Source organism: Chiroxiphia lanceolata, chromosome 2 (assembly GCF_009829145.1).
Source record: "Chiroxiphia lanceolata isolate bChiLan1 chromosome 2, bChiLan1.pri, whole genome shotgun sequence".
In the NCBI taxonomy this organism is placed as follows: domain Eukaryota; kingdom Metazoa; phylum Chordata; class Aves; order Passeriformes; family Pipridae; genus Chiroxiphia; species Chiroxiphia lanceolata.
The window spans coordinates 20366097-20654454 of record NC_045638.1 but is presented as its reverse complement, the minus strand read 5'-3'; the positions used below and the strand labels follow the sequence as shown (position 1 = coordinate 20654454).

At 39.6% G+C, this 288358-nt stretch overlaps 4 protein-coding genes and 1 long non-coding RNA gene across 11 annotated transcripts in view; all 5 read left to right on the top strand.

Moving 5' to 3' along the window:
- SHROOM2 (shroom family member 2) overlaps positions 1-88494 on the top strand; it is a 122813-nt gene extending 34319 nt beyond the window's left edge. The window contains 11 exon segments of the mRNA XM_032679295.1: positions 13827-13978; positions 42385-42432; positions 42434-42467; positions 42469-42518; positions 47847-50475; positions 52412-52515; positions 69684-70433; positions 74111-74662; positions 75568-75748; positions 80307-80579; positions 85655-88494. Of these exon segments, the coding sequence (XP_032535186.1) occupies positions 13827-13978; positions 42385-42432; positions 42434-42467; positions 42469-42518; positions 47847-50475; positions 52412-52515; positions 69684-70433; positions 74111-74662; positions 75568-75748; positions 80307-80579; positions 85655-85921 (5040 nt within the window). The 3' untranslated portion in view covers positions 85922-88494.
- On the top strand, positions 62540-68095 carry LOC116782541. The gene is made up of 3 exons (XR_004355252.1): positions 62540-62828; positions 67778-67838; positions 68081-68095. It is a non-coding gene; the product is annotated as an uncharacterized LOC116782541 (long non-coding RNA).
- Positions 88495-98687: 10193 nt separating the features above from the next.
- CLDN34 (claudin 34) lies at positions 98688-108029 on the top strand. Of its 3 annotated transcripts, XM_032679641.1 has the most exons (5): positions 98688-99418; positions 99890-100031; positions 100135-100284; positions 105547-105682; positions 107013-108029. In XM_032679641.1, coding segments are annotated over exons 4-5 (651 nt in total). In that variant the 5' UTR covers positions 98688-99418; positions 99890-100031; positions 100135-100284; positions 105547-105681; the 3' UTR covers positions 107663-108029. The 3 variants fall into 3 exon arrangements, with proteins under 3 accessions (XP_032535532.1, XP_032535533.1, XP_032535534.1); XM_032679642.1 differs by lacking the exon at positions 98688-99418 and having other exon boundaries at positions 99847-100031; XM_032679643.1 differs by lacking the exons at positions 98688-99418; positions 99890-100031; positions 100135-100284 and having other exon boundaries at positions 105415-105682.
- A 31577-nt stretch (positions 108030-139606) lies between these two features.
- On the top strand, positions 139607-236269 carry WWC3 (WWC family member 3). Of its 4 annotated transcripts, none has more exons than XM_032679851.1 (23): positions 139607-139734; positions 175414-175523; positions 180162-180365; positions 183423-183499; positions 185392-185471; positions 191659-191788; positions 196860-197009; positions 198537-198610; positions 207698-207940; positions 211095-211184; positions 212336-212910; positions 218935-219055; positions 219812-219886; positions 220937-221023; positions 222441-222633; positions 226336-226503; positions 227195-227346; positions 228026-228185; positions 229351-229515; positions 230833-230925; positions 231845-232072; positions 232816-232943; positions 233746-236269. In XM_032679851.1, exons 2-23 carry the CDS (start codon positions 175508-175510, stop codon positions 233810-233812), a joined length of 3276 nt encoding a protein of 1091 aa, XP_032535742.1. In that variant the 5' UTR covers positions 139607-139734; positions 175414-175507; the 3' UTR covers positions 233813-236269. The 4 variants fall into 4 exon arrangements, with proteins under 4 accessions (XP_032535742.1, XP_032535741.1, XP_032535740.1 ...); XM_032679850.1 differs by having other exon boundaries at positions 231842-232072; XM_032679849.1 differs by lacking the exon at positions 139607-139734 and having other exon boundaries at positions 175416-175523; positions 218935-218983; positions 231842-232072.
- A 3352-nt stretch (positions 236270-239621) lies between these two features.
- On the top strand, positions 239622-279916 carry CLCN4 (chloride voltage-gated channel 4). 2 transcript variants are annotated; one of them, XM_032679887.1, is made up of 13 exons: positions 239633-239723; positions 245536-245766; positions 251758-251909; positions 252235-252334; positions 257017-257204; positions 262477-262599; positions 264129-264335; positions 264428-264508; positions 265032-265577; positions 266916-267102; positions 270045-270443; positions 274051-274267; positions 275789-279916. In XM_032679887.1, exons 2-13 carry the CDS (start codon positions 245748-245750, stop codon positions 275877-275879), a joined length of 2310 nt encoding a protein of 769 aa, XP_032535778.1. In that variant the 5' UTR covers positions 239633-239723; positions 245536-245747; the 3' UTR covers positions 275880-279916. The 2 variants fall into 2 exon arrangements, with proteins under 2 accessions (XP_032535779.1, XP_032535778.1); XM_032679888.1 differs by lacking the exon at positions 245536-245766 and having other exon boundaries at positions 239622-239723.
- The last annotated feature ends 8442 nt before the right edge of the window (positions 279917-288358 follow it).

Here is a 288358-nt window from a genome sequence, read left to right as displayed (position 1 = left end):
GTAGCAAAGCAAATTCACAAACCACAAGCTTAGGGTAAACTGCTATTTCTTCCCTCCTCACCCCTTTCTTTTTTTTCTTCTTTTTTCCAAGTTGAGAGATTGCTAATTATTCTCTTCTTAAAATGAGACCAAACTAGGCAGCAGTTTGGTCTCATTTGCTCATTTTGCTCATTTTTGTGTTCTATCCAAATGTTGGAGTGCATGTCCAGAAAACAAGAGATGTTTCTTGCTCTGCTTGGGGGTGGTTTGACCTCCTGTCTGTGGCTGGAATACTGCTCGTTAGAGCAGGTTGTATGCTGGGACATGCAGTGCTCCTTAACCACTGTGTGGAAGCAATCCCAGACTGGTAGGGCTGGGGTGGGAGTACAAAGGGAATGTGACTTTTTTGACACGCACACATGCACAGACTGGGTTTTTTCCTTTCTCTTTTGCAGACGATGATTAGGATGCTTCTTGGAGAAGAGGTGAATGGGCAGTCTTAGGTACAGATTTCAACTTCCTAGCATTTATGTTTATAATGAAGAGCGTAAAGTGTGCTAAGATTTGTGGAAGCAGAGAGAGAAACCCGCAATTACTCTGCTCTATGAATATGCTGCATCTGTCAGATGTTTGGCTCCAAAATATATTTTCCAAAGCCCCTTCCTGATAAATTGAGATTAAAATGTTGTTCTGTGCCATTACCATTTAAAGGATGGAAGATACTCCCATCACCAGGTGCAGCCCAGTCCTCAGCCTTAAAGTTCTGTGTACTGAGACACAGAACCACTCAGCAAGGTAGCACTCTCCCCAGTTATTTTCTTCCACATCTCAAAGTACACCCACTTATTCTTTGAGCAAGTATGATTGAGGAATCCCAGGAAGGATTTATTGGTGGGCAAAAATGCATTAATGCTGCCAAACTCTGAGGCTGTTTTGAGAAACCACCTATTAATTCTATACTAAAAGAAGGCAGCAAACTTCTTTGGAAAGATTGCACAACCTGAAATAAGCTTGAGCTATTGATTTTTAGCTTCAGCAGGGAAACAGTAGAAGACTAACTGGATGATGGATTTACCTGAAAATGCAAGACATTCCCTAAGTTTCTGCAAGAGGCATGGTTCTGCCCTCCAGTCGGCTGTGTACCAGTGAAGTGTAAGCCTGCATGGTTGGTGATCCAGGCAGGTATGAGGCAAAGATGCAGGCATCTTCAGGAACCAAAGTACTGTTAGAATTACATGTCTTCAGATGTAGTTTTTATTTAAAAAAAAAACTTTTCATCCTAATGATTTAGTTTATGATGTAACTAATGTGATGCTGATCATAGTCTGAGATACGTAACAGAATCTTCACCAGATACTACAGTTTCCTAAGTCATAAAATGTTGAATTATCCTATTGAAGGATGGTCAGCCTCTGTCCCCAAAACAAATGATGCAGAAACATGTTGCCTATTTAATTTGGAAAGCGGAAGGCTTTCCGGTTGCTGCTTTAGTCAAACCTTCAACTTTCTTATACTATGATAAATAAAATCTTAATAAAAGGTTTTCCTACAATTTAGAGTATAAAGATTACTGAATTTGGAGTAATTTGAATACAGTGTGAATAAAATTTTTTAGTGTGGAACTGTTTTTGCATGCTATGTAATATAGTATGTGATTTAAATATTTGAGTATCATTCAGAAGAGTAGATTCTTTCTCTGCTGTTTTTAGTGATGTTTTTCTTGAACTCAGCATGTAGCTAAGTAGTATAATACTTTGTGAGCTAATGATATTTGCAGGATGAGTTTAATATTTGCTTTGAAATTTCAACCTCTAAGTCAGTGCGTACAAAAATAATCCTCCTTTGTGATTCAGTCTCAGCCTATGTGCAGAGCTCTTGTCTAGGAAACCTTTTATTTTTCACCATATGAAGAATCAGGGCTCTGCTCAGAATATGCTTTTGGAGGAAAGGCAGGTTGTGGTGACAGGCTTGAGAAGGAAAGGCAAGTTTTGAATGTAAGTACTGCTGACACTGGGCAGGCTCTCCAAAAGGCCATGTTGCTTTTCTCTGAAGATGGTCATAAGACTACGCCTGTGGGAAATTGCCAGGACTATCAAACAGTGGGTTAAAATACTGCTTTGCTCCCAGCTCTTGCATGCTTCAGTGTTATGCTTGAAAGATGTATCTTCTCTCAAAGGAAAACAGCTGTTTCATGGCATTCATAAATAATACAGACAGTATCTTGTGGGTTCCACAAAATATTCAGTTTCCTGAACTGTGTTATAGACTAATTTCAGGACGTCAGTCTTTAATGGTCTGTCAGTTACCAAGATGTGCAAGTTCAGAATCTCCTGTGCAATGTGGTATTTGGAACAACCTCCTGCCAACACTGACATCCTAAACTGGTGTGCTCAGACATGAATTTTTCATTAGTGTGGTTGCATGCTGCTGGAATACATGCTCCTGAGAAGCATCTGTGTGTGCCGGCATAGGCAGCAGTGGGAGACAATAAACCGTGTGTATGATGACATGCACGTGTGCACATACAGTGGTGCCACCACCACTGTCAGAAAATAGAAGTGTAATTATGAATTTTCTCCTCTGCTGCAAGAATTATTGTACAAACGTTCTTACCCAAGATTCCACTCATACTTGAGCGAGTGCTACACAGTGAAGTTATGAATTGTGCTGCATGAACAGGATGTGTCTTTTAATAAAGTCATCTGCACAGATGACAGATACTTTTGCCAAACAGAAATACAGATGTTTGTCAAACTGAGTAGTTTTGTCATAATTAAATGCACCTTTTTAATCAGGAAATGCAGATAATTGTGTGTGTAATGTTTTGATACGTCTTTAAAACTATCTTTTTTAAGTCATTGGAGTAATCTGCCAGCTCCTAGAGCTAATTAGGTCAGCAACAAGTGTAATACAATAAAGCTTTGGAAAAAGAGCTGCAAATGAAAGCCAATTTGGGAAGTGTCCTTTTAGAGTAGTAAGCATACTCTCTTGTGACACAACACAATTTACTGCTAAATCCATGCAGCTTTTTGAAGCTTCTACTTGTGTGAATTTACATTATTTTAATCCATGGTGATTTTAGTGCATTATTATTTGCTAACTCACAGCACAATCCTATAATTTCTTAAGAAAAAAAAAACTTTTGTCATTGACCCAGTATAATTATCTTATTAGTTCATTATCTCTCATTAATTCTAGGACAACTTATACCTCTAAAATAGAGAAAAAGTGGCAAGATACTCACAGAGGCACTGAAAATCCTTGCATATCTAATTCCTGAGGTAAATTTTTCACGAGGAAGGAATTTCTTCTAATGTTCTGTGATATCAAGTGATTGAGTTGTAAGGAATGGTATATAGAATAAGCTACACAAAATGAAGAACCTGAAATTATGAACAGCTAGGTCTGTTTAGAAAAAAAGAAAAATGTCTCTTTTTAAGAAAGTTTTGGGGTTGTGGGGGTTTTTGCAATGTTTGAGTTTTTGTTGGGTTGTTTTTTTTCCCTTGTGTTGGTTTTCTGGTTTGTTTTTGTGGGGTTTTATGTTAGATCTGAAATATATGTCAATTGAGTACTGATGGTTAGGGAAAAAATGGCAGGGATACCATAATGTGATTGATGCCTGGAGTGTAAATTGCTGTACATTAATCACACTCCACAGAACTGAATTTTACTTTTTTCAAGTTCCTGACTCATAACAGACTTAAGATGTTGGTGCTCAACTCGAGCTTCATGAATGTTTCATGTCCTGCTCAGCTGAGTATGTGCCCTAGGAAGGCAGATGGGTACTATTTCATCTTGTCAATACAAACACTGGTAGTTTCTTTACTGACATGCTTTTTTATTACTGGAGCATCATGAGAGATTTATGTTAATTGTATTAGTAGTCTGCCTCTGATGTCTGACTGTACCAGGCAGCTTAGGGTACTGCAAGCTGACAAAGTGGACCAGATTGGGTAGAAACTGCCATGGAGTCCTTTGCAACTTGCTTTTTGAACTTTGTTTGGTAATTTTAGAAGCAATTGCATTGTAGTTCCTACCTTAGAAAAAATATATTCAATGCTGTATTTAGTGTTTGCTTCTTCATCTTTTCACGTTTGAGTTCTGGGTGAAAGTGGAGCGGGGGAAACCTTCTTCCTTTACTGAGAGAGTAATAAACAAGAACAGAAGAGAAACTAAGGGCAAGGTTACCCAGACCTTTTTTGTTTCTATAATAATGTGCCTTTTTGTTTTCTTGAGGGTCATCCCACTTGTTTCCGAGTTTTTATTGCTTTAAGAATGAAGAATTGAAATTGCATACAGAGTGCACAGCAGAAACATGGGTTTCATGGAGTGGGAACAGATATTTGTCTACTCAGTTTGAAGTACTACATAATTATAGTAAATGTGGTTGTATAGATTATATAAAGCCGAATTAAGACAGCTTTAGGTTTTGTTGCCTATTTTACCACTGGGGTGGGGGAGGAAGGAATAAATGTGTCTTCTTGTTTGAATTTAGCTTTAAATAATTGAATTGTTGAGGGGAATAGTTGCAAAGGAAGGCTTCAGTCTGTAATTTGGGTGCTGTGTGAACCTTAATATCAATTCTGAACAGAGAGCAAAAGTTAATGTAAAGAACAAACTCTGTTGTTAAGGTTTAAAACCCTCAAATTTTAGGAGGAGCCTGACCCTTCTTTTGAAGGCTTTTATTTATTTTCTTTGCAGAGGAGTGGGTGAGAGAATCAACAAATAAGACATGTTTTAAAATTCAGCACCTTGGTGAAACTTTTTTTCTTTAAAGTTGAATAATACTGCAAGGGGTGGGAAATCTTGCTGAAAAAAGTTACTATCATTTATGAGAGCAGGTCATTCTCTTCTCATTAATGTTTGTCTGCTACATATTTGTTTAGATGTGTAATGTTACATTCTCTTCAATCCACTGTGTAGCAGTGGGTTCCTAAGTACTTCTGCAGTAACTATTAAAAATTACTTTTATTTTTGTTATAAAATCAAGTTTCAGGAGTTAGTAAGAATGTTCTTACAAGAATTGTTGGGGAATATTATACTTTCTCACTGTCTGAAAAATGAACATTTGTGCTATGACAAAAATGGAAGGCTCCAAACAGCAGGCGTGACTATAACTAAATAATGGTATGACTTAGTCAAGATAAGCATTCTTGAAAAATGGGCTGTTCAAGAGGAAATATTTAAAATGAAAACATAACACTCTTTGTAAAATTCCTGTGGCTTTTTGCAGACCCATCACGGTGCTTTTTGAAACTAATAGGCAGTGAAGCAGTTTTTTCTGTTGCTGGATCTTAATCAGTGCTACCTGTGTCTAAGAGTATTGCTTTTTTTTTTTTTTTTGAAACCTCAGCAATTTGTAGATGTAGGCACGGGTTCAACTTGAATTTTACGTAGGTCACATTTAGACTGAATATATGATAGACTGAATGAAATAGGTGAAATCTATTTTCAGTAAGTGTTCTGTTTCCACCTACTAGGTCTTTCAATGTCTTTCTTTGCAGCGTGTCGAAGTTCTTCACAAACAAACTGTAAGTTGATGAAACCAGTCTTTTCCTTTGTAATTAATTAATGTGCGACCCTACCCACGTGACCATTCAGGTTTTTTTCTTTGATTTGTCAGAAACTCCTACCCTTTCCCTAATTATGCAGTGGTTTTACAGCCTGTTGTATTGCATTCAGTATGTTATTGTCAAGGGCACATTGGCAAGCTGTGACATTATTTTCCTGAGAGGGACAGGAAGGCAGAAAGATAAACCAGCATTGTTGAAAGGGTATGATAGTTGCAAAGCAAAAACCTTGAACCTTACGATCGTAAAGATTACTTTGTCGGGTTGTATTTTTCCTCTTGAGAGTCTGTTCATGTTATCAGTTGGAATAGATAAAATACAAGTTGTTTCTAGGCATAACCTCTATTTAACCATTCTTATCATTGTTCGTAATAGCTGAAAGTACAAAAATGTAGACCTATAAAAATACTTAATGGTAACTGCACAGATTGCATACTCAAACAGCCTATATATATAATCATCCATAAGTAAACTTGGACAAGTAAATATGTATAATCTAACCCTTTCAAACTTCTCTGGTAGGAGGCTTGTTAGAATAAGTAAACTGCATATAGAGAAAAAATTCTCTTTTGGCCTTCTGACCATTTCTTTTCATAGCACTATTATGTGCAGCACTATTATGTGCTCCATTCTTATACAGATTATTTTGTCATTTTGAAAAAAAAAAAAAGATAGGAAGATATGTTTATGAACAGTGTAAGATATCTGTGACTTGAAATGGGTTCCTCTGGGTTGGATGCCTTTAGTTTCTGTAAAATGCAAACCCAAACTCATGGCTAAAAGTAAACAGGAGTTATTTCTTGGTAATTTTTGAATAAGTAGTATACAGCTTGTCTGAATTCTAAACAGCAGTAGGGAGGTGTCTAAATGTTGATCAAATGCTAGGAAAAAAAGCTATGCTTTGCAAGTGTTATGTTGGTGTGAGGGGGGAGTAGGACTGGAGTTCTTCAGGTTCAGGATCAGCACCACCAGCAGGCTTCTGCCACTGCCCCTGCTTCCAGTATCTCTGTCTTTTCCACCCTTGTCTTAGCCTTATTCTTACTCCTAGTAAGCTGGGTCTGTTTGGCTTTGCTCTGGCCTTGCCAGCTTAGGGTTGTCAGGACTGTAAGAGCTCGGCAGCTTCCCTGGTGAACTTGTGCTTTCCTGCAGGGGCTCTTGTATAGAAAGATCTCCAAAGATTGTACATGTTTAGTTGCTTTGTGGAGATGTAATGTATGTAGGCGTGCTGCTGTGGGTTATGTGCAAATATTATTTAGAAGCTGTAAAATGTGTCTAGCAAACCTTAGGTACTAATGGCAAAAAAACCAGCCAAGTTCTTGACACTCAGCAGCCACATCTTTTTTTATTTTTTGATACATTATTTTACATACTCTGTTATTTTACATACTCTGTGCTTTCAAAGCATCAAGGGTTTTTTGGTTTTTGGAGGGTTTTTAAAGGATTTTTAGAATTTATTTATTTCTAGTAGAAGTGTTCAGCAGTGATGAAAAGTTTCCAACTTCTGTTGCTGAAACAATGGAATCACTTTGAAAAAAACCTTTAAAAATAAACATCTGTTGTTCAGTTTTTAAAACCTACAAATCTACATGAGGTCTCTCTTCCTGATACTTTTCATCTGGAAATTGTTATCATTAGTTTCTTGGGGAAAAGCTTCATTAAATTTTTAACTTTCAAATACTTTAATTGGTCTTCAATGTGCAGAGCTCATAACAACCCTGTGATTTAAAGAATCAGATATAATAACAGTATCCTCTTTAGAAATAGTAACTGATGATTTATAATTGGAAAGATTTTCTCACAGGCTTATAGTAGGTATTGTTTTGAATGTAGGTTGAAATAAAGTATTCATCAGTTTGTGTGAATTTTTAAAAAGGGAAATGGTGGATGTTTTACCATAACTTCTTAAACACTTCTGGTTTGAGGACCTCTGAAGTTGTGTTTCAGCCTGGAGTCAATTTTTACAGCTGTAATAAATCCCTCTCAAAAATTGCCTGTTCCAAGGGAAGTGACAGCACACCCTTAATCAAAACAGTGGTGTGGACACCATTACAAAAATTGAATAAATACTTAAAGAACTGTACCAAAGGTTATCTTTTCAAAATATGAAGCTTTCTTTAAAACAAAGAAACAATAAAGAAAGAAGAAGATTTCTGGACAAATATGCAAATGTTTAAATGCAACAAATAAAGAGCCATTAGAAAAGGCTGTGATAGCCTGTGTCCTGTTACTGAACTCTACCCTTTAAAAAATTTTTCTCTTTTGATTTTTAAGAATCACTCATTGACAGAAGGCAGGGCTCCCGCCAGCTCGAGATCTGTGCAACACAATGGTGGACACTTCAAAAGAGAAGCCAGACCAGGGAGATTTCTCTGCCTGTTCAGTGGTTCTGTGACAGTGACCATGAGCCACTGCCCTTGGGTAGTGAAGAAAGCAACTACCATTAGGGAAATACATGGCTCTGGACTAAACATTGCTAAAATTTGATGCTGTTTACTGTAATGTTTAAGGATAATTTTGAGAATAACAAGTATGGACAATGGCTGGTGGGGTGTGAAATTGTGATACAAATGCAAAAGGGAAGTTCTGACTTCCATGCTAACTTAGAGTGTCACCAAATGCAGCAGACACCTATCTGCATGATCAAAGTGCAGCAACTGCCAAGTTAATAGTATTGGATAGTATTGCACAGGCCCAGATTTTGCAAGTTGGTAGCACATCATTAAGCTTTCTTTGCTTTATATGGTGTTCCTTAAAGCTCATGTTGGGTGGTTAATTCTGGTTATCTAACCTGCAGTCTATGGAGAGATGTGATTTGGGTTTACAGGTACCCTCCAGTAATGTGAGGGGTTTTGTGGAATTCCTTGCTTCGTTGCAGACATCCTGCATTGGTTTGGGCCTTGTTCCCACATATGCTTCTGAGCCCATCTATAAAAGGGGGCTGGAGTTTGTTCCCTGCCAGGTGTCCTTCCAACAATCTCTTTCAATGTCCAAGTATTAAATCAGAGTGGGAGAGAAAAGTTGTGTCGGAACATAAAATCAAGTGCATTAGCCTTGCCCAGCTTCTAGTGTATGCATGCCTGTGAGTGATGCCTTACATACACACATCCATTGTCTTTGGACCAGTTTGGTCCTGTGGGAGTTTGTACCCCTGTTTTTTTCTGCCTCAGTTTGAGCCATGAGTCTTGCTGGTGAATGCAGCCCTCGCCACTAAAGACTGCATTTGCAGAAAGTATAGCTGGAGTTAAGTCAGTTCTGTTACTTTTCTATTGATTCCTCAAAGTTACACAAATGCTAGGGTTGAACTACAGAGGTTTTTCTGCTTTATTTAACTCTGTGCAAATCAAAATAATTAACATTTCCTACATTTTATTTGTTCTGAACATCTCATACAAAGATTGTTAGGTTTTTGGAAAAAAGTCTGTATTAGATGCTCATAAGACAAACAACCACAGAATAATTTCTTGGCTGTACAAGAAGTGAATTATGATAAAATAGTTTATCACAGCTGATAGCAGAGTGCTGATAAATGGCACTGTTTTTTCCTGTGTTTGTCTCTGGGTTTGGGTTTCCATCCCGTCTCCCACCCTGTCGAAAGAGAGCATGGACAAGAAACTGTCCTCTTTGTAAACAAAACTAGATCACTCGTGTGACACGGCATTTCCCCAACCTGTCTCCTGCTTGTTTATACAGGTGTCTATAGAGGAATGTGGGTATTTTAAGTAAAGCGTCAGACCTGATAAACACATAAGTGAAGGGGTCATGTTCTAGAATTGGTGCTCCCCATCAACACCACAGCAACGCAAAGCTGCAGATATAGGCCATTATTTTCCCCTTTTTGTTTATTACCAACAGTGGGAATACAGACTTGTGTCCTTTGAATGTGTTTGTGTATTTAGCTGTTAGGGTTTTTCTCCATGGCTCAGCTCTTCTCCCATTTCAAGGTTCTCTCCTTTTTACAGGAAGAATTTCACATACCAGATTTATATGTGTGTTGTTTTTTCCATTTTTTTTTTAAATCCTATTGCCTACATCTTGAATCAGTGTTTCTTCCTGTTTTGTGGATATATTTTATAAGCAAAAATAAATTTGGGAAGATGTGACAATTAATGTAGATACAGTTGTGATGGCAAAGTCTGCAGTCACAATTCTCCCTGAAGCACAGATCCCAAAGTTTGCTTTTGTCCTTGGCTATAGAGAGGTCATCAGGGACAGCAGGGTGAGAGTTGGAGACTCTAAGCAGATGCTTTTTGTCAACAAACATCCTTTTCATCTCCTTTTGAAAACACTTTTTTTGGTAGCATACCAACATCACTGCTAAGGATAGGAAGTCATCATGTTTACTCTTGTTAATTTAGCATAGTAAGAGTGGTATGATTTTTTAGTATGTAACAAAAACATGGTTTGAGGGCATTTCTAGAACTCTTACTCATCCAAGATAGGCAATGTAACATGTCTTGTGAAGGCTTATGTCTGTGATTTATAAGAAAATAAGGTGTTGAGTTTTTTTTTTCTTCTATGTGTCTTTTTTTTCCTACTATTGCTGTAAAAATCTTGAGATGTGTGTGCTACAGGCTTTCAGTTCCTGCAAGTACTCCAGACTGAGCAGAAGTGTTGTTGAGGATTACGTCCTGTCCTGTCTGCCAGCTGACAGTGACTGAGGTGGATCTCTTTGTGTTGACCGTTCTTGAAAGATTTCATTTTAAAACCTCCCTTTGCATTTTCAAGGCTTTATTTTCAGCTATTGACCTAGTTTTTCTGGACAACTGAAATTCAAAAAGAAATGGATGCTAGATAGATAAGAAATACAGGCTTCAGTCTTAAAAGTTGGGCTTAAATCCTGAACACAGCATAGCATAGCTGACTGAAGATGGTAAGTAAAATACGTTCAAGGTTGAGGTGTGAAAAATAGTGACATTGTTAAGTATATTCACTAGTTCTAAAATATTTATGTTTTTTGGTTGGTATTTACACTTTTACTTAAGGACTGATGAGATAGAAAGCTACTAAATGGGTAAATAAATAAAGACAAATATTAAAACTAGTGAACAGAAGGAGAGAAAACCTGGAGAATTGCACTGTCCAAGTTTGCACAAAGAGTTAGTATGGCAATATTTTTTTAAGAGGTCTTTTCCTCATGGTTTTTTCTGGCTCTGTTTCTTTGTATGTGTGCAAAGCCTAATGCTTTTAGTTGTTATGACTAAAGGAAGGACTCCTAGTATAACAGGAGGAATTGTATTTTTCCTGCCTAACTTTCCCATTTCCACTTTAAAGTGCATTGTCAAGTGGAATCATATTTGGGGATCTAAATATGAAAGGTTCATGTTTAAATTATTCAGTTTGGGAAGACTTCTACTGTGTAGTTTTTATTCTCCCTAGCTGCAGGTGATCTGAAGACAAGGCTTTAAAGCCACTTCTAGTTTTCATGAGGATGGCTTCAGCTTTGTGTTTGGGTTTTGATTTTTTAAAATACTTTTTTGAGAGTTTTTTGATCAATGTTGTTTTGGACAGCCGGAGTCTCTTTGGAAAGCTTGCACTTTGTGGAATGTGTAGTTTCCCTGCTGAAATTAAAACTCAGAGGGGGTAACTGAATACTCCCTGCCCTCAGTGCATTGCCAGCCTGAAGAAAAAACAAACATACTCACTGAGAACAATGAACATTCCTTGAAACTCTAGGAGACAGATTTTTGGCCCCCCCCCTTTTTTTTTATACAGACAAGAAAAAGACCCTGTTGTGGTGTTTTGGGCCCAGGTGGCAGGGCCCAGGAGCTTCTCACCCTTGTCATTATGTTTGGGTACCTTGCTTGGGGCATAAAGGCTGCAACCGGTTGACATTTGTATTTGGAGTTTAAAGTGTGTCCTCCTACAAGATCCTTTCCCTCTCTGCCCCCCCGCCTCTCCCATGACCTTCTCCCTACAATTTAACTGATTTAACTCTGACTTTCATTAATGTTTTTTGCACTGCTTTGCTAACCTACTGGGCTTCAGACATGTGAGTCCCAGGCTGTTCTCTGGTTTTGCTCTACTTGACTCCAGGGTCCCCTCATATGGCAGACACTCTGTACTTGACATGTCTGAACTGAAATCTTTCCTTACATATAAGCAATTTCCACTGCTACTCCCTTGTTTTTAACTTTACTGAAGATTTGCAGAGATAACTTGGTATTCTGGTAAATTCTTGGTGTTCAGAGGATACGTGAAGAGGTCAGAGGACAGGTCATCACTTGAAAACTAGATGTATGGGGATGTAGAAACTTGCTCTGTCTTTAATTATCTGTGGGTTTTTTAAGATAAGTTCTGAAAGTAAAGTTGCTTGATTAGTATTAATAATGAGTGTTTTAGAATGGGATATAAGACTAAGCATTTTTCATGGCATTTTTTTTGGCTTAGATTTACAGGCCCAAAGATTTTTAAGAACATCTATCATATCTATTACATGAAGAGAGCTTTTATGTGCCTGCACTGAGATTGAGTGCTGTATGAGATCATCCTAAAGTACTTTCATCAAGAGATATTGCTTTTTTTATTAGCTTATTTAAATTATATTTTTGTGGCTGGACTGTTCCTAAAACCTGTACTGTGAGCTTCAGAATTCATGAAGTTAGGCTTCCTGTGGGTTTATCTCATTGTTGATTGACTTTGGTGCCTCAGAAGATGGCAGTTCTTTATGAAGCTTTCTGCAGTTGGGGTGATTACCAGCAATTACCCTTTGTAGGTTTACTGACATTTAATAATGGGGGGACTTGGAGATACTGTAGTCAATGCAAAATATAATGGAGACACAAATGAAAGTCTTTGCTTTGAAGACAAAGTGTCAAATGTACAAGAAGATGTACATATGGATTATGAGCAAGTGAGGGAGGAATAAAATTAAATGCATAGATCATCAGGCCAAGCAACTCAGAAGCCAGAGGCTGCATTGACAGCAGAGGAGATGGGAAGAAACTAAGAAAGCCAGGGGACTGAGTTGCAAAGTGTTCAACACTTACAGTCCACCACTAAACCATGTCCGTAAGTGCCACTTCTTTTAAAGGGATGGTCCCCCAACACCCAATGAAGGATAGAGATTCTCCTTAGCCCTCCTTTGGTTGCTAATGTATTTATGGAAATATTTCTTTATTGCCTTTTGCAGCAGTAGCCAGATTAATTTCTTAGTTGGACTTCGGGCCTTCTCATTTGCTCCCTGCAAAACCTCACAACATTCTTGTAATCCTGGTTTGAAATCTGCTCAAACTGTTGGTACTTGTTAATCTGTCTGTTCAAGCTTTTGAGATTTGTTTTAAATTTTGAAAATGGGTAACTTCTTGCAATGTGGGGGTTTTTAACTTCATTGAGGTGAGAATTGCAAAAGCCTAAATCTTTAATTTATCTTGTATGTGTTTTTCCCATGTTATGAACAGTTGTGTAAAAATTCAATGCATGCAAGAGATGCCTGTGGCAGCAAAATAATCTTCCAGTGAATTTCCCTTACTATCACTGTTTTTCAGCAGTGTGACATCGTGTCTTTCTTTCTTGGATCTCAGACCATCATCTCTTCTTTTGTTAAATAGCTTTATGGATTTTAAATTCTCAGATGTTTTCCTAAATGTTTATGTTCCTGATGAAAATACCTTTGTTTTCCTGACCAGCTTGTTAAGCAGTATTTTGAGGTTTCATTGCATTGCCAGATTTTTGGAGTTGGCTATGTGGTAAATGTTATTGACTATGTGGTTAATATTATTGACTGTCTTCTCTAGAGAACCGGATTTTAAAATGCCTGCCCAAAGCTCTATTTGCAAGTATGATTACATGTTCAATATTGAACAGAGGTCAAGATCACAGATGCTTTTCACAGGATGGGTGAGGTTGGAAGGGACCACAGTGGGTCATCTGGTCCAACGTCTCTGGTCAAGCAGGGTCATCCCAGAGCACGTTGCAGAGGATTGTGTCCAGACAGTTCTTGAATGTCTCCAATGAACGGATACTCCACAACCTCTCTGGGCAATCTGTTCAGTGCTCAGTTGCACACACACAGCAAAGTTCTTTGTTGTATTCCCAAATTTTTCTCAAGCTTTCTAGTTTTATCAGAAGGTTTTCAATCTTTTATTTCTTTCCTATCCTAATTGTCTCTGTATCATTGCTATTTCTTTGCAGTGTTTTTTAATGTACCTTCTTAATTACACTAAGCACTTAAAAACTGTATTAATTTTTGTTGAAACCAGTATTGAGAACTCATAATCTTAAAGGTGGCACTGTGCAACCTCAATAATTCTACCATTTGATACATGCTTTTTTTTCCAGATAGAAGATGGGAGCAAGGCTGCAGCTGTGGACAAGTTACTAGCTGGGGATGAAATTGTTGGCATCAATGATGTGGGCCTCTCTGGCTTCCGACAAGAAGCAATCTGTCTGGTGAAAGGTTCACACAAGACGCTGAAGCTTGTAGTAAAAAGGTAAGCTTGTGTCCTTCAGCGGGAAAACCAAATGTGCTTCAGGCTATAAGCTACTCGGCAACTACATTTGCCAAGATTTGGCAAGTTAATGGCTTTCATCCAGTGTTATTAATGTACCTACTGTGTGGTGTTACCTCCTCCTTAAACACAGACCCTTTATGGAAGAAGAGGCAGCCTACTGATCAGAGCAAAAACCGAGACAACGTGTTCTGTGAATACTGTTGTGATATGATGAGTCAGGACACTGTTCCTTTCTGTCCTCCTGAAGTGCAGTGCCCAGAGCAGGCTGTCAGCCTCGCTCCCCTGCCTTTGGTGTGCAGACATGGACAATGCTCTTCAGTGCATGTGCTGTGCAGGCCCGTTGCGCTGTGAGGAGCGGGTTACACGGGGAGCTTTTAGAAAAGCGTTTTCCCACTCTGTGAGAATATTTGAGATCTCAAGCAGTTCTTGAGTGGTTTGCGTAAAGAGTACTTTCAGTTAGTTCTTAGTGAAGGGGAAAAAGTGAAACAGTTTATCAAAACAGAACACATTTTTGGTATGGAAATTTTTTGTTTTGTAATTTTGACTTGTGACTTTTAAGTTCACGCTATTTTTACTAACTTGAGTTAAAAATAATTTTCATAAAAATATTTTTGACAGAAATGAGCTGATATTAAAGTAAGTTAAGTCTTGTAATTCCTGAAAAGAATTCAAACCAGGAAATCTGAAGAACAAGATATTTCTCAATAATTTCCTACTCTGATGAATCAGAGTAATTTTCTAATTAATTACTTTTATCAAATTATACCAGCCAGTCTTTTGTGTAAGGATTTGGGGGGTCTGTTAGAATGAAAAAAAAATTTGACACAGCACAGAAAATGCTGAGAGTTTGGATTTGGTAGGTATGATGATCCAGTCCATGAAGATAATGACTGTTTGAGGCTGTCTTAAATTCCATTTCTTTTGAAATAGAATGATAGGTAAGAGAGGTACAAAAGCGTGCTTTTCACCTTTGTTTTAGAAGGTGTTTTTGATAGAAGGAATTATGGGAACCTGAATCTCTTTCACAGCTGATAGTTTATATCCTCAACAATAGCTAATTCCGGAAGCTCTCACCAAATTTTCATAGCACTGAAGTTAAAAAATGCAAAATAAAATATATTCACAACTACCATAAATCATTCAGCAGTTCCAACTTGCGCTAGCTATTCCAGTAAAAGCACTTTTGTTAGCAGAGGTTACATCAGCTGTTTCTGTCACAGAAAGGGAGAAATTCAGGGTTTAGAAGTTTTATAGACATTGAAGAATCTGCCAAGACAGCAAGTCTTAATTACTAGGAAAAGCTTCAGACCAATAGAAAGATTCCCTCTCTCTTGGTGCTTTTTCAGTTTTATGATAGTAATCTGCTGAGAATCTGTGAATTCTGATCTATCTTTGCAAATGGCAGAAAGTTTGATGCAGAAATACCCTCATACAAGACTATGTCATTCTCATTCACTTGTACTTCACTTCATGTATATGATTTTGGAGAACTTTTATACAGATAATCAAGCACTGATTTGTTCCTGGGGATTTGTAACCATTCTCTGCAGGCAGCAGAGCCCCATTGCTATGCGTGCCTGGGTGCAGTTTGGTGCAAAACTGATGGGTTTTCATCAGTCCTTTATTACCCCTCCCCTTTTTCCTTCCCTAGCACATGTGCAATGGGCAAAAGCAACCTAGCTGTTGTAGCCAAGAGTCTGAAACAGTGCTGTTGTTAGGGAAAACATTTTTGTCTTAAATTCATGAAGACTTCCATAGCTCCCAAAAGAGGCAAGAGCCTTTTAGGTCATTGACAAGCCTGCATAATATTAGATAAAATTTCATAAAACTTACTGAATGAAATTAGCTAGGGCTTTTGTCTGTGGTTTTTCAACTTTGCTCTTTCTCTTGGAAAGTTGCCTTAGGACATCAGTCCTTTGACGGTCAGAAACCTTTTAACATCCAGTCTCATTTTGTTCTCGGCCAGCTTGTTCTCATGCACTGCTGTTGCCGTGCTGAAATAGCGTTTCTTTTCCTGTTGGAAGTTCAAATGCTGCAAGTTTTTATAAAAGCCTTGTTGCATGCTTTCTTTCAAAAGTTATGGTTTGAACAACAGTATTAGTTTTGTTTTGTTTGCCCTAAATGTTAGGCTGAATTTTTATGAGTGCTTTAAACAGTCCTGTCTTTAAGCAAACCAGTTGTTTAGTCTTTGTGTGAGCACTCCTGCAGGTCTGAATTGAATTGGATCAGGGAACTGATCTGACTACAAAATTACTTGAGTAAGTAGGTTTTCAGCTAGATAGGACCACCACTTTTCAGAGGCAGTCTGCCCTTAAATCAATTGCAGCATCTTGAAATAGCTGCCTTGGCATTTTTAGACTATTTCAATCTTCTTCAGATCCACCCTTCCTGTTCCCTGGGGAGACTGGGGATAGTCCCAGAATTCCCTTTCATTGAGTTACATGTAAGATGAAGTATTGATCTGCAAGTCATCTCTTTGTCTTCTTGCCCTGCGTCCTTTGTTTAGCACTGTGATGCTTCTCTGTAGCATTGATTTAACATTCCCTGTGGGTGTCAGTGTGATAATCTGAGGCACAAAATAGGCAGAAGGTTTGAAGTTCAACCCAATTCTGAAGGCTATGGTAATCTTTGTTTTAATCATGTTTGTTCTTGCTATCTGTGAGAGTTAGCTTGGGTAGCCAAGATCTAGATTCTATGTTTTTCCCTAGAGTTGCTTGTAATATCTATTTCTAGACTGATCCAGAAGTGAAAAGCAAACTTTTTAAATGCTATCATGATATGAAAAAAATTACTTGTTAACAAAATTCTTTTGGAAAATAGAGAATTTCCTTGCAATTAATGCCAATATAATTAATCCAGAAAAATCACGTTTTACTCATTACTGCTGAAAAGCATGTCCATGTGACATTTCTCCATGCACGTCACTCCTCAGTGCAGTAGTGCCACAGCCTGATCATGTATTGATCTAATTATTTCTGTACCTGGAAGGCAGTAGGGCATGCTATTGTCACTTTAGAGGTCTAATGTACCTACAGTAAAGACCAGGGGAAAAAGTTTTAGTGAGAGTAATGTGTTTCATTCACAACAATTAACTTGTGTATGTGACAGAAGTTTCTCAAGGGGCTTGTGTTGTTCTGCAGTGGTAGCTGGCTTCCACAAAATTATTTTTACCTGCTCTTTTTAAAGAATCCGATGCTTAACTTGCATAGGGAAAATAACACTGGTTTCTAAATAAAAGCGCCTGCAGTACCAAATACTCAGCATGAATGTGTTGGCTATCAGCATACGGACTTGGTCATATTTTCTGGAAACATTGCACAGTTGTGGTCTACACCAAATCAGGACTGTGCAAGTGGTTCAACAACAAACATGATGTTTGAGTAACTTATGTATATTGAACAAGTGCAGTGTACTTTTAGTTTTGGATTAAAAGGAGACTCAGGAGGCTTCATGTTGTTTTCTCAAATGCGTATGTGGAAACAACACATCTTAATTGCATGCTAATTCTTCTGTGTAGTACTGAGTAATTACTTGAGTAGATTCCTTTCCTACACAAATGGAAAGGAAACTGTGCTTAGGGCATTCCTTACAGGACTTGCATGTGATTTCTTTTGTTTGGAAAACATATGTGCATATCTGTATGTATGTAAAATTGCTCTGAGTGTTGATACCGAATGTTGATGTTGAGGTGGTTGCCATATTCTGTGTAATTTAATTATTTTGCATGTACTTCTAACTTAAATTCCCTTCTACTTATTAAATACCATCCTCATTCCTTTGCACATGCTAGACATAAGTGTATACCACAAATCCATAAGAATAATTTTTCACTATGCATTCATGAGACATATTAAACTGTTAAAAATTGGCACATAGGTGATGCTTTTGTGTGTGGTTTATTAATGTTACAGGGAGACTGGGATTATATGACCTTCAGGAGCCCACTAAGTTCTGTGGGTTGTCCTGTTGGCTGCTTGAGTTGATTGTTAGCAACAGTGGAAACAGGTGAGCAAGGGAGGGAGTAGCCATGGACTTCTTTTCCTTAGAGTCTGCTAGTGATGGGAAGCTGGACTTTCAGTTTAGCTTGAGCGACTCTACAGGTACTGCCAATGCCTGAGAACCAGCCTTGGAGTTCTGGAGTTTGGTCACATTGTCCGTACTGTTGGCACATGAGGAAGCTTGTTCTCTTTTTTCTTTTCTATGGTAACATAAAGGCACAAAAACCAAATGCTAAAGTGCAAGCTCTTTTTGCAATGCTGATGAAGTCCCTTTTTAGAGGAGAGGAAAAGAGAGCAAGAGCAAACACATTTGCCATCGGAAGTGTAGTCTGAATACGGACATTACTGTGCAAAATCCTAACAAGGCAGGTGACTATCATGATACACAAACTATGAACACCTAGACATGGCAAATTAGGTTATCTTTATTTGCATGGCACTCCATGAAGACATCAACTGTTTAATTGAAGCACAGCAGAAGGAATTTTTAATGAATGTCCCGGGAGCTCCGAGGTTGTACAGTACTGTCTCAGACACCTGAGACCTGAGCAGAAATACGGGAATAAAAATCTTGACAGTCATTTACAACATTCAGATAGGAGATCACTGAAATTTTGTTACGTTCTAGCAGAAACATGCTGAACACCACCAGTGACCTTTCTGTAAGGGGTTTTATGTAACTTAGCGAGGAGATCTAGTCTTATGTATTTATGACCTGTGGAGCAGCTAGCTCTGTACTTTGTGCCTGCCTGTGGCTGCGGGAATACTCTGTGAAACTTGACAATATCAATTTGTGAGATTGCTTGGGAAGTTGAGGAAATTTTTTTTTCTGTACAACTACAAGATACAGATGGAGGAGTGTGAATTCTGTCTCTTACCTGTGTTTGGCCTTGTTACTTCTAAGAAATTTCGTGCTTCTAGTATCAAAATGATACATGAAACAAGTATACATGTAGTTTTGAAGATTTTAAACAAGTATTATTTTTGTCCATGGTTATGGTTAAGTATTACTCAATAAACCAAATGCACATGTGGAAAACCACTGTTGAGTAGGAGTAAAATCTATTTTGTCATTCAATTTGATTTCCTTGCTTCTGGAACCAGGGTTTGTTATGGCAAAACAAATAGTAGTAGTTTCTGTCTTGTTGCTCAGTAGCCATAATTTTCATTTTTTGGAGATTGACCTTGGCTTTAACTGACCAAGAACAGATTTTTATTTTTTTTTAATGCCTATATTTTCAGCCAGATTTTGGAAATATGTGGGAAACTGCAGCAGGGCTTTCCAGAGCTGTATCTGCATACATGTACCATTGCTGTAAGAAGTGGGCAGGTGTGACAGCCCCTCGCTACCCACATGTCTTGGAACTGACATGGATGTGGAATGGCATGTGCCATTGCAGATCTTTGGGAGTGGGTATTTGTAACAAATACACTCAGCTTTCAAGTACAAGCCATGAACATTTCTGTGTGACTGCTGTTGGTGGAAGGGCTGGGCTATTTTAAATTCCCTTGAAAAGTGGGGTAGTCCATTGCTGTGGGCCCACTCTTTTGCTCTAAGCAGGATGGCCAGTTTTAAGCGTGTGCCAGGAAGGATGTCCTACCAGCCCCTGCTCCCAGCCAGATCTGGTGTTGGAGACACGAGCAGGTCGTGTGTCAGGATATGTGACTGGGCATGACCAGGGGAGGGCATCTTTTGTTTTCCTTTGGTGCTGCCAGTGAGTTGCCATGGCTCACAGTGGGGTGGTAGGAACCATGTAAGCACAAACATGACATGTCGTGCAAACTACATGGCACCTACAGGCCCAGCTCAGGAGAACCTTGGGGTGGTGGTCTTGTGTTTTTAGGAGTGCCTAGCAATCCCAGCAGGATCTTTCTGTGAAGGAGTGTTTAATGGAGCATCTGCCAAATAAGCCACTATGTACCTATATGCTCAGTGGGTATCCATAGAAAAGGCCAGCCAGTGTGGAGGTTCACTTGTGCTCGGGATGCCCCTCACCTTCTGCATGGGAAAATCCAGGGCTGGCCGGGCCTCTACTGTGCTCCTCAGCTGTGTGATCCTCTCTACTGATGGAAGGAATGGACATGACAAAAGGGGGATCCCACACTTTTATCTTATATTTACAGCAAATTATACCTTAGAAAAGCCCTGATGGGGACCATTTTTCCTGGTTGCCTTACTGTTGCCACAGTCACTTAATCCAACGTGTTACCAGTGTGAATCCACATTCCCTTTGCTGTAATCCTAGCATACCACCCAGGTGTTTGGATGTTTCCTATGCCAGCTGTTTTTTGGTAGGATATACATCTAAAAGGCACTTCTATTTCTTAATTTTCTACCCATCTCGCCTGTTTCTTAGTTGCATTAACATGATTTGATTCATGCTATTAGTGCCATACTAATGGACGCTTGAGGTGAACATAAGCTTTATTTCCTCCAGTTGGTGGTGTATTTTCCCTGGTTTCAAGGAGCAAACTGTTGTTGCATAGTTTTGGATGTTTGTCTTATACAACTGTCAGGACTCTCTCAAATACGTATGTTGTGACTAACATGTTGTCATCTTGTGGCAATTTTTGTAATTTATTTTTTTACAAATCTAAAAAATCTACCCTGTAAAACTTGAATAACAGAAAGCCAAAATACAGCAGATGTCACAATATTTTACCAAGTCAACTCTGTTAGGGCAATGTTTGGGCTACTAGAAAGGGCATAGATGTTTCCTTGTAAGTAAAAGGAATCCTCTATAATTTGAATATGCTTATTCAGAAGGCTACTTGTGGCAGTGCTGTTCAATTTTGTAAAGTAATTACCAAAATTGGGCAATGTTGCTTTTTTGTGGAATGGAATATCCATCAGATGGTAACAACCTGTGAGTCATGACCGGGTTTTAGATTGGTTTTTTCCTTCAATCCTGCATGCACTTGTCAAAATGGTTAATTTTAGAGCATTAGTAGTCTCATCCAACTTAGTAAGAGCACTCACATGACTGAAGATAAAAAAGTATACAAGTGCTTGCAGGATTTAACCATAGCTTTTTACCAGGTGGTACATTGGATTTGTTCTTAAGACTGCTTTCCACTTGTGAATTTCATTGTAGATGTTGGAAAATGTAATTTGTAGTGCCTTGGGTGAGAGGGGGAAACAAGTAAACCTTCTAAAATTTGGGGGTCTGCAGACTTATTTCGCATAGTACTTTCACATGCATTTTTTAATGTGTTTGATAATACTGTAGATATCTGTGGATTCCTAACTGAAACAGAATTGTAAACCCATCCATCAGCTACCAAATTAATAATCGTTTTATGTCAGAAATCTTCTTTGCGTTTGGAAGGAATGCTTCTGTATATGTTGTATATGTTTTTAAGTAATTGTTTGAGATTGCTTTTAAGCACTTAACAGTGTTGGTTTTTTAAACACTAGTCAAGAAGTTTGACATGCACATTTCAGGAGAGAAGTAATAATAGTCCTGTTTCAATGTGTTACAGTTTTCTCCTTGTGTTACTTTTATTTTACCTTGCGTATTTCACCTCCTGAAGATTAAATGATGAGATTGAGAAATTGGCGCTTCTTAGATGTTTCAGTATCAAGTACCTATCATATTGAGTGTTGAGATTTTATGCTCAGCTTGCTGAAGTAACTGCATGTAACTCCTTCCAATTTGAAAAGATTATAAAAGTTTTTTTTAAAATTTCTGAATCCAACCCTTAACTCCAGAAATATGACCACTTCAAAGAAGGGCAGGAATGCAAGTGTGTTGCAGCTGTAGTTACTGAATAACTGAAGAAATTTGCATCTTATCTGTTACACAAGAAACCCATGGTATTTTATGGTCATTGCTACTGAATCTGCATAATACTGGATCACCTGGCAAAACAAAGTCTGGCACAGAGACACAGCTACCACACTGCTGAGTTATACAGCCCTTATGCTTTTAGTCCAGCTTCATGCTGAGCACAGAGGAAGGACAAAATGACAAAAGCCGAAGTTTGGGGAAATTTCTGCTGGGTTGCAATTGAAACCGGAGTCAGTTCTTTGATCTGCCTCACAGAGCAGCCTTGCCAGCAGGTGGGCAGCTGAACCAGGGGTGGCATCTGATGGGGAAGAAAGCACTCTGGGGGGTGGCAATGTCTTCAAAATCTGGCCCGGCATAGGACATGTCAGAACAAAATAGCTTTCTCAAATAAAACTTCAGTTGTCTCAGCTCATGGCATAGTTTTTTGTGGAGGCTCAGTAATTTGCATCCTGTGGCTATGGTGTTTTAACCAGGAATGAGATGAACTAAGGCTGGGCTGTCTCCTGAAATGCCCTGGGACTGGAGGAGTTCTCTTTCCCCACTCCTGTTTTTGGGTCATCTTGGACATGGTTAGGTAAATCACAGCTGAAATCAGTGTGGGAAAACACCACGCCTGTGTAGAAAGACTGGTATTTGGAATGTGGTTTCTGAGGAAGCTCAGCTCCTCTGGGGGTGCTATTGAACGGTAAGCTCGTTGCTCATTACGGTAAGTGGCTGGGAGGCAAAACATACCCATTGTTTCTGGCCACAGGCAACAGAAGGGTTTCCATGGCCTTGTGCCCCGAGGACATGGCAGGTTCCTTCTTGCTGAAGGCAGTGTGTTGGGCTAGCATAGGCAGCTCCGCGCTGCTCTGCTTGCTAATTCCATCCCTGGCAAAGGAGGTGCTGGGGAGCATGTCTGAAGGCTGCCCTGCTTCCTGTTCCTCACTCCTGGTCCTTTGCCTCAGTTATGGTAAGACAACCTAAAATCCCCCGTGTATTTTGACTCTGGCTGCTGCTGTGAGCATTAGCACTATCAGAGGCTGTATTCTTCTTCAGTGTTACTGGTGAATAAAGCCTTTTTTCTTTTTTGTATTTACTCTAAAGGTTAATTTCTTTAGCACTTTACATGGCGTGATAATTTCAAAGATATTTGAAAGTAAACCCTGCTAGAACCACAATTTATAGCTGTTTTTCAATGTGTGAAGCGTTTTAGATGTTTCCTAATGATAAGTAGTACTCATTAAAAAAAGGGGGTTATTATCCTTTAGAGGAATTCTGATAAATCGTGGCAAAAACTGAGGTAAGAGGATGACATCAGGAGTTTAATGTTATCTAGGCATCGAAAGGTATCAGAATGTGCACAAAATAAGGATGAGGGAAAAGTATTTATGTAGCTTATATAATATACCATAAATCCCAAGAGCAGCACTTTTATCTCAGACATCCAGATGTGCCTATCTAGTTCCCCAAGGCAGAGCAAGGAAAAACAGTTCCAGAATATGAAAGCTTTATCGTGGTAGTCTATTGTGAATTTAGCAGACAGGAAGATTGATGTTATACCTCATACAACTTAATACCTCTTTGTTGACAGTGCATATCTTATTTATAAATGAAATTGCTGTTCCCTCCTGCTCAAGCCTGTACAGTTGGGCTGAGGTACAAGGAAAACCAGAGCAAACTGTGATGGTGAAATCCTGATTTGTTCAAGTCAATGACTGAACTCTTTAAGGGCACTAAGGCTTGATAATTTATTTACATTTATTTGTTTTCACAGACAGAACCAGAGCATTTTGCAGATCTCTTTAGTTTCTTTTTATGTGAAATGCAACTTACTAGGGCATAGTATAGGAAAGGAGCTACTGTGCTGTGCTGTGACAAGTTAATACTCCTTCCAGCATGACTTCTTTTAAAAGAGGTGCTGTTGACTGTAATGTGACATTGCTGTTTGCTCCATTTTTCAGACACAGGTGTGGCTGGCAAATGGGAGGTCAGGCCAGCTGGTTACCCAATGCATGGGAGGAGAAAGCAAAAAGCAATACTATAGGCTTTATAGGTCTTACCATGGTTGACAGCAAGGCAAAAGGTGATTGTGTAGACCTTTGTGTGAATTTTGGCACATAAGAATACTCATTTAACGTAGGATATGCTGCTTTCCTAAAATTTTAGGGATTTGTACAGATACCTGTATCACAGAATTCTGTCAGTAACTTGTTCGTCAAAATACTGGTTCAATTTGCCATTCTAAGAATATCTGAATATTAATAGGTTGCTTTTATTACTTCCTTTCTATCTTTTAGAGCCTCTCTGTCCCCCTAGAAGTACATGAGTTAAGCATATGTTTGTATTTTTATTTTATTGTTTTCAAGTTCTAGGTCATTTCTTTTTTAGGAATACTTTTCGGAAATCATTTCCTTTTATAAGATACTAGAAGCTGAAAATGCAAAAACAGGAACTCCTTCTGTTTTGCATGGAAAATGCTGCAGTTCCATTTGCTGCTTCCAGAAAAATAGGCTGACTTGGTTGTTACAATTGGTTGGCACTTTTCTTGACAAGATAAGTAGGAAGGGAGTACAAGGTATTGAGATACTTGGTGCATGGAGATCATAAACAGCAAAGCCACAAACACAGTTTTGTTCTTTTAGCTCATTGCCTTGAGTTTTAGTCAGTTATAAACATTCAGAAAAAAATATGGTGATATCAGAAAACTTGTTAACTTCAAGTGTCTCAGTTGGAGTGAATCATTTTAAAGGTGCATAAAATCCAAAAACTGCTGAGTAATCTCCCCTTGAAAACAAAGAGAAAGAGCAATAAATGTATCTCAAATTCCACCTTCAAAAATTGAGACACCCATAATATCTCCTGACTTGTGAAGATCACAGCTGTAGCAATTAAATGTCAGGACTCCTTTTAAATGTGCAAATAAGACCACCTGACCACAACATGGTTTTTTTATTATTCTATATAGTTTCAAGTCTGAATTTTCCCTGTGACTGTATCCTTTGCTGGTAGCGCTCTCTTGTGGCTGTTATTGTCATTAAACTACTTAAGGGATTTCAAAATTATGTGTATCATTTCAAGATTTCTACCTTAGGACACACAGAGTCTCTCTTGCATAGGCATTCCTAAATGTGGTAATACATATTTTAATAATGCAGAAAGGTCAGTCTAGGCAAAAACATGCCAAGTGTGCTTTCCAGAAGATCTCAAAGGGGCAGGTGTATTGAGAGTTCAGGTTTCTAACTGCTTTTCTTGGTGTATTTTTGTCTAAAAGCCATATGCCTGTTGACAGACAGGTGGGAGGCTCAGAGGGGAATGAAGTCTGCTTTGGCAGCAGAGTCAGGTGGAGGAGGGAGAGAGAGGGATGGGCATCTTCATTAACAGACTTGATCACAGATGCTGCTCCTCCTGTGGTGCCACTGTCAGTGATGAGCAAGTTACTTCCCACAACTTTGGTTATTAAAATTAATGAAAAAAAAAGGATCTGGGAAACCTTTCTGTGTGAAACTGACAGGTGTGTTCCTGCTGAAAGCTTGAAAGCTTTTCACCCTGAATTGATGTTTTCTCATTTTAGAGATGGGAGAGGTGAAAGGGTTAATTCTTGACCTATTCTGTTTTTTAATTACAAAGATCTTAGCTGATGTTTTATTTTTCAGTAAGGAGGTAAAGCCTAGAAGCTTTGATTATGATGTGCAGAGGTTTCCTTTGAACTAGGGACATAGGAGTTTCCTCTTTTAAGAGCAGAGCAGTTATTAATGAGCAGTGGTTTGGTACTACATAGGCTTAATACCAATGGGATTATGTATCCAGTGCCATAGCTTTATAAGCATGTCTGCATTAATACCAAGTGACTTTGGATGTAGGCTCCTTTTCCTTCTATACTGTAATCCAACAGCAACTAGAGTAATGATTCCAGGTTATTTACTTAGTTGTACTGTCTTGGATAGAGGTACATTTACACCTGAGATAAGGCCTTGAGTGAAAGGGGTTTTCACCCTCAAGACACTTGACTGAAAATCTGTCTTCTTCTGTAGGCTGAAATCTTGTGTATGGCATTTGTCTGATCACCCACCTTCACTCATATATGTAACATAGGCACTGTAATAATCCTAGTTCTTTCAGGGATATTTTTGAAATTGCAACTGGTCTTTTAGAAAAGCTTTCATAGCAATTATATAACTGTTTATAGCCATTTTCTAGCAAATGTAGTGCTGTGCCCAGCAGTTCCTGTTGAAGGTAAGATGAGCTTGCTTTGTCTGTTTGCTGTTCTGGCTGCAGTCCAGCAGGACAGTTCATCAGTATATGACTGCAGATTAACAAAGAAAAAAAGCTTTTTGAAGGCTAATTAAAAATCCTATCAGTCAACTATATTTTGAAGTTCAGGTCTTCCTTTTCTTTAAAATTAAGGAGATACTTAGTTTTCCTCCTCTTTTACCACTGTATCAATGTAATTCTAGTAGTTTTTTAGACCGTAGATTCAATAGTATTCACTGTATGCAATTTATTATTCTGTTTTGTAGAGTGAAGATGGACTTGCTGCTGGAATTCAGGGGAAAAAGTTATTTTTTCCCCATTTGAATTTTACTTCTCTGTTTTGCCAATAAGTCACCAAGTGTAGAATAATATTTGTCAGTTTGAATCCTCATTCACACAGCAATAACTCCGTGCCTTTTAGATGCTTTCAGAAACAATATTAGAATAGTGAGCCATCAGATCAAAGTCTGCCTTTCTCTGGACTGAGTGTCCACTTTATCAGTCGTGCATATATGTTAATGTTAATAAGCAAGGAATCATGCTAGCTTACCTTTATTCTAGACTACTTCCAAAAACCCCTCATTACATTAGCTTTGACATCTGTAAGTAATCAATACTCTCGCCTTTATATGAAGTGTGCTTGTTTTTTAGTAGAATGTTGTGGTCTGGCTAATAAATATTTAGCCAGACACCAACAAGTTCACACAGTTGAGCTATTGGATTTTTTTGTAATTTTGTAATTCTGTCCTATGCTGTTTTAACTAGGTTCCTTATTAAAATCCAAATATGCCTGTATGAAATAAGACCACTACTTGCCCTTTTGCCAACCTCCTCCTCCTTCCCAAAGTTTGAATATTTCTGTAAATCCATGGCACTTCCAGATTTTCCTTTACTATAAGCATATCCTTCTTTGACCTGTGAAAAGCTGTTCATTTTACGCATGCAGGATGTGGGTCAGTCACTTGGTGAGGATGCTGCAGTGCAGTCAGTGTGATATGTTATAGAAGAGAACCAATAAAAATGTATAGTCATTGTGTGTTTAGTGTGATGGGTCAGTGAACCTAAGGATCTTGGCACATAGGCCAGTACATAAGAAGGTTTATCTGTATCCTGCTGGGCCATCCTGCTGGGCCATCCTTAAGGGTTACAGCATAACTAATCTTTTTTCGTTTTCTCCCAGAGAAACTCTGTACAGCCTGTTACTTTATCCTTTACATCCTCAGGTATGATGGTGGTCAGCAACCATGGCAAGCTTACATGTGTAAATCTGGCCAGTGTGACTATGGAATAAAGCTTATTTTTTCAGGAGAGTTTTAAAATAAATTGTCCTTTGAAAGAATTCCCCAGAATTTGTTAACATCAGTCTTCCTGAAGGTTGTACTTGCCCCTTTTTCTATAGGTGATGATTTCCAATGCCTCCCTGAGAACTGAGCTTGCTTATTTCTAGGGATATTGCAAGCTGCCTCTCTTTTAGGGGAAGTGCTGCTCCCTGAGAAGACTAGCTGGTTAGTTTTCTTATATAGGAAAAACATCTCCAATACTATTGATGGCCCATCAGCTCTTAAAAGGCCTGGATTGTTCTGGAGATTTTCTTTTAGCTTTGTCATCTCATATGTGACATTAACTTCTTCACCATGTGTTGCCCCAGGCCCATCTATTCACCTACATATTTGGATAGAAGATTGGAAAAGGAAAGGATAGAACAGATTGAAAAAAAAACAACACACACACAAACCAAACAAAACCAAACAACCAAAACCAAAAACCAAATAAAACAAAAAATGAGAAAAAAAGACACCAAAAAATCAGCTTCAGTGGCACAATTTCAATGCATTTCCCATGTGCCATGTCAAACACCACTTCAAATGAAAAATAAAAATCCCTCTCCCTCCTCCTCCTTCAGGGACTGTCCTCTGGTTTCAGTTTTTGGGCTTTGCTCAGCTTTTCCTCACCGAGCACCGCAGGCAGTGTTCACTGGAGCGGATCGGCGGAGTCGCTGGTATGACTAATCTAAACTGCTATGGCCTCTTAGTGGGCAGCGGTAACAAGGCTCCTTTGTGAGTCTAATTATATCCCCTAAGCTGGCGACTGCAGATTAGCACAGGAGGACAGTCGGTCGCAGAGAGCTGTCGAATCCCATGTTCTGTTCTGCCGGCATCACCTGCTTTTGCCGGGAGCAGAGCCCAGGACAGAGCCACCCACACCCCATGTGTGCTGGAGCCCTATCGCCTCTCTCTTGGACCTGTCCCACTCGGTGACGTGGGACTTGCCCGCCAGCTGGGAGCCATGCCAGGTCCCTGAGGAAGGGGTCCGGGGAGGAGGCACTGCCCAGCACGGTGCCTGGGTAGGTACCTTGCGCTGTGCCAGAGTGGGGAGGCTCCTACCAGGCTGACCGGGACGTAGGACGCTGGCACCTCCTGAGCTCTGGCAGCAGCTCACCCCTTCGTTCCATTGTCAGAATAAGCAAGTGTTCATGGTGCCTTTCTCTTGGCTTTTTTGTCTTTTTTAACTTCTTGGAGTAGGGGGATAAATAAAAAGCTATGCATTTTTGTCCTCAAATGCATCTGATTAAATTTTATTATAAGATTGTTGAAGTGGAGACAGCAGGTGTGGATGAGGGGAGGCAACTGAAAAGTTGCTTTTTTTATTGTTTGCTTTCAAATTTGCCTCCCATTTCTCATGCAGACCTGGCTTTTGTATTGCTGAGCAAAACCCCTCATCTCCCAGCCAGGCTGTGCGCTGGGGTGGTTTGCTACTTTCTAAAAGGTCTGCAACTAGTCTTCTCAGGCCGGTCTCTTCATCCCAAAGTGTATCCTCAGGACAGATGGAGTAGCAGAGTCACTGTTAGTGAAACAGTGTCAAGGCCTAAGAGTTTTTAAGTCTTGGTGTGAAAAGAAAAATTCAGTGGAAAAAGTTTCCCAGGCTGTGAGTTGTTTGCTGACATGCGCAGAGCTTACTCAAGGGTGAAAGGGGATTTTTACGGAATAGTGACAGAGGAAATGAGTATGCTGATAAATGTGTGAGACCAAGATTGTTTGTTCCTCCCAGTAAATCTAAAGAAGGGATCGTGGGATTTCTCCTTGGGAAGGAGAGGAATATGAAGTATTGAGCAAAACTTGGGGGGGGGGGGGGAAATAATAATCTTTTAATTACACTTGTCCTATGCAGTTTGGGGAAGGGGGAGAGGGTGTTAAATGATAAATTTGGCAGAGTAGGATTTTTTTCCTCATTGCCAGGCAGTTGCTGCTTCCTGCTTTTCAAGAACATATGTTGTGAAGGTGGGGTGCTTGAGCAGCATGGGCTGAGGATGTGTTTCTGTCTCAGTCTTCTTAGTGGTGACCAGACAGGCCAGCCAACTCCATTAGAGAAATCCTTAATCTAGTAAGGTTAATGGAGCTTCTCACACTGGAGGGCTGCTCAGATAGAATCTGCCCATTGTGTTTGTTGGGAAGGATCCAAGATCAACTTCTGCAGGTTACTATTAGTTTATAATAAAGTGTAATAATACATAGCAGAGCACTGGTACATAAAACTCATCACACATTTCTGCTGACTTCACTGAACTTTGAGTAAAGATATAAAATATTACACTTCCGTTAATTACTTGGTGTTCATAAGAGGTATTCAGTATGTCTCTTTCAGTGACTTTGTTTTTTAATATATGAAGATAACTTTTCTATTCTTTGAGGCTGTTTAAACTTCCCTGTTGAGAGCTCTGTACCACCCTAAAGGGAGTGTTGCAACCCAGTTTTGTTTTCCATCTGAAGACAATTAAATGTAGTACATATAAGGCAAACAGCCTGTTAGAGCCATATTCACTGCTCCAAGTTTAATAATAGTGATGGAGGCACAACTTGCATGTGAATGTTGTAGTAGTATTGGGCTTATGCAGGAAGAATGCATGAATTAATTCAGCTATTAAACTACTTCATCATTTCAGAGGGATGCTGATAGTTCCTGCAGCTTTTTACCACACAAGCCTTAGCAGCAGGAATAACTATTTATGAATATTAGCTAAAGCTTTTTTTCCTGTATTTTCTCATTCTTTGTACCTGATCTGGGCTTGGAAAATCATTTAGGTAGGTTTCTGATTTGATTTCTTTGTATCCAAGCACATGTTTCAACCCGTTGTTTGTTTTTTTTTTTTAATTTTGTTTTTGCCAGACTGCCTCTCTTGTAAAACTTATTCTTGGAGATAATTGAGGTGACTAAAGATTGAGATCTGAAGGGATGGTGTGAGCTAGGCTGGAAAAGGAATGGTCTATTGAAGATTTTTGTTGTTGTTGCTGTGAAGTAATTCTGTTGTCAATCTTGTTTTGAAAATAGCTTTTATTTTGCTGTGAAATGACTGAACCCAGCTTTCAAGTCTAGTGATGCTAAATTGGGTGCATATCTTGGCACATTCAGTTTCTGTAAAATAAGCCTACAAAACTGTGAGAACATTATTCCTAAACAAAATCAGCACTGCTCCAGGAATACCAGAAATCAGAGTTGTCTGGGCATCTTTAAACTTTCAGCTCTAAGTGGTTTTAAGTGTTTTAAAACCACTGCCATATATCTGCTCATAATAAGGGTTTGTACTTGTTCCCAGGGAATCCAAATTAAGGGAAACAGCACCATTGGATTTAATGGTTTAAGTTGGGTTGGGTTTTTTTGATCATCATAAATTTATTGAAGATATGAGTGTGTTTGCATGGTGGCAGGTCTGGAGTGAGTTCTTCACATGGACCAGGAGCTCAGACTGGCAGCCGTGTGAGTTGCTGCCTCAGGGCCTGAGCCTCCCGAGTGGCACAGGGGACAGCCACTTGTCTGTATCCACCACTGGTTTCTCTGAGGCAGAGGATAAAGTGGCTGTCAGTGCGAATCTTTTGCAGAGGTATCTCTGACTTGATATCCTTGTGTTCATTGCATTTCCTTTTTGTGAACTCTCAGTCATAGTTTGTGTCTGCAGTTCTGGAAGGGTCTCACATTTTTGAGAGGAGTGGAGAAATTAAACCCCCCATTTTCAGGATTCTGACATACCCCTCTGTTTATGTGTGTGTGATGGAGGAAGGGAGGTTTGGGCAGGGGTGGAGATGGGGACAAATCTCTGTGTCCTGTAGGTACAGTACTGTGTGCAGAGAGTAAAGGGACACGGCACGGCTTGTCCCTTTGCAGTGAGAACAGTGTCATTGTTTCTGGATCCCAGATACCTTTAAAACAGACAATGCAGGGGAAGAAAGGTTGTTTTTACCCAGTCGTGCTTCTGTGACATTGGCTGGATCTTAGTCTTGCTTAATCACTGTGTAGCACTGTCTTGTGGCAAGGAGGATTGAAGTTGTGGTCCAGCTCTGTTTCTCACAGAAGATGAAGCGGGACATAGAAGCAGCCTCAAGAGAGAAGCCAGCTTCTTTCTTTTGTCTCACTGCAGCCCCCATCTCCCTTCTAGGAATGGAGAGCAGTGTTCTTGCTTTTCTCAGGGTCAGGGTCCTACCCACAGGCTGGTAGGAGCTCTCAGTGACAGCATTATACCTGCCCATGCAGATTGCCTCTACTTCACTTAAGAGTCACCAAAATGTTGGAGAGATTGGGCCTGAATTAATACAGGCATAGGAGGAGAGGAGCTCATGCTGTAAGTTATTTCAGGAAAATATCTGCCCTTTGCCAATGGAGAAATTGTAGATGGATACATAATTGTTTCAAATTGTAGTACTGCTTGTTGTAATGCTGTTATGGCTGCAGTCATCAGTTGGAGATTTAAGAAGGGGATATAACTTGGAAACTGAACAATGAACTTCACCTGAGACTTGAGCTGCCTCTGGGCGGTAAGGAGGGAGAGGTTACCACAGTGATGTGCCAAACTCTAGACCACCTTTACGCCTTGGGCTTCCAACACGTTAAGGCAGCTGAGATTTCCTGCCCAGATTATGAGCTCTGTAATGTGCCAAACTCTAATGTCTGTTTTAAGCTGAAAATAGCTGTTATGACAATAAAAATCCTTTTTAAAAACAGTGCCATACATCACAGAGTGATTTACAGTTGCATAGCTATCTCCAATCTGGTGGAAGCACTATAAATTTTTACCTGCACTTGTATATACAATCCAGAAGGGGCTCCTTGGAAGAGGAAGTTGTTTGTTTTTTTTTTTTTTTTTTTTTTTTTATGGAGTAGTTTTTCCTTTCAAATCTGTTGTCCTTCAGAGACCAAGATGCCTCAAGAGAAAGTTTCTAAATAAAAAGCTTATTCAGTTCTTTATTAATGTGGAAAATATTGTAATTTTTTTACAGTATTGCAGTCATCTTTTGTCTTGGTTATAGCTAAGCTGGAATACAAGGGTCCTGGATGCTATGTGACGTGACCAGTATTTGGAAGATGACTTGAGAATTCCAAATGTTGAGAGAATAGGCTGAAAAGCAGTATTTGAGTACTTAACAAGTGCAAGCTCTTAAATAGATGAGCAATAGTGGGCCTGTTGAGTTGGTTCTGCTTCTTACTCTGGTATTTTTTTCTGACTAAAAAGGACCATATTTTCCATAATGGAAATCTGCAGTATTCATCTAAATATTTATTTTATTATTTTTCTGCATTGCATCTGATTTAGCCATTCCTTTTTGTGCACCATTTTACCACATAATGTATCACCAAGGTTGTACTATCCTTTGTGTTTCTATGCCACCACTACAAGCATGGTCTCAACAGAGGTTTAGAAAACGCCTTTGGGTTAGAAAAGTCTGAATTGGGTCACAAGTTTGTCATTCTGTATGAATTCCCTTACCGGTCCTGTTGATATTTTCAGTATTCCTTCTCTTAGGTCTTATGAACCCAAGTAATTTCTGCTGCTGTATTGGGGGAGAGTTGTGATATGACACTTGAAAAGGTTTCAGAAAGTGGGAAAGTCAGGATTCAGCTATTCCTCTGACACAGAACTACTTGGAGGGCTGAGTTAGAATTCTGATGCATAAATTCAAGAAACAGGAAACTGAGTTGTCCCTGGTAGGGCACTGTTGGTCTTGTAACGTTGGGACATCCATAAGTTCTTTTTAGTGTGGTGGTGATCTCAATATTGCAGCTTCAGAGTGGACAAGGGGGGATAATAATCATTCCCTGAAAAAAAAACCCAGAAGCTGTGTCCAGTTTGCACCAGTTTTGATTGGGAATAAGATGTTTTATTTTAGGGTTTGGTTGTATGCATAGTGGTTTACACACGGTTCTGTGTTTCAGAACTGGATAAGTAATTCCCATCTTAAGGAAAGACAGGGTTTAATTGTTATGCATGGAAATTTATGGTTTATGTATTGGTGAAACTCAGATGCTGAGAGCAAGATTTTTACAGAGCTCAAGATACTGCGTTTATGGTCTACAGGCTGGAGAAAGCTCGGTTGTTAGTGTAGGATGCATCATAGAATAAATTGGTGTTGGGGTGGGTGGAGCAGATAGAGCTGAGAGAATTGGAGATTTCTTGATTTGAGACCTGAGTATTTTATTTGGTGACTTGTCTATATACTTCTGAAATATCCGTGGACGTATGGAACAAGAGGGTAAATCTTTGTCTTCCTCTGTTTTCTTCATTCATGTTGAAGATCAGTTAACACATTCACACTTAGTGTGGGGGTTATATTTTTTTTAGGCATGATTATTCTTAGCTCGTAGATAATGTGGGCAGTTTGCATGTAGATTGTTAGGGTTTTAGAAGTTGATCTAAACCTTAAATAATCCTTACCAGCCATTGATAGAGCTCTTGAATTTAGTATAATTACCAGCCCACAACATATTCAGTTGTTTTCTAGAGGTTTTATCTTGATTATTAAGTGACTAGCAGCACTATCTTCTGTCACTGCAGCTTTCCTTCAACACTGCAGCTGATCCTCAAAAAAACTTGTCTTACTGCCAGCATAAGACACAGGTGGGAAAGACAGTATAGGAAGGAACCAACCCACAAATGGAAGGTGAGCTTGCCATGTTCTTGGAGAGGGAAGGTGGGAATAGCCAAGCTCAAACAAATATGGAAAGGGGCCAAAGGGAGGAAAAGATGCAAAGATGGGGGGCAGTGATGGTGCTCCAGTGGGAATCATGCTGGTGACTGTGCAGGGAGGTGGTTGAGCTGAGCGAAAAACGCCAGTGGAGAATGTGAGACTTGTTGCAAGAAGCTTCTGTAATTGCTAAGGATTCCTTAATTAAGATACAATACTCTTCAGGTATATTCAATACATATACTTATATTTTCAATACATTTGAACCTGAAAGGATAATAGTTTACTATTTGATAATTTAGGGGGATTCACAAAGTTGATAAGGAACCCAATTTTCTTTTTTTTTTTTCTGCTCCTCAAAATGATTTCAGATCAGTGTCATCAAAATCAAAAACTTTGAAGAGTTGAGCATGCTGGAGTGGTCATAGATTTGTCTTAGGACAACAAGGCCGGTAATAACTTTTGTTTCCTTTGCCTGCAAAGTTTATTCTTTAATTTCTGTATGTGGGTTTTGTGTTCCTTGAGACTAGCTGACTGTTCTCTCTCTCAGCTTTTCAAGTTCTGCAGTTTGTGTGTCTGTGCATGTTATATGCACAATATTGAATGTCTCTGTTTTTTGCCTGTGGCTGATCCAGCTGTCTCTGGACAAGGGGATGTATGCAGTGGAGCTCAGCTGTCTGAGGTCAGAGAAGAGTTTATTCATATACCAGGCTAATTAGTTTCATACATTTGGTCATCCCATGTGCACATACAATGAAGTATGTCACAGGGGGATTTCCCAAAAGAACATTCACTAAAAGTGCAAGGAGATGTGGTTCCGACAAAGAGATGGACTGCATGCTGATGCTACTGGAGAGAAGTGGAGTCTTCCAACAAAAACTCTGGTAATAACTCAATTATTGCCAGTAGTAATTTGAATAGTATATGTCAGCCCTTCTGTACTTGTTTTGGAAAACAGTGCACAGTTGGCAAAACTAACGGTAATGTTGGCTGTGATTTTTGCTGTTAAATGCTTCACCTTTAAATTCACTTTTCCAGGCTTTTAGCTGGCATACTAGTTTTTTTTTTAAATACTCATATAAGCACATTTGATCAGTTACAATGTGAAAGCATTTCCATTTATCTTCAGCAGATACCAGATATAAAAACCATTGAACAATTTTCTTCTGAAAGAAGTTTCATTCAGGCGTTTTTTGTAGTTCATAGAGTGATCCTGAAAGAAGAAGGAGATGGTGTCTGTTGTTTTTGTAAAGCTCACCATAGAGCTGCAAAAGTAAAAGGTATTGCCTTAAAGTACTTGTTATGAATAATTACCAGTAGTTTTTTGGGTTTATTGCTCACCATGTACAGGCATTTTACACATCTTAAGTTTCATTTGTAAAATCTAAAGTGAGGATGTGAATATCTCTACACAGTTACCTTAAAATTTCAAGTCCTGATGTTTCTGCCTCACCCAGGAAGGCCCTGAGTTCTGGCTTTTGAGAGGGGTTTGGCTGTCACTGGATGTACTGTTCTTCTTGAAAGGATGTTTAAGGCTCTCCTGGATAGACAGTCTGAATGCTGGCACAGAGTGTACTTTAGAAAAAGCATTTAAATTGCTGCTGTCTAACCACAGGACGTAGGAAGTTGGGGCATCTAAGGCTGAATCTGAGCGAAAGGCAGTAGGACAACCTTACAGAAAGGGAACCAAGTGGCTCAGGCTGTGATGCTCTAAAAAGCAGCAGGGAGGTGAACTGTTGACTATGGGTCAGGTTTTAGCAGTGCTTTGGTAGACTAAAAAAACAGTAGGTGGAGTGCAAAACCTGGACAGAGAAATTGTGGGAGTATTTTGGATTTAGAAAAGCCTAAAAAGTCAGTTTACATGTATGTATATCTATGCATATCTATAGAGGGATATATTTGTGTGTGTGTGTGTGTGCATGCATGTGTGTATATATATATATATAAAAAACTTCTTTGAATCATCTCTATTGGATATGAGTGACAGACAGTGAAGGTTTACTTCAGAATATATAGTGGGAGTTTTTTTAATTTGGGTGAATCCTTTAATATACAATTGTTGCATGAAAATTTTCAGGGGGGCTTTCTGTGTTTTTGTTCCTTCTCATATTCTTTTACACATATATACCACCCTCCTTCCTTTATTTTTAAATAAACAAAGAAGAAATAAAGTAGGAGATTAACTGTGTTCAGAAAAAGTATTCAACCTCAAGTTTTGTGTGGTTTGTCCTCTCTTGGTTTGCTGTTACATCCAGAGATATAGACATACCTCTATGTCAGGAGGCAGGGCAACATTGAAAATGGCAAGGGGAAAGGAGCAGGGAATTGTATTGCCCTTAACCTAAAGCTTTTTTATGGAATTGATAACAACTCTTTAGCCTAAATTAGGATAATTCTTGTATTACTGAGAATGACACAAGAAACTGTTCACATTTCTTATGTAGTTTTGCTCCTGGACCTTAGTCTTTTGCCAGATTTCAGATGCTTCGTTCTTGTATTACCCTGACAGGTAGATCTGCCAGTGGTGGCTACCATACCATGGAGTAATTTGAATTCTATGAATGTAGTTGTCTGAGAGAGAGAACACCTAATGTCTTTGTCTGTGTAGGGTGATGACTCCTTTAGTACTCTATAGATGACTCTGTAGAAAGGAATGTTGTTTGTCTATTTAAAGGGAGGATAAGAAGCAAGAGGGAAGACATTTCGACCAAATGACAATTTTTTCTTCTTTCTAGAGAAATCATGAGCTCCCAAGTTAGGCAGTTGGGTGAGATTTTCACAATCTGCAGTAAAAAATACATAGAACCATTTTTGGAAGGAAAAACAGTGACATTGTCAATTTCTTATTATTTGAGGCCCCTGTAGGTAACTGCAGCTTCATGGTGGTTTTCAGTCTCCTATTTTTTTTTCCTGTCAACGATTCAGAAGACTAAAAAAATCCAAATAATGTTTTTAATAAATTGAATAAGTCATTTAGTAGTTTATTCATAGTGGCCTTGTGATATGCAGTTAATTGCATTATATGTTGGTCTTCTAGTGTATTTTGTTCCATCGAGCACAAGATTGGTGAACTGCAAAATAAAAAAAAAAACCACCAAAAAACCCACAAAAAAAAACCCAAAACAAAACAAAACAAATATGTGGATTGGAAGGACCTTTTTTCCCCACAGCACATACAGATTTATTGAAAAAAATTGTTAATGAAGTGTTGGTATGTCTGGCCTAGTGTTACTGTAAAGGAGGGGAGGTGAGAAAGCTGAGAACTATGAAGCTGTTTGGGATTTATAAGCAGACAAACAAGGGCACCTGTGCTGTCACTACAAATTCTTGGCATTTTCTCTATGTGGACTAAAAAACTGTATGAGTGGCTTGCTGAGTTCATCCCAAGGACTGAAACCCTCCTTGCTGACTTGCTTGGCTGGCATGGGGCCGCACTGTTTGTAATTGGTCATATGTTTCTTAGGACAAACAAATGGTTTGGTTTATTTGGCTGTGAAACAATCTAAGGGCACCTTGTGAGCTGTACCTCTCAGTATGTGCAGTGCCTGAGAGGGTTTCTTATTTGAGAATGCCAACTGAATTGTGCATTTGACCTTTAAGCTTGTGCAGGTTTCCATTTTATCTCAGGGCTGCAGCCCTTTACTGCATTTCCTTAGCTTGCATCCTTGGCATGTATTGTAGCCAGTTACAAGGGGATTGGGACAAATTTCTAGTTATGGACAAGGTTTGAAATGACTGTCAGTAGTTTGGACATCCTGCTGCAACTGTGAAAAAGTGAACTTGGGCTACTTTAAAAACAAAATGCTGGAGAGAGGCTTTGCTGCACTGCTGAAAAGTCTTGAGTTGCATTGTGGTGAATGAAGGGAGAATAGTTTTATTTTGGTAGCTGCTGTTCAGTGTCAATGCATTGACTGGTTCCCAAATTCTGGTGTTTGCCGAGTATTCTTTGAAACACGTGGACTATACTGTGAAACAGCGGTCTGCAGCTTTCTGTAGAACTTAGTGACTGAAAACTGAATTTATTTTTTTAAAAGAATCTTTAATATAAATAATTGCTACAAGAGTTTTAACTCAGATAATTAGGGCTGACAGCGTGTAACAGGAAGAGTAGAAAAGATGTTTCTGCAGACTCAGCTCAATTGTAGACTCAGCTCATTTCTGACTGAAGCCACTGACTGATTTTTTTAAATTAAAAAATTGGGATTTCTTGCCTAAACCTAGGTTTTATTATGGTGAGACCACACCTTGAGTACTGCATTCAGCTCTGGCATCTCTAGTACAGGAAGACATTGACCTGTTGGAGCAAGTCCAGAGAAGGGCCACCAAGTTGATTAGACAGATGGAGCACCTCTCCTATGAGGAAAGGCTAAGAAAATTGGTGGTTCCAGAGTCACAGGGCAGTGTGCCGCTCTGAGGGCCTGAGGAACGCTTAATTAGCACGAGGAATAATCATAGCAGTGACAACAGTAAGTGGCAGTTCGGGAGCAGGGGCAGACCCCGAGCGGCGGTGAGGGCCGGGCCCGGGGCCGCCCCTCGCACGGCGCTGCCGGCAGGGGGAGCGGGGGGGCTGTGGGGCCGCTCCCGCCGCCTGCCCGGGCAGCGCCGCGCCGGATTTGGGATGGGGCACCCCCGAAGGGCAGCGCCGGAAGAGCATTGGGATGCGACACCCGCGGAGGGCAGCGCGTGAAGAGTGAGGGGCTTTGGGCGAAGGCGAAACGGATTTCCTTCTCCCCGCCCTCCCAGGACGAGCTCAGCCATTTTGAAGAATTGTATAGATTTAATGTGAAAAGTGATCATAGGGATCGGTAAATTTGGGGCAGCATAAGGACAAGAAATAACAGAAGATAGCCTTTAAAAAGGAATGACAAGCCAGTTTTTTGATTCAGAACTGCGACACATGGCAGCCCCTGTCGTGTGCGGCTGCCCCTGCTTGCAGTGAAAGGTGCAGCCTCAGGCTTGTGTGTGAGCCAGCAGCCAGCCCTTTGCTGATTCAGCAGGGGACTGGAACGAAACGTTAACAGACAAATTACATATTAGGAAGAAATTCTTTACCGTAAGGGTGGTGAGGCACTGCAACAGGTTGCGCGGTTGTGGATGCCTCATCCCTGGGAGTGTTCAAAGCCAGGGTGGATGGGGTTTTGAGAAACCTGTCTAATGGAAAGTGCCCCTGCCTGTGGGGGTCCCTTCCAACCCAAACCATTGTATGTTTCTATGAAATAAATTCTAGCAATTGCTTTCCACCTGGATGCAGGTCCCTGGAAATGCCTGTCACCTTTTTGCTTTGATTATTCCCAATGCAAAAGAGGTTGACAGGGTTACAACAGAGGAGCTGTTTGGTAGATAAGAATGAAAAAATTCTGTTGTGAAGGTGGTGCTGGGGATAAATAAGCTTATATTGCTGTATCTGCTAGCCTATTATCTTTTTTCTTTGTAATGTATATCTTCAATACGTATCAACATTTTCCTTCCAGCAGCTTCTGTAAAAGCACTAGAGAAAGACACTTCAGTGAATGCTTTTTAATAATGCTTCCATTAATGCAGAGTTTTCTGGGTTGTAGGTTCAGATATCTCATTCTGTCACTCAGAATTAATACAGAGGTATTACATTAGAATATAAATGCTCAGCTTCCAGCTTCTTTAGTTGCCTGCAAAATATTCCTGTTTTGAATATTTTAATCTTTTCTTTCTAGTCCTTCTACCCATTTTGCTAAGTTTTAGAATCAATATTTGTGCTGCACTTCACTTTTAAGAAAAAATTGTTTCTTGCAGTGCAGGACATAGTAATTGTAGTTAAATGTTGAGAATCTATCAGAAAGCATTTTTAAGTATGCCAGTAAATTGATTTTTAGTCATGTGAACTTCACAACAAAGGCCGGTGTCTACATGATTCCACCTTCTCGGTATCCCACCAGTATTTTTAGGCTGTTCAGACTATTATGTCAAAAAACCCCCAAACCTCTCAAAAATCTGTGTGTGCACAAATACAAAACATTAAACAGAACTTGTAAATTTATGTCCACTTGACTTGTCTTATGTCACAACTCAGTCCAGTCTGTTCCTCCCCTTGCTTGGCTGTTCAGGAAAATGAAAGTGGTGGTGGATATTGTGGCACAGAAAATGCCATCTGAAAATGATATTCATGTAGCAAGGAACTATCTTATGAAGATCTTGAGAAGTTCCATGAGGTACAGTACAGAGTTTACATGTGCATCCCTTCTGTTTCTTCCCAGTGATTGGGTTCCTCCTACCATTTGCCAAGCCCAAACTGTTGCAGAAGCCCTCTTCCCAACCCTGTTTTCCTTATGCTCCAAATGCTGCTTATATTGTGCTAGTTTTCTAGTCTTGTGTTTCCTTGGTAGTGCGTCATAAAGAGTAATTGTCTCATAATAGATAAACCTTTTTAGCTGAATTGATGCCTAAGATGTCTGTTGAATTTGCTCAATGGGTATTTGTAGTTTGCTGAGTTGGTGTCAGCACCTTAGAAATTAGCGGGGGGGGGGGGGGGGGGGGGGGGGGGGGGGGGGGGGGGGGGGGGGGGGGGGGGGGGGGGGGGGGGGGGGGGGGTGGGGGGGGGGAAACATTCAATGTTCGTGCACGCTGAACAGTGGAATTATTTTTTTCCATACCTACACACAGGCTTGTAGCACACAGACCTTCTGGAGCCCATCATCGCATGGCTGAACATATCTTTTGCATTTGTTAGCACTAAGAGTATTGGGGCTCTCTCTCCTCTCTGAATAATATGTCCTACCAAGAACCAACAACATAGTGATGCTCTGCTTCACTGTTTTCTCTTTTGTCATGCTGTGAAGAGCAGGCTTTTGTTTATGGAAACAATTACTTCTTTTTTCAGTGACAGTGAAATTACAGTTTCCCTGTAGAATTATTATTCTCCTTTTGTAATCCTGCATGCAAAGCTGGAAAGGCAATTCATCATTAATTTCTTCAGATCTTCATGATGTACTGTGAAAAGCCATGTACTCAAATTTGACCTGTTTTGAAGATATTGGGTTTACAAGGAACTTTAGTTTTGGTCTCTAAATCCAGTGGCTGTCTGATAACCCAATTTATAAAAGGGAGGATTAAAAAAAATAGAACTACCTTTAAAGTTCAAATTGAAAATAGGTAACACTTTCTCATGTAGCAAATACTTCTGTAACTCAGACAAATGACTTAACCTTGAAGTAATAAATTTTGTGAATACATAAGTGCATTAAAAAATCTCAAGAACTAAGTCCTGTAAGCCTTTATTTCAGACTCTGACTTGGAAGGATGGGATTTGTCAAACCTTATACCTCATCTAAATTTTAAATTACACTTCCTCAGGATGAGCCAAGGAGAAGCAGGATGAATTACCTTCAAAGAAGTTCCTGCTTCATTCCCAGTGACTGAGAGGTCTAGACAAATGGCCTGTACTTGGCATCTGCTCACTAAAACAGAAGTAGCTGGATTCCACCCAGAGGCCTATTTAACCCTGGGGTAAAAGAATGCACTTATTTCATGAGTGCTGAGAGGTGTTACAAAGAGCAAGTCCTTGGAAGGAGTGCAAGCTGTTACTAACTTCCTGAGTAGAAGGAAGGGGTAGAGGATATGGAGCATGGAGCAGTTTTGCAGAACAGTTTTTAAGGTGCAAAGCTCTAAACTTACTGTTGTACCTCTTAGAAGGGATCTCTCAGAAGTGACCATGTTTGCTTGGAGATGATATCCAAGTAAATGTTTGTGGAACTTACATGATTTGCTGAACTGTTTTTGAGATGTATTCTTTAAAAAACAAATCCAAAACCCCAACCAAACAAAACCCCCCTGCATATCTGGGTGCGAAACATTTCAAGAGCTGAAGCAGAACTTGGCTGGAGTTAAAATGATTTTATATCACTATTACTAACTTGTATGAAACAATGCAGATGGCTTTAATCCTTCCTGTCATTAACTCTTTCTTCTTCCATCTTTTCCCATATACACCTACCTACGTAAAAACCTACCAAAGCCCTACTGTTGTCAAGTTGTAAACAAGTCCTAAGTTTCAGTATTAGCTTTAACTATTAAAGCTCTGGATAGTGTCAAGTACTTTAAAATTATTTATCTGTCTCTGTGAAAAACACCCCACCACCACCCGTAATAAAAAAAAATTAAAGCAAACAAACCAAAAAAGGAATAAAAAAAAGCTCACCAAAGAAATTACCCACACAGACCTTGGAGAGTATGGCATTTCAGTGCATCTCAAGCATTTTAAATAAATGGCGAGTCTTTTCAAACTCGCATGCATGCAGAAAGTTTTTGCTGTCGTTTAAAGTCATTATGCTTCGGTCCTATCTGTGAAATCTTTTACTATCGACCTGGTAGATTTTTTGCTGCATATCACCTTATTGAACTGTTTGCATTAGACTAGTTCACTCTACCTCTCTTGTTTTCAGGAGAAATGACCTAGCCTGCAGGCCACACTCCTGCACGCAACCAAATTTCGGAAAGTCAGCCTGAGACAGCCACGTCACACCTTTCCCTCGTCTAATGCCTGCGCCGCCTGGCACTCCCCGCTATCATGCAAGGAGTCTCTGCCTAAAGTAACGCACATTAAGCTCTAACAATGAGACAATAGTAATATTGGTCATGTCGTTGAGTGGGGTTTTTTTTAAAACAACAAATGCAAATTGTTGTATTGTACTCTTTAGTATTGCCTGTCTTTAGTGCTAAAGGGGAGTTTGGGAAGTTTGATGTATGGATGATGGATTTCAGAATCAGTATGTGATACGTGCATGTGATTGAAAGTAAGAAATTATCTTTAAGGGCAGTCAAACGTTCTGTTTCTTGTTCTGCATTTCCTTTCAGGTGCCTACTGGTAAAATCCTAAGGCAAAGAAGCTATCAAAATTAACATTCATAAAGTGAAAGAGGAAAGGGAGAAGAAAGTGAAAAATACTGTTTCAGACAATTAAAAGGGCTTTTTCTAAAGGGACAGTGTGGAATCTTTTATTGTTGGACTTTAAGATGTTATGGTTTTATAAGTTAAACTGTCTTTCTGTAATCTGATCTTCCCTACACCTGTGATCTTGCTTGTGTAGACAGGTAATAAGACCAATGATTTTCAGTCCCTGTTTAAAGCACCTTAGTATTTGTTAGGTCTCATTCAACACTAAGGGAGAAAGGCTAGCACCCATGCAGTTTGAGCTGTGAAAATGTAAACCTTTAGGTCATGGCTGTTTGTTCCTGGTTACAGGTTCTTGTTTATTTTCTGGTCATAGATGACATTCTTTAGCATTTCACAAGGATTTTTTTGGTTGTTGGTTGTTTGTGTGTGTGTGTGGGGGTGTTCTGGGTTTTTTTATTTGGTTGGTTTTTTACTGGGGTTTTTTTTGTTACTTTTTTCTTCTCGGTTCCCATTGGGACATAGTTACATCGAGCATTAAAGAAAATGAGTCTGGTTTACAATCCCAGTTTGGGAAGTAGACTTCTGTTTTCTGTGTTGACTGCTGTACATTCTCCATCATTACTTCTTGATGTTAATTTATTGTGGTGGTCAAAATAAAAGAACATTATTTACATTTTTACGGTTGTTTTTACATTGTTTTATTTGGAAGCTTCTTACTATTTTTAAAATCACTTACTGTCTGCCCCTGAAAAAAGTATCAACGTTAACATTAGGCAGAAATGTTTTTAAATGTTTTTTGTAATACTTTATTAGCAGAAGTTTTAGCAATCCTTGATTATAGTTGCTGCTGGCTTACACTGATTTAAAGTTTGTATTTAAATATCATGTAGATGGGTTGATTTAGATTTATAGATTTGAAGACAGTGGAAGTCCTTGTACATAGGAGCAAAATTCAGAAACTTCTAAAAACTTCCATTGTGTTCCTCATTGCAATGCTATAGCTGTAACTACTATTAATGAGTCTTCTAACTGAGCTGTAAATCAGTATATTCTTCCTGCTTTTCCTGGTGGTTGTCCTTGTGAAAGTAAAATACTACAAAACACGTGTCTCAAGGTGTGATTTGATAGGAGCTGGGTGTGCCCCAATACTTGGAAAAGAAAAGAAATATTGGTTCAAGGCCAGTTTGAAATAAGGTTTGGTCAGGAAATTGCATGTGTAAAGAAAGAGAGGGGTGGTAGGAATAGAGCAATCCTCTCCCCTCACATATCAGAAATAGCAGCAATTGCTGGTAGATACAAATATTAATAAAAAGGGCAAATTCTTTGTCATTTTTCCTCAGATGCTGACCAAAGATTTAGTGGCTTTAGCACAGTATAATAGCAGGGTTCCCAGGTCACTGCTATCCTGAACCCCTTGGCTGCCTGTGCTGCCCACTTGAAAGGTGATGTATTTGGGAGATTTGTCAGCCCTGGTGTCTGTTGTCCAAGAGTTTAAGTGGCAGAGCTGGTTTCAGACTGCGGCTGCTTGAGGGGGGCCCAGAATTCCTAGAGTGGCAGTCCAAGGAATTGGGTATTTTGAGGATCAGACTTGCAGAGGCGGGGTGGTTTGGGCTTGCTGATCTGCAGAAAGAGGTGAGCAGCATCAGGGATTCCCCACTTTCAAAGTACAATTCACAAAACAGAGAAGCACAGAGCTGATTCAGAGGCACAGCAATCAGTAGCTGAAAGCATCAGTATGCAAGGAGATAATGGAAATAGCCTGAGGAGGGAATATTTCTAGCCCAAGCATCCCATCCCTGGGCTGTTTCTGGAATTTGATGTCCTTCCTTGAGCTAAGCATCTGAGACTGGTATTCACAGCCTAAAATCTCCTCTGAATGTACCTGCCTGCATTTTCTCTGTGAGTGTGAAAATTCACTAAATCACTTGTAAAACATGGAGAGTTCATTCAGGGGGAGAGATGCTTTCGCACTCTTCCAAGCAGGATATACCTGGATTTTCTGTGTTGGTGGAGTGGGGCACAGCTGGCCAAAACAGCCCCCTGAAGTTTGTCCTCACTTTCTAGGTAGGTGCAAGATTTAAGTAGGCAATTTGATTTGGTTTGGGGGTTTTTTTGTTGTTGATTGATTGGTTTTGGTGATTTGGATTTTTTTGGCAGCCTGGTGAATTTGAACCTTGGAGAAGGTGCGTGAAGTTAGAGGAAGACAGGCAAAACAGAGGAACCTGTATATAGGAGAGAGGATAGTTCTGGAGCCCAACCCTCCACATCCAGCATTATATGTGGGGGGTTTTTATCATGTGACTTTAATTCAAAAACTGTAAGCTATCTTGGGAGCACTAGGCTAGGTCTAGGTGCCTCTCATGCAGGGCTAGAGAGATAAAACTTGTAACGTTTTTGGTGTCTTCATTTCCCTCTGTGAGTCTTTTGTCTTCTTCACAGAGGTCATACCTTAATGACAGGGACACAGACTAAACTAAGACTAAACAGGCCCATCCTAAACTAAGGCCAAGTGCATTTTCCTGGAAGGTGTGTCTATGAACTCTCTTTAAGTTGAAAGTTTAAACCCTGCATTTTCTTCCAGTAGGATATACTATAATAGAGGACCCTACAGGCTTTGGTTTTTTCAGTGCCCTTGGCTGTGCAGTTGCAGCCAACAACCTATTTTACTTCGTTCTTGCCTTACTGGTGTGGCTGTGAGGCAAGTATGCTTTGAGAAGGTTTTGGGGCAGTTGGGATCAGGTACATCTGATTTGTAATCCCATGCAGTTGAATGTGGTCTGATTTACTGAGATGTTGTTATTGCTGTGTAAGGACCCAGAAGCAGAAACTCATGCCCCAGGTTGGGAGGGGTGCTTATTGACCAAAGTGGCCAAGGATGGTGTTTGTAGATTATTTCTGGATTTCACTTGGCAAACTTCGACCAGCAGTGTGAATCCACAATGCTCTTGTGAATCCACTCTAAAAAAGCTGTTGAGAGAAGGGTATCCTGGAATGCCAGGCTCAGGCAGAGAATTGGCTTTTTGACTTCCATGTCAGGGTTCATAGGAGGATTGCCCTGCATGAGGCCATGCTTTGCAGTAACATGCCATCAGAAATCTGCCTGTCCTTCCTTTAAAGTATTTGTTGCATCTGCTGGATTTCCATTAGGCATTTTCTAGCAGGGCTTTGACCTATTATGCTGATGATCTCTGCTGCACATGTGATACCAGCAGATTTACATGAGACCTGTAATTTGTAAATCGAGTCTTTCCTGCACAAGTGTTATCTTTATTTTAATCAATGCCAAGTATCTGGTTGTATTTTATGATCCTAAGGGTCTTTTTCAACCTTAACAGTTCTGTAATTTCCTTAGTACTGAAGAGGGTAGGAAAATATCAACAATTCTTAGTAATATCTGGCTTGCATTATTCATTGGCAAAGGAAATCCTAGTAATGACCAAGATACTTTTTGCATGAAACACTGTATCAACCTAAGATGACATTTAAGACCTTTTTAGGGATTCAGCTAGATGTTTTAAATGCTGAAAATAAATTAATGAAAAAACAAAAAACCCCACAAGAGGAGGCCAATGCTAGTGTATTTTGATAATAAAATGCTTTTAAAATATAAGCATAAAGTATATCTTCTCTTATTTCATATACATTGGGTTTGACCACATTATATTAAAAAAAAATTTAAAAGGCTGTAGTAATAGAGGGGGAAAGCAATTCTGCTGTTAGTACTGAATTCCAAAGAACTGTCGAGTTGACCTTTGCAATATTTTTGACAGAAGAAAATATCTATATAACTCTTTGTATTTTTTATGTGGACTAATCTATTGTCATTGCTAGCTTTCACAGACCTCTTTACTGCACAGAATTTGATAGATGCTTCATGTAATTATAGCTGTAGGGAAGTAGAATAATTCTGGGAATTTCGACCAAGGGGCTTTGCATGCAAGGGCGAGAATTTGAATTTGGTACATAAAAGCAGGAGGAACTGCCACTGAAGTTCAAACAGGGAGATGTGATGAGAATAATTGGGAAGACGGTTGTCTCAGCATCAGTGTGTTGGGTTGATGGGATATGGATGCTGTGAGAGAGAAAAGAAATGAAAGAAAATGGAAAACTCGTTGGGTAGAAAAGTATGAGAAGCAGCAAGATTTTAGAATAGTGTCCTTGGTAAAAGACTCAGAGAAAGTACAGTGTCAAAGATGATGTTTCTATAGATGAAAGAGTGTCAGGGAGAAACCGGTGGTAGTAAGGGTTCTTGAAGGAAGGTCAGAAGTATAAGGTTGGCCATGCAGAGCTTATGTTGCTCTACTATCTTCGCCAGAAGTTTTCCTGTCAGTGTTGTGGAACTGGGTAGAATTGAATGACATTGTTGTGAGGGCGTCCACCTGAGACTGGTTTGAAACCACACTGATAAGGTGCATGTGCAGGCTCACAACTGGAGTGGTGGTGGTTGAGACAAATGTATTTAGTGAACCTCCGCTCAAAAGTTAGAATATCAAATGAACAGGCAAATTTGGATTTAACTTTATGGGAATAACTTTGTAACAAGGGAATAACTTTATGGGCTGAAGACATTTAGAGTGACATTTACAGAGATGAAGATGGAAGTATGTTAATAGCTGGAAGAATTGGGGTGCCTGGAAAATAAGCTGGTGTTTGTCCTGGGAAAGAGGGAGCTAATGGAGCTCAAACTATACTTTTCTAAAAGCAAAGTCAGCAAAATCAACATGTTGCAGAGGGAGAGGGAAACCTTCAAGAAGATAAATGCATATTACTTACTAGTGAACTTACATAGAGAAGTTAAGTTAGTTACTAAGGTTTCAACTTTGAATCAGTGACAGAGTATAAAGTTGAAACCCTGACTTTTTGTTCAAACTTTCAGTTTTATTAGATTGTTTGTCCTTAACTCCTGTGCAGATGGATCTTAACCAATGGTGTTAAAATAGGTGGCTATATTTAAGTTGTGACATTTTTTGACTGGTTTATTTATTTTGATGCTTTTTTTCATTTCCTACAGTAGTTGTTCTTCTCATGACCTGTCAAACTCGTGGGATCAGTCAAGTCTATATCGCACTTCTGACCAATTCAGCTCTTTGGGAAGTATGGACAGCTGGGACCACACTCCACAAGTAACCCAGTATGGAAGACTTTCTTCTGCAAGGTCTAATAGTAGCATTGATCATCTAGGGAGTCAGAGTAAGCGGGATTCAGCCTATGGGTCTTTCTCCACGAGTTCTAGCACCCCTGATCACACTCTGTCCAATGCAGACACTTCTTCGACAGAGAACATGCTATACAAAGTGGGCCATTGGGAGACTGCTAAGCATGGAAGCAAGTCTGGCCAGTTTTTGAATGACAGCAGTGGAACAGAGGATAAACCTGGGTATTTGCCAGCTCCCATTCAATATGAGAACAACAAAAGTCCTAGAATAGAGGAACACCCAGATAGCAAGCTCACTAGCTCTGGAAGATCCAGTTTTGGACCTGTCTGGTATGTTCCTGATAAGAAGAAGTCTTCATCTCCTCCCCCCCCACCCCCACCTCTTCGTAGTGACAGCTTTGCTGCTATCAAAGGCCATGAGAAAGCCCATGGCCCTGTGTACTCAGAGGGTGCCAGCACGCAGCACTTTACAGCCCTGAACCAATCTCAGCCCAGGAACGACTGGAGTTTGGAAACTGTGGAGCAGCAGCGGCGGCTCTCCAGAGCATGTGACAGGAGGATCAGCAGCTCAAATTATAAATCTGATCTCAGTTCAGAACATGCTTTTTCTTCAACTGGTGAAAGGTACAGTAGTAATGCAGGACCTGTGAACAGACTGCAGTCATCCTTGTCCAGCACCGACGTTCGGTTTGCACAACCTGCTTACAGTTACCACCACCAGCACCAGTACAGCGATGAAAGCACTTTTTATCACAGTGCAAGAATCTTAGCTGCACCTAAAGATCAGCAACATTATCTGTCCTACAGTGGCATTCAAGAGTTATCTACAGATCATTTTCATGGCTACAGTCCAAACCAAGCCAACCTGCTCAACACTGCCTCTTTGAACAGTGCTGCTGAACAGAAGGTGGACAACACTGGACAGAGTCGATATTATTGTGTGACAGCAAAACATCCTGCTCAGGGAAGCTCAAAGCCACTACAACTCAAGGATGACAGCTGGAAACCTGCGGTGGGAACTGATGTATCGCTTGGACCTCATGAAAATCCTGCAGTTATCACAATGGCCCAAACCCCAAAATACTATCTACCTCAACAGTCTATTGAATCTTCACTGAAAAGGTATGAGAACAGTAGTCATTACCCAATGGACAGAGAGCGGGATGTAACAGAAGAAGCTAAAAAACCCAATCATACTGAAAAGTCTGGACAAAAGAAAAACTGTGAGAGCAGCTTTGAGGAAAGTGAAACTAGGCATGGTCAGCAGGAGTATGTAAAGAGTTGTGTCCTTACCACTGAAAACAGATCTGCTCAGAAAGATTTTAGGTGGGGTAAAGATGAGAGTAGCAAGATTTCTCCTCAGAAGACCCCAATGTTGCACTCTTTAGCTCAGGAAGGGAAAAAGCAGTCTGACAGCAACCCAGAAGTGGTAACAGAACGACAGGCCCCATTTGACACTCACTTGTCTAAACAGGCACGAAGGAGTGATCGTTTTGCAACAACCCTGAGAAATGAGATCCAAATGAGAAGAGCAAAGCTGCAGAAAAGTAGAAGTACTGCTACATTAGTAGGGTCATCTGAAGCAGAGGAGTGCAATGAGACCTGGAAACCAGATTCAGCAGGGAATGTCACCACCTCCCCAGACACAAACTTTACCAGCACCTACAAAGATCACCTCAAGGAAGCTCAGGCCAGGGTTCTGAGGGCGACATCCTTCAAACGTCGGGACTTGGAGCCCAACCCTGCTGAATATCTCCCCCGGTCACCTGAGCGGAAAAGCAGTAGTCACAACTCTTCGTTATTGGCTTTGGTTTCTGAAGATGTGTCTGGATTCTTCGAGGCTACACAAGCTAAACCGAACCCTTCAGGGAGTGGCACTCATCATGTTTCTCGCATTGGAGCCAGGAAGAGGTTCACAACAGAGCAAAAACTGAAGTCTTACTCTGAACCAGAGAAGATGAATGAGGTGGGGATGTCAGAGGATGAGTACCATGCTCATTGTCATCCAGATATACCAGAAGAAGCCCTGGGCTCATTTGCAGACAGGTGGAAATTTTTTGAAGAAACAAGTAAACCTGCATTTAGAAAATCATCACAGAAACTAGTTGCCCATGGTCTAGCAGAGGGACAGCCTGAGAGGAAAACTCGTGGTGGACAAGAGGGAGAGGAGTTGTGGTATGAGAGAAGGGGTCGGGTGGCCTCTGCTGGACTTGAAACTGCTCATGCTTCAAAGGATAGTATTCACCACAGCAGCAGCAATAAAGCTGCTGATAGGATTGTAAAATCTGCACAGCCACAGCGCCTGGGAACCTTTGCAGAGTATGAGGCATCATGGAAGGAGCAGCGGAAGCCAATAGAACCAAGGAACTCAGGAAGGTACCATTCGGCTGATAACATCCTTGATGCAGGCCATGAACAACATGGGAAATCCCAATACACCCATGAGAGGTCTAGATCATCCCCTTCCACTGATTTCTACAAACAGGTACAAGTGTCTTTTGCATTATCCTTTAAATTGCCTAAGGCAGTGGGGGACAGGAGAGGAGTAGAGGGGGGAAGAGAATTTTTATGAAAATTTCCAGTTTAGGAATACAATGTAGTATGGGGTTTGCCTTTGGTCAGTAAAGGAATAAATTTTATGGGTAGCTCTCCTAAGTAAAATGAGGAATATCAAATATTTTACTGCACAAGAGCAATTGGATCAAGTAATTTCTTGTATATTGTAGCCAGAAGGAAGAAAACAATGTGGTTGATTCAATAATATCCTTTTTTTTACAGTAGAGATGTAGGAGGATCAAAGCAATCTTCACCCATAGTTTTTTTTTCATTGGTGTAACTGACTTCCCTATTTTAAGGTTTTCAGTTCTCTGAAACTATGAAGAAAAATGTTGCAAAGGGAAATAATATCTACTTTTGTCCAATTTTGTTAATGGTCTAATAGTTTCCATGGATTTATTCTTCTAAATTTGCTTGCTGCAAAAGCTACATAGGATAAAATGTCTGTCTAATAAAGTTTAGAGATTATAAATATACCTGTTAATTGTAAAGCTACACTACAGCAACAAATGAAACTGCTTAGTGTTTTGTTTTATGTCAGTTTGCTTGATTTAAGATGTATACATTTATTCCTTAGAGAGTTGTCAAATGTCTGTTCAACTTGCAAGTAAATATTAAGTTAATTTTTAACTGAGCAGGCCAGGGAATGGTTGGCAGGTGGCACTGCAAGTAAACAGAGAAACCAAGTTTCTTTAGTTCTCTGTTAAAAGATGTTGTTCAAGCTGCTACAAGATTGTCTGATACCTCTAAGGAGTCAGAGTGTGTTCAACTTGTGTTGAACTTTGCCTTATGCAAGAAAAGACTAGAAGCAATGCAGTTGTGTATATTATTTTTTCCTCATTTTTTCCCCTGTTGCTAAAAACATTGCATGCATACACACATCACCTGTGTGTGTGTGCGTGTAGACATGGAGTAGAACGAGAATACCTCAAGAAGAAACAAAAATGTTGATCTCTAAAAGTTGTGAACTGTCCTTCTGTAAGTTTTTTATGTCTTTAAGTTTTGCAAAAGTTATTTTTGAACTCTATGTGCAGACTTAATTATGCAGATAATTTATTAGGGTAGAGATTCCAACCACTGAAAATATTCACCTGGAAGTTATTTTGAAAATTAAATTCACTAAATTATTAAATAATTGCCTACCCAGCAGAAAAATCATATCATCTATTCCTTGTATGCATTTCTGGTTTATTAGTCAGTGCCTTTAAGTTCAGTATAGGCCTCCTGGGGCAAAAAGCAGACACCTGTTTAGGCACCTGGAAAATATGGTGGTAAGTGCATTGAAGGTACTTATAACAGACAAGTAAATAAAGATGTTGTTTTGCATATATGATTCAGATTATTCCATTGCTAATGCGCAGTTAAATTTCCTGTAGGTTCAGTGTTTGTAATGCAAAGCTATGCTTTGGGTGGGGTTGTTTGAAGATAGTGAGATAATAACATTCTGGAACAGCAATGTTGTGTGTTTTACTGAGAAACTAAAGTACACGCACGGGGATCCAAAAGCTAGTGCGTACTTGCATCTTCTAAAATGTGAGCGGCTCTTCTGTAACTTCTTTCCCTCTTTTTTTTTATTTTTTTGTCTTTACCAAATGGAAGTTGCAAACATTTATATAAATGTTCAGCTCTTCTGTAGATCAGCAGAGCAGTAACCTGAGCACAGCCAGGTTGGGAGTGCTGTGCAAGAGGTCACAGAGCATACTGAACTGCTTAAAACCAAACAAGCTTCAAACATGCTGTGCTGTTGACTTCATGTATATTCAAACAGAGCAAACCCACAAATAAGAGGTTCCATAATCATAGATTTTTCAAGAGTCTGAAACACGATGACTTGGTCTCTTACTTGTACTATAAACCACTTCTAGGAAGTTTCAGTTGAACTAAGGAGGCAAGCAGAGGATTTAAAGGAAGATGGGGAGTGTATTTTCTCTAAAGTCAACAAACTGGATGAAAGGAACTGCACTGTAAGGTGAGTATTTCTTAATTTCTGTCTTTAAAAGATGTATTTTTGACAGCTCTGATCTGATCTTTTCCTGGCCCAAACTGGAAGTTTTGCTGTGATGATTTCAGAGTTTCTGCAATGCCTTTTCCCCTTGTTTCACTCCTTCTCTTCACATACTTCAATGTGCATGATAGAATTAATACTGGGACCAAATTTCTGGGGACTGTAGTGTGAACCTGAAGAAACTGTCGAGTGCTGAGCATATTACACTTTGTTCAGAGGTAGATGATTCTTACTTGTGTGCACGAAAGAATAGTTACAGGTTTTGTGGGGAATGACTTGAGGTTTCCTAAAAAATTTTCCTGTATTATCCTTGGCAAAGACAGCATGGTACTGTAACACAGTAGTGCTGTAAGCTGGACTTTTCTTGTGCCTTTACAAAATACAGTACATGAATAGAAGCCACAAAAATTTGTTTTCCCGTTTGATCGGCTCCAATTTTCTCTGTTACTTTATCTTTAATTAAAACTGTACAGTGTTTTCAGACCCTTTTCAAATGTAGGAGCTGCATGTACAATGTAGTTAAAATCCTTTGACTACCATGTAGGGGGTTGCCCCCTCCTGGCCCTTTGTGGTGTAAGCAGTGATTTCAGCAATCGCTGATGCTGCGGCTGCTGAAGTGGCGTGTGGCAGCTGAGCTGAGGTTGTCACACACTGCTGTCACCAGCTCTGACAGCTCCGAGTTTTGTAACAGAAAGAACACAAGTATAGGAAAAAGAACTTCTGTGGGCTTTCCTTGGTTCTGGAAGTGACATTAATCTCTCAAGGGGAGAGGAAATTATGAACTGTAGTAAACACAAACTGTAATCGTGACTGTAAAATCTTGTAAAAAAATTAGTATTTATTTGTGGGTTTTTACGATTGAATTTTGCATTGCTTGTGGCTCAGATGAAGAGACCATCTGCTAGTTTTTCTAATTTTTTTGTAGCCCTTTGTACTTACCATAGTGATTTCAAAATGAATAGCCCAGGAGGGTGTGAACGTGTGCGCAGGCGTGTGGAGGGTGATGGGCTGGAGGGAGGGGGAGGTGGCAGCACAACGAGCCGGGAGCAGACAAGCTGCTGTAGGCAGGCAGCGTCTCTTGACAAGTAAAATGATTTCCCTCCACCGGTGCTGAAGCCGAGTCACAAAAGCATGCGAATAATACTCCTACGCCAGCATTTTAACAGTGTTTGTGCAGCACAATTTTTGCTTTATGATCACAGAATCCATGAAAATCACATGACTGGGCACCAGGTGCAACAACATTTTTTTTTTTTAAATTATATTTTGACATACAGTTTCAGATGTAGTATTTGGCCATTTTACTGCAGTAGAGCAGGTTTTGTAAAATGGTCTCTCTCACAGTCTTTCCCTTAACACTGATATGCAGAAGGGTGATATGCCTTCTGTCTTCAAAAAGCCAACAAAATAGAATCCCTCATTTGGGCATTTAATTCCCATGTTGTGAACTACCACCATCTGATGATAAATGGCTGCCCTATAGGAAAGAATATACATTTCCATGTGTTCCTTTTTTAACAAGGCATTCTTGTGCTCAAAAGGAGCCAGACTCAGGATGACGTGAATTGATTTTATGATTTTTGAGCTGCCCTAAAGGCATTTGGTTTTCTATTTTTAGAAGCTAGCAATCTGCAAATGGCTAGAAAATCTATCTAATTCATGGTATGTTCTAGAACTTGAATAGTAACCAAACCTAAGGTCTTCTCTGTAGTCATATTTAATATTTTCCTTTAAAGTCTGGGTTTGGAATAAATTGCTGGCAGCTGTTATTTTGTGCTACTGAGGCCTGTGTGCTATGGTTGCCTTTGTACTACCAAAACCAGTGTGACCAGGCTGGACATGGGAGCGGCCCTTCAGCATTTGTGGGGGTTAGATGTAGAGGGGTTGAGTTGATGAAGATTATTTGTGAACCTCCCTCATCTTTGAGCTCTCTTTTTCCTCTCTGAGGTTACTGAGTGCTTTCCAATGGATTCAGGTTGTTTCATCTCTCTTTTTAGAACAGCTACAACATGTTCTTCTAAACTATACTATTTAATAGTTTAGGGTATTATTTTTATGGGAAGAGGAAGTACTGGTCCATAGCAGCCATTATCATCTCCCATGCAAAAGCCAAAACACTCTTGTTATGAACTTGCAGGGGTACCACGAGTCATCTAACATGAGTATTTTTATACTGAGGTTTGATGTGATTCTCTGTATGTTCTTAACTTTAGGATGGCTTAAAAGCATTATACTATTCTACTGATCTGTAAAACAAAAATTAGTGCTTTTTCACTTTTAATGATGCTACTCTTTCTGTTTCAGATTAGTTAGAAAAGCTTACCTTTTTACAGATGTAAAGTCTGTGCTTCTTTAAACACTCTCTTTCTGCATTTGTAAAATGACTTTTACTGGTTATAGAAGTCTTCACAATTTCTTAACTGACACAGACATTCAAAAGGAAAAGACGAAAATGCGTGCTCTGACCAGTAGCCTCTGGCTTCCAGCAGTATGACATGCACATGTAAAAGTCATTCTGCATCAAAAGAATCGTGCTTTATGATCTAATTCTTAAGATTGCCATCTGTGACTAGAGATGTTTACAGTAGTTGCTTTTGTTTAGCTTCTAAGAATATTTGACTTCTACCTCTATTAATTTGTCCCTGTGATGTCTGTTAAAGTTACATAATTTCAAAAAGTGAAAAAGGATATATGAGATCACAGGTCACAGAAAGTATTTCAGCATTTAATAGGTGTCAAATCCAAGATCGTGTACATGTCAAATGTAGGACCATGGCATGACTCAACTGTAATTAAACACTGCAAAATGTTTCTTTCAGTTCTTTCATACCTTAGTAGTTACTCCTGTTTGAGTTGAGTTCTTGAAGGCAGAGGAACAGCCTTTACCATACAAAACCAAAGTAAAATATATTCTTAATGCTTAAGTTGACCTAGATGCCCAAGTGTAATATTTTAGGAAAATCTTTGACAAACCAGAAACAGGAGCCTATGGAGGGATTCCCAAGTTCTTTATTAGGCTTTTCATAAGGAAACTGAGTTTTCAAGACCTGGGAATATCTAGGCTTCATGCTTACCAGGTGATGCAGCAGCAAATTATTGTGAAAGGAAGAAAGAGGACCTTCGGCAACACAGGAGCATGAATGATCTTATGTCTTCTGAATCGAGTCAAATGGAAAAGAATTTACAAATGGCTAATAGTCCATTTACGTTGTGTTTATATATATCATGCATATATGGATGTATGTACACCCACATAAAATATACATGCATGTTTTGATAGTTATTTCTCTTAGTTTTTTCTCGTTTGTTACCATTATAGGTGTCAGGGCTACATATCTATGAGGACTAACTAGCAGTGGGGAAAAACTGCCCAACAATCCACAATACACACTTGGACAAATTAGTTTCTCATGTTTACAGTGATAGATGGTGTAAAATAGACATTTGAAAATAAATTAGAGATTGGAAATATTCTTAGGAACTACACAGTTTTTCATAACTCCAGTAGCTTTAAATTCTGTATTTCGGTTGGTTGTTTTTGTTTTTTCCACTGTGGTGTCAAATTAATATAGTACCAATGTACAGTGTTAGTATCAGCTTAACTGGGAATTTAGCTACTGAAATGCAAGACTTGAAGGGTTGGGGGGTTTTATATGTAGCAAAAAGGCCATTTTCTTAAATAGTTAATCAGAACTCTGCTTGCAGGCATTCTGTTACACAGCTATTCTAAACTTGTCTTCTTTATTTAGAATTACAGAATCCTAGAATGGTTCAGGTTGGAAGGGACCTTAGAGATCATCTAGTTCCAACCCTCCTGCCATGGGCAGGGGACCTTCCACTAGTCCAGGGTACTCAGAGCCCTGTCCAGCCTGGTCTTTGACACCTGCAGGGATGGGGAGTCCATAGCCTCTCTGGATAACCTGTTCCAGTGTCTCACCACTCTCACAGTACAGAATTTCTTCCTGATTTCTAATCTAAACCTGCCCTCCTTCAGTTTAAGGCCATACCCCCTTGTCCTATCTCTACATAACATTGTGAAAAGTCCCTCTCCAGTGTTCTTGTAGCCCCCTTTACGTAGCAGAAGGCTGCTGTAAGGTTCTCCTGAGCCTTCTCTTTTCCGGCTGAACAGTCCCAGCTCTCTGAGCCTGTCCTCAATGGAAAGGTGTTCCAGCCCTCTGATCAACTTAGTGGCCCTCCTCTGGACTCATTCCAACGGGTCCATGTCTTTCTTCCATTGAGGACCCTAGAGCTGGATGCAGAAATCAAGATAGATTTTCACAGAAGCAGAGTAGATGGGAAGAATCCCCTCCCTTACTCTGCTGGCCACGCTGCTGGTGATGCAGCCCAGGGCACGTTTGGCTTCCTGGGCTGGGAGTGCACATTGCAGAGTCGTTATTGAGCTTTTCATCCAGAAACATCCCCAAGGCTTTCTCTCCAGGGCTAGTCTTGATCCATTCTCAGCTTGTACCTGTGCTTGGGATTGCCCTGACTCAGGTGCATGACCTGGCACTTGGCCTTGTTGAACTTCATGAGGTTACTTTACTCATTTATGTCATTTACTTTATATACATTGTTACAGTCGAATTGAGAAGTTCTTCTGGAATGAACATTGCTAGGCAAGTATGTCTCAGTCATTGCAGGACTTACAAAGACATTGCCAGAACTATGTAAGGAAAATGTTTTTCCCCTCTTCCCTTTTCCTCGTGAGGAAGAAAATAATATGATCTTGTGCAACTGCTTCTTTAGAAATCAGTGAAAAAATTACTTTAGCAAACATTTCATGCGTTTGTTAACAACCTTCAATATTTTATGTTGCGAAAAAAGTCTAAATTCTCTACACTTCACCTACAACTGATGTAATTTTTCACATTAATTCTTCTAGAGCAAATAAATATCAACTTGTTAAGTATGGAATGACCTAACAAGTACTATTTTGTAGAAAATAAAGTATAAAAATGCATAATTTTTTTAGCTAATATGCAGTGTACTGTCAATTTCTATGTTCATTTTATTCAAGAGCTTTTAAAGTGAAGTGTTGTCTTTTTTAAATCAGTTTTAGTAAAATAAGGACTATTTAAATGTTTAAGTGCTCTTGTTTGAGGAAAGTTAGTTTTGATTTAAAGGGAGAAGAAAACACTTTTTGTGTAGCCAGAACATACCAGTTTGATTGAAGTGATGCTTCAGATATCTGAATTGCTAACAGTAATGAATTTGCATGTGAAAATGTCTTCTTGCATAAAGTTGGTAATAAAAAAAATTTAAAAATTGCAGTTTTCCCTTTCCAGTAAGTTGTGTGCAGCTATTTGTTGTCATCTGAAGGAATTGCAGAAGAGCCAATGTCCATGTTCACAGGCTCTTAGCTATTAATAAAGACTTCAAGTATGTGAGCTCCTGAAACCCTTTTTGTTTACATTAGAATCATAGAGTGGCTTGAGTTGGAAGGGACCTTAAAGACTAATGTAGTTCCAACTCCCCTGCCATGGACAAGAATATCTTCCACTAGACCTTCCACTTCCAAAGGCCTATCCAACCTGATCTTGACACTTCTGGGGATGGGGCATCGACAACTTCTCTGGGCAACCTGTACCCATACCTCACCACCCTCACAGTAAAAAATTTCTTCCTAAAATCCTATTCTAAATCTCTCCTTCTCAGTTTAAAACCATTACCCCTTGTCCTATGACTACACACTCTTGTAAAAAGTCCCTCTCCACGTTTGTTGTAGGCCCCTTAGGTACTGGAAGGCTGCAATAAGGTCTCCATGAGCCTTCTCTTCTCCAGGCTGAACAATCCCACTCTCTCATCCTGTCTTCAGAGGAGAGGTGTTCCTGGCCTCCTCTGACGTGGTTCCAGCAGTCCATGTCCTTAACATTTCTTATGAGATAAGGATTATTAAGGCATCTTTTCAGATAATTTTTTTTCCAGTTATGTCATTGTATGTGTCATCTGGCACATGATGCAATACAGTCTGGGCTGTTACAAAGTTTCTATTCTGAAAATGGGAAAATACTACTGTGGCTCTTCCTATGGATACAGAGAAGAGAGTCCAACAGCATCTATTCATATATGAGAAGTACCCTGTCAGCTTTCATCTTCCTTAGATTTCTGTGAGTACTTGTAAATAGTACAAGTTTCTTGCCATGAACTACTGTCTTTCGTAAGTACTAGCTCTATGTGACTGACTAATAACAGTAGTTAAATAAATATCATGCTTTGAGACAGTGTAACATGTGAATCACTGGTACATGATGGAAGTTGATGGATGTTGATGCTTAAGACGCAGACCAAAGTCTGCCTAGGCAGGGTTTTCTTTCCTGACTGAACCAGTAGGAGACTGCTTGGGGAACATAAAACCATAAAACCAGGGCAAAGGAGGAGCCAATACTGCTGGGTATCTTGTCCAGCCTCTGTTAGTCTGTCCATCTTTCAGCTTTGTTTTATTTTTAGGGGTGTTGGTTGGTTTTGGTTTTTTTTTACTGCTGTGAAGTAGAGAGATTATATGTTCACAGAACAGTTTGTTAAATTCAGCTTTTCATTCCTGCATAGCAGTCATTTCAGTTATACAGCATTGTATCTGTGGGTGAAGTACAGGAAAAGCTGTCTGTGGGTTACTTTGCATTTATTAAATCTGAATTTCATCTACTGTTTTATGGCCCATTTGTTCAATGATAGAAACTCGTTAGTTTTGTGTCTTTATTACTCAGAATAATTTTCTCATAGCGCAACCTCTTTCCAGCTTGTTTTTCACCCTTTTGTAATCGTCTGGATCGAACCAGTTCTGTGAATGATGTGATGAGGCAAATGAGGACTTATCTCATGACAGTGAAATTTTAAAAATCTCTGATGAGGAAAAAATTTTAATTTCATCTAAAATCTGAAGTCTCTGTCATCCAGATCACTCTTATCTATATGTGTAGTGACTCTAAGATTATTAATGCATCCAACTTTTCTGCACTAACCCAAATTATTCTTCGTCATTTTTATGCACTAGTTAGTGCAGCTGCTGAATCTCTTTATAAAAATTCTACTTCTTTCCTTAATTTAGGTGTTAAGCTTATGGTTCTGAAGTTCTGAAGATTCATAATGAATATTTTTATTCTTCCTTTCTTTCATTCTGTCTCTTCAGCACCCTCACACCTTCCCTCCCCAAACATTGCAGGTGTCACTTTACTCAAGCAGTTGCCCAAGTATCAGTTGTGCGTCACAGCTACTATTTCAGCAATTTCATATGGAAGTTTCGGGTAATTATCATATAGTCCAGGTAAATCATGACTACCCACTTTCAGTGGTGTGCAGCATGTGAGAATGATTCCTGCATAGGCCATTCTTTGCTCATGGAGGTGTGAAGGGGAGTCCATGTCTGTTTTTTGCTGTGGCCTTATTTGCTTTGTATTCTTACAACTGTACTTTTGTCCCTATAGTCTGTTTGAAACAGATACCTGTGTTTGAAACAGTGGTTTTTTTCTTTTTCTTTTTTTTTTGTTCTAACACCCTTAGGAATTTGTACGTCAGCTTTTTCTTTTTTTTTTCTTAAGCTTTTTTTTTATCTTATTTGTTTATATATCTGGTTTGCTAGATTAGTTTGATTAGTTGTGGATTTTCCTCATTTGGGTAGGACTTTAGTTCATTGGTGGATGTCCTTTTAATTGCTATTTAATTCAACCTTTGGAGGGAACAGCAAGTGGGAAAGAAAAGAGTGGTCGGGTGTTTTGGTAAGTGTTACACATTTTCCCTGAGTTTCATATATTGTATCTTCAGTTGCATGTTATCTCTTAGCATTATACCATCTGGCTTCTTCTTTTAAAAATATTCATCTCATGTATGTAATGCCCTTTTCAAAATGAAATACCACAGTGTGGATGCTTGATCTTTCAAGAACGATTTATCTAAATACATATAGCCACTGGCACAGGGTATTCTCCAAGTAGCAAAGTTTTGGACCAGATTCTTCTCATGCCTCAGGGTCAAGGCAGAAGGTCACATGATATATTGTCCCACTTGAAGTCTTTTTTCTTCTCTTGTTGTCCGTTTTAAAAACTTCAGACTGCTTGAGCTGAGAGATGTGTGGTTCTTCGAAGCATCACAAATGCATTATTCAGGATTTGGGGTTGGTTTGCGGCTACAATGAGAGTGTTAAAACTTGCAGGCTCCTGCCATTGCCTCCCCATTCCTCAGTCTCCTGGCAGCACTCATCCCAGGGGCTGTCAGGTGTTCATCCTGCAGGTTGGTGTAATGCTCCACTCTGGCTTACCAGCAGCTGCTGGATCTCATTAAATGGGTGCTGGACTGCCTCCAAAGCCTGTGCTTGGTTTACAGTAGCTACAGTAATGCAACCCTGTTTCTCCTCCATTCAATTTGCTCATTCTCTGCACCCTTGAAAGTGTGGATTCTCCCTCTACCTTTGTTAGCTGAATTTTGAATACCCATTTCTAAACTTGAAGGTGGCCACCCCACCTCATAGATCCCCTTTTTTCTACTTCCAGCTTCCTATTACGGAGTAAAGTTACTTTTGCTTAATTGCTCCTGGCACATCTGTTCTCCACTGTGCATGCAGTGACAGCTGGGGGTATATGAGGCCATCATGGGCTGATAAAAGGAAGTGTTGGAGAGTAGTTTCTTCTTATAGAAGTTTATTCCCCCTGCCCCTAAATGTGTTTCCAAGAACGAGAAGCTGGAAGAAGTCCTAAACATGATTCTGAAGCTACTGAAATTGGGACTGAGTGAAAGGAACAGCACACAAAAAAGTTTGTGGAGAGAGAAACAAGAGTAGTTCATTTTTGTGTTCTGGTTTGATTTTACTGCTTTCCCTGTAAAGATGATTAGAATGAAAACCATCTAAAGACGTACTTTTTTGTTGCATTGCTTGAAAGTCAGCTATATTCTTATGACCCTGTTAATGATACATTTGAGTAGGGAGATAAGGCATAATGTAAGGTATAGTCTCCTGTAGTTGGTCATACAAGCATCATGTGCTGATGTATTGTAGATTTTATTTCCCTTATTTGATGAAAGGCATCATTGGAAATAGGTGACTGATTTGTCTCCTCAGTGGAGCAGTCTGTAGTGTTTCTGACATATGGAGTGGCTTTATGGTGTTCTGGTACTAAAGCTAGCCTGTGAAATGTTCACTTTCTGCTATAAGCCCTTAGGCAGCATGGTTTGATTTGCTGTCACGCAGGAGGCTGTTTATGGCAGTAAATTTGAGCGAAGTTTTGTGCTAAAAAGTAACATGACAGCTATAACTTCCATTTCTCTTCATAGGCCAACCAGACTTGCTACAGTCTGTTAACCAGTTGTGTTGTATTGTGTAAACGGGTGTGTTTTCTTTAAGTCATTCTCTCTCTCTCTTGAAATCAAATAGGCAGCTTTGGGAGGCAGAAAAATTTTAAAGGAGGTTATTAACTGCTCTGTTATTTTGCATGCAGTTTAAATAACATTTTCCTCTTAAAGTAGTCATCTTTAAAATGATCTTTTAATACATATTAAAGCCTCATCCACAGCTTCTCTATTAAGTCTTTAGTGTGTTCTTGCAGAAAAAATAGAGGATCTTGAGCTTTGCTCTGAAGGCCACGATGCTTTTGGTTTCTAAAGATGGAGCGTGGGGGTGGCAATTTGCTCATGGAGCATGAAAGCATTTAGTTCTTTCCCTGCAGAATCTCCTGCAAGAGAGAATGCCTGTACACACAACACATGCAAAAAAATTGAAGCTGGAGGGCTGTTGATGAAGACTCTTCTCTAAAATTAAAGGCTTGGTTATTTGAACATTGTTCAGAAAAGAGCCTAGTAACACACTGAGCTTTTAAAATCATTGTAAATATTTAAAACTTGCAGAGCGGTAGCTGCGGAAATGCAGATTTTCACAAATGAGAAGAAAAACCCTTAAAAATAAAGGACTTTTAAATTTTATGGTTGGTTTTTTTTTTTTTTTAATAACCAAATCCAGGGGTGGGGGTGGTGGAAAGGAAAAGCTTTGAAGTCTCTGAGATCTTTTCCCTGAGGTCAGAAGTTTCTGGTGATGTAACATACAATACAGACTAAGCCTTCACTTATCAAGGTTAAAGTTGACGGAGCTTGTATGAACTTGTCAATCATAGGAAGCAGGCAAAAACAAGCCAGCTGTTGTGAGGCATGGCTTTGAAAATCCTCTGTGTTACAGTAAATGAGACGCAGAGGTTGAGACAGATTCAGTTCTGCGAGGCTTTCAAACTGGCTGGCACGTTTGCAAGGATGCAAAGCTCAGATATCCAGTGAATATGGGTAAAAAGCTGTAAATCCTGGTAAGATTGTCTTGTCTTTAGTGTTAAAGCGTGAGAGAAGTGTGTGCCTTATTTACCTTTTTTGGTCAGCTCTGAACAGAAATTAGCAGTATTAATTCATACAGTATTTCTTTTGTTCTTCAGGTCTTTGAGCACAGGCTGCATCTTCTGTCCCTATCAGCAGAAGCTATGGTAGCAAATTAGAAACGATGCAATGCGTGGTACAAGATTTTATTTTGCCTAGTGTAATCGACTGCTCTGTTTGCTGATGGGTTGGGAGAATAGGGGGAAAAAACGTGAGTTAAAACCAGCTAAGATGCTCTGTGTGCATACGCTCGCACACACGCGCTGTTTTTAGCAGCTTTTGTTTTCACAGTTGGCATCATGCACACTGGAATTAGAAGGCAGTGCCTTTCGAAAATACTTGTTTTCTGGACTGAGGGCTGCAGTGCCGTTGTTGTGGCTCAGGGTGCCAGGCTCGGGGTTCCTCTCGGCTAGGGGTGGTGCGAGAGCTTTTCATCTTGTTATTTTCCTGGCAAGCCTGTTACTGTGAGTGCAGGCTTGCACGAAGACCTTTTCCACAGCAGCAGGAGCTATTAGCTGGGAGTGTAAGAGAATTGGATGTGACTGTTGGAAGCAAGCGGTGAGTGTGGCTCTTGAGTGAAAAGATGGCTATTGAAATGTGTGCATATGCATGCTAATTAATTTAAATAACTGGTTTAGGATTTTTTTTCCTTTAGAGATGAGCTGTGTTCATTTTGTGCCTGCCTGAGAAACCCAGGTGACCTAGCTGTTATTCACAGTGTTTTATTTTATAGCTTTTCTTCTGTTACCTAATTTTTGTTCAGCTGCAAGCAGCTGTTTTCAGTAGCAATAGCAACAAGAAATAGCCACAGCATATGAGGAAAAAAAATAGATGAAAAGAATCAAAGGAATGACGGCTGGAATGTAGGGGGTTTTTTAGTAAATTGATAAAACAATCATTCTTCTTTGACCTTTTTTTAATGCGACTGTGATTTCCTTGTTAGCAGTGTTGGAAAGTATTGTCTTTTGTCTCTGCAATGGTTGCCATTTGTGTAATATGATGGCTCTCGTTATACTGTTGGGATATTATGATGATTGAATTCAATGTGTAAGTACAGAACACATTAACTGGTTGACTTAAGTGAGTAGAAGTCATTTTAATTCCATGCAGGTAATCCCCTGTGTGCTAGGACAGGCATGCAATAGATAATTTTTATGGCTGTATTCCTACTTGCTTTATCTTTTATCATTTATTTTTGATGTGTAACAGAATGGAGGAGGGGCTTTGTGTTCTGAACTAAGGAAAGGAAAACATCCCTCCCTCTACCCTTTCCCACAAGATTCTTCCCTTCTGCATAAAGGCCCCTGTGCTGCTCTAAGAAATTTAATTTTAATTGGATTTGATTTTTATTGTGAGTCCATGCCTTTTGCTGTTATCCATGACTGACTGACCTACATCTATCCATCAACATAACTTTGTTTAGGTACTGCTGAATTAGAGTGGGTCTGTTGAATTTATTTCTGATTTTCATGGGGAGAGGGGTAACATTTTTAGAGAGAGAGAATGAGAGATGAAAACATTGCCATGTGTATGTTGCCATGCAGGCAGGAGAGGAGAGAAATTCTGGTGGGATTGATGGACTGGCAAGCAGCGTCTGTTATCATATTTCGGTCTGTGATAAAGCCAGGTGATAATGCAGGGGTTGTTAAGCTAGAGTGACACTTTGCTTTATCACATTGGGTGCAACAACTAAGCTGTATTTAGTGTAACTGACTAAACAGAGAGCTGCCATTGAGGCAGATAATGTTAACAGGCATTCACAGACAGAACTGAAAACCAAGACTCGCATCATGATAAACGTGTTGTGGTGTAACAGTGATGTGCCATGGGATGTACTTTGTGAAATATCTTGCTGGTTTTGTACCTTCAGTTGTCTTCTGAAGTATATCAGGCCTTTTTTCTTTCTTTCTTTCTTGAGAGAAAGCATTCTCTCATCATTCAGCATTCATTATTGTTTTCATCTTAGCACATGCTTTGGGTTTAGGACCGTTTGCTTCAGTAGTGCATCTCGGATGGTAGTTGCCATCATCTGTCTCTTCAGACCAAGGCAGTGAACAACTCTACTTCTTGTAGTGGCTTATGTGCTGTGCATGACTGTTAGGGTACAGCCATCATGGTCATTAAATTACCTGGTTTATAGAGGGTCCTTTATTCTTTGCATTTGTCTTTGAAGATTTCTAACTAGTTTCACAGCCCAAGTTATCATTTAGAATCTTTGGAATATGCTTCATGTGTCACTACCTGATGAGTAGTGTGTGCTGTACTGGCTCAGTAGTGATAGTAGATAGAGTGTTCATCAGAAAAATGAACCACTGGTAACATAATTACCCCAGTATTGGGTTTCTACATTGTGTGCTGTCAGTGTCTCCTTGGCATTGCAATATTGAAGCCAATTTAAGGGCTTCAAAACCTTTGGGGTCCTGGAGCCTCTAAAGAAAAAGACATGTGGGACTCAGATGAGGATTGAGATGCCTAATAAAAGTGAGATGTCTACATGCAAGTGAAGTGCTGACTCAAGTTATTATCCGTAGAGAACTTGAGTGTGATTCTAAGTTGGCTGAACAGTTGGCTAAACACAGGTGTCTAGTGAGACCTGAGATAGCCCAGCATATCCCACTTGGCTTCCAGCTGCCACCTCTTAGGGGAACTGATGCCTTTGAATCTTTAAAGTTTCTGAAATTGTAGGAAAACCTATGTTGTTGTTTCAAGCAGACCTATACTGTTTAGAAGGAACTACCCATTTTTGCGGACCATTGCAGAAGTGCTTTTGGATCCCACTGTGCCAAGTGCCAGGCAAATACACAATGAAAACGTAGTTTCAACACATAAAGTTTATAGCTGAAAAAGTAACATATTGGCAAGGATTGTGCCCATGAACAGGATTTTGTCATATGCAAAGACAGTATTTCACAATTGCTTTAAGCCATATAATTATCTGTTTCAAGCCAGGTCAGGTCCTTGATCCAGTTTTATATGGGGCTGTACAGTTGTACTGCTAGTACAATGGGGAGAGTGGGAAGACAAAACTCAAAATGGCCTAACAAGGAGACAACCTCTTCTGGCAAAATACCTGCATGAGGTCACTCTAAAGAGACTGCAAAACTTTGGCCTTGATTTTGAGGGCGTTTTTGTTATTGTATGGTGAGGACTTTTATGGAGGAGTCATACTCAGGTATGAAGATGAAGGCCTTTTTCCAATGTAGCTTGTAGTTCTTGAGAAGGAATTTAAGTTAAATGAGAAACAACCACTCCATTTGCTCTCTTTTGCCAGTGAGTTAGTGCAGGACACATTGTTGCTTACATAACTGTACTTATGTTTTATGGTGAAACTTTTGCACAGGGGTCAGGTCTTTAACAAATGATACATTTTTCAAATGTTGGCTAATGCATTTTTGCAAAGCTTATCTAGTCTACTATTTTGAAGTTGGAGTGTCTTGTGGCACTGTTTGGGTTGGCCTGAAGCATTGTCAAGAAATTGTAAATCAGACAGATAAGAATCAGACACATATAGTTGATTGAAGTCACTTTCATTTATTGAGGTATGACATTCAATCAAATAATTCTACCTCTGTCTAGATTTAGTCAAATCCTGAGTATGGGGCAAATGAAGGAAGTGGTTTGGGGTTGTTTTTTATGGCAACCAAAAATGTTATTCTTCTGATAGGCATCTATACATAATGATTCATTTTTGTAATTGCTCATTGACTCCACTGGCAGGCTCCTATTAACGTGTGTGTGTATAGGTACATATATATAGTTTAACTTTCATGTAAAAGCTTACATTACTGTTACCTGTCTCTGGTTTGTTAGAATAACCTGTTGTATTATTGCTTGGGAGCCTGGGAGTGTACAGACTGGGGATGAGACTTTGGAGGGGTTTTTTCCCAGCTTAGTGTTCTTTTGGCCTTTACATTGCGATCTTGAGCATGTATGCCCCAGGCTAATGGAGCCAGAAGGAAACAGAGAGATGTACTTGTCCATTTAGATAGGAGATACTTGGTGCCAGTCTGGAGATGCACATTCCCACCCCCATGGCAGGAAGTGGTGGTGGTGTACTGGGTGACTGAGGCCATTGTGTGAAACGTGTGAGCTACAGAGCAGAGCTCTTCCCATGCTTACCTGGCCCATGAGTGCAGAGCCTCTTGTCTCTCCACACAGACCCCCTCTGGGAATGCTGAGCCCTCTTCTAAATGAGAGATTCTCAAAAATGTGGAGGACTGGTTTGTGTAATGAAGCAATGCCTTCTTCTCAGTTAAAAGCATACATTGGTTTTCTGCCCTCCACCATTTAGATATGGAGGCTCCTATAGCTAAATACCTAAAGCAGATGCAGTAAAAAAGGTTCATGTTAGACTCCAGTACTAGACTCACCCTTCGTGAATACCACTTTGTATCAACAAAGACTCTTAATTACAGTTCCTTTGCAGTCCAGGCTGAGCGGTGTAAGTTGTCTGACAGTCAAAGCTGTAATGTCGTGGCGTGCCAAGGGTGGAGAATGTGGTGTGAGCTTTCCCAGTTCTGTTGCTTCACAAAGGCTCTTGCATTTGGGAAATTGTGGCATTGTATTATGGGGATGGGGGAGGTTTGGGTTTGAAGATGACTAAGAGTTTAATGGTTTTGATGTTGACTGGTTTGTTATCTAGAATGAAAATAGTAATTAAGTCAATTGTCATATTTTCAGATTACTTAAAACTGTTCTGTCTCTCTCACTTTGTGATGCTTGGTAATAAATGATAAATTCCTTTCAGTGGTATGTTATCCTTGCATAATCCTATGAGCCTCATTTCCAAACCAGCTGTATTCTGGGCACATTACATGATGCACCAACAGATGTAAAGCAGCTTAGTGGACTTCTTGGTATTGATAATAATGTAACACCTTTACAGGTTCTTGCCACTGTGTTCTCCTGGGGCTTGAAGCTTGCTTTCTTTTCCTCCTTTCTGGACAGTAAGCTTGAATCTCTCCAAAATAATGTGATAAGCATGTTTTGCATGAGGACCCACTCACAGTGTTGAATGTAGCTACCACTTTTCCTCAGACCCGTTATCTGTGGCACTGCAAAACTTTTGATTAATTTTGTGGAAGCTATATGAAGACACCTGTGTAATCTCTGAATTGAATCTCCATGTTTGCAAATGTGGCATCTCTGAATTTCTCTCTGCTGTAATTCTTTATTTCCTTTTGCTCAGTTTTGGAAGGTGACAGGACTACTGAAGCATTCATTGCTTCTGAGCCAGGGTAATATTATATATATATTTATGTATATATATATATGTATGTACCAATATATTGGTTACATGTTTTGGATATGCAGATGTGTCAGATCAGTGGTGTACTCTGTCCTGTTTGCTTCCACCAGCACTCCCACTCCCAATGTGCATGCAAAATTCATAATATACTTTGCAAATTGGCTGAAGTAATGCATGTGATTGATGTCTTTGAGACATTTCGTGCCATGCCCTTGATTCTTCTGTGCACATGAGTGCATCTGTTACCCTGCCTTATGTTATGGCTTATGGATGTGAAGATGAATAGGGAGGCCTGAAGAATTTTTGCATGGGTTAACTAGAAGAAAATTGTACTCTTCATGGGTTATGTTGACAATGAAAAATGCTGATTCTAACACAATATTTCATCTGTAATCTTCATCTGGTAAATATTTCCATTAAAATTAGTGGAGCTATTTACAGGCCTGGTTCTGTTTACATTGAACTCACTAGGGGAAACCAGCTGACTCTTTAAATGCCACACAACCAAATCTGAATAGTGTTGTCTTTATGGCCGTTTATATAATTTTTTACTGCACAAAACTGTCCTTCCTCTAGTGTTAAAATAGGATTCAATAAATACTGATTTGTAAAACAGAATTGACTCTGAATTTGTCAGATGACTTGAAATTGTCTGAACCAACTTCTGTTTCTTTCCCAATTTGTCTTTATCTGGTGAGCACAAATGTACTACCTGTTTTGTGGCAAAGTACAAGCCTGGAGCTGCAAAAGCCTGTTTCCTGACTAGAGAAGTAGAGAGTGTAAAATTAGAATAAACCCAAAAGTATTTTTAAGATAAGGCCTTTTTGGCTATTGTTTGTCATTTGTGCTGACAGGGTAAAAGAGGTTCAAGTTTAAAATAAGGAAAATACTATCTTTTCTAAATTTCCTTTTCTGCCTTAGTTTCAGGAAATACTCATTTTCCATTTTCCAGTTTTTTAGCTTTAGCAAACATTTTGTTTGCACTTGTTTCATTTTTTAGCAGTTATACAAAAATTCAACCTCCAGATTCATAATTAAAGTTCATGATATTCAATTCACATTAAAAATTACACTGGAGTAATTAATTTTGCACTTAGGTAAGAAGTTTGTTTTCCACACTTTGTTACTGACTCCGGAGCAAAAAAAGAATTAAATTTTAGTATTAGGATTTCTCTTCTGGAGACAGCTTTATTTTGTGCCAACATTTGGACATTTGACTGTGCCACAGGAGGTGTGCTGTGCATTTGACTAAGCCATGCACACTGCAGCGCCTCAGGTTACCTGAAGGTTGTGTCGCGTCCTGTGGTGCTCCATACCCTAATTTAGCCTGACATTATGTTTAGACTCATCACATTAGATTAGGTACACTGTGTGTTCCCATACATGAGAGGATGTTTTTGTGCTGTACAATTACCACAGATTGGAGGAATTGGTGTTAAATGTTGGATGTGATCTTGGTGTTCAAACTTCCTGAGTTGGAGTGGTGGCCTTGCTCTGAAGGAAGTAAATCATCAGCATACTAACAATGTGTTCTTTTCTCTAGGCAAGCTGACACTGGGGCCCTAAGGGAAAACTCACAAGAGAAGAGGGATCAACTGGACCAGAATTTAGGCCACACGTGGAAGGCATCTGTCAGACCTTTGCATGTGCAAGAACCTGCAGTTCTGCCTCATGAGAGTCGGGGCAGGTCTGGGACATTGCCCAGTGATTACCGATACTCTCAGGAAAACGTGAGCGAGAAGAGCAAAGATCATAGCCTGCCTCATCTCACCTGCTCTGAGCCACAGACCTTGAACGAGAACCACTCCTATCTGTCCCGGGGCAAAGGAGAGGAAAACCATAGGATAGAGCCGTTGCTGCTGAACAAGAAGCGTGGACCTGCTCCTCAGAGGCCACCACCACCTAAAATAGATAAATACAGGCGACCAGATAATTCCGCACCATCGCTTGGCACCTCTTCTGAATCTCTGCTGGCAGCAGCCAGCCAGCCCTTTCTGTCCTCATCCCCCAGCTCTGCTGAAGTCTTTGCCAGTCAATCCTCTCTCTCTCAGAGTCCTGCAGCTTTCAATGGAAAACTGAAAAGTGCTAACCCACAGCAGCTCCAGCAAGTGTCATCCACAGAGAATGTTTGTCAGCACTTAGAAGAAAAAACTAACCTTAGGTCTGAGTCTTCCAAGTATCGGTATCTTCAAAATCCTGGTATGGAGTCATCAAGGTCCCCTTCTCCCCAGTTTGCACCACAGAAGCTCACTGATAAACCTCCTGTGTCTGTACAGGATGACAACCCAGCCAGGTACTAGATGTAACTCCTTTATTGTTTTATTAACACTTTTTGGCCAGTTAGACCTCATTAATGGTTGTCTGTTCGTTTTCTTTACACATCCTTCAAGTTCATTGTGTGAGCCATTGCAGCATGTCCTAAAGAGACCAAAGACTTGTGTGAAATTGCATTTGATGCCATTTATGTCCTTCAACTGGTTCATGGTTTCTTTGGTTGACTGCTGCTGCTCATTTGTTACAGCTGATAGTAGAAAATGCAAGGGGGGGATTCTAAAGGATTTTCCACTGTAAGTCCAGGCAAAATCAGAAGATTACCTGTTATCATTTCCCCTACCCGAGTCTGTATATAAATATGAATCCATGTAGGGACAAAGCAGATGTGGGAAGGGAAGCTGGATCCTTTGGGTGAACATCTGTTTTGAAAACACACACAGTAACATACACTGCCAAATCATGACTGTTTTTATGTTACTTTTACAATGAAATGTGGTGCTCTGGATAGTCTGCGAAGGGGTCCGCAGCATTTTGTGTTGACATGGACTGAAGACTCAGCGCAAGATAAACTCAGAATTAGACAAACCAACTGAAATTAATTGGTTGCTGTGTCTGTCATATGCTCCTAACATCATGAAAGGTTATTCTCCCGCAAGATAACAAACTCTTCCAGGAAGCTAAGGAATCTTGGTTTTAAATTTTTCAGCACTATAATTCATGGTTAAAGAATGAAAACAAAGCCTCTGAGCTGAATTCATGCAGAGGTTGCTTCTCTGAAAAAAAGTAGTTGGTGTAGCTTTTCTCTAATCTATTGTAAATGGTTGAACAGACTCAATCATACTGTTTTCCAACGTGCCTTATGACATAGAAGACATGAATCACTTTTTTTTTTCCTAAGCAGGCCTTGATGTTTTTCCTTTTATGATTGGAGGAAAAAATGAGGTTTCATCCTGTTGCATTTTTAACATGAAGTAATAATATAATTTATAATGAAAAGTGCAACATGTCATGTGAACCCTAGCATCCATGTGCTAAGGTAGCTGACAGTAATAACTTCCTTAAGGTATTGCTTTGACTTCCTTAATGTATTGCTTTATGAATAGCTACTAAGGATGCACAGAAAGCTAATTGTATTTATCCTTCCTTTTTGCTAAGCTTTAATGTTGAAATGAGCACCGAAGTAAACCTAATTGTATGCCCATATCTGAATGATAATATACTTACCCTGCAAATCTTCTGATAACATTTAAAATTCTTAAGCCCAGACAGCTCTTGTCTCCATACAGTGTATTGTCCTCAGTTCATAATTACATTACTCACTAAAACAGGTTTGGCCAAAAAGGGCAGGCATGGGAGCCAAACCTGTGAACTTTCTATGAGGTATTTATTTCATATGTTTAAAATATGTTAAGTAGATTTACCTTAATATGCAGTTAATCTGATTGGGCTTATTATTTCTGTTGTCTCCTTGCATATGAGCTTTTGGACATGCTAGTTTGCATGCTGTGGACAGCTAATGTTTGATGACATCAGCATGGAGCTGAGTACTCTTCTTTAAGAAAGGTGTCTTGTTTATCAGTGGGCCTAAGTGGGTGAGTGTACAGGGTTTCCTGCAGCATTTTAGGTAGAACAGTGTGGTGCAGGGAAATAGTGGCAGTGTGCAGAACCCAGCTATTGCCAAAGACAACTGTTTAGCAATAACAAAGATGAAAAGAGTGCATCAGGATGTGTGTTTCAATAGATTTCCAGTAAACCTATGCTCAGGTCAAGGAGTGACTGTGTTTGTGGTTGGGTTGAAGCTTTAGAATGTCCACAAGTGGAGTTGCTGCAAGTCAGAATTTCGTGCTGCCTTTTCACAAATGGAAAACCTTCAGAAATCAGGAGGATAGTGGTTGCAGAAACAGACTTTTTGAAGCACCTGGTGTTGAACTGTCTTTGCTCTTACTGAAATCAGTAAGAGCAAACTGAAATCAGTTGATTTGATGATGACTTAAGTATCTGGAAAATCTTTGACTAGGCTGAGAGGAATGCACTCAGAGTCTCAGAACAGATGCCGGACATTTTAGGTGAAGAATTGCAGTCAGCTCACTTCTCTTCCAGTTACCCCACACACATTTATGCACTCATCTTGTATTTCCCCCAAGTTCCAAAGTGTGTTCCTCTTCACAGTCTGGTGGAGTTGAAAAGGTGTGGGCTTCATTTAAAAACAAGAAAAAGAAAGGGCTGGGGTGGTGTCAGGCCACTGCCCAACTCTGCTGCAGTCAGGAGAGCCCATGTCTGCAGCCAGGGAGCTGGGACCTGATCAGTGGTCACGGGGTGAGCTCTTTTAAAATGACAGTCACCTTGAATGAAAACAACCCTAACTGAAATGGAAATGAAGAGGTTCAGCATGAGCTGAAAAACCTGCCCCAATTTGTATTAGTATGCCCAAGCATGTCTGCCAAAGCGCTTGTGAAAAGTAAATACCTACTGGGAGGCTGCATGTTGATTCAGAGGCAAATATACCTTTAAAATACAAGATAAACTCTGAAAAGTATGAAGTCTAACAGATTCTGCTGTTATCAACAATCAAAAAATATAAACTTACTTTTAAGGAAAGTGACACACCCACACTTAGAGGAAAAGAGCTGTAGTATGTCTTGGTCACTTATCTGAAAGGCAGCAAACTACTCAACCAGATGAAACCAGATATTTTAGCTAGTAGGCAATGTTCCTTTACTTGCTGTAAAGCTTCCAAACCCACATTATGACATAATTTTAAACTTTCTGCAAACTCAGACACCACCAACCTAGACTTCAGTTTCGTATATAGTTTACGTACAGTACAGATGTTTCTGTAATGTTATTTAACATGTTACTGTCCAATTTAAAATTTGAGTTATCCTCCTCTTTAAATAGTTTTCCTTAGTGAATGGCTAAGATGGCCCTTTGTGCTATGCTCTACAGAATTTTTGCTATAAGCTTCCCTTAAAGGACTATCCAGAATTGTGTGTTATCCTCTTCAGTGGCTGGTTTTTCTTCTTTAAGTGGAAAACCAGGACACTGTGGTGGGATCTATTTATTCAACTTCTATATCATGTATAATGTTATAAATACAGATTTTTTTTTAATCACATAATTAAGTTTTGAATGATTTCCAGGTTTTTCCATGTGTGATTATTTGTTATCTTGTAGCTCAGCAAAGGCCTAGCCTGCGGGATCCTTCCATCTGGTCTGTTGTCTCTTCCCTTGGAAGCACCGAGAATTGATATGAGGGCACAAACTCCCAGGAAGCTAAGCTTCCTGTCAGCCAAAGCTGAGGCTCTGAGTCAGTGAGGTTGAGCTCAAGGTGTGTTTTCCTCTATACATGTGGCAACAAAGGGGTAAAGGCAGCAGCACAGTCTGAAGTCTGGGCCTGGATGCTGAGATTGGACCCTCATGTTCATGGAAACTAACATAAGTCCCAAGCAGTCTTGCACAATACTCGTGATACAGGACTTAAGTCTTAGGACTGCTTACAAATGAGCTAATAATACTATTTAAATGTGTGGACAGAAAACATGTAGATTTAGAGTTAGACGCAGTGCAAGGCATATTCCATTACCTTGGTCTCTTAGCTATCTTTTTTTTGTATTTGGATTTCCCCTCTGATTTGGAAATACAAATTGAGATGTAAGGTTCTTCCATTTCTAAAGATGAATTTTGTTTATATTCCAGAATTGAAAGGGTTATAGACAACAATACTACGGTGAAAATGGTTCCCATCAAAATAGTTCATTCTGAGAGCAGCGCAGAGAAGGAGAGTCGGCAGAGTCTTGTCAGTACTATGGAGCCTCCTGCTTTACCCAGTGGTTTGGAAAAGGATCAGATTAAAACACTCAGCACTTCTGAGCAGTCCTATTCACGATTCTGTGCTTACACCAGGCAAGGTGTAGAACCAGAGCTGGAAGCCAGAACCAAACCAGCTGACCCTCAACCAGCTGAAGAACCTGGGAGCAACTTGAAGGACAGCAATGCTGCCACACAAGCAACCAGCTATGTAAAGGCCAAAGAAAAGAGCTTTGAAGACTGGAAGTCAGAAGAACTTGCCAGAGAGATTGTGGGAAGAGATAAATCTCTAGCAGACATATTAGATCCTAATGTGAAAATCAAAACAACAATGGATCTGATGGTTGGTATATTCCCTAAAGATGAACATCTCCTAGAAGAAGCTCAGCAACGCAGGAAGCTCCTGCCAAAAGTTCCTTCTCCAAAAATTTCAGAAGAGAAGTGAGTATTACTTTATGTAAGCCAGTGTGTCCTTGTAAGCTGCTATCCAAAGTGTACCAGTATTCTTGTGGGGCTGGAGGTGAGGGTCTTCCTACTGTTGAGGTTTGAGTCTTTTATAAGACTTTTTTGTCAGAATATTAGTTAAGCATTATCTACTAACAATACCATTAATGACAGAAACAGAACAGTGTTGTACAATATGAAAAATTTCCCAAGACCTGGTTGAAAACCGTTTTTTGACAACTTAAGGAATAATTAACTTTTCCCGTTTCATAGTGATTAGATATTGTGCCAAGGTCATCCGGTCTAGTATCTAGATAGAGAATATTCAAGCCTTTTTTATGTGATGGAAATTTACAAAGACAGGTTGAAGTGGGCATGAGGCATTTCCTGGAATTGAATGAGATCAAAGTAAGAAAATAATTAAATTCTGTTCATGTTGATGTTCTGTGGTTTTCATTTTCTTGATACAAGTTTTCTGATAAGTTATAGCCTTCTAGAGAAGTCAGTGTGTGATTCCGTAATCAAAAAGTTAAATACTTAACATTGTAGTGTCCCACATTTGGCTGTCTGAAAGGATACTCTCTGTGACACTGGAGGTCTTCACAGGACTTTGTGAAATATAACTTTACATTTTGTTTCCAGATGAGATATCTTCGATCCATTTCACCTCTTGTAGTGGTGAAAGGTCTTCTGTACAACTTCAGTTTTAGCTTTTACTGGTCACAGACTGAGTTGATACAAATTTTCTTTACAGACAGCATTTATTTATCCTGTTTGCATAGGTAATGGCTTTCTGTTGAGCCCCCTGCTTCCTCGGTGAAATGATTGCTCTAAAAGATTGTCCTTTCTTTTCATTGATTAGTGTGTCAAGGCAGTTAATGAAAGTTTTGACTTTTTCCCAGGAAAGAGGAGCAGAGCGCACCGTCTGCCATCTCCCTGACAACCAATTCTACTTACTACAGCACATCTGCACCAAAGGCAGAGCTACTGATTAAAATGAAGGACATGCAGGAGCAGCAGCAACAGCAGCAGAGTGAGGATGATTCTGAAGATGAGCTGGATCATGACTTGTCAGAGAAGAAGGTAAAAAACATTTCTAAAAGTGTAATGAGAGGCTCTGAGTTTTGTGCATTTCATTAGCTGTGAATTTGTTAGGTTAAACACCCCTCAATAAAAGGCCTTTTAGATGTACAGGATGACTTAGAAAAATCAGAGGTGAATTAAATGTCCAGCTTTGAATTCAGGAACTGGAGATTAGGTGCTTCTTGCAATTGCATGCAGGTTTTGGAAAGTCTCAAGGGGAGATGTTTTGGGGAGGTTATTTTCAAATATCGTTTTCCGTTTGAGGTAGTTCTGCATTTCTTACACTTACTAGGTACAAAGAAACACCAGTATGTATCCCACTGTAGCTGATGGTGGTTTTAATTGTTCTATACTTTTGAAATTTAAGTCAAGATTGGGTTTGTCTCGAGAGAAGGAACATACACACACACCCCTTCTTTTTTCTCCTCCCCCCCCCCCATTTATTTCCATAAGCAGCAAACCACTTGGCCCTCCATTTCTCCTACTTCCCAAATTAATAACCATTGTGGGAGATAGCTAATCAGCTTGGTGGATTCAGTGGAACTTACTTGTCACAAAGGAGGCAGCCTTCTCCACTCTTGTTCTTCCCCATCCTTTGGTGTTTTATTTCTGAAAGGTCATCATAATCCCCATGATATTAAAATGATGATCTGACATTTCTGTGGTTTGAGGAAGTGGTGTCCTATGTTAAAATCATTGCACTCATCTCAGTAGCGATTTTGCACAAAATATTTTAGTCATACATCCCAGTACGGATAAGCTGGAGGAAATGGTCTGTTTGATCAAGTAAAGTAGTGTAGTTTAACTCTGTTTACCTAAACCGGTAATGCAGTGGTGTGCAGACTTTTTCTGCTGAAGTCAACTCTCTGCTGAATAATCAGCTGCCAGGGTGTACTTGATAATCCAGTCCCAAAGACACATCTTTTAATTATTACGAATATACTTAGTTGCTAAGAATGAGAGATTTTGTAGAAGATTCACATCTCTGTTTCAGTGCAGGAGTGGCTACCACCATATTCAAGGGAGCTGTTGTGTTTTCTGTTAGCTCTCTGTTTTATTTTAACCTCCCTCTGCCGCCTCTGCATCGCACAGTTCAATACACCATGTACTGCCAGGGGCATGGTATGTCTGCAGCAGCAGACCTTCCCTTACCCTCCTGCCCCACAGCCACTGAATCCAACAGCTGTACTGTTTAGACAAATTAAGGATTTCCCTTAATTTTAAGTATAATTTGGTTTTATCTGGTGCCACACATGATGGTCACATTCATCATTTTTGCTAGAATTAGTTTCATTCTCATTAACTGTAGGAGAGAGGGAAAACTGAACCTTTCTTGTTTGCCCAACAAACTAAATACTAAAACTTTTATAAGCAAAAGTACGATTTACTGGTGTTGGTTTCTTAACAGGAGAATCATGTTCACCCTTTTCATACTCCTCCGTCCATCCCCCCAGCTTCAGTTACACAACACTAATCATAAGAGAGAAAATTTTTCTTTAAGAGCTTTTAGCAGAACTCTCCCATCTTCTCTAAGTACACATGTTGTTGTAGCCACACACACTGCTGCTTACTTCTCTCCCTGCTCCTCCACATGCAGTAGGATGGAGCACTCAGTTCAGTGGGCTTTCATCATGGATCTTGTCAGAAAACATATAAAATTCAGAGTAAGTGGGTCAAGGCATTTTTATAAAACAGAATATATGGCTTGGCCCAGCTTCATGTATTTGGCAACAATTTAACAAGGGATTGTTAAGGACTTGAACACTTTTATGACTTTAGTTATTTTAGAGGGGGCGTACACCCAGAACCTGTTATTTGATTCCTAGAAACTGGGCGGTTCTGTTATGAGATATCTTAATTGCAGTCCAGTGTGGAATGATTGCAGTATTTGTCATTTTCTGCTTTGCAAACCAGAAATGTGTGGTACTTCTTTTTTTACTTTTGAAATAAGTATAGGAATTTCATATAGAGTTGTTAATTCTTTTAGTTTTATTTTTGGGTCGATCCCTGTATTCCTAGCTAGCAGGAATGGAATGTATGTGTCTCATGTACTGAGTTTAATATAGTTTTACCACAATTATAAAATACTGATCAGATGTTGAAGATGCTGCAAGAGTGGTTTTTATAGCAAGGAAAATCCATGTGTGGCTGAGTAGGAAGTTTCCCCTTTGTCTTTAGGAAAGTTTTGACAGTCTGAAGAGTATAAATATAATTGAAGAGTACCAAGTTTTTCCTGGTTTTAGGCCTGAATTCCTTAGGAATGAAGTGGTGAGTTGAGAGCAGAGGATAATTTACATAAAGCATGCCAAGCAGTGAACCACCTGAGCAACACTCTACTGAGCTACTTTCTGTGTTGCTAGTCAGATCAGCAAGAATTACTGGGGAAAAAATAGGTTTTGTTATTTTCTCGTGTACTGGTACAGAAGTCACAGCTATAAATTATTCATCTGCCAGTTTCAAGATGCAGATTGCAGCTCTTCTGACTCAATAGATGTTAAACACAATACAGGTTTTCTGCTGGGTAGCGAAAGCAGAATGAGCACACAGTTGCTGCATGCAGGGACTGTTTCATCTGGGTAGGAAGCAATCAGTGATCATAAGCCAATTCTTAATAGATATGGCACTTAGTATTTATGGCCTTCTCACCTGCAAAATCAGTCCCTTAGAGGCTGGCTTCAGCTGCTTGGGGACATCTAAACAGGATGTTACTGGGAAAATGGCTTCTTTCTGTTTTTTGAAAGACAGAAGCTGAGAGAGCTGATCTGGACTGTCAAACCAGATCAGTAAACATGGAGCACACATACGACCTTTTTTCATTAGAGAAAGTTGCAGCACAGCTGCAGAAGTGAAAAACTTGAGATAATAACATAGGGTACAATGGTATCCTGTTGTGTTTCAAATGGTGAAACAGCAGCATAGTGCATGTCATCGGAGGGAAATGAGAGCATAGCACTGTGACCTACATAATCCAAATCAAACTGCATTTGCATTGAGGGAAGGGGGAGAAAAAATCAAATCCTGCAGATTAATCAGTCAGTAAAGCAGGCATCTGTAGAACTGCTTACTACCTTAATCTTTTGGGCACCCGGACTAACAGATAGCCCAAATCCCGATTGACCTGGACTGAGTACATTAAATCAAAAAGGAGAAAACCAATGTGGATAATCCATGGGTGAATTTCTACTTTCAAAAAGGATGCTGAATTTTCAGGGTGTAGTTGCTTTCTGTTAAGATGGCAGACTGTTTTGGTTTGGTTTTTTTGTTCCCAAAATAAATTGGCAATGACTGTTCAGTGGCAGCTGCTATCAGTATGTTTCTCAGTAATCACGAAGGCTTGTAATCAGATTTGCATATAGAAAGCAGAGTTCCTAAAGAATACCATGAGTAATTTAAAAAGAAAAAGAAAGGGCAATGGGTACTGTGAAATAATGACCATTTTAAAGGATGTAATTTCCATTCAGAAATTGCACTGAGGTGTATTTTTAGAGAATGCTTTGGGAATTTTTCTTACCTGAAATTAGCTGAATACCAAATAGGCATCTACATTTAAATGAATGAGGCATTTTTAGGATATGATTCATCTCATGTTAGGGTAGACAACTAACTGAACTGACTTCCACCCCTTGTGCACAAGTGAGAGCTAGTGGGTGACTAAGGAACAGGACCTCTTGCCCAAATGCAGGGAAGTAACTGGGCAGCACAGGCTGACCACAGGTTCACTTGAGGGAGAAGATTTGCATTCTTTGTCTGATTCTGCCTGTGATGCACCTGACATGTTTTTTCTAAGGCAGTGCATGTGCTTCTCAGGCAGTGGGGGATTATAGTACAGAAGCCCCCCAAACTGCAAGTGAGGTGGTATATCCACTTGGCATGGGACAGTGGCAGCCAGAGACTCTTGTTTGGTCCTTTGGAAGAGCAGCTTTGCACAGGGCTGCTCTGTACGATACAATGGCTTTTGTTCCCTGTTCTGTGCCATAGGGATTATGATCTCCCCACAGAAATGTTGTACAGCACTGTTATCGCTAAGATTTTCTCAGAGAGGAAGGGTTGCTATTGGAGGAACACTAATATTATGCAAAAAGGAAGAAAAAGCTAGACAGTGCCCTAGTTTTAACTGTATCATGTGGAAAATACAGGATTGTTTTTCTGGTGCTGTGTATGTTCCTAAGTGCAGTTCTTCAGCAAGGTGTTATGGACCTGATATTTAGAGAGAAAAGGATGTGCTGTACTTTATGCTGTTCCATAGCAGGCTTTGAAGCTGTTCAAAGAAGAAGCAGGAATGCTTGTTGATGAGGTGGAATTCCTTCAGCTTTTGCCACCAAGGTAATTTGCTTTAATACAGGTCTCAAGCTAAGCATTGTAGAGCCATGTCCTGAACCTTTGAATCCAGATGTATAGACCTTAGACATATCCTTAGATATGTATTTATTTGTAACACACTCATTGTCAAAGCCTCATGGGAATTTAAAATGTATTGAAGTGCTAGCTGACATGACTTTCAGAAGGAGGGAAAAATGCAGTAGTGCTAATAAGTTCTTATCTGCTTTATTTTCCACAGCAAGAACTTATTGACAGCATTAGTAGGAAGCTGCAGGTGCTGAGAGAAGCACGGGAGACGCTTCTGGAAGACATCCAAGCAAATAATATACTGGGGGAGGAGGTAGAGGCCATTGTGAAAGAGGTTTGCAAACCAAATGAGTTTGACAAATTCAAGATGTTTATCGGCGACCTTGACAAAGTGGTCAACCTCCTGCTGTCCCTGTCCGGTCGTCTGGCCCGGGTGGAAAATGCCCTTAATAACCTGGATGACAACACTGCTCCGGAAGAACGGGTGAGAAAGGCCAACAATAATATCACTGCATTTACTGAAGCTGGAGTGGGGGCTTTTGTTTGGTTTTGTTTATCTACACTGCAGAGCTCAAGAGGAGGGATAAATCTCATCAGGCCATTTGTTTTAGATTTCTTAAAACTTTTCTCTTTGCCTTGGTTTTCTTGGAATACTAAAACTACAAGCGGCTTGCTAAGAAAAAGTGGGTTAGGGGTGCACCATACTGGAAAACAGACTTCTTGGCAGAAGTTTAAAGAAAGAGGGGGCCTACTGATAAGAGCTTAGAAAGGAGGCAAACAAAAATATTCTAACAATTCAAGATGGGAAAAGGAGTGTTGCAGAAAGCTTACAGACTTCTTTATACTCAATGATCGTGATACAAATCTATAAAGTAGTTACAAAGAAAATGTTTTTCAGCTACTACAGCTTCCTCCACGATGCTGCCTAGCAAGGAACAAGAGCAAGGGACAAGTCTTTAAAAAAAAGGGGGGGGGGTGGCTGCAGAGGGGAGGCATTGCAAAAAGAGTTTTTTACTAGAAAACATGTTTTACACAAGCAGAGTGGCCTGGTAGTGATATGAAGGAATCCCAGAGATGTAAAAATTTCAGGAGAAGGAACATTCAAGGTGCTCTTACCTCCTGGATCTCACCTCTGCTTGCAGCAATTTATCTTCAAATCCCATCAGGCCTTAGCTGAGAAGGAGATAGCTGGCAATGCAGATACCCACCAAAGGAGAGATGTAGATATGTGTGAAACTTAGGCTAAAATAAATAGAGAGGGTGGAGGGTGTTTGTGTGTCAAGTGATTTTAACTTCTACGGTTTAATGAATGTGAAGTAGGATTTTTGGCTTGTAGCTGTGGACTGAAATGCCAACAGTCCATCTAAGTGTTGTAACAGAATTTTTTCCATGGGCTGTGGCTTCACAATGTGTTTGTTGAGCCTGCTCCACTGTTTCACCCATAAGAACCAGTAAGGGCTGGGACTAATCTGAAGCTGTGCTTTTGCTGTTTGGCCCTAACATACTTGTTTAGTGACGGTTCAGCCCCCTCTCTGACTGAGGCAAAGGGAAGGTATTTGACAGCTTATTAGAGGGCAGATCAAAGTTTCTGGCACTTAAAGAAATTTAATCCCTCATTAGATGTTTTTTTTAAATGTGGTTGCAGTTGCCTAATGGGGAAAGAGCTACCAGATGATATGTGCATATAGGAAACACACTTTGAGAGCTGTGATAAAAATAGCTTACTGACTAGGTCTGGAAAAGGAAGATGGTGAGGAGGTGGTGTAGTAAGGACAGTCAGAAATCATTTGCGTGCTCTGCTGTCAAATTTATGCTGGCAGAAGTCCAAATCCCTAACGTATTTTAATCCCCATTCATCTTCTCATCCACTGACAGCAAAGGCTTGCCATAGTAGCATCAGAAACCCATCAGAAATCATCAGGAGAGGTCCATCCAGAGATTGATGGAGACTAGCCCTGGAAAGAAGGACTTGGGGGTGTTTGTGGATGACTCAGCAATGTGCACTCGCAGCTCAGAGAGCCAAATATGCCCTGGGCTGCATCACTAGCAGGGTGAGGGAAGGGATTCTGCTCTTGTGAGACCCCACCTGGAGTGCTGCTTCCAGCTCTGGGGCCCACAACACAAGAAAGACATGGACCATGTCCGTGGAACATGTCCAGAGGAGGCCACTAAGTTGATCAGAGGGCTGGAGCAGCCTTCCAGTACCTAAGGGAAGCTTACAAGAGGGCTGGAGAGGGACTTTTTACAAGGTCATGTAGTGATAGGACAAGGGGGGATGGCCTTAAGTTGAAGGAGGGCAGGTTTAGATTAGATATTAGGAAGAAATTCTTTACTGAGGGTGGTGAGGCACTGGAACAGGTTGCCCAGAGAGGTTGTAGACTCCCTATCCCTGGAAATGTTCAAGACCAAGGTTGGATGAGACTTTGAGCAACCTGGTTTAGTGAAAGGTATTCCTGCCTATGGCAGGGAGGTTGGAACTAGATGATCTTTAAGGTCACTTCCAACCCATACCATTCTATGGTTCTATGAAATATATCTAGAAGTGTTGGTCAGAGATGCTTCTCAGATGGATCAAGTCCTGGGGTATTTTGACTATAAATCCACTGCGTGTAGAGTTACATGTGCATTTCTTTGAATTTAGACTGGTGCTTGTGGCTTTTTTGGTTGTCCTTTAGTATCTTGTAGATCAAATGATAATATTTGGTGAACCACTAATGTTCAGAATGAACGAATGAACCACCATACAAACAAAACAGGGGATTTTACTTCCATCCCTGGGGATCATAGCACTGATTTTTTTTTTTTTTTTAAGGCTAATGTTGTCTAATAAACATTGCTCTGATAGCTTTCCACTTTCTAGAAATCAGCAGCAGCTTAGCAGATTTTCTGAACAGAACCAGTCAAATAATCACTGGTGAATTAATTTTTGACCACTAGATGCTCTGTCATAGGTCTTTTTTTGCCACAGGAAACAGTGTCACGTACTTCAAGTTTAGCTTCTGGAAGGGACTTAATCTGAAAGAGCTACCAGCCCTTCCCTTCCACACAGTGAGGCCAGTGTCCTCTCATTACTTGTCCTGTGTGTTGAGAACACTGAAGCACTGAACCAGCAGTGAATCCACAGAGGTGATCGGGTGCCTAGATCCCCAAGACTTGCAAGACCAGGGACAAGTACCAAGGACAGTAGTTTAGGAACTGGATGCTGGGAAGTCAGATACATGGAGGGAGTTCACCTTTGTATGGCTGTGGTTCAAAACAGCAAACGGCTCTTGAAAAAGATTCTCAATAGAAAGAGTGAAGGATTGTTCTATCAGAGGAACTTCAAATAGCCTGTGTTGGCTGGGGCTTCAAAGCAGTGGTAACTGCAAAAAAACTCTTCTACACTCTGCTTGGCTTTAGTTGGTTGAAGATGGTCAGATAAAACCATCTGACATCATTTACTCTGTTAGCCTGGGTGAGCCATTTACCCATTGCTCAGAGAACCTCCTCAAGAATGGTGACTTGAGCCTGTTACAGTGTGTTTCACTTTACCCTTCAAAGCAGGTTTTCTGGTGTCAGTCGTCTTTGACAGAGGTAAAAACAAATTCGAGAGGTATCTCATCTGCTTTCTTCCTTTCTGCATCCCACTTTTTCCTTAGGTTTTTCCTAAACCTCCACAAGGGCAGAGTTATGAAGATGTTATGAAAAGTTCATAACATAAGTAGTGTTTGCTTTTCTTAAACTTATCAGGTTATTCGTGTTCATCTGAAAGTCATATCATAGGCTTGGTAGAAGAAATCATGCAACTTAAATCTCAGGAACTGTTATGAAGGACTAAACATCTGACTGTTCTTGTGTACGTTAACAATGATAACAAGTGACTTGAAAAACAGAACTGTTTCATCACAGGGTTATGTAGGTAACTCTACAGCTGAGGTACCAGCTGGTTAATATATGCCCTCTTGTGTTCATCAAACTCTGTCTAGTTCTGTCGCTGCTGCTCAGTGTACACACAGGCAAGGCTGCCTTGGAGAGCAGTGTAGCCACACTCCCTGGGCCTGTCTGCTAGTTGCACTGGTGAATTTAGGAGAACTGTAGTTCCATGTCTTTCCAGCAGATAGTTCTGATTGCAACTTGCAGTGGGATTTTTTTCCCCTGGCATAAGCTCAAAGGGAGATTAAACTTTGTTTTTTCTAATAGTGTGTGATTTCTGTGACTTGTCTTCCTTAGCTGTCTTGAATCCTGAGTTAATCTAAGTCATGTATTTTACATATATTGAGAGCACAAATCTGAAAACATTTCGCTCTTGAGCTTTGGACTGTCTATAGAAAAAGAGACAGCACAGGATATGTGTGCAGCTCTGGCAGGTGGGTTTATTAGAGCTCAGTGGTCTGTATCCCCCTTTGTCTTGTACTTCCATCTTAAAAGACTCTGTATAGTCTGCAAAACCACTTCTCAGTAAATCCTTCAGGCTTATTAAGCTGCATATGTGATTTAACAGAAAGTGCAAATGAATAAAATGGACGCGTTTGTTTGAACAGACTGAGGTTTATTTGAAGACAGCTTCTCAAAGAAAATTCATCTCTGGAGCAAAGCTAACAGTTATGGATTGGTGCCTCTTAGGGGCACTTTTTAATTAAGTTCACAAGTCTGCACAGGAATTCTTGTAGCCCAGCCATGCTCTGTCATTGGAAAAAGGCAATCACTTCTAGGCAGACATCTGAAATAGGTCGGATTAATGATACTCCTGTTTCTTTCCATACACTGCTAAAGGAGTGTAGCCGAGTGATTCAAATGGGACTCAGACAGGTTGACGGTGTAAACAGGGCGAGAGGAACCTCAGCCTCCTTGCTCATGTTTGTGAATGGAATGCACAGCACAGCTGCTGTCCTCTGCCGTCCTCTTTCCTTGTGTGTTTCTCCATTCAATCTCCCTTTTTCCTATTTTGTCTCTTGTGAAGCCACAAAGCAGAAAGTTTGCAGCCCTTTTCAGAGAATGCCTTTTTTTTTTTTTCTTTTTTGCTTCCTTTCTGTTCTCTTGCCTCAGCTTTCTTTCTTGCTCATGTCTGAAGACCACACGACTTCATGTCTCATAGGGACGGCATGTGGATGCAGCAGAATTGCTAAATACAGTGTCAGAAGCTGTGAAAGAACAAATTGCTCCATTAATTGGTCTGTTTCTGGGTTCTGTAACTGCAGTTGTCAGTGCTGTGTATTGAAGATGTAAGATGTTGCTGAGTGAAGTCTTAATTTGAAGAACTGTTTTGAACTGTTTTTCAAAGGCAACTGTATTTTATACAGCTATTTTGAACTATTAAATAGTAAAACAGTCTTTAAAGTAATTGCTGTTGAGGCCAATAGAAATTAATGGTGCATCTTTCATTGATTTACTACATTTTTTTCTGTTTGTTAATGCATTTTATTAGAATAAACTTTAAGGATCACTCCTTTTCTACCTTTCTAAATATTCAGGAAAGTCTTTGTCTTTGCAGATAAAACAGACTTGAGACTTAAACACTGAAGCTGTTGTCCCAGCCTAGTGAACCCAGTGAATTTCTAACTGTTTTTTTTTTCTCCTAAGCGGACACTGGTAGATAAGCAAAAGCTGCTGACCCAGCAACATGAAGATGCAAAGGAGCTGAAGGAGAACCTGGATCGTCGAGAGCGCATTGTCTTTGACATTTTGGCAAACTACTTGAGTGAGGAGAACTTAGCAGACTATGAGCACTTTGTGAAAATGAAGTCGGCCCTGATCATTGAGCAGCGGGAGCTTGAGGACAAGATCAAGCTGGGGGAAGAACAGCTGAAGTGTCTGACCGATAGCCTCCAACCCGAGCGGCTCAAATAAGGGGACTGGTTTGACCAACCATGTGAAAAATGGGAAAGAAGGAAGGAAGGGGATGGGTTCCAAGTATACAAATGAGTATCTTGGCTTGCCTGAGTGTCTGGTAGAGAAACAAGTGCACAAGAGAAAAATAGCTCTCACAACAGCAATAATGCTCTTTCATTTTTTTTTGAATGATATATTTAATTTTTTAAGACACATTTTTATTGCTGGACTCTACAGCTGTTTCTCATTGCTTAACTTGCAGAAAGCTCCACCGAAAAGGACAGACTCTTAACCTTTCTGCTCAGTACATTTGAAGTCTGTGGCAGTTGTGCATGCAAACAGTGATTTTTAGAATAGGCTGTATACTTTCTTTATGTTCAGATGCTGCACAGACTGCTGGGAAACCCAACAACAATTCATGAATGCACACAAATTTAGAAGCTCTACATTTAGTGGGTTTTTATTTTTTTTTAAGACACATTAAATAGGGGAAGCGTGTATCTTATAGCTAATATATTCAGATTGCTGAAATCTAGTGTCACTCTGATCCTGTGGCATCAGACACTTTTTTTTGTAATATTGTATATAGGATGGCACTTTCCCCTTGCCGAAAATAACTTTAAGATCAGTTTCAGTTCAAATGCTTTTTAAACCAGCTTGCAAATCACCTAAATACTACCTTGCTGAAGATTTTTTTTTATTATTATTTTGCAAGACCTATTTGTACACCCTTTTAATGCAGTGCAAGTGATTTTCTTTACCAAGGTGTACTTGATTTAAGAAACAGGCTGGAAGTACTGTGCTGATTTTGTTCAAAACATTTTTCATCTAAATTATTTAGAAGGCTTGTTTGTTCTTTTTTGTGCTTTTTATGCATGTTTTTATTATTCTTCCCCCAAACCCACAACCCTTCATGAAAATAAATGTGGGTTAAGGACACTGCTTCTATTTTTCTTCTGATTGCTCAACATTGTGATGGTTTTATACAGACAGTTAAGTTATATTGAAGTTGACCTACATAATGCTGATCATTCCTCTTTCTCAGACTACCGAACGCAATATAAACACTTCTGCCTTGTAAATACTGTGCATTACTTGGAGCAACTCTGCTTTGTAACTGTGAACAGAAGTGGGACTGTTTGTTTGCTTTTTCCATTGCACAGCGATAAAAGAGAGGATGCTAGTTCACAGTATCAGATTACTGCTTGTGTTCTCATAATACTGCCGTTGACTTATAACAGATGATTTCCAGTAGCTCCAAAAAGAGGTGCTAACTCATGTTTTAGTGCGGTAATAGGTTATGCTGACTTGCTTAGATGCCTACAGAGAAATTCTGTAGTGTCTCAATGTCACATTCTGTGTTAAGATAAAGTTTTGCAGACAAAGTCTTGGGTGACTTTGTGTATATGCCATTTACTTTGTAGTAAGGAAAACATTTATCTCTCCTCAGACAAATAGGTTCCCCAACAAGCCATTTTCAAGGCTGATGTGAATGCCAGTCTGTAGCTAAGCTGGTTGAAAATACAAGTAGTCAGCTGTTGAAAAGAGAGAAGAGACTTCTTCCCACTACTCCTGCAGTATGGCAGCATTCACAAGAGTTTTTCTGTCCTTCTTACCTAAATTCTCTCTTCTGTGGGGAGAGAACTGGAGAGGTGCTGATCAATGAATTCCTTGCGAGCTGGGGAACCGGAGAGCAAAAAATCCCCTGGAACCAGTTCCTTTACAGAGAGGTGCAAACATTAAAAGGACTGTTGCCCCCTGCCCCCACCTTATAGTGCACTACTTTGTATAACCTGGACCAAATCTTTAATTAAATGATGTTGATGTGTATCAGTTGAGGTCAAATGGAGCTGCCATTTTACAGGACCTACAGCTGACCTTAGTTTCTCCCTCTTGTTCAGAAATGTAGTCTTCTGACATCTCACGGTTATATGCTGCTATGTTCCTAGGACAAGTGATCCCTTTGTCCTTAAACTTATCCCTTAACCATAACAGACCCAAAACTAAACATAAATTATGCTTGTCTTTTAGCTTGGAGAAAAGTGTGCATTGTTTTATCTGTGGCATTTTAAAAATTTTACATATTGTGGTTACTCTGAAATGTGTATGTGAAATGTGAATAATAATATAATTGCAATGTGTTTGTATACAGTACTTCGAGTTAGATCTCTGATAAAAGGTAGCAATATTGTGAAAGCTCTATCTATTATCCTTTTCACAGAACAGTTGCGTAGACACCATTTCCTTTCCTTTTTTAAAACTCTTGAAAATCTCACCCTGGGAAACCTGAAGGTGGTTGCCTCCCAATGTTATATGTAAATCTGTAAATAGCTATACTGTTGCTTTTTGGAAAAATCTGGTGCTAATGTTTTGCCTTTGGCATCCTGGAGATGGCCGTTTCTTCATCCTTTGTTCTTCTCAATTCTAGATCTCTTTGTATAGTGAAAAATTTCCACAATGCTTCTTCAACTGTTTGGATCCTGCAGCCCAGAGTGAAAATGTACAGTTTTCCTGCCTGACACTTAACACGTACCTACTGACAAATGGTATTGCTTGACTTTGAGAAAATAAACTGTATATTTCAATGTAGAGTTAGTCTTTGTGTACAGTTTTAATGTCAAAAGCTACTGCTTTGCTTGGCAGTGTTGGCCATCTCATAGTGCCTGTCAACAGTGCTTTGAGCTTTTAAATGCCAGGCCAGTTATCTCACGGTCTGAAGCAGCTTGCTGTCTTTTCGCAGCTTTTTTCACATGCTGAGTAATCGATCATTCTCAAGGTCTCTGTGTAAGTACCAGAAATGTGTTCATGTCTATTTAGTATTTTAAGTGTGTGAATAGGGGATGGCAGAAAGGAAAATGTGTTATGAAGTAGATAAAATAAATCAATCTTTCACTACTTATAGAGTATATACCAGGGAAGCAGCTTAGACTTTTCCACTTGGGCAGTTACACTGTTTCAGCTTTATCCCGTATTTAGAATTATCTCAGTGGTGCTCAAGATTTTTTACAAGAACAGATCACTGTGAAGTCTCCAACTCTTAACAGACTTCCACAGAAACTGTTTAATTTCAATTTAATGGGGATTCTCAGATTAACTGCATAATCTTCTGCTTTATTGGGAAACACTGCCAAGTGTGCCCAAATTCTTAGTGGAGGTGACCATAGGTCACAGGATCATAGCTTGATAAATCATCCTGGAAATTGTCTTTTTTTTTTTTTTTGTAATTGTAATTTTCTATGAAGGTGTTTATCAAAGAAACTATCTGAGAAAAGGAACTTAGGGAAGGAAAAATTCTTTGTATCTGTAGGATTTTTCTAAACTTCCTTTTCACCCCTTTCTTTTCCCTCTCTCTTTGTACACAGACCCACCTGTTAGTGCCTGTTGTCATGAGCAATAGGTATAATCCAGGATAGCAGCTCTAGGGGAATAACAGTCTAGTTTTTGTGTACTATTTCAATTTAAAAAAAATTGTTTGTCTTTTAACTGAAATTAGGCTCTTTATTTTCTGTTGTGGGGTGTTTGAGACCCTCAGATTTCAAGAGTCACCATTTAATGGTGTTCTTTCCTAATCAAGCTCTAATGATTAATTTTGGTGTACTTAATTGTCTCAGTTTTTACAGCTGAAGTAACCTATTGACAATTCAGTAGCTCTATCAAGGCCTTATGATACACAGTAGAATACCAACTCCTATTTTAGTGTCCAGTCATTAATTGCAGAAGTTCAGAGGGTTTATTCTAATTAAGGGCTTCTCAGTTTTCGATAAATTTTTGGACTATAAATTGTTTTTTTCTACATACTGGGGTGGAACATGCTCACAGAGTAAATGTTATAAAAATTAATAATTACGTCTTTGACGTACTGCATTATATATTGTTAGTTGTCAGCAGTGGTAAATTGGCCATCACATTTACTTACCCCAGTTCCCAGTCTGCATCTTAACTAATTACAATGATCCACAACTGTAAGATGGGTCACCCATGTGGATTAACAATTCACCCCTGAAATCTTTGGATTCATTTTCCTACCTGCTCTTTTGATAATATTTCTATGAATAAAGTGTTCAATTTGAAATAGGCTAATTTAACACATTTCAGAGGAAAAATGCATTTAAATAAATTCAGTGCAGTTCAATAGCAGAAGGTAATTCTCACTCAGACTACAATAGCCACACCTACAAGTGTCTTTTCAAGATGGGCTACGTTAAAGACCTTTTTCTTGGTTGTAACCACGTGGGCCAATGGGCAGTTGTGTATCTTAGGCTGAGTTTTATTTTAGTCACAGCAGTTGACCCTTTCCTGAGAACAAGGCTAGTGAAATGCCTTTTTTTTTTTTTTCTCCTATGTTAAAAATCCTCGCAATGGCTTCATTTTTAGATGCTTTGATATCTCTATCTTGGAGGCAGTCTACTAAATTTGCCCAGAGGGAGATGGCCTTGTGACTAGGCTGTGCCTTTTGCTACTGCCAGCCATGTCAATTTTAATTGAGTCTGTTGATATAAGTCAAATTCTCCCTTCCTCTTAATTATCCTTGGTTCAACAAACTGCTCACTGGGGAAGTTAACAAGAGAGTTACACACTGTCAGTACCTGTTGCTGCTGCTTTTGACTGCCTTTTGTGGTGCTGGCCAATGCCATGGATGGAATACCAAGAATATCTGGACTCCTAATGCAGTGGTTGCTGGCACCTTTTCTGGGGTGAAGCAGAATGAGGAATTATGTGTACCTCCTGCTCACTAGGTGTTATTTCTTAACCTAAAATACAATAGTACCAATGGAGAACATCCAGATTCCCACTGCATGTCCTCTTTTATTGGAACACTTTAATTTGCTGTTTGTGGTTGCCTGTCTAAACACAGGAGAGATTTTAATTAAAGCAAATGGATTTGTGACCGTGAAGCTGAAGATGTACAAGGTGATGAAAGATATAGAAAGAATAGTCGTACCTACTTTCAGTAACATAAATCTCAGCAAAATGGCATCTCAATGCAGCTTGCATGCTACATGCACCAGATGAGAACAGTCAAGAATTTTAGATCTATATTCATACATTTTTAATGGGATTAGTGAAAGAAGACTTTTCTTATGCACATACCAAGTTGCAACTGCGTTAACTAAACTTTATTCATTCCAAGCAGCTTCTGTGAGAGGAGCCAATATTGGCTCTGAGAAAGGTGTGGTCTGAGACATTACAAGAGTTGTTAGTTTGCTGATGTCCTTGTGACAGCATCATTTGCTGGGCACCTGATGGAGAGCATGTTCTGTAAACTGGGTAATGAGCGTCCAGTCACCAAGAATTTTACCGAAATGCGGATTTCGGCAGAGCTGTAAAGTCCAAAAGCCTGAGGGAATTAACAAAATCTTCCAATGAAGATTGTTTTCAAGCCTTTAGTTTTAACTCTGTTTCACTTCCCAGCTGTCTGCTGTTCATAGTGTTTCGTTACTGATAAATTAGCTTGTGTCTGTCTAACAGCCTCAGAGAATGTAAATATAATGAAGCAGTAGCCGGCTAAATAATAAGCAATGGAAGATAAGATTGTTTATCTCAGTATCAAATATGAAAAGCATGATGTCCTGTGAGTGCTATTCATAGCCACTCCCAGGAGTTACAGCTTCAGCAGCTTTCTCACACAGGTATGGTTCCTCCAGAGATAAAAAGGGAAATCAAGCTGTGATGATCGAAGTGGCCAACACTGACTGGAAAGGGGTGGAGGAGTCATTCTTTTATTAATGAGGTGATACAGATCGAAGGGAGTGAAAACCGAGAAACCTGGAAGGATCAGTGCCCTGAAGGAAGAAAAACTATACCAGTGGTAAAGGCTTTAGAACTGTGAATTTCCTGTTTTCTTTCTCCGTGTACGTGATACAGCAGAGCCATACTGTCTCCATATGCTAGGGCAGGCTTTTCTAATTACTGTAGTGTGAAAAAACCTTAAAGCATCTTTGAAAATCAAAGTTACAGGGAACAACTTGGAATTTTGGAATCTCAGATCTCACTATGTGCAGAGTCTATTATGCTGTTCTGTGCATTCAGTTCTGTGCCTCTTTCTTGGCTCGGGAGACACTGGCACAGCTCTCTGGCACTGACAGCATTAAGGAAGTTATCCTTTGAGGAAGAAGTCATCCTTTCTCTATGGTCCACCTAAATTCACTAAATAGCCCAGCTAGCTAGGCATGCCGAGATGCTTTAGTCACACAGGCTGGGAAATGAGGGTGTTTTCCATCTTGGAGAGCACACTGCACATTTACTGAGTGAGTGACCAGGCCTATTCTCTGGGGTTTTGCTTCCCTAATTGCCACCTCTTCAGAGCTCAGTTTAATACCAGGTGTCTGGTTGAGGGCAGAGCAATACCCAATTCCTCTTTAAGCTGGATCATCATGTGCTGCCAGGAAAGCATGATTTAGACAGCAAGAAGCAAAGCAGATCTAAATATTCAGCCTTGCCATCTGGGTATCAATAGTGAGTGAAGGATTTTGGGTTTCTGTTCCCAGGACCTTCTTGCATAGTTCATGGTAGGCAATCAGTGAATTAGAAAACAGAAATAGTCTATGGAGAAGGGTGACCAGAATGTGCCCCTGTGCCCTGCCAGATCATAGAAAGGCATAGGTTGGAAGGGACCTTAAAGATCATCTAGTTCCAACTCCCTGCCATGGGTAGGGACACCTTTCACTACACCAGTTTGCTCAGAGCCCCATCCAACCTGGCCTTGAATAGTTCCAGGGATGGAGGCATTGACAGCTTGTCTGGGCAACCTGTGCCAGTGCCTCACCACCCTCATGGTAGAGAATTTCTTATTAATACCTAATCTAAACCCACGCCCTTTCAGTTTAAAGCCATTCCCCTTTGTTCTGTCACTGTATGGCCTTGTTAAGAATTCCTTCTCCAACTCTCTTGTAGGCCCCCTTTAGGTACTGGAAGGCTGCTATAAGGTCTCCCTGGAGCCTTCTCTTCTCCAGGCTGAACATCCCCACCTCTCAATCGTTCATCATAGGAGAGCAGCTCCAACTCTCTGATCATCTTCCTGGCCCTCCTCTGGACCCAGTTTAACAGGTCCACATCCTTCCTGTGCTGGGGACCCCAGAGCTGGACACAGCATTCCATGCAAAATCACCTCCCTTGCCCTGCTGGCCACGCTGCTTTTCATACAGCCCAGGGATACATTTGGTTTTCTGAGCTGCAAGCCCACACTTTTGGCTCATGTCCAGCTTTTCAACCATCTCCAGATGCAGGATATAATATCAAGCTCTGAATTCAAGCTTAAAGTGCTGTATAATTGCAGCATAAGTGCCAAAGGTTGTTGATACCACTGCAGATGCACCTTTGTCCTGGTTTTTTTTATAGTCCGAGGTGCCTGGGTTCAGACACATATCAGTTTTGAAGTCCAACTCCTCAGCATGCATGGGCTGCTAGATCTGGATTGCAGTTTAGGGATATAGCTAATGGCCTAAATTAGGAGCCTAATTGGCCTTGATTCTCTCGATAACCGAGCTGGGGAGGGTTGCTGAAAGAACTTGATTCAACCCAAATATCTCTCCTCCTCTTGGCAGATAAAGCTAATTTAGGCATTGAAATCAGAAGTGGGATTAATCTGTGCCTTGGGGCACTAATTTAGCATTAAATTCTAAAAGCCAAGGTGGTGTGGTGTGCAGCATTAATTGCAGGTCTATTTGTCAACTGCTTGCAGGTACTGACTCTTTTTGGAGAAGATATGTCTCTGGCATTTAAGACATAGGGATTTTTACAAGACTGTTCAGCTACCCTGTTCTCCAAACCCTGTGTGTTTGTATACAATTATAGTTTGAGAATTAAAAAAAAAAAAAGCTTTTCTTCCTATTTTTGCTGCAATATGGAAAAAAGAACTATGTGAGTAAACTTTATTATCTCACTAGTTTTGCAAAGGTGGAGTTACGTAGACCAGCATTTCTGTGCAATGGGCAGTTCCAACACACCAACAAGAGATGATTACAAGAGAAGCCCAGTGATAATGGTCACTGTTTGCCGCATATATGGCAAACAATGAAGAGGAAAGTTGTATAGAGCAAAATTGGTAGTCTGGGTGTGTTCAAACAAATTATCATTTCATATGGTGACATGCAAAGCAATTAATCAAAAGCAAGTGGTGGAGATCACATGGCCAGGGGGATGACATATAGACCAGAAAACAGTGATTCTCAAAAAGTGTGTGGTGTCACAGTGAATGAACAGCTCACATGAGCTCTAAGCTCTAAAAAAAAGGCTGAAACAGTGGAATGTGGGGAAAGAAGTAATTTGCGATGCAATATTACTGAAAACTTCATAAACTTTCTAAACTATTGTGTCTAATTCCACTATCCATGTCCAATGCAAAGGTGTTGAAAAACTGGAAAAGGAGAGAAGACACTCATGTAAATTATTAGAGAGTAGAGAGAGTATCTCATAACACAACCCGAGTACTCACTGATCAAAACTGAGATTTAAAAGTTGCTGTGTTTGTGCTACTGAGCATCATATACAACATGAGACTTGTTTAAAGCAGAGGAAACCCTCTCAAGAACCAGCGAGTACAAGACAGATACATGAAAACAGAAATTAGGTGCAAATGTTTAAGGGTGTCGGGAGTGCAGTGCTGTTGTCATGAACAGCAGCAGGGAAAGTGCAGTGTGAAGGTTGGCCGTAAAGTCTCTGGAAGTCAGGAAGCTGGGAAAGAAAATTTTATGGTCACCATAAATCCACCTTTTGTGTTTGCTGTTCTTACATTACACAGTCAGATACCAAGGTGTGACTACTTCAGTAAATATTTAGATTGCCTACAGTTTTATAACTGGGGTCTTAAAAGAGCAGAAGTAATTATAACATGCGGCTGACAGGTCAGGAAAATAGATGGGAATTTGCAAGCCCTTGGCTTGCAAATGGGGCTTGAGCACTTCAGGCAGCATGCCTCAAACTATCTTTTTTCTTCCATTACAGACCCTCTCCACACATGTACCAATAGGAATTGCCATAAACTCTTCCCCTTATACCAGTTTGATTAGTTACCAAGTTTGCTTTTGTTTTTTCTCATGTGTTCTGAGATTGTATATGAGCGAGTCTCCTAGCAGTGCTCCTGTACTGACCAATTTAGCTGTCCTTAAAAAACATTCCCCTGTTCATCAGCTCTTCCAGGTGCTTGTCCTGACTTTTTGAAATTGTCCCCTGCATGTACTTGGAGCCAGCATCATTGGAGAATTGATGGCCTTTCATCTCCTTTGCCTTGTAATTTGTAAGCTGGCTATGGAGTGCTTTGAGGGAAAGTTTGACACTCCTTTTCCCCAATGCCCAGGTAAATGACAGACCAGCACAAGGATGAGAAGTAGAGCTGTCTTCCTTTTGAGCTGGAGTTGCTGCAATAAAACACTTTTGAAAAGCAGCTGCTCTTCACATATTTAAGGCATTTGCCCTGTCTGGAGCTCTTTATGAAACTACATCCTGCTCTCCACTGGCACCCAGCTTGTGCCAGTAAGGTTGTTCATAAGAAATCCGTTTTACTTTCTGCGGTATCCTATTTTATCTGTGTTCTGGGTCGCCAGAACATTTCTATTTATTTCCTTCTGCAATAATCTAAATAGAGCACTGGTCAGATGAAAGATCACAGTGATTGTTCAGGTAAAAGGATAGCCAGGAATTGGGGCAAAGGTACAGAAACCCTTTTAGGATGACAGTAAAGATCCTGAAGATCTTCTAGCTGAGATCCTGGCCACGGTCAATGGGCAACTGGTGATTCACATGTTTCTCCTAAAGTAGTATTTTAATAGTGCCCCATCATTTGTGCAGGGAGTTAATTCGTAAAGCTGTTAAACCTTCATGCTATGTTACCAGTTAAAGGTTTCTATTGATCTCTTACTTTCGTTTCCTTTAATGAAACTTCATAGCTATTTGATTTTCTTGTTACTTCTAACAGCTGATAAGAACAAGCTGCTAAATCAGCTCTAATTAAGTGAAAAAAGGCCTGGTGGTGTAGCACTGCAGCTCCTTCACAGTGCAGAAGCACTGCCAAGGCAGAGTGAAACCCGAGTGTGACATGTTGATAACATCCTCCCATCAGGTGGTCTTTTCCATTGGCTCTGAAATGTCAAGTGTGAGGGAAATGTCTTTGTTAAGCTTTGAATGACCTACTTTTGGGTATCTGGGAATAACCAGGAGCCTACCCAAACCACAAGAGTGCATCTAATTTTAGCAGCCCTTCATTTCATGCATGCAAGCTTTTGTTCTGCATCTCCAGGAAAAGAACACTGGTTTCTTGCTGAGCCAGAGACAAATCTTATTGGTTTTAAATCAGCCCCTTGTCGAGTCGCGATCACAGTAAAATCACCCCTCTTAAAATTCTTGAGTCTCTAATAGTCATCTCAATTTTGCTTCAAAAACTAATAATAAGCCCATTCTAAAGGATCCACAGTTGCTGGTCTCTGATGAAAATGTCTAAACAACATATGCTGGAGATAGTCTGGGCAGCTGTGTTTTGTATGTTCCCACTTCTCCCTTGTTTTTAATTGACCAACAGTAGAAGGGTCAGCTTCTTTGTCGGAAGTTTCTGAGGGTCTTCTAGATTGGTTATAAGGCAATCCAGGGAAAGTTAAGGACAAAAAAAGAGATATTACTGTGTCAGCAGGGTCTCTGAGGACACTACTAGTGGTATAGATGGTGGACAAAAGCTCTCTGACATAGTTTGGACAGAAGAAGCACTAAAAAGTATTTGACCATTGATAGGGATATTAGTGCTGCACAAGATTGTTTGAAAGGAAGCAAGTCCGGATGCGGGTGAAGCACAGGCTCCCTAGCTCACAATTCCTAAATTGGACATTGAACAATCTCTCTTGCTAGGAGGGACAACATATAATCTTCCTCTTATAATGTCAGAGTCTGCTGTAGTGTTAGGCTAAAACACATCTAGATCTCACCCACACTGGACAGAAAAAAATACAAGTGGAACTAAGACAGAGGATAGTAGAGACTGAGCTTGTGAATGTTTATTTGGGACTTCACAAAACAGAAGAGAAATCAAAGCCACCAAAATACAATGACATAATCACAACAAAACTATTACCATGTTCTCTGGAGCCAGAGAACTTCCCAGTCAATGGGATTAACCATAAAAACAAGCAGTACCTGCTGGGGGCTATAAACAGGGTCAGTGTAGTTTGGGATTGAGTTAAGTATCTGACAATATGTAGTGTTTCCCTGTGGAGCCCCTTGAGGTTGGCAGTAGGTGCCTCTCTTCAGGGGCAAGCCTTGGGCAGCCTGGCTACTGCACATCCCAGCCTTAGCCTGACTTGGCAGGATAGACAGTGGTAATCACTCTAAAAGCAAAAGTCAAGCTGTTAAACAATTGAGCTCTTTGCCATGCCGTGACAAGAGCACCACTGCCTCAGGGTCATTTTTAGGAACACAGGAAGGAGCCTCCAGTGGCTCATTCATCCCATCACCTCTGGCCACCTCCATCTGCAAAGCAACATAGAGCCAACCCACTTGGTGGGCTCCCAACCCCCTCTCCTGGGGGCTTTCTTCCCCCTTCCTCAGGCATGTGCTATGAAGTGCAGGGGGGTTTAACCCTTTCAAAAGTCCATCTTGGGGGGTTGTTATTGCAACAGCTATGGAGCTATTCAGCTGTCCCGTGGGCTATTTATGGGATTTGCCTCAACAGTGGGGCAACAACTGGCATGAGGTTATTGTGCAATCTCTGAAAACACATCTTTTAAGTTTTGCTTTTTGATGCCATTTAACATACTGTTCACAATGTATTTGTGATCCATGGTTGAAGAGGCATGGGCAAAACAGGAAGAAGGTCTACTGCTGCTGGGCTATGAAGCACTTAATGATGTGAGTTGTGTTGAGTTGGTAGAGTTGTCTCATCTCTGAATTTCACAGGTTTTAAAGGACAACTTGGTTTGGCCGTAAAGGTGTATAGTTAGGAAAGGTGTTTATGTAAATATTTTTCTGAGGCTCAAGCTGTGGTTTTAGAGGCCCACACTTAGGTTCAGTGTTGGATTTGGACAGATATTGGTCTGATAATCCACTGAGGTCAAGCAGTGAGTGACCAAGAGTGAGGAGGCAACAATTCTAATCCCCAGTTCACAGATCACAGACTGGCAAGCTGCATGTAGGGAGGCTGCTGTGCTTTCTGGAAGAAATAACCTTTGTCTTGAAAAAAAAAGTGAGAAAGTACTTGTACCTGAGCTTCTGAGCTATTTACAGGCTCTGTCTGCTGCTACTTGTTGGGCAATGCATCTTCCACAACCTCTTGATTTCAGGTTGTTTTTTTCAGCGTGGCAAATAAAAGGAAAAATAACTTGAAACAAATATTTCCTGTTCTGTGGTATTGAACAATGAAATTGTAAACCACAGAAGGGACCATGCTTGATCTAAACGCCTTTGAAGTCAGCAGAGCTCTTTCCACTGATTTCAATGCACTTTGGGCCAAGGCCACAGAAGGAAGAAAGCAAATGTTTTCTGCCTGAAAAAAGTTTTAACCATTGGTATTCAAAGAGCAATAAAGTCTGATGTGTAAAATGTGTTCCTTTAAATAGTCAGAAACTTAGTTAATTTCCATCTGCTTCCTAATAATTTGTCACTATTACAGTAAAAATGAATGTGTTTATCATAATCATACACTGAGAAGAAAAAGCACTTAATGCTGTCATTCACTTCCTATCTTGCTTCCATTCCATTTTGTGCATATCGTATTTCTCACTAATGTGATTGTGCTTATGCTGCTGGTTATGTTATCACAGATTAAGCACTGTAGATTTCCAGTTGAATTAAACTTCATTGCACTGAGGGTGGCTGACAAATATAGTGAAATCATTATTTTTCTGTACAGTTTAATCTCTAAAACATCGCAGTGTGTTTGGTTTTGTTGTGTCGGGTTTTGCAGGGTTTTTTCGTGACTGAGGAGGAATAGATCAGAGATAGAGAAACTGGGGAGCGAAGAACTGTTGTTCTGGGAGTAGTGTAGGGGATGCCACTCCTATCACAGAGTAGGCTGCATGCAGCAGCTTCACGTGTAAAATCAGCAGTAGTTTTGCCTGCATATTTTGTTTCACACAGTTATTAATGCAAGGAAAGGAATCTATCTGCCAGCTACCTACTGCCCAAGGATGCTGTCCTTCTGAATCAGCAGGCTCATCAGCATGTCAAAAGGCCATACTCAGTCTAGCAGCTGACAGCAGCCCATCGGGTGGATGGCCCATGGGTGTGTTGCATCTCAGGCTTTTTGTTATGCAACAGCAAAGCCTGAGCAGCTGAGTTTGCCTGTGCATAAAACCAACCCCATCCAGCTGTGACCAGCCAGAGAGAAGATCCCAGACTGGAGAGCTGCAGAAGATGACAAGATTCTGTTGCCGTGGCCAGGCTGCATTACCTGCACATGAAACCGGTGATCAGACGTATTGGCTGGAAGACAGAGCAAGAGAGGGATTAAAGGTGATGCAGAAAAGCGAAGGACGTGAATTATGACTTTTCAGCCTTCTTTAGTGGTGCAATGGCCAGCCATGTCGCATGTTGCAGGTGAGAAGAATTTCGATGAGGCTTCCCATTTCAGGAGATTTCTATGAAATTAAACTTACCTATCTTTAACACCAGGCTTTGAAATGTCCTCCTACTGTAGGACCAGTGCGTCATTTGGACCTTAGCAGAGTTTAGAATAGGTTCAAAGAGGAGAAATCAGAATGGAGTTAAGAACATTCTCCAATTGTAAGAACCTTGTTTACATTCATGGGAAAACCATGAAGCAAGGCAAACATAATTTTTAAAAATGTGTGTTGTTAAGCATCTGGGATAGCAAACACAGTACTGTTTGTACTAAAGTATGGGTGCTGCCAACCACAGTCCATCAAGAGACCAGTTCAGCTTGAATTTACTCCTTGAAAGCCCTCCTCCTTCGCCCCTATATTTCTTCCCACTGGAGAGCTGCATAAATACAGGAAGAAAAATCTAACAAAGAAGAAAGGATTATGAAATCACTTTGTTCTCTTTCAGATGAGAATTCCGTGTCCTTCGGGCTGTCAGGCAGGGGCATCGTGGTCTCAAGCTGGAAAATCGTGTAATCAAAAAGGCAGATTTTCTGAATGGGTATCTTACAGGAAACCGAATTTTCCATGGGAGTTATCTATGTGTTTTGGTAAGTGTTTTAAAGCAATTAGAATAAATGGCACACGGTAAAGCTTTCATATTTTTGTAATATGTTAATGATTAACTTACTTCCTACATCTTTGTTGACTTAGTGGGAGAGTGACAAGGAACTGGAGGTACCTATTGGTAGCATAACAAGTCGGACAATTTGCACGGGCATTTTTTCCACTTCCCCTTCTGGAACTTGCTTCATCCAGCTGACACTGCTTCACAGCCTTAGGCAAACTCTCAGACTCACAGAAGTAAGTCCCCTTTTTTTTTTTTTTTAATATGACTTTTTATGAAGTGCTGATAGAGAACAGATGGGAGAGATTTAAATATTTGTTTGTTTCCTATAAAGAAGCTTTTCCAATTGGGAATTGAAGAATTAAGTTTGCAAGCATTAAATCATAGGGATATTGCTAAGAAGAGACCTCTGAATTACTATGCTGTTGGGGCTTTTTAAACTCCCTTTCTGCTGCAAGACTTACATTAAACAAAGGATTTGGTTAGTAAACCATGTACATATAGTCCCAATAAAGCTACATCTAGGCTATAAAACTTTACAAAAGCAGGATTTGAATGTTAATTTCAAATGCATGCAGTGCCTAACAATATCTAAAGCAAGAATATTTGCTTAAAACATGAAGTAAGTGGAAATTAATGAATTCCTGCTTACATTGGCTGGGAAAAAAAAATTTTGTGGAAGAGTCTGTCTTGAACTTTCTCTTTAAGGTGGTTACAAGTTGCCGTGGAATTCCTAGAGCAAAACTTTCTTTCAACAGGCAGATGGGTTGCAGGACAGGGAGACGCAGACTTTGCTCGTCTGTTGGAACATTTCTTAGTGTATTTTATCTTAGCTTTGCTATCATTTACTAAGAAACAAGGATTGCCTCCTATCCTTTTGGAAAGCCCTCCTTTCAACCACCCACCCACTGTCTGTGGAGGAAATGTCATGAACAGGTTGCTGTGTGCAGGTTGTGTGCTCTCCCGTTTCCCTTCTCGGCAGTAGCGTCCTTCCATGCATTCGGCTCGGCGATGCTCGTTCCCCTGACCTGGTGCCCGTGCAGCATGTCCAGGCTGACACTCCAGGTGCCCAGAAATTCCTTATTTCTCCTGCAGGTTCCAAGAAGCATTAGGTTCCCGTTTCTTTGGGTAGAGAGGTGTCGCCTCTGGTGCCATCTTCCCAAGCCCCGAGGCTGTATTCCAGTACCCTCATCTTCCCTGTGTGTGTGAGCTCTCTGGACCTGGGTATGGTTGCCTTAGTTACACTACCCTCCCCCTCAGAGCTCTTTTTTTCTGTGCAGACACACAAGTAAGCAAGCTTTTGGGATCTCTCTGCTTCTGAAGCTTACTGAAAGGGTGCCATCTCAACACAGCCAGGGTATCAGCCTTGGTTTTCAGGGCTGTCATTTTGGAAATATCCCTAAAACTGTTCTACTTCAGTGCTAAATGGAGCTTCCTTCAAGACAGAGGCAAACAACCTGTGAAACTCTGATATATGGGTGGATCTGGGTCCTGGGTCAAACCCACGGCCGTCTCACTGCCTACAAACCTGCAACGTTTCCTTAGGTAACAAAGAGCTTAAGGTGGGCTCAACCCACAGAAAAGTGAATTAGGGTTTGAAAAAACGTGAAGAATATATAGAAATTATTGATTTCTCTTCATCCTACCATCAAAGCAAATCAATTATTTTTCCTGAAGTAAGCAAAGAACTTTTACACAGCTAATTTCAATGTATTCACTACTTGGGGGAACAGAAATAAAGATTGCTTTGGTTTGCTTGTTTGGAACACAATGTGTAAGTGAAGGAGCAGAGTTCATAACACTGGATAGTGACATTTGGAGGAAGGAGCACATAAGGCATGTTTATATCTGGAACGGACTTTTCCAGAATTGCTAGCACCCATTAGTTTATCTTTTCTAATTGAAAATGTGTTAGAGACAGCTGGAACTAAACATGAGATATCAGGGTTCAAGACTTCATGAATGTCAGGGAGACTGTGTTCAAGGAATGGGCCATAAATGCAGCTAACTTTATTCTAGAAACTAGGAACAAACAATTGCCACACTGAGTGTTTGTTTAAATGTCTTTTGAAGAAACTAGAAATAGACAGTTTTAGCAGCACATGCTAGCAACTCTCTGTGGCCAGGACCACAGCAAGTAACAGCCTTAGACAATAAAGCCCATATTTCAACCAGAGCTGTGCTGCAACAGGATGTTAGAAGACTAAAACTATTTATGATGTCTCTTCTAGACACATCCAAACTTAAGGGTCTAGGGCATTAGTACAGGCTTTTTGAGTATCATGTCAAGGATCATGCAATTGTGTAAGACTTCCACAAATTCATACGACAAGCCCTAGCTCCATCTGACACTTCCCTGCAGCCTCTTTCAATATCTGAGAGCTTATGCTCAAGGGTTAATGACTGACCCATCCAGCTCTGCTGGGGCCTCAGGTTCCAGATGGGGGCAGATACTGCAGAGGGCATGCTGATGCTGAGGAATGTTATTACCCAGCACATACCAACCTCTAAAGGACCTCTGCTAAACGGCAAACTCCCTCCTTGCCGCTGAAAGCGGGAGCCATCTGGCTCTTAAACTATCATAGAAAATGATTCATTTAAGACAAGTCTTGTGGGTGATTGCATGGTTGGGGGCACTGTCTTATGCTACCCTATAGTTGGACCATCTGTTCCTGCACAGGCCCTCATTCCCCTCTGAGGGAGTCCTGAGACCCAGTAATGTCATAGGTCCAATAATACTTAAATGCACGAATTAAGAGAGATATGCTAGGGGATTTTTTTTCCCTGCATTTGCCTGCAGGAACAGACTGCCAGAGAAATCGTGGACTCCCATCCCTGGAAATGTTCGAGGCCAGGTTGGATGGGTCTTTGAGCAAGAGGTTTCCCCGCCCATAGTAGGGTGTTGGACCGAGATGTCTTTAAGGTCCCTACAACCCAACATTCTATGATTCTATTTGGCTTTTATTCAGGTCCCTGCCTGAAATACATCTGTGAAGGAAAGCCCTTCCAAATGAAGGAAATGAAAGATGTACTAAGAGAGAAAATGAAAAGCCTGTAGAAGCAGCTCTCTTTTTTTTAGCTCTTGTCTCTGGACTTTCCCAAGACTGACTCCAGAAGCTACTGGAATGCTTATTGGATTGGACTGAGTTGATTTTAAATGAAAATGTGGATGAAATCATGGGACACTGAGAGATGGCACTATAGCCACCTCTCAAAACATTTCTCACTTCTTTGGGTGAAAAGGGTTTTCAGTCATGCTTTTCTTTCACTGACAGAGACACCACGCAGACCTAGCTTGATCCTCTTGGCAAGATTGCCTTTGTAGGCTGACTCCATTCCATGAAGTGGCTTGTGTGCAGACTTGGAATGCTGAAATCTACAGCTTTGAGTGAGCTGCAGAATCAAGAACCACATGGCAGTGACACCAACTGATTACTCAGAGGACCTCCTGTAGCTGACTGAATGAGTTCATTTGCCTTACGACTTTTCGTATAGTGATACTGTTGCATCATGGTATTATTCAGACCACCTAGGTAATCTTACTACACAAATTAAATTAGTTCAAAATATTTATAGAATAAATGAAACTAAACTAAAGCATGAAACCAGACAACAGATTATGCTGTCTGTGTTAGCACAGCCTGCCATACAATTTTTTTTTTTTTTTTTTTTTGTGGGTGACAAGTTGGTGGCAGATCAAATTCTTCCTTTCCAAAGGGGATGCCTCTGTCTTTGCAATCTACAGGAATGGAACTGCTGGTGTTTTAGCCAAGTTCAACACCTGCATCACCCACCTCCTGTGGATGAAAACTTGCACAGTGTCACCCCCAAGGTGTGACCTTTTTCAGGGTCCAGCTGAGACAAAAAGCTTGTCCATGGCTTCGAAGGGACCTTACAAAGCCCTGACTCAGGTGCTGCTGTTCACCCCAGCCTTGCCAAGGGCCCTGTTGCTCTTCTTGCTACAACCTCCCTTCCAACCTTCTTCTCACCCTCCCTTCCTTCCTCCTTCCCTCCCTTCCTTTCTCCTTCCCTCCCTTCCTCCTTCCCTCCCTTCTTGAGGTCTCAGCAAGGGAGCCTCTGGGATGGGTGAAATCCTGGAGGGAGACGCCCTCTGCAGGTCGCTCACGGTTTTCCTTGGCATCTGCAAGCAAACTGTCTTTTTTGGAAATACTTGACACAGTAGTCCTGAAAAATCAACGTATCTTGCTACACCTGGGGGAAAATGAGTTTCCCTGATCCTCGTTGCTAAAGGTTTTCTTTAAAAACAGTGCTTCTGGCACTGTTCTCTTTTGATGATATCAGCAAAACCTATTGTGTGTTTATTAATATTCATACTGATAGACACTGTAATCAGGAACTGATTTGCTTTAATTTTGACATGTTTTCATATGGTAAGAAAAATCCTGTAACTATTTTACCTTGATATTTTGTTCCTTATTTTCTTGCTGAATCTTAATATCAGGAGGTAGTAAAAATAGGCTTCTGTTTGATATTCCAAAATAGGCAAGTATGAGAACTATAACTCAATTTCATCATCGATCTCAAAAGTACTTCTTTTGAACCTTGTTCTTTCTCTAAGTCAGTGATACCAGGTTAGATCAAATAAGCTCCAGTGGGCAGGGTGTGGAGGAATGAGCCAAAATGAATCATGCAATTTTTTGTGTGTCTAGACATTTGATAATTCACCTAAAGCCCATCTTTGTCAGCTGGTTGTTCTCCAATGTTTTCAGAACTTTTGTATAAACCTTGAATTCTTTCATCTTGCATTTGCTTGTTCTGTGGGGTTTTTTTGTGAATCTTAAAGGAAAACGTACTTTTCCTATTTTTTAATTGTATAATTCAACTCTGGAGACAATTCTAAGTGTCTTAGCATGTGAAGATTTGATAGGGGCCTCAGAATTGCAGATACAATCTCATTTAATTCTGTGAGCAAGCAGGTGGGTACATTCAATCAATGAAGTTAGACACTGATAACATACTCTGAAAAGCTTTCGATGACAGGGATTCACCTGCTGACCTATATTTTATGACCTTGATACCAGCAAGTTGTTTAAATGAATATTTATGATGTACACGAGAAGTATTACAGACATAGAGGCTCTGCACAAAGTGGTGTTTTCATGTGGTTCAGGTTTAGCTACTGTGGGCTCAGCTGATTCCAGCAGAAGCAGAAGGGAGTCAGCATGGGACTCCCTTGCTCGTGCTCATTTCTATCTCCTACCTTCCCATCCCTGGACATGAACAGAAAAGATGCTATTTTGATGTGGAACTGGGACAGAAAGAAAACCATTCATAATATCCTGTGGGGTTACTGTGCTCTGTGTCTGGTAACAACAGTTAATTAGAAAGGGGGGTTTATAAGCAAATATAGAAAGTATTTATAAATTGATTTCAGTTTAAGTAGATAAAAATACAGGAGACTCTTCCAGAGCAATTTCCTCCATGCCAGAGAGGATTAAATGTACACTTGCAATAATGGAAATTAATATGTCTCACAGGAAATCAGTCCTATTGGAGATACACAGGTGAGCTGGGAGGCCAAAACGATAACATTGCAGATGTTGCTGTGTTTGGCTGGCATCAAAAATCACTCTGTCCCATCCTCTTATTGCTGGCATCAGCTTCAGGACTGAAGTAAGTATGTAATGAGCACTGGTATAAGAAGATGGACAGTGTTTGCCTAAGGCCATATTGTTATGAAGATATTTTTTATTTAAGATTTCCACAGATGGATTTTTGCAACTAGATTGTATCATCTACTGAATCTGTTTAGTTAAGATCAGTAAATAGAAAAGTTGTTGCTTTAGTAACAAAACATTGTTGCAGATCTATCTATTATTAGACTGAGTTGGTACAATATTTCTTCAATCTTGAATGAAATAGAAGCAGAAGAAAAGGTATTTTAAATATAGAGATTCCTAGAACCTTTCAGATCTGCATTATAAATTCAAGGTCACATCTTCTCTGATCACAGATCATTCATATAATTATCCAGACGTTGTGCAAAAGATGCGGGAATTAACAGGTTTGGGTTTTTTTAAATAGAATAAAGCCTAATTCACATTCAGAATGTACAGTCAGCAAACAAAGCTTAAATTTTTTGCTAGACTAAATAAATAAAATATTTCCACCACAGTCTTTGGATGTTTTGAGCTGGGGAAGTTGGGGCAGATTATGAACTAGTGGGATTTGCAAAGGTGAAACACTAAAGAACTCTTGGCTAAAGTTTGAAGGTGGGAAAGCAATGGCAGCACATCCAGGCTCCAGCCCCTGCTCAGAGCATTATATTTCTGTTTAATTCAAGTGTTCTGCTAATTCATGTTAAATAATCTAAAAAACTGTCAAAGTTCAGTGCTCAGTATTAGACTTTGTGGTCTAGATTTGCTCATGCCTCTGAAACTGTGGTGTTTTCTGTCTAACACCAGTCCCAGTAACTCTTAGTAGGGGGCGGCACAAAAGCTGAAGACTGTTCAGTTTGGGCTGCTACACCAAACCACAGCTGCCAGAAGAGAAGAGCACAGATTCTGCAGCTGTTTTGTAGGATCTCTTGCAACAGCCAGGGACCTGAGGATTTTGTCTGATTTGGTTTCTGCTAGCCAGTAACTCTAGGGCTCCTGATTATATGTAACATGTATAAGGATCTTTGAGCATAATGGTTAATTAACAAGAGAAAATAACTTGGAAAAAGACATGAATTTTTCTTTTTGTGAATCTAAAAAGGAGATTGTAAGGGGAGCTAATCAGAGACTCTTTCTGCTCCATGGATATGATGACATATACAGAATTTAAACAAATATGTTATTTGTCCATGAAATTAAATTTCAACAGTCCATTACAGTTTGGGGAAAGATAACTACCATCCTCCCTCCACACGCACATAGTCTCCTGATCGTTCTTTTTCACTGACAGGTTCACCTCTTCACCCAAATAATATTGCCTTTGTAATTTTATTTTTTCTTTTCAGTGCCTCTCTCTTTTTCACATGGCAACCAGAGCAGTGTCTGCAACAGAGCAGAAGACCTCCAGAGGATGAGCTCCCTGGTCAATGCCTCACACCTCCAGCTCACTGCCTTCGTTCTGGGTACAGTAGGCTGGATCTTGTGCACCATTTCAATGGGAATGGTGGAATGGAGAGTGTGGCACGTGGACAACACCAGCATCATCTCCTCTGGCATTGCCTGGGTGGGGATTTGGAAAGTCTGCTTCATCAGTTACCTTCACGTCTCACCTGGCTATAGAGAACAGTTCTGCCATAAATTCAGTGGCTACGAGTCCTTCGTCCCCCATGAAATTTATGCTGCTCAGGGTCTCCTGTTGATCGCCATGTTCGTGGGCTTGCTGGGACTGGCTGCTACAATATTTGCTCTGAGAAATGTGTATATGGGAATCACTCACAAGACTCTTATTACCCCTTTCTTCCTGGTGGGTGGCTTCTTCTACATATTTGCTGGTCTGTGTGTCCTGATTCCTGTGAGTTGGAATTTCTATTCTGTAACGCACAACCAGAGCATTGCTTTTCCTCCTTCTTATTACATGCCCTCCGTACGCAGTGGCTCAGGAAGCTGGTCCTGCAATCCTGTTGGGATTGTGGCTCTGTCATTCTCCTGCTGCTAAGTGGGACTTTTTTCTCTCTCATACAGATTTCCAGGGACCGCAAATACTACAACGAAATCCTGACAGGACAATCCCCCGTGCTATTTCCGAACAAGAGACCTAGTCAAGAGATAAGGCCAGCAGGACGAGTGGTTGTAATAGTAAGGAACGCAGAATTTAATTTGGTCTATAGTAGCTATTTTCTTATATGAACCAGTTGCGTTACCATCTTAATGGTCACATATGACCAGAGGTTCGTTTTTGAGATAACTGCTGTTGAGCAGCAACTGTGATTAAATTTTGCCAGTTGACCTCTTTTGTACGTACAAACACTCATGATTATTATTTTTTTATTTGTGTAAACTATTAACCCTGCTCAAGGAGCTGGCTCTGATGAAATTGTCCTTATTAGAAAAATGTGAAATCACATATATTAAATGTGAATTGTTTGTACTAAGGTCTTTTGTCCATTATTTAATTACAGCTGTAGTAAGTATGTTTTGTGACAAGTCAAGACTTTTAAAACCACTAATATGAGTGTCATCATGGTTATGTCAAATGACTCTTCCCTGAATTGTCTAACAAATGTCTTGCCAGTTTCTCCTCTTCCTCTAGGGCACATAAAGGGCTGTGTCTTTATTGCTTCTGTTTTTCTTTCAAGCTGTTTGCATTTTATGTTGCAAACATGTTTGCCTGTGGGAAGGTGCGCTCTTAGTTCCTAACTTAGGCAGAGCCAAAAAGTCTGCGAGTGTTTGCTTCTTCATCAGACACTTCACTGAATCCAAGGTATTGCAAAAGACAGAAACAACTTGTACAAGTTATTACAAAACTGATGTCAAAACCAGGAATATTCAGTGCAACTTTCATGGTATGATTCATCTGATGTAGACATCTATATCTAAACCGGTCACTTCAGGCTCTGTTTATAATCAATATAGAGACAAGCCTTTTTTCAAGATGTAGATGCCTCGATGGTTGGAGATGACACGCTCCCTAAAAACCTGTTTCTCTTAGCCCACTACAATGGTTGTAATAACCAGAGTTGCTAACTCTGGCAAATACAACCAAACTTCACCTAAGCAAAAAAAAAAAAAAACAACAAAAAAAAAAAAAAAAGAGAAATGTCCCAAGTGCTGCAATAAGAACAAATTTAAGAAAAAATAAATTCAGAAATTGGGATGAATGAGCAACCAGGGTTGACAAACTGATGATCTCTTGAAAGAGGTCCTCAAAATTTATTACACTTTTAAAGAAATGCACAGGGATCTAAGTAAATTTAGTTTTACTCTTTTAATTGTCCTGCATTTTTAAAATACTCATGGATTCAGAGAAGAAACTAACAAAAATATATTCTTGTACATTGCAAGACAAGGGTAAAATGCCAGCAACCCGGATCGTCTTGCTGGTGGCTGTTTCTATCCCAACTTGTCCTAGCAGTTTAATTTTTCCTACACATTCTTCCAATGGTCTTGACTTTTCTGAACTGTCTGACTATGTAGAAACTCCACAGCACCTTCATTTTCTCTCCAGTCTCTTCTGAAACAGCAGCTTATCTCATCATGGGTAATTTTTTCATTGCTGCAAGAATTATCTTTTGGCTGTTTACAATGCTGTAAAGCACTTTCAAGTGGTGTTTCAATGAAGGCAGTTTAATAGCTTGTTTATTATATATTGTTTCCAGTTTGATTTCTAATATACAGCCTTTATCATGTTGGTAGGTTTTGGTTTTAAAGGTGCAAATCAATAGCACTGTTACCTCTTCCCACAGGGCCTGCAATAATATTAGATTATATCATATTGTGGTTGTAAGGAAAAAAGAGACCTATCCATGTGTTTGTGCCAGCATTTCCCCACACTGGTAAACTACCAATATCTTTGTCAGGAAGTAGAACTTTAACAGAAAATTACCGATTCTTCAACTCTGGTTGAGTTAACGTATGCACAGAAATATCACAACAACCCCAACTGTATTTCTTAGCTCTATTCACTAAACTATTGGATTCAATTTACATATATTCTTCTTGACTAAGAGAAAAAAAATGAACAAATATCATCATATGCATGCCAAGTTTCTGTGTTGCTGCCACTGCTATTTCCACTGGAGATTATGTTCACCTCTCCTGATGTGTGGATATGGAACACTGGTAGTATGTCAAACACAGCTAGATAGTGAGGAAAATTCCTCAGCTAAACACTGGAATACTTACCTAAGGAGATATGTGGGTTTTAAAATAAAGTTTTGTCAAAAATGTTTAGGTAAATAGTACATGAAGACTGCAGGTGTGAGAGAGTCCATCTCAGGACAGAGCGGTGATCTAGATGGGACCCTTGGCATCCTTTCCCAGTCTATTGATAGTCACATGGTTCTTATATGATAAAACATAACCTATGGTCAAATACTACTGTATATTAAGCTCCCAGTCCTTCCCTAAAGAAAAGATAGGGGAAAAAATCTTACAGAACATTTAGGTTTGGAAAAGACTTCTAAGATCATCAGTCCGCCTTTGACTGATGATCACTTTTGTCAACTAGACCAGGCACTAAGTGCTACATCCAGTTGTTTCTTGAACTCCTGCAAGGATGGTGACTCCCTGGGCAGTCCATTCCAATGCCTGACAACCCTTTCAGTGAAGAAATTCCTCCTGATGTCCAGCCTGAACCTCCCCTGGGCAGTTTGAGGCCATTTCCTCTTGTCATATCACTGGCTGCCTGGGAGAAGAGGTTGGACCCCCATCTGGCTACAACCTCCTTTCAAGTAGTTGTAGAGAGAGAGTAAGGTCACACATGAGCCTCCTTTTCTCCAGGCTAGTCTTAGATTAGAACAAGGGAGAGGTGAAACTTCCATTGGTCGAAAGGGATCGAGCCTGTCTGACCTTGATCCCTCAGGGCTGTGTGATTCATTAAAATTTACTGAATGTTTGGTTCATTATGATTCTGATATTGGAGGAGTAAAGCCCATGTTATTTTACTTCACCAGCAAGGAGATAGGTTCTCTGTGCATATTCTCATGACACATTTATTTTAGAATTTGAGAAGCTAAATTACCTTTCAGTAGTTCAATTTGTTACCATGTCTGTTGTGCTTGTATAGGTAATTTTAGGGTTATCTGTAAAATCAGGCAGCTGAAGTGATCTTGGTTTAAAACTCCAAAATGCAAAACTATTTTGGAAGGCTATTTTTAACCCTAGATTGCTTTAGGGAACTACTTTATAGCCTGGCCCCACAATCATTTGTAGCAGCACAGCTGAGGACAGGCAGCAAGCTGTAATGCAGACAGGAGTGAGTGGTCAGGGCTTTGAGGTACAGAGATAAGGGGCAAAAACCTCTTAAGCAAATTTCACCACTGAGGAGATCATATCGCGAAGCTCCTCTCCAGCTTCCGTGCAGACTGGGACCTGCTGCCTCCCCAGTGACAGCACCGCTTGCCTTGTGGGCTCCACCCTGTCTAGGAATGTCTCCACGCTGGCCTCAGTCTACACATAAGCCAGTCTCGCTTTATTTTTTCTGAGTTGACAATAAACAAGTACCTTGTGATTCACTCACATGTCTGAATTCACTGCTGGGCAAACGATCTGAATACCCAAGACTGAGTTCTGCTGGGTACCTAAGTGTAATGATAAGGCCTCATCTTTGACCTCCGTGACATACTCCTTGGCATTAATCTACCACAGGATGCATTTTGTTAACCTTATTTTCATGTAACCCTCTACCTCACCTGTCCATTCATGGCCACAGACCAAAAAAATGTATGAATACGTGTTCAGTATTCCTCTAGGATGGATGTGCAAATAGAAAATGGAGCTGAACAGTGCCTAACTAAAACAGCCCCACAACACAAAGCCTGCTGAGACTTTCCCCAGATGATATGCAATTCAGACCAATGTATTTGTGTTCAGGCAAAGGAAGAGGGATGAATTGGAGACATAGTACTGCAGAACAGGTCATCAAATTAGTCAGGTTAAGTCATTAAACAAATCTTATTTGAGTCAGCAGTTTAACATGAAGACAGTCTTAATTGCCGATTTAGCTGATTAAAGCAATGCTAGGCTCAGAAAGAATGTCTTTCTTGTCACATGGCTTATGGTATATTACAGTGATGAGAAGGAGGGTGTTTTTCAGGGATATTTTTAGACCTTAGACCATTTTCCCCTTAGAATGGAAAAAGCGAAATGTCACAGCCAATTTCCTGCACTTTAGGCCGTTAAATACTTTAGGACAAAGAGTATTTGCTTAAAAAAATGTTAGTCTGGCTGGCATAGTGTTTAATGGCAAATTGTTTTCCTTAAAATAGGAAACCAATGTACATGAAATTAAAGATTCCCAGAAGAATTTTTCTCTGTGAAAAATATACCTTTTTCAAAAACTGAAGCGGGATTCCTTTCTTTCTTGCCAACATCATATTGTCAAATCCAGTATCGGCCTCACTAAAAACATATTTTTCAACCAACTTATTTCCCTTTCCACTGCTCAAATAATTTACTCTGTTTCCCTTGTTGAGAGAGTTAAATAATTAGCATGTTGCTTCGGAGTATGCTGGCTTTCAATTATTGTGTCAAACCCCAACTGTATGCCAAACAAGAAAATGTAAGGAATTTCATCTCAGAATTATAAAGCAAATAAATACTGACTTAAGGAATGGAGTACAGCACACACTGTTAACATCCAGTTCACAGTGTGTCACATCACCCCCTTTTCTTGGGTTATGTGTGGGAAAGACTGTGAGGTTAATTCCCAGAATACTATTTTGAAGAAGCCTATACATTCTGAATGTCTGCATTCTGATACAGAAGGCAGCACTGCAAACAGCAGGGAGGGGGCCCCACCATGCCCACATCTAACCACACCAGTTTCGTCAGAGTCCTCCTGATGACAACGACTCAGGTGGGAACTACATTCTTTTGCAGCACCGCAGACATCAGGGACCCACTGACTGGAGAGCCGGCAGCAGCCGTGTGTGCTGAACCCCACCCTGCTGCCCAGGCCAATAAATAATTTGCTGTATTTCTTCCACCCCAGACTATCCAATCCTGGCTGCATTTGCCTATGGCATGGCTGTGGCAGTTCTCAGAGGTGTCCTGGACCGTGGCCTGTTTGGTACCATCTTCAGCTGTCAGCATCAGGTATGCTGGGCTGGGTGTCACCTCCCGTGCAGCACCGAGCACAGCTCACCAAGGACATCTCCATCATCTCCTCTAGCACTGCTCAGGTGGGAACTGGGAAACTTGAGTGGTCACTGAATAAAGGTCTGTCACAGACTCAGGTTCAGTGAAGATATTACCCCTGAAAACCTTGGTTGTTCAGAAGCTTTCACTGGCTTGCTATGATCCTGGGTGCACTAGAAAAACCTACAAGCTTTCCTCCAAGAAATAGTTTAAGGGCTGTACTCGAAATCCACATATCAGCTTTTTCCTAGCTGGGGGCGTGTGGAAAATGATCGCCTGCCCATGTGTGTTAATCCCTGTGAGCTGCAGTTTCTGTCTGCAGTGTGAGCCACAGTGTCTCATTTCCCCCTCTCCCCACGCCAGCCTGGGGCACAGGAAGCCACTGCTGCCACTCCCACCGGCATCCCTCATCCTGCCCCTCGTGAGTGGGACCCTTTCTTTTAACATAAACATGTCATTGTGCTGGATGCCAAAGCTCCTTCTGATAAAACGGGCTTCAGATGCCTGTGAGAATGTGAGGCAGGGCTACAGCATAAACATAGCAAACCAGTGACCTCATCTGCCCAAGAGCTCTCTGGGTTTCAACTGTGTACTCTTCAATGACATTCATCCTTTGCTGTCTCAAGTCAGGAGGAATGGCAATAAACTATGCGACAAATTATTTTCTCCCAAATAATTATTTTTTTTTTGCTAACTTTGAAACACTGCTGTCTCATCCAGGTACCTGAGTTCACTGCAGTGCTGCTTATGAATATTATTTCTAAAGTGACCTTCTGCATAGGTTGGACTTTTGTTTTTCAGAGCTTTTTTAATAACATTGCTTTCGAACTGACCTGCATTAGTTTGCACAGAGATCATGGCCTGCATTACACACGATATTTGCCGCAGTTAAGTGTAGCTTTAAATGTTTTAACCTGTGCTAGGAATAAAATGGGATCATTGAAATAACTATACTTTTTAATGTAAGGGTTTCAAACTAACTAGTATGATATCCCTCTGGCAGGAAGGCACTCAGACATGCCAGTTCATCCTATCTTTCCATGAGCACAGACCATGAAAGCATACCCCATGAACCTATCAATGTGATTAGTTGCAAGAGCGTTAATACCTTATCTTGTTTCTGCTATTTCTCAGAAATGTTTGTATCCACCAGGACATCTCTCTATAAATAGCTTCATTTCCAGTGATAACACAGGAATTCTGAGACTTACATTTTGCAGCTGTACATAGTAAATGTTGCTTGGTGTGCTAATTGTCCAGAATTCCCAAATGGTCCTGGTGACGTTCGAAGAGGATACTGACATTCACCAAAGTTGGTGGCACCTTCACTGCTTCCAGGGTCCTTCCAGCTGCCATGCTCAGTCCAGACCTCAGAAGCCGCTGTCAGGTGCTGCTCTTCTTTTTGGAAAGCTGGTCATCAATCCATTTGAAGAAAGAATTGGCACCACCCGTACTCTATGCCAGGAGGAGTTTGGGCCACAAATTTCACAAGCTTTGACACAAACATTTAAGCAGCAGTTACATAAAGATTGTTATTAATGGTCAGAAAAGCTTGCTTCTGAAAAAAAGCATTTCTTACCTTTCAGAGGCCCAGTAACGCTTCAGAAAATCTGTTCCATTACTGAAACTTCACATTTGTTGCAGCAAATATAAAGTACTCTGAGTAGATATAACCAAACTAACCTGAGAGCGAAAAGATAATTCAGGTTTTTAGACTGAAAAGTAAGTCTTACAGGAATCTGATTGTGGAAGTCAAACGGAATTTATGAAAGTACTCAGCATCTTACAGGATTGCTCTTTAACCTTAGTCTGAAAAGGCTTTGATGTGCAAGGTAACTAACTGCCTATTGACATGCTGTCAAAACTTCTTAGTTTGCACTACAGAAAAACTAGGCAGTTTGAAGAAAACTATTAGAAGTCCACAGAACCTGAATTACCTTTATTTGCAAATCATGTTGTTTCTGAAAAATCTGACAAGGAACTCCAATTCTTTTAAAATGATCCTTCTTGTAATGTCCACTACAATGTCTTAAGAAATATAAGGTTTTTTCTTGTCTAAACAACCAGTGCACACTGGAGATCAAGAGTGAGACAGAAGAACACACAAGTAGATGAGCAATGAAGGACAAACCACAGGAGGTATAGTAGAAAAGCAGCACTGAACAGAGGAACCATAAAAAAAATTCATGGGGGTAAAGAAGAAGAAACTTGAATGAGTCACTGAGGACAAAAGTGTGAGAGATGCAGGAAAATGCAAATGAAGAAGAGAAAAGCAGAAAGGGAAAGTGAGAAGAAGGTGATTCAACAAAGACAGGGAAGATTAGAGGTTAAAATCTGTTTGGAGTTGCAGAAAATACAGTTTTTGCCTATGCAGAACTCAGCCTAAAATGGTCTTCTACTTATAAAATGAGAATGGATATTTTTATTTTTGGGTTTCAGATTCAGAGGGAAGACTTTTAAAAAGAGTAAGTTACAGAGAGAATTTACCTGGCCTATGATTTCATGGTTGACAGAGTGCCTAGCACCCAAATCTGGAGAGCTTGGGGCAGGTACATCTGACAGTGAAGAATGCAAACAACTGCAGAGTTATATAACACATATAAAATATATTTTGTAGTATACATAAGACTTGGCAGTTCCTGTCTTCATACCAATATATATCTGCCTAAGCCTTTCTCAGGAATTAACATTGGGAGTTATAGGGATTTGTAAGTTAATGGCAAACATTTTATTTTAGATTACCAGCACCATCACCCTGAGAAAGTGTATCCATGTACTCCCAACTAACAGCTTTCTCTGGCCATTCACTGCAGTCTGATGAATTATGCTGCAATAGGAAAATTTAACCCCAAAGCCAGTTTAATCTTAAAAATCTTGTTCAGTTACTGGAAAGCCAGCAGAGGAAGTCCATATGAACACAGCCTTTTACAAATGTTCTCTCTGATTAATTCAGTGCTGGTGAGTAAACAAAAAAAGCAAAAATTCCCAATGAAAAAGAGCACTGTTTCTGCTTCATTTTGTCTTTTAAAGCAGGAACAGTGTAGAACAGAGTGAATAGACCAGATTGGAGGAGCTTCTGCTTTCAAGCTTTCACAAATCACAAACTTTTTCATATCAATCCACTTTGGCAGATTGGTGTTTGTGACCAAAGTCTGGACTAGGAACCGCAAAAATGCTGTTACCCAGCTGCTGTGGTAAGTGATTTAATCTCTGTGCAATGCTAGACACACAACTGTTGGGACATCCATTCATGTCTGTGTAGCACTCAGAGAATTGTTTGTATTGCTCAGACAACACCTGGATGGCTGAGCCAAGGATCAGTGATTTAATATCATTAAAAGTGAGTAGTAAGCAAGCAGCTACAGAGACCAGCGTGGTGTTAGGGCAGTCTGCCTTCTTGCCAAATCATCACTGGGAAAAAAACTGTCATCTGACGTCATGAAATGAAACCAATTAACATTAGTTGGGAAATTGGGTCTTGTCCTAAAATAGATAAACATAAAGATTAAATATGCTTAAAAACTCTACTAAACTTATTTCAGCCTGCTTGGAGCAACCACCTGACAAAGGGATTATGGAACCCCCCCCCAACCTGTAACTTATGATGTCTGTGCTAGTTATTTGAATCCTCTTTTCCAATCACTTGTGAAATAATATTGTGAAATAATAGTTTATATTGCACAAATTTTTTTCCTGTTTTTTTTTAGTATAGGTCTTTCTGATGGGCTAAATTGTACTTCTTCAGACTGAAGGACTGGAAGGTTGCTATTGAGAGAAATAACAGGGGACTTTGGCAGAAGGAAATTGTAAAACCTAAAACGGAGATGATCGTGACTGAGAAACACTCTATTCTCATGAAAGGCATGAAAGAAAATTTCCTTTGTAAGAAGGACTTTAGCAAAATTGTTAAAAAAAAAAGATTCCTCTCAAAATAATTTGGTCAAGTGTTTTAGACCACAGATGCAATTGCAGGACTGTTGACTTGCAATGGACATCCATGACATGTTTCCTCAAGGGAAATCATCATAAAACAGTTTGTGTTGGAAGGGACCTTTAAAGGTTGTCTAGTCAACCCCCGCGCAGTGAGCAGGGACATCTTCAACTAGATCAGGTCCAACCTGCCCTTGAATGCTCCCAGGGATGTGGCATCTGCCACCTGTCTGGGCAACCTGTTCCAGTGTTTCACCACCCTCATTGTAAAAATCTTCTTCCTTATCTGTAATCTAAATTGATCCTCTTTTAGTTTAAAGCCATTACCCCTTGTCCTATTGCAACAGGCCCTGATAAATCTACCTCTTTTAACAATTTCCATGTTGTTCAAATCAGTTTAAAATTTTCCAATTAAATATATCAACTGAAATCTTAGGACAATAATTTGAGGATTTTTTATAGATGCAACCCACTAAAGTAAAAATGAGCAATAATCTGTCATTGCTAAAACGTCCTGAATTAATCCTTTGGTTTACCTGCTGGAGGCCTGGGCTGGGATGAGGAATGAGTTGGTGTTGATTTCAGGCAAAAGTATGGATGGTCACATGTTGGACTCAGTGATCTTACAGGTCTTTTCCAACCTTAATATTTGTATGATTTTATGTTAACATGCTCTATCATGTGAAATTTAGAAACCCAGAAACCTTTTACAGCTTTTTTTCCCCAGCACAGTGAATGAGAATAAAATGCAGTATTTTTTTTCAATCAGATTTTAAAAGAAAACCTACCTTCAAACCCCATGCACAGAACAATATACCACAGAGGGTTAATACCTGGAAACTCTGGGGACACCCTATTTCTCTGATCCTTCTGCTGAAACTGGGTCACCTAGAAGCCAAAAAAAAAAAAAAAAAAGCAAGATTTTGATCATACAGAAAAGCTTGGCTGCACAGCTAGGGGCCACAGAACCTGGCTTGTTGCTCAAGATAAGGAGCAGGTCACTCTCTTTTAAAAGAAATGTGTTCCCGTGATAGAAAATGGTGATTGACACCCTTGTAGGTATTTTTAATGGCTGTCATCGCACATTCTGAGAGACTGAATCCACTTGATGAGAGTCAAATGTGCTCTGCCTGCAGCTGCTGTGTTTAGGGTATTCCAGGGGTGTGGACGGATCATGTTTCTAGAGACCAATGGGGCTGTAGCTATTGTAGTTACTTACCTGTTCAGGAAAGTCTTGGCCTCTTGCTTGATGTAGAACTTCAAGAATCATTAAACCTTAGCAGGATACAACATAGACTTCAGATCTCCCCAGAACTCAAGCCTTTCCTTCTGTAAATTCATACTGATCCCAAGCACTGGGTTTTTCAGTGAATGCTTAGTTTTCTCCGTGGCCAATATTGCACCCAGCAGAGATGTGACAACAGCTGATCACCTTCAGGTTAACAATTTCTTGTCCATAATTTTGATTGCCTAATTGGAACTGCTTTCCAGATATTAGGGTGGGGTTTGTATATAGCATTATGCTTCCTATAGCATGGAAATTGTGGTATACTAGATCACTGCTTTCAGCTCATCTGTGGGTGTTTTATGGTTCAGACTCTGGAAACCCCACATTATTCCAAAGAAATTGTCAAGAGTTTTTGTCATTTGTGATATAATCCTCCTGTCTCCACAGGAATTACTGTCCACCAAGACTGCCCTATGCTACCTGCTGCCATGGAGATAGCAACCATATGGTTGGCCCACTTTACTCTGTGGGGTATCTCCAACAAAAAGTTCCAAAAATATCTCATTTTATCTAGTTGGAGGAATCTTAACCACCTTTCCTATCAACACTTTTTTAATGCCAGAAATCTCAAGGTCAATTTGTAATTAAAAACCAAGGCATTTCTTTTTCTCCTGAATTCAAATGCTCCTCCAGCCCAGAAGGGGGGTTCCTTCTCAGGAAGCTGGGGATGCTGTTTCTGTTGATTTCACTTTTGCTGTTATGCCATTCTGAAATGGGGCTTAATAATCCTTGGCAAATATTGCTTTAGGGTATATCCTACCAATAAAAATAAAATAGTCTAAATTTGGGCTTTTGCAAACAACAACAATAAAAAAGTTCTTTTTGTTAACTCAGAACAAACTTGTCCTCCTTGTAGCTCTGTGTTATCTGTTGGTTCATGGGGCTCTAAGAAATAGTTGCTCTGGGATTTTTTGTGTGAAATATCTTACATTTTTAAAAAAACTTTTGCAAAAAACCCTGAGACCAACCTCTCACATACTGCTGACGTATGTCTTTCATGGTAAAATTGTATGTATGTAAGGGCTGTCATGGATCTTGCAGCGATTCATACAGAAAATCTTTATCTTTAATTTGGCTAGCCAGTTTCAAATTGCATCTTTGAAACAGAAGTTTCATAATATCTCTAGAAATGGAATCATAAAATGAAGGATATCTGTGGCTGGCAGAAGATGGAATGGCACCTCATGTTTTGTCATTTTGGCCTCTTACCTATTTCTTTCATTAAAGTTCTTTACATTACATTCTTAAGTATATCTACAGTGTGGGTAAGCAAATTCTGTCACGTGTAACACAGGTGTTGCACCTGTTTAACTGGGAAGAGAAACCAGCTTTGGGTGTCCTCTAGTGAATTCCAATCTGATAACTGTGGGCATGTACCAACACTAAATATGGAATGTTTTTACATCATTAAAGTTAATGGATGTGGATATTTTACATTTTAGACTCAGCATCCCATTAAAATGTCTTTGAAAATACTGTATTATTCTTGATTGATGAAACTATAAGATATAGGGATGTGACGAATTCTTTAGTTCTACAGCTGATATTTGCTTTCAGCTCTTGCCTTCTCTGTCAAGTTATTCCTTCATTAAATTTATAAAGGTCTTAAAAAGTGAGAGAAAGGTAGGTGTTTGTTTTCTTGATGATATTTGGTTCATGTGCAGACTCTCTACCTCCTAATGTCCCCCACTTTGGGAAGCAAAACTTGATGCATAGATTTGTTGTGGCCATGTCAAATATTTGCAGGTTTTTAGGTTAGTTGTGATTTCCATGGTTTAACTAATGTACATGTCCACAGCCACAACTTTGTGTTTATATTCACCTTTTAGACTGTACGAGGATTAGAAAAAAAATAAAGATCTTTGTCTGTCTGGAAAGGGATTGTCCTAGACTGGTTTTGTGCATTGCCACTAAGACTCTGTGGTTTCTTTGGGGCCAGTGGCATGGGCAAGGGGGCTGCAGAAGAGGGTACAAGGAACCTTAGGCAGTATAGTTGTGAGCCCATTGTACATGCCCTATTTCTTTTTGCAGCTGAGTCACAACCTTGGTGATCAACTAAAGGAAAGAGGTAAGTTTAATATGCAATTTTTTGGCCTTTAACTGAACTTGCAAGTGGCAGGAGAGGTATGCACCTGCCAACAATTCACTAAGAAAAGCAGGTGGGAGTTCAGCAGGTGGGCACCAGGATTTGTGAGAAATTACCCTGACATATCCAGAACAAGGTAAACTTCATTGTCAATGTGAAGGTCAGTGTAAAGTTACATATGTCACATATGACTAGCACCATTGTTTTGTATTGCAGAAAGTTTTGGTAAATGCGAACTTGCTTAATTTTTTGAGTAAGCTAAATCAGAAGGGTCACTCTAAATATACACCAGATGATACACCCAGTGTTTTCAGAGAGCCAGTAGGTATCACAAAGTGGTTAGGGCTGTTAGGTCTTTAAAAGGGATTCCTCCTCATGGACAGCCATGGAAAGTGTCATGATCTCATAATCATCTCTCACTCACATTACCTGAATACAGGGCACTTGGAGTTTGGCTTTATAACCACAGCTTTGCCTTCACTGACCAGCAGTGCTGGTAGACATGGAGGGTTGCAGTTCTCCACAGGGCAGAGCACACTTCAGTGCTCCTGTGTGGCCCATCAGCACCTCGTTCATGAACTGTGTTGCTGTGACTCCAACTGATGGCCAGTGGTCTCAGCTGTGCACTTCTTGCACCTACTCCTGGTTATCTCACTTCCCAGGGATAATGTGGTCCCTATATACTCTGTCAGGAAGCAGTCACGGTGACAAAGCTTTCCCAAAAGCCATTGTGTGGGCCTTCCTCCTCAGACGAAAGAACTCCCAGGAGGGTCAGTTAATTCAGGATGTCCCTCTAGGGCTTGCTGGGAGCTGATGGTGGCAATAAACTCACAGTCCTTTCCGTATGGCACTTCTGTTTTGAGCAACAACCAGACTCAGGTCACAAACAGGTATAAACAAGCCAAAGCAGAACAGGGCAGGAGAATCAGCAGGACCAGAATTCCAGGTGGCAAGGCCATACGCCAGCCACGCTGGCAGGAGCAGTGATCCGGCCACATCACTGAGGAGAGACAGGGGCTGCAGGGGCATCTGGGGACCTGCAGTGAGAAAGTAAATCTTTAAATAGCTTCGAACCATACGTAATGTTAGTAATCGGGATGTTCAGTCCAGGAAAAACAGATATGTCTGGGAGAAAAGCCTACGGAAAGGGTGCACTGTGAAAGGCGGGGGCTCTGGGCGTCCCCAGCACCCTCCGCTTCAATCGAGCCTCCAACCGAGCGCTGTGGCTCGCTAAGGCGGGCTTGGCGCTCCATCGCAGCAGAGCGCTCCGGCGGGGGCACAGGGCTTCTTGGCGCCTCCCTCCCCCCAGAATAAACGGGACACTGGAAGCTGCGTGGCCGCGGCGGGAGAGCCGATCCCGCCAGAGTCCCACACGCCCGATGGGCGCGGCCGGCAGGGGGCGCCCGGGGAAGGCCGGGCCCGTCCCGCGCCCCGCCCGCCCCGTTCCCGGCGGATCGTCCTCCCTGGGCAGAGGGACGGGCACTGGGCCGCCCGTGCCCGTATCTGCCGCAGGCGTTTGAAGGAAGCACCAGGGAGGACAAAGCAATGCCTCCATGGGGATATTTCCCCCTGCTTAGGCCCGACAGACCAGTACGGCCCGTATGGGATGGAAAAAAAGCTCTTTGCTCGGGGCCGGCTGGGGACTGACAGACGGAGGTTGGCCGAGGTGGGCTTACGGATCTGTTGCCCCCGGGCAGAGCTGCCTCCTGCAGAGGGTCAGAGCTTCAGCTGTTCTCCTCGGGAGGCTGCCGCTCCCACTGCCCACAGACACTCGGGGAGACCAGAGCACTTGTCTGGACAGAGGACTCTTTAAGGGATTTATTGTCCCACCACCACCACCCACCCATGAGGAGACGTGGATGTGCAGCATGTGAGCGTGCATCACTGGGGGTGTCCAGGAGAGACTTTCTGAAATCATAGAATGGTTTGGGTTGGAAGGGACCTTGAAGATCATCTAGTTCCAAGCCCCATGCCATGGGCAGGGACATCTTTCACTACACCAGGTTGCTCAGAGCTCCATCTAAACTTGCCTTGAACACTTACAGGAATGGGGAATCCTCAGTTTCTCTGGACAACCTGTTCCAGTGCCTCACCACCCTCACAGTAAAGAATTTCTTCCTAATATTTAATCTAAACCTACTGTCTTTCAGTTTGAAACCGCGGCCTGTTGTCCTGTCACTACATGCCCTTGTAAATAGACTCCATCTTTCTCGTAGGCTCCCTTCAGGTGCTGGAAGACCCCAAAGCCTTCTCTTCTACAGACTTAACACTCCCAATTCTCTCAGCCTTTCTTCATAGGAGAAGTGTTGCATCCCTCTAATCAATTTGGTGACCCTCCTCTGAACTCGTTCCAACAGGCTGTTGTCCTTCCTGTGCTGGGGACCCCAGCAGTGGATGCATATCTCAGAAGATGAGAGACCAAGCTGCTGGAAAACTGGTTTTACCCCCCTACATCCCTTCAGCCCTTTTTCTCAAAGTTCCAATACTTTAAATAATACCCTACTTTTTTTTTTTTCATTCTTTGTGTTGTTTCATTGCATTTTTGCAGCTCATTGTGCAAGGCATATTAGTTGTATTCATTTGATAAAACTTTTTACCCCAAAATAATACATAGTTTAACAAACTTCAGCTGTATTTTTTTTCTTTGAATACAATGACATTGTTTACTATGGATATTCACAAAGTGTTTCTTGCCCAAAGTTAGAATTTGCAGGAAGCAGTATAAAGATGCCCCTGTTTCCTTAATATTTTTTTTTCTGACATATCAATACATTTTGTCCTATTCCACTGACTGTTAAGTTCTAGCATTTCTAGAAAATCGATTTCAGAAATCCATCTGACTCCATTTTTATAGGACTGAGGCCATGTAGCTGTTGAACCATGTAGTACTGGCAGGCTACATGAGCTGGAGCCTTCTGAGGTGCTTGCTCTGCTCCCACACTGCTACTCTGTGTGGTAAAAAGATGTTTGTGTCACTTGAAAAAGCTATGTTCCCATATTGGAAGAGATGGTACTGCTGTGTGTGTATCACAGGGCAGAATTAAACTTACATATAACCTTTCCAAGGTTTTACTTTATTACACTGAGAATGAATCTTAGTGGCATGGGTCTAACACAGGAACAGCACTGTACCCTAATGCTGTTTTAGTTCTTCTGAAAACTGCATTTGAATATGGCAACATGATAGACCACTTTGTCTACTGCAGCCTGGGCTGGGACAGCCACTTGCATGATAATTCATTGATGTAGCTACAATGGATATGCTTATTTTACAGCAATTCTCTTTTTTTTTAAAGACTAAATTATAATACATAATTATAAAACAATTATGATTATTGTGAAGGACTTTTTTCTTTTTCAGTTTTTATGTCAGAAAGACATTCTTTGTCTTCTGAAGACCTCAGTTCCCTACTGCCAGAGAGGTTTTTCTCCCTTCTCTCTTTAATTTTCCTGGTACTTGACATTGTTTAGTAATCTCCCTTCCATGGCAGTCACATCTCTGACAGTTCAGGAGAGCAACATTACAAAAACAGTGTCCTGAGAAACCCTCTGTGTATCACATGCCAGACTTTTATGAACGTTTCGGGTTGTTCACATTTTAATCTGGCTGATGAAGTTAATCTGGAGGAAGGCCTGGACAGAGATGTTTGCAATCAGTTTCAAGACAAACCATCAAATGACATCTCTTATGCCACTAAAAAGAAACCAATTTGAGGAGCCTCCTGGTAAAGACTTCCTTTCTCTGGAGAATTTCTAGAAAGAAAAAAAAAATAAACCGATCTTTTTATTCAAAAATAACTTGTGGTTCTCTCATAGACACAACTAAAAGCAGCCTTGACCAGGTAGGAAACACCTGATTTTTAATATCCTCTCTAATTTTAAATCTATAATTAAGGTATGTGGCTAGCAGAGTATGAAATCCACTTTAAACTGTATGACAAACATTCAGAAGGATTTATATAATTAGATATTACAGAACTAAGATAACATGATGGAGCAGAAATCTACAGCTCTCACAGATAGCTAATAAGTTGCCCTTTGCTCTACCATTTAAACACATGCTACCTGAGCTGGTGTCATTCCACATTGATTTAAGGAAGCTGGGAATGGAGGTTAGCTGTACAGTACACTGTACTTAAACACTTTGGGCTGGGATTTTTCAGAGGATTTATGGGTGATTGACCCTCAACAGCTTTTGACCAAAAGCTTTCCTTTTTCTTGGACTGCAAGTCAGTATTGGACACTTAAACATGTAAGTCCCCTTCCACTCCAGCTTTCAGATTTTTATCTAAATGAAGAAACCAAAATTCAACTGGGAAGGAAAAGAGAAACTCCTTAGCAGGAGGTAGGTAATTGGTAGGTAATACTTAAGACAGAAGCTGAAAACTAGCTATGCAAGACTTATTCTGCCCCCAAAACAAATGGCGCTACGCCTAATTTAACTGCCATGACTGCTCTCATTTGGATCAGCATTACCCATAAATCAGCTTTCTAATAAAGATCTACAAAGCTGGAAAAAATTGCAGCCCTGTGCAGCAAGAGGGAGTGTTTGCATACACATAGGTACATGTTGTGCCCTGACTTGTAGCATAAACATTTTTTCTGGCTGAAAATTTTCATGCTTGGTCTGGGTTCCAAAATAGATGGAGATGGAAAGAAGAAACTTAAAGTAACATAAATTCTGGGAAAAGATTTTAGATCTATACATAGGCAGCTTTCAGTAAATATAATTATATGAAAGATGACAAAACATGTAATATGAAAGACAGAATTAAAACAACAAACAGAACTATGAAAGAGGTAGAACTTATATTCTTTGCTCATAATTTTCAAATGAGTTGGTTACCAAAATGCATATGCTCTATGAATAGGCAAGTAAAGTTCCTATTGAACAATTTGTAGGACTGTGACTGGTACTGGAAACACATTTGAAATATTTTGTTTTCTTGCACTCTCACAATAAATATTAGTAATTAAATTGGTTTACTTTTAAGTGGCATGTAGATGCCAATTAATGATAATAATTAAGTATCTGTTTGGCTATTTAGCTTTTATAAAGATTTTTCAATGTTTCCTTGTAATTCAAGCTTTGGAATCCAAACCGATTTCCAATACTTTGGAAAGATAGCTAGTTCCTCTTTTGGTTTCTATGCTGGCTTTTAAGCTGCAGTACCAGGAGCAGCCAAATTGGAGGCTGTGGTTTGTGAATCATACCTCTATCTCTGCCTCCAGCATTGCTTGAATAGGAATATGGAAAATCTGTTTCCCTCCAAACTGGAGGTGCCTGTTGAATATAATGTGGTGTGCTGCCTCGATTTTCATGTCAATGAAATATTCTTCCCTCTAGAAATGCGTTCATGTTCTGTGCATGTTTCGTGGAAAGATTAGGAATACTTTTCACCTTCTCCTCATGGAAGGTATTTATGGAAATGTTTCTCAAAACCAGTTGGAGGTGAACACGTGAGGCAGGAGGAATTTCATTATGTCTTTTCAGGCCTCTGCTTCGGGTCTCTTAGAGCTGGAATCTCTATTCTGTTGTAAACAATGGAAGTATCTCCTTTCCTCCTCCTTTCCGCCTGCCCTCCATCCCAGCCAGGCAGGAAATCAGGTTTGCTCCTCCTCTAAGGACCCTGTATGGATCTGTGTGGCCTTCACACGGGATCTCTCTCTGATAATCAGCCAAGTCTTCTGTCGAGATAAATCCTGTGGTTGCAGCACCTGAGCTGTTGATCAGTGGGGCACACTCAATGCCAGCAGCTAGTTGCAGGAAGTACTTTGGGCTGTGATCCTGTGTGGATAAGTAATATTTGAGTTAGCTGAGAACAAATAAAACTGACAGTTGGAAGTCACAAAAAGAAAACTTGTTTTTGCTAAGTGGCTAACATTTGCAGGGATTTGGCAGTGTGATTGCCAGCTGCTACAGCTTGTGATTGAGGTCACCTTCTCTTTGTATATAAACATTAGTCATTTACTAAAGAATGTAAAAAACAGGTGTTCAGTGTTCACTGGTAATCTGTTCTTTTAAAGGGATGCTGTAAGATAGCACCTGACATAGAACAATTCCTTGTATGCCTGTTGCTATTAACATAGACACACTTGTACTGTTCCTTAAGCAGTGCCATTGGTATGCATGGTACATAAAAGATAAACAAAATGACAGATGCTTAAGCCAGATGAAATTACAATTAAACTAATGACAGACAAAAATAAAGGAAGTGTGGCAGGAAAATGTGAAAGAACATAGAAATCACTGCAAGCTATGCTCCCTAACGTGTTTTTTTTTTTAGTTTTAAAGAGGCAGTTCTGCATTTTATGGCCAGTATAGAAACTGAAGATTGAAGCTGCAAACGGTTATCTCTATGGATTTTGAAATGCAGGAATGCTTTTCACATATGATGAGAGACGATATTAAAGATGAAGAAATCTGCATGAAAAAACCCACAGTGATTTGTGGGAAAAGGAAATTAAGCTGTCTTCTGACAGTGTGCCCTCCAGAGCAATTTTAAACTTAACCTTCCTATCAGCTTTCAAACTTCACCTTCTTATCATCTGTATAATGTAGCAAGACTTCTATGCCGTGGCCCTGTCTACACTCAAATCTGCATGTTTAGGTTGACCTGCCAGCAACAGATTTCATTAGATCATTTCAACTTATGGATACACAAGTCCATAGTTAAATTAGGAAAGCATTTTAATAAAATATATCTAAATGAGAATGTATTAATAAAAGTATCCATTCATTTACAGTAGGCTTTAAATTTCTCTCAATGGCACACACAAGGACATTTACATTCAGCTGCTTTGGCAGAGCAGACTTACTAGATGAAAGTCAGGCCTCTCTGCTTTCAGTGCACAGACCCACGTACCCATTGAGAATGAGATTCACCATCCGGTGCTGCCCCACAGCTTGCTGCTCCTGCTCTCACACCCCCAAAGGTGCTGCCCAGTTCTTGGTTCCCCACCTCAGCAGTGGGGCCCAGGGCAAAGGGAGGGAGGGGGCAGCAGAGAGTGTTGGGAGGGGGCAGCAGAGAGTGTTGCCCTTCTGCACGGTGCGGGCAGTGGGCTCTAGCTGGAGGGTGCTTCCTTCAGTGTGGCATCTCTAGAGCTGGAGCTGAGCCTGTTGGTCGGGATATAACAGCTGTGTCAAGGAGTGATTAGTTCAAGTCACATATTCACATGATGTGAAACACAGACGTTTCAAGTATGTTGACTATACCCTAACAACAGACTGTCCTTTGTCATGTTAATTGCCGTGGGATGTGATTTATGTCGCCATTGAAAAACACACTACAGCTCTAAACTGAAGACACTGGATTTTTATTCTCCCAGGTATAAGGGGAATGACAAAAAGCAGAATGAAGAAACTGTGGCTGCTAATTATGCTAATTAAGGGCTAGTATTTAAGAATGGCAGGATCCTGTTCTGCTGAAGAAGGAGCTTGAAAAGTCAAGAAAGACATGTATAAGGAAAGTGTGATACAGTATTAGCCAGTGTAACACACCGCCAGCACACTATCAATCTAACTGCAGTCTGACTTTGTGCAGATATCATCAAATTGTGTTTCGAGGGTTAGTGGGATAGCTTTGAAGGTATTCCTGAAGAACTCCTCCTCTTCAAGACAAGTTACACTGGGATGATAGACATTCAGAAAAAATTGATCCAAATAAAAAGTAATCTCAATATTCATTCAGGTATTGTGCCATTCACAACTATATTTTTTTAAACATAGGAGACAGACAACTACCTAAAAGTGGCAAACTTTTAAGAAGGTTGATTTCTTCCAAAAGAGTGTGAAAGACTCAGCTGGGGGTGAGGAATCAAGCAGCACCCTAGCAGAGCTAAAACATTTTTCTGCGCTTCTGACAGCATCATTTTCTTTTTGTCACAAATTGTCGTAGCCTTCCAGCCAAAATTATTGAAATTTTTTCCATTGTGCATGAAACATTTTTACACATTAAATTCATCTATTCTTAGCAAGATGTTCTTTGGTGTGAATTCTATCTATTGTTAGAAAGTGTTTTTGAGAAAATATGATTCTAATCTTTTGACTTTTTGTCTTGATATCAAGAGAGTTACTGCCAAATATGCAGTCATATCTTTTGTTAATAAAACCAAGTTACAGGATCTATTAATAGAGTGGTAATAAATAATGGCGTTGTTAGGGGGCAGGATTATATGTCATTTTATTTCTAGTAAAATGATACTCCCAAAGGGTAACGATATTAGGAAAATTAGCTGCTCTTAACCTAGTTCGTATACAGACTGTCTTGCAGAAAAAAAAAAATGCATTGGAATAACCATTGTGGAAAGGAAAATGTCACAGCCAAAAGAAAAATTCTACTATTTCAGCCCTAAAGCATACCACTGACATATGCTTCAAGGGAAATATTTGGTACAGTGTAGTCCTATGACTTTGTCATAATGTTGACAGCCACAGCAAAGAATGGAACCACCCCTGAAGTGGTCACTGCTCATTTTCTAGATTCTCCTTATTCTCACAGCAGAACAGAGGACATCCTAAACATGCTGACCAAAACTTCAGCAGAGCTAGTGGTTATAGAAAAGTGCATCCTAACAGTGTATGTCAGCTGGATGGCACCAGGAAGGTCCAATGGACCATCACAGCATTCATGCACACAATTATCACATTCTGAATAGCATTGTAAATTAATGCTTTATTTTTTGCTTTCTATTTCCTTTTTTTCCCCCCATGTGACCTCTCTATTGTTCTATCTGATCTGATAATGAAATTAAACTAGTATAATCTATAATTTTCAATTCAAGCATAGGTTAAAATTATGTTTCACCAGACTCGGGGCACATCCCACATACTGTTTCTTTTGGGTTTTTTATGGTTTGGTTTGGTTTGGTTTTTGTGTTGATTTAATTCCATGAAACATTTAATGGTCTACAGATTTTTCTTCTCCCAATCATGTCAGTTATTGGCAGAAGTGTCTTCTGAGGCTTACAAACCAAGGAATCATTTAATAGGCAGGTCACCTCTTTAGGACAGCCAGGCCTGCAAGCTGGGCATGACAGCCTCCCTTCCATCTTTCAGCGGATGTCTGCAGGATACTGGCAACTGCTAAAAGGAAAAAACAGCAGTCCCTCAACTTTCCCCCACGGAAATTTCCCTCTGGCAATCCCAGTGTCAGAGCTTGTGAAGGAAATACAGCCCTTAGACCTGCAGAGTCTTTTGGCAGTGGCACTGCTCAGTGCCATGCTGGTCATCCAGGAAGGTCTCTTAAGCTGCACACTCAGTGTCATTTTAAATCTTTCAACTTTGGTTTTAATTGCATTTTTCACTTCTGTGTCCCAAAAGCTGGAAGTGTTCAGTGAAGGAGGCAAGACACTGCTCAAAGAGAAAGTCTGGTGATTAAATCAGCTGCCTCCCATCCTTGAGAACTGGGTTGCAGCCTTGCCTTTGCCACAAAATTCTTCATTCTTTGTGATGATAGACAGTCATTTATAACAGATAAAACCAAAGGCTAGTATCTTCATTATCTGCTTAGGCAATTCACAGTGTGTAACTCAGATACAAAAATCCAGATCTTCCAAAGAAAGAGTAGAATCAATAGAGAGGAAAATATATTGGCTTTGCTAGAGGAGCACGGAAAAGTTCTTTCTGCTTGGAGCCAGATCAAATCTGCAGAGTTATATTTGCTTGACACAAGGAGCAACTCAGCACCGATCTCTGCAGCATCAAACTGTTCTGAGGGTACTGATCTTGACATAAGGATTTTCCTGTGCTAATGAGGCATCGGATCAAGTAATGAATAAAAAAATAGATTTTTAACCTTGTGCCAGATTGTTGTGTTTAGTGACAGAAGCTCACTGCTGGACACTGATCTTAATTCAATATTGTGAGCTCAGCAGATGCTTTTCCTTAGGCTGTATTATTGCTATACCAAGTACAGCAATATGATTTTTACAATACTAGACATTACAGAAACTTGTGGATTTGCCTATAGTAAAGGTAAAATAAATGAAAAGAGCCTTTATTTTACAAGTTTGCTTTCAAATGGCTGAGAAATCATAGATTTTAAAAGCTAATTGCAGGTTTTTAAACACTGTAAAAAAATTTAAGCAGTCTACACGATCATTTAAACTTTCTTTAATATTATATGTGATCCAATGAGAATATTAATCCACATATATTTAAAATGTAATCTCTGGGGGTCAGTTTAAATATAAACATTACTGTAAATTTGACAAGAACTTGAAGATATCTGAACTTTAAAGGCTCTCACATTACAGTGAAGTCTTCTGCCTAGGTAATTTGTCTAGGTAATTTTGGAGAGACAATGTTCACCAGGGGATGATGTAGGGCAAAAATTACAAAGCACAATCATCCAACTAATTTTATTTATTTTTATTTTGCTGTTTTTAACTTTTGGGTGAAGATTGGACTTGATGATCTTAGAGGTCTTTTGCAACTATAACGATTCTATGAAATTAAAAAGATTAGAAATTCTTTGCATATATGCTACATCTAGCAATGATCAGTTACACCACTATAAAATATTTACTTGATTTCTGCAAGTGCTGTTGGCTTAAAAGAACAGTATCCATCCAAATGGGTTGGCAGTGCTGTCCAGAAAAAAATTAAAGAGAAAACAAAAATCCCCCAAAACTAAAAAAAAAAAAAAAAAAAAAAGAGAGAGAAAAAAGAAAAAAAGGGGAAAATAATCCCTGAACAAAATACTCATATAACATTAATGTAATAGTAATATGGTTCTGTTTCTCTGATCTGGGCATACTGAGGAATTCTGTAAGAAATTCAGCTTTTTGGAACTAGTAGCATTTGTAGGTTCTGATATTCAGCACTTCTATGCACATCCACTGCACATGAAAAATGGACTGAAGGCCAAAATAAACCATTAAATTGCATTTTTGCCTTAATTTCAGAAAGAACAATAGAAAATCATGTTTTTTGATTTGTTGGTCAGCCAGCATGGGGGGCAGTGGTCACTTCAGTCCAATTTGTGTGAAATAAAGTTGAGATTTCTTCCTCCATAAGGCTGGGAATATCACAAAACCCACATCACAGCAAAGATGGATGGAGGATATGATGCATCTGCATGGAGAAGACAGAAAATAATCACAATTTCCTCTAGCACAACAGATAGGAGGCATCAACTGCTAATTAGCACAAAGGTTCAAAAGATAATACTTCTCCAAGAGTATAGATAAAGATCTTTGCCATTTATATTGGGGATGCTAAAACAGTTTGATGAATTCAATAAATAAAATCCCTTAGGAGCTGTTGCATACAGGAATAATGCCTCTGGGCAAGAACATCCTGAGCTGGAATGCACTGAAGATTGGAAGATGGTTCTTGAAAAATGTCACTATATGTCTGATTTGTCCTTACACTCCTCTGGGCAGCAGGTAGCGGTCACTGCTAGAAACACAGTTCTGATCTGGAAGGACTTTGGTTTGACTCGTGTTTCAGAGGTATTATATAGGTATATAAATGTTTCCAGTATCCAAATCACAACATGCATTGTGCCAGTGTTACTCTCGTCTTACTGAACTGTAATGTATACTCACTGAATCACATGAGAATTGGCGTGTTTCTTTTAGATGGGAAGAAAAAAAAAGGGGTGTTGAGAGGGTTGTTTTGTGTTGTTTCTCTCCCTAAGAGTATGCAATACCACTGACAGTACATCTTTGGATGAAAATGAAAAATGAACTGTAATAATGTGCTTATGTAAAACCAAACTGGACATATTCTGCATGGCAAACATGTTGTGTTGGAATAAATATCTCTCTGGTGATGTCAATGTGAGAACAAGCACTACAGTGTTGTTGAAATAATTGGGAGTCACTGAGCAAATGTGCTGGGGAATCCTGCAGAGAGCCTATATATGGTAATTTATCTAGAACATTCTCTATTTCTGTTTTATAAAAGCTTTATGCAGAACAGTGAATACATTTACCATCTTTCAAACTGGTACAAGACACAAACCAGTCTTTAGGCTGAGCATCGTGCCCAAGTGAGAGGCAGCACCAGCAGCAGGGAAGGGGCCTTCTCACCATGGGGTGGCACAGCACCACACTGCCTCTAAGGTCAGGAGGCAAAAATCCATCTCCTGTTGGGGCTGAAAAGCAGTGGGCTGTGGTCACTGTGTATATAAAAACATGCGGGCATGAGAGGTCTCTTTCGAAAATCTAACAGGACGAATAACCTTCCTGTACTTTAAGTAGAAAGTGAAATGAAATTCTGGAAGATAATTTTTTTCCTCTTAATTTAATCTAACTAACAGTTGAAAAAAAATCATGCTAACTTCAACAAATTTTTGTAGAGAAGTTGCCTTTCAGCAACTTATTATGGTCATACAAGTAAGACAAAATTGTCATTGCAGTCACTGAAGTTAGTATAATATGGGGTAAATACAGTACAATAAGCCTTAAACTATAATTTCAGTCAGTTGAAATATATTTTTGTATGCTGGAGTTCACAATTGTCTCTAACATCTCCACAGGTTCTCCCTAGCACCCACAAGCCTTTGGGTCCTTTAGGGCAGCTCTTCCACTATCTCATTTTATTTTCGGCACATGACAAGTCTGAGCTCAGACTTAATCTGTTTCTTCATATTATTTTTCAAATAAGAATTAATAGCAGCATGAATAACGAAGCAAAATGAATAATAATGTGCCAGTATACAATCAAATTGGAAAAGGTTTGAACTGTTAAAGTGTTCCAGGTCCTCTGTGGCCAATTGCAAAGACCTGGATGGAGGAGGAAAAAACAATTGTATTCTGTCAGGAGAAGCTGTTAAATTCCTGTGAGTGAATGTAGTCTTGACTTAATTACCACTTCCAAGAGCCTATTTATAGTTGTCTGGGAAAGCACTTAAGTGAAATAGGCTTAAGTTTGCAAATAGAATAAGTGGGTGAGTATTTACTGTGAAGACAGAGATGAGAGAGAGGTGACTGTGGAGTAACTACTCCCTACCCTCTCAAGCCCTGCCATGGGATGTTAGAGCAGGATTTTTATATTGACTGAACTAGCTTGCCAACTCATCAGATCTCTACAGAGAATTTTAAAAATCTAAAATTTTAAATGTTGTGCAATTTATGCACAGCACATCATGGTGAGCTTCCGACTTGAAAGTTGGCTGGGACAGAATGTACCACAGGAAGGCACATGAAAAATTTCTTGTGTCTCTGTGAGAAAAAAAAACAAACAACTTTTCATAGCTATAAACATCTGAAATGCTTTAATAGATAAAATGCTGAATCTGGGCATTTAAATGGTTGGCAAGATGAGGTGTAGCATGAAGAATGAGATTTGTCCAGGGGAACATGGTCAGTGGGATTTCCTGAGTAAGAGCACTTATGCTGTTTGAAGCAAATACTACTCACAGCTGATAAATAAGTCAAGTGAAATGTTACATTAGGAATGACAAAAAGAAATTCACATTGCCTTTATCCCAGGCCTTTCAGAGACAAATGAGTAGGTGCCATGAAACAGAGGATTAGAGAGGGATATGCAAGCTGAACGCTAGCAGGCTGCACACTTAGGGAATTGATCTATATTTAAATCTATTGCTATAGTTATTTAATATCTGTACATTTCATAATTTTTCTGTTTGTAGCTAACACAGTATTATTAAGATGTGAAGCCTAGATGAGTATCATATCTTTCTGTTTCTACATAATTAGGTTTATTTAAAATTTTCTGTTCAGTAATTCCTCCTATACATGGTGTATTAAATCAATGTCATAAATGAAGAATTTTGGCACACCACAGAATTTCAAATATGCATTATAAGAGCATATTATATACATATTTCAGTGGTTTATGGGCATAATGATAGGAGAAAAAATAGCCATGTATACATTTCATTGCGGTGAGTATCTAAGCATTTGAATTGCATTCATTCAAAGACAAACCACAGCCTCAATGCTTGAACTAAAAATACTGTAAGAGACTATTTTCTTAATGTGCTCAAATGTACTGTCCTCTTTGTCATCTACCTCATGTGTCATCTATGCATAGTATGCACTATTGCAATGCAACTCTTTGTTATTTCCCTACCAGGAAGTGAAGCACCAGACAATAGCTTGTTATTATTTATTTCCTCAGCTGGATGTGAACTACTGACCCAAAGACTGTAACTACAGACCTTCCATGCTCCGTTTAATTAGAAGTACTATTAAGAGAAAAAGCAGGGGGAAAAATATCAATGATTACAAAGGGCTTGTAGGATTACTTCTTTTCTCAGATGACTTGTTGATGCAGACTAAATGCCTCCTGATAAAACACTCTTGTTTGTGAAACCCTTCCATTATACTTCATGTTAGATTCAGACATCCTCTGCGTTTTTTTTCCCACTGATTTGGGATTTTCAGGCTACTTTCTATGTGGAGATACCCTGCCTCAAGAAATGTGTCTTATCAGACCTGCTCAACGTGTAGAGGGAAAAATTTGCTTCCTTAACAGGTACACACACAGAGCTCCCTACTCTGTATCCCATCAGGAAAGCCCTCAGGGATTTTATATTTCTGCTTTACTTTCTGACACCCTTTACATCTACAGCTGAGCCAGAGAATGATCATCAACAGACCCTCTACTCCTGGAGCCCTGCTCTTGGCTGCTGACAGCAAGCAAGAGTTGAAGGTTTGCTACTTTTTATTTCTTCTGACTGCTGATCATCTTTCCTACAACATCTGTCACCTACTATACCATCCCTGAACCCCTACATAATCCATGGGGATTGGTGCTTGTCCAGTTCCCCTACTGTCTCAGTCGCTACCCCTGTGGAAGGGACAGTGTCCCACTTGGGGTTTCACGCACCCAAGTAGCAGATCCCTGCTTTGCCCAGCTGCCCTCTGAAAGAACTCAGATGCCACACCAGCTTGAGGCTGCAAAAGCAGGGCCACCAGTAAAGGTTTCCACTATACTGGGGGATGCTTAAATCTCCGTATGGCAGCCCAAGGAGAGCCTCCCCCCGAGACAGATTTCTCAGCAGTGAAGCCGTTCAAACAGCTACTAGATTGTCACACGCAATATGCATATTTATTTGGTTTGGAAAGATGGGCCTTACAATTTATTTTTCTGTGTATATGTGTTCACGTGTAGGTGTGTACCTATCTCTATGTCCTCTTATCTCTAATTTATCTTTGCATTTATATTTATCTTTTTGCATACACATGTATGTGTAGCAAACAGAAAAGATTGAAAGGGACAGAGCTAATAAGAAATTATGTCCCAGTCTCTCATGATTTTATTCTGTTGGATATGGGAAAAGCAGCAAGCCCCAGCTTGCAGGATGAGTGTCATAGGTAGCCATTGGGACAATGATGATGAAGAAGCCTTTGCTCTGCTGTTCCAGAAGACATCTATGATCTCAGAGAAGTGACAATTTTTATTTAGTTATCAAAACAGTAAAAAGGTCCCCCACAGGCTGGAATATCTGGGAAATGGGAGCTAAATTGCAAATAAGTGCTCACAATTAGAAGATGGGGATGGAGTTGTTATTATACACAATGAGATATCAGTTCTGACTGACTGCCATTTTCCAGCAGTTGTGAGAAAAAAGTGGAGTGCCAAAATGAGGTTGGGATTTTTATGCAAAATTAAGGGCTTTTCCTGTGGACAGCAGGAAAGTTGGAACTTGTTATCTACAACTTACAGTGGGAAATGTTATCTACATTTTCTATGGAAAATGTTGTGATATCAATTATGGACCTGGCTATAAGAGCATGTTTAACAGAGAAGATATGTAGAACCTGTGATTATAAACACTGAAGATGGCAAGGAAGGGCACATGAAGAAAAGTTGCTTATGTAAGTTTGAGTTAATGGGCATAGGTGTGCCTGAGGAATGAGTGAATGTGTGAGCAATGTTTGTGGGTGGAAAAAAGTGGAAGGAAAGGAAAACAGGTGTGGAATGAAGGTGTTTGAAATACGTGAGCATTGAGATGTGTATTATGTATATCTGGAGAAGATATAGGCGAGACAAGGGACAGATGTAAACCTTTGTAGATATAGCTTTATAAATATAACGTGATTTATTGCCATTTGTGCAGATTGATTATAATAAGTACTGCAAGCATTTAACTTCCTGTGGCAGACTTTTATCTATTTTAAGTGAAGATCTTCTGTGTTATTACCTGTTTCATACTATGCAGGTCATCTTTGTTTGGCAGAGTGGTTCCTTTCTGCAACCCAAACAAGAGATATGCTGTGGTGCACCAGGTTCTCTGTCCCTTTTTTGCTTTTACGCTCTGGAAGTATGATAGACATTGAAGAGAAAGGAAAATAAAACGGAGGGAGCTGCAATGCAGGCCTGGGAAGGTTTCATTGCAGGGTAAGGATGGCACAAAATGCATTGCAAATTAGTACTTTGGCATGAAAACCACAGTGACCTTTTCAGGTTCTTCTCTTCTTGCCTTTTAATGTTACTCAGAAATAATCCCTGGCTCCTGAATGCTTTGTTCATTTCCTCACAAGGAATGGGCAGAAGGATGAGGTAACATCCGAGGAAGGGTACTGTTCTGGCCTGGAAAATAATTGAGAGTTCCTGCCTGGCATCTCGGCATGAATGCGCTGCAGACAGAGGGAGTTTCTATTCTTGTGAGGCAAGTGCTAGCCCTATCATTTCCTACTGGTTCCTGTAGACAGCTCTGTGCACAGTTGGCTGGACTCTTGGAATCAGGTTTTTCAACACCTTTATTCATGTGCATTTAAGAAGCTTCAGCTCCTAGCTGAAGCTAATGATTTTTCTAGATACAGGCAGCCTAAAAGTTAGATCTGAAGTCTAGGAATATTTTAAATCTAAGGTTTTTTAGGACATGTTCTCACATCTAGCCTACAAACTTTGCTCAGGCAGAATCTTGTTCAAGATTCTGTCAATGGCAGAAGCAGCTACAATGCCACCTGAAAATCTTGTACCTCTCCTTTACACAGTAGCATATGCATCCTCAACTGCTTTTATAATGAATGCATTAAATCCAGGACACACTGGACATACAGCTCATGTTTTACATGGAACATGTGCATCATAATTCTGCCTGAGAAACTACAACCCAGCCAAGTCCTTTTCTGGCTCTAACCTGGAGCAATTTGCCAAAGTTAAGACAAGAATTTAGTTGAAGGGCTTTGAGCTGAACGAAATGTTCCACACTCAATCCTGCCATTTCCCCTCTTGCTTACTGCTGTCTTGAGCTCCCTGCCCCCTTTTTGCTGCCTCCACGGTCAGTCCCACATCGTTTCTGCAAACTCCATCTACAGGTTCTTCACTGAAGCTTGATCATCTTTTGGGACTCCAGGGACTGATGAGGAAGAACCAGACCATGTTGGAGGGCAGTGCTGCACATATCCTCAGCAGGGCTAATTAGTTTTGGTGGATTATTACAGCAATCTGGCTTTACTGCTTCCAGGTATTATGAACTAGCCTAGTGTCTTTGCGTGATGCTGAGCTGTGCAGCCATTGTGCTAAGGTAATTTAGGGAAGGTAATTTTTGAAACAAAAAAATCCACTTTCCCAAAATGTTAATATAGACATAGGCCATTTGAGAATGCGTGTGTCTGCTAAACAAAACCTCTGAAAATCTGGGAGATATACTTAAAATAATAGAAACTGCAACCACCAAAAAATAGAGTTTGTACTGTGCCTTAACTTTGCCCTCTTTGAAATACTCCTTAAAATCATATGTAGCACACAAACAGCACCTTGCTCCTAGAGATAGTGCTGAACTCTTGGGATCACATGAAACAGCCTGACAGTGTTTGCTGAAGCAAACTCTGTTGAGATGAGCTGATCCAAACATAAGCTGCTATTATTTGGATGATCGGATCTACAACCTCGCATTTGCTAAATTTTACACCTTTACAACATTTTTAATCTACTACACCTTTGCCCTTAGAGCTTCCTACACCACTTCGCTTTCATCACTAAACCCATCTATTACTCTCATATCACCTCTCACTGCTGACAGTAGCCCTGGTAAGAAGACTACAGTTTGCTACCACTGAAATAACCTACAAAACATAGGCAGAAAGTCATATCTGTTCTATTATCTATACTGCTTCTCTCACGCACGGCTGTTGGATAACCACTGGTTTATGGGGGGTGGGGTGGCATAGAAAAGCCCAAGAAGTCAGGAGTAAAAGTCCTCTAATTTCCTGTGCTTATAACCACACTGCAGCAATTAATGTTCATAGAGATGTAACTTAAAACGGTGGATGCAAGTGGAACATAATTGGAATTGCAATATAATCCCTGGCAGGGTATCGCCAGTTTCAGGGGGCTGAGTTCAGATTGTTTGAGAATATATTGTTAACTCCTTTCCTAGTTTCCAGAAGCTTATCCTGCAGTATCTTAACTCTTTATGTCCAGATTTTCAAAGGTTTAGCTGAAGGCAGGATCCTGCAAAAGCATGGAATACCACAGGCCAACTTTTAACCCTGTTTTAACTAAGTTTTGTGGAATTTAGTTCTAGATGGTAGCTGGAACCCTGCTCTGCGGTCTCCAGCAGGCTCAGATCAAATCACACACAGCTGCTTTCTGCTCTACAGAATGGGGTTAAGGGACCAGGTTGAGATGTCAAGCAAGCAAGATGTACAATTTTCCACTCTCCTTTATCTGAGCATGATCTCTGTGACTCGTGTGGTCTCCAGCACCTCTGCTCCGTCACCTTTTGAGGCTCTGCAGCAGACCCCCATCCCTTCCCCGTGTCCCTGTGCACATCCAGATCGCTTAGCACCTCCGAGGCTTTTCGGGCGGGCATTGGGGGATGCATGACCCAGCGAGGGCCAGCCATGGCTCCCCTTTTCCTTCATCCCCCCATGGGGCCGTGGCACAGGCACAGGCCCCGAGGCGGGACAGGACGGGGCCTCGGTCTCCTTCCCCCGGCCCGGGCGGAAGGCTGCCGCCCTCTCTCAGCGCCGATGTGCCTGGGTCTGGGCCCGGCTTCCGCGGGGCGCGGCCCCGGGCTCGGCCCCGCTGCTTCCCCCGTGCCCCGGGGAGCGGGCCGGGGCGGGAGGGCTCCGCGGCCCCGGCGTGGGAACGGCCGGGCGGGGCGGAGGGAGGGAAGATGGCCGGGGCAGGCGCCGGGCGGGAGGCGGCGGCGGGGCGCTGCTGAGCGGCGGGGCGGGGGCACTCGGGCCGGGATCGGGGGCTGGGAGCCGCGGCGGCGCGGGGCAGGTCCCGGGCGGGGTTAGGAAGCGCGGCGGGGCTGGTCCCGGCTTGGAGCGGGGCTGGCGCGGGGGAGGATGAGCTCGGCGCGGCGCAGCCGGAGCCGCCCGAGTCCCGCTCCCTGCGGGGCCGCCTGTTAGTGCTGGAGGAGGAAGAGGAGGAGGAGGCGGCGGGCGGCCGCGGCCCGGGCGGGACTGGAGCTGCCCCGGCGGCGGGCGGGCAGCGGGTTTCGGCCGGAGCGGGGCGGCGGCGGCCCGGCGGCGGAGCGGCCATGCCGTGGCTGAGCGGCGGGCGGCGGCGGCGGCAGCAGCAGGCGGCGGGACAGGGCGGGGGGCCGGCGGCGGGCGGGCAGCGCGGCCGAGAGAGCTCCGAGCTGCCGCTGCCCGCCGGCTGGGAGGAGGCGAGGGACTTCGACGGGCGAGTCTTCTACATCGACCACAACACCCGGCAGACCTCGTGGATCGACCCCCGAGACAGGTATGAGGGAGATCCCGGGGGGAGGAGGGATCGAGCCCAGTTCACCTCGCTGGGCGCCGGCGCCGGGCCCGTCGGCGACATTTTCCTTCCCCCGTCCGCCGGGAGGGTGTGGGCGGCGGGGCCGCCGGTGCCGCTGCCGGCGGGGCGCTCCGAGGCTTCGCCCTGCGGCGGGACCGCGGCCCGGGGTGGGGGCTCTGCCACTCTGGCCCTCCCCGGCCCATCGTGGAGGGACCTGAGGGGCAGAGCCCCTACCGCTGCTGCTGACGGGTTTGCCGCCAGCCTTAATGTTAAATTAGATACAGAAAAAAACTCAACCAAACAAAAAAACCCCTGAGGCTTCCCGCCCTGCGGTGGGTGCTCTGACCAAGCGTGATCTCAGTGCGGGGGGAGATGGGGAAGCAGGAGCAGTGACACCGCCCGTGTTTGTACTCGCCGCGTACCGGAGCAGCCCCGCTGTAACCGAGCGGCTTGGCCATCCTGATTTATTAGCCGGGCTGAACTAATTGGCAGCAGCAGGCTGGAGGCATGCTGGAGTAATTTGGTAGATTACCTCCTCATAAAAGATAACGCTGCGTGGAGGTAAGCAAACCGGGAAATTCCTGCACTTAATTTGACAAATACGCGGTCTGCTGCGAATTAGCAGCAAAAATCTGCTGCTGCGTGGTGTTCGGGCAGCGTCTGCAGGGCCCGGCGGTGCTGGGGACACCGAGTTGGGCCTTTTCTTCTCGTTTAGGGTGAATAAATACGGGCAGGTCTTATGGCTTCTGGCAGAATTGCGTTATAAGCAGTATTTAAGCGTCGTGGCTGAAATCTGGTGGAAGCGTGGGCTCTCTGTTGCGGGTACTGCCCGGTGAAAGCGACATCGCTTCAAAGCGTTCACTTAAAAATTTCCACGCGGAGTTAGTGAACACAAGTGTCAGTATTCTAGGTGTCTGCGAAATAAGAAACATATGTCTCTGTGTATACTTTTCTATATTAAACAATGTTTTTATAGTAAGTGAAAGTTGGACAAGGACAGTTTGAACCTCAGCCAGAGCTACCTTGCCAGAAGTATGCCTGGAATGTTAAGCAGGCCACAGAAACATTTAAGCAGAGTCTGGTTTAAAGACTGTAGTAATTTGTGAGATTCCTGTCGTCTTGCACGACGATACATAACTGTTTAAATGGCCTAAATATTTACCTACCGGATCAAGATCTTTTGTCTCGTTATTTGGACGTACTTATGCATGCACATATTTTTTTGCTGAGGCATTAAATCTTTGTTTGTGTGCTTTAGATAGCACATTTTTCTGCATTAAAATGCACATACACGTTGTTAGCTTACTTTTAAAACTGTTGTAAAGGTAACTGATGACACCACTACGTGTCTGTTGCTTCTCTGCCTGTCATCCTTACCATTACATTTCAAAGAGTATGAGGTTTTTGTCTTCTAGAATATCTTCCATACAGACAGTAACAGAAAAGATTTAGCCATTTACTACGGTGTTAAAATTGAGTTACTGTTCGACTTAAATAGTGTTGCTAAAATTAGGACGCCATGTTTTGAAGAAATAATTGGAATGCCATATGTTGCTTGAAATTTTGTCTAAATATTTCACACCAAGGTTTAAACTTAGACTTATTTTTCACATTGGGTAAGAGCAGGCTGTAGAGCAGAGATTGAGAGATTTACATTGGGGCAGATAGAAAAGACATGATGTTTTCATGAGCGTGTTATCATGTTATCTGTTCTGCAGTACAGAATTCAAGTAGCAGGAGCTAGTTCTGTGACTGCAGAGTTAATCTCTGGTTGGGAATAGGCTATTGTTGTTTTAGTGAGATGCCTGGGTTCTGGATAGTGCAAAGTGACCAGTCTTTTTGGGTTTCATTGAAGCTACTCAGATTCCCGTGGGCAGCAGCAAAGTAGGAAAGGATCAGGTTAGTTGTTTTCTGCCAAGGTTTGTGAAAGATAGGTAAGAGTAGCAGTGAAACGGTACTGAAGCTGTATTTTTGCAAAAAGTGGTTAGGTGGAGGGCAGAATAACCTGCTTATAGCATATGTACCTCAGCATTATGAGTTTGGCATGGAGTGACAAGAGTTCAGCCCCCCATTTCTGTGTTCAAGTGGTTTTGTTTCTATCCAGGAGGAATTGGACTAAGTGAGACCTCAGGCCCTGCTGCACTTGATCAAGGGCTCTGAGAATCAGCACCTCCAAGCTTTCCTATGGGCAGTAGTCTCTAAGCATCCCCACAGGCTCCTCTTTCCATGTAGCTGGCATTCAGTAGTTTGTTTTTCTTTTCAGCATTCCCCCTGAGATTTCTCAGCCTTTTGTGTAGTTTGGTTAGTGAATTTGATTTGAAGTAATTATTTGATTAAAAATCCCCCCACAAAACAAAACAAAAATCCCTTCTTTACCCACTCCCAGTGTTTTCCCATCGAAGCCAAGAAGACAAAGAAATGCTAATTGGAGAAGTTGAGGCAAGAAATGTGCTTTATAAAGGATTTTGGAGTTTGGGAAAGAGATGATGATGAGGGCAAGGGAGGCCAATCAAAATAATAAGAAGTAAGAAGAGATAAAGGACTCAGAAATGGGTACCTAATGGTTTTCTGTAAGAAAAAAGAGGTAGAAGAGTGATAAAATGAGCAGATTTGAGAAGGATCTTTAGTATCAAATCAGTGGTTAGGTTTGGGAAGATACTGTGTTGCTCTGTGTGGATTGTGTGTAATGAATGGATTGGGGACAGTTGTCTGGCAGATCCTGTAGGTCTTGGATAGGAGCCCTTCAGTGCATGTTTTCATCTTGTGGCAGTAGTTGTCTTTTATCTTAATAGATTGTAAGTTCTTTAAGGCTGTGAACTACCTTTTTATCTTGTGTTTGCACAGTACTTGCTACATTGAGATTCTGGTCAATAACTGGACATTGTAAACGATCTTATAGAAGACTGACTATGTTTGTGGTTGATATTGATGATCCTTGTGGCACCAAGGCTCTTATTACTCTTACTGTTTGTTACAAGACTCTGTTTTCAAGTGATTAGAGCTTAGCCAAAATTCTTGGAGTGTGGCAGAAGCTTTCCAAGCTGGTGAGTCTTGCTAGATTTGCTCTATGGAGAAACTTCAGCTAAAATAGTGTTGTTTTATTGGAACAGGTCTAGGGGAGAGGGAGTGTTTCCTTCAACTTCTTAATGAGACTTGTCTTGTTTTTTTAAAGATTTAAATACTGTTGTTTTGGAGTGAGGATTTTAGACTTCTAAGGTGTAGAAGTGTGTTTGCATAGAGAAATCATCTATTTTGACCAGTTTGGGAGCAATTAAAAAATTACTGGGTAAAGACCTAGGTTGTAGCAGATGCATTTGCAGAAGCTTCCTCCAAGCTGGACTACTGGTATGGTAATTGAAATCGGGGAGCTTTTCTGTCCTGTGTCCTCATTAGCATCTTATTTCTGAGGCCTAAAAGCTGAATAAATTGAGCACAGGAGAAAAAGCTTGGCCTTGTCAAACAGTGGGTTGGAACAAGGAGTATAGGATCAAATGGGGTCGGGCCTGGAATTTGACAGAAGAAGGGGGAAATTTTGGTAGGTTTTGAAAGCAAAGTAATCAGGAGCTGTGGTCAGGGAGAAGGGAGGATGGCACCTGAAGCCTGGGAAGAAAAAAGTAGGGGAACTGGACTGCAAACCAGTAGGGCAGGGAAAAACAGGTAAGGAGGAACCGGTCTGGTGAAAGTTCAGGGTGTGAGGGTGTCAGCTCTTTTCTTGGCTGTATAGGGAACCCTGAGGGAAAAGAAGGAACGCGGAGTTTGGCTGAGGAATCTTCAGAGTGATAAAATATGCATAAAGGGCAGCATGCGAAGAAGTCTAGGTGAAGAAGGGAAGATGGTTGGAAAGTAAAGTATAAGAACTATAATGTGAGATATGAGAATGGGGGTCAAGAAGTGTAAGATGTGCTGGACAAGGAGATTGTTGAAAAGTCAGAATGGTAGAGATTGGAAATAAGCAGGAAAGGCTAATGGTCTTGAAACAAGGCATCAGCTTGGGAAAGTCACTAGAGGTAGATATCTGTTATTAGGGATGCAGAGTAGAAATGTCAAGTGAGTAATGGGCAGAAAAGTCCAGAAGTGCCAGCTGCTTTTTGCTGGACTATTTCAGGACTCCTTATTCTCATAATTTATTTGATTTTAGCAAATATCTATATTAACCGATTTGCAACTTTTCCTGTTGAGTAGGACAAAGACAGTCCATTACTACTGTTGCTTGCTCTATTATGGCAAATGGCAAAGCAAGGTGTTCAAATGCACATGCTGGTGTGATGCTGTGTAATATGATTTCTTTTTCCCCACTCTGGCTTTTTAAAGGAGTAAGAAATTGCAAGTTGGAAGCTTGAATAAAGAGCATATTTATGTCAGATATTGAAATCTAGAAAATTCCACACTTAGTCACTTAACTACTGCTTGTTTTGTATTAAGAGAGTATTTTTAGGGACACACTATATTCTCATATATTTTCTTGCCTTATTTGATACATGGAGAGGAGCAATTCTGAGGGCAGATGGTAGGACTGTGAAGTGATGAGAATTGCTTCTGAATTTTTTTGCCCAAATTGGAAAATGGGCCTCTCTCTAGTGAGGCAAAGGATCTTTTGACATGCCACCACGGGATAAGGTTAGAAAGTCAGTGTCCTCTTTGTCAAGGCAAGAGAATATCTCCTGGAGGGTTGGAATCTATCTGTCCAGTTCTCAGTACTTGGCAATCCAAAGACAATCAGAAGAAGCATTAATTTTTTTCACAAATAGCATTTTTCTGGGCTTGCCTTAAGCCCCCACACTGAGTTGAAATTAGTGACATTCATTATTAGAATTCAAATACTTCTATTCCAAAGTATCCGAAAGATGAAGGCAACAGTGTAGTAAGTACTGCTGCCGTTTTTGAAAGTTTTCTTGAAGTTTGTGTATGCTTTCAGACCTTTTTTGTCTACTTTCTATATGTTGTATTTTGATTATCAACTCTGTCAACTCATAGTTTTGTTTTGAGCTAATGACATTTGTGGAATGGGAAGAAAACAAAGCAACTGTTGATCATTATTTTAATCTTCCCTCTGAAAATGTTATGATGACTAGACAGATTTAAATCACGTGCTGTATTTCATTATGATGCAGGTTTTTAATGTAAAACATAAAATGTAACCTACAGGGTACAGAGATGTACTTTTGGAAGTGATGCTTTGAAAATGTTTAAAGGGGAGCAGAACTGTTGAAATACTAATTTGACTGTGATTTTGTAAATTGGCTTTCCACGCTGTTAGTACCAGTCTCTCAAGAGATGAAGAAGCTTGCAAAGGGAAAAAAAATTGCTGAATGAGTATAGATCTGAAAAATATGCTCTCCCATGAGAGCAAAAGAGCTGGATTTATTCAACTGAAGAGGTGTTTAAGAAGTGGTTTGAGTACTGTTCATAAAAAAGAGATGGTACCAGAGACTTCAGAACTCTTTTTCTTTAGTAGATTTATAATAGTATCTGATAGGCAGAAGTTGAAACCAGAAATATAATATGGCTTTAATAGTAAGAGAGATTAAATGTCGGAGTAGTTTTTCCACTCCTTTAGCTTTCTAGATGAAATTACCTAATTCGAGTTTTCCCCCAATTTAAGTCAGCTATCACTTGGAGTCCCATTGTTTGCGACCATCAATTTTTAATGCCTCCATTGCATGATATATCATTTGACCTGTATATAATATATATATGTAGCTAAGTATATCTAATAAGGATTGGCAGAGCAGCCAATTTGAAAGTGGAGAGCTGCTCTGTTTGGTTGTTTCTCTTGATGCACCCAGGAAGGAATCCTATTTATCCTCATCACTTGAGGCATCTGGGTCTCTGCAGTTATACCACTTCATTACCTCAAGTTAGCAGTAAATACGCTGGACTTGATAGAATTTATATTAAAAGCGTTGCATATAAAGTAATACTGGAGATCCAGATGTTTTGAATTTTCTGTGCAAATGTCAAGCCTGGATGCAGCCACAGCGTGGATGGGAAAGCTATGCAGCTGTGCACTGCTCTCCTGGCATGTGACTGGGAATACATGCTGCAGCATATGGTGTTGGGAAAGGGCTGTGGTGCCCCGAGCCTCTCTGAGCAATCTGCACATATTTGTACTTCGGTTCTTGTTCAGAATAATTCAGTAATATTTTTAAAGGCATGCTGTAGCTGACATTTTGTTTTGAAAGCTTCATATGCATATGTGCCATGATAAATCTACTTCTCTGCCTTTCATGAGGGAGATGCACTCATTTTTTTTTCATGCTGTCCAGTAGGTCTTCAGACAGATATTTAAATTTATATTATGAGTGAACCCCATGAAAATATTTATGATTAAAAATGAATGAAGATGCAAGTGTCCTAGAGTTAATGTTAGTTGGTATTAGGTATGATTTTCACGCTGAGTCTTTTGTTTGATTGGTAGATTCTGATTACATGTAAATGTTAATCAACTGATTCATGGTGAATACTTCTAAATTGCTGCTTTCCCTCCCCTCCCCTCTTGAACTCACCTGTCTGATTTAAATGTTTTAAAAAAGTAACTTTTAATTTCTTATGTTTCTTGGGAAAAAATAGTGCCTGTATGAAGTGAGCATTTGTGTTTTCTTGTAATTCAGCATTGCTATAAATGAGTCCCACATTTCCAGTCATTGGGCATTATAGTTTTAATAGTTTTTTAGTGTCTTGGAAAGTAGAGGTGGGAAGCATCCACTGTTTCTTCTTAAGGGTGAAAGGTTTTCCTTATAGTACAATAATAGTGATTTGTGGTTTATGTAATTGGTTTTTTCTAGTTAAAATACATATCCTTTGAAAATCTGGCTTACGTAGCACAAAACTGCAAGACCTAATGCATGTGTGCTAAAGCATCAAAACATCTATTGAGCCACTGAAACCTGATGAACAAAAAACCACTGTTAAGAAGCTTAACATTTTGTTAAAGGTGAAGGGTTTTTTGTTTGTGTGTGTGCATGTAGTTTTTACCTCTTAATGGAATTGTTTGCAGCAATTAGATACAGAATGAAGACACCTGCCCTATTGTATTTGTGTGCATGCTAGAAAGGACTAACTTAGCACTTGTGACTTCAGTGTGGAGCAGCACGATGGCACATGTTATGAAGGGTTTCTCGAAGGGTTCTGTGACATGGTACTGGCTCTCACACATGCATTGGATCTTGCAAACTGAGAAACTGTGATCTGCTAGATCTTGTCAGTGCTTGATATTTATTGTCATTAAACAGCACCAGGCATTGTTAGAATTGGGTATTTGCATTATCATGTCTTCTAAAGGGTATGGGGAGGGAAGTGTCTGCTTTTCAGGATCTGCAGTCTGTACATGTGAGAATGCAAGTTTTGAAATGTCACAAGGCTAGGGCTGGGATTTAAGTTCTGTTATCCGGACCAAAAATTCCTATTTAGGCTTGGATTCTGGTGATAAGTTTAGTTTGAGAGATAAGTTTCATGGTTTTAGCAAATGTAAATATAGTGACAGCACTGTGTAAACATAAGAACAAATGACTTGTAGGCAATAAAAAAAAATTAGAAACTTATCTATAGCAAAGTCCTGTTAACAAGCTTCTTAGAGGTGCCTGTTAAATGTAATGTTGGTTTATAATTTTGTGTTGTTTGCTGGAAGGTAGAGCTTTGTAAAGTTGTATGTGAGGCCAAACAGAAGTATTTCGTTGATATTTTGTTGAAACAAAGTAAAATTAATACTTTTTCTGCCTACAGTTAAAAATAGAACTTCCTGAATATCTTATCTACTGCAGATGTGACAGTTCACATTCACCAGCAAAGCCAGCCAGTATTGCAGCTTTTAAGTAATCTTCAGCTTGTTTCTGAAAGAAGCGAGCTAAAGAAAACATGCTCTAGGTACTTTTCCTACCTCCCTCTCTGCCTGCTGTGGCAGGGCAGTGAGCACGCTCAGCAAGGTTTGGCAATACAGCACTCCTGAGCTAATAGTTCTCTGCTGCCAAAACCAGCAGTGTCCTCCCTGCCAGCCGCGTAGTCTCACCCCTCTTGCACTGGTACCATTGCTTATCTGACCCCACAGTAAGAAAAATTAGGAAATTCCCCAACCCTATGCAGTATTTAATTTGTATCTTTTTCTGGGGGGAAGGGTAGTTTTCATCTGGTTTGGTTCCCTAAGCTGACTTAACCTTCAGGGCAGATGGGTATTTAAGTGGTTTATGTCAATTAAGTTTGATTCAATAAGGAATTGGATTAGGCAAAAGTGATGAGTCAATTTAAAACCTTCTTTGAGTAAATCCTCTTTGTGAATGGCAGTCTTGACTACTGATTTTTAAAATACTCCCATAGTAAAACACATTTCTAAACACGCTTCAAGTTATGTTTAAAAAGGAAGGATTCACTTTTCAGGTGTAAGATGGATATTTAAAGTCAACAGAAGAAAAATAGGTGTCAGAGTCAGTGTTTCAGTTGAGAGAGATGAGAGAGCTACAGAACCGATTTGGGGACTGAGCTTGTGGTATCATTACCAACTTGGAGACATTCCTGAAAGAATTGATGTACTCAGTGGTGAGTCTTGCCTTTGCTGGCAGGGATCAAAGTCAGTGTGTGAGGGAATTAGATCTAGGACCAGATGGGTGTCTGGGGAGGATATCAGCAGTGTGGTACCTTGGGGTGTGTGTGAAAGGGAAGTGACTGTAAGGTCAGCTAGATGTGGGATCTTGGTAGTGGAGCACCTCCAAGGAAGATCTCAGTTGGGTGTCAAGTGTAGGGCGTGACTGGAGAAGGATGGAGCATGAAAAGGCATGTCAAGGTAATAACAAAAACCATTGAACAGATATTGGGGTGACTTGCAAGGTGGTTTTGTCACCAGTGTTTGGAGCTAGAACTCATTAAAAGATCACTACAGTGCATCTGGGCAGTTTTTTAAGGGAGCTGAACAGGTTCAAGTGGAAATTGCCAGGTCACAGAGGAGAAGGTTCTAATATTTGAATTAAATGAACAAGTTTTTTGTCTCTGCTTATGGAGAGGAACAGGGACTCCAGTGTAGTTTTTTGCCTTGACACCAACCCCAAGCCTATTTTGTGGGTATAAATCTCTCAGTTCTTAACTAGTCATTAATAGCAAGGTAATGGGGGTATAGGCTTTGCTCTACCATGTTACAAGTGTCTTGATCTCTTCTTGATTCTGTTCCAGATAGGAAAATTAATTTGGACTTAACACAGTGAGAGTGTACAAGACACAATCTGTCACTTTTTAATTGCCCATTGAATCGTTTGAGTCAGCCATTTAATACAGCCCCCCTCCCAGCAAGGCTTCCTCTAGATATATGTTGTATGATCAAATAAGATGGAATATTTCTCAGTTTGTTTCTCAGCCTTTTTGTGGGTGTTGGCTGGAGTAGGAAAGAATCTTGTGTCCAGTGATGAGCTTGGTGGTCTCTCTGTGGTTTGCAGGATGGAGGCAGTTCTGTGCTGTACTGTTAGCTCTTTGGCTGAAGGAGCTGATTGCCATCAAGGGCTGAATTAGTACATATCAAAACCTAAAGTAACTAGGTTTTTTATTTTTGTTTTCAATGACTTTTTTATTTCAGCGTATTTAATTGGCAACGGGACAAAAATAAAGTACAGTGATATCAACACCCTTGAACCAAAACAGAATCAAAGGCTATCTTTCATAGAGTTCTGAAAGAGTTATTTTTCAAGATTAAGTATCTATGGAGAATCTTGTCGAAACTATTTTGATTTATATTGTACTTGGGGTGAAGCTCTTTCGCACACAGACTGCTTAGGATTCTTTATGGCAAAATGCAAAATTTGGTATCAAAGCTGAAAATGCATAATATTACAAAATAGATTTATTTACTGTTGGATTGCAGTTTAAACAGCTAAAAATAAGACTTTTAAAAAAACTTAATGCATAATGCTTTCTTAGAAAGAGTGGCCTATCCATGTTTGGGAAGGCAGCTGAAGTACTGCGTAATTATCTAATTCAATAGCATAAACAAATTGTGACACACTTCTCAAAGGTGGATACTGTCCAAAGTTACTTGACTTGAACAGCAATTCCATGAGTGCTTAAAAGAGAATTACAGAATAAAAAGTAAACTCCTTTTTTTTTTCCTTTCTTTTTGCAGTGTAGGGATAGTTAGTAGATGGAGAAGTGCATGTGTTTGGAAATTACTGTTTAAACCCTTGTGTGTTTTCTGCTTCCCTCAGGTTACATCTTTTGGATAAGACTAAGACTCACAGTATTAAAGATATGAAAAGGCATGTAGGTAAAAATCCCTGAACCCCAAACTTCAGAATAAGTTAACCACAAAACCCAAGAAAAATTGATTTTATGATTATGATGGCTTTCGGATCATAGGCCGGTTTTAGTAGCATCTAAGTGGTCTCTAACACTATATAATTGATGGTTAATGCAAGTTAACTTGATGATCATCTGTTATGAGGTAGAGAAAGCATAACTGACCTCTCCTTTTTATAATAAAAAAATAAATAAATTGGAAATGCATATGAATGGAAGTGCAATAGGTAATTTGTCAAAATTCAGTTAAAGAACATGGATATTAATATTGCATATTTGTGTGCTTGTTTTCAACTGTATGCAGTGTACTGATTGACAAAAAAAGTGTACAGTACTTTGTGTTGGTTTGAATTGTCTTATCTTTTGCCTCAGTGCACCTGCACCTGTGAGCTTCCAGTGTCTTCATTTGATAATGCTTCAGATGATGAATTTTTCATTTAGAAGTACTTTGAAAATCCATTGTAGCCTACTTCTTAATTACAGTTGGATTTTGATGCTTCTGTCTTTCCTGTATGGCGGAAGATGTCATTTTAACTAAATCTCTGTTTCACAAAGGTTTTAAAAAAATGATTTTCCCCAAATGGAAATAAAAGCATTTTAATTAGAAATGGTGAGATATTTTTGGATCAGCTGCATTTTGCTTCTGGACTGGTTAGCCATAATTTTATGTTGGTTCTAGGGGAACTTCGGGAGTAAATGTCGTATCATAAAGAGGAATATTTGTTGTGAAAACTCCTTGATTTCACGCAGTTCTCAACCATTGGAAACTGCAACTTCATGCATGGTCCAATATTTTAATGTACTTGTTTATAGCCAGGACTTCAGAAAGAGGTGACCTTCCAGTTACCTGCATTACTACAAAGTAGCTACAATGTATATGGGAGTTCAAGAAATAAGTGATTTCTTAAGCGGTTTGCCCTACTCAAGGGGAGCACAGGGACGGAATGAGAGATCCTTGGGCTTGTATTCATTCTTGCTTTCGTGTTCTTTGTGTTTAATAATTCTTTGAGTATTGGGTCTCCTGTACTGCTTCAAGTAAACAACTCCTTGATTTCTCATAACACCCTATAATATACTGAATTTCTGAAGCATTTTCTTTGGTCTTAGTGAATGGCTAGTTTCAGCTAAGTTCCTTGGAATTGATCTGCTGTGTGAAGCACGATTACTGTTCTTGAAGTGTGTTACTTCATGTCTTCTATTCAGGAAGATGATCATGTTGTTGAGGGAAAAAATTAAGTGTTGAACCCTGCACACTTGTGTTAAGCAGAGTTAAAGTGGTAGGCTGGTATTTTTTGTGTTCTGTATGGGTTGATTGGATTTTTTTTTTTTTTAAGTGGGATTTCCCAAGAAATCCCTTTAACTTATGGTTTTAAGAAAATGTTTCCTTTTAGCCTATTTTTTGGAGTAAAATGTCAAGATATCTATGATCAGGCCGACTCTTGGATTCTGATGGATTGATGGTGCAATGAAGAGACTGTATTTCCAGTTCCAGGAATTATTTTCTTACTGTAAAATAAGCTGCTTTGCAAATTCCTGATTGTCTCTTTTAGTGGTTTTCTGTACGCACTTCTACAAAGTTTCGATGAAGTGTTACAAATTTCTTCGCTTAAACATAGCTTTTGGAGCTAGAAGGCTTTTGGAGCAAAGAGCCCTTTTAGACCATGAGCAAGTGTCCAAACACAAATGTGTAGGAAGGAGTATGTGAATGTTCTGTCGTTTAATTGTCTGAAATTTCAGGCAATTTATAATCTACAATATTTGTTTACAGCCGTAGTCTCAATGCTGCTGTTAGTAAACATTATTCTGATTTTGCATCTGGAAGGTTGGAGTTGAGAAATGTTTGTGGGAAGTGATCTGTGGAAAATTTGCAGTGGGTTTTTGTTGGTTTTTTTTTTGTTTGTTTGTTTTTGTTTTTTTTTTTTTTAAGAAAAGGCATAGTAGTGTTTCCTGTCATTGGCTGTGAATGTCACTCAGAACTCCTTGTACTGAGTTCTTAGGGATTTGAGGGTGTTTTATGAAATTATCAGCTTTCTTAATTCTTAATAAATTTTCAGAATAAATTTTCAGAAACAGCTTGTGGGAATTTTAGCACAAATTTTTATATCCCAACTTTTTCTTCTATAGGAGTGTGTCATGTGTCTTTGAAAAAAAAGTCATGTATTTCCCAGAAGGACATCTAAAAAAAATTCACTTGAATATTTCGCTGAGCTTAGATGTAAACCTGTTTTCAAGCTAAGCCAGGTTGTAGGGTGTCTTTCTATGACTTAATAAAAGGCAAAACAGCAGGTGATTAATGTGGATGAAGATATATATAATATCTTTTTAAAACCAATGTTCATAAAATTTGTCACAGTATTCTGGAAATAGGCTAAATAAAACTCCAGTGATTATGGAAAGTATTCCCTTTGTGCAAACTTCTCCCACTGAAATATCAAATGACTCATATGTAGAGTGAATTCTCGTGTACCAGAGTATCCTGTTAGGGAAATTACTCCTGGGAGTAATCTTGGAGATCTGTCCGTGCCTGTTCAGGGCTTCTGTTTGGTTACAGATGATGTAGCTGATCTTGTTCTCTGGACATCTGCCTGCTAGGAGTGAGATGTGTCCTCTGTTCCATCTCCTAATATCTGCCAAAAAGCCCTAAGGCAATAACATCCTTTCATTACTATTGATGGGACCTGATTTGGATCCTTGAGTTAAAGACTTTCTCCCTGTGTCTGTTTTCTGATTTGTACAAATATTTTTGGCTATTACCTGTTTCTTCTGGAAATAGTATCTTCAAGGGAATATTGATTATTTTTTTTCCTTTAACGCCTGACATGAAAGGGGTTCAGAATTTTTAAAGAGTTTTGTTGTTTTAAAATACAGCTGCATCATTTTGTCATTAAAACATACTGTAATAAATTGCTGGAATATCTCCTTTGAGGTAATTATGTTTGGTATGTGAACATCTGGAGTTTTGAAGTTGTGCACATATGACTGTTTGCCCACATGGTTCTTAAGCTATTTGTTTTATTCTTTCTGAAGTGAGTTGATAAAGAAAATAATGTTCATTTTTTACCTTAATCACAATTGTAAGTTTCTTTTCTTAACATTTAGAATCTGTGGAACATTTATAAAAGGCTTTCATGTCCTCCTTAAAATATAAATAATCCTGTGTCCAAAACACAGGATTCCTAGGTTCTGCTAGGAACACCCCAAAACTATGGATAGTGTCCTGATTGTGGAAATTTTCTTCCCACCCTCCAGTCCATGAATAGCGTTCTTTAAAATGCAAGTCTTTTGAGATCGTATGTTCATTTTTCTGTCTTAGGCCTTTTTATGTGTGTGCTCAGAAGCTTATTTTTGAAGTGGATGAAGATTTTCATACTAATACCTGTATCCAGATATTTTTAGTTTTCTTGTAAAGAAAAAAAAAATTCCTGAGATGTTATAGAGACTAACAGGCTCTTAATGTAGTGTTAGTACATGATGTTAAAAGTGAATTAGTTCCCCTTTACTCTGCTTTCTTTCTCAAATTAGGAATACATTTTTTTCCTCCCCATTAGCGAAGGTGGTCAGTTGCCCAGACTTTTACAAGAATGATTTTGAAATAGTTGTGAGAGCACTTTATTTAAAGAATTTTTGAACGTTTTAAGATACTACACCTGGTAGAATTTAAAATATATGAATTTTGTTGGCGTTTGATGTGTTTAAATGTTTGGGGGATTTGTTGCTTTTTAGGAGAGGGAAATCTGTGTTATGAATAAAGTGCTAATCAGGATATTTTCCTTGACTTCACGTTTTGCTCATTTTATATACTCTGTGTATGCTAGGCAGGCACACTTTTAAAATGTTGGGATTTTTTTTCATGGCAAAAATAGCTTGCAGCTTATTGAAAAACAAGGCAGACCTGTGCCTCAAAATCCAAATGAAACTGCTGCTTGGATGAGGCTCTAAAGAGGGCATTTATATGTTGTGGAATGAATGGCATGTCTGCGCTAACTCCCGCAGGCCGGATATTTCCAAGGTATCAGACAGAGCTGTATATACTGCACTCTTCCCCCTTTGGATCCAAAGATTTCTCCCTTGGCAAGGTCTGAAGGACCCCTGGCCTCAGTGGGGAGGATGAGATGGGGAGTGGGGGCTCGTGGGGGGAAGGAAAAATGAGCTAGGTGACTGTATTTGTGCATTTGACTCTTTTTTTTTCATAATATGTATATATATTTTTTAATTTTCCACCCAGACTGCCCTTCTTGTGCTTCGTGAGCTTGCGTTGTTTTTCTAATCATTGTTCTTTGAACAGTGTAGTTAGGAATTTCCTGTTCACGTTTTACTACAATGGTTTGTTTAAAATGATAGACCGCAGTCTTTCCTGACTTAAAACTAGATTAGCCTTGAATGTCGAAAAGAAGTCAGACAAATAAAGAGGATAGGCTGTATTTGCTTATGTCATGGAGAGAGGCCTTTTAACCACGAGCTCAGTTGTATCAAATACCACAAGTCATGTTTCTTAAATATTTATTAAAACAAATAAACATAGTTATTGTATGAACTGGCACATCTCCAGATTTCTGTTTCTGATTCTCATGGGTGGGTCGCTTTTAATCAGGAGAAATATATTTAGTCAAGACTGCCAGTATCTACTGAATTACTGAATCCAGCCTTACCTCAGTTCTCCCCTCTCCCCTGCTTTTGTTACAGTTTTAAAATGCAACAAAATGAGCCTCAGCAAAGTTGAAGTTTTAAAATATCAAGCAACAAATTATTGGGAAATGCACTGGGAATGAATCTGCTTTTTCTTGATACGTGTGGTAAGGAAAGTTTAGTATAGTCTTTGTATATATTGCGATATGTTTGCTTTCAAATTTTTGGGGAAAAAAATCTCCCAAGCCCAGCAGTGTTAGATGTACAAGGAATTGCAGCATCCTTATTATACAATTTATGTTTAATTGGGGCAGGTTCCTTGTATAACACTGCTAATCTATGTAAATAGTACACGTCTATATTGATGGAACAGTACAGGTAATAAGGCTATTGATTTTTATCTGGAAAGAGATAAAATTTCAGTGTTAAAAGCAATATATGACCTCCACTTTGGGTTTTTATTTTACAGAAAAAATACGGTATCATAATTTATCTTATGGGGTGGCACAAAAGTTTTATTCAGTTTTGGAGGGATGGTGTATTGACCTGCCTTAGTTGGCTACTGAAGTTATTACTGACAAGTATCAAACTCATCAATATACACTTTTATACAATGCTCGAGTATTTTTAATGCAAGAATGTCTGTGAACATGTGCATGTGAAATTCTGTTAAACCTGCTAAATTAATTTTCAAGCTGGGAGATGTCAGATTTGTAAGGTTGTGGAGTCTCTAGCTGATATGACACACAGGCATGTCATTACAAGGGTGTTGCCAGTTAAAATACTCAGCTGTTATGGTATTTCCAGCTTAGCATCTAACTTTGTTCCACCCAGCAAATAGTCACATAAATAGGACTAGCTGTGGATTTTTAAAGGAAATATTTAATGTATTTTTAAAGAAAATAACATTTGGAAGGGAAAATATTTGGGTAGCTTGTCTAGGGTAGGGGAGGGAGATGCCTTGCAGGGTACAGAGTTTGATGTGCTGAAGAAGCTCTCAGTAGATGTTATGTGGAAAGTGTTATCATTTATAGAAATCAGGTATTTCTATCAGTAGCAGAACTAATGAAACCTGGTTACCTGTGGGTTTGTGTCTTACAGCTGGTTGACTTTGGTATCTGGGAAGGTGAAAGTTCTGCTGGATGTCTTTTGCCTTGTGTTTGGGGTATTTGCATTCACTTGTTCCTGAACAGATTTTCTGATACTGATTAGATGTGAACATGCATCTCTCACTTTCTACGAGGCCTCCTACTTTCATAAACTTTCACAGGTAATGGAATTATCTAGGGGGTTTCCCTAAAGTTTGAAGCTCATCAATAGAACAAAACCCAAATAGACTTAGGTATATTAATTAATATTGTTACTTATAAAAATCACATATCCATATTTTTATGGGAAATGGGACTATGAGCCCTTGTTTTTTTGCATTTTTTTTTTTAGTGCCTCTGTTATCTGCTAGCTTCTAGTAGCCAGTTTTGTTTGAACAAGAAGCCAGTTCCTAAAAATCCAATGATGCTTTTACCTACTATGTGATAGAGATACATTTTGAGATTAATGTACCAGATGCTGTGGTACAGGCTTGGACTGCAATCATTCTGTAGTGTGTGTGCAATGGATGCAGTATTCACCCACAAATAAAACAAAGCATTGGATGGATTTTCCAGTGTAGGTGTTAGGCTGAGTTGCCTGTGCTTTTTAGGTTTGGTTTTCTGTAAGCGTGAACAAAGAATGGAATCTTGACCAGAGATCTGGAGTCCTGCAGAAGGTTTATCAGTGAGATACCTGCTGTTAGTGCACCTCCTAGAGCTGTTAGCAGTCAGTTTTTGTTCTTAAGTCTCAGAGATATGTTGTGTGAAATACTGTCAGGGGCAGTGGGTGCCATTGGTTTCACTGTCAGAAAAAATCGTTCACTTTGGTCTTGACCTTCGCTAAGCACAGATTTTTCTACCTGGAAAAACTCAGTAAGTTTGGATGTGAATAAACAGGGCCCTCGATCTTCCATACGAATGCCTTTCGGGTAGCAATACGGGTGAGTAGTTTATTCCACTAGATGAAGTAAGTGAGGTGAATAAGGTGAGTAAGCAATTTCATTATGAAATGCTCTCAGTTGTGTCTAAATGCTATGTTGCAAATTCGGCTCATGCTTTGAGCTGGTCGTGAGCCAGGTGGCTGTGGTTAATTCATCACTGAACCTGAGCTGACAAGCCCTGGGTAGGGTAGGTTATATTAGATGGAGCACCGTGCCACACCGAAGTAGCTGGAAGCTGTACTCACGGGAGCCAGGGCAAAGCTGCTTTGAGTCTGCTGGAAACATCCTGTTTAGACAAATCTAGAACTGTTTGTGTGGGGTAAATAATTTACTATATGAATTTACAGTAACTTTAATGTTACTTTCTTTACAGAGATCAGTTAATGTTCTTTTTGTGTGAGTTGCAGGCACTGGTTATTTCTCTTAGGGTTGTATTTATAAATTATGCATAAAACCTCTATTATCATAGGATGTATCACCAGTGTTAGTTACATGGATTGACAGTGTTTTTACCTGTTGGTTTGCAGTAGTACAGCATTTTCTGTACAGTACAGTTATCTTAAGCAATGATCTTTGAAATAAAGCCATGACTTCAGGAAGATTTCTATGTAATCCAATCACAATAGCTGCTTGGAAGGCTAAGTTGAATCATCCCACTCCTGCAGGCTGAAAGGAGCTGGGGTAGCCTGGTGACACAGCTTGGTGATGCTGACATGGTGTTCCCGGACACGCTGCTGGAGCTGGCCATGCTTGTATTGGAACAGGCTACCCTCAGCTCTGGAGGGTTTAGGTTGCTCCCAGTGCTGTGAGAAGGTGTTTGTGTGCTTCCAGGAAAGAAAAATGGAGACAGTACTAAGAAAGCATTTTTGTCATTGTTTGGATAGCTGTATGTTGTGTACAGTCAAAATTTACACTTACGAAAGCTTGCAACTGGCAGTAAGGAAACAGAGTAATCTGTGCCATTAATATGTTTGTGCATGGGAAAGCGCTTGCCTGATCTGGAAGGTGTGTTTGAGAATGCTTTTGTAGTTCCCTTGTTTTGGAAATTGAAGATCAAAGGAATGTAGGTTCAAAACAATGGAACAATGTGCAGGGCTTAATTGTAAAAAATACATGAGGGTGAGCTGTTTTACTGAGGGCAAGGTGAGTTCATTTTCACAGCTATTTTTAAAGGAAGCAAGAATAAAAATAAAATTAATGTTGGATCTTTGAAGACAATGATTTCTTATTTCTTCTCAACATTGAAGTTTGATGGATGGTAAAAGTTGCCAGAAGAATTTGTCCATGCTTACAATATCTTTAATCCCTGTTAAATGAAACCATTTGTTGGACAAGCTACTATCAAAAATAGCATTTGTGTACTTTGTTTTCCTTTTAAAATTGATAGAGTCCATAAACATTTTTGTTTACTTTTATACTGTTCTTGGATCCTGTAAACTGTTACATTGTTTTGACTCAGCTGTCAATAAATTGTATGTTACCTTTTTAAATGTTCTGGATTTATATTATGGCAGCAGCAATGATCCCATCCCCTGCTTCTGTCAGCACTCACTTTCTACAAAGAAGGAAAGTGCTCCTTTTATGTGTTTGCTGGAATTTTGAGAAATACAGATTATTCAATCAGTAGAAATGTGTTTGCATCCATGGGTGTCTGCCCTTAGCATTGCTGTAGTGCTGCCTCAGAAAGCAGTGTGATTCAGCAATGTCTTGGTTAGTTGATATGCTGCCTTACATATTGCTCTACTTAGAGAGCCTAGGGTTTGGTTTTTGGGGGGGTGGGTGGAATCGATATTCTTCCCCAAATCAGCATTCCACTTGAAACTTAACTGGTGTCTTTAAATTAGTGTATTTATTACTGCTTCTTTGTTGGGAATTGTCACCATAAAACTAACTTTTGCAGGAGTTAGAAGCGTTAAGTTGTTGTAAGATGCACTGCTCAGTATATGGCAAAAGGGAAGGAGAGGGTCTAGACCAGTCATATCTGTAAAATCCAGGCTTCCATTAAAAGGTAGCCCAGCAACAGGGCTTAACTGAGTGTGCAGCGAGGTTCCATGGCTTAGAAAGCTGTTCTGAAAAGCAATTAAAGATAATCAGATAAACTGAAAAGCAGTGCTGCTGAATGGTCATTAAAACACCTCATTAATTGGATGGAGGAGGAACAGATTTAATGCAATATGATAATAATTTATTTAATTGGTGGTATCTTCATTGTATTCTAATTAGAAATCGAGGGCGAAATTGTCAAGGAAGTTAATTTCTCAATGACATTAAAAATTTAGGATTAGACTTTCAACTATGATGAAGAGTAGGGAAGAGATGGACTGAAGACCTCTGCTCTTCTCATAGCTTTCATCTTTAGTAATTCCTTGTTGTTATACTGCGGCAACATGAAATCAGAAAACCAAATCCTGTGATTAAGAATCCTGTGGATTTCATGCTGAGAAGAGCAGAGAGGCTCTGTATGGAAGCATCTGGGTTCACTTATAGGGAAGTAAGACCTGCAGAAGGAAGCTAGATGAAGGGTGGCAGCAGCAGACTGGCTTTCCTGGCAGCAGTGGTCTAAGAAATGGTGAGAAAATCTCTTCAAATTAGTTGTTCAGTTGTGGCATAAGTACAGGATGGGGGAGGTAAGAGGGAGTGCTCTTGTTTCTTTTTCCACAGCTATCTTGAGAGGCTTTCTTCTTGCTTAATAGATAATAGTAAAAGGTTTTTAGAAAATGATACATGAAATTGTGTGGAGCAGAGTATGTAAAGAGTCATTACCACATTTTTCTGGGATTTTCCTGTCATGCTTGTATACTGTCCTGCCTTCCTGTGTGCCATAGTTTCCCTTTCAGTTCCCTTGGGTTTCCTAATAGCCTTTGAGGAGCTGGTGGTAAGTTTTGAAGTTCTGGTCTCTTAAACAGACTTAAGTCACAACGTTTTCAGCACATTAGGCATTTACTGTCTGGAATAGCAGTCATAGTTCAGTTTGCATCATGTGCTCCTTTTACTGGATTTCCTGAAGTATTGCTCATCAACCCAGCTAGGCAAGCAGGCTTACAACACTTGTGAAAACTGTGGGGATTTTTCTCTATTAAGCTACTCAGGGATTGAATCAGTAGATCTTTCAGTAATTGGAAATAGCTGGTATTGTTGGGAAAAGTTTATCACCTGTCTAAAATTTTCCTGAAGAGCTTCTAAGTCCAGGAGACAGTTCTGCCTACCATCCTCACTTCAGAGACTGTGGAGGGCCCATTGATGGCTAGGTCTTGCATATAAATAGTTTTGAAGAAAGTAGGAGCATTGGAGTTAAAGAAACTAAAACTTTAGATACTTCCTCTGCTAGCAACACAGAAGGGTGTGAAATGCAGGGAACATCTCTGACAAGATTTTGCATAATTTCTGTGGGCAGGTAATTTTCTTAATATATCAGATATAAACTCCACTTCTCTTCTGAATTCATCTGTCCAGCCTGCTTGTTACTCAGTGTCAGACAGGCCTCGTGAGAATGCAAATGTTTTTCTACCTTGAATTTCCTGCAGTTCATTTAGTCTGCATTTCTCATGTCTTTATGGGTTTTGATGATGCATGAGAGTGAGTGCTCTCTGCATTAAAGATAAACTTATATGAGAAAAAGAAGAGAAGCTGAGATTTTAGTTGCAGTTACTATGGAACAATAGCTTTTAGTGGGCATATAGTTGAGGATATGACTCAAAACACAGTGGCTCTCTCCCTTCACATTCTTTTCTTTTAATGATTGTTTGGTCAATCAATCATTACACGTGCATGAGTAGTTAATTTCCTTCATGAAATCTAGTAATTTCCTATGCAGCTCCCAGAGTGTGTTGGTTGGGTGTGTGGTTTTGTTTTGTTTTGTGGTTTTTTTTGGTTTTGGTTGTTTTTTTTTTTTTAACAATCTTAACAGATAAAGGGATTAATTGGTTGGTTTCCCAATATGTTATCCATGTCCATTTCCTGTGTTGTTATGTGTGCTTTCATGAGCACTTAAGGAAGTGTTCATATTGGGCATTATCATTCCTGGGGGCAACAGTACCATTGCCTAGCAGTGAATATTCAAAGGTGCTTTTGAGGTTTTAGGCTTTCATTTGCTATGTACTTGAGTTTCTCAGAAACTTTTAAAATAGGCTTTATTCTTCCCCCAAACTTTAGAAGGCTGTTTAAGATATGGATCCTGGTGCCTCAATGTTCTCTTCCTAACTGAGATACTTTTGTCATGCGTCTGTATGTTTTTTTCATGTTTATTAACATTGCATAGCCAAACTTAGACCAGATGTTGTATTTAAAATGCCAGAATTCAGGTCTGCATTGTCATTATTTTGAAACTGTCTTTATGTGGCTGTTCTGATTTTATTTGGGGGTTTTTTTTTTTTTTGTTCTTCTTTCCCCCTAACCCCGGAGTTAGGCTTAGCATATCAGTAGTATACTGCGAGTTGGATTAATAGCTTGTTACAAATAGTAGGAGGTCTTGCTCACCACCTACCACCTCTACATTGCCTTTTTTCTTTTTTTCTCATCTGATAGCAAAATAAACTGATTTAGTTCAGTAACCGTGCCCCCTCCCTTCCCCTCCCCCCATTGCTTCTTTCCCCCTTCCCCATTCCTTTTTTGTAGTTCTGGTGAGTTGAACTAGCATACCTACTGCTAGTTTACTGTATGATTAGATGAGTGTCAGAAGTGTGTCAGGTGAGTGCTATGAAGTGATGGGATTGTGCAGTTCAGGGCAGCAGAGAGGGACACGTTGGAAGGCAGCAGGGATCTCTCCAGTTTGATGGTACCAAGCTGTTAATCCAGCTTTCATACAAAACTACAGGTGGGATTTATGGTGTAGTTGGGGTGGAGAGCACAGGGGAGGCTAGAGCCATGTTCAGTCTCAGAGCTGAGTGGTGTAGAGGGTAGTCTTTCCACATCAGCCGGTTAGACTGTGGCCTGTTCACACACCACTGCTGGCCAGTCCCTTTGCTCCAGCTCTGCTGTTAGTCCATCTCCCTATGCTTATCCTCCTTTTCTGTCTATACCTCCCTGGATCATTCATTGTTTTCTGATTGCCACCTTCACTTCTTCCAGCAACTGGTTCCCATGCTCTCCATCCTTCTGTGTCACCATGTGCCCGCTTCCTTCTTTTCCTGGTGTTCAGATGCTAACAGGGTTCAGATGCTTTCTCCTTCAGACTGGAAGGAGAAACTGACTTCCTAGTCTCTTCCTGGAAGGAGTAGGGTTGTACTGGATTTATTTTTCTGCAACTGCTCCTTGCTGGAGCAATCCTTTTGGATGTCCTGGAACACTGGGGTTGGGTGGCTGTGTAGCCAGGAGAGGTCCTGAGAAGCTGGCACATGTTCAGTGGAGATTAAATCTCCAAAGACCGGGGCTTCCGACTTCACAGAGTTGTGTTGAGCATTGTGCAACAGTATTACCCTCTTCCACTCTCTTGTACCTTCACCAAACTTGAATGATTTTCCTTGGGGACAGTAGGATGCCTAAAAAATTCAGGTCCTGTGGTTAGCAGTGCTGAGATTATCTAGACTATTGTAAAACTTGAAGCGAGGGGTGGGGAGGGACGGGACAGCATTTTTCCTGTGCTTCATCGTTTCAAATGGCAGAGCTGTTTTAATTGAAGGTCTCATAAGAGATTGGAAGGAGTAACACCCTCAGGAGGGAGAACTTCAGGCAGGGCGACTTCACTCTAGTAGAATAAAAGGCAATCAAAAAATGAGGGAATGCCTAACGAAGCATACCAGACTTTCTAATGAATGGACGGCAATGCACTGTAGTCGTGTGTAGGTGGTACAACATCATACTACATCAGAGTTTAGGTATGTGCTAGTTTTTGTATGTTGATATGCAGTGCTTCTAGATAAAGAGTTCAGATGCTTATTCTGCAATATACATCTTTTCAATATAAACAGACATATGGTCTAGGTTGCCCATGAGATGTTGGGCTAGATGCAAGAAGTGCCAGCTACAGTTTCGTAGCTTGTATTATGCAGGAGGTCAATTAGAGAATAACAGTGACCTTCTGACCTTAAAATATGGACCTAGAGTTGGGGCTGCTCTGTGCTGCCATGGTGGAAGTTAGAGGCTTCCTTTGGCTCTGACTTCCTCAAAGGCTCAGGGCTAGGAGGAGGGAGCTGAAGCTGTATTTCTATGGCTCTTAAGCTCTCCTTCCTAGTACTCGGGCTTCTTTTGGATGTGGGGAATTGAGCACTGTGCACTGAAAATATCTGTGTTTACTAACTGCAAAGGAATGCATAAATATAGAAAAATATGCCAGTACAGCTTACTCCCAAAATGTGTTACTATGTGGTGCAAGGGGCCTTTGGGTGAGCAATATCCAAAGGGAAACTTCAGAAGAGAAACCTACAACTTCTAGAGAGAGTTGTCATTTAGAAGTGATAATAATAACACAAACCACAGAAGTCAGTTTCCTGAGTTGCTGTAAATGTGTGTTTTTAACACTCCTTTTCTAACACAAATGTAGGAAGCTGGCAAAGTAGCTAATTTCAGTGCTCTAGAAAAGCCTAAAGTGAAATAATCTAAGGAAACGGAAGCCTCTATTTTTAACCTTCTCTGTCATGGGAGATGGGGAGAAAGAAGAGGAGGCCATCTACTGTTGAAGTCTCTTTGGTATGTTGCTATAAATTTAATCTGATTTTCACTGCTGTGGTACTTGGTGTTCAGTTATGTTCAGATTAAGGTCACCATAGGTTTGATAGCACAGTGTGTATTCTAGAATTGTGCTTAATCTCCTGTTGCCTGGTTTTTAATTTCTGATTTTTTGGTATATGTGAAATTCTATGCTGTAAAATAACCCTCAACATTGCTTGTATTGTCTCACTCTGATTTATTTTCTTATAACAAAAATTAATTTTTCTGATAATTCTAAGTGGTTTTTTATATTGGATTTGAGCAGGTTCTCTTAGGATTTTTTTTCCATACTGCATTATTATAGTTTATTAAATTACATTATCTGTCTGGATTTCTCTGGATTTTTTCACAAAGTATTTTATATTCTTACATATAAGCAAAATCATGACAGTGAAATTATGAGTAATTCCTTGTGTTACTTACTTGGAAGTACTTTACTGGTCCAGCTTGAAGCTTAAATATGATATATTGCACAACTACTGGCAACCATAGAAATAACATCATCAAGCTTCATAACTTTAACCTCTTAAAAAATTTCAGATGAACATAAATCTGTAAAACTGTCTTTGGGATATAGTGCTAAATTACAAATATTGGTTGGAGAGAATACTGCAGTAGTTTGCAAGGTCAGCATTAAGGAGGACTATAGGAAGCAAGTGTGTTTGGGGAATGATAATAATAGTAGGATATTAAATACTGGGGAAAAAAGAGGCTGGACTAAGTTTCCCTAAAAGCTTGAAAATTACTGTCTGACAAGGGTGTTGACCTGGAGTGTGGAAGCAGTTGTAAGAGTTTAAGTGCGTGTTTTAGAGAATATTCTCCACAACACCTATATTAACATTATATTAATATGGTTGGCTGTTTGTACAGAATGGGGAATGAGATGATGGAAAGCAGTGCCATGGAAAGGGACCTGGGGGTCCTGGTTGACAGCAAGTTGAATATGAGTCAGCAGTGCCCTGGCAGCCAGAAGGGCCAAGCGTGTCTTGGGGGCTATCAGGCAAAGCATCGCCAGCTGGTCGAGAGAGGGGATTGTCCCACTCTGCTCTGCACTGGGGCAGCCTCACCTGAATATTGTGTGCAGGTTTGGGCACCACAATATAAGAAAGGTGTTAATCTGTTAGAGAGTGTCCAAAGGAGGGCAGGGAAGATGGTGAAGGGCCTTGAGGGGAAGCCGTATGAGGAGCAGCTAAAGGCACTTGGTGTGTTCAGCCTGGGGAAAAGGAGGCTGAACAGTCTACTCATCACAGTCTACAGCTTCCTTTTGAGGGGAAGAGGAGGGGCAGGCACCGATCTCTTCTCTGTGGTGACCAGTGACAGAACCTGAGGGAATGGCCTGAAGTTGTGTGAGGGGAGGTTTAGAACCTTTAGAAAAAGGTTCTTCACCCAGAGGATGGTTGGGCAGTGGAACAGGCTCCCTTAGGAAGTGGTCACAGCACCAAGCCTCAAGAAGCATTTGGATGATACGCTTGGGCACATGGTGTGACTCTTGGGGATGGTCCTGTGGAGGGCCAGGAGTTGGACTTGATGTTCCTTGTGGGTCCCTTGACAACTTGGCATAATCAATGATTGTGTGATTCTGTGATTATGTATTTGTAGATAACATGAACTTCTGTTTGTGACTGGTGGATTGAGAATGCTGAGAATCAAAAGTTTAGAAATTATATAAATTAGCATGTCAGCTGTGGAAAAGAAAATATATAAAGGCTGCAAATCATTGCAGAACCATTGCTTTTTCCCTTAGGTAGTTATTTGGCTTAAAGACATTATTTTACTTTGCAGGGGGTTTCTTGCTCCATTGGTATAAAAGCAGCAAAGATTTCAGGGAGATAAAATTTCTTTTGTTAGCTCTTCTGATATGTTTGGAAAACAAGACACATTTTAAGCACAGTTTTCTTTAATGGGTTTATTTTTAGAACACTTTTAATACCTTGTAGGTAACCATTACCTGTTTTGTAATACCATTTAAAATATGGGGCTTCACAATGAATGGGTAGATGGAGGATGTCTATACATGTGTGCTAATGTATACAATAGTCACTAATGGCTTGTCCATCACCAGTTCTAGGCAGCTGAAACATGCATCCATATGTGCTTGACTAAGGGTCTGTTACTCCTGGAAGAGTGGAAAAACCTTAAATAATGAGGTGACTGCCATAGATCACTGCTTGCAAGAAATGGACTCTGAAACCAAAAGCATCAAAGATCCTGTCAACATATTTCCACTTCAGTTGCTTAGTGCTAAGTCAAGCTTAGTAACTCTTCAGGCAAGTGATTGAAACAGTGCCCTTGGATCCTGTGTGCGTGTCACATTAGTTGCACTCTTTCACTCCTGTGTACCCTGTTGCTTTATTAATGCAGTTCAGAAACTTAAGAAGAAGCAGTCTGGAAAGCCTTCCTTAAGATCTGCAGCATAGTTTAGGCAGGGAGCTGCTGGAGTGCAGTGTAATACCCCCTGGTTGCAGGTTTCCCACCATGTCCTTGGGCACCCACTCCACTGAGGGGGGCTTGGAGCCACAGCTGAGGCCTTTTACAAGGCAAAATTTCTCTTTATGGGCAGAGTCAGTGTGTGATAGCACAGTAGCCTGTTAGAAGACATTACATAGAAATGGTACAAGAGTCCATAAAACTTCTAGGAATGTGATACTTGAATGTGTTTGAGAAATGCCATATGTGGTACTTTTAGAAAAAATACAAGATGAGTATAACACTATTTTCAAATGGGTTGGAAGAGGAGAAGGAGCAAAGCTGTTCTGAAAGGTTAAATGAGAAACTCTTGTCTTGAATTTTTAGTATTAGCTGGCAGTGTAGACTTTTCTGGGTGTGAGGCCAATATTTACTGTTGTACCTCACAATTAGTTTTGAATAGGATGTATGTGAAGTCATGGTATGCATATTCTTTTGGCACTTATCTACACATCACTTTGTTCCAAGGCTTGAAAAGAATAGTCTCTTGAATGTATATTTTTCCAACCATTGTTTTATACTGAGTCCAGTTGCATTTACTTTTTCCTCCCATTGTTTGTCACTTTTTGCTTCATTTCTCTAGAAATGGTTTCTGGTAACTTTTAATGTGAGTTTTCTCTTTTATTAATATCACTGAATAATACTTATCGGTGAAAATAGTTTCAGGAAATTAATTTCAGTGAAATTTAATTTACTGCAAGTATAGTAAGTTTTTGGAGGATTGGGGCTTAAAATATTTTAAAACATCAGATTAATTAAATTTTCACCGATAGTAGTGCTGGGCTTGTTTGTGCACATAGACATAACAGATGTCTGTTTCTAATCTCATTAAACTGCAGTTTACCTCTAGGGGAACACGAGCTGTAGCCTGTTCTAAAACATTGTTTCTCTCAAACTACAGATATAAAAAATCCCTTTAGCATCATGTTGGTTGGCAAGTTTTCTAGAATGATGGACCTTCTTAGTGTATGAGGAGGATTTTCTTCTGTTAGTAGGCAGTTGTGGACTGCAGCAGGATGTAATTGCACGTATACCTCAAGATTCTGGTGCTAACCTCTGTGCATCTTCAACTACTTGCCTTTCTATTTGGCCCAAAGATTACCAGTTAATGTGAGATTCTCTGTTTTGCTGACTGAGACTTTTCTAAAGTGGTTTGAAGTGTTCACAAAAGTGTTTCACAGTGCTTTCTCTATTGAAGAATGTTTAAGTTAAACTGTCATTTGACACTTGAATGGTATTTGGACAAATCAATTAATCGTATGTGTGGACAAATCAATTGTGTGTGTGTGTGTGTATATATATATATGTGCGCACGCACACACACACATATATATGTATATTTAATTATTTCCAATCTGGCTAACTGGTAAAGAAGAATGATGAATTTAAAGGAGGGGAACGCCTTCAGCAGTGCAGAGGTAACCATATGTTACCTGTGGCTGTTAGAATGTTGTAGAAAAACCTCTACTGTAATCTCATAGACTTCAAAATGTCAAAGAAATGGTTGGTCAGACTTAAGGGTAACAAGGTAGTCAGTTAATTCTGGCGTAATGTTTCTGGATTTAGGACATAGGAGGTTAGCGAGAGAACACAGTAGATGGGCAGACAGTTTTGAAGAACTTTACCCTTTTGCTTCTGTACTGCTGTAGTGAGCAGTGATAGCCCACACATCTTAATAAACTAGAAATGAAAGAGGCAATGTAATAGTTAGGATGTGCTAGTCTCTTTTGATATAAACTTTTAACTGATCCTGCAAGAGTCCTCAGGAGGTATTCTACTGCATGGTAGTGTCTTGCACCATGTAAGACCATTTTAGTTACTTCTTACTGAGATGTAAAGCTTTTGATGCCTCCTATTCTTCTAACACATGGAACTTCATGGACTCAAATTTGGACTTTTATGTCCCATTTTTGTTCCTCCTTGTCTGCTGAGGACCTCCCTTTTCCTGTCTGCTGCATTTCCTTTCTGCTTTGAACTCCTCCCATTAGTCTTGTTCATGTGCAAAGGGCTTATTATTAAGAACTTGCTGGTAGGATCTTGCAGGTGCACTTTTTCACCCTTGCTCAGATGACTTCCATAAGCAAAGTGCAGGTGTTTCCTCCTCATCTGATAGCTGCATATGGAAGTTGTGACCAGCAGTCAGAAGTGAACAATTTTGTGTGTGTGTGTGTATATGCATATGCTTATGCACAAGCATATGTACAGTCTCTTTGGGGATGATACTGTGTAGGGCCATGAGTTGGACTCGATGATCCTTGCGGGTCCCTTCCAACTCAGCATAGTCTATGATTCTATGCTTACTTGGCTGCTCTAAAGCTGTGCTGTGCCTGGACAGGTGTAGTGTCATGTTTGGCTTCTAACATAGGTGGAAGAATTCAGCTTGCTTCTCAAATTTTGAAATTCTCTGTTAAATTTTCTTCCTGTTTTGGTTTAGGCTTTTGATTCTTATCCATTTGGTTTTAGTTTTTTATTTTTTAAGGCTCTCCCATTATGCAAGTCCTCGAGAAAATCTTGTAAATATTTAGAGATTTTGAGTAGCAAAGGGAGCTTTATTAGGATTGGCAAAAGAAGAGTCATAAATGTTTTGCGTGTTATGGATTCTAGCTAAGAGCATATTCAATATGAAGGTATAATTTGAAATCAGTTTGGTGTAACCGTAGTCTCCTAATTTCTCCTCCTTAACTGTCTTATCTGTCACATATCCCTGCTGTCCTCTTGTGGCTTTTTCCCAGCTACCATATGTAATTTTGTCTGTTTTCTGCTTTAGATGTCAAGTTGCCTGCTGTCCAGGGTGCCTTTCTTCAGCAAGTCCCTCCAGCAATTGCGTCTGGCCCATTGCTAATCTTAGGTTTTGGCTACTGGCTTTGTACAGTTGCTTGTCACTTCGGGCTATCTGTGCACACACAAACTATGTTTTAAAGTGTTCATGGAGAGTCTTACTTAACCCCTCTGTCCCATTTTTAGTTGTTTATCTTCTGTTAAAAAAATAATAAATTGCAAAAACAAATTCAGTTTTCTTAAAAGCACTGACTTATAACCTGGCTGTGATTTTTGAAGGGGGAATTTGGGTTGTGTACATAAAATGTGGGTATATTTTCAGCAAGAATTTCCCATAATATTTGTGTTTTGAATTTGGATATGGACCATAGCTGCTGTTTAGAAATGGACAGCTGCTTGGAAGACTTGTCTGCTTGTGTGGAACTGCTTCAGCAGTTCCTGAGCAGCCAGACAAGTTATGCGAGAGCTGCAGTTGGACACAGCATTTTATTTTATGTTTCAACACACTAAACCAATATGATAAAGGATAAAAACAAAAGTATATTATTTATCTGTTGTTGCTTGTTAGTAAATATTTATTGTTTCTAGAATAGTGAAAGGTAAGGGGATACATTTCTTAGAGGTGTTTGTAGGCAATACCGACTGCTTTTACTTCTTCCAAGTCAACAAATTGGATAGGTTCTCTCTTACTTGTACATGTGACTTCACATACATTTTACATCACAAAATCTAATTGTTTGGAGTTTAAATTAAAAAAGAAAAGGTCTAATAGTGATCAGACAGTTTTCTCACATTTGAAGATGTTGATTCATTACTATACAAATGGCTGCCTAATTCCATCCTGTGGCTTCTGTTTTGCATGGTGATATGTGCTGTGCTGGCTTATGTTATTGTCAAAATAATTGAAGCAAATAAACTGATTGGACACTATTAGCACTCCTTCATCTACTTATTTGCAGTTCTTGAAAAAAAGAAATAGTGAAAACAGCTGCAAAATACAGTGTGGTCTTAAAAAGACAGAATTTTAAGTGACCTTTAGAAGAGCTTGTGCTGTCATTTCCTTGCTGTAGGGTATGTTTTTATTTCCAAGGGAAATGCCTCCCAGTGATGACTGAATACAAGTTACCTTCTTTAAGTCCTTTTGTCCTGAGCACAGCATCTCATTTGTGTAAGTTTCTGTCCAGCCATCTGTATTGTGGATTTATTTTAATGAGGGATTGAGTAGACGCTCAGTAAGTTCAGAATTTGAGGTTAAATTATGCAGTAAAATGAAGATACATATATATAATTTGGATTAAGAAGCAGGTTATAAGGAATTTTTACCTTGAAAAGATACATATAGTTTGATGACCTTTGTTGTACTTTTGACTAAGCACTTAGTATGTCATTTGCCAAAATCCAGTTCATTTTTGTGACTTGGCTGCTTGTGGAGAGCTGAATCTGTGATGGGGGACAAACAGGGAGGAAAACCATGGTGTACTCCAGAGTGCTGTAACAGGGGATCTGGATTTCATGGTGGCACTTGCTGCAAACAGCCTGAGCCTGACTGGCATGTGCTGCCCCAAGGTGAGGCTGCAGGGTCTGACTGGTGTGTGCCTATTTCTGAATTGTGGAGGAAGCTCCTGCTCAGCAGCCAGGCAGCAGTGAGTACCTGACAGGTCCCTCCCTGCCCGGTGGGGTAGGAGGCAGGGGCTGTTGAGGAGGGGAGTGCTCCTTCCAGGGCAGCCTGCTTGGAGGAGTCTGCTGGGGAGCCATGGCTCAGCTGGGTGGCCACAGACCCTCAGAGAGGGTCTGTCTACCCAGACCCGAGCTATGGTGGTGGAGGAGGATGTCCATGAAGTGCCTCCAGGACAGCAGTGTGACTTCTGAAAACAAAATAATAATAAGCCCCCCATTCTTCCCTTCAGTGTAAACAGCTCTTCTTGCTGGTGTCTATGAAACAACAAAAAAATCATTTTCCATTACTGCTCAATTTAGGATAATTAAATTTTATAACAGTGGCTGTAACTTAACTTCATGTTTGAAAGGAGGTAAGAAAAAAAGTGTCTGGCTGAAAGCTTCAAAGCGTGTGCATGTTTTCTCATTTTGCCTTCTCTCTTTCTTGCCTTTTGACACTTCAGTAATATACTCAGTGTAATACTTTCCTTGGATAAACTGTTGCTAGATTTATCAGATTACTAATTCTTTTCTAGTTGTTCTGTTATTTATTTTTAAATTGCTTGATATTCTTCAGAGCTGTAATTTGAATTAATACAGTTTACTAGTTTATAGTCTACATTTCGTAGGCAAAATCATCTATCCCATTAGATGGCAATTCAGACTGAGACCAGATTTAAGGCGTTGTTACTCCTAGTTTTCTGTTAAGGAGTATCAAATTTTATAAGACATTTTCTGTTTCTTCTGTTGGATCTGACTAAAATCAGAAACAAAAATAAAAGTATTGTTGTCAGCTGCTATACTTGCATCCTTCCCTCTGTCACCCCTATAGATGGTGGCTTTTCTTCAGAACTTGGTGGTTCTTTTTCATAATTAGCCCTCGTGGTTAGTGCTTTCCTCTTAATCCAGACCCACTTTGGAAGATAGGGTGGCCCTGGATGTGATTTAGATATCTAGGCATTATTTGAGAGATGGCAGCTAGTTTGCAGCAGTGTTTCTACTTTGGAAACACCTTTTCGATTTCCTGTTCAAGATCTTGGAAAAACAGGCTCTGTTTGTCTTAATTTAGTTCCTCCCAGGGGAAGTTTTACTCAATTAGACTTAGGGATTTCAGGCAGCAAGGGCCCTCTGATGTGGCATCAGGGCCATGGGAAGACTGAGAATCTTATCTAATATTTTCTGAAACCTTGTGTATTTAGTGGTCTGGTTCTGGTTTTGAATGTCTATGAGAATGAAGTTGCTGCCCTGCTCTATCCATCATACTGTGTTTTGGAGATTTGAAGTATGCTTTTTCTTTGAACTCAGGAGTGTTCCTTTAAAGGTTAAGGTTTTCTGTGTTTTTTGAGGGGATTGAAATTAGATCCTCTTAACAAAGTATCTGAAGCTGAGAGTACTTTTGCAGTAATTTATCCAAAATGGTATTTAGCCATTGTCTTTTACTTTCTTTTCTTCTTCCCACCCAGTCCCTGCCATGAACTGATGCATTCAAGAAATACTTGTTGCTGCTGCACATTCAGAAAGCTGTAGTACTGTATTCTGGAATCCTTCTGCATATGGTAGTGGCTAAAGATACGAAAATGTATGTGAAGAGGAGGAAAAACATCTTAGTTTAGTCACATGTTCGGTTTTATTTTGCAGTTTAACTTCTGTATTCTAAATGTTTAGCCTGGTAATTGATGCAGAGAAAGTGTTGTTAAAACTTGGGATTTTAGATGTGTCTACTTTACTGCATACACAAATACCAGACTTATACTTCTGTTTAACAAAAACATGTAATTTGGGCAGACTTAGAAGTGACAGATCCAAGGTGCTTGATGTTGCTCAAAGATTTTTGTGTTTTGGGTAGATGTGAAGGATTTGGGTTATGGAAGCTTTCTTACATGATTCTGTGTTTGCTTCTGAAGGGTTTCAAGGTCACAAAAGATGAGATGTCTAAGGACTGAAGAGCATCATTACTTTTGGAAAGGATAAACCTTTCAAGTTGATGAAGAACCAGCAAGTCAGTTAATCTGAAGTTATGATTGGTTCTTTGATCTATCCAGAATTGGCCCCCATGGACAACTATCACTTGTACCTACCCTGTAGCTTCAGTGGCCACAACCAGTTAATGTTGTAAACTGATCCCAGAGAATTTCTGAGGCTTCAGCTGAAAGTTCAGAACCTTCTTATTAGTGTGTGCCAGTTGTTGTGGGTAGAACAGGAGATGATTAGGGGTGAATGCCTTAGCTATTGTTTTACTACTATGATCACAGAGAAGTGCCTTAGTTGTTCTTTACTGCTAGCTCTTATTCTTTACTACTATACTGTGAATAGCACAGATCTGGGCAACCCTGTTTTTTGTTTACTTAAAGATGGCATCATTTTTGTTCTTTGTCTTTATAATATTTTGAAAAGTTTTTTGTCTTTCATACTTGGAAATGTTTTAACAGATGTACCTTGTACAGTTCTTTATATAGAAGCAGAAAAGATCTGATCTATTTTATAGTGCTTACGCTAATTAAAAACAAATCCAGAGGGTAAAGCAGTATTTCCAGAAGATACTTAATTTCAGCAGTCTACTGCTGTCATTTGTGGCTGACCTCCAGTATACATATCTGCATCTGTTCCATTTTGTCTTTGTTGTTCTGAAAACCCTTAGTTTTCCTAACTGCAAAAAACTAATCTTGTACTCAGAGTTGTGCTGCTTAAACCAGAAGGGTATTCTTTCAGTTCTTAGTTAAAGCAGTACAAAACACAGGGAGAAACTTCCAGTTCTTAGTTTAATATTTTGACCTGGGTTAATTGAATGAAGGTTCACCTACATGGGTATAAATGTGACTGAATTGAGAATCAATGTGACATTATGCTTTGTCAGGAATCCAACTTTGAGCAACTTTGATTATAGTTTAAAATGAGCAACATCAACTTAATAATGGCTTGAATATCTGGAAGATAGCTTTTTATGTGTTGGGATGTTTTTCTTAAAATTTTTCCTTCAAAACCATTAATTAAACTGTTCACACATGCTTTATATCATTGGAATGAAAACCAGTTAGACCAGATGCATTGGTTTTCTTCAGTCTCCCTTTTCCCAAAAGCGAACATTGTCCTTGTCCTGGAAGTCTGAGCCCTGGTGTGATCATGGAGAGCATTGAATTAAAGTTCTTGTAGTGTGAAAGGTTAGAGTATCATGTGCAGGTTTTATTTATGAATAAAGGGTTGAGAGTATGTTTGTATAACAGGCAAGCAAATCTCATAACTCATTCCAAAGAAAATCTTGTCTATAGTGCAGTAATTTAGGAGCCAATGTCTAGACTACTTTGAGAAATTGTAAACATGATGTCTTCAGAATAAGACCATGGGAGTTTAAGAAAAAATGCCACATGTTGTATTTTTAATATTTGACTGAATTCCAGGGAGATCAGAAGTATTTTGGCAATATTTGGTCTGCCTGACTGCTAGATGAATTACTGAGAGAGTGCATATGTCAGTTCACAGTAACATTTTCTTTCTTGAATGCAGCAGCTTTGGATTTGCTTGATTACGTGATGTGAACTACGTATTTGGCAGTAATGGAAAACTTTTACTTTAAAAAGTGGCACACAAGTTTGTATACAAGTTTGTGTACAAGTTTTTGTACGTCTTCGTCTTACTAAATGTTTATACATGTTGGAGAATCCACAGAATGTGATCTTTTTACTGTTGTGCAAAGCTGTTCAAACATTACATTGCAACTAGTGAGGACACTTTTATTATTTTACTACAGTTAATTTTGAGCACTGTAAGAATACTTATGTAATGTCCTACTAGTTTTAGGAGGCAGGTAAACACCATTTTTCTGTTTGCTGTGTGTGAAGTTTTGTGCTTTTTTTAGTGGTTGAATAGTGTGCTTACTGCACCATTGGAATAGCTGGAATGTAGCTTCTGTGGTATTTCCATCATTTGAAGGCTTTATCACTGGATTGGGTTGGTTTTGTTTTGGGGAAGGAATTCTAAGTTCAAAGATAGACATGTTTTAATTCAAAGTTACTGTTTTATATCAGTGTTATCAGATAAGTGCATATACCTGTCCCTCTCTATTCCACAACATATTTGTAAGCATAGTTCAAATCTGGTGTCATTAAACCTGAGTTGGGTATTATACCACACTGATGGAATTATGAATAACAGTGTTATGTCATAGGTTGTGCTAAACTTAAGTCTGTCCTGAAATTAATGAATGTATTGAAGGTTTGCAAAGTTGTCATCATTCTAGGTGTTAAAAATACCTCAACAAATACATGAGGAAGGTGTTAGATCTGTATCCCATGTATCATTGAAATTACTGTACTAGTAAAGGAAAACATTATCTTAGGGGTTAAGTAAAGATTAAAATGATTTTGGAAATAGGCATGATTAGACTGAATGCAAAGGCTTTTTTATTTGGATTATTTGTTCTTCCTAGTTTTTTATATACCTTAATGTTCTAGAGCAGTGTCGATTTAAAGTCTTTCTGTGCAATTTGGAATTCAATATTTTAAACATTCCTGTCAACACTGACATGCTGTTTCGGTTTTCTGTTATCCACTGGTCTAGCAAGAGTTTGCCTATCCAGAGATGTGACATTTTAAACTGCTAGATAGCAATGCTGTTACATATTAATTACTACTTCTACTCTAATTGCTTCAGAATTCTTCAGACATTTGTTTGTCTCTTCTTTTTGAGGGAAAGGAAGTAATTTGGATGTGTCTGGACCACAAGAATATCATTAATAGTTGAAAATATGTAAACGAAAAGTGGAAATCTGTTATATAGTGCTGTCTTAAGTTTTATGTTAATTTTTAAGGACAAGCAGTTATCCTGCTTTTTCACCTTACAGAAGTTAAAACCTATAGAGGTTCTAGTAGTTTTAGCAGTGGTGAACTCCAACTTCACAAGTCTGTTCTTTGCGGTATGGGAGAAAAACTGGCAGGACTGCATGCCATTGTAATTAAATTGTTATACATGGAAACTTGAGGGGAGAAGCTAGTTTTACCTGTTTGGGGAGTATCTGTCAGCATATTTAAATGAAATTTTATTTTGAAACTGTATGATTGTAATTATCAGCACATTCCTAAGCAGCATAACTAGTTTGTGATCAAATGGTGGAGGTATCTTCAAAACATGTAATAACATTCATTGCATTGTAAACTCTGCACCTTTGGTATTTATTCGTGTTATTTTTGTTTTTACAGGATTACAAAGCCATTGACATTTGCCGACTGTGTCGGTGATGAGCTTCCTTTAGGATGGGAAACTGTTTACGATCAACAGATTGGAGTTTATTATATGGACCACATAAATCGTGAGTAGATGCATGATTATTTTGAGGAATACTAGCAAGCTGATGTTAACTCATGGCACTAACTTTGTTTCCAATACCATTTCTGAACCTCATGCTACTGTGAGAAAATATATGCAAATAATTTCTTGCAGAATCTGTTTCCTCATCTTTCACATGGGGCACAATGCTTCTTCCATTTGTAAAGAGTTTTACAACCTATGATTGAGTTATAGTGTATAAAACTTCTGTTTTGCTGTGTCATACTGTGAAGTATCAATAATTTTGTTGCTGCTTTTTGTCATACGTCAGTTACAAAGATTTTTCCTTTTTTCAGTCACCCTTAGTTCACTCTTCTGTATTGAAAAGCAAAATGTATTCTGAGAGAAATGTGCTCATTTTTAATCAGAAGCGTCATGAAATACAGTTACCTCATCCTCGCTTAAGCAGTGCTTGTTTTATGCTTTAATGCAGTACAAAGTGCTATAAAAAAGACAACAGATGTCCCTTTTGGAAACTAACTTCTAACGTTTTCCCTTTTGGACTGTTGCTGAGCTTTGTATCACCACTGTCTGGCATGTTTGCCAGTTCTACTTTTAAGAAAATGTCTTATCTTTATAGCTTTGTACTACTGCTGCTGTTACTGTTGTGCTGCTATCATTAAACTTCTTATCACTAGTGAGTGAATGCCTTCAATATTGTCGGAATTGGCAGTTGGTGAGGAGTGAGTAAAGAAGCAAGTATTTATATGGGCTATCACAGCAGTGGTAAATAGTATAATCTACAAAACCCACTTCAATACTATCTACTTGAAATCTAGTCAACTAAAAAATAAAAGTGTAGAAATAGTTTTGGGCTTCCAGCCATTATTGGAATTACTTGTCTGTTGTGGTTTCACACTTACTTATTTTAAAAAGCCCAAACAACATAATAATAAATGTTTCCATGGTATTTTTTGACCCACACAGGTACTTATTTGTTGTGAAATTTAACAAAGATCACTGATTAAATTACAAACTTTAAAGAGCTGTTAATACACTAATCACAAGGATAGATAGCCAAGACAATTTGAAGACAATAAATACAGATTGTTGGGTAATTCTTACAATAACTGTGTTTAAAAGAAGCACTAGTTTAAGAGTTGCTGTCATGGTAACTTTAGTAATGTTGAAGTTTAGTAAAAAGTGAGGATTACATTGGAGTAAAGTCATAGAGTGCACTTGCACCAATGTATGTAAATTTGTATGAATGCACATATTTAAAAAAAAAAGAAAAAGAGGGTATTAGCAACTCTCTTTTTTTTAAAATTGTAAAAAGTTTTAGGAGTCCCTATAGAACATGAATGCCTATAGGCGTCTTTTATAGCACATGCAGAAGAGATCAGTCCCTTTTGCTTTTCAGATTTTGTTATTAGCAACTTTACCACGGACGTGAAGTTTGAACTTACAGAAAGGATATTAATCATTGTAGGCATGTCGGACCTGGCTTGCCTTTTTTTCTGTGCAATTGAGAGCAAAAATTGTAGAAAAGAGTCTTTGCAGAGAGAAACTGAGTTCCCAAATGCTCAATGGGTAGACACAGAAAGAAAAGATTAATATTAATGGGTCTGAGAAAGTAAAGCTAATCATATTAGGTATGAAATAAAATTGATGTATGAACAGAGGGATAGAAACTTCATAGGGCCAGTGCTGAACTGAGTCAAAGGAATCATTCGGCAATTAACAAGGTTGCAAAATTAGTCTCTTTCATGATAACTAATTATTTACAGCCCACAGATATTATCCTAAATGGTAATTCAAACGTCACAGCAAAATGGGTTTGTCACCCTTAGGCTAATACAGTGCTTGCATATACCAGTAAGAATTATATTAAGAGGGAATACAGACTCAATATTATAGCTGGATAATCATTATTCAAAACTAATAGGTTACTCAATCCAGTTTTCAAACTGTGGACAACAAAGGGAGCAATCAAAAGACTACATTAACTTCCTTTGTAGAAGTGAGAACTAATGAGTGCATCATGAGATGGTGTCAGGCAAGTGGCAGAGATAGTGTAGGAGCTAAAGAAATGTTTTTCTGAAATGAGTATGTCTAAAACACTTGGAATGGCAGCTTCACGTGAAAACATTTAGGCTGCCTTTTGTGTCTAACTGGGTTCAATGCTTTACAGAGCATTGGAGTTCTGTGTTAATTGACAAAACAGTTTAGAAGTGCTTTGGTTCCAAGAAATACTGTGAGAAAGTGCAAGGGATAATTCAGAGTCTTTCTACAGTTATGCTTACCAGGGACCTCTCATGCTTTGTGCACTCTCACAAGCTTTTTGCCCTTGCACCTTCTAAAAGAAAACAGCAATACATCTGATTTTTCTAAGCCTCTTGCGATGTTTGTTTACCCAGGAAGCAAGGAAAAGATTTCTAGGCAATAGCTTTCCATTTATATTGAAAAAAAACAGGAACAGAGGAATCTTCTGTAAATCTCAATGGTGCTTCCAATCCTGATCTCCATCTTGTTCTGTAAATTCAGTACTTTGTTGACACCCTTATTAAGCTGCTCTTGGCTTTTGTCCAACCATTGCTTAAAAACCTTGGCGGCTGCCAGCCACAGAATTCCTTTCCCTCCTCCTCAGAATCTTGGAAGCCTTTGAAGTCTCCTTTAAGCACTTGAGCATTCCCTAGTGAGGGAGTAATATATTCTCTGCATTTGTCTGGGGCTGTTCTTGAGTTACTATAGCGTTTTGGGTTTTTTAATTGGTTATAAAGAAATGAAGGAAGTTAATTTTATCATAACAGTGTAGCTTTAATGTTGTTGTTATGTGGCAAACTTATTTAGAAATCCAGGGCAAAGTTTCATAAAACAGAAGAAAACGTCACTACTGTACTAAAGAAGTTTTCTGTCTCAGAAGAATGCTGCCAGGTTTTCAGAAGGCTTCTGAAATAATTCTATAAGAGGTGCAGTGCCCTGAAGTAAAGGATAAATAATAATCTCAGTAAACAGCCAAGGCCAAGATGTTATGTGATAGAACATAACATCTTGGCCTTGACTGTTTACTGAGGTTAGGACTAATAATTTCCTATTCAAAAAGAAACGCTTACTAGGATCCAGCTTCTCTGTCTTATAAAGATTTATTAATTTCTGCATAGTTTCCATAAGGGATTAGCAGTTTTAGGAATATTAAATTTGCACAGATTTCAGGAGTACTTATGGACAGGTGAGATAGCATTGCAAATTGGCATGCCATCAGTGAAGGACGGGCAACCATCTGAACTCTGTTTTCTTCTGCTTGCCCTCCATGTAGAGAAGGATTTATGGTAACTGAACAAGTCAAAGCACATCCTGTCCTTGGCTGCAGAGATAGTTTGGGGTCATGGGAGCCAGAAGGTGCTGCTGGGAATGAAGGATCCCAGGGATGTGGGAAGAAATTGCAGAACGATGGGGAAAATCTTTATACTATTTCAATGTGAGGAGTTGCAGGGAGAGAAAGGGGACGGCTGTTAAGAGAAAAAGTTATTTAGGGAAATAATCTGCCAGTCTGTTGGAAGTACTGCTCTTTGAGCTTTCTGGTTTTGTTTATACACTTTTCACATGGCTCTCAAATGGTAGAGTTGCTAACATGACCCGACACCAGTGGAATTCTTAATCTGTTGGACTCAGTCTTTTACAGTTTTGTATTTCATCACTGACACCAGTATACTGAATTATGTACTCGTGATTAATGCAAAACATAACTGACTTTCATCTCTCATAAGAAACCAAATTTAGTAAAAACTGCTAGGTGCTTACCTCCTCACTGTGCTGCAGGTTCTGCCATTACTTTGAAAACTGGCATTGTGTCTGCATCAACTTCTTACTGGTAGAGCTTCAATCACCAGAAATTAACCTTACACTTAAAGATGAAACTTTACATGGACATCCTCATGTAAAACACATTTGTTAGTTCACAAAAAGAAAACAAATGAACCAATAATTTTTTAGGATTTTAGTGCATGTGTCCTTCTTTGCAGATGCAAAGATGTTGTTTTACAGTAACTTCAAAAATCAATGGGAAAGATTTTGTGGTGGAAAATTTGATTTGTGTTTGAATATAAACTGTTCTAAACCTTGGAAAGTGAAAACATGAGACTGCTGTTTCTTAAAACAAAAATTGAAGCGATTTAAATGCTTTATGGATTCGAGATTAAAATGCTGACTTTTCTGTTGAATTACCTTATTCTTTTTAAGTATGCAGAGACAGTCTCTGACCTTTCAGGATGTTGCACTTGCAAAGTTGTATGTAGTATGATAAGGTAGTTCCAGCTATTTGTAGAGTTATGGGTTAAGCATTGGGATACCTTTCACTGTCCTTTATGGTTCTGGGTTTTTTGGTAGTTCTCAAAATTTTCAAGTTGGCTATGGGGGAAGGTTAGAGCCAAAATACTGTTTTCTTTGCGTTTGCACTAGTTGGTAAAGAAAAGAATCAAATTTAAATGCCTTTTATATTTGAAAAGGCTTTTCCCGTTCTTTCACTCTGCATCCTTTCTGCTTCTTGTCCTGGCTGGAGCAATTTTATGCTCTGTAGTGTTAGGTATGTTGGTTCAGAACGGACATGAACAAAATAATTTGTACTTTGTAGCATAAAGTATCTTACGAATTTTTTTTAATGCTTTTAATTTTTTCTCCTTAGAGCTCACACAAATTGAGGACCCAAGGGAGCAATGGAGAAGGGAGCAAGAACGCATGCTGAAGGAATATTTAATAGTTGCCCAGGAGGCACTCAATGCCAAGAAAGAGATTTACCAAATAAAGCAGCAGCGTTTTGAACTAGCCCAAGAAGAATATCAACGATTGCACAAAATGTGTGAGGATGACAGCCGTTCTTATGCCAGCTGTGAGTTTATAGTCTTTTCTTGATTTTACTCATCTACCTCTCACAAGATGTGTTGTAAGAAATGTTGTGAAGTATTTCTGTCACTGGATTCTTCTCTGAATGAAGATTCTGACTACAGAAGTGAGGTGCTATCCTTTGACTCTGCTATTCAAGGTCTTTCATTTCCTGTTAGTTCTATTAGAATACAGATTTAACATTTAACAGGGAAAAATATTAACACTAAACTGGGATGTAACACTAAACAGGGATATATCCCAACTAGCATCTCTACCCATCTTGGAACCAGCTGTAGTGATGCTCTCTGCAAGGCAGTGAAGGCAAGACTGAATGTTGCTGGACCAGCCACCCACTTGCACTCCTAAACTCACAGTTTGTTCTACCCTCAACGTGGGTGGAAGCCATCAACTTAGGGGAAAGCTTCTGTAGATCCATGGTCTGTTTAGCAACTTTTTAAGGTGTTAGGGGCAAACTGTTGTGGTCAAGGGCACCTCTGACCACAAAGTAGGAAGCAGTATTTCCCTAGTGCACCTCATTCTTGAATGTCAACCTGTGATATTATTGGTGGTGTAGGTCGTAGAGCTTTGATTTCCTGCCCTTTTCATTTTTCTGAATTCTAAAGATGTTGCACCACTGTCATGGCTGTTGGCTGGTGCAATAGGAAAAGGTGTCTTTGCCAGAGAGCCAAACATTCGAGTTCAAAGAAGTGTGTCAAGTGGATGTGCCCAACAATTATGTGGAAATGTGGTGGAGTTTTACTGGGCTGGTGACTTTTCAGTGGCTGCTGTGTGTACTGACATTGTTTAACTGCAGGTTTGATGTTAAATGACAAGTACTTGGTAAGAATGGAAAACTCTGCTTTAGCCTTTTCTGAAAACATTCAAGAAACCTGACTGTGGAGGGGAACTTAGAGCAGGCATGTGGATAGAAGTATTTAGCTACTGATCCACTGGTATTTATTAATCCAAGGTAATTCATATGTATGCCAAAATCGTGTGTTTTTAGGGCTGAAGTATCCCACATGGATTGGACCAAGTATTCTGTTACTATTGAACTGGGATTCTCATCTATTTGTTTAGTTTTAAATACAGTTATTCTGTGATTTAGTTGTGACATAACTGAAGTTGTGACTAAGTTTTATTTCTCCCTGTTATGTTCAATCTTAAGAAGTATTAAGATTTTTTTCTTACTAAGAAAGAAATCTTTAAAAAGAAATTGTTTAAAGTGTGTTTACCTACTATTTAAAGACTTGGAATAGGATAAAAGGTAGTGTCGTCAGTATTTTTTGAGATTATAAAATTGAAATAGACATTTATTGCAATACCTTTCTAGGAGCTTGGGCTTCTTGTTTTTAAAAAAATTGCAATAGTTCTGCAGAATATTTTTTGAATTACTTCAGGTGAATATACAGAAAGCAACTTCTCTTGAAGATGAAAATATACTAGAAAAATATAACCTGTTTTTCATATTTTTGAGGCTCTTGGAAAAACAAATTGCTTGAAGCAGCAACAAAATATGGCTTAAAGCAACAAAATTGGAGCTTATCTGTAACAAATGGAAATGCTGTGTCAATTGACTTATGTTTCTCAATCTTCTGATAGTTTTGGGTTTTTTAGGTATATCTGAAATTGATAATGAGACTCTGTATGAGCATTTAAATAAAATCTTCCACTTGTTTTGAGGTGAAAAAATATTTAAATTTTCTACAGATGTGTTAATATATTTTATATTGGTTTAAGGTCATATGCATCTGTTTCGAGAAAACGGGGCAGGTTGATTTAGCCAGATTATTTTTTTTTTAAATTTCCTCTTGGGGATTAATCATGCTGTCAACTCAAGATTCCCAGAGGCTTCTTCTCCACTTGCTTTTCTTAATTTGACTCCTCCACTCCACTGTGGGATGCTTTCTTCTCCATTCATTGTGCAGAAATAGTAGGCTTCTAATTTGAGTGCAATTACATGACCAAAGTTGGGTGCTTATATTGCGAATATCCTTGCCTCCACTACTGCTTGTTTCAGGTTGTTGCATTGAAAGAACTAAAATTTCACAGTGTTTTCCTCCACTTTGCTTGTGGGTGCTACCACTGACTCAGTGTCGTATGCTCATGAGTGGGAGGTGTTGTGAGCTCAGCGGCTGTGGATTGGCAGGGAGGTGCCCATGCAGCAGTTTTGTGACTCAGTTGTGATCAGCACTGTTTAAAAAAAAAAAAAAAAAATCCATAGAAAATCCTGGATTTAGAGAATTAGTCCAGGCATGACTACTCATTTTGGCAAGTTCCTGCACGCTCGACATGACCTTGGTGTTGCAGTATTCTTTTGAGAGTCGAAAGGTTCACTGCAGCGCAGACACGGATATGGGTTTCAGAGCAGCAGACTTCAGCTCTGCAAAAGGATGGAAGATCTGACAGCACAACCCCATCCACTCACATACCAGGCATTTTTCAGTGGGCCAGTACTGCCTTGAGAGGCTCACTCTGTAAATCATGGTTGCTCTTGCCCAGCCTCCTCTAGGACCTTTACTTCATCTGTCTAGGCTTAGCTTGTAATGGCACAGCTTGAAATCATTGCCTGACTCCAGATACACTGTGTGGAGAGCTCACTTGCCAGAGTTTGATCTGTATGTTGGTTCTCTACACTTTTGCTTTAGGAGGCAGCTTTTCTTCCTAGCTGATGTGATTTTGTTCTGACAATTGGGATTTTTTTAACTTTAGTCCCTATCATACTGTTAATTCAATATACCTAGGAAGCAGCTAGCAATTGTTAATATTACACAAATTCCTTGCATCAGTAAATGCTACCATCCAGTCATAAAAGCTAGTTGCTTTTAGGAATATGCAGTGCTGCTATATGCAATTATTGTTGTTCAGGGCAAAAAAGTTTCAGGTGGGCCAAATGGAAATCTTCAGTTGTAGTTTAGCACAGAGGATTATTTTAAAGCCTGAGGACTTGTAACTCAAAGAATTTAATGCAACTGTTTATTAAAATAGTGCCACATCTTAACAAGTGTATTAAAGAAGAGTGTTGGAAAAAAAAATAAAATGCTGTTTTCTATCTGTTTAGCATTCTCTGGATTTTCAACTAATACCAAGTATGACCCATATCAGATTAAAGCAGAAATAGCCAGCCGTCGTGACAGAGTGAGTAATGTTTTTTTAATTTTGTAAAAATATTAATTATGCCTGGGGAAGGGAGGGAGACTGTTTTACTTTAGCCTTTACACTGAAAGTTGAATGCATTTTTAGAAATATGGTATTAAAAAATTGCTTTTTTATTTGAACCTGTTGTTCTGTTAAAAGGACTCTACATTAACTGCATTTCAGCGACTTGCAAAGTAATGCTTTTTCCATGTTACAAGTGTAAACATTTTTGTCACAGATGTCAGAGGCAAGCTCAACCAGGCTTCCAGAAATTGCTTTCTCTGTGCGACTGCCACAAGTAGTAAATACTCTGCAGCGAAATTCTTTCATTATTAAATGGAGTTCAATCCCACTCTCTTCATACCATTTATCCATTTTCAGTGAGGTTCCACTGAACTCTGGATTTAACCACTTATTTGGAAATCTCTTTACAATTCAGTAGACCTGTTGGCCAAATAGAATTTTTTAGCTGATTTGGCCAGAGCTCCTTTTTGAGGAGGAGGAGGAGTTCAAGTATTCTGAGAGTGGTAAGCAGTTCTGTAATAAAAATGTTCCATACCTATATATTTATATATTTAAATATATATATATAAAATTTATATTTAAAAAAAATGGAATCGTGGTTTTGGTACCATGTTTGCTGAAGGCAAAATAGTTGACTTCTTGAATTTCTCTCATGATGCTTTAGCACAGAGATAAATATTGCACACTGGCTTCAAGCAAATTGATCTAACAGTCATAAGCAATTATAAAAAACAGTTTATAGTACTAAGCTCTAGAACCTATTTAAAAACTGTACCTTTCTTTTTCTTAGGGGATAAAATGGTTTTTAGCATGCCAGGCACTCAGCTTGCAAAATAAATAAAAAAATACTTCTCTTCACAGGACAGTGTTCCATTTTTGTAGGAGCGACCACTTTTCACATGAATGCCTCTGAAAATAAATCCCATTCGCCACCCTCCAAAGGCATTTATTCTATCTGTATATATTTACTACATACTGACTAGTGTTTGCTTGTTTTACATATTCTAAATGTCAGCATATTCTAAACAAGAAAATAGGCCTTATTTCTTATTTATTTAAAGAAAATAAACGGGGTCTTCACTTATATGACTATTTGCCTCTGTTCCTGCATCTTAAAATGAAATGACCTAATGAGTGAATGGGATATGTTCAACCAAATGTGTGCATAGCCATTGAGTTGTTGCAGGAAATAGAATGAAATATGCACTATAAAATGTCTGTGTACATGATGTTAAGTGGTGCATTTTTTCATTTTACTTTTGGTGAGCTTGTGAGTTTTTAAAAGAGTTGGTGAGGGTATAGGAGTGTTTTAGAGGCTGGTACCATGAGTTTTGAGGAAAGGGCAAGAACAAATGGGGAAGGGGGGGGGAGGGCTACACAGGGTGGTGGAACTCTGACAGTCCTGGATACCCTAGATCCTGTGAAACCCCTCACACAGGCCAGTTCTGCTGCCAGTAATTTTGTTTTCCCAGATGGAAAAATTATCAGCATTGAATGTTCAGGCTTTTTTAAAGTTGACTAAAGAGTTGAAGACAGTTGAGATGTGTCTCTACTATGAAGGGAGAAGAAAAGTTCTATGGATTGAAACATGCTGTTAGAATAACCTATTGGAGATAGAAACACGATAGAATAGATGAGGCAATTGATACTTTAAAAGCTGAATGTTGTGACTGCTGTTTGATTGGATCTTATGATATTTGAGAAAGTCCTCTGTTATTTTAATGCAGATTTTAAAGCAAAAAAAAGGAAGAAAACTTATCACTTCCAGTTTTTTGAAGTAACTTAAAATTTTATATTTAAACCCAATTATTTTTTTTATGGAAGTTTCTGTTGCATATTATTACTTTAAGTTATTTTGTTATATTCAGCTTTCTCGGCTAAAACGGGAGTTGGCACAGATGAAGCAGGAGCTGCAATATAAAGAAAAAGGAGTGGAAACTCTGCAAGAGTAAGTTAAGAGTTTGTGGGAGGATTTATTATTATTATTATTATTATTATTATTATCTGTTGGGTTTTTTTAATTTGTCTTGGAATTAATTTCTTAGAACTGTGTTGCCAAAAAGAAAAAGTTAAATGCTTTACTTCAGACTTTCTACTGTGATAATGATGCAGGGTGAGAGCAATGTGAAATGATGGAAGAAGTGTTGGACAAAATTGGTTGGAGTGGTGATTTTATGGATTCCCATGCAAGAATAGTTTTACAGGCCCTGTTCTTCAACTCTTCCTGAAGATATTGTCAAAGTGGAATTGGATTTTTAAAATATTTTCCAAATGTTTTCTGGAAATATCTACTGCCTGGAGCACAGCCCAGAGCACCATGCTGTGGAGTAGTTTTCCTGTAGCAGTGCCAAGGCTTTCTGGCTGGGCACAGTACTTCTCCTGGGGGGGAAAAGTGTACACCACAATACTGCTGCTTCCTTGTACCTGGTGGTCAGGCCATCTCATTCTGCACAGTATAGCTGACTTGTGCTTGTACTGTAAATCTGGTGGTCTGTGGGACCTTGGATTTTGTTGCATGTGTGCAAAATGACTGCATGTAAATGTGACTCCTTGTCTTCTCCTAGCAAAGAAAAGAAACTCGGGCAATATGCCACTCCTCCAAGGGCTATTAGGCAGCCTGTGCTCTGTTTCCTGTGTGTTCAGTGGTGTCAAAGGTTGTAAAATGGTGTGGTGACACTCTCCCTGCCACTCTTCCAGCAGGACATCAGATGAGAACTGAGTGACTTCCATCTGTGTGCTGCTTAGACACCTACACATGTAGCACATACACAGGATTCCTGCTGGGATAGGGTGAGAGGTTACCAGGCCATAGAGAAGATGGCAGGTAAACACAGGTTGTTGTGACTTGCAGATCTGTTCAGCGAGGCCAGGGGCTAGACCAAGAGCTTGAACAGCACTTGGATTTGCCTTGGATATGTGGCTGTGCCTTTAGAAATCTTGGCCTTTTTTCCAGCATGCATATGAACGAACTGCCTAATGCAGGAGCTTCCTGCAAATGTTGGAACTGTTGCATGTCTAATGCATTTTACAGCATAAGTACAGTATCTGCAGAAACATTTTGAAGCTTTGGATTTATTGCATTGGTGCTAAAAAGCATGGGCTCACACTTTCACTTCAGGAATTCTAACAAAGTTCCAGGGATCCTGGAGCAGTTAAGCTGCTTATTTTCCAGCTTTGATTTTGATTGGTACTACATTAACAAAACAATATAAAGGGAGATATTCAGATTTAACTTTTAAAGAAGAGGGAGTAGCCCATGCACTTCATATTTTTGGTGTCTTTGGTTTTTGTTTGTTTTGTTTTTGGGGTTTTTTGTTTGTTTGTATTTTTAAATCAACTTACGAGGCTCCTTTGTTTTATAAAGCATTTAAAAAGTTTCAGAGAAGAAAACTTGTTCAACCAAAATTCTTCATTGGCAAATATAGTGTAATAATTTTCAGGCATAACTATGTTTTTATTGAAGCATTTATAGGTAGTTAGGGGAATTGTTAATGTGTGATATTAACTGAAAATTAGTAAAATAAAACACTCAGAAATATTTGCTGTTTCTATATACTAAGTAATATTTTATGTATAATCAATGTCTCAGTATGGTGACCTAGATATGTAAGCAGTAACAGAACAAATGCAGTTTTGTCTTAAGATTCTTACTCGTATTTTCTTTGAGTAAGAATTGCCTTGCCTTTTCTGCTTGCTTTATTTGTTTATCTTCTTCTGGTTTTTGGGTTATTTTAAGGGTATAGGTTCAATTGTTTTATAAAAGGACTAACCACTTGACTAGGATGATGAAAGTATTTGAAGGCCATTTGAAACTCAAGATTGTTTTAATTAGTATAATTCATTTAAGATAGTCCAGCAAAGTAGTGCAACTTTTTGAGAAGTAAAGTCTGCAAATGATTAAGAATACAAATGTTAATCTTGGATATAGCCCAAGTCAAGTTGCCCATGCTACAGGATGGGGTTATAGGAGAGACATTCAAGAGAGGAATTATTTTAAAGCATATCTGATTCATCAGTGGGTCTCTCTAATCATGTAGTGTACAAGTTCAAGCATGACAGCTTGGTGCTTCAGTGCTGCCATTGCTGCTGTTGGTGCAGTCACAGTCTGTTCCATCCATGCACTGGGTGGCACTTGTCATTGCTTGCTGAAGCTGGGGAGAACCTTTTGCCTGTGTGTTGTCTGGAGTTGCAGTGAATTTCTCTCAGTGTTTGTGCCTTGCTGAGCTCTGCTCTCTGCAGTAACTTTTTCGCTTGTGAAAGAGACTTGTGGTTTTGTTTTTGGTTTGTGTTTTTAAGTAATTTCTTTATTTTCCTTTCTGGTGAGATATGTACTTTCTTTTGAGTATTTTGCTTCTAGTAGGAAGTGAGCCAATTTGGAGAATACTTGCAGTGAAAACTGAAAAGAGGAGTTTTTCTCCTTGTGTAGTCAGTAGGCAAATCAGGCTAAAAGCCTAACTGTGCTCTAGCTTTTCCCTGGGTGATCTCTCTAGCTCTTGTATTTGTCGGGAGAGAAGGGTCAAGTACCAAGGCTGAAGTAGTTTAGTTTTTGCATATCCTCAAAGTAAGTATATGGTCTAAAAACATATTGATTGCTCCTGCTTTAAAACAATAATACTGATTTCTACCTCTCCCTCCCCTTTTTTTAAAGGTTATTACATCTCAGACACTTCCCACTTTTGTTTTGTTTCCTAAATTTTTGGTCTGTGTAATTCTTCTTCCTTTTTGTGCTAGGTCAAATCTTCAAGTAACGGCCAGACTGCAAATGGCATGCATCCTGTTCAGCTTTTTAAAGCCATGTTCATCACTTTATTTCAAGTATAAGCCAAGAACAATACTGGGAGCTGTCACACTTGGGGCTTAACATCTGGCTGAATGTTTGCTTTGAAAGTCTTACCAGAATGGCATTATGAGCGGTATTGGAACCTGCTGCCATGTGACTCCCTGTGCAACCTTTCCTGGGTATAGTTCTCAGAGAAGAGACAACTTTTATGGTGATGGTGGTTAGGTTGCTCAGTATTTCCATCAGTTTATGTTGCTCTCTAATTCAAATGCCTTTGTTAAATACAAATCTCTTGCACTGACATTTTCCATGTACAGTGTCTGCCTTGGACTGTGTTTTGTTTTCTGTTCTTTTTAATTTTAATAAAATGGCTTAGCCATCTTTGAAGAGAACAAAAAGAAAACAAAACCACAAAACGACTAGAGAGAAGTGGGGTTTTGTGGGGGGAGACAGGATTGAAGGTTTTTTTGATACCTTTACAACTTCAATACAGCCAAAATTTCAGTCTTTGTAGTGCTGCTTTTATCAGGGCTGTACTTTCTGCAGTTTCATCTATATTTGGCAATGTTGTGATAAACCTTTGGACATCAGAGTTTGTGTTTGTCCACTGGAGACTTTCTAGAGCTCACTGTTTAAAACCTGCAGAGATCCCCTCCCTGCAGGAAGGTGTTCCTCAGCCTTTGCCAGTGCCTTTGCCCCAAGGTGTGTCTGATCCTGTCACAGTCCAGAGTTACAGGGTTAAATATGAGCCTTTTCTGGAACAAATTCCTTCCTCTGGCCTGACAGCAGTTCCTCCTCCCCTGTGTTTTCAGTGACCCTTCTGCTCCCCCGGCAGGAATTTTGGAGGAAGAAGGCGTTTAGCAACAAAGGAAATGAAAACTTGGCCAGTTGGCCATGAGAGCGAAGTGAACGCTGTGAGAAGTTGGGAGTGACAGGGAATTAGGACTGGCTAAACAATTTGTAGCTACAGGCTAATTTAGAGGATAGGAGACCTGACAAAAGCTTTAGAATCAGATTTTAACTCAAATACAGACCTGTGCTTTGGTGAGGATGGGGGGGGGGGGGAGTCTTGTGTATTTGAGAGCACATGGAGGAAAATAGAAGAACACAGAGTCTGCCCTATACGGCTGAAACATATTAATAGTCTGTGTCTCCTAGAAATATCTTCCTCAGAAAACCTACAGTTTTGTGTGTTAGTTGAACATTTTTTCTGTTCGTACAAAGGTCTGATCTATATTTGTATCATGCTATTTTCCATTAATAAAATGGAAGACTCCTGTTAACTCCATGCCTTTCAAAAATAGATCTTTATAAAAAACAGAAAAAAAATAACAGACAATAAATAACAAGTAATTTTGTAAGCTACTTAAGTCAGTTTGGATTGACAGCAATACTGATTTAAGCCTAAATACTATTGGCAGTATTTCTGATTCTTTCCTTAAACAAATTTTGATTCATAAGGCGGGCTCCAAAGTGATGTCTAGGAACACGAATATGTGAGTTACTGGACAAAAATCTGGTCGAAATTAAATAATTTCCTTTTCCTGAAATGCCACCTTGGTCCTAGCAAACAGTATAATGAGGCATTTTTGTGTCCAGTGTTTGGATGGAATCTACATTCTTAACATTACAGTCACTGTCAGATAAAAACGTGCTGTCTTTTCCATGTGACTTTTAGTGAATTGGATTAGTTGTTTTATCATGGTTTTATCTTTTCAGGACTTCAACTAAAAATTAGTGAAGATTAAACGGAAAATCAATCAAACAAAAACTCCAACCTTAATCCACATGAAATTTAAGTCCTTTCTTGTTCTCGAACCAATAATCATAAAAGTTTCTATATTTTCTTATGTAATATGGCAAAAATTGTGTTTAAGTTGAAATCTTGACATTCAGACTTATTTTGTGTTATCTCCGAAAGTAGGAACTATCAGAAAAAAACGAAACAAACCAAAACCGTAGAAACCCAACCTATGGTTTTTTTCCTAAGTATTGTGAGCTGCACAATAAAACCACAGGATTTTCATTCAAGCCTTTTGATTTTTCATTTTAATATTTTAATTTTAAAGCAAGTAATTTGATGCAAGTGGAATTTCACTGGTTGTATTTAACTGACAGAACATGCTGAGTGTTGCTGATACTCTTAGCTTAATATAATACCTACCTTGAAACTTTTAGTTATTCTCGATATTTTAAATAGAGTTTGGATATTCTTGATCTATATGTATAGCATGCCCTCTCCTACTACATCTTTTTGAAAACTGGTACCCTTTGTAGTGACCAGTGTATGTTTTTATCTTTAATTCTGTTAACCAGATACACCTTTTCCTGAAGATGTTTGTTCTGAGCATTGGCTTAAGCACCATTAGACATAACTCCTTTTTTCTACATGCACACTTTCTATGCTACATTAACAGGAAAATTGAGTTTTTAATATTTTAACTGGAACTTAACATGATTTTCTCTAATTGCTGTGGACAACCTGTAAAACCTGTTAAAACCCTATGGCCATTTGTTGTAAATCCAGGACCAAATGATTATTCTTTTAAGTTCAGTGCGATCTCTTGATCTATAAATCAAAGCAAATTATCAAGATGGTACACTGGATTATGCTTCTGCATCCTGATATGTTGTCCTTTACTGTTGAGAATTGCTGGAAAAAAGGTTGAAAACTCAGCCAGTAGATGTTCCACTTGAGAGTTTTTTATGTCAAGATGGAAACAGTAGTAGAACTTCAACCTTATGTCATGATTAGCGCTCTTGTTCTTCGCTGAGTTTACATTTAAAATCTTCTGGGATGGTCCCGTGTCATGACTTTCAGTGCAGGATGATGATGTCTTATAGAAAAGATACTCAAAGATCCTTAAAGAGCAGGAAAGCATTTGCAATAAAATTTTAGGAATTAAAATTTTCATCCTGAGAAAATGAATAGCCTTTGTTAGAAACTTCTAAAGCAAGATCAGATAAAAGTCCTGGAAGAGATATTGCAATGTGTAGTGCTGCATGGAAAATGTGACAGCTAGACTGCTACCTTATCTTTTGAGTTACCACCACATAGGTTGGTTTTAGGTTGATTTTACTTTTGTTGCTTCAAATAGACCACAGACATTGCCCGTAGAAAGCTCTGTATTAGGACATTAAACCGAGGAAATGTGTTGGTTCTGAAGAACCTTGGTAGATAATTGCTTTGCTTTGTCTTTAGAGTGGACTTGGCACTGAGTGCTATGTTAGTTCTGAGCAGAGTATAATTTTATTTCTGGAAATGAAGTGGTACGAGTAAGCAAGCGATCTTAAGAAATCTATGTGCTTTCTAATTATGTGAAAATTCCTGAATTTGTCTTACTCTTTTGAACAGGATTGATCGTAAGATGTCAAATGCTCATACAAATTATAGACTGGATGAAGCACAAGCTATAATGAGTGAACTTCGAACCATAAAGAAAGCTATATGCACAGGTGAAAAAGAAAGGCAGGACCTTATGCAGGTAAAAAATATGCTACTAAACAGATAACTGCTAAATAGTAATTACCTACCACTATTTTCTTGTTAGGGATTGCTTTGGGTTTACCAAGTTTAAATAATGAAGTAGGGTGCCCTAAACTGATTTTTCTGTTTGATAATTACCAATATCAAGCAGCTCAAAAAAGGTAAGTAGTCATTTTCTTTAGTGCGAACTCATAGTTTTGTACACATTTTGTATTTTTGTCTTAGGTAATGTAGTTACCTAAGTTGCATTTAGGTCAATGTCTTTATTGAATATAGCTTTCCATTGTTGCTATGTCTAAGGCTGCCATGGAATAATTATGCTGCATTAAAAAAAAAAAAAAAAAATCTTTGTTTTGCAGTATTTGTTTTTCATTTTGTTTGATGTCTCTTTGTATTACCTGTAATGAAGTAAGATTGAGAGTTCACGTGTGAAAATGTTTACCATGTCAACCATGTTTTTCCAAGTATTTCAGAAAACTGGATCTCTATGTTACTATGTCACTTTTTACCCCAAACTCTGAAGTACCCACATCAAAGCACATGTTAATTTAAAGTGTTCTCACAAAACCCTAAAGAGTATGATTAAATACAGTGTATACAGAAACCATAACGAAACCTTTAAATTATTTTATGAATCAGAGCATGAGGATTGAGGGGAGATACATGCCTGAGCAGTGGTCTAACTTTTGAATGGATTCTGCATCCTGCTTTGAGCTCTCAGTTGCGTGTCTGTGTTATTAATGTGATAGGGACTTGATCAAAGGAAAATGAGCCTCTGCCACCACAGGGCCTTCAATATAGACTTGATAAATTATGCTACAAATACAGAGAGGTGATAAGGACAATTCTCTTCATGCAGTCTTCAAGCATCTATATGAAAAAAGACATCTTTGTTATCTAAAGTTTTGAAACTATACTAAATTAATATTGGTATTCAAACATTTTCTTTCAGTTTTCTCTGCAGTAGTTTTTTGATTTTTTTCTTTTTTTTTTAATTGTTAAATGATATGGATAGCTTATAATCTACATATAATGAATTTCTATAGTTATACAATTATTCAGTCTCCAGAGCATTACACAAAGGTCATTTGATGGACCACAAATCCTTGTTCAAGTAGACAGAACACTTAAGTTACTATGGAAAGTTTCTGCTTTGGCAACTTTTAACATATTTGATATTTTGGGTTGGCTAAGTTTTAAAGTGATTCTCAGCCTGCCACATGCCTGGCTAGCAAGAAATTATTAGAAAGGCAGTTCTTCATGGATATGGTAACACACATTTTAGGAAACGAGCTGGTAATATGAAGACTTAAGTGTGAGATCTTGGAGCAACTTAACTACTGGCCTTGTTTTCAGTCCCCCAGTACATTTTTCCTCCCTCTTTTCCTAACATTTTTGGCCCTCAGTGACAGTAAATTCAGCTGTAAACATTGAGATCCTGAAAATCGTATATGTTAAACCAACTTTAAGTGCACTTGCAGTTTCTTTAAATACAGTGTTGAGGGAGTTAGAAGTCTGGGATCAAGCTTAGCATCAAGGATTGGGCAATACTCGCGGAACCGGAATGTAGAGGTTGCACAAGACAGAAGCAAAAATGAAAAGTGTTTAATCCTTCTTCATGTGTTGTCTACATGAAATACAGGAAATATGAGTCTAGGAAGTATCATTATTTCAATGAATCTGTTGTGATAGCATCCAATAACAGACATATAGTCCAGGACAATCTAGAAAACAGCTTCCCACAGGAGTGTAGCATGCAAAACAGTTCTCCATGTTTTGTTGCAATGGTAATAAGGAATTAAATGCCATAGTTTACAACATCTACAGTTGTAGAAGTTGTGTATTTCTGCCAACTTCTGCAAAAATATGCAGCTCTCTGCCTGATACTTTTTTAATTTTGACCAACAAATTACTTTTGTTGTCACCATAGTTACCTGTGCTTTTGCTTTTTATAATTACTTGAAGATTATTGTTCTGGATTTATTTAGCTTTGTCTAACAAGTGCAAGTCTATTTTAAGTATCTTCCTAATGAGTTCAGAATTTGATTTTTAATTTCCTATCAATATTGAAATTGTTTTATCCTCGAAAATGCTACATTTTAAAGCTACTGCTGGTAAAACAAACTTTGTTATGAAATCTTTTTTGCTTTGAAATTTGTTAATAGAGGAGTTTAAAGTATTGTGTAAAAAGATGGGGATTTATTTCAGAGAAAGGAAGTAGACAGGGGCCAGTGTAAGCAACAGAACTAAACATAGTAGAAGTGACTCAGTCTTGTGTAGGTGCTTGGAAAATTGTAGCTGCTGTAGAAATATGATAATTGGATTTAGTTGTGTGGGAGAAAAGGTTGACAAGGAAAGGAGAGGGTGGTCAGATTTAAACTGGATGCTGTGGTTACAAATAAAGCCAAATATGCAGTGTCAGCGCTCCAAAACGGTGGGTGAACTTTTTATATAAGATTGAATAATAAAGGTGTATGGTTAGGTTCCTGAAAGCAGTTTGTTTGTCTCTCCTCCCCAATCTCTTTCATACTTTTTTTTCTGTCCCAGTGTGCATATGCTTTTAAAATATCATTCTTCATCCTTGGGAAGCACAGGAATTTGCTTTTTGTGGTTTTTTTTATTTTTTTTTCTTTTCATTTCTTTTTGTTACCAGTGAGATTGGCTAAATAGGTTAGGTAGGAACTGCAGTGAAATTGTGCAGAGAGCTCCCAAATCAATTGGCAACAGACAGTGCTTATTTGTCTCTTTTTGGGTAAGTCTGGGCTGCTGTGCCTAGAACTTCACATTAACAGTAGGCTCTCTGGTAGTTTCTGTGGGATTGCAATAAACAATTCTTAAATTCTAGATGAAAGATGGATGCCTCCATATAGCTGGGGAGGAAATTACTCCGAGCAGTTTATGTAAATTGTTTCTATTTAAAAGTAGTCTAATTCAGGTTGTAACTTTCCACGTTAGGATTGGCTGTGTTTTCACTCATCCAGCTATAAGGACTCAAGGCATTTACGCTTGCCCTAGGGCACAGTCACCTGTGAACATAGATGTAAGTTAATGTGATGCTACTTGGTGATTGCCACATGTCAAATGCTTTGTAGTTTGTAACTAGTGACCAGGGTTCAGCAACTGTGCCCAGACAGAAAGCCTGGCCAGCAGCCAAGTAGCCCTTCATTGCCAGAGAGAATGCTGGAGGGTGTCCGGAGCATACCAGGAGTGTACAAAGTAGCTAAAATACAGGGAAAAATTTCGATTTAAATTCTGGCATCAGGATCTGTGGTGTTGCACATACCTGTGTTAGCCAAAGAGGGCAAATGGGACATAATTTCTTTGGGAGAAACTGCAGGCTTTCTGAAACCTGAGTTTTTGTTCATGTGACTGGCCATGCTTTACTGGGAAGAGGCCATGATCTGAAATTATTATTTCCATGTTACAAACCCACTAGGGTTCCTTCTTGATCCTCCATACAACAGGAGACTTGACTGGATGATTTCCAGTGAGTTTTGAAGAAGAAATTTAGACAGGAGTCTGCAGTTTTCTTAAAGTAAAAGATGCTTCTTTTTTCCATGCTGTGGAGCAGTTTCTTTCAGAGCAAGTCTTGGAGGATAGAGGGAAACGAACTAGGGGCTTCTTGACGATGTAACTTGAAATTGAATTTTGCTGTCTCAGAAACGAGACATCTTCATGTTAAGATGGCTCAGTTCAATTGGAAGGTGGCAGAATAGCTGGCTTTTCTGAAGGACCCAAGACAAGTAAGGTTTCTGGAGGCAAGTGGTGGTAGCCTTGTCCCACTGCCGGCATGTCTGGCATTGCTCTGCACTGTCCTCCATCTCTGCCAATGCTGAGCATGAAATCCCAGCCCCACTCAGACCCTGTAGTAAGAGCAGAGAGAGACTGAGGAGGGAGCAGCACCTGGTCTCTGACATGTAGTGTGTACCTATGTCTCTCCTTGCCTTTCCTTTCTCTACCTGAGGGGGGGTGTCAAGGAGGAACACAGGCCCACATTCTTCTAGCCAGGAACCTGCTTGTTCATTCATCCTGTACCAGACTGCGTGTTTTCCCTCTTTTTCATCTCCAGTGGAGGCTGGCCTGAGGGAGAGACTGGTATATGAGAGTGAATGGATGGACTATGTATGATGGAAATGGAGGCCACCAGAAGAAGCTGCTTTTTCTGGCCATTTTTTGTTTTCCACATTAGATTGTCCTTCATCTTCTGGTGAGAGGACAGAAATTATTTATTTATTTATTTTAGTATTTGTTTGATGTTTTTTGCTTACAGTCTCTGTCACAAATGACAGCCTGCACAGTGATTTTTGTTACTAATACTACATTATCTGTAATTTTTGAAAAAGAGAGAATACACAATGAGAAAATAAAAGAAATGTTAACAATTTTATCTTTTTTTTTTTAGGAGTTTTAAGAGCCTGTCAACCAAGCTTATATTGTCAGAAAAGTTATTTTTATGATTTTGTGTGATTCTATTGTGTTCCCCTTAAAGACTGCTTGAGTGTGCTTTACCCTGACAGTTTGTGTCATTGTCTAGACATTTCAGCGATGTGCCTTGCTTAACCCAAAGTGTAAAATATCTCTTAACAACTATGTGAACCTTGGGTAAGAGAGCACAAGGGTGAAATCAGCTGTCATAAAAGTACAATCAATACAAGGTATTCATCAAGTTGGATGTGATAACAGTAGTGGCTAAGGAATGTAACCTGTGCAGAAGATGGCAAAAGGGCAGGTGAATCACATTTGTCTTCCCTATCAGCTAATGTGAAGTTGACAGCTGCTAGATTTAAAGAACTGCAAGCCATACAGAAGATAAAGCATTCATAGATCTGAAACAAATAATTTAAAATCTGTTTACTGTTTCATGCATCTTTTAAAAGGGGAGGTTTATTTCAAAGCAAAACTTTTGCATATTAGTAACACTGCGATGAATTTTACTTTCTGTAGATAGTTATTCTATAAGCAAGCTACCAGTCATATTTCTTAAATACAATTTTCCTAATTTGTTTTCTGTTATTAAAAAGTATTATAAAGTATTTTTTCTAATTTTAAAAAAATCTGTTCTCCTGTAGAGTCTGGCCAAGTTAACAGATGGATTCAGGAATAGCTGTTGTATTACAGATTCTCTGCAGGATCTGCAGCACAATTCTAGTTCGCTCAGTGACTCCTGTTTACCTCAACAACACTGTGATGCTTGTTCTCAGACTGACATCACTGGAGAGGTATGTGTTCCTGTGTGAAACATTTGCTGTAGGAAAATAACTGGTTTTGAACTATAGTGATACATTGTTATTTCCTGTTTTAATTGAAGAGGTGCTGGCTGGAGCAGAACGAAAACTACAAAGCAATATTGGTGTTGAGGGAATTGCTTTGCTTATTGTTTCCAGTGTTTGAGCTTTGGGCTTGGTGGTTCTGCTGCTTGAACATGGCACAGGGATATAGGGACATGTTCACAGGTCAGTGACAGGTAAAATCAGCTCCTGGACTCAGCCAGCCCAGCAGAGCACATCTCACGTTACTACTTTGGTAATAAAGCATTTGCTTCTGTGGATGATTGATACCAAAGTAAGAAGACAACCTGTTTGTAGTTTGTTAGTACTGCATTCTGGATGTTATCCACATATGGTTAGAAATCATCTCAATTATTGGCTCTTATCATCCCGTCTGTCCTGTATTGTCTTTGTTCACTGATGACTCATTGTCAAGTTGGATGTCTCCAGAGGGTCCCTACAAAAGAGGAAATCTTGTGTTTTTAAGAAGATACACTTCTCAAGAATCTAAGAAAACTTAGCTAATGCTAGGCTGTCTTTGAGTGTTAGGTAGATGGTGTCTTTGGGATGTCGTTTTTCAGATAGGTGGTGAATGGGATTATTGAATTCTGAAAGGAATTACCAAAAGGAACATAGCAGCATTTTCCCCTTCCAGTACACATTAAATGCTGTCCAAGACAAGTACAGTCTGAAAATTGTGTTTATCAGGTATAGGTTTTTTGTAAGGAAAATAAAATTACATATTTATGTTGATTTTTCCCTGAATTACTGGTAGTAAGATGTGAGTAGAAAAAAGGTGGATTTTTAACCCATGTTGTGATGCAGAGAGCAAAACCAGCAGCTGGATGAGAACTCCAGGGATACAGCAATGCACTTGCATAGGGACTTAAGTTTTAACTTTTAGACCATACACAAACTTCTGAGTAGTTCCCTACTGCTAATGCCTTAAGAATGAAATTGCTGTAGAAACGGAACTGTATACAGTAGGAGTTGTAACGTAAATACACACTATAACTGCTTCAAGGATCAGGTAATTTTTTTGTACTAATATTTAAAATGTACTAATGCTGTAAGTGTTGGGTAACACATCACAGTACAGGGAATGTAATGTGAATTGCTTCTAATTAAGCTATCCATAAAATAGCTGTATCAAATAGTAAAATATTTCACTTTTTGTGTTTTAGGCTTGGATAGATTTGAAAAGCTTTGACCATTCATCAATGATTCAGTTTGCTAACTTTTGATTTCCAGGATCATAATTTATTGAAAGGGCTCTTTTATCTTCTGTATTTTTAGCAGTAAACTAGTTTTGTATTTCTAAAGCATAAAATTGATTTTTATTATGTTATTACTTAAAGCATGAAGAGTTTTTTAGTGAGTCCAATAAGTGAGACTAATTTATCCCTTTATGGTGAGTGTTTTTAAATTCTAATTTTTCCTCTCTTTTTTTCCCCTGTCCTCGCTCTTCAACTCTGCAAGTTTGGGTTTGATGACAAAACAAGACTTGTAGACAAAGTAAGACTGAACTGGCAATATGAGGAGGCCAAGAAAAGGTAATTAAAGATAAATTTATTGTGTTTTACATTTACTCTTGTGATTAAAATTTTCAAAGTAGAACTGGAACCGACCTTCCTGCTGAAACATTTTTGGAAAGACTAATTTGTTCACGATTTAGTAGTTCACAAATAATAAAATTTTAGGTAAACATAAGAGTTTTTCATAAGATTATTATATTGTTTGCAGAGATAAAGCTAAATGTCAACCCTATTCTACACTTGTATAAACACAAAACTGTGGTAGTTCAGTTAAACTGTTCTACATTTTTTCACCCTTCTTCTCAAACCTCAGTATAAACAGTTTTTAAATTTACACTTACCAGCTTTGTCTGTCAGTATATCCAAAGCTTTGCATACCTGTGTTCTAAGTTCAATGTACTGAAGTCATGAACCCAGTGTGAAGAAAGAATGCAGAACCTCACGTGAGACAAATGAAGATGTTCAGAACTGAACAAAAGGGTACAAAAAATAAACGCTGAAATTCAAAAAAATCGATAAAAGTGAAAAAATTATTAATTGAACTAGATTAATCATTCACTGAGTCATTCAATCTGGTTGCTTATTATAAGAATTTCTCTTGTGGAGGTCAGTCATGCAGTGTTTTTCCATGAGTTTCTAGAAGTAGTCTTTTCTTATTTAGTACTGTTTTAAAAGTACTATGTACTTGTATGGTTTAGTGGAACCTCATTGAACCTCATTGTTTTCAAACTATTTGCCACATATTCAGGACAATGGTGTGGGTATAGATGATGACTCGAACACGGTATTTAATGCACTTATGATTATTGTAATCTGTGCTGATAGAACATTCTGTTATTGATATTGACTGACACTTAAAAGATTCTGTATAGTTAACTTTGAAAACCTTAGTTTTAAATTTTTATCAAGTTAGATCTTTTTTTTTCTTTTCAGTGTTGTCTATTTTTCCACTTTTTTACATCTCTCAGAACAAGGATTAAAAAAAGAAGTTCAGTGGTTTTGCCTCTTTTTTTCATATCATGGTGACTTTTTCTTTAGGGGAATATGTAGTGCTGTCCTGTTTTGGCAGGAATTGGAAGCTTTATAGGCAGTTCACCATTTCGTTGTTCTTGGAAAATTTGTCCACATTTGAACACAATACAGGCTTCAAAAAACTAAATTGTTGAAAGCATGTTAGATAAACATAGCTAAATCTTCAGGATTTGTACCTTGAATAAAAGTCTGCATTGTAAATACTGTATGTGAATACTGGTGACGATTACCTAACAATGGTTAAATAACTGGGGAAAAAGGAACAAAACAAAAACGTGTCAGTGTCCTGTTTTGTCTAAGGCTTAACACTTAGCACTTACTAGTCCAGTGATAGTTTAGGGACTCATTGCTGAAAGAAGAATGGTAGAATTTAGTTTTGCACTGTTTAGTTTAACAGAACCATTGATACTGTGAAGATTGTATTAAAATGTTTTAATTCACTTTTCTGACATATCTTTTAGATGTGTTTTTCAAAACAATTCTCTTCTTCTGTGTTATTGCAGGGAAAAGATGGAGTGGTGTTTTTTTGGAGGGGGCAGAAAGGTCTTGGGGTTTTTTGGGTTAATTTTTTTTTAGTAGCAAAGCATTTCTCAGCTGGAAATGCTGAACATTTGTTTCTGCATGGAATGCAGTATTTCTGAATCTCAGAAGTGAGCTGGGGTTTAATCTTAATTAAGTGTAGAAAATCTGGTTAACTAACCTTCCAACTAGAGAATGGTAATTGCAGTAAGAGTAGTTTCGCTGTCCTGGGATAGTAGCTCTGACAGTGGTCTGTTATTTAGCAAAAGCATGTTAGTTGCTTTAAAATAGTAGCCTTATTCTGCACAGTGTGCTGTACGGAAGTAATCAGCTTTCAGCTTTTGAGTGGAACTGCACAAAGCTCATTGCCCCTACCAGTTATCTCTGTGGTTGCATTCTTCATTTATCATGCATTCCTTCCCCTTAGCTTGCTGGCATTTCTGTAGAGCTTTTGTCTCTACTAAATATCTTTGTGTTCGTTCTCCCTTGGCTGGTGAAATAACTACTGTTACTGCGCAGTGTGGGTGACGGAATGTGCTGTGATGGATTAAAATCTACAAAGTAGAAAATTAAAATGCTACAGTATGTCACAACTGTAAGGCAGTATTTATGACTACTTGCGTGTCAAATGGGGTGTGGAAATATATAGCAAATAAGTACAATAGACAAACTTTTAATGGGAGACCTTTAAAATGCGCTGTTGGAGAAAAGCATATCTTTTGCCTTAAAGGAAAGCAGGCAAAAAGCCCCGCAAACTGAGGGACAGTGTTGTGTTTTAGTCAGTCTTGTGAATCTAGCCAGATAAAAGCAGAATATATGCCATATGTAGTAAAAAGTCTTTAAAAATAAAAATATGTTCTCTCTGTATGGAGTCTATGCAAGGAAATGCACCGTTGGGATTTCTGAATGAACTATCTTGAGGAATTCGGGAGATGAGACTCAGTGATAGCAGAAAAGTTGGCTTGTGCTCGTGAAATATCTCTCTTCCCTCATAAAAGATAATTTCATTTTAATTCCTACTTCAAAAATCTCTCCATCTACTGAGTGGTTTGGCCTTTGAATAAATTAAGACATTCACATAGGTTCCCCCCCCCCGCTTCAGTTTCCCACTGGAAAGGAAGGAAGGATGATTTGCAATTTAATTTTTCCCATGGGTATTTCAGATGTTTTGTGCTGTGGGTTCTGGCATCTCCAGCACACTGGGGAAGAGATCCTCTCCCCTGTTTCTGGTCCAGGCTCTGGGAGGAGGTGTGTAAATTCTACTTTTTAACTCACCAATCATGCTGAAGAGAGGCTCAATCACTTTTCTTCTGCTCTGTACTCTTCTTCTCTGTGCTGCTCTCCCCTCCCCCATTATTTCTAAATAAACTGTACCTTATTTCCATGAAATTTCTTCTCTCAGATCTGTCAGTGTGGCCCTCCAGAGAAGCAGGAGGGAGGGAGGATGGTCTTTTTGAACAGACAGCCCCAAACTGTCTGGATAAATACTGTTTTTAGTTTCAGTTGCTATTTCAGTGAGACCACCTCTCATGAAAGCATTTGCACACTGGAAAGTGTGCAACCCCTCGAGCACTTTTCTGAATAGACTGTTTCATAGAAAGAGAAATCAAAAGCAAATTGTTTTTCTTTGATAACTCTTAAGTTGTGCAGTTCAGTATAATGACTACATGAAGTATATTAGCAAATGATCATGAAATGTCATTGCTGCAGTGCCACATGTCCTTGAATTGTATTAATTGGTAGATGAAAAATGATCCCTTCAATAAGAAGCACCAAAAGCTTTAACTGTGATTTTTTTTATTTTACTTTTTAATAGTCCAGTCTGGTGGTAGCTGACTTTAATTAACTAATACATCCAGGCGTCTTCAACCAGCTTACCTAATTTGGGTGAAGAAGCAGTAGTTTGTTTGTGTCTTTTGTAAATTTGAATTCAAAGATGTTACTTTTTATTTCATTTCATAGAAGCATACACTGGCTGTCAGGAGATTTATTTTAACCTTCTAAAAACCTTTTCCTCAGCTATGCTTAATATTTCTACATTCTCTTTAAGAATGTTTCTTCTTTCTGTTCAGTACAGTTTGTTGCATACTTGTTTCTCTTTTCAAAAATTAAATTCCAACTGGGCTTTTAAAAACACTAGCACAATCAGAAGTGTGTCAGTGCGGTTTGAACTTGTACTGACAAAATATGTGTTGGTTGGATACTGGTAGCAACATTCCAGTACTTATACAATAGCACAGTCAAGTATTTTCCTGTTAAACTTCATCTTGTGTAGGCAGGATTCAAGGCAACTAGCCTAATACCTAGTGAAATTCAGTAATTTGTATGCTTTATTCCGCTAAACTAATCTGAAAATCTGATTTAAGCATGAAGTAATCTGTTCGATATCATAAATACATGGCCCAGCCAAACCTTAATCTCCCTGTGTCAATTTTTAAACATAAAACAGTTTCTTTGGGTCATAGAAGGAGCTGAGACATGCTTTTGAACTGTCTTTAAAGTTTTCATCGTACCACTTCACCTGTGAATTGGAGAAAAATGCTGATTCCTCTCCATTGGTTTTTAGTAGGCTTTTGCAATTTTCTGTAATTTCAGTACCGAGTTTTATCTGTAAAATGCCAGTGGACTCTAAAGGTTTCATGAGTTTCTTTAAGCTAATTTAAGAGCTCGTTGTTATTGAATGAATCAGGCTACCAGGAAGGCTGGATATTCTACAGAGCGTACTTGTGTTGTCCGCCAAAGCCACAGTGGCACATACTTGCAGGAACAGCCAAAGTAGACACAGTAGAGAAATTTTGTGAGCGTTTGGCTGAGTTCCCCAGCTTCTTGTTCTTTCCATGTCTTTCTTCCTCTTTCTTTAGCCTTCCCCTCTTTGGATATAAATCATAATCCATGCTGAAGTGGGTCAGTAGATGCCAGAAATTACCAAGTTCTTACACCCTTCATTATGTGTCTTCAGTCCCACAGCCACCTCCTCTGGGTGTTGTATATCGGAGAAGTTCCCTGTTACCTGAAGTGTCAGAGAACTGGATCCAATTATAAGCCTAAAGAAAAGAGTTAAGCAGGGCTGATTTATGTGATCTTAGCCACCATTCTCCTTCAAATCATAACTGTGGAATTTTTTCATTATTTTATCCCCACCAGTCTTCCCATTCCACAGGTAACAAAGGCCTCAGCTCTAGAGTGGTCTAGTATGTCACCCAGAAGTGTAGGCATTTAAATGTAGGGGGATATTTTTTGTTTGGTTGGTTGATTTTTTTCTCCTTGGAAAATTCAAACAAAGTAAGTTTGAAGAACTTGTTTAGGCTAGAAAGACCAGAGCTTGTAGATTAGGAAGTGCCAACTGTATGATACTCATAATTTGTCCCTTTTATGAGCATGAGTTAGTTTCTTTGAATTGATTCAGGGCATTTCCCTCCCCAAGACACTTGTCTTATTCAAAGTCTGAGTAATAGTCTAATTGTACTTGTAAATCACTCATCTCACAAAAAGTGATTTTTACTCACTTCTCATATTTAATAAATATCCTCAAGCTCTTGAGCTCAGCAGTATAATTTAGTTAGTGCTGGATTCAGATAACAGTCTTGAAAGTGAGGTTCTAGACACTAATGAAATCTTTAAGGTTCCCCTGATATTTTCAATGACAGAAGGGTTGCCTCTTTTGTCTGGGGGGAGCTATATAGATCTGTAATGATTCAGACATGTTATTAAATTTAATTAAATTCTATCTAATTAAATTTTGGAAATAAATGCTTTTCTGCCCCCATGATGTATTTTGTGTAGTAAACTACTGACTGTACTGATCTCCACCCTCATGCTCTGTCTACATTATCTTGGGCGAGGCATCGTTATAGCTACCTTGTATGGCCTTTTCAGGGCAAGTGTGCTGTTTCAAAGCAGTGTTTGCTTAAGATCATCAGGTTAAACCTTTGTCATCCCATCTGTACCCCTCCTGCTTAACCAGGAGCTGTTATGTTCATCTCTATTCAAAATTTTGAAATACTGAAATAAGCAGCAAGTTGGTCTGCCTACCTAGGAAACCAGTCATTTGATACCACCTACTCCAGTGTGGAATGCTAGCTCCTCAGCACTTGTTATGCAAGGATGGGAATGGGCAAAATGCCTGGAATGTTGATGGCTCAAAATTAACTGTTTTTTCCCCAGGAGTATGTTAAATTGCTGTATCAGTAGGGACCTCAGTATCTGGCCTTAGGCCAGATAAAAGCATTCTTTTACAGTGACTGTTCTTAAAAAGTAGTATCTTAAAAATACTCAGTAGGAAGGAAAATGTGTTTGAAAAACAGAGGCTTCATAACGGATCCTAAATATTTTTTTCCACCTTAAATTGCAATCTGTGTGAAGTCATTGATTTATTTAAGTGGATATTTAATGTACGTTAATATATGCACTAAGTTTGAAAATGGAAACCAGCCACTGTTTTGTAACATACCAGTGGTGAGAATGACTGGTGTAGTATGGGCATAAAATCTGGCCTAGATGAGCAAAGTGAAATGGCTTATTTATGCATTTGTTGTGATTGGGAAGAAAAGCCTGTGTTCGAGAAGACAGATTGTAACTCTTATGGAACACGCATAAGAGCATATTTTGTTAAGGTTTAGCAGAACTGAACATGACTCCTCAGATATTTTTCTTAGTTTTGAGTGAGCGAGACCATAAAAACCTTAAGGATGTTATCTAGCCAAGGAGATAAATTCTGAAAAGTTTGTCACTAGTAGCTTTTTGGAACAACTTACCATACAGAGAGAGTCCTCAGTGGAAAGCAAGCAACAAAATTGCCTCAAAACTTCAGTTCATTTGCAGGAAATACAGGCTACATAAAACTGGCTTTTTGGTGCTTCAAGATTCCTGCATTATGAAGTGTTTTGTGACTGCTTTTTCTTTGTTTAAAGGGAGAACTCTAGAAACAAGAAGAGCTAGCTGAAATGCTAAGTGTCGAGGGAATCAAAGTAAACACCTAATCAGATTTTGGAACTCTTCAGTGATACAAACCCTTGTCCACAGCAGTACTTTTCCCCCTTTAATAGCAGTATAATTAAGTTATTGTATGACAACTTCCTACTTTCAAAGCATCACCATAACAGAAATTGAAGGGAAAAAACAAACTTTAGGCTGGAATGTCATACACAAAGGGAGTTACGTGCTCTCAGCAAGCTCAAGAGTCTAAATTAAAACCTCTTGTATTCAGTGAGGGTGGTATTTTACTCTACAGATGAGTGGCTTCACTGGTTCAGTAGTGCTGAAAGGGGTGATCCCACCTTCCCCTCTTCCCTGATCATACTTCTCTCTTCCTTGTTGCTTTCATTCATGTTCATTTGCCCCTATGGTCAGCTTCTTAACCAGCTCACCCCGCAATGTAAAAATAGCTGGCAAAACAATTGTGAGTGTTAAAATGGAGAGGGTCAGTCCTTCAGCTGTCTTGTAAAACAATCCAGAGACTTCACCAGGTGAACTCACGTTCTTTTGTCCACAAACTGTGTAAAAGCTTATGAACATGGTCACTCAAATAGTCAGGGCTCATCTGATTCATACTTGCTTGCCAAGCTGTGATAACTTAATTGTACCTGAATTCTGTGATTCTATTGAAAGGACCTTGAGTCCTTTCATTTGACACTGAACACTTGAAAATCAAGCTGTATATGCCTTCAGGAGTGTTTGCTGAATCTTTAACAGCATAGCGGCCCAGGCAGGGGAGAAGAGGTGTCCTGACTCTGCTTGTTCTTCCTGGCCCTGACATTTGGTCAATGGGGCGAGGTGTTCTTCAGGAAGCTGCATCTGGAATTCATGCACAATAGCTGAAGCATGAAATATGTAGACTGCATGTATTGATTCACAATGGTGCTTTCAGTAGATATTGGCAGGAAGTTGGTTATTAATGCAAGGAGAAGGAAATGGTATTGAAGGGCTTGATAAAATACTCTGCTTTAGACTAAGATATAACATAAAACACAATTTCTTTACTTACTGTAAGTGAAATCTAAGGGGGGGATCACAATAAAATTCATATTCCTATATGAATGCAGTCATTGCAAAATGACTTATATTGATACTTTATTTCCCTTCCCCAGATAATAAGATGACCAGATACTTTCCACATGTCAGTATGAAATAAACATTGTGTGAGCTTTTATTTTCAGATGGGGGAAACCTTGCCTTTGTCTTGTTTATGCCTTTCCTTTGATTGCGAATCACATTTTAGCACACTGTGGATCTTCTGTTTACATGTTATGTGCTTTTACCTTGCTTTGTTTATTATTAACTTTTCTTTCTTACCAAGTAATTTTGAAAAAAGATTACTTAAACTAACCAAAAAGAATGAACCATATCCCACTTTTATGGCTGGCTTAAATGTACCTTTATTTATTTAGCTAGTTAGCTGAAGGGTAGTAATCTTTTATAGTGCACTGAATTTTATTTGAATGCTACCATTTCAAAGTGAAGATGAAACTTAGATGTAAACTGCATAAATATTGTACAGTTCTCAAGTTTCAAATGTCCAAAAATCAGAAAGCTAGATTTTCTCTTATTTACTTTTTATTTTAACTGTAACATTCTGAAGTGTCTAAATTGTCATTTTAAGACAAACATAAATACCTATCAATAAGTGTTCTCCCTCTTACGCTTATATACCTTTCAGTTCTGCAAAAAGAAACATTTGTGAAATGTCTAGCTTTACCCTTTTTTGTAATATTGATAGAAGTTCTACATTTGTTTTTAAAAGAACATTTTCTTAAAATGTCGACTGTGGAAGTATTCTTACAACTGTTGTTTCATGTAATAGTTCAGGATCTTGATTTATAGGAAATTACTTTTGACTATAAAGAATACTACAGGAAAAATATTATGTTAGCTTATTTAATTGCTTGATTTTATGATGGATTCATATAAAGCCACCTGTATTTTGTAACCAGTAAATCTTTTTTCCAGACCTATATTTCTGTTTTACTGACAGCTTATTTATTCTTAAGGTTTTGTTCTTAGTTAGGACAGCCTAATTTTTTCAGCCAATCCTCTACTAGGTGAGACATGAATGTCTGGACCTGTTACCACTAGTTATGCGTCTCATCTTCAGCCCCTTCAACTTCTTCCTGCACTTTTGAAATCCCAGTTTGAGATCTTATCATAGAAGAATGAAGAATGAAAGGACATTCAACTTCATCAGCTCTATAGGCAGCAAACTTGAACTGTAAAATATTGATTTATTACAAAATGAGAAAGCTCTGAAATCAGATAACGTCCATGTGATAGATAAATGCACTGTAGTTCTTATACAACTACAGACTTAGGAATGCTTGCCATTGTTTTAAAAATGCACAAAACAACAAAATCCCCCCTCAAACCAACCAAACAAAACCCCCCAAAAATCCACCCTAAAACCCAGAAACAAATAATCCTTCCAAACTCATCTAGATTTTCTTGTTCTGAAATTTAGAAGAAAAAAGGCACAGGAGTCAACAGGCTTCACCTTTTGATAATTTTCTTCTTACTTGTCTTTGTCTCTTCTTAATTTTGAAATATATTTATCCTCTTTTAAAGAGTTTCAAATATACAACAGCAGCTGGCCTTGCTAGATAATGAATCTTGGCCAGGAATGGCTGAAGCGGACAGGGACCGTCTTCAGCTCATCAAAGAGAAGGAGGCTCTTCTTCAGGAACTGCAGCTCATCAGTCAGCAGAGACGATCCCCAGAAGACATCGCACGACTGGAAGATGAAAAAAGACGCTTGGAGGATGAAATTCAACGGGCTCGAGCAACGTCTGCTCATGGGGCCACTGAAAGGTTTGGGAACTTAAATAATTTTCTTATCTATTGTAAGATCCATATTGGTAGTTTCAAAAGGAGGAGTAGAGAATTTCCTTAAGTTTAAGGGGAAAAAAATAGTTACTAGAGTAGTTTGGTTTCAGAAGAGTCTGCTCCTGACTGCCACTGTTTAATTCTGTCTTGAAGTTTTCTGAAGTGGAGTTGCAGTGAGGTTGACTAGTTAGTTTTCCTTTCATTTGCGTAAAGAGTCTGAACAGGAAGACAAGATCAGAATAGAGTCTGAAAAGATGCTTGGAAAAAGTGATACTGTCTGATAATAGAGACCTGAATAAGAGTTCTTCTATAGTGAAAGATTTTTTCTGTTATTTGCAGTAGAGTACTATTCATCTCCCAAAACAACAGAACAAAGATCCTTTGCTATATGTAGTTTCTTCCTTATAACAGGAAGGTTAAATGATGACCTTTTTGCTGCCTTTTATATACATTTCCTTTTCATTTGCAATCTTAGCAGTGAGAGCACATCCCAACTCAGACATTCAGAGAACATAGTAAACAGAGTCATTCTTGAAACTTAAATATCAAGTTATATGTAAAATAAACAATCCAAAAACATATTAATGGAAACACTGTGTTTATTTTGAAGTTGCCCAGTTTTTCCTGTAGCCAAAGAAACGGACAAAACCTCTTAACCTCTTTTTACTGTAGACTGCTTCTAGTGAAAGCAAGAAACTGCTTGTTCTTACTTCTCTTGAACAGTGGTAAACCCTCATGTTTGACCCTTCAGGAAAACCTACATGAACCAGGTTTAATGTGATCTGTGCAAAGGTTAATATTTACACAATTAAGACACTTTAAAAATATTGGAAAGTGCCTCCCATATACAGATTCTGACAACTTCAGTTCTTTTGAACAGGCTTATTTCAGACAGTAAATTCAGGCAATAAATAGAAAATTCACAGCCAGCCTACAGGTCAGTGTAATATATTTTGCAATTTTTGCTGTATCGTTACATCGGCTTTTCAGCTTAAGCTGACAGAAAAGGGAGTTCATTTTACACTGCAGTGCAGTAAGTTTTATTTGTTGGTTTTGGGCTCTCATGTTAGGTAGTTCATACTATATTGGCAAGAAAACCAAGCTATTTTTCCATGTAGTTCATGCTGTGGAAACCAGCGTTCCAGTGTGGTACTTGATATTTCAAATGCTAGCAAAAAGTTGAGTAGAAGTTAGAATAATATTGATGGACACTCTATTTTTGTATAGCTAATTGGAGGAAAGCTTAACTATTAGTAGCCCTAATTGATTTGGTTTTTTTTTGTTTTAGACTGAGGAATAACCAAAAACCTTCCTAGTTTTGCTTTTCTATTACCACTTTCTTCTAATCGTGAAATACAGAAGATTTTCTTTTTTAAATTATTACCAGTTCTGTTCTATTACTGAGTATTTAAGACACAGAATTATGGACAGATGAAAACAAACTTAAAATCACTATGACAGAGGTGGGAAGGGGTTTTTTTTTGTGTTTGTTTTTTTTTTTTTTTTTTTTAATTGTTGTAGTGTTGGTTTTTGTAAAATTGGCTGATAGCCTTAGTTGGAGGCATTTCTTCCCTTTTAGCACAGGTACCTACCTTGCAGCACTGATCATTGTGGAGTGTAGGTTCCTAAGTTTGTTTTTTAAAGTAGATAGTGTGAATATCCCTGCTTTCCCCTTTTGAGTCAATTAAGTTTCTTGCATCCATTCGTCTTTTTCTTTTGGTTCCTACATGCAGTGCCTGTATCATGTAAGTTTGTTTAGCTGAGCTGCAGCCTTCCTTGGGCCACTGGGTCGACCTGGTCTGGGTTCCACAGCAGCAGGAGAAAAGCATCAGCATTGCACCGTGGGGGTGTGCATCCCCTGCCCTGCGGTTGCAATGGAGGGAGCCTTCCCAGAGGGCTGTGGTGGTGCTGGAGTGTAGCACTGCAGCCCCTTGCCAGCATAGGAACTGATGAAGTTAGAGGCCAAAGAGGTTGAGAGATTTATGTTTCTGGTGCTAACAGAGACATACTTTTTTTCATATCTTAACCATCCGAAGTTTATTGAAACTAATGCTGCTGTTTTATCCAGGAGGACCCCCTTTTTGCTGATTTTTTTTTTTCCCAATTTTTTTTTAATCCTGCACTTTAACATGTTGAGTTCAACAGCCATCTTTGCAGCTGAAGAAGGTCTGAGGCACTCAGATAAGTTTGATCTGCTTTATCCAAGCTGTCTGTCAGAATCCAAATTTCTAGCCAACTTTTAAATGCAGGGCTGGAGCAGTAGCTTCCTGGACACAAAAATCTACAGCACAAAGCAGAATACTACCCTGATTTTAGCTTGAAATTCAGTGACTAGGCTTGGAAAAACAAAACACCAAGAATATAATTCTTGATCCAGAAAAAGAATAAATCAATAGATAAAATCTTTCATTTGGAGTTCTAATAATCTCAAAACGCAGAATTTAGGATATCTTATAGGTGTGTGAGATTGACAGCATTAAAAGTACATTCTGTTTGTGTTGTGGAGTAGTACTGAGTAATTCAGCTGAGTGTTTTTAGAACAGACAAAAAAGTTGCAGCATGAGATTTTTGTCATAACATAGTATTCAAAATGCTGTATCACCTGCTTAAATATGCTGATATATAAATGCACCTAAAACACCTAGAATAAGAATGTAAGTTTGACTTTTATGGTTGCATTCAACGAAAAACCTCCCAAAATTTTCTTTTTATCTTTGAAATTTTATACTAATTAGCTTGCATAATAGGGCTATTTGGAATATTTTTTTTCCTGCGAAGCTGGAAAGTCATAGTATTTTACTGGCAGAATCAGGTTGATGCAAGAGAAAAAAATAGAGAGTCTCGTGTTTTTACCTAGGACTTGGTATGACTTTGCTAATTGCTGTAATGTATTTTCAGCTTCATAATTCTTACACTGTGCCTCAATTGCTTTTCTTGTCTGGGATTTTGGCTGGAGTTCTTGTGTTCTTGCTGGAATTATCATCACTGCATATGAGCAGCATAAATTAAAATTTTTCATTTAAGTTTTTTTTTTACATTCCAAACTGCAATGATATTTTTCCATAATTGGAAAGCTCCTAGCACTTCTTGAACACTACTTTGATGAAGAAAATAGTAATATGTATCTGTTTAATTATAGGATACTGTTACAGGAAAAGAGAAATTGTTTGCTTATGCAACTAGAAGAAGCTACACGTTTAACTTCATATTTACACTCCCAGTTAAAAAGGTAAGTTATGTAAAACCAGCAGGTTTTGAAGTTTAACTGCAGCAGAGAAAAATATTAATAATGTATGAAGCTTACTTTTTTATTCTCCTGTGTATGTGTGCCAAGTAAATTAACTTTTTACTACATTTATACAGTTTGGTCTGTGGAATGTGGTGATCTGAATGGAGTTTTATAAATAGTTTTAGTGATGGCTATTTGGGCTACATTATTAAGCGCATCTGTGAATTTTGTATTTTATCTGGGAATTTTATATGTTATCTCCTTTTCTGAAAATAAGTCCTTACAACCTGTTGTAATACTGTTACAGTTTTACTAATAAGAACATAACATTCTTTTAAGTTCTGTGAGTTTTTAATATTCTGATACCTTCTCTAAAGGAGGGGTTTTTGATCCCTGGTGAGATGACAAAATTTTGCCATTTAAATATGAGAATGTGCTAAGACCCACACAGAAGCCCAGAATGTTTTGCATATTCACACTCACAGCTGCCTCTTAGATGCAACTCTTGGGGATTCCTCAGCTCAATGCCACACCAACATCAAAAGCTCAGTTCCTGCTGTGTCTCACTTCATCTCTCCTTGTCACTTATATTTTTCTCTCCCTTAACTGTGAGTGGTAAGAGGAACTGGAATAGGATTCAGCCTAAACTCTTTTTTTATTTTGCACTGGAAAAACCTGTAAGAGTGAAGCTTACACAGCAGTTTGACTTTGCAAATCCCTTTGCACTTGTTCTCTGTGGATTGTTTATGACCAATCATTAATGTAAATTTAAGCTGGATCATGGTAATATATCCTTCCTGGCTTTACATTGAGTCTGCTGATCCAAAGTGTGCTCTGGCCTCTTTTCTGCCAAATTACAGCTGCTTACATGTTGGAGGAAAGAGAAGGCTCGTCCTGTTGGACCGTTTGTCTTCAGGCACTTGGCCTTGATTTGGTTGTCACATGTGCTGTTTCAGTCTTGATTGTGCTTGAGACCAGGGCAGGAGACACAAGCCTAGACAGTAAAATGCCAAATCATCTCTCTGTGTCACCACACTGAATACATGTAAAATTGCTTGTGTGATCTGGATTGATGTTTTCATGTCTGCATTGGTGTTTCTGATTATATTTGAAAGGGCCTTTTTCGTTTTCTCTTTTTTTGCCTACCGTAGTCTGTCAGCTAGCACCCTCACAATGTCCTCTGGCAGCAGCAGGGGATCCCTGGCCTCCAGTCGAGGATCCTTGGCCTCCAGCAGAGGCTCCCTCAGCTCAGTCAGCTTTACGGACATCTATGGCCTTCCACAGTACGACAAATCAGACAGCGTTACAGACTACGGGCAACACTTGCGCTTTGACATAATTCCCTTTGAATCCCTCACAAAGGATGTGCCATATGTCGATCCCATTGGACACTCGAATTTCAATAAGCAGCGGAGGTCTCTGGACACCCCGCAGTCCCTGGCATCCCTGTCATCACGGTCCTCCTTGTCATCATTGTCCCCTCCAAGCTCGCCTCTGGACACCCCATTTCTCTCTGCGTCTCGAGACTCTCCGTTGGCTCAGATGTCAGAAGGTTTTGAGGAGATGGCAGGCATAGGAGCCCTGGAAATACTCAGGGCTCAGACCACAGCATTGGGTGACGATGATGCACAAGGAACGAGCTCTTCTCAGACATCCACTTACCCTCTGGACAGCGAAGGGCTGCGAGAAATGGGACCACACCTGACTGCTGTCCAAACTGGTGGAGGTGAGTTTATGGACATTAGTATTTTATCACATTATCACAGAAAATGTCACAAAGACCTAAGCATACCAGCACAGTAGAGATTGTCCCTCAGTTTTACTAATATTACTAAATACTACTATAGACCAAAATACTGCTTCTTTTAGTACCATCAGTTAAAAATTACATAGTAGCCGTTAAATGTTAAAAAAACCTGACCAAGAACCAGAAAAAAACCCCCGAGCCCAAACTTTAGGTTTAGAGCGAAGAAGTGAGAGTAGAGAATGCCTGTGAATAGATCTCAAAACAGTGGTGCATTGGGTGGAAGAAAGGGAATGGAATACAGACTTTCTTTGGAGTGTAGCCTATCAAGGAATTGGTAAGAATTAGTAAGGTATTAGTAAAAAAAAGCATGGGTTACTTCTGAGGCCCCTAGTTGTGCCCGTGTTGCCATTATTCTGATAATGTAAAGCAACACAAACACAGGGAAGATAGGAAAGAACCAACAACCACCCCCTAAAAAAAAACCCCAAACACAAAACATGAGGTGATTCTACTGACAGTGCTTGCTGGACGGCTGACTCCATGCTGAATTTGTATACACCCCAGACCAGGTTCTCTTGTCCAAGTTCTGTGAGAGGAGCAGAACCTATAGTGGCATGGCTGTCAGGAGTGCATGATGCACTCATGAGCAGAGTGCTTCATCAGCAAACCAGCATCTTTTGTTGGGACTGTGTGAGAAGTATCTGCTTGGCTGTTTGTCTCCAAGTACTTGTGCTCTGTGATGGCAGAGAAGTGATGTGTGCAGTTACCACAACACAAATACTGTGGAGTTTTCGTTTCCTTCTTGACTGTGAAGTTTATGGACTTGCTTTAGCTTGCATTGGCAGAAGCTTCTGAGGCACTGCAGTTGAGAAACATAAATTAGAGAGATCAAAAGAGGAAACAGAAAACATTCTAAAAAATGAAACAAAATTAAAAACCTGAGCATACAAGCACATGACAAATTTATTTTCCTGTTTTAACCAATCAAATTAAGAACTGCTGTTAATATGAAAGAGAGTATTCCTTCATGATAACATTTTTGTGTTGGCTTGCTTGTTTTTCTCATAAAATCAAACCAGTAGAGAAATACTTTTTAATATTAAAAGTTTGATTCTCATCCCATTTCTGTCTCCAGAATTCTGTGTTAGCAGTAGTGTAAAATGTTGTATTTGGGACTTAGGACATCAGGAATAATATGAAATATAACCAGAGAATGTGTCATCTTATCCTGCCGAAATCTTATTTGTCAAGTGATAATTTGAAGGAACATTGGCAGTATCTACAGAAAAACTTTCAGGTTTTTATTTTTATAAAGAAAACATTGCTACTGTGCTAAAAAGCCTCTATTGTTCAGTGTTTGAGTCTAGACTTACCTACTTTCCTTGGTGCAGCTAGCATTGCCAGAAGATATTGCTGCAGAATTTACTAGTTGTAAACATTTCTAGTGCCCATATTGTAGCTTTCAGACCAAAATAAATAGAATTCCAGAGACCAGCATGTAAGCTTGTGCTTAAAGTAGTGCCATGAAGAGGCTTCCTGAGGCTTTCTTTAAACCTCAAATCAGACCACAGCATGTCTTCACCCATTGTGGTAAGTGAAAATATCCAAGTAGTTCATTTAGAGCTCGTATGTGTTTCCTAGAAGTGAAGCCTGGTGTGAGGGCCTAGGGAGCAATATAGGATGAGGGTCAAGTTCCTGCTTTGATTTTCCCTTTCTTCTTTCTCTGTTACATTTCTTCACATTTCACATTTCTCTGAAAACCTCTATGCTACCTGCTGTCAGTGCTGTGATGTCCAGCTCCTAGTCTGGGGTTACAGCTTTTCTCTATGTACAACAGGCTGTTTTGTGTTGCTTTTTGAGGAAGAATGTATGGTTCAAAGGTAGCCAGGCTGCCTTTTTTTGAGACTTTTTTTTTTCTTTTTAGTATTTGCATTTGAAAATGATTGATTTAGAAAACTTTGTTTAACCTTTCTGATTTTTGACTACTTTTTGCTTCACACTCTGTAGCTGGTGGTTTGCAATTGTAACACAGTTGTTTGCAAGTAGCAGTTGAAAGTTTTGAAATTATTTTGGTTTTGTACCCTTTTATTGGAAGAATTTGATGGAACATCAAGTTCTTATATTACAGTTTGAGAACCCCCAAATGTTGGGGGGTTTTTGGGTTTCAATGAGGTCCTAGGCAGTGTGCCCTGCTGCTGCCACCCAGTGGTCTGGTAGCATAAAGCGACGCTGTAAAACCAATAAGTCTTCGTTCCAACAAATCTTTTGCCTCTTCCTTCACTGGTTTTCGGGGCTGGAAGGATTAACACTGAATCGACTGCATGTACTTTGCACTGACACAGCACTTGAGCAAGTTCAAGGGGTTTTTCAGGAACTGCAGTTTTGATGTTTAGTTGCTGATCTGCTGTTTTATTGTTCTGCATCTGTCACAGGGACACATTGTGAAATGTGCTGTCATATGTGAGTGGAGGGAATATGCTTGAAAAGTTAAATCCATCATATTTATAAAGCTGGGAGTGGGAGGAAGTGTGTTAATAAAATAGTGGGGTTTCATATCTTCACTATCTCTAATCTATACTAAAATAATCTTTCATGTACTAATTTCTTTTAATGCCTAAATAATCTCTTGTTTGCAAAATATTGTCATAGGTCTAAAAGGTGATTTATCATTGTATGCTTTTCATTTTGTCTTGTTTCTCACGCGGCAAAACAGAAAAATTCACTGTAAGTGAACCTGAAATTTCTTATTGTGCTGTTTTTGCCTGTAATTCCCAGTGTGTTTTTCTGTGTGAAGTGCTGGTTGTTTTGTTTTGGTTAGTGGTTGGGTTTTTTTTAGTTGTTGGTGGTTGTTTTTTTTTTTTTTTTTTAGTTGCATGAGAAGAAACAGGAGATTTTGCTACATGTGGTTTTGTTTGATATTGTGCTGTATCTGTTTAATCATTATGGCATACTTAATTTTTTTGCGATGTCACCTAAACAATACATTTGCAGCTGTAGTTAAATTCCTGGGAGAAGTGGTCTCTGATGTTCAGCTTTATTGTATCATGCCTGACAGCATCTTGGTAGGTAAGGTCAGTTTGTATGTGGTTAGTTTTTAGGAGAGTGTTTTACTGACGTGCAGTATTTGTAGTCTCCTATGCTTGTGAAACATGCTTTAGATTTATTTATGTATTTTTTAGCCAATAGCTAATAAAAGTTTGGGCACCCAAAGTTTGCTTTTTCAACTAATCATATTGAGAATGTTCTTTTATTCAGGGCTGTCTTATATTTATCAAGCTTTGGCACCCAGTAGGTCTGGAAAATCATATACATTCTTCACTGATTTTGTTATTTAAATAAGAAAATTAAAGGGGATAATCTGTCTTAGAAACTTAATTTTTAAACAATCCAGCATTGCAAGGTCTGTAACCTGTGCTCAACTTTTTCTGTTTAAACCAAAATCTGACGTCTCTTTCATCTTGACCAATTTTTCCTGCTGATTTTTCCCCCTCTAGTCAAGGGCATATTTGGTGCATCTCTCCCAGATTTGCTGGGATTATCCAGAGATTATTGAATGCTTCCATGGCCTGTAGGCAGTGAGCAAATCATCGTCAAGTTACAACATTGTTGTAACATGTCAGTTTTTCATTTCGTTGTATTGCTGCTTGAGACCAGCTTTTTCTTCCAGACAAATTGGGAACATGAACTTCCAAAGGAGAGAGTACACAAGGTCCTTTGTCCAGCACCTCTATACAAAGTGTTCACATAGGGGGTGAGACAAGGGCTTATTTACAAAAAGAAGTCATCCTACTGTAACTTGTTGATATTAGTACAGAAATTATAGAAGCACTTTCATGAAAAATTTATGCACTTTTGTTCAGCATCTTTCTAGTGACATAAAATTATTGGGAAACTTTGATAGGTTTTTCTATAGATGTCTCTACAGAGTGCTAGTTTTGATTCTGCATAAGTACCAGTGACAGAACTGAGGTAGGCTCACCAAATCAAAAGTTTTTTAACAAAAAAAAGAAGAAAAAACCAACCAAACCAACCAAAAAACCCTCCCAGAAAAACACAAACAACCAAAACAACCCACAAACCCATAACTTTTGTACAAGTGCTATAGAGGAGAGTGTGGTTCAAATACAGTTTCCTTGCTTTCTGTGTGGTTGCTTGAACTTGGCTCTCATTTGTGGTGAGGATGCCATGAACAGCACTGCACAATGTATGATGTACAATAAGGGTAGGATGCTCTACCTAGAGATGGGGTGGAATGGTGGTTCTTTCTCCAGGCACAGAGACAAGTGCAGAGTGGGCTGCTCCTAGCCAGCAGATAAGTTTCTTGCATAGTTGATGATGACTAAATCCTTCATTGAATTTGGACAGGTCCATAGGACTACTTATGAATCCAAAGGACGGAGAACTTGCTCTGCTGATACACAGGAATTTTAGCTCCAAACAAGACTGTGTGATTTTTGTAACACCTTTGGGTATTTCATGCTGTTAGTGGCCTGATAACGGAAATGTACCTTGGGCTAGCACAGAACTGCTGGGCTTTGGGTGCACCCTGTCTGCCAGTCCCACAGTGACCTCAACCAGAGCCTTCTGTTGATAACAGTGGCATGATTGTTAATCTGTAAGAGTTCTGTTGAGCTCCCGAGCCCGATGTCCTGTCCTGGTGGTGCTTGGGTGGGAGGTGAGATGGGTACCAAGCAGGAGGGTGGCTCACTACACCTCAGCTGGGTTCTGCAGGCAGAGCTCAGGTCGTGGGTTGGTGTTCAGCTGAAGGAAACTTACTGGTAGGTATCAGAAATAAATTTTGATGCCTTAAGATAATGTGTAACAGAGGTATTCAGGAAGTTGTTACTTTCAGTAAGACATGCTTCGTCCTTAGTTGGGGGCAGTAAGCTGTGAATGTCAGCTGGTGCTTGTCACCCACGCAATATGCTCTGTGCTGCTGTCACTCTGCTGGAACTGTGAATGCTTCCATGCTGTCTTAAGTTTCTTAAGCATGAGCAGAAGCAAATAAAATGCTTTCTCCACTTTTGAAGTGGCATCTCTTTTCCACTGCTTTCCCGCTTTGAGGATAGTTCACTGAACTTTAAGTAGAAGAGGGGTAACAGTTCTTCACTGCCCAGTGAAGAAACTGCACTTCGCAAGTCTGTTTAATGGTTCTCGCTAGTACTCAGAAGAAAACAACCTTAAGTTAGGAGCTATCATTGAAGTGTTGAAACCTTTCCTATCCAGTTCTTGATCATGACTGCTTGTGCATGTACTTTAAAGGACTGGTAGCTGCTATACCTACTTGCCTGTGCAAAACCTGATGTATAACATAATTTTTGTTGGTACATTTACAATGAGAAAATGTTGCTATTTATGGTGTTGCTGGTGATTCAGGGAAGGGTGGAAGAGGGGTTTGAATATTGCTTCCTCCTTCCCCCAGTCAAAGTTATTCACCAAGAATTTGAAAAAACAGTGGTCTGAGTGAGTTGGAAAGCACTGGTTCTTTTTGATAATCCCTCTCAGACTGTAAATAAAGCTGCTATTATGTGATGGTATAAACAGTATGCTTTGAGATTTTGTATTAGGAAACAAATGAGAACAAAACCTCACATCGTTTTATCAGATAACTTTTTAAAAGAATTAGTCTCTGTGTTTGTTTTCAACCTATTGTATATTCAGTAGGTAAATCTGAAAAGTTTAGGATATCATGTGTACGTATGTTGAATTAATGTAAGTCTTCCTTTACGAAGGGATTATTCTATGAGAAAAACATTTAGGAACAATGCAATTGGTTTATACTTAGTCTTGTCAGAGAGCAATTGCCCACAAACTTCCTTCCTTAATTCTCCCACAGAAAATCTCCGGTCAATTGTATTCTAGATTTTTAATTTAAAGTTAGATGAAAAATCAGTGAGCTGTCTGTGCTTTTTTGCTGCTAGTTTTGATACAATACATGTTTCTTGTTTGATTTTAAGATATTGCCTTGAGCTGATGTTGTTTTCACTTTTTCCTCTGTGACAGCTGTAACTCTGCGAGGAGACAGTGGTAGAAGATCGGAGAGGAGAGCCAGGCGAGTTTCAGCATGTCTCTCAGATCATTCACTGGCTAGTGACAGTGGCGTGTTTGAAGCTTTAAGCAAAAGGTCAGGTGTATAAATGCATAGTAAGCTGGAAATATTCCTTTTCTACCACATGGTCCAAAAGAGTTAGTTGTGAATTTCTGAATAGGCTTTCAACATTCCTAGTTCTTTGTAACATAGAAATACTAGATTAAAGGAGAGAAGCTTTTTACATGCAGTCCCATGGTCATCTTCACAACAAACTTTCACTTTATTGTCTCTGACATTTTAACACCATATTATTCTCCCTTGAAAAACAGTTTTCTCAGGTTATTAGTTGTAAATCAGTAATTTTATTTCAACCATCTATAACAAAATAAACTTATACAGAGTGTGACTTACAATTCTGAATAGCATGTGATAAAAGTATAACTGAGAGGAAGAAATATACAAACTACTAAAAATCTAAAAATGTATAGGTTGACCAAGTGATTGAAGGATGCATAAGGGCATGTTACTTAATACAATTGTTTTAACACACTAAACAGTAGCTAGGAAGAAGATAAGGTTTGGAGGATGCTAAAGAGAAATGGAAGACAGAATAGATATTAAAATAACATAAATGTCTTGAAAAAGTAATTCTAAAACTTCACTTTTACAAATGTGAATTACTACTGCTGTGTGTTTTTAAATAGATGTCTCAGTTCCTTCTACATTACCAGTCTTTCCTATATTACCAAACAGTTGCTTGTATCCACAAATCACAAAATAAATGTTAGTTTCGTTATGTTTTAACACCTTAGGTCACTATGTAGTTTACAGTACTCTCTGTTCCTACAGGAATGAAGATCTGGAAGAGCCTGTTTATGGTGATGCTGCCAGTAATGAAGAACCACAAATACATGTTGGATTTCTGTGAGTAGTTACTCCTTTCTCGCTGTCAACTCTGCAGGAATTGCTAACTACTTTTCTTGGGTTTGTTAACTTTTTAATGAACTGAACTTCAGTGGGTATTTTTAAGAAGTTTCTGAACTGACAGCTGAAGTTTAGTGTGTGTACAGATTAGTTAGTCACATGCCACTTTGTGTTGGGGATATGCCTTAACCGCAGTTCATTCAGTTCATCCTTTCAGTGCTGACTGCTGAAAGGGCCTTCACTACTTCTTTCAGTAGCATTTATTTTCATTGTCTCGACCATTAGTATGAGTATGAGTATAGGGATATGTCTCTGTAAACGAGATCTTTTTATGCCAGATAAAGGAGGATTACCTTAGAAAAGTCACAGGTAAGGAGACACAAATAGGAACACAGTTCCCAAATACAGCTTTGAAATCCTATGCTTATGGCATGCTGTTGTTGGTAGTGGGAATTACGTGCAAAAGGGTAGATTATTGCTGTGCAAGGCAGGATGTCATATCTTAGGTAGGCCTCCAGAGTTGTCTCTACCTCTTGGAAAATTAATTGCTAAGCTTGGGAGTTCTGTAAATCTCAAAACTGTTAGTGCCATTTCAAAATTCATGTAGATGTGAAAGAGTAGAATTTTTAAATTTATTTTCAATAACCCATGAAAATAATGCAGACTGATTTGTCTAACGTAACCGATATGTTGTTACACATGGGCACACATGCACACACATATAAGCATGTGGTGTAACTGTTTAAGGAATGTAGTTTATAAAACCTGTTTGTTATCAAGAGGCATAGTGTAAGGCAACTTATTCTTTTGAAACTGAATAATGTTTAATTCTCTTAGTTCTATTAACTGTGTTACTGGAGCTAACGTTATTAATACTGTTCTGTTACCAGAATGTGATATCTGTAATTGCTTTTAATTGAAACTGATTTGTCTAAGAAATTTGTTTAACAACAAAATGTGCTTTTATATTCTTTAAATCTTTCTAGTCATCTCTATTTCTTAAGCAAAATATTGATGATTGGTGACTAACACAGGAAATTTATTTTCCAGGCATGACAGTGGAAGCGAATGTCTGTTAGTACATGTATTACAGCTGAAGAACTTTACAAGTCTAGTTGTTAAAGAAAACTGCAAAATGTAAGCTTAAATTTCACCCAGAGTCTGATCATTGCTTGTTTTGTGCCACAGTCATAAATACTGTAGATTTATTTGCTTTCGTTCAAAATTAAGCTATTTCTGGAGAAGATAATATGTCTCCAAGAGGTTTGCTGGACATTGTTGTCAAGGCAATCAGGCATCTAAATGACTCAGAAAGGCAGTTCTGTTCTCCATCCTTCTCAACCCTTCCTGGGCTGGATTTAAGAAATTGCTTTGCTGCAGGGTGAATCGATTGATTTTATCAAAAAATCAGTTTTTGTTACCAAAAAAGCAGAAAAAATTTTTGGCCAGTTTAATGAACTCCTCCATGCAACTGTGCATTCATTGGATCAGGCGCTGGGCCAGCTGGGGAGAAGTTCACCTGCAGCAGCCAGTGAGCAGAGGAGCTGGATCTCTTAATTTTTACAGCACGTGAATCTGTTTAACTAACTGACGCTCCACACTCTAGTGCTGCAGTTCCACCATAATGAGCTCTTCCAATAGTCCTCTAACCATTTATTTGCCTGCCAGTGTCAGCCCCTCTCTGGTGGTGGCATAAGAGTTTGTGCAGCTGTGCAGTGGAGTTGAGTGAGCCTCTCAGCTGGAGTGGATTTTTTAATCCTTGAGATTTTGTGGGAGTTTTTTGGTAGGTTTAACCCAGATTAAGTTTTCTAATCTGGTTCACAACACAGTTCCACGAAACTGTTTGCTGGCATGGGGGAAGGAATAGGATGTTGCAGGGGCTGGACAAGCAGTCAGGACTGGGAGAACATGGAAACAATTCTCTAAGTAGCTCTGCTGCCTTCTGTCAGATGAAAATGATTGTTGATTTTGGTTTTGGCTTGGAGTCTCAAATGGGATGGTATGAGATATTTAAATTAGCTTTTTAAGACTGCAGATGGATGCAATGACTGCAGATTTCTTTGCTTGCTGAATTTTTAAGGAGGAAACAAAAGGTTAGTTCGTGGAAGGAAGAAATGGATCAGTGACACTTATGGGGTAGTTCAATTGCCTAAATATAGGCATGTGTTTCCATATGAAATATCATAGCGTAGCACCTGGCCTCCAGCTGCTGCTGCTCAGAGGAAAGCTGTATGTAGCTCTCCCATAGCTCCTATGTGTCATAATTGCTAGCTCCTTGTAGGTGCCTTGGATAGCTCAGGGCAGCTCAAGCGCCACTTGGTGCCTCTGTTAAGCAGCAAGTTGGAAAAAAAAATAGTTTTAGTTAGAAAATATAGCATTTCGGGATTAGCTTTGCAGATCTTGTGCGTTAAGAATGCAAAGTAAATTTCTGTGATGATGAGATCCCAGAGCAGATTCTTAATGTAGGTGTTACACTAACATAGCTTAATTTTGAGCAATGCAAAATAGATTTCTTTGTCTGAATTGTGCTATTTGTCTGTTTTGATGTTCTCAGTCATGTGAGAGTTTATTTGCCACCGCTTGAGTCAGGCACACCAACCACTTACTGCTCTAGAGCTTTGGAATTCCAAACTCCGTTAATATTTAATGAAGTGTTCCGAATCCCTGTGCATTCAAGTGTTTTGAAATTAAAATCACTGCAGCTGTATATCTGTTCAGTTGATCATCAGCAACAAGAAGAACTATTGGTAAGTGGTTCTGATTCTTAAAAGCCATTGATACGGGAAACTAAAGTTACTTGAGGAATAATTTTTAAGATTATAAAGAGGAAGTGAAGTCTTTGTTTTTCTGTAAGAAGTTCTGATAGAGTTGCATGTTAATGTGTCCATTTGTGTACACATGTAAGTATAGTTCTGTGAATAAAAAGGTGGGATTTTTAAAAAGTTGAAATATGTGTATTTTGGGGTTACATGAAGTCTTACTAAATTAACAGAGGTTGAGAATTGGAGAGTTTTAAGCCATGTTGAAAGTAATCTGTTCTACTGTTTACTGTTACATTGCAGAGGCATGTTGAAAATTGATGTAAGGTTTACATTCATTGCTATGGGATTTAGTAGATAAGGAGTTAATTTTTTATTTATTTAATGCATTTCTTAGAAGTGTCTGTTTTGTGGAAAGTTGAAAATCTGCTGTTGCTAAATTTTGGTGCAAGAAGGAATGCACTGTGTAAAAAATTAAACTTCTCCTAAAAGACTTAATCTGACAGTTTTTAGACTACAGTGTCCTCAAGACTTCCATTTCTGCATGGAACTGTAATGCCTGTGTGTGTCCTGGCTGTTTTGAAGTGAGTTGTCATTGCAGCGAGGGGTTTGAATGGGTTAGAGAAAAGAAGTTTTAAGCCTATCAAAGAAGTTAAGTGGTACAGGCATCTCACTGGCATGCTGGGCTTTAGGTAAGAGGTGTTTATTTGAGCAAATCTAGTCAAGAGTCAAGAGTGCATGTTTAATAGTCCACCTTTAGAACTAAGTAGCATCTTACATAAATAGAGGTCCTGACACTGACAGAAGTGGACCCAAGGTCTCGTCTGTAGTAGGACGTTTTGTCGTTTTTGCACTACAACATAATGAAAGAGAAAGCATCTCAAGAACAGGCTGGATATATTGGTGTAAAATGCTTTATACTGGTATAGCCTGTTCCTATGACAAGCTAAATAGCTGTTTAAGTGTAAAGTATCTTGGTACTGGCACAGGTACATCTAAGTTTAGGGTGCTTTTATTCTAACTGCTGTTACTGAATTGCCAAAAAAAAGATAGGTCTTCACATTATATTGGTAGGGATTTTTTCTTTTTCATAGTCTTAGTGTAGTTTTGTCAGAAATATCTTTGTTAACAGTAGCTAGTAATATACTTTAAGGTAAGTTAGCAGTGCTACTCAAAAGGAGAGAAACAATGTCACAATTTCTTAAGGTAGATGCATTGAAGTATCTGTTTAAACATTATGATTGTTACTCTCTTTAGCAAATTGAGCATTTTCTCAAACTGAGAAAACATTTCCTATCTCTCTTAGGAACTGCTGTGATGGTCTCTGTCAACAAGGCCTTTGTCTTTCAAGGTCTCTTCCACTGAGATTACTGTTTATCCCATCTATTTAGTAATGCATAAAGTTCTCAAATTCTTGATGACTGCTTTCTTTTCAATTAGATTATGCCAGTGTATTATTTTCCTAAATGCAGAAGCCAGGCTGGAGTTTATCTTAAGTTATACAAGTATTTGGACGTAACATAGAGTTAAAAAAAAAAAATTCTGTCAAATAGTTCTAAACTTCACTTATAAAGAAATAAATATATTAAACTTGTGGGATAGTCTTTCCGTTCCCTCAGCCTTTTACTCATATGCACTTCATGGCTTTGAAAGACCTTTTTCTGGGTTAAATTGGCTTATTTCTTCCCTGGTGGCCTCATCAATGTTGAGATAAGGGAATTGTTATTTTCCATGATTAGCATATGTAGTTCATGACAAAACATCAAAGAAATGTGAATGCCTTTCTTACAATCACACAGCACTGCTGTTTCACTCCGAGTTTCTGATCTTTTAAGCCCTGAACAACTGATTATTCCCCATGCCTTAATTTATTTGAATTCTTCTTGAGTGAGAGTTGTTTTGCATTTTGTGTTTTTATTTCAGAATGTTTGTCCCATTTTTTAGTATTATTTTAAATTCTGATCCTTTTCTCATAAAGAGACATGCCTATCTGATGTCACAGAGAGATTCATAAATACTTCTACTCTCCTGCCATCCAAGTTGTTAACAAATGTGTCAGAGCAGGCACGTGACAGACCTCTAGCAGACCCACCTTGGTTTCTTCATCCTTTTGAGTGAGCTCCAAATCTTGAGGTGGAGGTGAAATATTAATTAATCCTTTCAGTACTGATAATTATCAGTTGGATTTGATGGTGATTTTCTACCCAATTAGTGATTCACTTTGTAGTGACAGCTTCTTTGGCAGGCTTGCTTAGCTGCTTAATAAATGCCGTGTGTAGGGCAGTATCAGATGTCTTAAGCATATGTTTTCTGCAATATTAATGGCAAGAAAACTGTTTTACTCTCTACTTCTAAAACCATACTCACAATGTCTTAAACATTTTCCAACTCTGATATAAAAATGTCAGTATTTGGTACACGTTTCTTTTATACGCTGCATCAGAGCAAGTAGATAATTAGAAGACATCTCTGTTTTATGTAGAAAAAAGAAAAGTCATCTCTCTAGCCACCATTATACTGACATGAAATTACTTCCTCAGTAACATGCTGTATCCCAGTATCACATTATTTTGTTAGTCTCAAAACCTTTTCTCCATTGTCCTTTATGCACCTGTTTAAACAGAGCCCCAGGGAACATTTGTCTTGGAAAAACAATACAATGTTTTTTTAATTATTGTTTTCTAATTAACTGTTTCTTTACCTGCTTAAAGTTGAATGCAGTGTACAATTGTGTACAATTCCTACTGCCTTTGCTATTAGAATCATTGTATCCAGCTGGTTTGAGAGATGAAAACCATCTTACAGGACTTTACAGTGATATAAATGAAAATATTCTTAGCATGTGGTCCACTAGCTTGGAAATGAACAGGTTGTAGAGATAGCCAGATAAAACCAAAAGCAGTACTTAAAGGCTAACTGATATAAAATCATTGGTAGGTCCAGCTAGTGAACTGATTAAAAAAATAATAAATAAAATAGGTAGCATAGATTTGCTTACAACTGTTCTTAATTTAGGTGAACACCACTGAGAATTTCTTACATGTGCACTCTCTGATGGAGTAGGGCTACTTCAAAGTTTGAAACACTTTTAGTGCGAAGCCTCCATTAAACCTCTTTTCATGTGAATCTGGGAGATGTAAGGATGGCCTGCAAAGAGGAAAAATAGCTTTGTGGCCCATTTGACAATCTTATGATATAAATAGGCAGGAAAAGAATTAGTTTACACAACATTTTTTTTTCCATTTAAAAGATGCCTTTGAGGACCAGAGAACAGAAGGGTATCAGAATACAGTTCTCTCCAAAACCCCACAAATTAAAGTAACATTGTTAAAGTTATAATAATTTAAGCAAATGTAGAAATCATGTATGTAATTGAGAGGGTTTTAAAAATAAAATATTAATAACTGTCAGATTTCAAGCATATCTACATCAGTCATACAATTTTAATTTTTCAACTTTAAAAATTTAATATCTACTCTGATCCTTCCTGGTAGTAATAGTAAGCAAGAGACAAGAAATTCAGAATCTTAGACATCGTAACACAATGGAACAAAACTGTCTCTTTTAAAGAGAGACAGTATTTAATGAAGTGGGTTTTACATTGTAAGTGAAACACACTTGAAATAAGAAGGTGTCTATCCTGCAGAGTATGTTTATCTTATTGTGGTCAATGCTTTTTGTTTTTCATAGGGCATTGCTCAGATAAACCTGACGGATGCAGAGAGTTCTGGTGAGATGCAGCTTCACTGGTATACTGTTCAGATCTTCACTGGTTCAGAGCCCCAGAGAGCAAAGACCAAAAACCAGTGTGAAGACAGTATTCCTCAGTCTTCTGGAAATGTAACTACAGTTAAAACAGTATGGTTCTATAAGAGCGATTTGTTTATTTATTTGTCAAATAAGACCTTCAGTGTGGTTGTTTGTGGTCTTAGGTGCAGGTTTTTGAGGTGTTAAATTTAACTCTTATGGTTAGAGCTGGATTTCAGAAGAATAATTAAAAACTGGATCATGTCCAGATGGGTGCTTGAGATAGTACCCTATGTATGTTTGTATGGACATTTCCAGTCCAACTGTTAAAAATTTCTGCCTCTGCACTTGAAGAGCTTGTCAAAAAGGTTGTGCAATTTCCATCCTTGGAGATTTTTCAGCCCTTGACTGGGTTATGGACAACCTAATGTGGCTATGATGCCTTGCCTGCTTTGGACAGGATATCAGACTAGGTGACCTTCAGAGGTCTCTTCTGACTATCTTGCTGGATGATGTTCCACAGTGAGATAAAGTCTGCCCAGTTTCTGTGACAAGTTGAACACCACGTACTTTTTGATCATTAAGATTCAGGGCAGATTTTTTTTTTTGTTTGTGATTTGGTTTGGGTTATTTGTTGTTGTGGTTTTTGGTTGTGTTTTTATTTGGTTTTGTTTAGGGTTTTTTGTTGTTTTTTTCTGAAGGAACAGTGGCTTTGTTTTTATTCTGTTTTCTCTAAATAATATGCATTAAGTATATTTCTTTTTTCCAAACAGTTTTATTTGAAGTCTAATTTACCTTTCAGGATGCAGTGACAGCCCTATTAGCTAGGACCACTGCCCAGCTAGAAGCAGTTGAGAGAGAGCTGGCAGAAGAGAGAGTGAAGCTGGAGTACACCGAGGAAGAAATCTTGGAGATGGAAAGAAAGGAAGATCAGGCAGAAGCCATATCAGAAAGGTAAAAATGGTTGCTTTAATGCCTTGTGAAACAGTTAATAATTAATACCTCATCGAAGATATTTAAACTATGGGTATAGTCTGAAATAGAGAAGGAGTACAGTAGGTCCTTATTCTGAGATCTGCTCCCTGTTAGTGCTGCAAGTATAAAATTCTGTTTTGTCATGATGTGCAAACAGGAGAAAACCTTACTCGAATAGCTGGTTGAGTTTAGAGGACTTGGAATTTGGGGAGTGGGAAAACATTTTATCATACAGAAAGTTTGCTAGGGAGGCAACTGTAATGGGTTTGTAATAGCCCTGTACTAATAAATAAAATTTTGTGGAGACATGAGAAAATATTAGGGTTGTGATTTCATCCCTAATAATACTCCTAGTTTGTTACATGAGTGGTGGTGTTCTTTTTGTTATGTTTTTTTTTTAATATTGTTTAAAAGACCAGAACACGTGCTTAAAGAAAATTAGGGAAGGTGAATTTTTTTGCTATGAAATGTATTTACTTCTCTGTACCTGCAGAAATGCAAACAGGCTGTGTTCTACCTATGAAAATTCTGTATTTTTATTGGAGAAATAATACTTTTAATTGATAAACTGACTTGGATAATGAAATACATAAACGTGATGCATAATTGCATGAGTTTTTTTAATACCTGCAAAATTATTGTGATGTTCTGACTTTAGGAGTTGGCAAGCAGAATCTGTTGACAGTGGATGCAGTAATTGCACCCAGACTAGTCCTCCTTATCCAGAGCCATTTTGTGGGGATTCATTAGCTGGACACATGTTTGCGACTCAAGCAGGCCAGTACAGTTCTGGAAAAATGCAGCCTCCGCCACTAAAGGTAACGAGAAAAGACACTGCAGTACAGAAACTGCCAAATGCCTCACCCACACACTGTGTGTTACCTCTGCTCCTAGAGTTTGAGTCTGAATTGATCAGGAGAGAAAAGAATCAGAAATTACATTAACAACCCTGTATCAGCACTGCCTTCATTACAGCAGTGTTGCTATTGAGTTGTTAGCAATGCCCCTTTAGGGCTGGGTTTTTTTGTTTGCTTGTTAGTTATTTCTAAACAGAATTTGGTTTTTATATCAAGAGGCAAACTATTTTTACCGTAGCCTTTACATAATCTGTAAATATGCACCTGTATCAATTTCTGTGTTTACCTGAAATTGCAACAAAAAAGATCATGATCAACTTCCAGTGCTCTTAGAAGTAAGAATTTTGAAGGAATTGTGAAGAAGGAAGTGTAATGTTTTAAGACTTGCATTACTGTTTCAGTGTTACAATAACATGGAATAATTGTGTTGAAACTGATGTATTTAAAATCTTTTTTTATTCAAGATATGAGACACTAAAAATAATCCTGAACAAGCTGAAATCAGCACATTTTCATTGAAGTAGAGGAACATAAGCCATTTGTGCTGACTTTTAGGGAAGATCATACCTCCTTTTGAGGAGAGAGTTCACTAAAATTTTGGAAACTTTGCTAGATAACCCATGTTTTCTGTCTTTCTGAATATTTTAATGTTCTTGTATCATTGTTTGAACAGTCTTTCAGTACTTTTTTTTCCCTTCCTTCTCTTCATTTAATTTCTTCTAGTTTTAAGGTGGTTATTTGCTTCAGTCACTGTTCTTATTGAAAAGTGACTCAGTTTTCTTCTGTTGAGGCTGGAGATCAGGTGGTAGCTTGGTTAATGCCTAGCTGCCAGTCCTGAATGCAGTCCTTATGTTCTGCAGCTATGATTCATGTTATAACTGCATCTCATAATTGTTACTGTTGCAGTAAAGGCTTCTGAAAGGTAATCTTAAAATTTTGAATGACCTCGTTTTAAAAGTTTTTAAAAAATGAGGTAATTCATGCTCTGTTCTCGGTGCTCATTCAGATTCGAATCTAGCTAGCAGAGCAAATTGTTTACTTTTGATATTGTTGAAATGTCTGATTGTTTTGGCTACGAGAGAAAAAATAAGGAAAAAATAAAAAAATTTCCTTCATTGAAATTTAGGTGGATAAGGAAACTAACACCGAGGATCTGTTTCCTGAAGAAGTTGCTATTATTCCAAAAGAGAGAACCAGCCGCAGGCCACGGGGTTCTGCTTTTGTTCGAAGCAGCACCATTGTTCGTTCCCAGACCTTCTCGCCTGGAGCACGAAGTCAATATGTTTGCAGAGTGAGTAAGGCTTAAAAAGAAGGAGGGGGGGAGGGGTCTCCATGCAAATATAATATATGTTTTTGATAATTTCTTTTTAAGGCTATGTTGCATTTATAAGAAACTTATGCTACTTTTTAATAGTAATGAATAATCTTTCATCGAATTTAAACATAGCAGTGGGGAAGAGTTTCCCTGACTCTTTTTAAGAGTTTAAACCTGGATGGATTTAATTTGAAATTTAAGAATCTATGATAAATTAGATATTAAGCTCTATCCCTTTGCAATCTCAGATGTTAGGCTAGGGTGATTGGCTTTACAGAGGTTCAGTGCTGTCTGATGAGGCGTATAAACAGTTAGCTTAGAAGCCATGTTTAACTTTGACGTCTGTAAAAGTTTGGAAAAGGGCACTGAATGCTTAATCTTATGGTTATTGCATAAATATTCTTATGACTCTATTGCTGTCATGAGTATCAGTCATAGGGTGCCTGTTGCAGCAGTGGAACGTAGGATTCCTGAGTGCACTGGGGCAAGTAATTAAAGATCAATCACGTTAGTTGATTGCGGTGTTCAGTGGTGAAAGGCTTATGAGCAGTTGGCTCATGGTTTTGTAGATTGATATGTGGGTATTGGTTTTGCAACACTGATGGAATACACATAGCTTTGATCATACTCTTTCATAAGTTTCTGAGAACTTGAGTTTGAAAATGCAATAATGATTTTTAAATTTTGTACTTTGTCCTAAACCAAGGAAATTCTGTTTTTTTGTTCTTTCTTACATTGTGCACAGTGCCCACAAACTCTCAAATTTTTCAGTTTGATTTCTGAATTACGTATCTGTTTGTAATAGAGAAAATGTGAGTAAAAGACCCTTGCACACCAGATAACGGATAGCACCAAAAGGAAAAGATCATTGAACACCGTCACTTAACCTGCATTTACTTAAAATCAGATGGGAGGTAAAAGTGGGAGACTGTATTCTTTGTGTCCATGACAGTAAATACTTTAGGATTAAATATTATTGCTCCTAAATCCCCCCTCCACGTTTTTTTAGGTTCTTTTGTCTTGGATATATAGTAGAATGGTTGGTGGAGCTTATCTGTATAACACTGATGATTTTAAGTTTTCTTGAATTATTGAAACTATACCATATAAGCACTATTATATATACATTTTTATAAATAACTAAAGCTGAAAAAAATCAGTTGCTTAAAACGAGACAGTTTCAGTGTATTTTAAAAAATAAGTCTCAAAACCAAAAAAAGGAAAAGTAATACAGACTTCTTAATGAAGATGACCTTGTAAGCAACTTATATTTTCCCTGTCTTTTCTCATCAGCTGTATCGCAGTGACAGTGACAGTTCAACCCTGCCAAGGAAGTCCCCTTTTGTCCGGAATACGTTGGAGAGGCGCACTCTACGGTATAAGCAGGTAATAAACCTAGGAAGCAGATTTTTACTTTTCACTACGTTACCAGAACACTGGTACCTATTACACTTAAGCTTTAGATGTCTGCAGGTGCATTCTGGTCCTTTTAGGAAGTGTAGAAAGCTTCTGCAGTGTAATTGGAGGGGTGGGGCATGTTTTGTGTTTGTTTTGGGCTTTTTAAGCTAAAGGGTAGACCCGGAGAAGTTAAATACAGTTGTGAACAATTATTAAGGAGGGAAAAAAGTGTGGCAGACAAAAATTAGTTTAATGGGGACTGAATTTGTATTGATTTAGATGTAAAGTTTGATAAATCTTTACAATCTAGTTTATGATGCCGGGTGCGGGCCCAGAGAAGTGTATGTGAATATGGCAGTAAAACATTCATCTCCCCTCCCATGCAGCCTAACAAATTTGAGACCCAAGTATTCAGGAATTAATAGGTTAAGCTCTTCTTTTGCCCCTGTGCCACTCATCATGCTGTGGAACAAGTGGGCAGAGAAAGGCAGGAATCTTGCTCAGTACAGTATTTCCTGACGTCGTGACTTCATTATGAATTTTTCATTTTACATCCCTTTTATTATCATCATAACATGGAATTTTAGTCCATAAACTTCAATTAGTTAAATATTTATAAGTCAAAAGGAAACTGTCAAAGGAGGTAGTAGAAACATTCAAAAGTAGACTGTCAAAGGAGGTAGTAGAAAGCATTAATTGAAAAAGTTAATGTATGATACAGAAAACCCCTACAGCTGGCTAGCCTTTCACTGGGGGATGTAAAGAATATCCAAAACTTCATATGAAAAAGACTTTGTGTGTGAAATAAGTATAGAAAATGTATGGTCTATATAGCTAAAGCAACACCAGTAAACCATGTTGAGAGTAATAAATTGTGCATTTTATTTGAATCCTAATAACTCAGCAGTCCTGCAGATCATCTTTGGCTGAGCTTATGGCAAGGACATCCTTAGACCTGGAGCTGGATCTCCAGGCATCCAGAACTAGACAGAGACAGCTGAATGAGGAGATTTGTGTTTTAAGAGAGTTGAGACAGCGTCTGGAAGATGCCCAGCTCAGAGGGCAGACAGATCTACCCCACTGGGTCCTTCGGGATGAGCGATTCCGAAACTTGTTGAAGGAAGCAGAAAGGCAGGTATGATAACATGATGTAAGCACTCAATGTGTTCAGAAACTTCTGATTTCAAAATGTCTTGATTGTGACAACATGTCTATAGAGCTGTTTTTTACAGAATTACAAACAGTGAGTTTCTTCCCTTGAAGTTTGCACAATAAAAACTACTGCATTGATTGTTACCAAACTCTGTATTTGAGGACAAGTTTTTAGAGAATGGCACAATTTGCCAGTGGCACTTCTGGTTTTGTTTTGGGTTTTATTTATTTATTGTTGTTGATCATTTGTTTTGGTTTAGGTATTTGTTATTGGAACTTTAATAATTGTCTTTCTTTTGATCTTTGAAAGAAATTTTGCTTATTTGATAATTTTTTTACAAGTATTTGGAATGTCCCTAAGTATGTGATTTTTTTTTTTCCTGTTCTTGGAGAAAGACATTGTAGACAAAGGTGGCAAAACTGCACAGCAAATAAGATTGTCATTGGATTATCTGAGACAAAGACTAAATCTATTGTAAGATCTTGTTTGACAGTTCTGTGTGCAGTAAATTTTGTTAATTTAATACATAACTGTCTGAAGAGCATTAAGAAATGAAGCACCTCAGTCTTTTGCATTTATAATTCTTAGATGATCTGCTGTTTCAGACAATGTACTTGTGTGGTTTCACTGTGGTGAGTGGGAAAAAATCCATTATTTTAATGTGGGTATTCTTGTGTTTTATATATTTACATGTCCATTTTAAGCATTATGTTTCTTGTTTTCAGACCAGACAGACCAAATTTGAACATCACCAAGAGCAAGCAGCTGAAAAAATGCTAAAGAAAGCATCAAAAGAAATATACCAGTTGCGTGGGCAAAATCAGAAGGAGCCTATTCAGGTGCAGACTTTTAGGTAAGTGGTAATGCATACTGAAATAGCATAGGAACAGTTCATTAGAGAGATTAAAGCTTTCTGAAACATTTAGCTTAAATTCTGTGTGTCTTGTGATAGCCAGTCTTGTATTTGGATTTGCACAGAAGTTCCTTTTGAATTCTTTGTACTGCAAAGAGCCAAAGCTAAGGTAAAATTGCAGTGTTACAATTCTAATACACATAAAATTAAAAAAATAAAAAAAAACTTCAAATGTAAACAAAACTTAGATGATTCTTCCAACTTAGTCTAGTCACTATTAAGTTCAAATGATTTGTCAGTTCTTCAATACAAGCCTATGCACATAGTCTGTTCAATGTAATACATATATGTCATTAGTAACACACCTTCCTTAGAAATTACCCAGTCATATTCCAGCTTTATCTCAAGAAGCCTTTTCTTTGGACTCTGTTTTCAGTGTTGCAATTTTTTTTGTTCTCACTTCTTTTTGTAGACATTATTGGAAAATGTACAAGGGTGTATTTTGCTTGGCAGGACTTGACCTGCGAAGCCTTTTTACAGTCAGCTATGACTGGTGTTCAGTGAGCTGTATAAAGCTTCCACCTAGATTTTAAAAAAACAGTGACTGTGTTCAACAGAATGTTGTCAAAAGTATATGGTGAGGTTTAGTATTTTTTTAAGTTTGTTGTACTCAAATAAACCACCAGTTCAGTACATAAGTAACAAATACTAACCACTAACCAGAGTAAAGAAATCATGTTCTTGCGAGGAGGAGGGGGAACGTAGTTTGATTTATTTCCTTTTTCTCTTGTTTTGATCACAGAGAGAAGATAGCTTTTTTTACAAGACCAAGGATTAACATACCTCCTCTGCCAGCTGATGATGTATGACCTGTTGCATTGTAAACATGAAGTATTTATCGCTTTTATTTTAATGAAGTTCCTAGATTAGCCAAGTTTCTTTAAAAAAAAATTGTGCAAAAGCTAATATACACGTTTTGTAAAAAATAAAAAAAAGTAAAAAAAATTAAACATAAACAAAAACATATATATAAATATATATACATATATATTTTATAATAGCGACTGCAACAAGGCTTGGTTTTTCCTTGTTGTGAAACTGACATCTCTGAAGACAACTTATTTTATAAAAGATCGACTATCCTGTTAAGAGCGTGTACAGTTTTTATGCTGTTTTATTTGACTTAAAAGGCTGGAAGACAGAAACAAAGTGAGTTCAGGCAAATTCACTGTAGTGTAATTTATTTATAGTGCCTTTTTTCCTTGAAGGAAAATACCTACTTTAAGATGTATTTTAAGACTGAAATTTTGTTCCTCAGTATTTGTCATACAGTAGAATGGAATCATTGAGCTGGTTTTGTTTCTGATACCTGAAATGAAAATACTATGTTCTAAAATTGTCACTTTTTTCAGCTTTATTATCTGTAGCTTATTATGTACATTGTATTCTTTAGCACTGTCTGTGTTATAGCAAAATATTATCACCTGCAGTGTGTTTAACACTGATTAGAAGTGATGTTAAACACTGCAGAATTCATTTGCATGTTCTTACTGTGCACTAATAGATTGTTTTCATTTCAGTTGTGTCTAAAGTATCTTTATATTCTTAACTAGATCCTCAGTATAAACGGGGGAAGGAAAAGGGTGACAGGTCTTTGCATTTTAATAAAAAGGGAGTTAAAAGAGCAGTGTGAGCGAGCTGTATGGAAAGACTGCTAATGGAATATTACAGTAATTTCTAGAGTTTTAAAGATTCTGATCTGATTCAGGAAAGCATGTGTGTTCTGACTTGGGGAAGCAGCTGCTTTAAGTAAGGGTGCTTAAACACATGTTCATCCTAAGGGATGTGCTTCGCGGTTACTGCATGCGAGTTCTGTTGAACAGTGAAGCTTTCCAGGAGGAAGGTGTATAATTCTGGAAGGTACAGCTCACTTGATTGCTAGCTGAACCAGCTAAAATCTGGTTAGAAATAATTTTACTTGTGATCATTCGTTTTAATGAAAGACTGTCACCCTAAATTCCCGAGAATGCCAGTTTTGTGTCCTTGCATCCTGCAAGTATGTAAAAATACTTCTTTACTAAGCTACTATAATAGAGTTTCTCATATTTTTCTAATTTTACATTACCTAATGTAAAGAGAGGTGCCCAACACAAGACTGATTTTGCAAATTGCTGGAATCTCCTAGAAGGAAGATAGTGTTGTCTTTTAATTAAATATCAGATTGGTTCCAGATTTTTATGTCAGGAAATCCAAACAACAGCCAACACCTAAACAGACCTATCAGAATATTTTCAAATATTTTGTGAGTAAGTTCTCTTTGTGAATTTCAAGAGCTTAGACTGTTACCTTGTCAAAGGTCAGGAAAACCTGGAAGTGTAATTGATTTACTTATCCATGCTGAAGCAAAAAGTAATGGGAAAAAAAGATTGTATTCCTAAATCATTAATTAATGAGGTTGATTAGCACAGACATTTAATCTTAAGGTAGTATTCCCTGTTTCCTAATATGGCCTATAATCATTACAGGCATCAAGTGTTGTGATCATATATATGTGAAATTAAAGTATATTTAGCATTTATCATGCTAAATCATTTATCATCCTGAAGCCTGTTTTTGCCACTAAGTTTTGGTGGGTGTATATTGGGTTCCTTGGGCACAACTAGATGTATTCTGAAACTATGCAGATAAAAACCAAATCGTGTAAGAAATTTGCAGTGTTTGTGTAAAAGTCTAGGGACAGCAAGCTTTTCAGTGCTCATTACTTGAAAAGACCAGTTAGTCAGAATTTCGCTTCTCATTTTCAACTGAGGCCGTCACATAGCAGCATTTATCCAAATTTACCATGCAGTGACACCAGAAGTACTTGCTGTGCCCTAAGAACAGACAACACCATGTTCCTATGAGGCTGATCAGGTACTGGAAGGGGCTGCCCAGAGAGGCGGAGCACTCTGTCCCATAGGGTGCATGAAGACTTGAGTGGACATAGCATTGCATTAGGCCTGCTTTGAGCAGGGGTTGGGGTGGGGACCTTTTTTCTACAGTAAATTCTTCTGTGACTGTATAACAAAGGAGCAATGTCTGGTGGCCTCTCTGCTAGGGGGTTCAGTTGGTGTTTTTAGATTGTGACTGCTGTGAGATGTCATCAGTGTATCTTGTGGGTCTGTGATTCTGACTGCTGTAATGAGTTCTGTCTTGATGTGGTAATGAGCTATCATATTCAGTATTCATCTCTCTTGTTTTTGTCACAGTTCTGTATGATTGTGTCATTTTTGTATTATTTGAAAGTATTTCTTCTACAAAATAAAATAATTTGCCATAAACAGAAATAGAGTTTTGTTATATATCAAAGACATTTTTTGAATGTTTTATATTTGCTATGTTCCTGGTGCTTTCATTAAAAAATTGTATTTTGAATAATACTGTCATTTAAATGAATATAATGAATTTTCAAATAAAAATAAGAGAAGAAATCTGAGAAATTGGAGATCCTAGAGAGGTTATACTGAAGACTTGAAAGGGATGCAGAGTGTAAGGAATGGCAGGTATGTTCTTCCAAGAGCTTATCAATCATGATAAGAGGAGAACTGTATCAGCAGCTCATAGCTGAATATTCCCAGAATTCTTGGGTAGCTCCACTTAAGACACATTGAATTGCCTTTTTTCATAGCAAACATTTGTACTTTGTAGATTTGTATTGAAAACAAGTTGACATTATTAGTTCTGTAATTATGACTAATTCCAAGGTGGAAATCACTCAAAAGAATACTGGATAACTTTTTTAGGCAGGAGTTCATTGCTGCTTTCACAAAGGAAATGTTAAACCTGCATAAGTACAGAAAGGCCATTTCTCAGTTTCCCTTTGCAACCCTAAGCTGCAAGAGCACAGGCAAAATCATGGACATGTCACAGGCTGGACATGTCACAGGCGTGGACATGTGACCCCTGTCTCCGTCCAGTATTTGCAAGGCGCAAAGGGTATGACAGAGTTTAGGTTATTTTTAAACAGTCTGCTAGAAATAGTCATTTGGAATACCAACTGTCTCTGTCTAACTGCCATCAGGATCAACAACAAAAGCTATCATGGGATTTTCCGTGATGAGAACGAAGTATTATTGGTATTTCTTGCTGCAGTTCTTGTAAGCACTTTGCAAGACTTAAAGGTAAGTGCAGAATAAAAAGATTTATTTTTTAGGAATTAGATGAACTATGTATTTTGTTTTCAGTGGATGTAAAACTGAAGTTTGAATTTTAGGGAAGAGGACCCTTCACAGCTTGTTTTGACTCTAATCTCCTATATAACTATAGAGTTGCACATCTTTGAGAGGAAGAAGCATTTACAGAGAGACTTGAGAAACAGCAGGCTAGCAAAAGCAAGAACTATCTTTTCTAAAACATCATGTGAAGTGTATTTTCTTTATCCTGATATCACACAATTGACTGAGTACCACTGGAAGAAAATACCAAGGAGTAAAGTTGATTTAGTTTTGGAATTTGTAAATGTCTGTTAAATCATTTGCTTGCACTTTGGAAAATCACCATATTCTTGGATTTAAAAGCTTTTTAGGAGCTGGTTCTGGTTTCTTCTGATTCTGAAAAATCCCTTAAAATTGAGCATGCGTTATCTAGGTTATAGAATTACATTTTCTATAGAAAATTAGGTATTCTGTCCCTTGTTTGCAGTTTGACCATCCAGCTAAATATGTACTTTCAGTAGGAGACTTAATGAGTTCAACTGTGGTAATAGACAAGGAAAAAACAGGAAATGAATTTAGGAAAGTCTGTCCAGAAGAAAAATCGGGAGATTGAGAGCTTTGCGCTCTTTTGGTAAGTGCACAAAATTACTATTCTGTGTCTAGGGCACAGTGTTTCTGTTAAAGTGTGTGTCTTCGGCATAGAAGTTCCCAGGTGTAGATGTTTGACAAATGCCGCTTGCTGTTTTCCATATTTCCCTCTCATAAACTGATTAAAGAAAATTGCAGTTACATTATCAAGAAAATGATTTTCAAGTGCTCAGTGTTAAACTTCCTCCACAGAATTCAGTTGGCCTATTAGTACTGATTTTAATGGGCACAAAGAACAGACACTGGCAGGAAGCTGGGATTTCTATCACTTTTCCACTTTTCACTGACATGGTTATGAAGGCCTGGGGCTGTTACTGATCTGTGAGTGGTAGAGGACTATGATGTGCAGTGCTGTGTGCGAAGGGCATAATCAAATGTCTTCTCTAAAGGCATGCTCCTTGCTCCAGAAAGGTGTGGGAACTTCAGATGTAGCAAGCTAGTTGTTCACATTTCACAATAAAATCCAGCATGTGGCTTCTGCTTTGGAAGTCCCAGTCAGAAACAAGGAGTACAGGAACTTTCTTCAGCTCACAGACAAGAGTTGGAAAGAGCCATGTGGCCATTCACAACAAAAAAGGTTTTGTACATCCAATATCAGCTGGCTTGCTTTGCTGGCTGGGCTGCTTGCACGGCACATCCATAAATTACTGCTCAAACACACTGGGACAAAAAGGTCTTCCAGAACTACATTCCTTCACCTTTGAAGTGAGTTGAAGTCACGTGTGCACCTTCAGTCACCCGGGGATATTTTCATGGGTCCTTGTGTAAGACCTCCTCTACCTGGCTGTTGCATCTGCTTGGAAACACAAAGCATGAGCCTGGATAACCCCTAAGGGTAAAACCATTCTGTGCAATATTCCAGTACAGGTGAATGGCCTGAAATAGAACGCACTGCACGTGTATAAACACATACGTGGGCTTCACAAAAACAGTTACAACCTCTGTCTTGCAGAATATGATCCTAGTGGCTTGTACAAAATTTGTGCAAATCAGAACTTTGGAGATTCTTATCTTGTAGAAATCAAATACATTGTTGAGTATGATAAAATTCTCAAACACCCCACTTACACCTCAGAAAAACCCAAAAACGACCAAAACCCACAAACCAAAAATACAGTTCTGAGGTGTAATACTCTGTTAACTAAAACGTGATAGGCTAATTTTTGTGGGGAGATTTTTTATATATTTTAGAATGTTGTAGCTTTTAAATATTTGGGAAAGCTTAAGCAGACATTTTGAAAAGGAAAAGTAGGCTGGCATATAGGAGAGGATCTTTCAAGCAATGACTGTTGCACTGAAGAAAAGGCAGAAGGCTGCAAGTGGAGGGATGAATGGATGGTGGGGAGAATGAAGAAGTGAAGGTAACAGAGATGAACCCTTGAGGGAAGTTTGCAAAGTGTGAATATGATACAGAAGATGGAGGGAAGTCAGTCTGGATAAGCTTGACATGGAGTGTATGGAGAAGGAAAAACGCAAGAGATGGTGAAATTGTGGTTTATCTCATTTCCAAGCTGCTGTGATTACATATTTCATAGAGCAGCAACCTGGGTGTTGCTGCAGAGTCAACAGGAATTCTTGTTGGCTTGCACGCAGCATACTCACCATGCCTTTTCCTCGTGAAAATGTGAATGTTTTTGCTGTTGCAAAAAAAAAATAAAAAAATGCACAGAACAATTAGCTCGGGCTAGGGAGGGTAAAAAAGCAGCACACGCTCTAATGGTGACTGAATAGGTAGGGCAGGGTAAAGAGGCTTGCAGTTTAATCCTGCAGGATTGCAAGCTGGTCCGTCTCCCCCGATCAGATATCCTATAGACGGAGGATGCAGTCACATGATTGTTACTGCTTCCTCCCCATGACATCACTGCTGTTGCAGCCATACCACCCCAGAAAGGATGCTATTAAAATCTTTGGGATTGGGCTAAATGATGTTGCATTGCAGGTAAGCAACATAATTCTTCGGAAAAATGATTTGCTGGTTGCTCTCGTGCTAGTGTCCTAGAGCTCCAGCTCTGTCGGGCAGAGTTTCTGCTGGAAAATAAAGCGGCACAGTTTCTCTGCAGGCAGAGGGTTTGCAGGTGCAGAGGCTGCCTGCTGGCTCTGTGCTGATCTCCCGGCTAACATCTCCAGTAGAAATGCTGCCAGATGGAGCTTTATAGCTGAAGAAGGCCCTTTGTTCCCTGTATTTTCTGATGACTCCTTCGGGTGTCTGCAGAATTCTGTATTTATGTGAGCAGCCATCATTCAGTCGTCTAAAGAGAGAGCAGCAATAGTGTTTTCTTCATTCCCTGCTTTTTTTTTTTTCCTGGATGCCTAAAGGAAGTTGTTGTTTTTGTACAAATAGGTGTATCTAAGCTTATAAAGGAATGAGGATTAACTTGCTTGAGGGGCTAAGAGGTGTATTTGGGGAAAGAGGCTTTTCCTTTATTGTTAATTTTTGCTGACGTGGTTTCAGAGTACCTAGTCCGGCAGGTTTCCTGCATAATTTGCTGTACTGTAAGGTAGGTTTTTCCTTGTTGTCCAATAGAAACATGAGAAATCCTTTCCCAAAAGGAACACAGGAGATGACAAGCGGATTTTTACTTCTTTGCAAAATGCCAATCACCAAATGGCTGAAAAATCCATGCTACACTGTGCCTTTGGAATTTATATTTGTGGAAGCAAAGTCCAGGGTCTGTTTTCCTGGTGTGGATGTTTAATTATGCACTCTGTTCAAATACCTGAATATATATCTGTGAAGGAAAAAATGGTGACTCTTCTGTGGTTTTTTTTCTGTATAGCTTTTTAAAAATATTTAAGGGGTTTAAAATTTTTAAACTTCTAAAAATTCATTCTAATGCAAATGTTACAATCTGAGAAACTAAGTTAATTTTTGAGCTTCTACTAGTCAGAAAATTATAATTTTTTTTAACAATTCTGATAAATAATTCTGTGCCTTTGCCAGAGAACAGAGGATGACTCAGCCACAGCTTCACCAGGCAGAGAGTCAGGTGACTTTTCACTCCCAGTCTGGAGGAAGTTTTCTTATTCTTCAAAATCCTGTTCTTTGTTCAAATAAATTTTTCCCAGTATTGGAAAAATCTGAAAATTTGGCAGGCCTAGAATCTCTTTGTGCTCACCCATACGTTCAGGGGGGAGATTTTTGCTCTCCCGTGCTGAAGTAGGTTGTACATCCTAGTGAAAGATGAATTCTGGTTTCCAGTGATCAGATATGCAGTAGTGTCAGGATCAGAAAATAAGGCAGGGCCAGGGGGAGAAACTAGATAATGAATTATTGAAATGAAGTAGGTTCTGTTCTCCAACAGAACCTCTCCTGGTTTTTCAAGATTGAGCCTCTAAAGTGATAGAAGTGCAAACCTATTGCTGCATGGTTTGCATTGGTTCCTATGCTGGGTTTCTCCTTGATTCCCTCTGGAGTCAAGGCTGGCTCAGTTCCCTCCAGCATTGGCTGTGGGTGGAGCTGTGCTCTTGCTCACCAGGCACACTGAGGCTCGGCTCTTTGCCCATGTGAACAGCACAGCAGGGCTGCCACCCTTGAGTTCTCTAAGTGTGATGGGTTTCCTCTTGCTCTAGATCATGTCTGAATGCCCTATGGAAATATGTTCCAGGCAGTGGTTCTCCTGATCTCCCGATTTGAGTCAGACATCCTTTGTGGAACAAGAGAGGGCACCAACCTTCTATGTATGCTGGGTCAACTGTAAGGACTTAAGTCCTTTAAGAGTTACTTAGTATAAAAGGGTGACCCTGGAGACATCCCCAGCTGGAAGGTGCTCTGCCTGGCAGCACCAGGATTCTATGCTGGGGCTCCAACATGTGGCTGTGAGTGCTCAGCCCCTGTGCACATTGGGGCCTGCCTTGTAAAGATCGTACCTTTTCAAAGGTAGTGGTGGTGGCTTTTAAGCAGGGCCCAGAGGAGAAGAAGGAGATGGGGAGCATTTGCCCTGAGGTTGAGTCCTTCCTATCTGCCTGGAGCAAATGGGCTCTCTGGAGTGCTGTAACCTCCCGGGCCTGGGAGCTGCTTCATCATGAAGCTGTTGTTTGTTGGCCTGGAGGGGAAAGTGAGCAGGATCATGACTGTAGCCCAGTGCTAGTGCAGGGGGAAGGGAGGGCTCCTGACCTCCATCTCACCCATGGCTCAGGGCCATCTCATGTCTTAGTGGTCAGTGTTGTGTTGCAGGAGCCTCTCAGGTTTGAACAGCTCTTAGCTCAGCATGGTGCACAGTCCTCCAACAGCGGCATAGTGCCTGTAGGTACCAGTTCTTTTCCAGTTTGCTTTTGCCATCACACTGCACCTTGCTGGGTACCCAGGAGGGCGTTATGTGTTAATTTTTTCATTTAGTGAAATGGGATCAGGTTGTAGAGTAGGTGTCTAATTAATTTTTGTGTATGTATGTGCATACATACACACCAGATGTTGGGTTTTCTCAGCTTGCTTCATCTCTAGTCCAGCAGAACCAAAAAAATCACACACGATTGTTAATGCCGAAAGAGAACTCTGGCAGGATTACAGTAGTCTGCTATTCCTAAAACACTTCTGACATTTTGCTCTTAAGCATCACCCCGAGGAAAAGGTTTCCCCATCTTGCTTCCATGGGAGCTTCCTCTCAGTGGGATGAAGTAACTCCTCTGTAGCTGTGCAGCCCATCAGCATCAAACACAGCAGTGAAAAACAGTGCCCTGCAAACAGGAAAACATTACCCTCCATCTGTGTGTCAGTGACTCACTGCCTCCACTCAAATCACGAGAAGTGACATGTTAGAACAGTTTAATGGTTTTCTAATGCAGGTTTATCAGCTTTATTTCACGCTGAAGGCTTAAAAAGGTTTTTAGTGAGAGGTGTGTTTAATGCCATTGAACACCCATTTAAGGAGAGAGCTGTTTAGGAGTAACTACATACCCGGGCATTTCCCTTTTGACAGTGCAACTCTATTCTCTCTGAATGTATTTGCCTTTTTTTTTTTTTTCAGTCCAAAACTCTTTTTTCTGCCATAGTCTTACAATTTTCTGAATGAAGAGGCAAAGAGCAGCACTGGAAACCCAAATCTGGTGGTGCAAAGTTCAGCTGTGTGTGGCATGAGGAGGAAAACTGGGTAGCACCCATGACCCTACAGCTATGGCTTTAGAGCTCTGTGGTAGTAAAACCATTTGGTTCAGAAGGGAAATTCCCATGTTTTTGTGAGGAAGAGGACTTGAGGGAAACCAAGAATAGAAACCATACATACTGCTACACTGTTAGCCTGATTTCCAGTCTGTCCTGTCTCCTGAATTTTAGTTTCTTACCCCAGATGCTGAAGGCTTTCAGAGTTTTCCTAATCAAATCTTGTTTCCTTCAAGAACTAAGGATGTGGGGGGGTTGATACACCCTGTGGAGTTCATCTGTCCAAGCTGCTGAGCTGTTAGCAAAGGGGTGTCTTGTAATAGACATTTTTGAGATCAATTTGAAAACTGCAGATGGATGTTCCAGAGTCAGCATTGCTTCCCTCCTGCTTTTTCCACAGCCCCAATATCTGCACTAACAAGTAAATTTATTGGAGGGACCTTTCAGACTCGCTGGAAAGAGAGATGTGAGTTTAACATTTTTTTAATATGTAGCCAGTTTTGGCAAAAGTTCCACTTGAAGCTGGTAGGGAAAGTGCTGGGATTTTTTTTCCCTTCTCTTTCTGACATAACTCAGCAGCTGAACTAATTTTGCTCAGACTTTCCAAGAAAACTCATATGGGGAGCAGGCATTTGATACTTCATACCAGAAAGAATTGGTTTCTAAAAGGAGAGTCATCATGGGAAGGAGCAGGAAGCAGGATGCTGGGATGAGATTTGCCCCTCAGAGGAGGAGAATGCCTCTCAGTAGGAGAAAAGGAGAAGAGGGAGTCAGGCTGTCATGGAAGGGTGGGGAAACCCTGACAGTTGGTTATCAGCTCCTGAGGTGTAGTGGTGCACTCCAAGTCCCGTCATGCCTCCCTTTGCCTGTGCTCCTGGACAGCACTGTTATCTTCTCTGTGTTCACTCTGTAAGCTTGTGTAGTGGCTGAGGAGTGGCTGAAGGCTGTGATTTGGTCTGGAGGAGTCTTTTGGGCCTCAGTTTTCTGCCATTTATCTCAAATGTTCCCTCCTACCTTCCCCTTCTCTCCCAGGCCCTCTCCCTTGTGATCTGGTGCCCTGTGTTTTTTGAGCTCTTCTGTGGCTTCATGATTTTTTTCTGTAGAGGTTATGCAGGGTAAAGCTGCACATCAAAGATGTGACTGTGTTTAGCTTGCCCAGACTATCATAGCAGGAAACTGCCTAATATATGGTGGTGGGGCCATACAGTAAAATGTTGCAATATTTTACAGTACTGTTTCTCATACTACAGCCTGCCTGTGCTAGTGTGGTGGGAGACTGAGGGTTTGCAGGGCTATTTACTTGTATATGGAGATGGTGAAATTAGTCCTTGAATTGTAGGAAAGGCATTTTAATACCCGTTTTCCCTCTGTATTTTCCCAGTTTAACTATTCATTGCTTTTTATGTGCCATATTATGTTTCCAAAAAAGCCTGTAAGTGGGTTCAGCGTTTTCTGGTTATTTTCAGGAGTCTGAACTAGATTTCTCTGATTTAAGATGTTAACATCTTTTTAAAACTCCGTCATTAAGACAGAAGGTCAATAGCTCAATTGGTTTGTTCAGTCTGAATCTTCTAAGTTGAACAGTCTTAAATTGCCTGTAGATATTTTTTGTCCTATAGAAAATTACCCATTTAACTTTCTGGGGATTCAGCCTGCTTGCTTTGCTGAAGACATCTTCCTTGTAAAATCACCCAACAGCATCTTACTTCTTGTTTCATAACTATTTATCTGCCTCCTATATCCTGTGCGATGTCATGTTGATGTTTCTAGATCATCATCTACATGGCAGGTGGTGGAAAGGGAATTACATCCACACCCCCTTGGCCTTCGTGGCTCCTGATCTTGGTCTCTGACCCCTCCCCAAAAGACATACACCCCTAATCATCTCCCTGTACTTTTCATTCATGTCTTTCATGGTGACCCTGCTAATAATCTTGCTTTCTGCTTCCTAAACTATCAGGCCCATTTTCTCTGGCTAGGTGGTAGTGAAGACTTGTGGCGTAACCATGCTCAGCTCTAGGAACTTTCTTCCTCAGCCTTATCCTCTTATGGCTCTTTCTGAACGCTGACTCGTCCAACCCAAACTGTTCTATGATTCTCTGATTCAGCTCACTCTGCTGGGAGCACTGACATCCTATTCAGTTCAAGCCCTGTGTGGAGAGTGCTCTGTGTCCCTCTCTATGACGAGATCTAAATCCCTTGAGATGGGGGATGGATGGATGCTGGCAGAGCACTCGGCTCTCGGGACGAGGTGCCTTTGCTTGACAGATCACATTGAGCAGTTAATGGCCATGAGACTGGGGCACCATGCTGGGGTGTTTTGAGAACTTGGTACATGGAATAGTCAATACAAATATTAAGGGCACAGAGCGTGGCAAACCATCTGTCAGTATGAAGGTATCTTGTGATGATTGCCAGTAAAATTGCATTGTTCATTACTGAGTGCTATAGAAAATAAATCCCAAGGATTTTCACAGCCCCCATGCTCCTTCATTTGTGCAGTAGCTGCTGTCATGTCATACCACATGAACGCAGCTCATCCAACTATTCAGGTCAGTGGTGGGCTCAACTCTGATGGAGTCATGATTGAAATGACCTTGAATCGCTTCAAAAGCTTTGTGTCTGGAGTAGCATCTCCTCTGTTTCATCACTGTAGGTGTATTGGTACTAGAGCATAGAAAAGCCCTGAGATGTGCCATATTCTCCTTTTGTGTGTTGGCTGACGGGTGACACATTTGGAAGAGATGGAGCAGGTGATGCTTTTGACGCCCTGAAAAAGTCACTCCAAATGTGAATTGAGGAACTTGCAACTGGCATTTATGCTTCTGCTTTCTTCTCTCAGCCTCTTGCCACATTCACTTATTCCTTATGCTACAGCAGAATAGAGGTATGCTTTGCTGCCTGCATACTGTCATGTTTCACACAGAACATCCCCACTGCTATCTTCAAGGAAAACAGCCTACAGACGAAAGCACACAGGTGAACATTCATCTGCTAGAAACATTTGAAGTGTTGAAGTAATTCAGTAACTGTGATCTGTTGAAAGTAACTTAAAACTTGTTGGAATTGCGTTAAAAATCATACTGCCTGCCTCAGTGAATGTGTCCAATTAAAACAGAAAACAGGATGAGGAGAACATAGCATGGAACTAGCATGTCTAGGAGCAATAGGCCAGGGCCAAGACTTTTCCTTTGATGACTGTTCAGCTAGTTGTTTTCCATCAGTATACTTTTCTGCCCCTTTGAACCATGGGATGTTTTAGTCTGTTCTTGCCATGTCAAATACATTTCAGATCTGATCAGTCAGTCAGCATACTACCTAGAATGTCAGTTCACTGATAGAACTCTTCTAGTTGTGGCTTTTACATTTGCACATGCTGTTACAGTGCTCTAAAGCTGGGAGTTTGTCAGCATTTTCACTGTAAATGCAATTTATTGCTCTTGTATAAAACTTACCTCCAAGCTGCAGTGTATCATACAGCTGATCCTAATCACATGATGAGTTTACTCACTGTGAGACTTGCAGAAAAAACGTGACCCTAATATAATAATACTACTACCTTTTGGTTCTCGAACAAGAAGTGAGTAAATGTAACAGAACAGACCTTGTGTCCATGCAGTACCTGCTGTGCTTGTTGGCATGTCCCAGTCCATCAGCAGCTCCCAGTGTTCACACCCTGGCTTCTCTAGGCTGTTTGCATGAATCTGTTCTTGTCTTTATTTATGTAGGAGGTTTCAGTGATTACTTAAAAATTATCTGGCTTTCTGCAGTCATAAAGCTTCACAGGCTAATCTTTGGACTTGCTCTTTTGGGCCTTACTTCCAGCTGCTCTCATGCATTTGACATTTGTAGGGTAACAGTTCTTTCTTTCTGGCTTCAGAATACTGTGTGCCAGGCATGGCTAGTTGGGAGATCAGGGACTGACCATCAGGCTGATCTGGCCCAAGATTTCCAGAAGATATCTAGGGTTATGTGGTAGCCAGGAGAGCATCTACCAGGAGGCACAAGTGCCAGACTAGTACTGTGACCTTTCATGATTTGTGAATGGATCCCTGCTAGGACCTTGCTCCATCTACAGGATCACAGTAGTCTGGCATGGGTCTAAATCCAGGGAAATCTGTTAATCTGAACCCTCTGAGTTCCAGAGGTATGTAGTTCAGTCAGATTTCTTTGTTTTCTAGTTCAGTTTCTAGAAAGAACCTATTTGCAATTATTAAAGCAGAGTGTTGACACAAATGTTCAGTTATAGATACACTAAACTAGTCAGTAAAAATGAGAGCTGGCTCTTAAGAGCTGAAGAGCTATTGTATTGTAGGGAATAAAATGACTGATGGAATTCAAAACTGATAAAGGCTAAGCAAAGGGGAAAATGTCCCTAAGAGATCACAGAATGATGGGCTTCAAACTGGCTGTTGTTTCTCAGGGAGTCATGGCAAGCTTCTCAGTGAAAATGTTGGATGTCTGCCCTAGGAAAAGTTGGTGGGATGCCAGAAATTATTAGAAAAAGAATATGGGGACTAAGTGGGAAACATTAGCCCTTGCACAAATTATGTTGCATCAGCATCTGAAAAAGTAGTGGGAAGGACAACAAGGACATGTAAGACATGGAACAACAAAGGGGCAAAATGCATATGTCAGACAATTCCTCAGCAAGACTTAACACCTTTCAGTGTATATAAGCTCTGTCAGAGCATCCAAATCTCTTAGATGCTCAAGTGTGAGGAGATGCATTTGTTACTAATTCTGCATGTCATTATGTTACAATGTTTTCTTTTCAGTTGGTAGTGATCAGATGAAGATGTCTACCTCTGACATCTCTTTGTGATCAATAAACAGAAATTATCACTTCTGGGAAACAATCTGTCTCATTCTAATATAAATAATTTCCTTCCTCTCCTCAGCTATGAAGGCAGTCTAGATTTTAGTGTCCAGAGTGTATTGCTGCAGTACACCTGGCTACAGTTCAAGCTTGGATGAGATTAATTGGCCCTTAATTTTTGTGTATTAAATATCTCTAACTAAGTTATTAAATTATTATCTGTAACTGGAGTAAGGCTCCAGTTCTGCTGGCAGAACTGAAAGCATCTCTGCAAGTTTGTCTAAGAGGGCAAGTTAGCTTATCCTGAAATAAACTTTGTAGATTTTTACAAATACTGAAGTGAGAGAAAGAAATGCAAAATAAAGAGAAAGAAAGAGATGCTTATGGTGCTTAGTGCTAGGACATAAGATGGACACTCTGTAGTACTAAGTTCAAAAGTGCTTAACTGTGTTTTTTTTACTAAAATTGGATTTTGCATAATCTGATATCACATCTCTGCTTTCAAAAGCATAGTACCTGAAGTGAACTTTACGGCTGATAATCATCCAGTTCACTGCAACTTCCAGGTACTGATATGCTACCTAGAGTTCAAAGCTTATTTGTTTTCTTAGTCTTCCATGGCCCTGTGGTCTCTAGCACATTTTTCTCTCCCTGGACGTGTTGTGTAGCACGTATTTTTGAGGTAGATTCAGGCTGAGATTGTAATTATCCTACATACTTGTGGTCTGGCCTGGTATTATCCATCACAATACTGTCATGTGCTGGCCACTGACAACATACTTAAAAAACTATTTTTTATGTGATATAACTAACATGTTGGGTAATTTTCTTGTGGTATGAAGGAAAACTTGCCAATGCTTTGAATAGGAGAGTTCCCAGAAGTTTGTTTATTTAGCGGGTTGGGGCTGCCTCGTGCAAGTGAGCAGTCCGAGCTGCATGTTCTTTACAGGTCCTTCTTTGCTGTATGGGAAGAATAAGGTGAATTAACTGGTCTGCAAAATATCACAGTGTTGCAAAATAATAGCACAGTCTAATCCTTTCACCTCATTTCAGCTTCCGGTTCCAGTCCTGGGAAGACACTGGGCTCAAGGCCCTCTTGCAACTTTATCTACCTGCAGTCAGCCACATCATCTCACCTTCAGATTCTCATTTCACTTAGCTGATGTAGGAGTGTGCTCTCACCTCTTTGGCAAAGTATTGCTGTTCTCAATTGTCACTCCTTTTAACTTCTGATTTTTAAATCACCTCAGTCCTGCAGCAGCTTGTTTGTGCTCCACAGCTCTGTGTAGGACACCTGCTCTGCCTTCAGTTTCCTTCCTCAGGCTGCGACTCCCTTGCTTGATTCTCTTTCAGACAAACGTGCCACGAGGTTACTTGGAGATTACTTCATTTCCACACTTTAAAGGGCTTCTTTAGTGTTACAATGATGACCTGCTGATTGCCTATAATATAATGCTTTTTTCAGCTGCTTGTGCTCAGCACATTGTCTGTGTCATCCAAAATTTCTACATGCTGAAGTGCAAAGAGCAGACACTGACAAAGCTGAGTATTCACATTTATTACACTGCTAAATCCCCACCAGGGCAAAAAATTAAATGGAGACATTTCAAGTAAAATAGTTGAAAATGGGGAGAGTGGGGAAAAAAAGGCAGCAAATAAAGGGAGCCGAGCAAAGTATCATGGTGTATGGACAGTCAATTAAAAGCTTATCTACCGCGTTTCTGCCTGTTCCAATTACAGAATTGGGAAATTTCCTCACAGATTCAAAGATCCAAATTCTTTACTTGTGACATCCTGTGGCAGTTTGAGCCACATTAGAAATCCAAAATCCAATTTCCAGGCTTCCTCCACCCCCTCCCACAATTTATCCTAACACCGGAGAGAAACTTTCAGGCCAGAGGCTTCTGGAGGGGAAGGGGGAAGTATATACATTTATTTACACAAATAAATACTATATAAACTAAAGGCAACTATATATATATTACATTTCTGTCAGTCAGTCCTTTCAAGCTCCTCCTTTAACTTTAGTCCAGGAGCAGCTTTTCAAGGCTGATACGTAACACAGTCTTTTGCTGTGGGAGTGTTCTGGGCTCCTTCACACTGCCCCGTCACCAAGTTCTAGTTGTTTGTTGTAGTTTCTCTCCTCACAGGGTCCAAGAAGATAGTCCCGAGTCCTTACTCTTCTGCTGTTGGTGATTTCTCTCTCTCATACCTCGGTTCGTAGGCTGCTGCAGTGTAGCTTAGCTTATCAAGTGTCCACGTCCTGGAATGTTGATTTCTCCTCGGGTTTTCAGTTGTCCTGAGTTTTAGATCACAGCAAAGACATCCTCCGGGCCCCCCTCTCTCTCTCTCTCTCTCTCTGGGGGTCTGTCTCCAATTCTTGCGTGGGATTTTCTCCCTAGCAGTCGAGCCTCCTCCAGCCTGTCCACCTGGCTCTGCTCCAATGCTGAGCCTTGCATGCACTCTCACTAAACAGCAAGAGGGAAAAACACAACCCTCCTCTACAGCTTGGCTGCAAAGGTGGGGGGGGAAGAGGGCCTGGCCGCAGGGCCTGCCTCTCTCTCTCCCACTTACCAGTTGTTTGTGAGTCACATCCCTCACAAACATGCACTCATTCCAATGCTGTCTCTAACTCTGGCCCAGGCAGAGTTAGGGGGGCCGCAGGGCTCCCCTCTTCCCCCGGAGGGGGAGAGAAGAAGCCCAGCCACCCCCTGGCCTTCAACACCTACACGCAGTAGACACCAACAGCAAAACAACCAAGACTGAACTGCCAACCGTTTCCAGTGCTGTGATATATGATTTTGAGCAGAAGCGAACAACATGGACAATGATTGGCTCTCCAGGGAACACTGCCCTGGCACCCAATCACCTCTGAGTCCCCCCAGCCTCTCGGGGGGCCAATTTCAAACTATGACACATCCCCATTCCTGTACTTGTTGGAGGAAAGTTGGTAGCGGCCATTGGTACCATACTGGCTTCATCAGTGACCAGCAAAAGTTATCTCATGTCCGTCAAGGAGCTACAGGCTCTGCAATTTGTTCTATACAACTTCTAAAGTCTGTATCTGTCCCTGATTTTCTTATGCGTTTTTATGTTTTTTTTCCTTGGAATTCCATGATAACAGACTTTTTTAGGCGTGCCATTTCAGATTACAAACCTTAGGTATTCTCTGGAAGATCTCATTTTTCAGGCACCTATTTTAGGATGGATAGGATTAACCACTCTTTATAGCAACACTTTGTTAGAAGCACACGGCTGCATCCTTCAACTGTCCCAGCCCAAGACCCCCCTGCCCAGCTGCTGGTGCTCTCACAGGCCCAGAGTCTGTGCTCATGCTGGGGGACATGGCTGCCACTTTCTCTTGTCCAGATTCAACCAGTAGCTGAGCCTGTATTCCAGAGGCAGACACACAGTTATTAGCTCTTCAATTAGTATGAGTGGTGAGGTTTGTTTCTGGTCATGGTCTTCACATTTGCTTTGTCAGGTCTATGTCTCTGTATATTTTGATTCTGATTTCCCCTCTTTTCCCCATAGTTTTCCAACTGGCAACAACCCTAACCAGACAACTTTGCTGGAACAGGTATTCTCGCACTCCCACATGCCCTCATCCAGGTTTGGTTCTTACCACCTCCTCCCTTATCGTTTGCATTTCTTTTGTGTCCCTGAATGTTCTTGTTCAGGCTTCCTCCTTTGCTCATTATGCTTATTGAATGCTTATTATTGAAATAGGTCCTTGGCCATATACCTTTAAAGGAGCAGGCACTCTGCTGCCACACACCCTTACACTTATCTTTCCCTGTCTCTAGAAGCAGCCCAGGTGTTACCTACAGTCCAGACACAAAACTTTTAGATGGCTGAAGTTAAGTTGTATGAATCTAACCCTCTGTGCCTAAACTATCCCATTTAACAAAGTCTCATGCTACTCCTCTCATCGGGAACATTGTCAGCCTTTTCTGGAGCTTGTCATAGTAGCCACTACTTTGGGACTTGACTTTTAAAGGAGGTAACAGTCATTTTTGCATGAATTTATTGACATACTTGTTTTTCCTCTACATACAGATCCTAATATGGTCAATGCAGGCGACATGAATGGTTCGGGCAACCTAATGGATTTTTTGGATGAGCCGTTCCCTGATGTTGGAACTTATGAAGATTTCCATACCATTGACTGGCTGCGAGAGAAATCGCGTGACACTGACCGCCATCGAAAGGTAACGGTGTCAGGCTTTGTTGCATCACAGTCCCTCGTCACAGCCATCCTGGTAGTGAGGAAAACAAGCAGTTTTCCAAAGTTATTGCTTCCTGTCTTGTTGTATGACTTGAGGAGGAATTCTAAAAATATGGATGTGGGATGTCTTGAGTTTGTAAGTATGAAAGGGCTGCTGCAACTTAATCAGCAGAGCAACTCTAAAAAAATGATTGGGACAGTGGGGAGTAGAGAAATTGTGTACACAGTCTGGGAGTGTAATTATTTTAAACATTGTACTCTAAAACTGTGTCAGCCTGAATCAGCAACATATCTATGTTTAATTTCAGATTACAAGCAAAAGTAAAGAATCCATATGGGAGTTCATCAAGAGTTTGCTGGATGCCTGGTCAGGATGGGTTGTAATGCTTCTCATAGGACTACTGGCAGGTACATATGTGTTAGTGCTACAGTTATGCCTGAACCATCCCACCCAAGTTGCTGCAGTGCTATCTCCTTCTGGTTTTACTTCGTTGTCTCTCCACTGATGCTTCAGGCTAAAAAGACAGCTTTGCATCCATGCAGTTGTGATCCCTAGTAAATATACCTACTTGCAAATCTCCCGCTGAGTGCTGACCTAGAAAAAGTGTTGTTCACCAGTAGAGGGATTTTTCTATTGCTTTTGCTTCACACTCAGTGGGCTACTTTGACTTTCTGAATCTTTGATTTACAGAAGTCAATTTTATTGGTAGGATTTTTTTTCTTGTCATCACTTACTTTAATTTTGCAAGTAGAAAATATGATGTGGGGAAAATGTTGGTTGTAGACACTCAAAGGGAAGCTTTATAAATTGCTGTATCCACTGGGTTATCTTCTTTATATGTGTGTGAGGCAAAATACAGTTTCAGACTCAGTTTCAGATCTGCTTCCAGGCCAGACAGACATTACATATTTAACAGCCTGCTCAAATTCACATGGCAAATTCATTAATTTCCTCAATTTCTCCTGTCTTCTCCTCAGTTAAGCACATCTTTCAGCTTGGAAAGCTGCACTTCTCTTACCAAGCTGAGACAGCTGCCATTTTTTATGCTTTTTCAGTGAGGTCAGGGCGCTCTTGTGTCATGCTGCTTGGTAAAAGCATGATGTGAAGTTTCACAATTTCCAAGGAGTGATGAGAATTTACTTCTCAGTATCTGTCAAATCAACATTTTTATTACAGTTTTTAGGAGCCTCAGAAGTACCAGTGAAGTATTTGAGAAAACACTGCTGAAATAACAAATTATGTTATTTTGTAGACATGTAATTGTTTCCACAAAAGCTTTGGTGGGAGGGTGAGATGGGAAGAGAGTTTGATAGATTGTGTACTACCAGGGCTGCTGAGCCTTGCCTGAAGGCCAGGGTTGGCCTTACCTGGGAAGGAGAATTCTGCTTGCAAATAAAGTTAGAGCGAGCCCTTCAGGGCTCTAGTGACCTCAGTAATCCCCTGGCTCATACAGAGAATGTGGTATATATGCACACATTCCCAGTTTAGTAAAAATATCCCAGAAGGTTTGATTCAGTTCCAGTTTGCAATGAAACCTTATGCTGAAGTCTTAAAGGCTGTCAAAAGCCAGAGCTGCTGACCTCAGATAAGATCTAATGCTGATACCTCCAGCTTGGGAATTGAGGTTGAGGATAAGCTGCAGCTGAGTTCTGTTAGCTTCTGCAGCCTTTTCAATGACAAGCGTGCAGAGCAGTAAGTTTTACCTCAAGCAGTCAAGCCAAATTAGTAATTTTTTACACTGGGACAAGGACTTGTGAATCAACCAGAGAACAAAAATTACCCATGACCTGTGCTGAGCCCTGCTGAGCCCTGCCATTGAAATGACACACGTGCTCTGTGCCTTCACCATTTCTGGGACAGGGCAAAGATGGAGAGTCATCACCTCAGCCTCAGTAAGGGGTCAACACGCCTTTTTTGAGTGTAGGGGGGAATAATTGATGAATGGATGAGGTTTCTTAGCCAGGTTTGGGGAGGGAGGAGGTGAGGTTGATGGTGCCATCAAGAGGCACCTCATGTTGTTTTCCTCTCTACTTGAAGTACTCCTTGTGTTGCCTGCTCAGAGAGGAGAGTCTGCTGTGAGGGTACCTATATGGTCACCCAGGTTGCGTGGACCAGCCTGGCTCCTCCACAGTTCCTCTCCTGCTGCACAGGCAGAAGCTACCGCTGCTCCACGGAGAGCAGCCTGGCTCAGCCACATGGACACTGGTTGAGCTCTTGGGCAGCTGGGTCCACGCATTACCAAAGGCAAGGAGAAATTGTGGCAAGGACTGGGAGAGGAAGAGGAAAGTAGCAGCAGCAGTACCCACGGTGTGAGGGTCCTGTGGAACATCCTGACCCTGCTGCCTCTGTGCTGGGGATGGAGAGCAGCAAGATGGGACTCATGGGGAATGGGCTGGCAGGGGCCAAAGTTTCCAACATCTTTCCAAATGCACTTGGGTGATTTACCCAGCAAGGAGTTTAAAGTGAGCTTAACTGATCTACAAGCCTAAATCCCACCAATTTTGTCAACTGTATCTTTCAGATTGTGCAATACCTCAAAGGCAGCACCTCCACAGTCAACACAAGCCATTGAGGCCAAACAGAGAAATCCTTATTCTCCAGTGTTCCTGCCATTGGGCTCTGTTGCTCTGTGCATGTGTAGCTGCACTGAGCAAGTAAATCTTAGTTCTTCTCTGGAAAACGTGTAGTATATGGCATATAGCTTTTTCCTCCTTCTGTGGATTACAAAGTATTTGGCAAAAGGGATTTTATCAGCTGCATAATTAAGTCTTAGAGGTACTGAGGTTCCTGTGAGCTTTTTATATTAGAAAATTGAATGTTTGGTCTTCATTATGTTTACTGATTTTATTGGGGAAAATAATGTCAAAAGCCTGTCTTCCTTTACACCTTATGCTGGGTAGCATTAATATGCATTGCCTGGTTAAGAGTAATGTAAACTTTGAAGATTGGGGTAACTACAGAGAATGCTAAAGATCCATCAAGAGATTCAAGAGGCACAGCATTTGGTGGTCATGTCCAAGGGATGAGGATTCTTTGTTTCCTGAAACTTTCAGAAAACAGGAGAAGAATTTAGAGCTTACTGCAAGACTCAGGAAGCTATGCAATCTGAAGTTGCTAGCAACACAATGATTCATCATCATCTAAGAATATAGTTCCATAGAAACTTGGGAAAAACGGAAAAGAGTAAGCAAGAGTAAGGGAGGGTCTTCATGAAAGAAAATAATTGGTACAGACGTCATCACTCTGCTGTGGAGCCTTTCTTTTATGTGCGATCCTGTCTAGTATATCTGTATAGTTCTTCAGATTATTTCCATATAACAAAAAGTCTTCACTGCTACCCTAGTGACCAATCCTTGCCAGTGTCCTTCTTAAGGGTGTAAGAAGATATGCTTACATGTAAGACTCTGTGAAGACTGGTGGTGGTTTTGTTCTTTGGAACTAAAACCAGGTTCCACTTGCCTGAATTATTTGAAATATATTTCTCCCCCCCCCCCTTACAGAAATGAAAAGCAGAAAACTTTAGTTCCAGGTCAAATAAACCAGCTCTTGGACCCACCTGTGTGCCCTAGCTGCTAGAGGAAAGGGGATCAGCCCCCACCCCTGCTTCATGTAATTACATTCTTAGCAGGAGCCATGAAGCTAAAAGTTTTGGAAACATAAAACCAAACCAGTTCACATTTTCCAGAGCTTCTCCCCCCTCCAGTGTTTTAGTCCTGCAGAAATGCACTGATAAATTCTGTTCAAATCCATTACTGGTTTTCTGAAATTATATTAATGATTATTTATAAAGATAATATGAATTCTGCTTTCCACTGTATATGAGAGGGGTTTGGAAAACACTAAATGACTCTTCTATAAGTTGGTGATTTAATTCTTCCCAGAAAGTATGGACGTAGGACAGAATGCAGGTCTGTGTTCTGGCTGCTCCCAGCCTCCTGTTCCTGCTCTCCTTGCATTAGTGGGGACCCATCTGCTCTCAGGGAGCTGCTACTGGGGCAAATTGTTATCACTGATGAGCAAATGCCCTAGAAAATTAGATTTTTTTCTTTTTTTTGTGTCTGGGCACAGCAAGTTTACCTGTGTCTGTGTCTGGTGGCCACCGGGTGTCACTGTAGCTCTGTGTAATTACTGGGGAAAGGCTGAAATAAGAGTTGGTTTGTTACAGGGAGGATTTGAAGGATAATTTTATTCTGCATGTCCAGATTGCTAATGAATGTACACACACATGGAAAACCCCATTCTGTTAAGTTCGTAAGTCAAAATTTGGCATCCATGTTGTGTCCGTAATGAAATCATCCTTCTGAAAGGTTGCTGTGTTGGGACCAGAAAGGCTATAGGAAAAAACCCCTATCCTTCTCCTCCACTACCCCTGAAATACACAGCATGGTTTGAGACCTGCAGCTTAGTGTGTGTATAGAGACTCCACATGAAGTCTTCCATATCTCAGCCAGGTCGTGCACCTGCCTGGGACAGGCTGCAAGATCAGGCCTGACATTGGTTATGCCTCCCCTATTTGGCCATCAGTCAGTATGAAAATGATAATGTTTAAAATAAAAGCTTATGAGAAAGCATTGAGGGTCAGACAAACTCATTAATTCCCCCGGTTCTTTGGTAGATTTGTATTTATTGAATCATAGAATAGTTTGGGTTGGAAGGGGCCTTTAAAGTCATCTAGTCCAACCCTACTGTAAAGAGCAGGCAAATCATCAACTAGATCAGGTTACTCAGAGCCCCATCCATCCTGATCTTGATTGGGGGATGGGGTATCCACCTCTCTGGGCAACCTGTTCCAGTTTCACTACTCTCATTGTAAAAAACTTATTCCTCATATCTAGTTTAACCCAACCCTCTTTTAGCTTAAAACTATTACTCCTTGTCCTATTGCAACAGGCCCTGCTAAAAAGTCTGTCTCCATCTTTCTTATAAGCCCCCTTTAGATACCGGAGGACTGCAGTAAGGTGTCCCCAAAGAATTTTACTTCCCCAAATCACTCCCCCCTCCCCCCCCCGATATTAAAATGAAAGATATTTTCCTTGCAACGTGATACTTTTTAATGCCAATATTTCTTTTTCTGCATTTCATTTCCCAGGCACATTAGCCGGAGTGATAGATTTAGCTGTGGATTGGATGACAGACCTGAAGGAGGGTGTCTGCCTGTCTGCCTTCTGGTACAGCCATGAGCAGTGCTGCTGGACGTCTAATGAAACTACATTCGATGACAGGGACAAATGTCCCCAGTGGCAGAAATGGTCTGAACTTCTTGTAAGCCAGTCTGAGGTACGAGAGACCTGATTAGTTTGGGGTCACAGCAGGCCAGGCAATGCCCTTTTTTCATACTTGCTGATGTTCCCTCCAGAGAGTTTCTCTGAAAGAGAAAGTAATAAACTGAGCACGCTGCAAAAAAAGACATTTCCACAAGCAATCTGCTTAACTTGGAAGAGATCCTATTGTTTCAGTGTAATGGAAAGTGGAAAACTGTGAGATTGTACTCTCTTTTTATCAGTATTAAACTAAAAGGGTTTCATCATACACATAACATAATCACCAGGGGACCTGAGCTGCCCTTTTTTTTTTCCCTTTCAAACACAGTTTTATGGGACAAAAAAAGATGAGCACTGACAAATACATTTAAGAGGAAATTTTCAGGATTGCAGATGAATTTTTATGTATTCAGATGCTGTGAGTAGTAGAGAGAACTGCATAAGAACTGCTTGTTTATCCCTTGCAATCATTTTCTCTATCAGGCATCATGATATTTAGCTAGCACCAAAAGCTGGCAAAAGTGAAAGATTTGCAGGGGTAGAGGACAAGAAGGGAAGAACTGATCTGGACTGGCATGAAACTTATATTTTAAGATTTTTTTCTTACTTTTTTATGGTAGTAATTTTAAGGACAAAAAATGCTGTTTCAAAGCAAAGCAGATGAAAGTTTCATTTTGAAGACAATCGAAAGAAGCCTCTCTATATACCATTTAGCAGATGGCACGTTAAAAAAATACAAAAAAGGACATTTTATTTTCAACCTAAGTTATTCAATGTATTTAATAAAATTGATCCCTTCACAAGGCAAATTTTTGGCAAAGTCATTGTCTTAAATCCCTCTCGCCTTGTCATTTCTGCAGCTGACTTGAATCTGACAATAACTGAATATGATATGGAGGTTGGAGAGGTTATCTGAGATCTTCTCCCAATGTGGATGTAGTCTAGTCTTGCAGTGTTTGAGGACACCTTCATTGCCTTACAAGTGTGTCACTCGTGTTCCCTTCAGTGCTGCTTTAGGTTTATAGTACAAGTAGTACTAGATGAGAGTGTCTGTGAATATGTATAGCTCAATTTTCAATAGTTTCCACTAACTAACCATAATGGAAGTAGTGGGGTGCTCACTATTCCTGAATATTCCCACCACATAATCAGAGGCAAAAATCTCTCAACACAGTTGCTGATCACAGTGGCAAGTTTCCCTTTACCAGAGGTTTGCTAGGTTCACCCTGGTTTTCATGAGCAGGTAGTTTGGGTGGTTGTATCTTTGCAACAGTGAAGAAATATTACTCTGGTAAAAAGCTGCAGGACTGGGGACAATGCTGTAATTTAAGAGAACAAAAAAATGTGGGAAGGGAAAAAAGAGGAGGCTGTTACAATTGTTAGGGGATTTGGAAATCCTGTGCATGTGTTTGACATGCTGTTACTCTGGCTGAAATATATAAACAATGCCTATCCTTGAGAAAATTTATTGCTTTCATATGCTATTTGAAAACAGCAGTCACAACTGTTGTATGCCATGGCCTATAGGAGAGATATCAGCAAGGTGGGCACTGTGAAACTTTACTCACTTTCTATTCAAATTGAGCTTCTCACCCCCTGGTGTACTGTCAAAGTAGGAAAAAAAGGTTCATCTTCACTTAGTTTTGGGTTCTTTCTAAGAACAAATGGACCTCTAAGATCTGTGGGTTCCTGGCTGCCATGGTCTGATGGATGCTGTAAATTTTAATATTATAGCTGTCTGTTACTATTACACTGAAATCCCAGGCAAAGCCCAACAAAAATGTGAATATGGAAAGTAAAAATTCAGTCTCATAGAAAAAGTCTGACAAGTTTTGCATGATATGGTTCCTGTAGTAGTAGCGAACTCTAGCAGGTATCAAAATACACTGAACTTGACTGAGTTTCAGAATAATTTTGCCTTTTTTTTTTCTATGTTGTTTCTCTTTGTGCCTGACATTTACATAACAGCCCTATAAAACAGGAGTGTGCATTGGAGCACACTTTAGGCAAAAAGTATTTAGAACAGTTTCCCTAAAGGTACTCCAGTTAGACATGTCTTCTTTTTTTATGCATGACTGTGATTCTTTCTCATCATAGCCAACTAAATTTGACATTTTGAGGACTGAGATTTACATCAGTTCTTCCTTGTGGTTTTGCCAATTTATGGCTGTGATAAACCCTGTACATATGTTTTCACTGAGAATTGTGACATTTCCTATGGCATCTCTTGAAAAATGTTTCCGTTCTAGTACTCCTATAAAATGAACCCAGAGCAGAGGCTTGATACAAATTATTATGGAAAATATAATAGCACACTAGACACCTGCCAGGCTATGTTTTCTTCCCTAAACACTGTTTTGTAGGTCAGTTATACTCTTCAGCCCTCTGGTCCTGAATGACTTCCAAAGAGCAGTGGTAGAGGGTTTTTCGATGTGAAGAGAGTTTCAAAACCTCAAATACACTGGCGGATCAAAAGCTTATCAGATGTCACTCAGTTCAGATCTCTGGCCAGTATCTGGTGATCTGGACCTTCCCTGTTCTGCAAATACAGTTTGGTCCCAACCCCAACTTCACTGGAGCTGAGGACTCCATTTCTGATGCCTGTCCGAGGTAGAGGAAAGGACCCCGTGTCTTCCATGGATCATAACACTGGACCCAGCAATGGACTGTATTCCCATCCCAGAGTTTCTGTATCTCCTGTCATGAAGCTGAGACCTGCAAGACAAGGAAACTCCTCTATACCTGGAACCCCATTCTCAATTTTGCAGCCTTGAATCTGTCAGTCTTGAGGAGACACACTGCTGTAACACCCGTAGGAAGGAGTCTGAAAACTGTGAGATGCCCCACAGAGTCAGGGTAGAGCTGTGGGCCTCTGGAGAAAACATACATTGGATGCCATCCTGAGGCATGTGGTTTCTTTCAGTGTTCTGAATTTGTAAGGGTTATTTTCGGTTGTGTTCCATTTGTATCTAAACTGGACTGACACCAGATCTGAAATATTGCTTGGTCTTGCAAACTAAAAGACAAAATTTTTCTCTGTTTCCCTACGTGCTTCATTACTATCTCTTCCAGGGTGAGTCTTTCAAGCCACTAGTGGGAAAGGTTATAGCAGGATCACCTCTCCTGGTGAGCTGTTTTGGTCTCTGATTGCAGTGTACATGCTTAAGACTTCTGCTGATTCAGGGCCTTAGTAATGGCATATAGTGGATAAGAAATGAGCCATTTGCTATACTGACTTAACTGCTACTTCACTTCCCAAAGGTCTTCATATTATTAATCATTAGAAACTGCTGCAGTTGAACCTGAAGAATGCCAGATATCTGGAAAATGTAACAATGAAAGTTGTCCCAAGGGATAAGGTTGAACTGGCCATACAGACTCTTGTGGGGTCCTGCCACAGAGCTGTAGGTGTATATGCGATTGCAGTAACGAGCTGACATAGTTTTCTTATGACTTCTGAGTTGTGAAAGAAGAAGAAGTAAAAAGAAACAAAGTTAATTTGACTCCAGTGAATTTAGAAGCAAAATTACAGCTTTCGCTCAACGTAGTAGGGCCAAATTTTTATCAAGGCACTGGCCTTCTTTGGAGGTACTCCAGGCTCACACTGACAGGAGGATTTTGCCCTGAGGCAAGATATCCAGAGTTTTCTGTAGAGGAAGAGTAAATATTGTCATAGCTGCTTGTAATTGAAAGCACTAGGAGAAGACATTCACCAGGCTGTCTTCAGCTGTAGCAACAAAGATCCATGGTTACTACAGCTGGATGTCAATCACTGCAATTGTGGGATCCATGACTGCTTAGTCTCAGGGCACTGGTGGATAACACTGTATTGCTCTTCTGCTGTTATCAGCAAGGCCAGCTGCCAACTTCAGCAAGCACAAGAGGACCTTAACAAATTGCACTTCTTTCAAATATACCCATAAGGACAAGGGCAGTGGTTTCCTTACTGTATTTTCATTTTGGGCAGACCTAGAAAATTAAACTAGCAAACATCTATGCTGTTAAATGTTGATTCCTTGCAGGCTTGAAAACAGGGAGACTTCTCAGCTCTAGGTTTTTTATGACTGGGAACAAGGCTTGGCCAGCTCTGTTAACTGAAGACAGAATACAACTGATTAATGCCTGTTTTCCTGCTTGATTTATCGTAATGTTGATATCCAGGCTGCTGTCCTGCAGAGCAAAGACAGGGGCCCCGATGTTCTTGAGCAGCTGGAATTGCATCCGGTAGGAAGAGTTCACTTAGAGGTGAAGGATTCATACCAATTCATGACTGAGGTCCATATCGGTTTTTTGTTCTGTAGTGTCATGTTGCTAGAGGATATTGTTTGAAGGCTTAAGCTCCTTGTATCAATTTGATGCCTCTGACTAGATTCTCTTTTGTCTATGTTGGTAGGGTTTTTGAAATTATTCTAAAAAAATTATGCATGAGAAGAGGAAGAGGTATCCTAAGGCAGATTTTTTAACAAAAGTTTCGACTTGACCATTGGAGACAGGTAGAAAACCTGAAGGTCACTACTGACTGTGCTTTCACTATGGCACTGCACAGTCAACTGTTGTTAATGATCATTAGCATGTCCATTCAGTCAGAAAAGTAAAGCTATTCAACTCGAAGACAGGCATATTCCTGACTGGAATGCTTTTAAAATAGTGCAAAATTGACTGAGGTGTGTCTGAATGGGTTCCGCCAAACTATGGTGTTTTCAAATTGTTTTCAACCCTATCATAGATACCATGATATAGAAGGAAAGGAATTATTTATGGTTTTATCCTTCCCATTTGTGAACTGAGCTGGCTAATGATATACACACGTGTTTCATTTGAAAAGATTAGCATCTGCATGGAGAAATGGCCTTTGAATACCAGCCCTCAGACAAAGATATATCAGGGTCACATCCCCTATCGTCCACCATGGGATGAACACATCAGATTCCTTCATTAGGTGCCTTTTTATTACCAATTGCTTTTGCCCTTTTGACATATTTGTTTGATGTTTTGGAACTTTTTGTAGGTTAGTTTAATTTTTTTTCTTGAACGATGCCCAGCTTACGGTGTTTGGGTCCCTTGCAAACAGACTGTATGGACTAGGTTAAGTGTATATTAGCATGCTGCTTCTTTCCATGAGTAAAAAAATTGTTGGAGTATATAAAGTTTTTGTCCTTCCTGAGGAAAAGCCACAGTTAACATGTAAATGAAAAGATCAGGCTCTGTGCCATCATGACCCCTAGTAGAAGTGTGAGATTTGCCAATCTGCATTTGTCTAACAATGTTTGTTACTGTTATTTTTCTAGGGTGCAAGTGCTTACATTCTAAACTATTTTCTGTACATTATGTGGGCTCTATGTTTTGCTTTCCTGGCAGTCTCTTTGGTCAGAGTGTTTGCTCCTTATGCCTGTGGCTCTGGAATCCCAGAGGTGAGTTTCTCTTTGTGCATGAATATCCAAGTACCAAAGAAAACAATAAAATGATGATTTACCACCTTTTCCCATTCCAGAACTATACTATGAGATAGCATAGAAACAAGAAAATTGTCTTTCCATCTCATCTGACTTCATTCCTTTGTCTATGCTTTTATGGTGCTCATCTAGATTTTTCATAGTATAAAGTATTTGAAGGTCACTGTGACAGATTAATGCACATACTTCTTCATTGCCAGAGCTTGAAATAAAAATCAACATCTCCAAGAGACACATACTCACTAGAAGATTATATAGAATTTTCCTTGAATGAAATTACTTGGGTCAGTTACAAAACCAGTTATTTTCTAGGCTAGGCTCTAAATAAAAGCAAAATAAAAAGAAGAGGGAGGGCTACAAAATTAAGGTTTCCTGAGATGCCCATCATTTGGAATGCCTGAAAAGTGTCTAGTGCACATCTTTTGCAAATTGTGTCCCTGTACACAATGTCATCTACATTATGCCAGCATGACAGCATTATAGCAGCCAAAATATCTACTTGATTTTCAATATTCTACATATCGAGTCTCAGTCCGTATTTAAGCTGTTAGAATGAAAAACCTTGTAATTCAATCAGCAGAGCTACTCAAAATCTTTGAAATCAGAACAGTCTTTTGTTAAAAGTGCTATGGAACCACTGGAAGTGTTATTTAGGAATGTGGCAGAGAGAATCAACAGCCCAAATTTTAGAAATCTTGATATACTTTTGTTCTTGATCTCTAAGAAAAGCATCCAAATGTTTAAAAAAACCCTACCTCAAATAATTTGAAATATTTAAATAATTTCCATGTTTCAAAGTACTCATTTGTGTCTTTGTTACATGTTTAATATATCTGTGGTTTTAAAAACTTTTCATAGTTAACTGTAAAGCTAGTTTCTGAGTGGTAAATCCCTCATGTGAGGTGATGCTCAGCTCCAGTCCATTTCCAGGCCTAGAGTCCAAACCCAAATCCCACCCTATGTGGCATGCACATGTCTTGTGCTCTATCCTAGCCAATCACATGCAAAATTAAGAGAAAAAGCATCAAAATAAGATCTTTCGGACTTTATCATTTCATCATACTTTCATGCTTTTATGGTGCAGGAATTCCAAATATTTAGAACTTTTTTAATGTGTTTTAACTAGAAAAAGCCTGTGGTTGTTTATTTGCTTTTTTTCTTGCTTTGTTAAAGTTGAGTCTAGTTTAACTCTGATCTTGTAAGCCAAGGAGATATATAAGAGTTTCATATTTCTATTGATCTCTGTGAGAGTCCTTACTGACTGTTACGGGGACCACCCATAAAAGCAGTAAAAGTGTGGTCTGCTTAACCCCTGCTCAGATATTGCTGTGGGAAAGCTGCCCTACCTGTGGTTTCTTTCTCTCCATCACTGACTCTTTTCAAGCAGTCTACAACTTTTTAAACGCCACTGGAGTTTTAACTCCATTTGAAAGTTCAGAGTAGAAAAGGTTTCTTTATCTCTTCAACATGTTCTTCCTGCTTTCCAGATAAAAACCATCTTGAGTGGGTTCATTATTAGGGGCTACCTGGGAAAGTGGACACTTTTAATCAAAACAGTCACCTTGGTTCTGGTGGTATCTTCAGGCCTCAGCCTTGGGAAAGAGGGGCCGTTAGTCCACGTGGCCTGTTGCTGTGGAAACTTCTTCAGCAGCCTTTTCTCAAAGTACAGCAAGAATGAAGGAAAGAGAAGAGAGGTGAGGTTGGTTCACGTTATCTCTAATTTCCCTGTCTGATTACTTGGGGCTTCAAAGGACTCATGCCTTGCATGTAAACATTTGTTTTGTAGGTGCTTTCAGCTGCAGCTGCTGCAGGAGTTTCTGTTGCCTTTGGGGCTCCAATTGGAGGTGTGCTTTTCAGTCTGGAAGAGGTGAGACCTGGAAGTTCACTTGCTTCAATAAATATATTTTCATTTGACACTTTTTTCTAAGATTACTCTTTTTTTTCCCAAGTATTTATATGCTTATTTTTCTTCTAAAGCAAAAACGACTTTTGATTTCCAGTAATAAGAAATAACCAGATATTGTAGCCTAATTTGAGTAGCAGAGCAGCACTGGCTTTCTGGAAACAAATTAGATGATTCAATTTGGAAACGTGTCTCTGGGCTGAGGTTTCTCCAGCTTTCTGCTTACTGACGCATGGGCCATGCTGTCAAGCATCCATCTTGTACTCTCTAGACAGCAACTCTGAATTTAGATTTTTTGATTTTTAACTAGTTGCTGCTCCCTGTCTGAAATCTGAAAATGTTTTTCTAATACCTTTGTGAACATATTCTGGTTGTGGTAAGGACTAGTGCTCCCAGTGAAGTAAAATGAAACAGGTGGGGATGGCAGTTAAAAGGAGCACCCTCTGTCACACTCAGTGAAATGTTTATGGTCTCTTCTTGGTTTTAGGTCAGCTATTACTTTCCTCTGAAAACCCTCTGGAGGTCATTTTTCGCTGCTCTTGTGGCTGCCTTCACACTGAGGTCCATTAATCCTTTTGGGAACAGCCGACTGGTCCTGTTCTACGTGGAGTACCACACCCCCTGGTACATGGCTGAGCTCTTCCCCTTCATCCTACTTGGCGTCTTTGGGGGCCTCTGGGGCACCCTCTTTATCCGATGCAACATCGCTTGGTGCAGGAGGCGAAAAACCACCAGACTTGGGAAATACCCAGTGCTGGAGGTCATAGTGATTACAGCCATCACTGCCATCATCGCCTACCCCAACCCCTACACACGGAGGAGCACCAGCGAGCTGATCTCAGAGCTCTTCAATGACTGTGGGGCCCTGGAGTCCTCACAGCTCTGTGACTACATCAATGACCCCAACATGACCCGGCCAGTGGATGACATTCCTGACAGACCTGCTGGCCCTGGAGTCTACTCTGCCATGTGGCAGCTTGCCTTGGCTTTGGTGTTTAAAATCATCATCACGATATTCACTTTTGGAATGAAGGTAAGTCAGAGACAAGTGCAGAAGCTGCCGTGAGCACGAGACACAGATGGGTTGCCATCGGCAGCCTTGGTCTGGCTGGCAGGGCTTGTGTGCCTCTGACCTAGGCCCAGCACGTGGGTGCTGCTGAGATGCTGCTGGCTCACCTGCCTGCCAGCACCTTGCTCTGTGGGCCGCTGCTTTTCCACCTTCTAGTCATCTGTGCTTTTGTTAGGTGAAGAAGAAATCTGTATGGGAGTTTAAATCTGCTGTTGCCAATAAGCAAATTCAAGATGATTCCCACTGCAGCTGTTTTTTAGCTCTGTCATGGATATGGACTATTTACATTGTTGTTTGTCTAGGTAGATTAATGTCTTAATGTGCCTCAAGGTAGCTATTCTCAGGGAATTAATTATTTTAAATTGACTATTTTACACATTTAAAGCATCACAAAAATATAAAAGTATCTGAAAAGGTCTATTTTTGAATCTTTTTAAGAACTGTAGCTTGGAAAAAAGAGGGAATGAATAGGAGGACTAATAGATATATGATTTGATTATTCTGGATTTGCAACTTTTTCTTTCAACAAATCCTCCTCCCCCTAAACGAATGATGAAAGGTTCAAGAACAATTTATCCAAGCTTTCAATATATACTAAGATGTTTTTGGTGAGCTCTATGTATCTGATTGCTAGAGCCCATAAAAAACACAAAGCTGTCTGTCTACATCTCCCATTATCTGAGCACTTAGTTCTGGATCTAATGATAGCAAAAAAATACGTAGCAAACTGAGATGAAGAAATTACTGTCTCTGAGCAGTCAACCTCTTTTCTCCGAATTTTTATTCTGCATTTGACATTTAATTTAAAATCTGGTCTGATTTAACATGAAAATGTAGTAATAAAACCATAAAGTGCTCCATCTGATAGAGGGTGAAATCAAGATGTTATTTTCTGTTAAACTCCTTCTTAAGCCTATGACAGAATCATGAGCAGTTCCTGACTTCCTACTGAGAAAACAATAAAGGCAAAGCCAGGAGCATCTTGACTTCAAAAACAGACTATTATTCAGAAACACCATTTATCTCCCAAATTCAGTGTGATGCAGCAAGTAGGATTCAAAATTAATTTAAAAAATGTATTAACATTTTATAAAACTATTAATACACATGTAGCCACATAAACTCAGTCACTGCAGAAACCTATGTCAGACCATGGAGATCAGCACTGTAGGCTGCCATGAGGCTATAGCCTTCTGAGCCAGTATTTTTAATAAGGAAACTTGGTCTTCTTACTCATAATAAAAAATTGTTTGATACTAGTAATTTTATTCAAGGTGCTCATGTGTCTTTATTTCATTCCAGATCCCTTCAGGCCTTTTCATTCCTAGCATGGCTGTTGGAGCCATGGCTGGAAGGATGGTTGGGATTGGAGTAGAGCAGCTGGCATATCACCATCATGACTGGATCATCTTCAGGAACTGGTGCAGACCTGGGGCAGACTGTGTCACACCAGGACTTTATGCAATGGTCGGAGCTGCGGCTTGCTTGGGTATGAAAACACATGTACACATGAAAAACACTGATGTTTGGTGACATACAAATTGTATTTGTGTCAGTTGCTATGCTGGCATTTCTGGATGTAACAGAGGCTGAAATCAAGATGTGATGGTCTAAAGAATGGGCAGCTGCCTCTAATGACCTCCAGTGATCTACCAGGTAGTCAGCAACAGAGAGACTTGCAGCCACCAATGGCTACTCCTTGTAATCCGTCAAAAAGCACAGACAAGGAAAATAAAAAACCTGAAGTTAGGCTGCAAGTTTCCACGTAGCAGTATTTTTGCTTGTTTTTTTTCCTTTTGGTGTAATTAAATTCACTGTAACTGGACTAAAACTATTTATTTGTTTAGACTGTGCTCTCTCTCAGTGCAGGGAAAACAATTCCTGGTTCTGATAAAATTTTAAGCTTACAGAGGTAGAAATTCTGGGTCTTATTTTGGCTGTGTGTCATGCTATGGTCAACCGAGCTGTATTTTGGTTTTTGTTTTGACCATAAGCCAATATCAGATTACACTCAATTAATAGGATTTATTGGATATAACAGCAATGATCTGTTAACTATTAAAGCAAGATCATTGAATAATGATCTCACATATCAAATTTCTATCCATAGATACAAGAGGAATGTTACAAGCATACCATCTGAACATTTTTTTGCCTGATCATATCTTTCCCTTCTGTACTTGTATGGTCTGTCTCATTTAATTGTTGTTATTGATATTGTCATTAGCTGATGAAAAAGTAGTGGGGTGCATAACACATGATTAATGCAATTGGGTAGGTCTGAAATGAAAGATGTACTCAAGGAAGAGCTGGAAATTTTTCATATTTGGATGCTTATATTGGAAAAGCAGGATCATTTGTGTGATCAGTTATAGAGGAAGGAAGGGTGGGATTTGCTTGAAAATTTAATGTCTGTAATGTAGACATAAACATCTGAGCTAGCTGTCTTGATACCCTTCACAGTTAAACCAGAAAAATGAGACACTGGAAAGATCAGTCTTATCTGGCAACACACATCTAAAACCAGGGCAAATGAACAGATAAATTTGGCCTCAAAAGGGCCTTTTTTTCTCCAGAAATTGTATAGGCAATCTGGATCTTCCCTTTGGATGAGAACACCTACAACAGTGTAGACACATTAAAATAGCTAGGATTAATCTTACTGTCAAAACAAGTAAAATGCTTTCTCATCTTGATAAATGATCTTAATGTTCATAATAGAAATAATACACAAAAATTTTGCTCTGATATTCCAGCCGATCAGCTAGTCTGCATAGAATGATAGAATCTTAGAATATGCTGAGTTAGAAGGGACCAAGGAGTCCAATTCCTGGCCCTGCACAGGACACCCCAAGAGTCACACCATGTGCCTGAGAGTGTTGTCCAAACGCTTCTTGAACTCTGTCAGCCTTGGTGCTGTGACCACTGCCCTGGGGAGCCTGTTTCAGTGCCCAACCACCCTCTGGGTGAAAAATCTTTTCCTGATATCCAACCTGAATCTCCCCTGGTGCAGCTTCATGCCATTTCCTCGGGTCCTGTCACTGGTCACGAGAATGAAGAAATCAGTACCTGTTCCTCTGCTTCCCCACGTGAGGATGTTGAAGACCACAATGAGGTGTCCCCTCAGTTTCCTACAGGCTGAACAGACCAAGTGACTCAGCTGCTCCCCTCCCGACCCTTCACCATCTTCATTGGCCTCCTTTGGATGCTCTCTAATTGCTTAAAGTCTTTTTTATATTGTTGTGCCCAAAACTTCAAACAGTACTCAAGGTGAGGCCGCAGTAGTCTCTTCTTTTAAAAGGTCCAAATTAAGGTGCAGTGATTTTAATAGTATGGTGAGACATACAGCAGAATGGTCACAGCTTGTACTTAAGCCTAAGACCCGTCTTGTCTAGAGTAAAAGATATGGAGTAAGTATTAAATGATCCTTGCTCTGGTATCTGCTCTCAGCTTTTCAGAGCCAGAAGTTTAAGACATTCCTCAGATGAAAGTCATATCTGGATCACTGTGTTAAGTAATCAACAATCTAGTTTTCCTGTATGCTGCTAGATGAACAGCATCTTTTTATGACCTGTTTCTGATTTCTCTCATCTAAAATGGTGCTTTATTTTGAGGCCTAAAAATAGCAATTCATTACATTTACCTTTTGAACAGAGGCAAAGAAATGTTACCTAATAATTCAGGGATACATACACACTTGTCTACAGTTATGTGGGTATTTTTATCCTTTAATGTAAAGTGATGGAGCAATGAGGTTGCTTATGAAATTAATACAGAAAGACTAGACTGAAAAATATAGCTACAACCCTGTCTATGGCTGCATGCCTAGATGGCCTCAAACCAAGTTATACACAGTTCAAACTGTATTACTATAGTGATATCAAAAGCTAGACTTTAACTATAACATAGCTCTTGCAGTAGCCCTAAGCTATTATAACATAGGATTTTGTAACCGTGTTGTGCCCAAACATAATGCTTAGCTTTCTCTTCAGTATGAATCCTATAGATAGGCCAGTGTGAAAGCCACCTCTCCATGCTCCTACTTGCCTCAGCCATGGTACTTAGCCTGATTCTTGGAGTCATTTTAGAGAGGTAATGGCAGGATTTAATTTTAGTTTCTCAAGTTTGAGATTATTTTTTTTGGCATCCTTTCTGGTTTTCAAGCTCTGTCTTGGCATTCATTGTTTGCTTTTCAATGTTAGCATCTTTGGCATCAGCAAGTTCACTCAACCTTCTTGATGAAAATTGCAGTAGATGAAAAATATGTTTCTTCAGTGAAATAAGCCCAAAAATACTTCACAAAGTATAAGGGCAAAGTACTCAGCATGAATAATTACATGCCTTTACAAGTGTAAGACTCAAAAATATAAATGAGTTGCTTAGTATGTATACCAGCACTGAGAGAAACTTGATTCTTTTCCTTGTTGGCAGGTGGTGTTACTCGAATGACGGTCTCTCTGGTGGTGATTATGTTTGAGCTAACAGGAGGCCTGGAGTACATTGTACCTCTTATGGCTGCAGCTGTCACAAGCAAGTGGGTGGCAGATGCCTTTGGAAAAGAAGGGATCTATGAAGCTCACATTCATCTGAATGGCTACCCATTTCTGGACGTGAAAGATGAATTTACCCACCGAACCCTGGCAACTGATGTGATGAGACCAAGACGTGGGGAAGCTCCTCTCTCTGTTCTGACACAGGACAGCATGACGGTGGAGGATGTTGAGACACTTATCAAAGAGACTGACTACAATGGCTTTCCAGTAGTGGTTTCAAAAGACTCGGAGAGACTTATTGGATTTGCACAGAGACGAGAGCTGATTCTTGCAATAAGTGAGTAGAGTATCAGTGTGCAGAAGTTTGATTTTGAAAGGAGTTTTGATTTACTAGTTGCTAGGACCTGGAAGCTTTTCTATTGCTTCATACCACCTAGTGGAATTCTGTGGGCTTGACCTTTGTAGGCTTAATTTTGCTGTCACTCAAACCAGTACAATACAAGAAGAAGCTGGAGTAGTCATAAACTTTTGTCACCCTGTGATGAAATATAAATTCCTGTGCTTCTTTTTGTTGTACTCTCTCAGTTTTTCTCACATGTAGGCCTTTATCCCTACAGGTGGAAACCTTTTCAGTGGAGGACGTTTGGTAAAAATTGCTGAGTTTTGTCTAGCATCCAGCAGACAGCTGGCTGGTTACCTGAGAGCCCACATCCAGGCCATCAAAGGCTTTGACCCAGCAGGCCTTTTCCTGGTTGGCCTGATGGCTAAGTAGAGATGATTGAAAAATAGGTATATTGGATGAAAGCAAGTTTTCCCAGCTTTTCCGTATCCAGGGCATCCAGAACTGCAGAGGTCTGCAAGGCTGCCAGATCAGTCCCACTGTCTGCTCCCAATTCTGGCAGTCCTGTTGAGGCCCAGGTGGGCAGGCAGGCAAACTGCTGTCTGGACATGGTTGCCTTGTACTTTGCAGGGGAGTGGAAGATCTGGTATATCCAAATCTCCTTGACTTGGAATTATTCTTCTCTGCCTGGACTTGTTTCATCCCTCTGCTACAGGCACCTTTAAAAAATTGTTGTCTCAGGTGAAAATTCCCATATTTTTCAGATGAGAAAATTAATAAATGGAAAATTGGGGTTATTTTTGAAGGTCACTTTAGAGCTCTCTTCTCACAAAGCTAAAATAAAATTTGAAATAACAGTGCTCTTTAAAGACATTTTTTTAATGCCTATTTATTTTCATGTCTGGGATGAAAAAAAGACTCAGTCTAAGTCTTTAGACCTAAATTTTATATTAATTTATTTAAGGACATTCAGCTATTACTTGATTCCCCTCATCTCACAGAATAAAGTCATCAATACTACATGCAGAAGAAGAAAAGAGATGACAGAGATTTCACAGAGATACTGTTTCAACCAAGAATCCTCAGCTTCTTTCTCAGGCCCAATTAACTGTGCATCAGCAGTATGCTGATTCCCTGGTGGTCCAAGGAATAGTCTGGGGAAGTACTCCAATTCCCTCAAACATCTGAATTCTTGGATGATGACAATAGCTACCGAGTCCTGCATCAAATACCCATTCATACAGAGCTATCTGCCTCGTGATTTGCCCCTACATAATTTATTTATTACTGAGCAGAGCACTGAGCATGCTCTAGAAATGCATCCAGTGCCTGTAGAGTTAGTGGCAATGCCATTTCCAATTGCTCAGAAGCATCCTCAGGAGGATTGCATCCTTCCACTGATCCTTGTTGAGTAGGTAGGCAGGTCAGGTGGGCAGAGTCACCCTCTGGGAATAGGTGTTTACATTTTAGATGGCACCTACTTTACAGTCTTACAGAGGGGAGTATTTGACCCTGTAAAGCTTTTCTTAAATTTGGCCAGCTCCAGAGGCACTGTACAAAAGACAGAGCCTTGGACAATAGCCAGGTGGCCTGTATAACATGCTTTTCCCAGCGTGGAGTTGAGAGAGCAACATATTTGATGTAGGCTGTGAAATGTGAACTCCTGAATATGAGAGGCTGTTTCACATTTGGGAGAACTAATTCACTCTCTAGCTGCGACAAGAGCCTTCTGCATCGATTACGCTTTAAAACTAGACATTGTCATCCATTTGCTTTGCTCTTTCTGTTAATCTGTATCTGCTTTTCTTACCCACCAACTGCAAAAATGATCCATTCTGTTTTACTTTGCTCCTACTCCCCCGTCCAGTGAGACTGTGTACAAAATCCACCATTTTTCTGATGCCACTGAATTTACTCTGTAGTACTACATCGTTCACATTTCTCCAGAGAGATGTTTGACATGGAAGAGTGAAATCATGGCTTTGGCTAATCACTGTTGTTCAGGGTCATTGCTGTCTTGGGAACAGCAATGTGGTAACTGAAGCGCTTGGCCTTATTTCTTTGGGTGCAGCTTTGGGAAGGAAATACCTTGCTGTCAAAGGTTTTTATCAAAGGTGGGAGTTACCTTCAGTTTGATTAATGTTACCTCTTGGCACAGATCATACATCAAAGAACTATGCAGGCATATTCACACTTGAAATTAGATGTATGAATCAAAGCGAGCTGAGACAAAGCTAGCATCATTTCTATAAATTGCAATAGAACTTGTAATATGTAGGGTGAGAAGGTTGAAAATCACATACTGTGCTGATATTAGGTTTGAGCCAGCACTGCTCCAGTTCCAGAAATATTACAAGACAATGATCGTTAAACATAAAAAAAATCACAGCTGGAATATGTTGCAAACAATTACTGTCTACACATTACAAGTCACAGGAGCAGGTTTCTGCACTTTGATTGATGGCAATGAGCTCCAAGAATATATACATATGCTTTGAGTATGTCTGATTTGCTGTATCTCTTAAGAACAGAAGCAACCTGTGTTTATCAAAGATAGTAGTTCTAACTATTTACAAGAATTTATAAAAAAAAAAAAAAGAAAAGGAGACAGAGTTAAACCCTCAGAGCCAAACATGCTTATTCTGGAGAGAGAGAAGTTGTCTCTCGTTTGGATATCTGTCTCCTATATTGTTTACACCCTATAGTGTTGAGTAGAAATGAGGTAAACACTACAAAGAAGATAAACTACTTCCCTGCTAAGAATTCTTCTTGGAACATACTTTAAAGTAAAAGGCTTATACTGATGACGTAAACTCCAGATGCAGGGTGATGTTCACTTTGTAGTTTGATCAAAGTATTAATAATAGCTTTTGAACTTTTAAAAGTGGTCAAATATGTGCTATTGAGAAAAACGTATCAAACTCATTTATCCCTATATTTTGTTCCTCCCTTTACTATTTTCCTTTAAGTAGGATAGTGTTTTTCATTTCTCTTTTAAAATCTATATATGCAAACTCTATTTAAGGAATTGAGAGTAAGCCTACAAAATTTATTCTGCATGCCAGAGAGGTGTGCTGGTCTAGAACAATACCACGCCACCCCGAATCCTTGGGATGTGAGTTTGTAGTTCCCTAGCTTTGCATTCATAAATCCATTCACCATGTCCACATTTTCCCAACTCCACTGAGAAGTTTTTCTCCAAGCCAGCTGGGACCATACACAACAGCTGCTGACTCCACTCATTCAGGCATATAATAAAATTTCTTTTGCGATTCTCACAATGGAGGAAATTACATATGGTCATTTGAATTTGACAGAAATTGCATTAGTGATGTTTGTGAAGGCAGTGAACTGCATATTTATTCAGAAAAAGCATTATGCCAACCAAGGAATAGTAAGTGCCTGTGAAAATATCACTTGTATTTGCTTCAAGGGAGCAATGTCTCAAGGAAATTCAAGTTTGCTCAGTAACCCCAGCTTCTGGGAATTAAGTATGTTAAAGACAAAACCAAACTACTACCTTTGCGTTCCAAAGGAGGACTTTTTTTTGTTTGTTTGTTATCAAGCCTAATTCACTGTCTACATTGATCTTTCTGTTGCACAGAGAATGCAAGGCAGCGTCAGGATGGGGTGGTGAGCAACTCCATCGTGTACTTCACTGAGGACCCCCCAGAACTGCCACCCAACAGTCCCCATCCACTGAAACTGCGTCGTATTCTCAACCTGAGCCCTTTCACTGTCACTGACCACACACCAATGGAGACTGTGGTAGATATTTTCCGAAAACTTGGACTCCGGCAGTGTCTTGTCACTCGCAGTGGGTGAGTAGTTGCTGAGTCAAGCACACTTAGAGAATCTGAGGAGATTTTCTTCAGCATTAACAAAACCACCATTGTTGTTATTTAAAGGCAAGTATAGATGGTAGCTAATTAATCACCACCTCTGAGACAGTCAAGTGAATATTTTTATTTTTTCTTATTTTATGAATGGAAGAATAAGGGAACATCACCCAGAGTCTCTCCAAGGCAGCAAAAGAAGTCAGACTCAGAAAAAAAATGGTGTTTGCTGGGTTTTATGTTTCATTCTGTTCTCCCAAATCCTTAGTGTATTTAGATAAAGTAAATATAAATACAAAATAAACTGTTCTGACTCCCACTATCACTCAGTTTTCAACAGAGGCAGATCTGGCAAGTAGTATTGTTTGGAAAGAATGTGTCTCTTTCTAGTCATCCAGCTAGATTAGATGCTTGTGAAGAGTGTGATAAAGGTGTCCCTGGTGGAAAATTAATCTGTTTAACTTTGTTTATGGGATAATGAAAAAGCATATAAACCAAAGGCCCTCAAAAAAAAACAGCTGAAGGAGGTGGGCAAACATGAAATTAGGAGAGTAAAAAGCTGCACTATGTGGAGTAGAAATAACATCCCATAATTCCAATGGGATTTGAGATATTTGGGCATTGTGGTTCATCCCAGGATCCAGCAGTAAGAAGAAACTTGAGAACAGGATAACAAAGCTGGAACCATCGCTTTCAAATATGGAAGACTAAAATTTATTCTTTTGTCAAGATAACTTTTTGTTATGCAAAAATATCATGTATCAGTTGTTATTATTAATGCAGTGTCCTCAACATTAAGGAAATAAGAATCATTAGTGGGATGCAGATTTAGGTCCTGATTGTAGGTGCCTGGATTTGGAAATTTTGACCTTGAGTTTTGGCACTTACATGAAATGAAAAGTGGAAAAACTATAACAATGACATTGTTTCAAAATTCAATGCCTAATGGTCTTCAAGGACTGGAAGTAAAAGCCCTTGAATACTGAGGGTTATGAAATTTTTGACTGTTGGGGCCAGACATCCCGTAGGCCATGTCTTTCTTGATGGGTATAGTACATTTAGGTTCACATAAATGAGAAATTACCCTTTAAATTTGAAGGAATTGTGCTGTTGGACAGCAAGAGCTTCAGAAATTCTGTGCTTCAGCTTACTTTGTGTATTACCAAGCACTGATGCCTTCATTTTGTGCTGTTGGTCCTCTACAGCCTGAGCCTAAGGAAACTCATAATTTTGTTACACAAAGTGTTAGTTGTTGTAGCTCCTCACTCACTCATGTTCCCAACAAAAAGAGGTAACAAACCAAAGTATCTCACTTTATTATCATGGCCAGAGTAGTAGAAATACGTGAGGTGAAAATACTTTTATAAAGAGATAATCACTGGGGAATGGATGAGATGGACAGTGCTATATGGAAGCACTCACAAAATGTCCTTGCAACTGAACAGAAAAAAAACCCGGATGATATATGAGATGATTGTTGACCTTTCCTTTCCTTTTCTCCTCTAGGAGGCTGCTGGGTATCATAACTAAAAAGGACGTATTAAGACATATGGCTCAAATGGCAAACCAAGACCCTGAATCTATCATGTTTAACTAGACTGGTAAAGGAAGAAGAAAGTAACCCCAAAGGAATCTCTTCTAGATTAACATAAAGGCTATGTTTGGTGTTTCATCTTGTTTAAAAAGAAAAAGGTAATGTGTATGAGGAATGGCCTGATATGCCTCTGACAGAGGGAGTGGATGCAGGACAGCACTTATTTAATGAGGAAGGCAGTTTAGAAGCTCTGAGCAGCTGCAGAGATCAAGCTGTGTTTCCTTAATGAGATTCCCAACAGCTCAGTTGGAGTGTTGGTGGGTATAAGTGATGCGGTGCTTAGAGACAAAGAGCCAGGAGCACCAGTGGGATGCTTCAAGTTCACAGTAACTCGTGAGGCAGGTGTGAAGGGTAGGAGACACTGTTTATGTACCAGCTGCCAGGAGAGGTAAAGGTCTGTGTTCCAAGCTAGAGAGTGTGTATTGAGTAATGTCAGTTGCTTTTGTTACTGAAATCATGGCTATTTATTTATTTGCTACTGAATTATACCGTTTTCATAAGGGAAAAAATTGTCATATTTTTAAAGGAAAGATTTTGTCATCTTCATTTATTTTGTAAATGTTAAGTGAATCAAGACTGGAGTTAAGTCTTCAGAAGGGAGTAAGAGTACACTTCAACTCACTTTAAAATATAGTGTCCCTTGCTCCCTGCTTTAGTCCTTTGAATTTTATACCATTTAGCATTTCTCTCAATCAACTCCCCTTACTAGTATTAAAATGTGACTTATTTGTAAGGATTTATTTTTTCTCTATGCAATTTTGCATACAGGTACTATAAAAATTAGTGTAAAACATAGAAACCCATGAAAGAATTTTCTAAAGCACTAAAAGGATGCTGATATCCATCTCTCATCGGTGTTAGTGACAAGAGATTGAATACTTCACCTGTCTCCTTGTGTACATCATCATTTTTCACAAATTGATGAAGTTCTGCATTGATTCTTGGTCCTCCATTTAGGTCCTTTTTGTCCTTGCTCTTTCTTGGCACTTATTCTGTAACAGATCTACTCTTTATCCATCTGTCAGTCATAGGATTGTGGAATTCGTCTCTACAACACTATGGCTGGATAAGATCAGAGGGACTGAGAATGCAAATGATGATAACAAAGCTTTAAGTATTTATCTGCTTGCACCAAAAGCAAAATATTTAACAGACCCTGGTAGGGAACTCTTAAGTCACTCAGGTAAAAATGCTAAATTTTCCTAAATGTTTGTTCTGGTCCTATGTGAGATACAGAGAGTCAGTCCTTCAGTCAATACTGCTCTCAATAACAGAATACCAAATTGTACTCTAAGTTCACTGCCCAGCATTTGCTTTATAGCTAGGAGCTTAAAGACTGGAGAAAGGTTGCATCCTAACTTGGATGCCCTGAATCCTTCAGATCTCTCAAGAGTCTGGTCCCTTCGTTTGGGCATCTCATATTTTTGTTCAAATTCATATAGATAACTGGTTGTGTCCAGGTGGTCCTCATGGACAGAGACGAGCCATGTCCTTTCATACCAGAACAACCTGTTGCTTACTCCAGACCAAACCCAGACTGTTGGTCTAACATGTAGGCAATGTACATGATTATTGTGTCCCTGAACTGAGACAACTAGTCAGGTGCACCCTGAGTTAGATGGCTGAAGTTACATGTCACAAATTCCACCTCTTATCTCCCGTGACCCTGCTTCCTTCTGGCATATGTCCCACTGCATTCACACGTAGTATGGCCCAAATTCTTCAAGTAAAAGAAACGGAAGTAAAGGGATAATTTTAATCTGCTAAGTACTCCATTTAACAATAGTGTTTGCAACAGATTGACATAAATTTATATAGCTCTTGCCAAAGCCCATAAATATTTCAGTGTATACTTTTTGTTAACTGAACATCTGCAGTACATTGTATTATTAAAGGAATATTGTTAAAACTATATGAACTATAGAACTGAGCAAATCCTTCCTTCTGAAAATAGGAAAATGTTTTTCTGTGAAGCTGTGAGCAGTCAAACTCGTAAAAAACCAACCAAGTCAACAACAAAGCTCATAAACACTGGATTCCCTCAGTTGAACAGAGATGCCATCATAAAATAAAATCAGTTCATTACCACAACTAAACCCAAGTGAGGCTTTGTACAAATGTCAGTTTATACCCAAAACATCTAGAATCTAAGGGTTTGGACTAAGCTGAATAGGCTGACTTTTGAGAGCAATCTTGTTCTTAGATTAGAACTGTAGAACTGTGTTCTACTTTCCACATTTGTAGCTGTTGATGTTAATACACACATTTGTTGAACACTTTCTCTGTCTTCCTTTATGTTTATGTAGTGTATTCTCCCCATCTGAGCAATCCAAAATACTTTTGTTCATAAGCCAAGAGAAGTAAGTTGGTAAGTGAATTCAACTACTATTTGAAATCAAATTCAAGGCTTCAGGTAAAAGTAGAGGTCTAAAGTCTTCTCTGTTAGTGAAGGAAATTTCAGTCCTTGTAGCATTATAATGTAGTTCATGGAAGGCTACCTCTGACGAGCATCCACAGTACTGAGGGCTAAGTTTGCTAAGAAGAACCAGGATGGTGTATCAACACTGAAAAATATTATCATTTTCTGAGAAAAAGACATGGAGTTGCCTAACTGAGGTTAATCTGGCTATGAATATGAATTCACATGAGTATTGACTTATCAGCTTAAACTCAGTGGCTATGCACAGGCATAAATTTGTGTGGTTAATTCCCATTAATACTCAGAGGCCTGATTTACTAAAACCAAGAGTCACCCCTGTGATAGCTTGTAACCTTGTCTTAATAGGCTACTTAGGAGGAGCCCTCAGGGCTTAAAAACAGGATCCAAAAAAATGGCATGGTGGTTTGTAAGAATCAACAACAGAAGGAATCAGGATTTATGCAGTTATTGTGGATGCAGTTTGACCCTGGGACTATCACTCAAGTAAAAAGCAGGTAAATGAGTGTACAGCTCTCTTCTATCAAACATGTTCATTTTTAGATGGAATGCTTTAAAATATCTAGGAGGTCAAGGAAAAAACCTTTAGATATGTAACTGTGTACTGCTGCTCCTTGTTCCAGTGTCTTTTCAAAATATGTTAAATGCCCTTAGAGCAGGGGCTGATATCTAGCTGTCCAGAAATGGCACAGTCATGGCTAACTTCATTTGCTTGGCATTATCATCAAGGCTGAGGCTGATGCCAGAAGACATGGAGGGCTTTGAAACTGGATAGACTTTGCTACTTAGAAAACTTCCTCCATGCTACAGTCTTCATTGCTCTTCACATGAGTGTCTGAAAGGAAAACACTCTTAATATAAATGAATAACATGATTTTCTCAAAAAATGCAGTTATGATATAATGATTTAATTTATTTCCCCATAACAAGCCCATTATCAGTCACTGTTTTCCATCTGTATTCCTAAATATGTCTCAGAAGTTACTGAATAGACTCCAAGAGGCATAGATCTCAGCCTTAACTACATATTTGAATTTGTAGAGCTCAAGATAGTCACATACTGTGATCAATCTGAGTTACATAAGTACTTTAGTATATACTGCTCACTTCATGCAACCTCAGCTCAATCCTTGAGTTCAAGCAGTTGGCCTTCAAAGGTGTTGAACTAAACAAGAGAATGAAAACCTTTAAATTATGCAAGTTCAGTATTGTACCTTTGTTTTGCATGAACTGTGTTCAGTTACATGTAGCTTCTGGTGTGTACTTGAAGCAATCTGTACCAGAAAGTTTAATAATAAAGTACAGAACATGAAAGACATTAGACAGACACTCTGGCTGTCACAGTGATACTAATTATTAATTCTTATGCTTTGATGAAGCAGAAAAAGAATATTTAAGAAGTACCGGAAATTCATGGATTCTGTGTTGGAATGACACTATAATTATGACTACAGTTTTGCTTTGGTTTTATTTGTTGGGTTTTTTTGTTTGTTTGTTGGTTTTGTTTTGTTTTGTTTTTAATTGTAGAAAACAGTGTATATGTTGCACTTATAAAAATGATGTTTGGACTCTATTTTTTAAATAAAACTGACAGTACTGGAAACATTTCTTGGTCATCTTATTAATTAGAGAAGTATTTCACTTAGTGCTTCTGTATGATTTTGATGTTTCCTTTTCCACCTATAGGGATAACTCAAGCCTGATGAATGATTTAGGATATCCAATTCAATTATGGGTTAGGTAACATTAAGTAAGGAGTTAGTAAAGTTCATACAGTGGACTTCAAAGAATCAGCCTTGACAGCTGGCTGTTTTATTTTCAGAAAAAAATGGTTTTTACTTCAGCATCATAAATCCCTTAGATATCTAAAAAGAGAAGAAAAAAGAGTTATCTTACTAGGTTGTTCTGTTTACAATAATCATGAAACTTCTTTAAAACTAGATGTTGCAAAGCCCCTATGGTTTCACTTTTGGATATATTTTTCAGTTGCGCTCTAATTCAGAGCTAAGATCAAAGACTTAAAGTGACAGGTTCAATCATGCCCATTTAATTGGATGAAACATCCCCTAAATCTCTGTCAGAAGATAAATTCTAGGTAGTAGTGAGCTCCAGAAAAAAAACAAAGCACAGGAGGTGCCATCACCAGTCCTTACATTTTTTACAGTAGCCTCATGGTTAGAGACTCTGGATCTGGTAGGGCTGGAATCCAGTTATAATGTTAGATGAATGTCCTAAGTCACACGATACAGGTCTTGTGCAGTTCAATTAGTTACTGTGGTACAGCTCCTTCTTTGCTGACTGCTGCTCTAGTTGTCTTTCTGGCAAGCCAGAAGGAGCATTGTCCTACAAGCATTTGTAGACTTCTACTTAAAGATAACTCAGTTGGCTATTCTGAGTCAGGTTGAGATGCAGATTCTGTTATCTTGATTGTCATAGGGAACTTAGGCTTCTGCTTATAGTCTTGTAATTAGCATACTGGGGGGTTCATCACATTTTTAGGCCTCGCTGTAGCCTGAACACAGTACTTAGCTTCATGTAAGTGAAGTTAAAACCTAACATCTATTTGTTATTGACCAGAATATTTAACCATCTTCTATTCAGTCACTGCTTGAGATCAATCATCTTTTAGATAACTTTATTAATTAATGATTTTTAATCTCTTTCCTACATTTAAGCATTTGTTTCATAATCTTATTTATTTATTTCCCAATTTACTAATTCAACTGGTACTATAATTACAGGTAGAACAAAGGTATAAATGGTCTGACTGACATTTTTCCACATCACAGATACTTAATATTGACTCTGAATTATGTTTTGGCCCCTTTTCGACTTTTAAGGAACACTGCTAGAAAGCATTAGTCACAGGAAGACAAGGAATAAATCATAATCTCCTCTGCACCTCTTCTTTCCAAGCCTGTGGGAACACACATGAAACTATTACCTTTCTCTCTTTAAAGCCAGGTTTAGGTAACAGAAATCCTTGTATATTTGATGGCTACAGCAACTGCTGTTGAGTAAATCTCTCCATGCCACACTGTCTCTTCCCAGATAAACAGGCACCATTGAAAGAGTACCCGATTTCCCTATGTGTAAGGATAACTAGGTAGGCAGGTAACCAACATCTTCATCGCATCCTCCTTTTCTCGCTTCCCTGTTTTTCTCCTTGTTCCCTCTAGCCCCAACCCATTCTGCCTCTTTCCTGCAGCTTTTCTGTAATAACCCAAACCCCCACAAACAAATCCACACATCTGCTCTCTCTGTTCACATGGAACTTCTGCACAGAATGCAAATTTTTCAGGAACAAAGTCATTAGCTAAGCTACAGTCTAGTTCCCAGCATTATTTCCACTGTATAAACATTCAGTGCTGGTGAATTGTAAAAGACATGCTGTCGAGGGACCAGGACCAGAGGTCATTTTGCTCATCTGATGGTCTGGTACATACAAACCACAGTAACATATACTGTCTTATTTGCTCTTCTTCTGGCTCTGTGTTAGAATTCTGCCTTCTTGGTGTTCAAGCTTCAACAATATAGGGGAGAGGGGAAATTGTTCCTTTGCCAAGATCCCTTTTTTTCTCAGGAGAATGCCCCATTCATGAGACTATGAAGTTTTTTTGCCTCTCTTACTAAAGCTGTTCCATTCTTTGTGAACATATACATTAGGCCAGGGATGAAAACAGCCTTCTTAGCAGCGGTTATATTTGCTCACTGGATGGAGAGGCGAGAACTGAAGCCAAGGCTCCTGCCTGCCATCTACCTTCCTGCTGAAATCATGGAGACTTTATATTAAGGGAAGTAAGTTTATATGTGCAGGGAAATGAGGGGACTGTGAGAAGTGGCTGGTGTAAGTGCCTAACTCAGGCATTGTGAGATGCAGATGGACATTCAGCCCAGGACAACCTGTGGAGAGGAAAGGTGGAATACACATTAATTCTCCATGTTTCTAACAGGCAGCACTCCACCAAGATGACCAGATCCTGCAGTTCCTATTTTAGGTGTCCAGAGTTACACCAGACATCATATAGGATGTGTGAGGTCTTCACATCTGCATCTTGACACCAACCATTCTCTCTAGTGCAAAAAACTGTAGTAGCTGTGATTGGCTGATAGACACAGAAGGAGTGAAGGGCAAGACTAAAATGTTTTCCTACGGCAAAGCGTCTCCAGCGTGGAGCACGTGTGGCTGCTTGGTGGCCAGCTGCTCATAGACAGATAGATACAGGATCAGCTCTTCTGTGCATCACACGATGTGATTCCACAAAAGGGTGAACCCTCTCTTCTCGTTCCCTTACAGAAGTTTACTCTTTTTAAATAGAGAATTGCAACTCAGTATTGATACCAGGTAAGGGACAAGAAATAAGCGGTTGACCCTTTCCACTCCTGTCCCTACCAGATTAGTGCCTTCATCCCATCTGCTCCTTCAGCAATATATTTATGTATTCATTTTTGTGTTTCTTGGCACAAAGACCCTTGAGAAAAGCCCAGCCTACACCATTCCTTTCCCTCAAACCACTAGCACACCAAGAAATACCAGGTGCTCTACAGTGACGTACAGACAGCAGTTAGAGCAGCAGTGCAGACAACTCCTCCCCAGCAGAGCTGGAGGCCACTGCACCACTACCTCCTCCCATCTCCATTGTCCTGGCACTGTGGGGCTCTGGGAGCAGGAATGCACAGAGGAAAAAGGTGGAGAACTGAGGATCCACCCTGTTGAGACTGACTTTTAAGCTGGTCCTCAGAAAGTTTGTTTGGCCATTTCCTTCCCACTGCTCCCTCCTGCTAATCTCACAGTTTGTCAGGGGAGGAGTATTCAGTGAGTGAGTGCATCACATGACACAGCTGCACCAGGAACTGCAGTAAGCTTATTTTTTTACAGATGCACAAAGTCTGCTTTTCTCAGATCAATGAAAACCAAATCCATTGTTGTGTCACAGCTCCATCTGCACTGAGCACAATAGGCTGGCATTTTATCACAGCAGCCAGCCATAGTCTGTCCTCGTGCCCAAAGGGCCTCATAGTTGTCTTTACATTTAGATTTTCTGTGACCTTCAAAGAGAAGATATTATCAGTTATAAGGTATTTGAGTACCAGAGGACACTTAGGAGAGGCCAAAGTCCTCATGTGCATAAGGAGAGCTAGCAGTGGCACATGGGTGATCTGTGCTGCCTCTGAACCAGCAGACAACATTGCAGGTACCCCTGCAACATGTTGGGGCAAACACTCCCCAAGGAGTAATGGCTTTAAACTGAAAGACGGCAGGTTTAGGTCAGATATTAGGAAGAAATTCTTTACTGTGAGGATGGTGAGGCACCGAGGTTGCCCAGAGAAGCTGTGGATATCCCATCCCTGGAAGTGTTCAAGGCTTGGATGAATGAACTTTGAGTAATCTGGTCTAGTAGAAGCTGGTCTGGTCCTGGCTGTCTCTGAGGGAGTTGGAACTAGATGATCTTTAAGGTCCCTTCCAACCCAAACCATTCTGTGGTTCTATGATTCCATTCCGATTGCTCCATGGTCTAAATTCAGCTGCAATATTTGTTAATCAGCGTCAGGATAAAAATGAGCAGGGATTTGGTAGCTCCGATGGGTTCGAGCCGCGGGGGCCCACTAGGTGGCATTCCAGTCCTCGGCACGGCCGGGAGGCAGCAGCAGTGCCACCAGCTTGCTCAGGTTGACAGAGGCCACCAGGGTGTCCTTGCGCCCACTGACTTCTGATTCTTGCAGGAAGCAAAGCTGTATAATTGTTTGCTCTAAACGTGTAATTTTTCTCATGAAGAGATATGCCAATTAAAATCTGGGTTTTTTTAACTTGATATATTCTGGTGGGAAAAGGAAAGGGAGAGGAAAGACAGAAACCTTTTTCTTTGTTTGGACTATTTGGCAGGGCTAAAGCATGACTGTCTGCTTTGGCTCTTTAAACCACATATCACATCTGTAAAAACATAGTGGCAAAAGGAGGAAAAAATAATCTGCAATGCTTTCCTGGTGGTTTCTGTGAGGCTTTCATGTAACCAATACATTTTCATCAATTATGCATTTAGGTCACAGGAAGAGTTGGTTGAAGGAATTCCTTGCCTTTTCAAAGTTGCTGTCAGGAAGAAAATATAGCCAAGCTGACGGAGCTAGAAGAAATGTAGTTTTGTTCTCCTGACCTGATATTTTTCTTTCCACTTTCTTTGCCATCATTCCTATTTGCATAAGCATTTCCCCTGGCATAGCAAAATCTGTGTAGGGAATGCACGAGGTCCCTTAAAACATTGAAAGGTCTTATTTTGCAATGATGATTCTAAAATATATGTAAACAACATTAAAGAATTGAGTAAAAGGCCTTCCCTGTAAAACATTTGGTCAGATGTGGAAAAAAGCATAGGCTACTTGGTGGGCAGCATTGCCATATGTAACCTCTAGGCTTCTGTGCAATTTACAACCCCAAGTTAGGTGCTTAAATATCCTTTTAAAAGTATAATGAGAATTAAGTGCTAAGGAACAGGTTCTACTATAGCCACTGCAAAGAATAGGCAACAGCTGATGTTAACTACTGAAAAATGCCGGAGAAGACCTTAAAATCTTACTTCTTCCCTATACTGGTGATCACAGGAGTCTCAGAGCACTTGCTCTTTTTCTTGTGAAAAATGTCTGAGAAATTGTGGGAATGCTTCTGATGCTGTGGTGCTTAGAAAGTTGAGCAGGGAAGCAGAAATTGAGGGCTCTGGTCTTTCCACTACTACATTTTTAAGGAGGCTGACACCATCCTTCAAACCCTGGCAAAATTAACATGGGAAAGGCAGGAGGGAGAAGAGAGAAATTGCTGCAGTTAGTAGGAGAAGGAAGCTCTGTGTTCCTACCTTTTCTCCCAACTCTGATTATGTATTTTACTTACTCTTCTTAAATGTACAATATATTACCAGGCTTGGGAACAGAGACAAAATGGAAGTTTCCCACCTCTGAAGCAATTAGGCTGGAGATTTTCCCTTTGCATACTGAGGCCCAGCATCATGCATTCCTGTGGCTCATCTTCAACAAGATGGGCAAAGACTGCTTTTCTCTCTGCTCCTGGCCTGAAGGTTGGGCTAGTCCCTTGAGAGACAAAGCTGTGGCTGCTGAGACCTCCATGATGAGGAGGATCTTACAACCAGGTGATGCTTTTCCAGTGCGTCACTTCTTCCTTGGATAACTTACCTGTAAGTAAGTAGGTTGTGACATCCAGCAGCGCCAGAGCACCCCCTCAGGCTGGGGAGAGGCCAAAAGGCATGAGGTGGGTGACAGGAGGCTGGCTTGGCTAAGACAGACCAAGCTCTCCCACGTGCTGACTCCATAAGCTTAGGGAGTCGTGGCAAAGCACGTCACGCTTGTTTAGAGATCTATAGCTGGCTCTGAAATATATGACTACATAACAGGAGGCAACTTGGACTAGCAACAACCCTCCCTCCTAGAAAGTATGGGGAAAAGATCAGCAGAGGGTAAGTTTTGTGCCTATAGAACTAGAATACCCTGGGACCAGGGTTAGTGTCTTAACCTAGTACGTATTGCCCTGTACCAGCTTGTTTGGAACAATGTATCTGGCAATGAGTAAATACATTTCTGCTGACTCTAAGGAATCTGAGAGAGGTGATGAAGAATTTGTGAAACTTCATTTGAAGTTGTTATAGACCAAAGCTGTTTATTACAAAATAGGTACTTATACAACCTTGGGCTGAGGTATCTCTCTGCTAAGAACGAAACACAGAGTATGCCTCTTTAATCCAGAGCAATTTTTATTAATTTGTTTTCATTTTGGAAGTGAAAGAGCAGCTAAAGAGCTAAGTACTACTTCAAAGGTTAAATTTAGCACATTTGTACTATATATGCATAACCATTGAAGATATTTAAATTGATTCTCAAAATAGTCTCTCCAGCAAGAAGAATATCTCCTAACTGGCTTAAAAGGAAAAAAAAAATTAAATTCTGCAAAAATTAAGGTTACACATGCAAAAGTAAAAAGTTTGCTTATGTTTATGAAATAAATCTGTCCTATGAGACAGAGCACTTGGAGGCAGGGCTCTTTCATGCCTTCCTCTTGGAGGTGTCCTACTTTCCACAAATGCTTAATATGCATTTCACAGTATGAGAATGACTTTAGCATTGGAACCGGCTGCTGAGGGAAGTGGTGGAGACACCATCTCTGGAAGTGTTCAGGAAATTACTGGATGTGGCACTTAGTGCTGTGGTTTAGTTGACATGTTGGTGTTCAGTCAAACGTTGGACTCCATGATCTTGGAGGTCTTTTCCAACCTTAATGATTCTATGATTCTGGGGAAACCTCTGGGACTTTAACCTGAAGCCTCTGGTTCTGCTGCTTCCTAGATTTCTTTAGTAAATTGTTAATTATTCAGTCAATGCTGACCAGTAAGAATAAAAAAAAAAAACCCAAAACCAAAGTTTTCTCTGATACCATCTGCTAATCCTGGTATTCTCCTGAGAACAACTCCTAAATCACTGGGCTGCTGATTAGGATTAAAAAGCAAAAATGGCATTTCTGAGAGCAAAAGCCTTCATTTCCTTTGCTTTCCTTGCAAATACAATTAAGTGGATCATTCTGAAAGAAAAAATTTTTTGTGACGTTTTTGTGGGGAAAAAGCATTCTAAAATATTGCAGTCTCCCCCCACCCAAGAATGTGGTTTTATTGCTTAGGCAAAAGCACAAGTCATTTCTACAGCTCCTCTTAACCCCTTATAGGCACTTAGATCTTCCTATTTCTACCAAGGCTGTATCTTACTAAATTGTGGGAATAAAGTCTTGTCCTTTGTTAGAGTAAGTACTAAACCATCCATTTACTTTGTGGGGCCTAAGATTTACAGCCTGTTTATGAAAGATAAGAAAAATCAGGCTTTGAAATTCCCACTGACAAATTTTGCAGGAGTGGAAGTATTAGCTTTGCTCTTCTATTTATTCGTACTAGGAGTTAATTCTGGTTTACTTTGCTCTAAATTTTGTTTACTTTCTGTTTTCCAGCATTGCTATCAGCTAGAAATTACCTTTAGCCCTAGAACTGTATTTTTTCTATTTCTGAGCAATAGTATATATTAAAGTGTGTTAAGTGCTTTTAAGCCATAGACTGGCAGGTGCTATATAAATATTTATCTTTGTTATGATTGCATAAAGCAGAAGACTCAGAAGTATATAAAAGAAAAAATAAAATAGCCCATGTTCTGCCCTTAGTTTTCACATCTATTTCATAACCAATTCAGCAAGAGAAATCCCTCACAGAAAGAAAATATTCAAACTGCCTTGCAGCACAAAAACCGGCTAATTTTAATTCATGTTAAATTCTCAGATTTACACTCACAGTTAATTCAATTTTGAAATGACCTTTGAAACAGTTTATCCCAAACAAATGTAACTGAAGGGTTTCATTTAGAAGTACCTTTTTATAATCTCTTCTTTGCAATCAATCCATATTCTTTTTTGCTTTCGTTGAAATGGTGTTTATTTAGAATATTCCAGCTAGTGGGATGGTGGAAATGGGAAGGATGTCTTTCTTTGGGGAAAAAAGTCTTTGTGACACTCAGTGTGTTTGCTGGACTGTTCTTGTGCTATTGTTCCAGAACCACTAAAGTTTACTTAAAAACCCCAAAGTTTCAGAGAGGCCAGGTGCCTTATATTATATGCTTGAGTGTTCCTTCCTGATCAAGTTGCTTTTCCCATTAGAGTTTTTTGTCCCATTCTCATCTGAGGTTTGTTTCCTGTTCCTTTTCATTTCACCTTAGCTTTTCACACAATGATATCCAAATAGAAAGAGACAGTCATTGCCATGGTTTTCACTCTAAGACTGAACTTCCTGGCTTTTATGGCTTATAATCAATCCCATAATGTCCTGTGATTTCTATGTATGAGTGGCAAGAAGTAAAAGGGAGTTTATTTTGCCTATATGCAGACAGGCCAACTTTCACACATTAGGAGCAGCAACTAATCACCCACAACATTTCCTAAAGTTTATGGTGCTGGCAGACAGCTGTTTTTGTTCCGATCTGATGGTTTCTTTGCAGATTCCTGCTGCCAGCAGTG

Excerpts from the sequence above, each read along its gene's own strand:
- WWC3 (XM_032679850.1), top strand. Across the intron at positions 212,911-218,934 it reads TGCTGTCCAAACTGGTGGAG|CTGTAACTCTGCGAGGAGAC; the intron begins GTGAGTTTATGG and ends CCTCTGTGACAG. Across the intron at positions 222,634-226,335 it reads AGCAACAAGAAGAACTATTG|GGCATTGCTCAGATAAACCT; the intron begins GTAAGTGGTTCT and ends TGTTTTTCATAG.
- CLCN4 (XM_032679887.1), top strand. Across the intron at positions 264,336-264,427 it reads ATGAAGGAAAGAGAAGAGAG|GTGCTTTCAGCTGCAGCTGC; the intron begins GTGAGGTTGGTT and ends TTTGTTTTGTAG. Across the intron at positions 265,578-266,915 it reads TATTCACTTTTGGAATGAAG|ATCCCTTCAGGCCTTTTCAT; the intron begins GTAAGTCAGAGA and ends ATTTCATTCCAG.